Here is a 288358-nt window from a genome sequence, read left to right as displayed (position 1 = left end):
ACCTATAGAACGCCTTAGGATTCTCCTTAATCCTATCAGCCAAAGTCATCTCATGCCCTCTTCTAGCCCTTCTTAACTCCCTCTTCAACTCCCTCCTAGCCAATCTAAAGCTTTCTACTGCACTACCCGAGCCCTCAAGCCTCATCCGAACATAAGCCTCCTTCTTCTTCCTAACCAACAAATCAACTTTTTTCGTGCACCACGGTTCCCTAGCCCTACCAATTCCTCCTTGCCTGACAGGGACATACCTATCACAGACCCACAGTAGCTGCTCCTTGAACAAACTCCACATTTCAGACGTTCCTAGTCCCTGTAATCTCCTAGTCCAACCAATGCTTCCTAATTCTCTCCTAATGGCCTCATAGTTACCCTTCCCCCAGCTAAAACTACTGACCCGAGGTTCATGCCTATCCCTTTCCATCACTAAGGTGAACGTAACCGAATTGTGGTCACTATCACCAAAAAGCACACCAACTTCCAAGTCTAGCACCTGGTCTGGCTCATTTCCCAGCACCAAGTCCAATATAGCCTCACCTCTAGTTGGCCTATCTACATATTGAGTTAAAAAACCTTCCTGCACACTTTGAACAAAAACTGACCCCTCTAACGAGCTAGAGCTATAGCTATTCCAATCAATGTTAGTAAAGTTAAAATCCCCCATAACAATTACCCTATTACTTTCACTCCTAACCAGGATCGTCTCTGCAATCCTTTCCTCAACCTCTCTAGAACTTTTTGGAGGTCTATAAAAGACTCCCAACAGGGTGACCTCTCCTCTCCTATTTCTAATTTCTGCCCATACTACCTCAACAGACAAGTCCTCATTAAACTTCCTCTCTGACACTGTGATATAGTCCTTGACCAATAATGCTACTCCACCCCCCCTTCTACCTCCTTCTCTACTCCGACTAAAGCACTTGTACCCTGGCACCTGCAACATCCATTCCTGACCCTGCTCTATCCACGTCTCTGAAATGGCCACAACATCAAAGTCCCAGGTACTGGTCCACGCTGCAAGTTCATCCACCTTATTGCGAATACTCCTCGCGTTAAAGTATATACATTTCAAACCTCGCTCCGCCCCACCCTCACAATGCCGTGCAATGCCATCCTCTTCTATGCCCCCCTCACTTTCACCCCCTCTACCCAGGATCCCACCCCCCCTCTGAATCAGTTTAAACCACTCCGCATAGCCTTCACAAATTTACCCCCCAGGATATTTGTTCCCCTCTGGTTCAGATGTATACCATCACTCTTATAGAGATCCCATCTTCCCCAGAATGAGCCCCAATTGCTCAAGTAATTAAACCCCTCCCTCCTGCACCATCCCCTCAGCCACAAGTTCAAACTTTCCCTCTCCCTATTCCTCTCTAAACTATCCCGTGGCACAGGCAAGAGTCCAGAGATAACCACTCTGTTTGACTTGGCCTTTAGTTTCCATCCCAACTCCATGAAACTCTGCTTAATATCCCCTTCCCTTAGCCTCCCTATGTCATGTGTCCCCACATGAATTATAACTTGGGGTTGATCACCCTCTCCCCTAAGAGTCTTGAATATCCTCTCTGACACATCCCGGACCCCAGCCCCTGGTAGGCAACACACCAGCCCTGAATCCCTACCCTTACTACCAACTCTCCTATCCGTCCCCTTAACTGTAGAGTCCCCAATCACGAGGCCCAATCTCTTGCATCCCCTAGACACCTGAGCTTTTACAATAGGCTCACCCCCAGAGTCCTGCTCCCTCTGGCTATCCCCAGTTGATGCTTCCTCAACTGTAGCCTCCAGGACCGAAAACCTATTTTGGAGGGGAACAGCCCCAGGGGATTCTCCTCCCACATGCTTCTTTCCCCTCCTCTTGACATTGACCCAAGACTGATTACTAGGAGTGACTATTTCCTTAAAACTCCTATCAATGTCTCTCTCAGCCTCACGAATTACGCGGAGCTCATCTAATACCACTTCCAGCTCCTTAACACGCTCCTCCAGAAGCTTCAATCTAAGACACTTCCTACAAGTAAAATCCCCTGAAACACTACTGGATTCCCTCACCACATACATCCCACAGGAGATGCAGCACACTGCCCGAACTATAATGAGGTTCGCATTACCACCATTTTCAATAGTGGAGCTGTGCGGGTCAGGTGCCCGGGTCACTCTGGCTGGGCCCTCCAATATAACCCTTTAATATCATCACGTATTGTGGTATTGTGCTGTGCCCTACACAGCCTGGTGCAGAAGCAAGGAGATCTTCTGGAGGAGGAGGTCGTGGAGGCCGATCAGCTGGGTGTCACTTTGGAGAAGGCCACCCAGCAGGAGGAGGAGGAAGAGGAAGAGGAGGAGGAGGATGACAATAATGAGAAACACCATCCAGATACTGGAGGGTTGGAAGCAGCAAGGGTTAGGCTGGCGAGGGAGGCCCTGGTCATCATGCGTTTTGGTCACTAGGGGCCGCCCCTGCCCCTCCAATTCTCCCATTCCCTGCACTTGGAGTCCTACAACTGTAACACCAGAGTGGTGGGCCTGGGTATGCTGTGTTAGTGAGTTTCTGTGGCAGGCAGGAGGGTGATGGCGACTCCCAATGTGCCATTGTAATGATGCAAAATAGCCTGAATCCTACCTGAGCACCGCGTGCGTGCTGGCACCTGGGCCCACATCTGGGTCGTGTGCAAGGCATCACTGAACCCCATGCAGAGTTTCAGGGTGATCGGGGGGGGGGGCAATAATTTCTCGTGGGTTCTGGGAATGTCATGGTAGACGCTACATGTTGCCGCCAATGCATGCCACCTGCTGTAGCCAGTGAATTAGCTGAGTGCCTTAATTTTCACAGAGTGGCCTTCCCCACTGACATCAACATGCAGGGTCCCTCCAGCAACCACTGGGGTAAGTACATTTCTGTTAGAGGCAAATCAGAAACAAATTATTCACAATTGTGGGGTGAATTAACATTTATTGGTGCCAATAAAAGTACCTTCAGAAGAAGTGATAATATAAAAACATATGAATGTGAGACTTTAAAGTACCAAAATATTCTAGCTAAATGGAGTTGGCCTTCACCCATGCTGCTATAACTTCTGAACTTTATGCGGCCTGTTATCGGACAGCAAATTTTATGAAATTGGGCACACAATATAGAAGCAGACTAAAATTACACTCAGAGCCTCTCCACTAAAAATCACAAAGTAACAGACACTGATTAGCAGGTAAGAGCATGCTTTTAGAATGCAAATAAGGGCTAACACACAAGGGAAGCTGGACAGGATGGCACCTACAGGAACTAAATCCCCACCTCATCAAAATCAGCACCTTTAAAACAGTCAAACAACCCATGGAGACACCTAAAATTAGCATAGCTAAGGAAACATTCCTGGCCCCTCAAAACCTCTCTTGAGATCAATGACACACCTATGGTTCAAACCCCAGAAATTCTAGACCATTAATAACCAATCAGACAAAACGATTAACACGCACTTAAAACAATTTCCTCAACACTTGGAAACATCGAGACAGGATGGCTAAGGTCGAATACTGTAAATAAAGTATTAGAATTTGAATTGCATACTGCACCGAAGTTCAGGTATAACTATAGCCTGCTGCGAGGGACGGGCAGAGCGCTTTCGGGACAGTCCAATTGTATGTCCTGACTGTGCTTCTCCATCGATGTAAAAGAAAATAAAGCTGTGCCGTTATTGAACTTCACCCTGAGTCCGTAGTGGTCGTTTCGCCCACTTGCGCTAACATGGCCTACCACTATGTCTTGGTCTCCCCAGGATGTATATCCAAGGTGGAGGTGGCCAGCCTTCTGTTAGCTTTTTCTGTGCATGCACGTTTTGTGACTTTGATCTGAGCTGCAGGCTGTCTGGCAAATTAAACCCCACCCACTGCCTCTGGTGGCTAGAAACAGTCTAGCCCATATTTTCAAAGACTGAGTGCGTAACTTTGGACGTGAAAACTTCCCCTAAAAATGGACCATGGACTCTCCAGTCTGCTGGACACTTCAAAAAAACTCTCAAAATTCTGTTCAATGTATCCTGACCAGTGGAGAGAAATTGGAAATCGGAAATTGTATATGATCAATTCTCATTCTCCAAGACAAGCCCCTATCACATGAAAAACCACTGGGTGGAAGTCAAAGCTGGCAACATTTACGCAAAGCTTATGTTTCTGCTTGAGCAAGTTATGCTCTATAAGCAGGCAAAATGATAGGCCATAGCTCAGTAACCAAGCAATCATTTCACTCATGTGAAAGATAAAAATGGAGTGCGCTCATATATGGATTTTTTTATTGTCATTCGTTGGAGCCAAGTGATATTATGCTCGAGTTTAAGCAAGGTGATTTTGGATTCAAACTGTACTCAAGAAAATGAGGTGCATAATGCTGATTGACAATCCTGGTGCCGTGTTGAGGAAGGGACACGCCATCAGAGGAGACTTTGTACTGAGGCTCCATCTGGCCTCGGGTGGATTTAAACGATTGCATGACAAAATTTCAAAGAACATGGATGTTCTCCAGAGTGTCTCAACCAACATAACTAAAACATGATGTCTGGACATTATCTCAATGCTACTAGTGGAACATTGTCATTTGCAGTTTTAATCAGCTGTAGTATGGCAGCATTGACTGTACTTCCAAAAGCACTTAATTGGCTGTAAAACATGGTGAAATGTTTTGCAATTGTCAATGATGCCACATAAATGCAAGTTTTTTTTCAAAAAAAGACAGCCTATTAAAAGCATTTCCACATTAAAGTATGAAATGTTTCCATTCCAATTAGGTTGCTATCATAATGTTCTGCTTAATGCCAGATCATAATTTTTTAATTCACTGGCTGGAAACCTGAATTGAACTTTTAAAAATAGACTTTAAAAAAATATAAAGATGAGAGTGACTTGAACTCATAGGTCAGGATGGGTGGCACAGTAGCATAGTGGTTAGCACTGCTGCTTCACAGCTCCAGGGTCCTGGGTTTGATTCCTGGCTCAGGTCACTGTCTGTGTGGGGTTTGCACATTCTCCTTGTGCCTGTGTGGGTTTCCTCTGGGTACTCTGGTTTCCTCCCACAGTCCAAAGATGTGTGGGTTAGGTTGATTGGTCGTGCTAAGAAATTGCCCCTTAGTGTCCAGGGATACGTAGGTTAGAGGGATTAGTGGGTATAATATGTAGGGATATGGGGGTAGGGCCTGGGTGGGATTGTGTACAGTGCAGACTCGAAGGGCCTCTTTCTGCACTGCAGGGTTTTAAGAGGATGGCTAAGCCCAATTTATATTGCCATGCAATACACATTCCAATTCATTTGCCTGCCTGCAAAACCTGCAAAAAGAGAATGTCTTCAGAGGAGGGTGAAAGACTCACATCTCCTGTCTCATTAGGAAAACAACTATGGCCACCACCCAAGGTATTCAAGCCATCACCCGAGCTATTGAACTGTTGGAGATGGTCATCTAAATGCAACTAAAGGACTGACCTGAGTATGGAATTGGTTCCTACTCTATTGCAGAGAAAGGTGTGAGTTGTTTGCTGAATAAGTAGTTAACTTCTGTCCCAGTACTAAGGTTTAAAATAATATAATAACTTACGGTAAAGTTAATAAAATATGTTGAGAAAGCAATGTAAATACATGAATAATAGAACTAAATAATCCATTTGATTCTGTGAATGTTTCATTAGATTGGAAAATAGCTAATATAGCTCCTTTATTCAAAGAGACAGAAAACAGGAAAGTACATGCAGTTAGGTTAATATCTGTCATTGGGAAAATGTTAGAAGCTATTAGTAAAGATGTTATAACAAGGCACTTAGATAAATTCAAGGCATTCGAGCAGAGCTGACATGGTTTTGTGAAAGGGAAATCAAATTTAAGCACTTTATTAGAGTTATTTGAGCAGTATTTGAGAATTAATAGGTGTTGTGGTTAAAGAGGAACCAGTGGATGTACTGTACTTAAATTATCAGAAAGCATTTGATAAGGTGCCACATCAAAGTTATTGAACAAGATATAGTGTACAGTAATATATTGGCACAGATAGAAGATTAGCCAGCTAATAGGAATCGGAGTTGACAAGATGTGATAAGTGGTGTGTCACATGTAATGGAATCATACAGCACATGAGAGGCCCTTCAGCCCATCGAGTCAAGACTGATACTTGAGAACCACCTGAATTCCCAGCTAATCCCAGTTACCAGCACTTGGCCCATAACTCTGAACATTGTGACATGCCAAGGTGCATGTCAAGGTGCTTTTGAAAGGATGTGAGGAAATCTGCTTCTACCAACCATCCAGGCTGTACATTCCAGACTGTCACCACCCTCTGGTTAAAAGGTTTTTCCTCACATCCCCCACAAACCTCCTGCCCCTCAACTTGAATACTATTAAACTGTATCTTATTCAATAACCTTTGATGCAGCACCTTATCAAATAATCTTTCTGATAATCTAAGTACAGTACATCCACTTGTTCCCCTTTAACTATAGCACGTGTTACTTCACAAATAACTCTAATAAAGTGGTTAAAATTGATTTCTCTTTCACAAAACCATGTTAGCTCTGCCTGAATGCCTTAAATTTATCAAAGTGCCTTGTTATAACATCTTTACTAATAGCTTCTAACATTTTCCCAGTGACAGATGTTAGCCTAATTGGTGTGTACTTTCCTGCTTTCTGTCTCTTTGAATAAAGGAACTCTATTAACTATTTTCCAATCTAATGGAATAGTCACAGAATCTAATGGATTATTTATTTTTAATATTCATGTATTTGCATTGCTTTCTCAATATATTTTATTAACTTTACTGCAAGTTATTATATATATTCCCTCGTGACACACTCTTAAACTAAGGGGAACAACTGCTCCATATCCACGCTATCCATGCCCCTCATAATCTTGTACACCCCTATCAGTTCGCCCCTCAGTCTTCTCTGCTCAAATGAAGACAAAGCAAATCTACCCAACCTCTCTTCGTAACGTAAAATATTCCATCCCAAGCAGAATCCTGGTGAATCTCCTCTTCATTCCCTCCAATGCAATCACATTCTTCCTATAATGTAGCGACTGGAACTGCACACAGTACTCGAGCTGTGGCCTCACTAAAGTTCTATACAAAACCAATATGATTCCCTACTTTTGTAACCTATGCCTCGGCTGATAAAGGCAAGTGGTCCAGATGCCTTTCTCACCATCCTATTAACACGCCCTTCTACCTTCAGTAATCTGTGGACGAATGTACCAAGGTCCCTTTGTTCCACGCAACTTCCTAGTGCCTTACCATTCATTGAATACTTCCTTGTCAAATTATTTCTTCCAAACTGTATCACCTCACCCTTTTCAGAGGTTACATTCCATCTGCCCATTTGATCATTCTGTCTATATCTTCTCATTGCCCAAAACATTCAACCTCTGTGTTAACCATCCGGCCAATTTTTGTGTCAGCCGCAAACTTACTAATGCTACTCCCATATAGTCATCAATGCAATTTTTACAAATGACGAATAATATCCACACATTTTTGTGGATACTGGCTTCCAGTCACTAGTGCTAGGGCCACAAGTGTTCATAATTGATATAAATTGATACGATAAAAGAACCAAAGGTTTTGTTTGCTAATGACAAAAACATCAGTAGTAAAGTCGATTCATAGAATTAGGTTCATAGAATCCTTACAGTGAGAAAGAGGCCATTCGGCCCATTGTGATCTGAACCAACCACAATTCCACCCAGGCCCTTTCCCTGTACCCCCACATATTTAGCTGCTAATCCTTCTGACACTAGAGTCAATCTAGCATGGCCAATCAACTTAACCTGCATATCTCTGAACTTCGGCAGCACCCAGCGGCAACCCACACAGACATGGGGAGAATGTGCAAACTCCACACAGGCAATGACCCAGGCCAGAATTTAAGCCAGGTCCCTGGTGCTGTGAGGCAACAGTGCTAACCACTATGCTCCCTGTTCTGAGGAGGATATAAGGAGGGTGCATACAGTACAAATAGATTTGGTGAGTGGACAATCGTCCAGCCAATGGAGTTTATTGTGTGAAAATGTGAGGTATAACAATAAAGGTGGAGGATATTATTTAAATGGTGAGAGATTGCAGAGCTCTGAGCTGCTGAGCCCCAGTGCAGAAATCACAAAAAGCTTGCATGAAGGTGTTGCAAATAACGAAGAAAGCTAATAGAATGTCATTGCTTATTGTGAGGGGATTTGAATGCAAAAATAAGAAGATTTTGCTTCAATTATAGAGGGAATTGGTGAGAGCACATCAGTGGACAATATTCATCCCCTAATTTAAGGAAAGATTAAGATTCATAGATGTTTATGGAACAGGAGGGAGACCATTTGGCCCAAAGTGGCCATGTCAATCTGACTATATTAATCCAATTTTCCAGCACTTGGCCCATAGCCCTGGAGGTTATGGCAATGCTAGTGAATTTCTAAATACTTCTTAAATGTTATGAGAGTTTCTGACTCAACCACCTTTTCCAAATTCCCACCACCCTCTGAGTGAAAAAAATTCTCCTCAACTCCCTCCTTAGCCTTTTACCTCTCATCCCAAATCTATGTCCCTGGTTATTAACCCTACTATTGACCCCTCTACCACTTTATCTACCTACCCTGTGACCACCAAGGACCCTCTGATGTTCAGTACTGTCAAGGATCCTACTATTCATACTGTAATCCTTCGCAGTCTACAGAAGGGTTACTTGAATAATACCTAGAATGGGCGTGTTGTCTTATGAGGAAAGGTTGGACAGGCTAGGCTTGTATCTGCTGGAGTTTAGAAGGTAACTTGATTGAAACATATGAGATCCTGGGGATATTGGCAGGGTGGATGTGGAGAGGGTGTGTCCTCTTGTGGCAGAACCGAGAATTCGGGTTGGGGTCACTGTTTTAAAAAAAAGGGGTGGCACATTTAAGACAGAGATGGGGATTTTTTTTCTCCTGGTATCGTGAACCTGGAATTCTTTTCCTCAAAAGGTGAGTCTTTGAATATTTTTAGGGCCGAAGTAGATAGATAAATAAGGGGAAGAAAGTTGATCAGGTTAGGCAGGAATGTGAGGTTGAGTTTTAAATAAATCAGCCATGATCTTATTGAACGGTAGACCAGGCTTGAAGGGCCAAGTGGCGTAGTCCTGCTCCAATTCTTATGTTTGTATATCAAAACTAATTGCCTGGACAATGAGATTCTGGACATGTTATCTTTCACACATGAGCTAATCACTTAGCTTTTGGATTACATGGACAATGCCTTTTTTTTAGAATTTCCCAACTATTGGTGAAGGAAGGTCACGTGAAAAGCCAATCTTTTTAAACTTCTAAGCACATATTTTCTCAGCAAAACTGAAGAGAAGCAGCTTAGGGAGAAGACCAAAGCGATCTTGTCTCCTTTTTTCTCCACCTGTACGGTATAAAATTCGTGTCACTCTATTATAGAAAGGATATTATTCAACTAGAAAGAGTGCAGAAAAGATTTAGTAGGATGCTACCGGGACTCGATGGATTGAGTGATAAGGAGAAGGTGAATAGACTGGAACTTTTTTTCTCTGGAGGGTGGAAGACTGAGGGGTGACCTTTGAGAAGTCTATAAAATAATGAGGGACATAGACAAGGTAGATAGTCAATATCTTTTCTCAAAGGTAGGGGAGTCTAAAACTAGAGGGCATAGGTTTAAGGTGAGAGGGGAGAGATACAAAAGTGGGGCAATTTTTTCACACAGAGGGTGGTGAGTGTCTGGAACAAGCTGCCAGAGGTAGTAGTAGAGACAGGTACAATTTTATCTTTTAAAAAGCATTTAGACAATTACATGGGTATAATGGGTATAGAGGGATACGGGCCAAATGTAGGCAATTGGGATTAACCTAGGGGTTTTTAAAAAAAGGGTGGCATGGGCAAGTTGGGCTGAAGGGCCTGTTTCCATGCTATAAACCTCTATGTGGTAATCTTTGGACCCTGTTCACTGACAGTGATTATCCAGGGACAACCTGATTTAGACATATATTTCTTAAAAGAACCCTGACCAGCATCACTGTCTACCAAAGAATAAGTATCTTAGTTATCTACATCTTTAAACCAGAAACGTCGAGATCATCAAATGCAGTCTGAAGACAGTAGAGTCACCAAACTATGGTATCTAATTTGGCAAACCTACCTTTCTCCGGTCTCTAATCTGTATTGAGTATGTGTGAACATCAAGTGTACATGTATATGTTTGTGTGTGTTTCTGTGTGTATATATGTGTATGTGTGTCTGTGTGTATGTGAGTGTATGCGTGTGTGTGAAAATCATATTTTCTTATTTCACTTAGATTGGTTTAAACCTAATAAAGCTAGGGTGGCAAGTGATTAGCAATGCTGCCTCACAGCGCCAGGGACCCAAGTTCGATTCCTGGATTGGGGTCATTGTCTGTGTGGAGTTTGCACATCCCCCCCATGTCTGCTTGTGTTTCCTCTGGGTGCTCCGGCTCCCTCCTATAGTCGAAGGACGTGTGAGTTAGGTGGATTGACCGTGCTAAACTGCCCCTTAGTGTCAGCTAGGTTAAATGCATGGAGTTATGGGGATAGGGCCTGTGTGGGATTGTGATTGATGCAGACTCGATGCACCAAGTGGCCTCCTCCTGCACTGTAGGTTCTATGATTCAAAGCTAACCCCTTCGATAAATTCAAAAAAGTATGGTTCTTTACTGACTATTAAACGATCACAGCACATAGACAGTTAAATACTCTGTAATTGGCATGTATCCACTTTTAAACAAAGAAAGCTGTTCCAGGCAAACGGGGAGAGGCAAAAGAGGGAAGCCATGTGACCTCTCCTCACCTGCCCATTAGATTGTGCACAGTTGTGGGCAGTGTGCATCCAGAACAGCCAAGTTAGGTCAATTATTGCTTCAAAGGTGCATGTTTCGGTCAGGTAGAGGAACCAAAGAGTCTCAGAGTACACTGTTTACTGCATGTTACATCACAGGTTAGTAACATGATAAAAAGTGAACCAAGAACTAGGTTGTATTTCCAGAGGATAGAATTGAATCTGTATCGAATGTTGGATAGAGCACACTTAGAGTTCTGGTTGCCATATTATAACAAAAATATGCAGGTACTGGAGAGGGTACAGGGAAGGTTTACAAGGTTAATACCAGAAATGTGTGGACTGAAATAACTCCTCAGAGGCTGGTGTCCCCTCACTAGACTCCTTTTATTTATAAACACTCTTGGATGCTTCAGGTATACAGTCAGAATCCAGAATGCCAGAAGAACTGACATTCCCATTTTTATATACAAATCAGACCACCCCAGTTGGGCAGGCAATTATGACCTCAATCAGGGAGCTCATACTCCAAGAGACCAGCTGAACCATGGCTTAGAAAATAGAGGCCTTTAAAATGATGTAGGACTTGGCTGCAGTGGGGAAAAACATCTAAGATAGTCACCAAGAAATCCAAAGAGTGGTTAAAACATGAAGTAATGGGGAGTCTGATACAAATAATATTGATGCATTTAAAGGGATGCTAGATAAGCATATGAGGGAATAAGGACAGAGGTTAATGGTGGCAGAGTTAGATGAGAAAAGATGAGAAGAGGCTTGAGTGGAGCATGAACATCAACTTGGACTAGTTAGGCCGAAAAGCCTGTTCCTGTGTTTTAGCTTCAATGTAAACCTGTATAATACTCTTTCAGCACATTTCCCAATGTCAAAGAGTCAGGGATGCCCAAAACTGTAGGCAGGGGGACCTCTGGCTTCAGCTACCTGCACCTTGACACTCTTGAAGAGGAGTAGCTTCAGAAGAACTTGGGTTAAGCATGTTGGGGCCTATAAATCTGGAACTTGGAAACTGGGCCCGCCATGTCAACATGGCTGATATGTTACATGTTCGGTTGCAAGTCACCTTCTGGCATGCGGACATCTACTGTTTCAAGGTGAGTGGTGCTTGTCCTGATGGGTATTGGAAATTAGACCCCGAGTTTGTGAACATGAGCATGTGACAAACTTTGAATGCCTGCACTGAAACTTCTGAGGAGAGGAGCATTCACGTACAGCTCCCCAGTGTGTGAAACCATTGGAATGGGATGTTGGTACTGTCACCTGGAAGATGCTGGTGACTGATGACATAGATAACTAGCAGTTAAGGTTTACAGTGTTACGTTTGAATCTTTAATTGGCAAAAGTTATGCTAATTATTTTTATTCTAACTGTATTATTAAATAAACTTTGTTTGATAAAAGCTTCCTAGTGGGTCACTTGAATCATACTTGGATGAAATACTTTATGCTCCCTCATGACAAATTCAAATGTAAAAACCTAGGGCCTAGACTAGTTTCATAAAACACCTTGGAGTATCTGGCCTGGGTCCTAACATATTGCTAAAAAGTTATATTAGTTAGTGGTGGTATGGGCTTCAAAATAATATTTGTATCTCTCCAACTTTCAATCATCCTTTCCTGAAGGCATTAAGTTATGGCAGAGTACTGATTCAATGGAACCAATCCACACCCTGATATCATTCTATATGTGTCTACCTGAACAGTAAGAGGTATCCCAGCTGATCCTGGTACACTCCCAGTTGGATAAGAACATAAGAAATAGGAGCAGGAGTAGGCCATCTAACCCTTCGAGCCTGCCCCACCATTCAATATGATCATGGCTGATCTGAAGTGGATCAGTTCCACTTTCCCGCTTTCTCCCCATAACCCTTAATTCCTTTGTCTATCAAAAACCTATCTACCCGTGACTTAAATATATTCAGCGAGGTAGCCTCCACCACTTCAACGGGCAGAGAATTCCAGGGATTCACCACCCTTTGAGTGAAGAAGTTCCTCCTCAACTCTGATCTAAACTGCCCCCCCCCCCCTTCTTATCTTGAGGCTGTGCCCTCTAGTCATCATATATGTATCCATTTGCTATTTTTGCCTCTACTTAGTCCTGTTGCCAACCTGGTTGAGATCAATTAACCCTGCTGTCGGTAGTAACTTGATTCAGCAATGGAAACAAGCCACTACATTTGGAGAATTGACAACTCCCATAATGGTCAAAGTGGCAGTGAAATCTGAAGAGTTCTTGTATCATTAACTAGAGCTATCATCATCGACCTTTCTTTCCTCCTTCCATTCTTCCTTACTCTTTTCTACATCTCACCTTTCTTCTACTCCCTGTCTTCCGAATGGTGCATGAAAAGGAAAGCAAGAGCAATTCAATTATTTGCCAGCTCGATTAGACGATTGAACTCCTCCCAGAAATTATTGTTTCAATTTTCAATTGATTTGACTGTAGAAATGTCATCAAATCTTCAAGTAAAAAGCTATGCTTGCACAATGACAAATATTTAAAAGTTTAGTTCCATTAATTATTGAAATTTAAATCATTCTATGAACTTACAATTCTAAGAGCATAAGCGTGGGGCAAATGACTGCATAAAAGTACCAACATGAGCATGAAGGAAAATTTATTAATATTAAATGCTACTTAATACAGATTTATGTCAATACAGACACTGATGTGAAGTGCAAGAGGTTTTGCAGTTCAAAATTCCTTAATGTCTCAACTTTAATTGTTACACTAAGACTTAACGTGACAATAACTTTATCCACTTAGGAGGAGGCGATGGCCTCGTGGCATTGCCACTGGACTATTAATCCAGAAACTCAACTAATGTTCTGGGGATTAAATCCCACCACATCAGTTGGTGGAATTTGAATTTAATTTTAAAAAAATCTGGAATTAAGAATTTACAAATGACCATGAAACCATTGTGGATTGTTGGAAAAACCTATCTGGTTCACTAATGTTCTTTAGGGAAGGAAATCTGCCACCCTTACCTGGTCTGGTCTGTAGATACTCCAGAGCCACAGCAATGTGGTTCACTCTCAACACACCCTCCAAGGGCAAACGAGTGATGGGCAATGAATGATGGCCAGCCAACAATGTCCATGTCCTACAAATAAAAGGAAAAATCCACACTCAATGGGGAGGGTTCCCACGTTGTGTGCAATCGGTATTTCCAAAACAGATTGTGCTAAATATTGCACTGAATTTCTTTTCTCTTGGGCAGCGCTGTGGCACAGTGGTTAGCACTGCTATGTCACAGTGCCAGAAACTCAGGTTCAATTCTGGTCTCGGGTCATTGACTGTGCACAGTTTGCACTTTCTCCCCATGTCTGCGTGGGTTTCCTTCAGGTACTCCAGTTTCCTCCCACAGTCCAAAAATGTGCAGGTTAGATTGATTGGCCATGCTAAATTGATCTTAGTGTCAGGGAGATTAGCAGGGTAAATGTGAGTGGTTATAGGAATAGGGCCTGGGTGGGATTGTGCTCGGTGTGGACTCAGTGGGCTGAATGGCCTCCTTCTGCAATGTAGGGATTCTACTCTATGATTCTGTTGCTGGTGATAATGAAATGGTTAAAGTTTCTCACTGTTTAGGATGCCTTAGGTTTTAACACATAGGGGACAATCTACCTGACTGTGTTGTTCAGCTTTTGCTGAAAGTACAGGGCATTGTGCCTGTTAACTTCTTTTCATCAAAAGAATGAGCCCGAGGTAGAGATAAGAAGTAGGAGAATAGGTCAAGGTGATGGGCAAAAATGCTGAGATGGTAAATAAGTTGGCACTTGATGCTTGGTAGGACCTGCCTCACTTCTGTTGCTCATCTCTACAAGAGCTGTTAAACAGAATGCAATGAATCACCTGGGACAGCATTGCATAGCTTGGGGCTTATAATAATCTTCTGCTTTCCTTCACAATTTATGGCAAGGGCTAGGAACAAATGGATCAACTTAACTTGCATCTCTACCCTGAGGAAGACTGAGATTATTGCGCCTATTTCTCTGAGTCTACCGGTCAGAGATATAGGTGGGAATTCTCCGATGCCGTGCACTCCGCCACTTCTGCCAATGAGAATGAAGAATTTGACATTTAGCCAAGCAGCAGAGGGACTAACGAATCCTAGCTAAGGAACAGGTCAGAAAAACCCGGCCAGGATGTATGTCAAAGAATTGCCGTACCACAAGAAAAGGATTAGTTTGCAACACATATGGGTTAGTTATATTTCATTATTATCCCACCATATAATCTTTATTAGACCACTCTGGATCATAGAATCGTAGAATCCCTATAGTGCAGAAGGAGGCCAATGTGTCTGCACCGACTCTCTAACAGAGAGGCTTATCCAGGCCCCCTTCCCTAGCCCTGTAACCCTGCACATTCATCACGTCCAATCCATCGAAAGTGGCACAGTGGGACAGTGGTTAGCACTGCTGCCTCGCAGTGCTAGGGACCCGGGTTTGATTCCTGGCTTGGGTCACTGTTTATGCAGAGTCTGAATGTTCTCCCTATGCCTGCATGGATTTCCTCTGGGTGCTTTGGTTTCCTCCCAGAATGCAATCATCTTGGTAAGGGTGGCACAGTAGCATATCACACCTTATTCTGCGATACTAAATGAAATACAAGTCCAGACAGTACAACCCACTCTGATCGATCTTTCTGAGGCCCAAAGTAATGGACTTTACACTTCCCCACATTCAACTCCATCTGCTAGTTTTGCCAACTCACTTACGCTATCAGTGCCCCTTTGCAACTTTTTACGCATATCTACACTACTTACTGTGCCAATTTAACATTGGCAGGAGACTAAGGTGAGGGAATAGAGAGCCTTACAGCTAAGTCATGTCAATATATTATGAAAAGCCAGTACAAATCTTGGTGGGACATCATTAATCACATTACTGGTTAGATTCCTCCATCTTCGGGTACCATGTCCTAGGAGAGTTTTGGTGACCATGAGCTCCCATTGGATTAGTCCATGATTATGTTTGGCAATGTACTGCTGTGATTTCCCATTGCCTTCTGCAATATGGTGAGCAGAGAAATCTCCCACACTTATCGCTTGCCGTAGATGTATTGGAATGTTTTACAGGCTGACAATCAACTATGTTATGAATGCCAGCTAGGCCTGGAGAGGAAGGTGAACCTGGAGCTTTGGACCCTGAGGTAGCAACAGTGCCACAAAGCCTCCACCACTTGGACTATGTACCCATATCCCAATACTTTATCTCCTGTCTCTTAACAAATCCTTTGTCTAAGCTAATAGTTTGCTCCAATTCCTTGCACTTTTGTCAATGTTAACTGTAATTAATGTAGAACTCTTTTCAAAGCTTTTCAGGAGTAAATATTAATTTTATCCATAGACACTTCCTTATTTATCACATTACTTACCGTCTCAAACATATAAATTCATTAGGCATGAGTACACTTTACTGGTGCTCGTGTTCAGCTCATATTTGTTCAATATGCAGTCATTCTGACATGACTAATTTATTTCAGTAGCCTCAGTTACTGAATCTATTGGAATCTTCCCCAAATCTAGGGAATTTTGGAAAATTAAAACCAATGCATCCACTAGGGCAGCATGGTGGCACAGTGGTTAGCACTGCTGCCTTACAGCACCAGGGACCCAGCTTTAGGTCCAGCCTTGGGTGACTGTCTGTCTGGAGTTTGCACTCTCCCTCTGTGTCTGCATGGTTTCCCCTGAGTGCTCTGGTTTCTTCCCACAAAGATATGCAGGTTAGGTAGATTGGCCTTGGTTACGCATGGGTTACGGGGATAGGGCAAAAGGGTACCAGGTCTCTATATGATGCCTTTTAGAGTGTTGGTGCAGACTTGATGAGCCGAGTGATCTCCTTCTACACTGCAGGCATTTTATGGTTCTATCCCATTAGTCACTTCTTTTCAAGATCGGTCCATCCACATCCGGGGATGTGTTAGTCTGTTGGCCCAATAATTTCCTCAGTACCACTTCCCTGGTGATTGTAATTTTCCTGAGATCAAAGAACAAAGAAAATTACAGCACGGGAACAGACCTTTCCGCCCTCCAAGCTTTCACCGACCATGCTGCCTGACTTAATTAAAACCCTCTCCCATTTGAGGGACCATATCCCTCCATTCCCACCCTATTCATGTATTTGTCCAGACGCTCCTTAAAACTCACTATTGTATCTGCTTCCACTACCTCCCCCGGCAGCAAGTTCCAGGCACCCACCCTCTGTGTAAAAAAACTTACCTTATCCATTTCCTTTAAACCTTGCCCCTCACGCCTTAAGCTTATGTCCCCGAGTAATTGATTCTTTCACGTTGGGAAAAAGCTTCTGACTATCCACTCTGTCCATGCCCCTCATAATCTGTAGATTTCTATCAGGTCGCCCTTCAACCTTTGTAGTTCCAGTAAGAAGAAACCAAGTTTCTCCAACCTCTCCTCATAGCTAATGCCCTCCAAACTAGGCAACATCCTGGTAAATCTTTTCTGTACCCTCTCCAAAGCCTCCACATCCTTCTGGTGCTGTGGCAACCAAAATTGAACACTTTACCCTAGGATTCTCTGGGAGGCAAGAGAGGCGATTGCAGAGCCTCTGGCTCTGATCTTCAGGTCGTCGTTGGTCACCGGTATGGTGCCAGAAGATTGGAGGATGGCGAATGTTGTCCCATTGTTTAAGAAGGGGAACAGAGACTTCCCCAGGAATTATAGACCGGTGAGTCTTACTTCTGTTGTGGGTAAGGTTTTAGAAAAAAGTTATTAGGGATAGGATTTATAGTTATTTGGAGAGTAATGAATTGATTGGAGATAGTCAGCATGGTTTTGTGGAGGGTGGGTTGTGCCTTACTAACCTTATTGAGTTTTTTGAGTAAGTGACCAAAGAGGTGGATGGGGGTAAGGCAGTTGACGTAGTATATATGGACTTTAGTAAGGCGTTTGATAAGGTTCACCATGGTAGGCTTCTGCAGAAAATGCAGATGTATGGGATTGAGGGTGATTTAGGTAATTGGATCAGGAATTGGCTGGTGGATAGGAGACAGAGGGTGGTGGTTGATGGTAAGTATTCGTCATGGAGTTCAGTTACGAGTGGTGTGCCTCAGGGATCTGTTTTGGGGCCACTGCTGTTTATAATTTTTATTAATGATCTGGATGAGGGTATAGTTGGGTGGATTAGTAAATTTGCTGATGACATCAAAGTCGGAGGTGTGGTAGATAGTGAGGAAGGGTGTCTCAGTTTACAGGGGGACTTGGGCAAGTTGCAGAGCCAGGCCGAGAGGTGGCGGATGGAGTTTAATGTGGAGAAGTGTGAGGTAATTCACTTTGGCAGGAATAACAGATGTGTAGAGCATAGGGCTAATGGTAGGACTGTGAATAGTGTGGAGGAGCAGAGGGATCTAGGTGTATGTGTACATAGATCCCTGAAAGTTGGGAATCAAGTAGATAAGGTTGTTAAGAAGGCATACGGTGTCTTGACGTTTATTGGTAGGGGGATTGAATTTAGGAGTCGCAGCGTCATGTTGCAACTGTACACAACTCTGGTGCGGCCGCACTTGGAGTATTGTGTGCAGTTCTGGTCCCCACATTATAGGAAGGATGTGGAGGCTTTGGAGAGGGTGCAGAGGAGGTTTACCAGGATGTTGCCTGGTATGGAGGGGAGGTCCTATGAGGAGAGGCTGAGGGATTTGGGGTTGTTTTCGCTAGAAAGAAGGCGGCTAAGAGGGGATCTTATTGAAACATATAAGATGATTAGAGGTTTAGATAGGGTGGACAGTGATAGCCTTTTTCCTCGGATGGAGAAAGCTAGCACGAGGGGGCATGGCTTTAAATTAAGGGGTGGTAGTTATAGGACGGATGTCAGGGGTAGGTTCTTTACCCAGAGGGTGGTGAGGGATTGGAATGCCCTGCCTGCTGCAGTTGTAAATGTGCCTAGTTTGGGGGCGTTTAAGAGATCCGTGGATAGGTTTATGGATGGAAAGGGATTGGTTTAGGTTAGAGGGTCATTGCTTTTTAACTGGTCGGCACAACATCATGGGCCGAAGGGCCTGTTCTGCGCTGTAATGTTCTATGTTCTATGTTCTATATTGCAAGTGCAGCCTAAGGTTCTATAAAGCAATAAAACTTGACAATTTTTAAACTCAGTGCCCTGGGTGATGAAGGCAAGCATGCCATAAGCCTTTTTGACTACCTTTCCCACCTGCATTGCCATTTTCAGTGACCTGTGTACTTGTACCCCCAGATCCCTCTACCTTTCAATACTCTTAAGAGTTCTGCCACTTACTGTATATTTCCTATCATATTCCACTTTCCAAAATGTATTATCTCACATTTGTCCTGATTAAACTCCATCTGCCATCTCTCTGCCCAAGTCTCCAACCAACCTGTATCCTGCTGTATCCTCTGATGGTCCTCATCGCTATCCGCAAATCAAAGAACAAAGAACTAAGAATCCACCAACCTTTGTAACTTACTAAGTTACATTTTCCTCCAAATCATTTATATATATTACAAACAGCAAAGTCCCAGCACTGATCCCTGAGGAACACCACTTGTCACAGCCCTCCATTCTGCTCCTTTCCATTGCTACCCTCTGTCTTCTATGGCTGAGCCAGTTCCATATCCATCTTGCCAGCTCACCTCTGATCCCATGCGACTTCACCTTCTACACCAATCTGATATGAGAGACCTTGTCAAAGGCCTTACTGAAGTCCATTCAGACAATGTCTAATGCCCTCATCAATCACCTTCATCACTTCTTCGCAAAACTTGATCAAGTTAGTGAGACATGACCTCCCCTTCACAAAATCATATTGTCTCTCACTCATACGTTCTCTTTTTTCCAAGTGGGAATAAATCCTATCTTGAAGAATCCTCTCCAATAATTTCCTTAACACTGACAAAAGGCTCACCGGCCTGTAATTACCTGGATTATTCTTGCTACCCTTCTTAAACAAAGGAACAACTTTGGCTATTGTCCAGTCCTCTGGGACCTCCCCTGTAGATTTCTCTCAAGATTTCTCTCAAGACCCCAGCAATTTTCTCCCTTGCCCCTCGCAGTATTCTGGGGTATATCCAATCGGGCCCTGGGGACATGTCCACATTAATGTTTCTCAAGAACACCAATACCTCCTTTTTGATCTCAACATGATTCAAACTATCTACACACCCTTTCCCAGATTCATTATCCAAGTTCTTCTGTTTGGTGAATACTGATGCGAAATAGTCATTTAATATCTCACCCATTTCCTCTGGCTCCACGCATAGATTCTCCCCCATCCTTGAGTGGGCCATCACTGGCTATCCTCTTGCTCTTGCTGATTTACAGCAATTCTGCATCCGGAATTTCCCTTCCTTTCTGGATCTGTAGGTGTGAGTAGATCCTTTTGAAGTCCTCAGACTGGGAGAGGATGTCACTTTACTGGGGGGTGGGGAGGTTGGTGTCTTCCCCACAGCAAGTCACTTATCCCCATCCTATTCACATAACTTTTGTTTGAAGTCTCTGAGCCTTCTGAGAAAGCTGAAATCCTTTGAAATCCTCTCTATTCCACTGGAAACCTTTGATTGCATTCAATTTCACAGCGCAGTCCTTTGAAACAGACTTTGATTGACAGCTTAATGGTTTTGGGAAAACATTCTAAGCCTGATTGATAGCTGTGGTTTCTTCAAAAGCTCTGCAAAAGAAGAAATGAAACCACATAATCCCTTTGAAGGAACCAATCAGGCTTAGAATATGTAAAAAATTGCCAAGAGTAACAATGCATTCAACAGTGAAGGGAAAGATAAATAAGCACAGATGACTAGAGGCTGAGTAGAAAACATTAAGCAATTGGTCTATTAAGATGACTCTGCATTGTAGGTACAATATTTCAGTTGAGCTATTAATCAGCAATCATCATGCATATTCTGGTGGATGCTAAACATTGCATGACACTACTCAAAGAAGAGCAGCAAAGCGTTTCCAGTCTTCAGTCCTCTATGTATATTTATATACATATATATAGAGTAACTAATGGCTTAAACAGATATCATGTTTATTTGTTTAATAGTTGTTTATCGGACTGTGTATCTACATAACAATAGTGACTAACTTGGTTTAGAGCTGTTGTGTGATGGTGAATGGTATCTTTCACAAATTATTTTACTGGATAATACCAGGAATAGAACATAGAACATTACAGCGCAGAACAGGCCCTTCGGCCCACGATGTTGCGCTGACCAGTTAAAAAACAATGACCCTCTAACCTAAACCAATCCCTTTCCATCCATAAACCTATCCACGGATCTCTTAAACGCCCCCAAACTAGGCGCATTTACAACTGCAGCAGGCAGGGCATTCCAATCCCTCACCACCCTCTGGGTAAAGAACCTACCCCTGACATCCGTCCTATAACTACCCCCCCTTAATTTAAAGCCATGCCCCCTCGTGCTAGCTTTCTCCATCCGAGGAAAAAGGCTATCACTGTCCACCCTATCTAAACCTCTAATCATCTTATATGTTTCAATAAGATCCCCTCTTAACCGCCTTCTTTCCAGCGAAAACAACCCCAAATCCCTCAGTCTCTCCTCATAGGACCTCCCCTCCATACCAGGCAACATCCTGGTAAACCTCCTCTGCACCCTCTCCAAAGCCTCCACATCCTTCCTATAATGTGGGGACCAGAACTGCACACAATACTCCAAGTGCGGCCGTACCAGAGTTGTGTACAGTTGCAACATGACGCTGCGACTCCTAAATTCAATCCCCCTACCAATAAACGCCAAGACACCGTATGCCTTCTTAACAACCTTATCTACTTGATTCCCAACTTTCAGGGATCTATGTACACATACACCTAGATCCCTCTGTTCATCCACACTATTCAGAGTCCTCCCATTAGCCCTATACTCGACACATCTGTTATTCCTACCAAAGTGAATTACCTCACACTTCTCCGCATTAAACTCCAATGACCAATATTCACATTCAACATCTAATTCATAGAATCATAAAAACCCTACAGTGCAGAAAGAAGCCATTTGGCCCATTGAGTCTGCACCAACCACAATCCCATCCAAGCCCTATCCCTGTAACCCCACATATCTGCCCCACTAATCCGTCTAACCTCCATATCCTGGGACATTAAGGGGCAATTTAGCATAGCCAATCCACCTAACCCGCAATCTTTGGGCTGAGAGAGGGAACTGAACCACCCGGAGGAAACCCATACAAACACTGGGAGAACGTACGAACTCCACACAGACAGTGAACCCAAGCCGGGAATCGAACTCAGATCTCTGGAGCTGGGAGACGGTAGCACTAACCGCTGTGCCACTGTGCTGCCCCTACTAATCACCTACACAGAGGGTGGTATGCAGATGGAATGAGCTGCCAACGGAAGTGGTTGAGGCGGGTATATTAACAACATTCAAAAGGTATTTGGACAAATACATTGTTAGAAAAGGTTTAGAAGGATATGGGCCAACTGCAGGGAAATGGAGTTGTGTGGATGGACATGTGGGCCAAAGGGCCTGTCTCCGTGCTGGAGAACTCTATGACAATTCTGCACCTCCTCCAAACTCCTATCCCAATATTGTATCCTTCAAAGTGATAAACCTCCAACAGATATTGCCATTATTTTAATGTTCATAATTTCTGTTTGGTTATTTCCAAAGTTTGTATTTTATATTGCTCCAGGAGATGCAAACATTTAACCACAGCGCAGTTCTGCCAGCAGCAGTTGCCTTTTGTGCCTTAGTTGAGTAGTCATTCACTTTGTATGAGCCTTGATAATGAATTGTCACTCGGGCTTCTGCTGTGAGATGTGTTAGAACCAAGTTCAATCCAGCCCTCTCCCAATGTCCCAAACATATCAAATTCAACAAAAGGTCCCTGGATAATGAACAGAAGTGTATATCATGACAGAGTCTATTTTGCAGTCACTCATTCCACGATTCATTGACCTTGACTGTTCTTTCCTTGAAGTTTTGCCAAGATTGATCTCCTTCCTTTCTCTTTTCCCTTTCCTTCTCCTTGCTCTTTGTTCTTCACTATTTCCCTACCTTTACTGCTTGCCCACATGCCTCACATCATTCAACTTTCACCTTGACTATTACTTCATCTGCCACATTTCAGCACTAGTTTCATTAGCACATAGAAGTATTGTTACAAACAATGTCCTGTGTAAGTGCTTTAAGGTTCCTGAGCTACACCTTGATTTTTACTGCGGGATAATAAAGCGATAAAAAAAACTCCAGATAAAATCTAAAGTGTAACTGTTGTCATTTTAACAATGGGAGAACTCATTCAAAATAGCATTCATTTTTCAAGCATACACAAAACATAATTTACTCCCTTGTGCTCATAAATATGCACTTTCTTATATATATACAAGGCTATGGTAAATCGGACTTCCTAAACGAATGATAACAGCACCATCACATCCATCTGATGGGGGACTGGGATTGGGCAGGTGGAGACTCATTTTAATGCCTTAAAGATGGAACTACTTCTATCTACATTTTTGCATTGATGTCTTTTAAAGGTGGCTTGTCTGTGTGCCCTTGGTGTCTACACAAATTGGCACATGGTAGGACTCTGAAAATTAATGTTCCTTTAGTCTGACTATTGACAATCAAGTGACAACACTGTGTATTGGCATGTGGGCTGCCTTGGACCCTGTGAAAGATTTTTGTAAGGCATGTTCATTCCACAATTTGATGAACTGTTTGATCCAGGTGAGCACAGTCACATGTTGGGCAGTCCTTAAAATTCCAATTGTAGAGTTGGTTTGATGTCCTCCAATGGAGAATGTGGAGGGGGTGGAGTGTAGAGGATGGTTTTGAGGGAGGTTGAATCCTGGAATTGTTGTGGTCAGATCACTCACGATGTTGGTGTCAACCCAGATGTTGCACCATTTTCCCTTGCTGTTAACAACTGCATCACTCAAAAACATAATGAGACATGGAGTTTGCTTTAGCCAGTCAGTGTCTGCGGTAGAAAGTAGTAACTGTGGTCTTAAGTTTTTGTTTTAATTTTTTCATGCAGTGTGGGCGTCACTCGCTCAGCCAGCAGTTTTTGTTCTCCTTCAGAAAGTGGTGGTGGACTGCCCTTTTGAACGGCTGCAGTCCCTGTGGTGTAGGTAAACCCACAGTGCTGTTAGGAAAGGAGTTCTAACATGTTGACCCAGCAATAGTGAAGGAACAGCAGTATCATTCCAAGTTAGGCTGGAGGGGAACTTGCAGTTGATGGAATCACCATGTATCTGCTGCCCTTGTTCTTCTAGGTGGTAGAGGCCGTGAGTATGGATAGCGAGTTGCATCTTGTAGATGGTGCACGCTGCTATGCATTGTGCATCAGCAGTGGGGAGAGAGAATGTTTAAATTGGTGGATAGCGTGCCTATCGAGGGGTCTAATTTGTCCTGAATTTAGGCAGAGAATGCCAGTTATTTGAAATGCTGCTCAATTGCTTTTAAGTACCAGGACAAGTTGCTGCTGAGATCCTAACTGTTGGTTGCCAGGGTAACAATGCACAGATAACCTGTACAGACATTTTCTCAAGACATATTGCTTACATAGATATTGAAGAGGATTGGGAGCTACAACAGAGCGTTGGCGAAGTTCATCACTCAGGGGTTTGTTTGGCCTCTGATTGAAACCCTGTGTCATCAATTGTGAAGCATTGAAAAAATGTCAAATATTGCTGCCCGGCACTGGAAAAGTCTGGCACGTTTCAACAGGCGGCATGGTGGCACAGTGGTTAGCGCTGCTACATCGCAGCGCCAGGTACCCAGGTTCAATTCCCAGCTTGGGTCACGGTCCGTGTGGAGTCTGCACATTCTCCTCACATCTGCATAGGTTTCTTCCCGGTGCTCCAGCTCCCCCCCACAGTCCAAAAGATGCATTGGTTAGATGGATTAGCCATTCTCAACTTTCCCTCGGTGTACCCAAACAGGCATGGGGTGCGACGACTGAGGGATTTTCATTCACAGGAACTTAATTGCAATGTTAATGTAAGCCAACTTGTGACACTAATAAATGGGTGGCACGCTGGCACAGTGGTTAGCACTGCTACCTCACAGTACCAGAGGCCGGGTTCAATTCCAGCCTCTGGCAGCTGTCTTGTGGTGTTTGCATGTTCTCCCTGTCTCTGTGTGGGTTTCCTCCGGGTGCTCCGGTTTCCTCCCATATTCCAAAGATGTGCAGATTAGGTGCATTGGCCATGCTCAATTGCCCCTTAATGTCAGGGGGATTAGCAGGGTAAAGACCAGGGTTTACAGGTGGGATTGTTGTCAGTGCAGGCTCGATGGGCCAAATGGCCTGTTTCTGCAAAGATTCTATTGTTCCATGGTTCTATGAAATAAACTAAAGAAAATCTAGTCTTCACATGAAAGGTGGATGAGTGTTACACCCTTCTTGAACACACTTTGTCAGTCAATTTCAGTGTGGGTAGTGTAGTCAACACACCTATGACAAGCAAGCTCTGAAACCGTTTTGCTACTTAGGGAGACAAAAGTAGAAGATGCTGGAAAAAGCTCAGCTGGTCCAGCAGCATTTGCAGAGAGACAATAGAGCTTGTTTCGTGTCTGGATGACCCTTTGTCAGCGCCACTGAAGAAAGTTGGGCTGAACCAGTGTAGAGAACTTAGACAGCAGGAGTCACTCAAGAAGTTTGTAATAGGTGCACAGCAAAGTTTTAGGCTGAATCAGCAGCAGGCTTCCCCCAGTTGAAGATGGTAATGTTGTTAACCACCTCTCCAGACTGGCGAGCATATGCAAATTGCATGTGTGTTAGTACAGAAAGAAGCCAACCATTTCCTTGGGCTGTTCAGCATGTTGGGATATACCAGAGGTATTAATGGCAGTTCTTCTTTCTTTTTGATTCTGAGCCAGGCAAATAGAAAAAGGATGGCAGGGTGGCACAGTGCCAGGGTCCCAGGTTCAATTCTGACCTTGGGTGACAGTCTGTGTGGAGTTTGCACGTTCTCCCTGTGTCTGCGTGAGTTTCCTCCAGGTGTTCCAGTTTCTTCCCACTGTCCAAATGTGCGGGTTAGGTGGATTAGTCATGTTAAATTGCCCCTTAGTATCCCAAAATATGTAGATTAGATGGATTAGCCTTGATAAATGTGTGGGGTTACAGGGATGGGATGGAAGAGAGGACTTGGGTAAGGTATTCTGTCAGAGGATCAGTGCACAATTGATGGACTGAATGGACTTCTTCTGCGCTGTAGGGATTTTAGGATTCTATGATTCTATGGTTTATGGATATAGTCAGAAGTCTCACAACAGCAGGTTAAAGTACAATAGATTTATTTGGAATCATAAGCTTACGGAGTGATGCTCCTTAATCTTGTGAGTGGAGAGGTAGGTTTCACAAACGCGGCATATATAGACAAAGACACAATTGCAAGATAATGGCTGGAATGCGAGTCTTTACAAGTAACCAAGTCTTTACAGTGCGAGTGGAGAGTGGGGTAATTCCCTATGAAAACTCCCCTAGTGGTTATGATGTGAGAAGCTCATAAGCCTCAGATTCAAACCCATCACTTGCAAGTTGTGAAATTACATGTTATTTGTTAGAAATCTAGCTTGGGGACTGGCAACATTAAATGAAAGTTGCTGGATTATCATAAAAATTCAATAGGTTCACTTATGTCCTTCAGGGAAGGGAAACTGCCATTCATAACTAATCTGGCTCCAGTTCATATCTATGTGGTTGACTCTTATTGCCCTCAGGGCAAAATGAGCTGAGCAATGCTCACAAAAAAAGAGAAACATCAGTAATTGTATAAAATAAAATATTGTGGATGCTGGGATCAGAATAAGAACAGAGGATGCTAGAGAAACTCAGCAGGTCTGGAAGCATCTGTAAGGAGAGAAACAGAGTTAACGTTTCGAGTTCTTTAGGCTGTTCATCAGAACAAGAGAGGGAGAACGTGTTAGGGAGATTGCAACAAAATGTAGCAACTTTAAGAACAAAAGATAGACAGTCTATTGTGGGAGGAGTAGGGCGTTGGCATTGAGGCAATACCTGTGTGAGATATTTTTATATAAAAGGGCTTTAAGATGGAAGAGAAAGGCCATAATCTAAAGCTATTGAACTTAACGTTGAGGGCTAAAGTTTTAAAATTTATGTATTAATGTCTCAAGTAGGCTCACACATCAATGAAGTTACTGTGAAGATCCCCCAGTCACCACACTCCGATACCTGTTCAGTACATTGAAGGAGAATTTAGCATTGCCAAAGCACCTAACCAGCATGACTTTCAAACTGTGGGAGGAAGCCAGAGCACCTGGAGACATGGGGAGAACGTGCAGACTCTGCACAGCCAGGCCGCAATGTGCCCAACCAGAAGATGAGATGCTGCTCCTCCAGTTTGCGGCAGTCTTCACTGGAGCATTGCAACAGGCCAACGATGGACAAGTGGGCCTGAGAGCAAGATGCTGAGTTAAGATTGCACGCAACAGGAAGATTGGAGTCATGTTTGTGGACTGAGTGAAGGTGTTCCACAACACAGTCACCCTGTCTGTGTTTGGTCTCCACTATGCAGAGGAAATGACATCAGTGAATATGGATAGGTCATCTCGCTCAGCTGGGGATATATATCAGGGGCTGACAGAAATTAAATTGACATCCACTGGTGTACCTGACAGTATTCCATAACACAGCAAGAACATTTCTCTCACCGGATAAGAAAATTCTTTTCAAATGCTCTGTAGCGCAGAGTAAGTAATATGGCTAATTTGAGAGATGACATGTGATCATTAACCTACCAGAACTTCCACTGCCATGGATTTCAGCAGTTCAAGAAGACAGCTCACCCGCCACTTTTTCTAGGCAAATTAGGGATGGGAAATAAATGTTGGCTTTGTCTTTAGCCAGGGGAATGAACAAAAATGCATGCAAAGTAGAATATTAGGATCTGTGGTCCGCAAAAATCTTCATCACTTTTTTTTTGTATTACGTTGTAGATTCACTAATTGAGATTTATGATTGAAGTGTCAGCATTTGGTCACATCATGTTAGCCTACTAGAATAAGGAGACCTTGTGGCACAGTGAGTAGCACCCCTAACACTGGAGCAGGAGCTCACGGTTCAAGTCGAATGTCAGGACCTGTCGGCAAGGGAAGGAGCATTCATAACGCAGTTCAATGGCTGATAATCAACTTGGAAATCCTTCCCCCATTCACTCCCACTCTTCCCCAAATGGGAAAAAGGAGTAAGAGTGTGAAGAAACACCAACAGCACAAAGACAAGCCAAGTGGACTTTGGCTATTCTTTGTCAATTTCTGTGTTCCTAAATAAGAAAATGTAAGGGAGTAAAAACAATTTAGCCCATCACTCTGCACACTGGTGATTCTTATGAAAGGTTTTCCATTGGATAAAATCCTGACTTGACAATGAGCATTAATAAGAATAAAGAAAAAAGGGGGGAAATTCTCTTGGCCACTTGATCACATGTCACCAATTGGCCAAGCAGAATGAAATGTTAGTATATGCCACATTAAAAGAATAGATAAGTTTACTGGGTATAAGGCAGAGTAACAGATACTTCAGCTCAGCCTCTCCAATCATCCTCCTATCTTTCCTCGCCAAAATTACCATTGTAATCCTCAATTCCCTTCTCTCTTATATCCCTGTCTCATTCCCCCTTAAATTCATCTATACTGTTCATTTCAACCACTCCCTGTGGTAGCAAGTTCTCACCACTCTTTGGATGAAGTGGTTTATCTGACTGTCAAGGTCTCGACTCGTGCGCTTCTCCTCAATGGGAAATATATTCTGATCAATGCTGTGCACATTGCCGTTACTTGTGAACAATTCTGCACCCCGACCATATTGCTTTATTTCAGCCGGGGCTTCTGATCTTGGGCTGCAGTGGCAATAGATTGGCACAGACATCCTCGCAGAAGATCACCAAGTGTAAGAGAAGATGAGTGAGGAGAGGCCACAGTCCCTTTTTCAAAACATGAGCTACTGTATTCAGCTAGGAACAAGGTGCCTCGATGGGTTAGTGAATAGGTGGGTGGGTGGCTAGATGGGTGAATGGGTGAGTGAGCAGGTAAGTGAGGAGTCCAGTTTGTGAGGACGGATGGTTTTTGGGTTGTGGGGTAGCTGGGTTGAGTCCATTCTGCAGCTGGGTCAGTGGGGTGGGAAATGATTCCGTGATGTTGTACAATATTTGCTTACTGCATTGGTTACTATCACATTCTGATTGTGGGAGCCTGCTATGTACAAATTGGCTGCCATTTTCCTTACTCTTCAATGGTGACTGCATTTTAACAAAGCTTTTGGGATAGCTTGAAGTCAGGAATCATAGAATCCCTACAGTGCAGAAAGAGGTCTCTCAGCTCATTGAGTCTGCATTGACAACAATCCAGGCCCTATCCCCATAATCCCATATATTAACCCTGCTCATCCCTCTAACCTATGCATTCCAGGATACTTAGGAGAACTGAGCTTGGCCATTGCACCTAACCCCATGCATCTTTGGAGTGTGGGAGGAAATCGGAGCACCCAGGGAAAACCCACACGGAATGTGCAAACTCCACACAGACAGTGACCGAAGCCGGGAATCGAACCCATATCCCTCGAGCTGTGAGGCTACAGTGTTAACCATTGTGCCACCATGCTGCCCATTGTTGGAGATGCGTTACATGAATTTGAGTCTTTCCAAGGCAAATAACCAATTTATCCCATCTGTTCAAATATTAAAAATCGTCCCAGACACTATTAATTCCACATAGTGAGAGTTACAAGAAAATGCCAAGCACGGCTAAATATGAGAACAGGTACATTATGATTGATTAGCCTCTGTGGCCCCGCAACCCACCAAGAGCTTAATAAGACAGAACAAATAATTGTTAATTTCCTCATTCACATTGTCACTTCATCACTGGGATTACTTCAGGAGAATTTCCGACCAACAGTAATTGATTTTGTGAGTAGTGTAACCAGAGGAGAATTCCAAGCAATTTTCCCGAAAGGCCTGTCAAAAATCAACTCCAAACATTTCGCAGTTCCTCTTGACAATGCCTGGGCGAACAAAGCAAAATGTGCGATAAATATTTCAGTGAATTCTGCTCCCTGCGTATCAGAAGGCAGCCAAATAACTCGAAGCCAACATGCTTCTCAGGGAAAAAGCAGTACGGTTGCACTCTGTCAAAAACATCGGGGGGTGATTCTGCACCCCCATTCACCATCAGCAAAAAAAAGGCGACGCAGGCAAAATCTCCCGAGGATTGGGAAATGAGATTCTCAGCAGCAAGATCCCATTTCCATTTTCCTCACCCTTCACTGGTGACGTAACAGGGTTCCCATCCAGAAAGGACAGGAATCTCATTTAAATACATTTTAATGTATTTGTTTAAGTTCAAAGGGCCTCCCCGCTATATTATCCCCCTCACAGAGCATTGAAACCTCACGAATGTCATGTCTGCGGCGGGTGGGAGGAAGGCGAGGGGAGAGCCATGATGGCTGCGAGAGGGACAAGTTGGTGATGTTGGCAATCTGGTAGGGCAGGGGAGGTTAGCCCTATTGCTTGTGCTATGAGGTAGGGGCGGTATAGGAGGAGCATTCCAATGTTTGTGAGAGATGTCCTCCGTACCTGTGGGAGGGCATTCACTTTTTTTTTTGCTGCACAGCACTCCATTTGAAGATAGTGCCCTGATCTCTGTGGAGCCAGCCTTGCCAGCTCAACCAAGCCCCACCCCAGCAGCCTGAGGCCGTTAAAACATGTCCACTCTTTTTTTCTCAATGTGCTGGAAAATCGGGTCTTAAAGCATCAGCAACTGACACTCTGAAAAGATTCCATCCATCAGATACGTCCACTAAATTAAATATCATCAATGGATGAAATGGATGCGCTGAATTCTCCTGTTAACAATGGAGCTTCACTCAGAAACAATTTTCCGTTGATCACCTTTTGATAGTTGTCGCCTTTAGCTGCCTAAGCCCTGATTTCTAGTGTTCTTTCTCTAAACCTCTCTGCCTCTCTACCTGGTTCTCCTTCTTTAAGACATTGCTTATAGCTAGGGAATAATTTTCCAGTCTTGGACTCCCAAATTCCCAACCCAAGGTCAACCAAGTTTTAAATGGTCCGTCATATTGTCCTGCCCACAACGATTCCCATGGTGGGTAGGACCTGGAAACTCTTATGTCTTTGTGAAGTGGATTATAATCGCAGCTTCCTTTTGGGAATATTCCGTATCAGGTGGACTCTTTGGATGATCACTCTTGCTTCAGATTGAGAAAGACAGGCATCATTTTAAATGGATCTGAAGAACTGATCCAACCCTCCCCAAAGAAAAGGAAGCACCAGAGAATATCACCATTCTCCAGATAGACTTTTTACCACATTATAGACAGATTAACAGCCCAGATATTATAATGGTCCAAGCAACTATCCTCAACAACTCACCTTTCCACCAAGGAGTGAACAGAGGTGGATTTTCAATTTGGACACAGAAGATTAAATGAGATAATATTTTAATAATTTATCTAATACTTATACTGTAAAAGAGTTGAACCAGCAGAAGGTATGTTGAGTACTCATACTGGACAACATTGTTTATTTTGGTCAACATCCTTCAAGCAGTGAGGCGGTCAATGCCTTGCAACACCCAGTTTTCAGGATTCCATTAACAATTAATTTTAAGTCACCCTTAATGTTATCCATTGATAGGTTGTAGCATCTAACAATTTATCAATGCCTTGCTGAAATGATTTAAAGACCAATTCCCATTTATTCAGGGCTGACTTGTATTCGAGGATATGCCACAAGATATTGTTGTTCTTGAATACACAAATATGTCAAGGCCTGTTTATAAACATTTCAACCTTTGTCCAAAAAATTAACTCTTCTATTAATTTTTTTATCCTTCTTTTTCATTCTTTCACAGAACAAAGGGTGTCACTGGCGAGGGTAACATTTATAGCCCATTCCTTATTGCCTTGAGAAGTTATTGGTACACTACCTTCTTGAATCCTGACAGTTCTATGTCAGCTAGGCACACCCACAGTGCTGTTAAGGAGGGACTATGAGGATTTTGACCCAATGGCGATGAAGGAATGGCAATATGTTACCAAGTCAGGATGGTGTGTGACTTGGTTGTGGTATTCCCAGGCCTCTGCTGCCTGTTATGAGCTACGGAGTTAATGAGGTTAACAGTTGAGATCATAGATCATAGAACCCTACAGTGCAGAAAGAGGCCCTTTGGCCCATTGAGTCTGCACCATACACAATCCCACCCAGGCCCTACCCCCATGTCCCTACATATTATACCTACTAATCCCTCCAGCCTACACATCCCTGGATACTAAGGGGCAATTTCTTAGCATGGCCAATCAACCTAAACTGCACATCTTTGGACTGTGGGAGGAAACTGGAGTACCTGGAGGAAACCCACACAGACACGAGGAGAATGTGCAAACTCCACACAGATAGTGACCGGAGCCGGGAATCGAACCCAGGACCATGGAGCTGTGAAGCAGCAATGCTAACCACTGTGCTACCGTGTCACCCTGCCACCCACTGAATTTGAGATTAAAGATCATTGAGATTTGAGATATCATTGAATTTGAGATTAAAGCAAATTAATGTCTGAATTGCCACATCAGAAACATTACAGGGTAATTTCTACAGGCAAGAAGTTTGGCACACATACCATTCTCTGGGTTCAGCTGTCTATGAATGTGGCTGAACAGTATAACTGCGGGCACCTCCTTGGGAAAGAGGAGGCTAGTTTTCCATTCAGGGTTAATCTTCAAAGAGGCCAGTTCTATTTATGATCAGAGCCACAGAGATCTACTCCATCTAACATTTAGAGCCACAGCAAATTGCAGTTACTCTCCTTCAAAAGTTGCAGGCTGAATTTCTCTAACATTGCCTGCAGCTGGGATTCTCCAGTCCCACTGCTGTAAATGAAGATTTGTCTCAGCGCCAAATTTTCCATTTGCAGTGGCAGCGGGGCGTGCAAGATTAGATGAGAGGGAATCTGATCAAGCTAACAAAATTTTAAAAGGGATAGATAAAGTAAATGTAAACCATGTGTTTCCTCTTATGGGGCAATCAGAGCAAGAGGTCACAGGTATAGGTTGGGAGGCAGTAGATTTAAAACTGAGATGAGGAGGAACTATTTCCCGTAGAGGGTGGTGAATTTGTGGAACTCGCTGCCCTTTGTGTGAAGAACTCTGAAGTGTTGAATTGTTTCAAGAAGAAGACAGATATATTTCTAATAAAAAATGGGTTAAAGGGATATGGGGAACAGGTGGAGAAGTGGATTTGAGAGCATGGAGATCAGCCGTGATCTGATTGAATGGAGGAGCGGGCTCAAAGAGCTAAATTTGCCTACTTGCTCCTAATTCCTATGTTCTATGATCACACGAATTTGAGTCGCAGTTTCATATCTTCGCTGAACCCAGGGAAAAGGCATTTTCCCAAGCTTGGTTGTCTAAACAGCTTTGTGTGATAACTATTAGCTGGATTCGATTTATAAGATCAAATTTTACAGTCCCATCCAGGAATTGAAGCAGGCAAGGAGAGGACCATGGAAAGGTCTGTTGAGCTAGGGTGGGATTTTCCAGTTTTGGGGTGGGCGAGGCCAGAAAATTCCACTTGTGGAATCACTAAAGTGGATGTTGTTTGGATAAAAGGGGTTTCTCAGTGAGTCCTGGGCATGTGGATATATTTTGGGAACAAGAGATAAATTTAGATTAAACGGTGCGTTTAGTTATTAATATACTTCAGTGTCAGTGTGTATTAATCTTTCTTGTTGTGTTTTGAGAGTGGAGTGATTGAATGTTTTATCCTGTATGATACTGAGCTTCATGAGTTTGGTTAGAGCTGCACTCATCCAGGCAAACGGAAAGTATTCCATCACATTCCTGGCTTGTGCCTTGTAAATGATTTGGAGTGTCAGGAGTTGAGTTGAGTTACTCATTGCAGAATTTCCAGCCTCTGACCTGCTCTTGTAGTCCAGTCTAGTTCAGTTTCTGATCAATAGTAATCCCCAGGATGTTGATAGTGGGGGATTCAGTGATTGTAAAGCCATTGAATGTCAAGGGGAATTGGTAGGAATCCCTCTTGTTGGAGGTGACTATTGCCTGGTACATGTGTGGCATGAATGGGATTTGCCACTTTTCACCCCAAGCTGGAACATTTTTCATGTCTTGCTGCGTATAAACACAGGCTGATTCAGTGACTGAGGAGATGTGAATGGTGCTGACATTGTGCAGTCATTAGTGGACATCTCCACTTCTGACCTTATGATGGAAGGAAGATCATTAATGAAGCAGGTGAAGATGGTTGGACCTAGGACACTACCCTGGGGAATTCCTGCAGTGATGTTGTGGGACTGGGGTGATTGAACTCCAACAATCATAACCATTTTCCTTTGTGCCAGGTATGACTTCAAACAGTGAAGAGTTTCTCCCCCCACCCACCCCTGCTCCCCACTGACTCCAGTTTTGCTGGGGTTCCTTGATGCCATACTCAAACAAATGCAGCCTTGATGTCGAGGACACTCTCTGGAGTTCAGTTCTTTTCTCCATGCTTGAACTAAGGCTGCAATGGAGTCAGGATCTGAGTGGCCTTGGCAGAACCCAAACTGAATGTCAGTGAACAGGTTATTGCTCAGTATGATAGCACCGTCTATGACACCTTCCATCACTTATAGACTCATAGAGGTTTACAGGATGGAAACAGGCCTTTTTGCCCAACTTGCCCATTCCGCCCAGTTTTTACCACTAAGCTAGTTCCAATTGCCCACGTTTGGCCCATATCTCTCTGTACCAATCTTACCCATGTAACTGTCTAAATGTTTCTTAAAAGACAAAATTGTACCCGCCTCTACTACTACCCTCTGGCAGCTTGTTCCAGACATTCGCCACTCTGTGTGTGAAAAAATTGCCCCTCTGGACCCTTTTGTATCTCTTCACTCCCATCTTAAACCTATGCCCTCAAGTTTTAGACTCCCCTACCACTGCAAAAAGATTTTGAATATCTACCTCATCTATGCCCCTCATTATTTTCATAGACCTCTATAAGATCAGCACTATGCTTCCTACGCTTCAGGGAGAAAAGTCCCAGCCTATCCAGTCTCTCCTTATAACTCAAATCATCAAGTCCCGTAGCATTCTAGAAAATCTTTCCTGCACCCTTTCTAGTTCAGTAATATCCTTTCTATAATAGGGTGACCAGAACGGTATGCAGCATTCCAAGTGTGGCCTTACCAATGTCTTGTACAACTTCAACAAGTGTTCTGACCAATGAAACCAAGCATGCGGAATGCCTTCTTTACCACCCCAACCTGTGATAATTTTATTGATAATCAAGAGTTGATTCATGGGGCAAGAATTGATTGGGTTGGGTTTGTTCTATGAGTTGTGCACAGGACGCTTCTGGACAATTTTCCACATTGTTGAGTACATGCCCGCATTGTAATTGTGCTGGAACAGCTTGGTTAGGGACACAGCAAGTTCTGGAGCACAAGTCTTCAGTAGTATAGCTGGAATATTGTCCCATAGCCTTTGCAGCTAGTGTCTTTCGCTCTTTATTGATATCGTGTGGAGAGAACCAAACTGGCTGAAGTCTGACCTCTGTGATGCTGGGGACCATAATAAGAAGTCTCACAACACCAGGTTTAAGTCCAATCAGTTTATTTGCTAGTAATCCCACAAGCTTTCGGAAACGCTGTTCCTTCGTCAAGTGTGTGGAAGGTTCATGCTGAGGACCTCCAGAGGATGTCGAGATGGATCATCCACTGAGCACTTCTGGCTGAGGATTGCTGCGAATGTTTCAGCCTGGGCTCCCCAATTATTGATGACGGAGATATTCATGGAACCTCCTCCTCCAGAGTTGTTTCATTGTCCGCCATCATTTATGATTGGATGTGGCAGGACTGTAAAATGGAATAGTCCTGACCTGTCGGGACAGGAATCATCTGGATCCGTCTCCTGCCTGCTACTTTTGCCGTCTTACAGACAAGTAATCCTGTGTTGAAACTTCACTAGATTTACACCTCATTTATGACCTGATTCTGTCATGCCCTCCTGCACTATTCATTGAATCAGAGAAGATCACTATTTTAATCTTATATATAGCTTGATTCTGTGTAACGTCATATTTATAGCTGCATTGCCTTCACATTTGACCAAGGCTTTGGTCTCTTGTTCTGTTCCCATGGTGTAAACACAAAACAGTGTAGGTGCTGCAATTGTTATAATGGTCAGCCAGAGACAGTGATGAGACAGAAAAAAAAAATTAACAGACTGGATTTTAAACACAGGTTTTGGGATACTAACATTCAGGCCAAATGGGAGACCCAAACGTCCATTTTCTGGCAGCAAAATTGACTCAGCAATCTATCAGGAGGCAGCCTCCAAAATGGCCCTCTCTGGGCTCATGGCCCAATTGGGAATGGTGGTCAGGTTCTCTCCGCAGGCTTTCTGTCAGGGGGCCGCAAACCCTGATGCCTCAGCAGTCCCATTAGGAGAAGTGGGAGTTGCTGAAGGATCTCAGGGATTGCAAGGGCACCTCAACAGGATTTGAAGGCATACTAAGGCTGCAGCTGTCAGGCCATCATTGAGGAGGGAGAACTCCTCCACAGGACACCCACACAACCCAGAGGAACCATGCTTTGCAGGCTGCACCTCTGAACCCTGCTGCTAATGACTTTCAACTACAGGCTCCAATGATTTCAGGTTCCAAAGATGTGCGGATTAGGTTGATTGGCCATGATAAATTGCCTCTTAGTACTGGGGGACTAGCAGGGTGAATACATGGTATCAAGGGTAGGAACTTGGGTAGGATTGTGGTTGGTGCAGACTCGATGGGCCAAATGGCCTCTGTCTGCACTGTACGGATTCTATAAATCACACTGGGGGCACTATCCATGGTACGTGAGAATTTCACTCATATGGTAGACATAACCCTTCACTCCTCCACCTGCGACCCAGAAGCCACCCAGCCTGAGAACAGGCCGTAAGCGGGAACAGCATGTCAGCAGGTTGAGAGAAATTTCCAGCATACCCGGTTCCGAACCCGCTTCTGCCTCCATGATGAACGCCAGTTTCAGGTCGATGGCCTTTCCCTCAGAACGTGTTTTGGAGTCCTGACTTTGACTCCATGAAGCTGCGAGGAATGTTTGCTACATCGAAGATACTTTGTAAACGCAAGCTCTTGTTATTGTTGCAATGAAGCAGGACACCATGTAGAGAGACAGATGCATTTCATTTCCACCTTGCTATTCTCATTTCCTCTAGAGTTAAGAAAAAGTACTTGTTTTATGGGATTATAATATTGAAGGTTTGAGGTTATTCAATTTCAGTTGGCAACCTGCTTGGAAAAGTACATTCTTACATGTAGACTATCTGACTGCAGTCAAGCATGAACTACAAAATCTTAAAGCTACTCATTGGCTTGAGCGATTTTTCCTTGAGTGAACAATCTGATTCTGATAAAATTGGATGTAAAAAATAATGGCAGAATCGTAATTCTTCGGATGTACCAACACTGAATATTACACGAATCTTAACACCTTTATAATAACTTAAACAATAAGTGAAACATTTTACACTTACATGTGCGGATAGGCTGAACAAAATTGAAGCCTTTTTTTATTCGAGAAGGTGGCCAAAGATTGGTTGTGAAATTTGTGAAGGGATTTAATAGGTTAGGTATGGATAAATTGTTTTCATTTATTGGGATGGTGGGGGAATCCCAAGCTATTGAATTGATTTATTATTGACACATCTATAAGGATGCAGTGAAAAATATTGTTTCTTCTGCACGACACAGACAAAAGCATTAGATTTGATTTGATTTGTTATTCTCATGTGCGTCAAGATACAGTGAAAAATATTGTTTCTTGTACATTGTACAGACGTAAACCATTCATAGAGTACATGGGGGAGAAGGAAAAGAGTGGGTGCAGAATGTAGTGTCACAGTTTTGGATGGAGTGTAGAGAAAGATCAGTTTCGTATGTGACAGGACTATTCAAATCTCTGGTGGCAGTAGGGAAGCTGTTCTTGAGTCAGCTGGTAAGTGATTTCAGACTTTTTTATCTTTTTCCTGATGGAAGGTGGAAGACAGTATGTTCGGAGAGGGAGGAAGGTCCTTGATTATGCTGACAGTGGGAAAAGTAGATGGAGTTGGTGGATGGGAGGCTAAGGACCATAACTATAGGATGATAAATTCACTTGGGAATGCATGAGAAACCTCTTTACCCAGAGAATATGGAACTCACTCTCACATATAGTGTTTCAGGCAAATAGATTACTTTAAGAGGGAAGCTGCACAAAGGCAGAAGCAAGAAAGTAATAGAAGGGTATGCTGAGAGCATAGAAGGCGGCTCGAGTGCAGCATGGTCTGGTGGGATTGGCAAAGCAGTTTCTGTACTATATTTTTCTATAAAATCACACAGCACAGAAACAGGCCCTTCAGCCCACCATGTCTATGCTGACCATCAAATACCAATCAATGTCTATGTCATTAGACACACTGTATTGTGCATCACTCCAGATAAGCTCAATGAGAAATAAAAACAGAAAACACTGTAAACACACAGCAGGTCAGGCAACGTCTGTAGAAGGAAACATTACACGTCAACGAGCCTTCATCAGATCTGTTCTGATGACCTGGGCCATTGAAATAAGGAACAAATTAGCATTTAGATAGTGCCCTTTTCACAACCCAAGCTGTCGCCAAGCACTTTACTGCCAATGGAGGGCTTTCTGAAGTGTCAGGAATGTAGGAAACATGGCATTCAGTTTATGCACATTGAACTCCTGCAAACAACAATGACATATTCTGTTTCAGTGATGTATATTCAGCAATAAATATTTGCCACATCCTCTGCTCTTCTAAATATTACCATGCAGCCTTCCGCGCTGAGAGCAGGCAGAATTGAATGCTTCATCTGATAGACTTCAGTGAATATGTGTGAGTATGAATTGTGATAATAGGACTTCCAGTGTACATGTATTTTGGCAGTAACAACATTGTCCATGCAGGGAGAAAAAAAAATCAGAGAATATAACATCATAGTCGGATCCACCTCACATATTGTGCCTGTCCTGACCCCTTTTCAAAAAGCAATGCAATCAATCCCGGTTCCCTGCTCTTTTCCAATCACTCTACAAATGTTTTTTCTGTTCAAGTATATACCCAATTTCGCTTTGAACGTTGTTATTTGGATCTGCTTCAACCACCCTTTCAGGCTGTGCATTTCAGGTCACAACAACTTCAATGATATACCAAAGACTGCTGGCTACAAACACTCTTATCATTTATTTCAATACAATTACAGGTTAGGGAGAACACATTGACAAGCCTCTGGCCAGGTCTTTACTCTTCTTACTTTCATTTTGGACTGTCACATCACAGGAGTTAATGTCACTTCCTTCTATGACAGAAATATAGAAAAAAAAATTGCGGATTTTTAACCTTTAATGGGACTTAATCTAACACACTCTCTTATACTTAATCCCCACCCTCCCATTCTTTTGCCAGTTTCCTTCAAACCGTGTCTTTTGGTTATCAATCCTCCCGTCAGTTATTCTATAAAATCACTTTGGCATATTTAGGTCTCCCATTAATCTTTGTTTTCGAGAGAACAATCCTTCCCTTTTTAGCCTTTCCACACAATAATCCCTAATCCCAGTATTATTCTGATAAATCTCCTAAAGAGCGCACCCTCTCTAAATCATTGAAAACCTTCCTAAGGAGTGTGGTCCAGAGTTGACCACAATAACGATTGGTCTGAACATATGATTTGTCAAGTATTTGCCTGACTTCTGTGCTTTAGGTGTGGCTCAGTGGGGGATGCCCTTGTATCCGAGTCAGACCTTCCAGGCTTCCAAGTCTGACTGCAGGATGTGAGCACTGAACCCAACATTGATACTCTGGTGTGGCACTGAAGGAGTGCTGTACTCCTGGTGATGCTGTCTTTTAGGGTGAGATGTTACAATGAAGCTCTCTAGGCAGGCGTAAAAGATCCCATGGCAATTCTTTGAAGTAGAGTAGTTCTTGGTGACCAGGCCAATATTTATCTCAAAATCCACATCACACAAAACAGAACAGGTTACCTGGTGATTATCACATTGTTGTTTGTGGGAGCTTGCTGTGCACAATTTCAGAGCCACATTTTCTACACGACAATAATGACAACCGTTTGAAGCATGCTTCATTGCCTGTAAGTGCTTTGTGGCATCCGATGGTTGTAAAAGACATTGAATATAAGCAAGTCTGTCTTGGTGCACGTCAAATCCCGTAAGTATTTTTTTAACAGCTTCACCATACCAGGCAGATGTCTGGTATTGAGTTCGATGGAGCCTGTTCAATGGTTCCTTATCCTATATTGATGATCCGTTGGGCAGGATTTTATGGCTTTCCCAGCTGGGGATGGGGTGGGGGGGTTTCACACAAAATATGATAGGTGCCTTTCTACTGCTTGTGCTCACACCCAACTTGTTCCATTCATAATACTAGGTGGGCAGGGGCCAAAATCAGCAGCCCACCACCATGAAAAATAACTAACAGGCAATTGAGCTTGTAACAGGCCGGTTGAATATTATGCTGCTCAGGCCCTGATAGCGTTGGAAGTGAGAAGGCCATTTTGCAACTAGTTTTGCGGAAAAGGCGGGAAGGAAGAAGGATACATCATTTCCTGTGTGAATCTGGAACCAGACCCTCGCACACGTTCCCGCCATGATGTGAATCTCTCTGTAACTCTCCCTTCCTGGTCGCCAAAACCTGCCCTCGCGTCCTTCGCCTCCTCTGCTCCCTGAAATCTTCCTGTCCAAACCGCAACCACCTCCTCTCCCACCACCCCACTCCTCCCAGCACCCCCTACTTCCCCGGATTTTGATGCCATGATGTGTCTTCATCTTGAGGCCTATATGCAGTTCCAGCAGTGTCCACTACTCAGATCTGGCACTGTTGGGATGAAACAGAACGAAATCCCACATCACCAGTTTAAAGTCCAAACAAGCTTATTTGTAGCAAAAGCCGCAAGCTTTCGGGACAGCCTGTCCCTTCGTCAGGTGGCTGGGAATTCTGATCGTAAAAACAACACAATTTACATGCATAATGATTGGAATGTGAGTCTTTACAGCTAATCAATTCTTAAAGGTACAGACAATGTGAGTGGAACGAGCTTTAAGCACAGGTTAAAGAGATGTGTATTGTTTCCAGACAGGAAAGTTGGTGAGATTTTGCAAGTCCAGGCAAGTTGTGGGGGTTACAGACAGTGTTACATGAACCCAAGATCCCAGTTGAGGCCGTTCTCATGTGTGCGGAACTTGGCTATCAGTTTCTGCTCAGCAACTCTGCGCTGTCATGTGTCCTGAAGGCCGCCTTGGAGAACGCCCACCCGAAGATCAGAGGCCGAATGCCCATGGCCGCAGAAGTGTTCCCCAACAGGAAGAGAACAGTCTTGCCTGGTGATAGTCGAGCGGTGTTCATTCATCCATTGTCATAGCATCTGCATGGTCTCCCCAATATACCAAGCCTTGGGACATCCTTTCCAGCACCGTATCAGGTAGACAACGTTGGCCAAGTTGCAAGAGTATGTACTGTGTACCTGGTGGATGGTGTTCTCACGTGAGATGATGGCATCCTTATTGGCGATCCGGCATGTCTTGCAGAGGTTGCTGTGGCAGGGTTGTGTGGTGTTGTGGTCACTGTTTTCCTGAAGGCTGGATAGTTTGCTGCAAACAATGGTCTGTTTGAGGTTGCGCTGTTGTTTGAAGGCAAGAAGTGAGGGTGTGGGGATGGCCTTGGCGAGATGTTCGTCTTCATCAATGACAAGTTGAAGACTCCAGAGAAGATGTCGTAGCTTCTCCGCTCCGGGGAAGTACTGGACGATGAAGGGTACTCTGTCCACCATGTCCTGCGTTCGTCTTCTGAGGAGGTCGGTGCAGTTTTTGGCTATGGCACGTCGGAACTGTTGATCGATGAGTGGAGCACGATATCCTGTTTTTATGAAGGCATCTTTCAGCGTCTGGAGGTGTCTGTTGCGATCCTCCTCATCTGAGCAGATCCTGTGTATACGGAGGGCTTGTCCATAGGGGATGGCTTCTTTAACATGTTTAGGGTGGAAGCTGGAGAAGTGGAGCATCGTGAGGTTATCCGTGGGCTTCTGGTACAGTGAGGTGCTGAGGTGACCTTAATGGAGATGCGTGTGTCCAAGAATGTAACCAATTCCGGACAGTAGTCCATGGTGGGTCTGATGGTGGGATGGAACTTGTTGGTGTTATCATATAGTTGTTTCAGTGATCGTTCACCATGAGTCCAAAGGAAGAAAATGTCATCGACGTATCTAGTGTAAAGCATCGGTTGATGGTCCTGTGCAGTGAAGAAGTCTTGTTCAAACCTGTGCATGAAGATGTTGGACTGCTGGGATGAACACAGTAAGAAGTCTCACAACACCAGGTTAAAGTCCAACAGGTTTATTTGGTAGTAAACACCACTAGCTTTTCAGGGTTTGCCCCTTCGTCAGGTGAGTGGGAGTTCTGATCGGACAACGGATGAATGAACACCGTTCGACAATCACCAGGCAAGACTGTTCTCTTCTTATTGGCAAACACTTCAGCAGTCACGGGCATTCGGCCTCTGATCTTCGGGTAAATGTTCTCCAAGTCGGCCTCACAATATACGACAGCGCAGAGTCGCTGAGCTGAAACTGATAACCAAGTTCCGCACACACGAGGATGGCCTCAATCTTGGGTTCATGTCACACTATCTGTAACCCCCATGACTTGCCTGGGCTTGCAACATCTCACTTACTGTCCTGTCTGGAGACAATAATCTCTTTAACCTATGTTTAATGCTATCTCCACTCACATTGTCCGCACCTTTAAGAATGGCTTAGCCGTAAAGACTCGCATTGTAATCAGTATTCTGTAAACTGTGTGTGCCTTTGTATGCTCTGTTTGTGATCAGAACTCCCACTCACCTGACGAAGGGGCAAATCCCGAAAGCTCGTGGCTTTTGCTACCAAATATACCTATTGGACTTTAACCTGGTGTTGTGAGACTTCTTACTGTGTTTACCCCAGTCCAACGCCAGCATCTCCACTTCATGACTGCTGGGATGGCCAGAGTGGCCAGTCAATTCAGATTGGTTGGTAGCTCTCAGGGTTTTGGGGGGGTGCGGTGCGGGGGCAGTGAAATATCTTCCCGTTGAGAGATTGAAGTCCCAGCCTCTGTTTGTTTTGTCCACCAGCAGTCCCTTACAATTGCAGGGTGGGCTTTTTTTAAAGACATATGACTGCTAATTGATATTTTCACAATGGGGGAGGAATGGGGAAGGAGATGGCTGAGTCGTATTATCACTAAGCTATTAATCCAGGAACTCAGCTGATGTTCTGGAGACCTGGGTTCGAATCCCACCATGGTAGATGGTGGAAATTGAATACAGTAAAAGAAATCTGGAATTAAGGATCGACTGATGACCATGAAACCAATATTGATTGTCGGAAAAGCTCATCTGGTTCATCAATGTCCTTGAGTGAAGGAAATCTGCCATCCTTACCTGGCCTGGCCTACATTGTGGGCAAGACCGTCATACAGTGATTACACTGCTGCCTCAGTGCTAGGGATCCAGGTTTAATTCCGGCCTCATGTGACTGTGTGGAGTTTGCACATTCTGCCCATGTCTGCGTAAGTTTCCTCTGGGTGCTCCAGTTTCCTCCTGCAGTCCAAAAATTAGGTTGATTGGCCATGCTATATCGCCCCTTAGTTTCAGGGGGGAACGGCAGAGTAAATATGTGGAGTTACAGAGACAGAGCCTGGGTGGCATGGTCATCAGTGCAGACTCAATGGGACAAATAGCTTCCATCTGCACTGTAGGAAACATGTAACTCCAGAGTGCCGTGTGTATACATGTGACTCCAGAGCCACAGCAATGTGGTTGACTCTCAACTGCCTTCGGGCAACTCAGGATAGGCAATAAATGCTGGCCAGCCAGTGACTCCCATATCCCATGAATGAATATAAAATATATGCAGCTTCCCCACAAAATTTAGCCCATAGATTTTGACTTCCCTATCAGCGGAAATATCTTCTCTGTATCTGCCTTCACAATACTAGGTGACACCCTCAGACTTCTCTTTTCTCAGATGCCTCTTCAATTCAGGTATTAGCTGTGCAATTATTTGCTCGCACTTTGTCCAATGCAGTCTGTACGTTTCTACATCATGGGGCCAGAACTGCCGACTGCAGTATGTGTGCTCTGTACAAGTTTCACGTAACTTATCTGCTTTCGAAACTGATTTCTGTAAAAATGAGCCCAATGCTTTGAATTTTTCCTGGCCTTGTTAAACGGTGTTGCAATTTTTACTGACTGGCGAACCTGTAACCCCCGCAATCTGTTCCTCCTCTGTAATCGACAAAACCCCAGATGAACAGTGGTCCACCATTATGCAAATGATGCAACTGCACAAGACAGAATGGGAATAATGCTACATCAGAAATATTGAAAACATTTTGGATTCAATTATTTTTCCTTGGGTCGTTCGTCTTACTGAAGGCAAAATAGTTAAAATTAAATGTGAGCATGCAATTTCCAGCGCCTGAAGGCAAAGGTTTGATGTAAATCTTTGATGTCACTACGCACTCCCACCACCCCGCTACCCCCCACCCTCCCTGAAGGGGGAATTCCAAGGTGCTCTGCCAGATTGGTGTTGGTGAATAAAAATGACTGAGGTATGCTGAAAATAAGTGAGCGCCACTCAGAATCCAGCTGCAAATGCTTAGAAAATGAGATTGCTTGTTAGGAGCTATTTCCTCAAGATCACGGACGCCAATTTCTGATTTTTAATAATGAAATTCTACAAATGTGGAGCTTGTCTGCGTTATTGGAGATTGCTTAATGCCTCCCACAGCCTACTGGAGAGGTACCACAGACAGATTTCTGCAGAGTTGGGTACTCACTGACCTGAATTTTGAAATAAGAAGCATGTAGGTCATCTCATTTGCAAGAGTGCCTTCCTGGATGTTATCAGTAGATTGCTGGCTAGCTTTCACATGGCAGCTACAACTGAGTGACATTCATCTGGGTGCCAGGAATGAGGTGTTTGAATGCAACACTTGCTGGTGAACCAATGTTATGAAATAAGGTCTTGAAGGCATTGTTTTGAATTATTAGATGAGTTCCTTAGTTTACATAATGTCACAGGTAAAAGTATCTGTACATTCAATAATAGACTCTATCTCACACATCTATGTGGCACACTCCATCGGAGAGTCCCCAAATGACATTTGGTGCCAAGCGACTTAAGGAGACAGCGGATGGGATTTTCCAGCCACGCTTACCCCAAAACCAGAAAATCCCTCCTGAAGTCAACTGGACCTTTGCATGGTCCTCTCTAACCTTCCCACCCACTATGATTCCCATAGTGGGCAAACTCCCCCCCGCTGCGCCCCCACCCCACCCTCCCCCCCACCCCGAAGCATTAGAGAAACCAGGGGGAAAAGACTGCTAATAGCTGTCCACAGAGAGAATGAAGGATGTGAATGGCCAAATGGCAGAGAAGCTGTAAACTGTTATAGATGGAGATGTTGCGGGGCAGAGGGGAATGGGACAGAGGTAGAATGTAGAAAAGGGAAGCGGCGGGGGGGGGGGGGGGTGGAGAAAAGGTAAGGGAAGGGGATGAAGTGGGGGGAAAGAGTTGGGGGGGTGGAAGAAAAATGAAGAAAGATAATAAGGAAATAAAAGATAGAGAATAGTGAAAAATTACATAAAATAGAATGGAAACAAAGGGGACCGAGGTAGCATGGAGCAAATCATCTGAAGTTGTTGAATTTGATGTTGAGACTGGAAGGCTGCCAAGTGCCTAGAAGAAAGATGAGACACTGTTCCTCCAGTTTGCATTGAGCTTCACTGGAACATTGCAGCAAGCCAAGGACAGACATGAGGGCATGGGAGCAGGATCGTGTGTTAAAACCATGCAAGACCAGGGTCCTGATTGCGCACAGACAGAAGGTGGTCAGCAAAGCAATCACTCAGTCTATGCTTGGTCTCTCTGATATAGAGGAGACCACATTGGGAGCAGCAAATGCAATAGACCAAATTGAAAGAGGTGCAAGTGAAACGCTGCTTAATCAGGAATGAATGTTTTGGATCTTGGATGGTGAGCGTATCTCCATCTGTCACAGCTTACAGCTTCTCTGCCATTTGGCCATTCACATCCTTTTTTCTCTCTGTGGACAGCCATTAGCAGTCTTTTCCCCTGGTTTCTATGGCTATGACTCATCTTTCATTCCCTCCCCCTGCTGTATAAATATCTCCCAGTTTCTTTAGCTTTGACAATGGGTCATCTGGACTCGAAACATCAGCTCTTTTCTCTCCTCACAGATGCTGCCAGACCTGCTGAGATTTTCCAGCGTTTTCTCTTTTGGTATTAGAATAACTACTGTAGTTGGGAGACAATGGCCTTGTGGTATTATTGCTGGACTATTAATCAGGAAACTCAGTTTATGTTCTGGGGACCTGGGTTCGAATCCCGCCATGACAGATTTTATTGAATTTGAATTCAATAAAAAGCAACATCAGGATTAAGAATCTGCTGATGACCATGAAATCATAGTTGATTGTTGAAAAAACCCATCTGGCTCACTAATGTCCTTTATGGAAGAAAATCTGCCATCCTTACCTAGTCTAGCCTACATGTGGCTCCAGAGCCCAAGCAATGTGACTGACTCTCAACTGCCCTTGGGCAATTAGAAATGGACAATAAATGTTTGCTAGTCCAGGTCCCACAAATGAATAAAAAGCTGACCAAAACTTTGTTCAAAGAAATAGGTTTTAAAGAGTGCCGGAACAGAACGGAGGGCAGGAGAAGTTTGACGGGGGTTAGCTACAGAACCTGGAGTCAAGACAGCTGAAGACATAGGCACTGAGGGTGGAGTGAAGGCAATTGAGAATGCACAAGATGTCAGAATGAGACGTGAAGCAAATGAGAAGATTTTTAGGGCTGGAGGAGGTTACAGAGATGGGGGTGGTGGAGGGGGAGGCAGAAACATGGTGAAGGGATTTGCGCATACAAATTAGAAATTGAAATGTTGAATCTAATGACCTCCTTCTGTGCTATGATTGACGCTATGATAATACTGCTTATAAATTATGAAGAGTTAGGGCACAGAAATATTTCATAAGATAGTAAATTGGATCTGTACCTTTCGAGTGCAGTGACTCAAATCATCTATATCCAATACAGATATAATTAAGATTTTTTTTTCCTTGCTTCCCTTTTCATTTTGGGAAAAATGTGCTGCTTGCTTCTACAGAAGTAATCGAGAAATGAAATATGTATTTCAGTAAGATCCAGTTATCATCTGAGTCCTTGTGGCCTGTTTGCTCTTTGCCAAGCAGCTGAATCCAAGCGAGCTTCTTACACATCACTCCAGACATTAAAAATTCGATATGAGTGTTAATGTGGAAGTGCATTCAAAACGAGTGCTGCAGATGCTTACTTGATGAGAGAGAGAGGCCAATGCACGGGAAGGCAGCACTGGTTGGCAATTTAGTGGAGAAATAAATGTCTTTATGTGTATTCAATAGTGAAACATATTTTCCATTTGGTTATTTTGCAGATAGAACAAGCACACTCAGGAACGTTAATGCTTTGCTGTTAGTTTAGCTGGATTGAACAGCCAGATGAATGGTGCCTTGTTGTCATAGCCTGTAGGCTAGGGATTTCTGTCCCACAGTTCTCATGTCCGTCTATCTACTTGTAATGCAGCTTCACACGAGATTAATCATTAGAATTATGTCTCAGTGAGTAGATTTAACACTTTGCAAAATAGGAATTTCCCTGATTCAGAGAACGGCACATTACATGAGAAATTCATTCAGTCCATTATCCATGTGCTAGATCTTTGAAGAAACTATCCAATTAGTTCCACTCCCCTGCCCTTTCCCAAAAGCCCTAGAATTTATTCCCTGTTCAATTATTTGTCCAATTTCTCTTTGAAAGTTACCATTAAATCTGCTTCCTCGCCTCCTACAGCCAATGCATCCCAAGTACGGTGTTATGCTCCAAATATTTTCATCTGTCTCTGTTTCATTTACCAATTGCCTTAAATTTGTGTACTCTGGTCAGTGCCCCTCTTTGAACATACAAATGAGGAGCAGGGGTGCTTTTTGGGCCTGCTCCACTATTCAGTAATATAATGGCTGATCTGACTCCACCTCAATCGCACATTCCCACTTGCCCCCGATAACCTTTCACTCCACCCCACTTGCCAATCACAAAGTTATTTGGCACTGCCTTAACAATAATCAGAAGCATAAGAAATAATTAGGGTGACACGGTGGCCCAGTGGTTAGCACTGCCGTCTCACATCACCAGGGACCCGGGTTTGATTCTTGGCTTAGGTTACTGTCTGTGAAGAGTCTGCATATTCTCCCCATGTCTGCACGTGTTTCCTCTGGGTGCTCCGGTTTCCTCCCATACTCCAAAGACATGTTGGTTCGGTGCATTGGCCATGCTACATTCCCCCTCAGTGTACCCATTCAGGTGCCGGAGTGTGGCGATGAGGGGATTTTCACAGTAACTTGACTGCAGTGTTAGTGTGACACAAATAAATGAATTTTAAACAAAGATTATGCTTTTGTAGAAAAGAGTTCCAGAGAATTACAATGCTCAGGAAAACAAAATTCTCCTTATCTGTTTTAAATGGGCAACCTGTTCTTTTTAAATAGTGATCCCTGGTTCTAGATTCTTCCACAAGAAGAAACATCCTTTGTCAAGACTCCTGAGGATTTTATATGTTTCAATCAAGTCACCTCTTGTTCAATTAAAGTCCAGCGGATACAAATCTAGCCTGTCCAATCTTTCCTCTTAAGACAGCCTGCAATCTGTAACAATTTCCCTCCTAATCAAAAGCCATTATCATTTTGAACACCTTTATAAATTCTCCTTAACCTTCTTCACTCTACAGAGAACAAATCACACTTTCTTAGCAAGAGGATCTTGTTATGAGGAGAGATTGAAAAGACTGGGTCTGTACTCATTAGAGTTTGGAAGGCTGAGGGAGGATCTTATAGAGACATCTAAGATAATGAAGGGGATGGATAGGGCAGAGGTAGAGAGATTCTTCCCGCTTAGAAAGGAAAACAGAACCAAAGGGTACAGTCTTGTTTCTTGCACGCTATACAAACAGAGCATACGGTACTTAGAGAAAGAAAGAGGGTGCAGATGTAATGTTACAGTCATAGCTAGGGTGTAGACAAAGATCAATTTTATATAAGGTAGGTCCATTCAAAAGTCTGATGGCAGCAGGGAAGAAACTGTTCTTGAGTCGAGTTGGTATGTGACTTTTGTACCTTTGTCCCAACGAAGGAAGGTGGCAGAGAGTATGTCTGGGGTGTGTGGGGTCTTTGATTATGCTGGCTGCTTTTCCGAAGCAATGGGAAATATAGACAGTCTCAATGGGTGAGTGGCTGGTTTGCGTGATGGACTGGGCTTCATTCATGGCCCTTTGTAGTTTCTTGCAGTCTTGGACAGAGCAGGAGCCATACCAAGCTGTGATACAATTGGAAAGAATGCTGTCTGCGATTGCCACTTTCTGCTTTCTCCTCATACCCCTTGATGTCATAATATCTAAAAAAATCTCTTTTTTAAATACATTCAGTGACATACAGCTTTCTGCGGTAGAGAATTCCACATGCTCCTTACCCTTTGAGTGAAGAAATTGTTTCTCATCTCAGTCCTAAATGGCCTACCCTGTATCTTTCGATGGTAATTCTTTTTTGCTGGTCAGGGAGATGGAAAATCATGCCCGGTTTCATGTTCAGAAACAAATTAATTATGCATAGGCAAGTATTTCTCCAAATCACGTGGCGCGTCAGGAACTCCTTCACTCACCCTGCCATAACCGAATGGGGTCAAAGATTGGGGCACCATATTTAAACACCACCCAACACTCACATTCATTCTCCAGAAGAGATATCAATGTGGCAGCACACAGAAAGGAGGCTGCACCCAGGTTAGCTGCACTTCCCTCAAGACTTTGAAAAAAGGAGTACGCCAACACCAGGTTGTCCTCTACCCCAGGGTAGGACCCAGAAGGGCCAGCAGCCTCACCTCGGTAGCCTGAGAGTCAATCACAGCGGAGAGCAGCTCATCTGGCACCCACTTCGAAACGTCATCCAGTGCAGGAAGAGGGTGAATGATCATGTCCATTCCATTAGGGTAACTCCCCCTTCAGCTCACTCCAATCTCACACTCTCATAATGGCATCATGCACTCAAAGAGTTCACATCTACACGCTGCACAAAACTCCATCCTCCACCCCAGGGAGAGCTCGGCAAACACAGCATCCAACCTCTGATCCAACCCTTCCCATCACATTCCAGCCCTTCACGCAGGCCAAGCTTGTCCACACGAGAGGGAGAGATTCCAGGCCTGAGGAGGGACAGCAGGCATCCAAGATCTCATTCCTTTTCAGGAGGACTCTGCCCAGTTGGTAATGGAGCATGTAGGTCTCTCCAGTGGGGAAGACAAGATCAGCCTTCCCAGCAATTCAGTGTGGAGGAACCCTCCATGAGTTGATCTCATCCTGACATTCACAGTGAGTGACACGCAATCTTGTATTCAGCCCGTTCATCAACAAAATCCATCTTTTCTCCTGGCACACTAGCAGAACCAATGTAAGCCCAGCCCACCTCAGAGGCGTCATCCATTGACGATCTGTCACTATGTTTTTCTGCATCCTTCACCACCTCAGAGATGCACAACACAGTGGCTCAACATTCTAGATTAGGTTCGGCATTGCTTTCTGGAGAAGACCTCACTGGCAGTCTCCACAGCTGCTGAAGGTAGTGTTTCGAGAGGCAGCCAACAGACTAGGCCAAAGAACGAACGAGTCCATTTTGCTCTGTTTGGTGTCATGGTTCTGACATTAGAGTTACCTCAAGGTCACTATGGGAATGGTCGTCTCTGCCTTGAGACCTTGGTCCCACAGATTATATTGGATTTGCATTTGGATCTTCACTCCATCACTCCTGGCATTGGTGGGATCCATCAGTGCCCAGACGTTGGGGAGGGGGGGTGGTGGTGGTGCGGCATCACTTTAACCACACTCCTGCTGCCCCTTCTTGAGGAGTAAGGGACAAACCCTTGGGCACCCACAGGGAGGATGAGTATCTGCCAGACACCCAGGAGCCACTACCCAGGACACTCAGGGGCAGTAAGGTGGTACAGTTGTTAGCATTGCTGTCTCACAGCACCAGGGACCTGGGTTCGATTCCCGGCTTGGGTCACTGTCAGTGTGGAGTTTACACATTCTCCCCATGTCTGCGTGGGCTTCCTTCAGGTAATTCGGTTTCCTCCCATAGTCTGAAAGACATGCTGGTTAGGCGCCGGAGTGTGGCGACTAGGGGAATTTCACAGTAATTTCACCGCAGTGTTAATGTAAGCCTTATTTGTGACTAATAAATAAGCTTGGCTTTACTTCACTTTACTCCAAGTGTGTGTAGTCACTCCAAATCTCCTCTGCCTGTGACCCCATCAACTCCAACTGGTCTGCCCAGGGAGGGTGGATCTGTCCCTGAGCAGGAGACATTTATCAGGCCTCGGCCCTCTAGAGGACACCTCAGACAGCAGGCTGCTTCCATGTCTTCCATGTGGACATTGGGATACACCTAGGCATAGCTGTTGAATGAGAAAAACTAAGTCTGGATCATGGATATATATTTGCTGTTAATGAGAATGGCTTGGTCATTTGAAAGTGTTGTGCATATGCACCCATATGACCTTTAATCGTGAAGGTGAGGTGTGCTCCCACTCAATGATCACCACCCTTTGTAAGCCTCACATTCATGTGATGTCTACCCAACTCATTCGAGTTACTGGACCTTTGTATTACATCTGCACCCCATCAACTCCCACGACCGATGATTGTAAATCTATAGCCATACCGTGTAGATCAAGCTCTGCCTTTTCCTCATTGAACACACAGGCCATGGCCCTCCCCAGAGTGGACTTATGAGATGCGTGCCATCCATAGTCCAGTAGCATGGCCTGCAAAGCCCCAGGATTATCTTTGGTCTCCCTCCCTGACTCAGAAGTGTGAAAGCCGAGTTTGATTCTCGGCTTGGGTCACTGTGCAAAGTCTGTGCAGAGTCTGCACCTCCCCTCACCCCCCTGTCTGCATGGGTTTCCTCCGGGCAGTTTGGCTTCTTCCCACAGTCCAAAAGACATGCTGGTTAGGTGCATTGGCCATGCTAAATTCTCCCTCGGTGTCCCCAAACATATTCCAGACTGCGGCGACCAGGGGATTTTCACAGTAACTACATTGCAGTGTTAATGTAAGCCCACTTGTGACACTGATGCAATAAACTTTTAAACTTTAAAAGCCTTCCCTGCCTGTTGTCTGCCCTCTAAGTCAGAGGGCAGAATGTCAGTGACAAAATGTCAATGTGTTTCGATAATGTGCCTGCCAGAGCTGAATAGCCTGGAGGCATGTGGAGGCAGTGAGAGAGTGTGTTTGTGCGGGTGAGATACATAATGAGGACTTTTGAGGTGGGTCCTGGGTACTGCTGAGTAAATGATGGAGATACAGTACGAGTGATGTGAGTTGGTGGGTGATGACCAAAGACATTCACTGACCTTGCCCTGCCCAACTAAGGCTGTTGAACTCATTTGCAGCACTGCATGCTGAGACACTCTGAGGAATAATAATCTATTGCCACCCCCACTTCGCCACCAGTCCACCTGCCCCTATTACCTCATGGAGCTTCCTGGCAAACCATGGGAAGCATAGCCTTCTTCCTGGTATCGACATCGCACACTGGACATCCGGAATAATGTCACAGAAGCTGAAAGCCCTACCCTTCCTCCGCTGTGCTATGTTTCTTTTTCCCTGAATGGCAAACAAAAACAATAATCCAGCAGCCTGCATTGCATTGCTGCAAATTCCCTTTTAGGGGGACCATGTCTATAAAAGGAGATGTCTGCCTAGGGCACGTGCTTTCTTCAGAACACTCCCCAGCCTCCAGAGTTTGCAGAGGGAGACCAGGTCTGCAGGGAAACCATCTGGGGCCACACTACCATCATGGAAATGGGCAGCATAGTGGCACAGTGATTGACATTGCTGCCTCACAGCGTCAGGGACATGGCCTCGGGTGACTGAGTGGAGTTTGCATGTTCTCCCTGCGCCTGCGCGGGGTGCTCCGGTTTCCTCCCATGGTCTGAAAGATGTGCCAATTAAATGCTTTGGCCATGCTGAATTTTCCCTCCGTGTACACGAACAGTCCCAGAGTGGTTGTGGCTAGATTTTCATAGTAACTTCATTGCAGTGTTAATGTAAATTTAACCTATGACACTAACAAACAAACATTTTAAAAAAACTTCTAAATGGAAACGGGATGGGGCAGTGAACATTGTGTTCCACTCACTTCTTTCCCAATGTTTATGTCTGTGCTGCAAACCATGGTCACTGCAACCCAAAACACCTACAGTGCAGAAAGAGGCCATTCAGCCCATTGAGCAAGTACTGACCATCATCCCAGCCAGGCCCAAACCCAAAACCTCATGTATTTACCCAGCTATTCCCTCTGACACTAAGGAGCAATTTAGCACGGTCAATCCACTTAACCAGCAAATATTTGGACTGTGGGAAGAAACCAGAAGGAAACTCACACAGACACGAGAGAGCCTATGAACTCCACACAGATAGTAACCTAAGCCAGGAATCGAATCTGGGTCCCTAGCCATGTGAAGCAGCAGTGCTAACAATTTGCCACCGTGCTGTCCCTGCACCCCATTAAATTGAAAGACGTAGCCAGCTGCTGTTTCAAATAGAACAAAACTTGCTCCAACTTATAAATCAAAGCATGAGTTTAATAAAGAAATATCATTATTCCAAACTTGGGGCCTTATCCTGGGCCAATCCAAGCTCCCCACAATTCGACACAGGTTCTTATTTATAGTGAGAATATTGCATCATTCTGCAATTGGTTCCATAATTTACTGGGTCAGCTGACCCTTACGCCTTGTTACCATTGGTCACATTGTATCCAAAACAAAGCTGTCACCGGTTACATTCCAACAGCTCTGATCATCAACATTGGAGGAGACATAGATTGCTCTTGTTTTTCAATAAAAGGGAAATGTTGAGCTCATTGCGCCCAGGGCAAGGTCAACTGAACTATTAGATTAATATGTGGTCTATCATTACCTCTGAGTGGATGAGGTTAACCTCATTAGCAATCAGAGAGATGAACATCTCAAACCTCTGTCTCACTCAGATGTATGTTTAATGATCTGTAAAATCCAAATTGAATGTGAGAGCTTTGCTGGAACTGCAAATGCATTTTGATGTCACCAGTGGCCAAGCTCAATTAACACTTATTGTTACATCTAGAGGCACTACTAAGGGGCAAAATATTTCCATTAAGCTTTAACTTTAGCACATCTCCCTTAAAAGGGGTGTGATGTTTCTTGCTATTAGTAATAGAACAACAACCCAATGATGGTTGGTGAAGCAGAGATACCAAATGGATGAGCTGCACCTCTCCACTCTTTGCCTTATGAAAGTAACAGCAGAAATTGTTGCATTTGCACAGTAAATTTGAACTAAACTTGTCAATAGCTGATACTTAATAGCATCAGGACTCTTTATAATTTATATTTTTGCATTGCCACTCAACCTCTCTGGTCCAGAAAAATAACAATTGAAATTGTGGCATCTCATGTCTACAAATATTAAATGAACGTAAGAATCATAGAATTCCAACAGTGCAAAAGGAGATCATTCAACCCATCAAGTCTCCAACGATTCTCCGACAGAGAATCTTACATAGGCCCAAACCCATGACCCAACGTATATACCATGCTAATCCCCTAATCTACACATCTTGGGACACAAAGGGGCAATTTAGCATGGCCAATCCACTGAACCTGCACATCTTTGGACTGTGGGAAGAAATCAGAGCACCCGGAGGAAATCCATGTGGTCACAAGGAGAATGTGCAAGCTCCACACAGACAGTTGCCCAAGGCTGGAATTGAACCTGAGTCCCTGATGCTCTAAGGCAGCACTGCTAACTATTGTGCCATCATGCCATCTGTGGAGAATGTTAAAATTAGAGAAATGCTTTTCTTACTTTTCCTTTCTATCCCTTTTCATCCAGTCTTTCCGCCACTCTCTTTATTTCTCTTTCTGCATTGTATTTTTGACCAGGTTAGGAGAGGTGATCTGCCTTCACTTTTTTATCCACTCCTAGGGGTACTTATGTTATGGTTCAGGACCCACAGGCTTTGGTAAAATCCAGTTAAGGCCCAATAATGTTTGTTTAATGGAGATAAGTTTCACATTCAAGACACGTAGAGAATAAAGGCACTAATACTCCGGGTTTTAAACAAACAAACTTAAACTTTACACTGCAAGTACAGAAAGGTGAAAAAACTATCTTAAACTCTAGCATTCAGGGTTAACATGAGGTACTGTTCAATACGTAGCAAATGAAATCAAGTCAGATGCCATGGATTCCTCAGCAACTCATCTAGGCATTAGTAAACATTGTGAGGCACCCAATCTCAATAAACTCCAATCAGGATTCTCCAACCTCGTCTGTGGTTGGGACTTTCCAATCCCATTGCTGAATGGAGATTCGGCTGAATACCAAATTTTCCATTCTCACTGGCAGCGATGGCAGTGTGAACAACATCAGAGAATTCCGGCCCCCGTCTCCCTCACAAGAGTCCCCCAACTTTTCACTTCCAAAGATCAAACCTCTGAGTTCCCTCAAATCTGCTCCAATTCAGACTGCCTGAACAACCACACAACTCGCAGGCTTCCTGTCTCATCTCCTAAGACTCCATTCCCTGGATGCCTAAGTCAGTTCTCCAAGCTCTACTTGCTGATGCAATTTCAGCTCTTTAATAGCTGGCACACTTTACTGAGCTGGCACTGTCCCTGGATTCCACTAGGCTCTAATCATTCCAGCCACATCAAGGTATTTATGCCCCGGGGCTTCTTCTGAGCCCCTACCCTCTCCATCAGGGAGCCAGTGGTAGTGGTTAAAGAGCTTTGGTGAGTTAGTGGTCTTCACTGACTTGTACTGTTACCAACAGGTTTCTACTTGTTTTAACTTCATATAGCTGGAGATCAGTTGGTATTCCTATTTGCATGTTTTTTTTTACTGGATCAATATGAATCTTGCAGGCAAACCTGTTGGAATTATCTGCTGTTCGTTGACGTGGGGCTGCTTCAGTGAACTTTTGAACTGCAAACTCTATCAAACCAAACATATTGACTTAAGTCAAAAGGCAATTGCACATCTCAGTGGAACATATCTCAGTCAAAGCAAGGGCTCATGGAGAGATGCAGCCAGAAGGATGGTACGTGAAGTGTAAAGGCACAAGTGTCCCCTGTGGAGTCTCCTTTAGGTTTAGAAGGATACTCTGAATGAACAGGAATGTCCAGCTGACACGTTGCAACATGTTTGTGTGTGATTGGGTTCTACTGTTGTACTGTCCTGGGCATCATAAAGTGGGCAAAGCCTTGGATGTGTGCAGGTGGTGTTCACCCAAAGCTCGGACGTCTTGCCTCAGGCTTTCCACTGTGGCCGTTACCCTTGCAGTATTGACCCTGGGTACCACGCATTACTGGCATCATCTCCTGCAAGCAAAGTCTTCTGGAATCTTCCAGATGGTCTTGCACCTTCTGGAAGGTTGCTGATACCCTCTTCTGTACAGCCTAGCTTTGCCTTTGCATCTGTACCAATGGTGGGATGACTTTTCCAGAGGATCAACATCTACTTAAGGGTAGCTAGTTCCTGGAAGCCAGCAGAACTGAGTGGTGGAGTTCCTAACACCTACTTCCACCCAGTGTGCAACAACAGGTGCTCAGGGAGTGCCCAGAAGCCTTTCTGCTAATGTGTCCCACTAAGGACATATTAGCAGTCTGCTCTGGTGGAAGGTACTAGTAAAAGCAGTGCCAAGAATTTGGTGCCCTCCCAGGGTTATGGTCTGGGGTATTCTCAGGGGTTGGACAAAGGTACATAACCCCAAGTGGCCCAATATCATCTAATGGGGATCCTGGAAGAGAAATGACATGGGGTCAGCTTTTGGGAATATGAAGGGTTTGGAAAATGACAGAGAAAGGTCATTAGAGTAATGATGAATTGGACTCTTACCTTCTCATGGCAATACGACATCGCAGTTGGCCGCTGCTTACTCAGGGACAACCCCCAGCATCTTCACCTTAAAGACGGTGAGGATATGTAGCTCAGGTATGCCCCACCCATCTTCTTATGTTCCCTCTCGTTACAGGTCCCTCTTTGGGGGACACGGAGAACATTGTGAGATGGTGGCCTGGCAGCTATGGTTGGCTTGACATGTATGAGCACTGCAATTAGCCCACAAGTGGTGATGATGGGGATTGCTGATGGGTGGGGGAGGGGTGTGTGGAGGGTGGCAGTTAAGGGAGATGCTGGTGGTTTGGATGTGTGAAGGTTTAAGGTCAGATACCAGAGATTAGGGATGGAAGTGATTGAAGGAGCAGATAGGTGGGTTTTCAACCTTCCAGCTCAGAGGAGGTCATTCATCTTCTCTTCATTGAAGCCATGGTGCTGGCTGCAATAAAGTTGGGTGCTACAGGGGGCATTTAAATGCTGCTCTGACTTGGCTAAGAACTGATTCCTGACTCCGGCGAATTAGATGCTGCTGGAGTAGGAAAATCATAAGGGGGTGGGCTGACCTACTGGAATAGACTGGATGGGGTCGGCTGAGCACTTCCAGTGCTTGATTGTATCAAGTGAAAAACAACGCTTGAGAATTTGAAATGCATCACATCATCATCATCTAATGGAAGGCCACTCACTCTGAAACAGTTTTCTGCACAGAAACTGTGACTTCCTTTCTCCAGCATTTTATTTTTGGCTTTTTACATCCGATTCCCAGCATGCGTGTTTGTTTCCGATTTTTTGGATGTCTGTCTGCGTATCAAAAGTGCTGGCCACTCAACTTTCACCAGTTGAGGTGTACACTATTTGAATCCCATCTAATGGCAAATCAGTGGACTTACACTCAGGCAGGAGAGAAGGAGGCCAAAACGCTACCACCGGAATCAGGGCGAGCCAGAACCGAAATCCCCATTGGCTTCGGGCAAGATTTTACAATCCAGCCCAAACGAGGCTGTAAAACCCGCCCAGAGTATTTCGAGATCCTCTTGGTAGATTTCAAAAATGTGAGGAATTGTTAGCTTTCTTTGTGACTCTTAGCACTTTGTCTTTTTCAGAAACTGAGTTTATTTCCTTTGTCCTGAAAGAGTAGAATGGTAAATCTAAATGTAACACTATTACACTTCGGGCTCCAAAGATTTCCAAGAAGAGATCAGATGGAAAGTACAAAGGAGCCCCAAAGATTCAGGGCAACCAATATTATGGACAGCAATAGCAGTAGTGATCGCCACCCGGCACACAACTGTGGTGAAGACAGAAGGATACTCAAAAAAACATGCAGTCACAAGGATAAATATCTTCTTATTGCTTTCCAATGCAATAATGGTTAGCACGATCCCAATTCAAGGCTGGACAGTCATGGTTTCAAAAATATTCTGGAAGAATTAGGGAGCAGTGTGGCCGAGGGCAATAATGGAAGGAAGGCTAGCTGCAGGGTAAGATTTGATGAAGGACAATACAGCCTGTCATTCCACGGGAGAGCAGCTGGAGGCAATGAACCACAAGATACAGGAAGAAGTTGTGTGACTGTCAAAAAATAGGCGAGATCCAACTGTTAGTTTAGTGTCACGCTGAACATCTCTTTCCGTGACTGACCTGTTGAATTGGAAACAAGTGATTGAATAAATTGGAATGACAATCTGATATACCAATAATACAAGTTATTTTTCACCCTGGATTCAGGCAAGGTGATGAACCCATCAGAACTAAGCATACAAAGTGTTGGATGTACCTGCATGCCCAGGACTACCCCATCAGAGTTAGCAAGTCATACAGACCACCAACAGGGCAGCGAGGAGTTGTAACTGCAGTTGATGATTCATCTAACTAATCTTCAAAACATTTGATAATCGATATTGGTTTAAACAAAAATGACATATCATTGTGATGGTTAAACTTGTCTCCATCACTAATAATTTTTCATTCACTGAGACCGAACTATTGAATAACCTCATGTCGATTCTGTAGTTAATCTGAGTCAGTACAATTTTACATGCTGGACACCAGGTCCGGGATTGTTCGGTCTTGCACACCCTGCTGCCGCTGCCAATGCGATTGGAGAATTTGGCGCTCCATTCACTGTCGCAGGACTGGATAATTCCATCTGCGGCCGAGGTCTGAGAAATCCAATCAGAATATAACCCGGATTTTACACTTACAGGTGAAACTGCCAGGCAGTATTGAGATACCAGAGGGAGTGGGGAATGAGACACACAACCAAAGGACAAATCGATTATTGGTCAGGTCCTTGACCGACAGCATCTGGGGTGGGGTGCGGTCTGACAAATTGAATGAAAGGCTGCTTTATCGCCAGCAGCACAGAAGGTGCAGTTTCTCTCAGCACTTGGAGATTTCTTGCCACCTGTTTTGGAAGTCCCTTAGTAATTTCAAGCTTAAATATTCTCTCTTACTTTACAGCATGTTTCATCCACCAACCCCAGACTCAAGGAGAAGAGGCTTTGAAGAAAGAGCTAGGGAAAAAATAATTGTGGATCTCGATAAGAGACTAAGTGGTGAACCATTCACTATGTCAATGTAAATAATGCTTAAGTTCTGTATTTTGATTAAATGTTGCAATTTTAGAATTGATGTTTTTTAAATATTTTCTTTTGGTTGTTTCACCCTGCACTTACTAACAGTACCTTTGATTTAGATGCTACTTATTTCATTCATTACAGGAGTTAGCATTTTGTTTAAAATCAGCAGGTCAGCCGTCACATCTCCACAATGTGAATTGTGTTCAAGCTGCTTCTGACAGCCACAGTTTAACATTTTTGAGCTAATAACTATGTATATTTTTTTGTTTCTGTACTGTTGATTTGAAATTGCTTCTTGCAAAGAATAAAGAACATGACAGCACAGGAGTCGACCCTTCGGTCCGACAAGCCTGCACTAACCATGTTGCCCATCTGAACTAAATCCCCGTACCATTCTGGAGATCATATCCCTCTATTCCCATCCTATTCATGTATTTATCCAGACATCCTTTAAAAGCCACTATCGTATCTGCTTCTCCCTCCCCCGGCAGCGAGTTCCAGGCACCCACCACCCTCTGTAAAAAATCTGCCTCGTACATCTCCTATAAACTTGCCCCTCGCACCTTAAACCTGTGCCCCCTCATAATTGACTCTTCCACCCTGGGAAAAAGCTTCTGACTATCCACTCTGTCCATGCCCCTCGTAATCTTGTAGACTTCTATCAGGTTGCCCCTCAACCTCCATCGTTCCAGTAAGAATAAACCAAGTTTTAAAACCTCCCCCCATAGCTCGTGCATCAGAATGAAATTTGAAACTAATAGTGCAGGTTTCATCGGCCCACAGTACATGGCGAAGCCCTTTTTCTTCAATTTCTTAGTTGTGTGAATGGGGTGGGTGAATTAGTTTCTTCAACCCTTTTGCAAATTTTTAACATATTGTTTCAATGTGACCTGTCCTATATCTTAATAAGAACAAAGAAAATTACAGCACAGGAACAGGCCCTTCGGCCCACCAAGCCTGCACCTACCATGTTGCCCAATGTAACTAAAACCCCCTACGCTTTCGGGGACCGTACCCCTCTATTCCCATCTCATTCACGTACTTGTCAAGATGCCCCTCAAAAAATCACTACCGTATCCACTTCCACTACCTCCCCCGGCAATGAGTTCCAGGCACCCGCTACTCTCTGTAAAAAATCTGCCTCATACACCTCCTTTAAACCTCGCCCCTCGCACCTTAAACCTGTGCCCCCTAGTAATTGACTCTTCCACCCTGGGAAAAAAAAACTTGACTATCCACTCTGTCCATGGCCCTCATAACCTTGTAGACTTCTATCAGGTCTCCCCTCAACCTCTGTCGCTCCAGAGAGAACAAACCAAATTTCTCCAACCTCTCCTCATAGCTAATGCCCTCCATACCAGGCAACATCCTGGTAAATCTTTTCTGTACCCTCTCCAAAGCCTCCACATCCTTCTGTTAGTGTGACAACCAGAATTGAACACTATATTCCAAGTGCGGCCTAACTAAGTTTCTATAAAGCTGCAACATGACTTGCCAATTTTTAAACTCAATACCCCAGCCGATGAAGGCAAGCATACCGTATGCCTTCTTGACTACCTTCATTGCCATTTTCCGTGGCCTGTGTATCTGTACACCCAGATCCCTTTGCCTCTTAATACTTTAAGGTTTCTGCCATTTACTGTATATTTCCTATCTGCATTAGACCTTCCAAAATGCATTACCTCACATTTGTCCAGATTAAACTCCATCTGTCAACTCTCCGCCCAAGTCTCCAACTGATCTATATCTTGCTATATCCTCATTGCTATTCACAAATCCACCAACCTTTGTGTCATCCGCAAACTTACCAATCAATCCAGTTACATTTTCCTCCAAATCATTTATATATATTATAAAGGAACCTTTGTTCCTGTACTTTTTAGGACAGCCTGTGAGTCTCTAGAGTCAGTTTGAGTGGGGTTACAAGTGAATGTTTCAGCCAAGGTCAGGGAGAGATCTCCTTTTTAAGGGTCCCTCATTTCTCTTTTCCCCCCACCCCACATCCTACCTGGTTTAACACTCATACATGCTATTTTCTTCCCCTTTCAAGTTGCACCAATCAATCCAAACAATGGCAGAAAGATCCCAATAAAATGCTAATGCTTGTTGTTGGCATCTGGCAACAAATATTGTCCACTTGTATGCGCAACAAGATTTATCAATGTTAAGAGCAGCAATGATATAATGCAGTAAAAGATCATGTCACTCCTGAGGATTGATTGAACAACATAGGCCTTCGCTGTTGGTGAGAAGCATTGGAGTCCTCAAGTGTCTCTGTGGAATACAACTTTAAGAGGCCAGGAAACAAGGTCTAAATGGTTTGCAACTGTGTCTTTGTTTCCTTGATCAGCAAGGCTGAAGACTCTGCTGATTGCTGCTTCTGACCACAATATATTTTCAAAACCAAGCATGCAAAACAACTTTTCTCAATGTCTCAAAAAACTCAATAAGCATGAAGATCAAGTAGGATAACAGATATGTCCACAGAAGTACAGCAGATTTGTAGATTGCAGGACCAAATTAAACACAATGGAAAAGATCATTGCGAATCACATGCAGTTTAAAACAGGTTACTGTCACTATGAGCCCGTTACATACTCCTGTCTCATCAATCTCACCCACAAGACCCACAAGTAAACGTCCATGTGAAAAATAAACAGTACTCAATGATGATTCCACCTTCTGTTCACAAGATAATTATGGATGGCAAAGGCTATTTGGCAGTTTGTCTCATCCATTCTAGCATGATGTACAAACGTATGTATAAGGAGCAGGAGCAGGCCATTCGGCCCCTCGAGCCACTCAATCATGGCTAACCTGATTGTATCAACCACACATTCCTGTCTAACTCCTACTCAGTGTTTCACCCCCCACTCCCACATTAATCAAGAATCTAACTAGCTTGGCCCTAGAAATATTCAAAGACTCCACTGCTTCCACTGCTCTTTTAAGGAAGAAAGATTCTCTTCACCTTTGTCTTAAATGAGCGATTCCTCATTTTTTAAAGTGACCCGTTGTTCCAGCTTGTTCAACGAGGGAACATCTGTCTGCCACATTGGAGGCTTTGTTGGCTGTTTACCTTCTGAGGAACAGAAGCTACACATCTCGCCAGAGAAAGGCATTTCTTGATAAATTGGTCTCCAAGTGTCCGGTGCACTTTGGAATCACAGTGTTCAGTCTGATTAGACAGTGCCCCAGTTAAAGTTGGCTCAGTCTACAGAACTTCTTTATGTATCTAAACAAAAGCACACCGGGCCCATGAGTCTGGGTTCTGAAGACCGCTACTGATTCTACAAAATGAATGATGCATTTTTGTCCAAAAATTTAATTTGTATTCGTTAATATTTAATGGAATGAACTGCAGGGTGCAGCACTGAGTACACAAAGTAATGAAAAAAGCTAATGGACTGCAAACTTTACCTCAAGGGAATTGAAATTCAAGTGAGGAAGTTAATCTTCAGTTCATAGAACCTCGATCAGACTCCATTTGAAGGAACTGCATCCAGTGCTGGGTGCCTGACCTCAAGAAAAATGCCATCATACAATCGTAGAATCCCTACAGTGCAGAAAGAGGCCATTCAACCCACTGAGACAGCACCAACAACAATCCTACCCAAGCCCCCTCCCCTGTCCTATCCCTGTAACCCCACCTATTTACCCTGCTAAACTCAGTGACACTAAGGGGTAATTTTATCATGGCCAATCAACCTAACCTGTGCATCTTTAGGAAACCGGAGCATCCAGAGGAAACCCATGCAGACACAGGGAGAACGTGCAAACTCCACACAAACAGTGACCTGAGGCTAGAATTGAAACTGAGTCCCTGGCGCTGTGAGGCAGCAGTGCTAACCACTGTGTTACTGCACAGCCCCTATGTATTGGCCTTTGAGGAGACAAAGAGCACTTTTTCATCAGAAGTAAAGGCTTAAAGGATTAAATAACAATGGCAAATTGCGTAAGCTTTGTTCGCAATCCCCAGACATGCTGATCACATTGAAATTTTGAAATGAAATGAGTAGACAGAGAGACATTAATTCTACTTGTTCCAGGATAGGAGAGCATAACCTTAAAATTCGAGTTGGATTGTTCAGGAGAGACATCAGGAGACCTTTTTCGGACAATAAGCAGCAGAATTCTGGATCGTTTAAAGGCAATAAGCTAGCTGGGACAATTGGAGCTCTCCTCGGCCTTCTGTTAGTTAAAGTTTTTAAAGAAAAATCGATTAAAGTCAGATGAATTAATTGAGGTGCAGATTAACTTTATCTAACTGGATGGCCCAGTTGGTTTAAGAGGTTGAATAGCAGAAGTGTTGTTATGTCCCTATGGTGAGTATTGGGTGATTAATGATCACCTGACCTGTTTTCAGTGTTGTAGGGCAGGATTTTCCTCCCCTTCTGTGGCATGTATCGCAGTTTCCGCCCAGAGTCCAAAGATGTGCGGGTTAAGTTGATTGGCTATGCTAAAATTTGCCCCTTATAGTTGTGAGGTGCGTAGGTTGGAGGGATTAGTGGGTAAATATGGAGAGATCTGGGGGGTAAGGCCTGGGTGGGATTGTGGTCGGTGCAGACCTGATAGGCCAAATGGTCTCCTTCTGCACTGTAGGGTTTCTATGATTCTATGAAAACTAAAAATATCCCCTTTGACTGGAATACTTGTTCCTGCCATGGCTCTATCTAAAGTTTAAAGGTATGTCATCTATTGTTTAAGTTTTATGCTTCTCCCTCTGACCTTGTAAGATAAGTAAAGTTGCTTTTAAGTGTAATTATCTTTGAACTTGTTTGAGTTGCACTGACATCGAAGTTATTAGCAGTTTCACAAAATTTGCCTCCATTTATCCACAGTTAGATTGTTACTTTCTCAAACTTATATTCCGAAACATATGAATTATGAAATTAGATATTCGCAACAAGATCTTTAGCTCTCTAAATTAGACTTGCTTTAACATTAACTTAATAAACTCTGCGGTGTTTGAAAACCTCAAAACATCCAAAAAAGATTTAGTTGAAGAAGTAAAAAGGTAATTACTGAAGCGGAAATTGAAGTAAAATTATTGGACTTTTGTTCAGCACATGGAAACAAAAGGTAAGTTTCTATATTATGAAACTAATTTTCTGTATCATCATTCAAATCCTCAGAATATTTCAAAGTGCTTCACACATAATTGATTCACACATAATTGATTAATAACAAAAGAATGTTTTGACAAACATGGAGGTCAATTTGGCCACAGCAAGGTGCCACAAACAGCATTAAGTTGAATGATCACCAATTTTGGTGGTGTTGGTTTGAGGGCTGAAGGTTGGCCAGGTCACAAGCAGAGCCTCCTGTTATTCTTCAGTGTGCTGTGTACCATTTTTCAGGTTTTCAATTTAAACGTCGAGAAGAAGGACTGAGCTTCCAGCATCGCACCCGTTGCTTTCATGAAATGTTGGTAGAGATGATGGATTGATGTCCAGAAGTGGGATTTGTACCCTTAACGTTCTTACTCAGTGGCAAACGTATGATGCTGAACCAAGCTAGTAAATGGAAACACAACATTGAAAAGTTTTTATCTGAACCAAAAATAAAGGAGCTTATACATCCTGACAACTCCAGTTCTGATCAAAAGTTGGAATCATTGAATGTCACAGCTTAGAAAGGGGCCATTCAGCTCATTGCTCTTGAGGCTAGCTCATTGAAAGAACTACCTAATTGATTCAACTTTACTTACCTTTACCCTATAGCACTGCAAGCTCTTTCTCAGAGACATCAAGTTATAACAGTTTACAGCATGGAAACAGACCCTTCATACCAACTTGTCCATGCCATTCAGTTTTTACCATTAAGTTAGTCCCAACTGCCCATGTTTGGCCCATATCTCTAAATACCAGTCTTATCCATGTAACTATCTAAATGCTTTTTAAAAGCCAAAATTGTTCTGCCTCTACTACTGCCTCTGGCAGCTCATTCCAGACACTCGCCACCCTCTGTGTGAAAAAATTGCCCCTCTGGAACCTTTTGTTTCTCTCCCCTCTCACCTTAAAGCTATGCCCTCTAGTTTTAGATTCCCCAACCTACGGGAAAAGATGTCGACTATCTACCTTATCTATGCCCCTCAATATTTTATAGACCTCTATAAGATCACCCTAAGTCCCCTACGCTCCAGGGAAAGAAGTCCCAGTCTATTCAGTCTCTCCTTGTAACTCAAACCATCAAGTCCCAGTAGCATCCTAGTAAATCTTCTCTGTACTTTTTCTAGTTTAATAATATCCTTTCCATAATATGGTGACCAGCACTGCACAAGGTATTCCGAGTCTGGCCTGGCCAATATCATGTACAACTTCAACAAGCCATCCCAACTCCTGTATTCAATGTTCTGACCAATGAATTTAAGCATGCTGAATTTCTTCTTCATCCCATTTCCACCTGCGACTCCACTTTCAAAGAGCTATGAACAAATAACACTTCTCCTTCATGTGTTAACCCACATTTCCGTTTCAGAGTCTGATTGAGCTGTTTTGCACTTCTAACATGTATTTTCTATTGATTTGAAACACTGCATTCACAGTTCATTAACTGTTGAAGATATTTCTGTTCCAGGGTAAAAATATCTCCACTCTACTACTCAACAATATGGCGTAATAGAAGCCAATAAACTGAATTAACTGGAAAGGAAATCAACTATATAAAGACAAGGAAATGTAGAGGAGAGAACAAAATAAATCAGAAAATTAAACATTGAAGTCAAAATTGGTATGAAACAAAAATAAACAGGATGCATAGAACAGAAAGATGTCATTCAGCTCAATTGGTCCATACTCCTTATGTCTACAAAAAGCCCTCCCAGATTGTTCTATCCAATTCCATCAACATATCCTTCTATTCCTTTCTCCAGTTTACCCTTCAATACATCAATGTGATTCACCCCAACAATAACATAAGAACATAAGAAATAGGAGCAGGAGTAGGCCATCTAGCCCTTCGAGCCTGCCCCGCCATTCAATAAGATCATGGCTGATCTGTCGTGGCTCAGTTCCACATTCCCGCCCTCTCCCCATAACCCTTAATCCCCTCTCTTATCAGAAACCCATCAACCCGCGTCTTAAAAATATTTAGCGAGGTAGCCTCCACCACTTCAACGGGCAGAGAATTCCCGAGATTCACCACCCTTTGAGTGAAGAAGTTCCTCCTCAACTCCGTTCTAAACTGCCCCCCCTTTATCTTGAGGCTGTGCCCTCTAGTCCTACTGTCCTTTCTGAGCGGGAAGAGTCTCTCCACCTCTATCCTATCCATCCCATTCATCATCTTATACGTCTCAATCAGATCTCCCCTCATTCTTCTAAACTCTAATGAGTACAAGCCTAGTTTATTCAGCCTCTCCTCATAGCTCAACCCCCTCAACTCCGGTATCAGCCTAGTAAACCTCCTCTGCACTCCCTCCAAGGCCAAAGTATCCTTGCATAAGTACGGCACCCAAAACTGCACACAGTACTCCAGCTGTGGCCTCACCAATGCCCTATACAGCCGCAGCAAGACCTCCCTACTTTTATATTCAATCCCCCTCGCTATGAAGGCCAGCATCCCATTCGCCTTCCCGACCACCTGCTGCACCTGCAGGCTGGGTTTTTGCGACTCATGCACAAGGACCCCGAGGTCCCTCTGCACCGTCGCCTGCTGCAGTTTTTCACCATGTAAGTAATAGTCCTTCCTACCATTATTCCTACCAAAGTGGACCACATGTGGCAGAGAGCTCCACATCCTCAGGTCACTTGTAGCTCGGTTGGCAGCACTCTTGTTTCTGGGTTCAGGTTTTACTCTGGGACTTGTGTGCATCAATCAAGGCTGACATTTGGGAGCAATGCTCAGGGTGGTCCTGTCTGACCTCTCTGGTGAGTGTGAAAGATCTCATGGCACTACTTCAAAGAAGAACCAGGGGGATTATCCCTGGTGTCCTGGTCCATAGTTAACAACAGATAAACATATGATCTGGTCATTATTATGGCGAACTGTTGGGAGCTTTCTCCGCATAAATTGAATCATAGAAGAGAACCATAGAATCCCATAAGGAGGCCACTCAGTCCATTAAGTCTGAACCAATGACAATCCCACCAAGGCCCTATCCTTGTAACCCACATAATTAATCCCCCTGACACTAAGAGGCAATTTAACATGGCCAATCCATGCAAGCCACACATCTTTGGAGTGGGGGAAGAATCCGGAGCACTCGGAGGAAACCCAAGCAGACACAAGGAGAACGTGCAAGCTCCATGCAACAGTGACCCGAATTGAACCTGGGTGATTGGCGCTTTGAGGCAGAAGTGCTAACCACTGTGCCAATGAGATGCCCCACACAGTTGCTGTATTTTCTACATTACGACAGTGGTAACAGTAAGCACTCTCTTGGCTGTTAAGTTCTGTAGGGTTCGTGAGCGGAGGTGGGGGTTACAGTTATGGCCTCGAGTTTTGGTCTCCCCAATAAACGCAGCAACCTTCTCTATATCTACCCTATCGAGCTCAGTCATCATCCTCGGAACTGTCTTGTCACCAGCCTGCCTTTTTTCCAGGTAGGGTATACTTTGAGCAGAATAGTTTAGCACTCACTGAAAATTCCATTTGGCGACAATTCTTGCTAAATCTTGTACTGTAATGACTGTAACACTGGTCTTTCTTCAATGTCACATATGCTTCTCTCCTTTAGCTTTGCAAATAATTGTTTCTTTGTTTTCACATAGCAGGCCTGAGAAAGAGACTAGCCCCAGGCACTGCCAGCAACATTCTACAACTAGTAGCTACAAGGTATACAGGAACAAGCAATCTCCTCTCTTCCTGGCACAAACGCATTTATATTCTGCTACTTCAACTTTAAGAGTGGGGAGATCGAAAATCAGAGTGTTTTCCTTTTGTTTTTAAAGATAAAGAATAATTATAACCGGCCAAAACCTTTATGGGGTAAACTGTGTCAGTTTAAATAGAACGTGTCCCACGTTTGCCTGCTGGCTTCCTGACATCTTGGTTCCTGTGGCGGAACAAATTGGTTTGGGAATTCTCTTCCATGTGTTAACTTGTGCAGAATACTGTGCCGTGGGCGTAATGCCAACTTAAGGTCACCAATTCTGCATTCTGCCACCCCCACCATCGCCTCTCTCACTTTCTATACTTCAACCACACACATCTGCACACACATGGGCACCCATACCCACACACACACTCACCCATTCCCAGACACACACAGGCACCCATACACTTACACACACACTGGTATGAACATAGAACATAGAACATTACAGCGCAGTACAGGCCCTTCGGCCCTCGATGTTGCGCCGACCAGTGGAACCAATCCAATGACCCTCTAACCTAAACTATTCCAATGTTATCCATATGCCTATCCACTGACCATTTGAACACCCTTAAAGTTGGCGAGTCCACAACTGCTGCAGGCAGGGCATTCCACGCCCTTACTACCCTCTGAGTAAAGAACCTACCTCTGACATCCATCCTATAATTATCATCCCTCAATTTAAAGCTATGTCCCCTTGTGTTAGCCATCACCATCCGAGGAAAAAAGCTCTCACTGTCCACCCTATCTAACCCTCTGATCATCTTGTATGGCTCAATTAGGTCACCTCTTAACCTTCTTCTCTCTAACGAAAACAACCTCAAGTCCCTCAGCCTTTCCTCATAAGACCTTCCCACCATACCAGGCAACATCCTGGTAAAACCTCCCCTGCACCCTTTCCAATGCTTCCATATCTTATGCACTCTTATGCATGTGTGGGTATGCACTCATACCCACACATGCGCACACACACACACACACGCTCATATCCACCCACGCACTCATATCTACCCGCATATAGACACAACCATACCCACACTATTAACCTGAAATGTCTGACTACCCACTGACTCACATAATTGGTCACACCTCCGTTTTTAAACCCCTCTCCACTATTTTCACAAGTGGGAAAATGTCTTCTGGAGCTCTTGGGGAAGGGCCCCGGAGAGCAGTTTTCTGATTCCTGGCAACTCTCCAGGGCACCCTGTAATAACCTGCATCAAAATAAGTGTCAAACATAACATGCATGTCAATCTGAAGTATATATAGCAGTAGGTCAAGGGGAAAATACTGCACTGGAGGAGAATAAAATGCAAGGCAAATATGGAAAAGACAAAATTGCAAAAGTCGGTGTCATATATCACCAAATATGAGCCATACTTTATGAGGATATTCAACGATTATAGCCCAGTGATATGTCACATCTCACTGCACTGAGACTCTGAGAGACCAGTCACAACAGACAGAGACAGGGCATTAATTTAATTGACTCATCCAAAAGGCAGGAATTTTCAGAAGCTCTGGCTCCTCACAGTCCCTTGGGGAGTCAGCACTTGATGCATAAACCTTGACAACCTTCTGATCCGAAAGAAAAAAGTGCAATTCTGGCACACATCATAAAACAATTTATAGGAGACTCATTTCAAAGAGCCAAGTTCATTTAACCTGTAGCAAAATCACAGATGCTTTTAAGTATTCACATATATCTTTGATAAATATACACAAACACGAATGCTGGCAAGTCTAATGTGAATAACTGAAAGCCTGCTGCTACTGATAACATATCTTTATAAGAGTTTCTGGCTTTAAAATTGCCAGAGATATTAGAGAATTATTAAGAGCTGAATATTATGACAGCCACTTACATTCATATATTGGGTGGCACAGTGGTTAGCACTGCTGCCTCACAGCTCCAGGCTTGGATCACTGTCTGTGCAAACTCCACACATTCTCCCCATGTCTGCCAGCAGCAACCCATACTCTGGTTTCCTCCCATAGTCCAAAGATTTGCAGGTTAGGTTGATTAGCTGTGCTAAACTGCCCCGCAGTAGCCCAAGATGAGTAGGTTAGAAGGAGTAAATATGTGGGGTTCATAGAATCATGGAACACTACAGTGCAGAAAGAGGCCCTTCAGCCCATTGAGTCTGCACCGAACACAATCCCACCCAGGCCCTACCCCCATATCCCTACATATTATACCCACTAATCCCTCTAACCTACGCATCCCTGGATAAGAAGGGGCAATTTCTGAGCATGGCCAATCAACCTAACCCGCACATCTTTAGACTGTGGGAGGAAACCGGATCACCCAGAGGAAACCCACGCAGACACGAGGAGAATGTGCAAACTCTTATGGTGGGATTGTTGTTGGTGCAGTCTTGATGGGCCGAATGGCCTCCTCTGCATTGCAAGGATTCAATGATACGCATGATATATATGATACATGATACACAATGCCCAATGTGTACCACAAGACTGATATCTGTTCAAGCTGAGCCACATAAGGAGGTGACACCTGAAGCATGGTCAAGACGTGAGATTGAGGAGTGCTCTGCCCCTAGGAGTGAAATCCTCTGCTCTCACCGGTGGCGAGTTTGGAGGCACGAAAACCACGCTGGTTTTACACTGAGTGGCGATATACCAGAACCTTGCTCTGCCAGAATGAAATGCTGGTTAAGAAAGGCTAGCTTGTAACTTTCCCACCCACTGCCTATTGAAAACATTAAAGTGGCCAAATTGTGCTCACTGATAGGCCTCACCCCTCCAACGCTGGAATTAACCCATGGCAGAAGTCAGATCAGCCTTCTCAAAAGTTAACTCATGGATTCCACTCACTCACCTCTCAGAGGGTGGTGAGTGAGTGGAATCGGCTGCCGTTGGTGGTGGTAGAGACAAACTCGCTGGCGTCATTTAAGAGGCTTCTGGATGAGTACATGGGATTTAATGGGACTGAGAGTTCTAGATAGGCCTGGTAGGTATGGATATGATCGGCACAACTTGTGGGCCGAAGGGCCTGTTTGTGCTGTAGTGTTCTCTGTTCTAAATTGACTGGCCGGAATGGGATGTACGGACCAGCACTCAGAATATGCACGGACCAGCTGGTGGGGGTATTCGCAGACATTTTTAACCTCTCGTTACGCCGATCTGAGCTCCCTGCCTGTTTCAAGAAGGTGACCATCACCCAAAGAAAAGCCAGGTGATGTGCCTTGCTATCGCTCAGTGGTTCTGACATCCATTATTATAAAGTGCTTCAAAAGTCATGGCATGAATCAATCCTGCTCCCCCCCACACCCCCAACCACCCCCCAACAACCCCCTATCCCTCCCACCCCCCCCACCCACCCCACCTCCCCCCTCCCCCCAACCACCCCCTATCCCCCCCCACCCCCCCACCCACCCCATCTCCCCCCCCCGCCACCCCCGATTGCCTGGATCCATAATTCTTCACCTATCACCATAACAGGTTCGCAGCAGACACCGTCTCACTGGTCCTTGTACTCAACCCTTCAACACCTGGATAAAAAGGTCATTTATGTCAGATTCTTATTTATTGACTATAGCTCAGCCTTCAGCAGCATTATTCCTACAAAACCCATCTACAAACGCCATGGCCCAGGGCATGGCACCTCCCTCTGCAAGTGTATCCTCGACTTCCTAACCCACAGACCACAATCAGTAAGGACAGGCAACAACACCTCCTCCACGATCATCCTCAACACCGGTGCCCCACGAGGTTGTGGCTTCAGCCCCTTACGATACACCTATGACTGTGTGGCCAAATCCCTCTCCAAGTCAATTCTCAAGTTTGCTGATGACACCACTGTAGTGGGTTGGATCTCAAACAATGATGAGACGGAGTACAGGAAAGAGTTAGAGAATCTGGTGAACGAGTGCGACGACAATAATCTCTCCCTCTTTGTCAGTAAAACGAAAGAGGTAGTCATTCACCTTGGGAAGCATAGGGGAGGACATGCCACTGGCTACACCAATGGGGAAAAGGTTGAGAGCTTCATGTCTCTAGGTGTCCAGACTACCAACAATTTGTCCTGGTCGCTCCACGCTGATACTATAGTTAAGAAAGCCCACTAACACCTCTACTTTCTCAGGAGGCTAAGGAAATTCAGCATGTCCACTCTGACTCTCATCAACTTTTACATGTGCATCACAGAAAGCATTCTTTCTGGTTGTATCACAGCTTGGTATGGCTCCTGCCCTGTCCAAGACCGCAAGGAACTATAAAACGTCTTAAACTAAGCCCAGTTCATCACACAAACCAACCTCCCACCATTGACTCTGTCTACACTTCCCGCTGCCTCAGCAAAGCAGCCAGCATAATCAAGGACCCCATGCACCCCGGACATTCTCTCTTTTACCTTCTTCCGTCGAGAAAAAGATACGCAAGTCTGAAGTCATGCACCAACTGACTCAAGAATAGCTTCTTTCTTGCTGCCATCGGACTTTTGAATGGACCTACTTCACACTAAGTTAATCTTTTTCTATACCCTAGTTATGACTGTAACATTACATTCTACACCCTCTCTTTTCCTTCTCTATAAATGCTATGCTTTGTCTGTGTAGCACGTAAGACGCAATACTTTTCACTGTACACCAATATATGTGACAATAGTAAATCAAATCAAATCAAGCTGTCTGCTAGCCAGTCACCACTCAGACTTTACCACAGCTATGACCCAAGCAGCCAGCTTGTCACCTGCAGCACAGGGGAGAGGGGTCCCGCAATCACGTGCACGAGATGTCTGAGAGAGGGACTAGGCATCGGAAAAGGGCTAGCTCTCAGATCTTGATTCCAAGGGATGACACTCCATTGGCCTCACCATTGGCTCAGGGAGTAATGATATAGAAGATTGCAAAAACTGAGACTAATTTTGTCATTTTGAGAGGTTGACTGGTGGAGCCCGTCAGCCCTGACAAGGCCTTTATTGGTCCAGGCCTCAATTGCATGGAACTACTGAGCTGACAATTGCAAAGACCTGATTTGCACCTTCTCAATGCTCGAAACCTCAGAAGATGCTCAGCGGGTGGCAGGATATCTTGAAGGATACGGTCAGGATCACAGAAAGGTTGGGAGGGAGAGCCCAAAGTGTCAGCAAGTCAGATTATTTTTGTCCTCCGCTCCTGAGGCCCGGCAAAAAAAAAAATAAATATGGCTTTTCACGTCTGCTGCCAGTGAAATTGGTGCAGAGTGAACATAGAGTCCTGATTTGTGTAAAAAACTGTGTATCACCTGAAACAATGTTTGCCTTCTCAATGATAGGCCCCATTCAAATGAAAGAGTGTTGCTTATTAGGTTTAATGGAGTAGTGACCTTGTTGACACCATTTTTGGATCATTCCAGAATGGAAAACACCCATTCCAGTCACCCCCATTTTTTGCAATGGTGCAGGTGGGTACGGCTATGGGGAAAATGCAGGGGCCTAACTCTTACTGCTCCAGATAGCCAACGCAGACTCCATGGCTTTGTTGGCCTTCTTCTAAACTGCTGCCAAGTGGTCAAAAGCTACTTCACCAAGTGGGGGAAATTTTGTCTTTGTGTGTTAGTTTGAAAAGGGTGATAAGGAACCATTGGGGAGGGTTTAAAGTAATATGGCAGGGGACCTTTGCAAGAAGTCAGAGGACAGGGAATTAAGAACAAGCAGAAAAGACAGTAAGGTGATTAAGGAAAGTGACAGGCAGAGAAATCGAGGGCCAAAGTCAGATAAGGACAGAGTAAAAAAAAGTAGGAAAAGGAAAAGAAATGTTAAAAGTGATTACCTTAAAATTTTGGACCTGAATGCTCGTAGCATTCAAAACAAAATGGATGAATTAGTTGCATAGATGAATGTAAAGGGATATGATATAGCTGGCATTTCAGAGATGTGGCTCCAAGGTGATCATGGATGAGAACTAAACATTAAGGTGGTGGAGTTGCATTATTGATCAAACGTGATACTGCTACCATACTGAGGAAAGACACCAGCATAGATGATGTGGAAACTATGTGGGTCAAGTTAAGAAACAACAAGGGCAAAAAACATTGGTGTAGGTTGTATACAGACCTCCAAACTGTAGTGGTAATGGTGGAAAAAGCATTAGACAGGAAATCAGATGCATGTGTTAAAGGAACATCTGTGATTATGGGCGACTTTAATCTGCATATAGATTGTCAAATTAGTCACAGTACAATTGAGGAAGAATTTCTGTAGTGCATGTGGGATTGTCCTCAGGAGCAATATGTTGAGGAAACAATAAGGGAGCAGGCTACATCAGACTGGGTATTGTGCAATGAGAAATGATTAGTTGGGAGAGAACCCTTGGGGATGAATGACCATAATATGGTAGAATTCTTTGTCAATGTGGACCGTGATGTGGTTGATTCTGAGAACAGGGTCCTGAATCTCAATAAAGATAACAATGAAGGTATGAGGCATGATGGATGGGAAACATTACTGAAAGGAAAGACTGTGGACAGGCAGTGGCAGGCATTTAGAGAATGTATAGGTAAGCTCCAGAAGTTGTTTATTCCTGTTTGGCATAAGAGTGGTAAGGGAATTGTGGCCAAACCATGGCTCAAGGGAAATTAGAGATGGTATCAGACTTAAGGAAGAAACAAACAAATTGGCAAGAAAAGGGTAATCAGCCTGTCGATTGGGAGCAGTTTAGCATTCAGCAAAGGAGGACCAAGGGATTGATTAAGAAGGGAAAAATAAAGCACAAAAGTGAGCTAAAAAGGAACATAAACACTGACTGCAATGGTTTCTACTGATATTTAAAGAGAAAACGATTGACAAGAATGTACGCCCATTCAGAAATGGGCAAATTCGTAACAGGAAATAAAGAAATGGCTGGGGAATCAAATTTGCACTTTGCTTCTGTCTTCACAAAGGAAGACATGAAGAATGTACCTGAAGTTTTGAGGGAAACAAGTTTTAGTGAGAAGCTGAAGGAAATCAGTATTAATAGAGAAATGCTTTTGGGGAAATTGATGGGATTGAGGGCGGATAAATCTTCAGGTCCTGATAACCTTCATTCCAGAGCACTTAAGGAAGTGGCTGAAAATAATCGATCCATTAAGAACATAAGAACATAAGAAATAGGAGCAGGAGTAGGCCATCTCGCCCTTCGAGCCTGCCCCGCCATTCAATAAGATCATGGCTGATCTGTCGTGGCTCAGTTCCACTTTCCCGCCCTCTCCCCATAACCCTTAATCCCCTCTCTTATCAGAAACCCATCAACCCGCGTCTTAAAAATATTTAGCGTGGTAGCCTCCACCACTTCAACGGGCAGAGAATTCCCGAGATTCACCACCCTTTGAGTGAAGAAGTTCCTCCTCAACTCCGTTCTAAACCGCACCCCCCTTTATCTTGAGGCTGTGCCCTCCAGTCCTACTGTCCTTTCTGAGCGGGAAGAGCCTCTCCACCTCTATCCTATCCATCCCATTCAACATCTTATACGTCTCAATGAGATCTCCCCTCATTTTTCTAAACTCTAACGAGTACAAGCCTAGTTTATTCAGCCTCTCCTCATAGTTCAACCCCCTCAACTCCGGTATCAGCCTAGTAAACCTCCTCTGCACTCCCTCCAAGGCCAAAATATCCTTGCGTAAGTGCGGCGACCAAAACTGCACACAGTACTCCAGCTGTGGCCTCACCAGTGCCCTATACAGCTGCAGCAAGACCTCCCTACTTTTATATTCAATCCCCCTCACTATGAAGGCCAGCATCCCATTTGCCTTCCCGACCACCTGCTGCACCGGCAGGCTGTGTTTTTGCGACTCATGCACAAGGACCCCGAGGTCCCTCTGCACCGTCGCATGCTGCAGCTTTTCGCCACGTAAGTAATAGCCCTTCCTACCATTATTCCTACCAAAGTGGACAACCTCACATTTGCCAACATTAAATTCCATTTGCCAGTTCCTGGCCCATTCACCCAGCCTATCTAGATCCTTCTGCAGACTCTCCACACCCTCCGCACAACTTGCCGTTCCCCCAATCTTGGTGTCATCAGCAAATTTCAACACCATACATTTGGTTCCCTCCTCCAGATCATCTATATAAATGGTAAATAGCTGAGGCCCCAGCACCGACCCCTGGGGCACTCCACTAGTCACCAACCGCCAATCCGAATAGCACCCGTTGACCCCCACTCTCTGCCTCCTATTTGACAGCCAATCCTCTATCCACGCTAACACCCTACCCCCAACTCCATGTCCCCTGACCTTCTGCAATAACCTCTTGTGAGGCACCTTGTCAAACCCCTTCTGAAAATCAAGAAACACCACATCCACTGGCTCTCCTCTATCCACTGCCCTAGACACATCCTCATAGAACTCCAATAAGTTCGTCAGACACGACTTCCCCTTAACGAAACCATGCTGTGTCTGCTCTACCAAACAATTCTCCTCAAGATGCCTCGCTATTTTCTCCTTGATCACGGATTCTAGCATTTTTCCTACAACAGACGTTAAACTAACCGGCCTATAATTCCCCACCTTTTGCCTGCCACCCTTCTTAAACAACGGCGTAACATAAGCCGTTTTCCAGTCTTCCGGCACTTCCCCGGAATCCAGCGACATTTGGAAAATAATCACCAAGGCATCCACTGTCACCTCCGCCATTTCCTTCAGAACCCTTGGATGCATTCCATCCGGTCCTGGGGACTTGTCCACAATCAGTCCCTCCAGTCTGTCGAGCACCGCCTCTCTAGTAACAATAATGTCATTCAGGCCCTCCACTCCTACCATCTTTCCATCGCTAACACCCGGCAAATTATTCACGTCCTCCTCCGTGAAGACCGAAACAAAAAATTTATTCAGGGCCTCAGCCATTTCCCCATCCCCTACCACTAAGTCCCTCCTCTCATCCTCTAAGGGTCCAACGTTCACCCTAGCCAGCCTCTTCCTTTTTATGTATTTATAAAAACTTTTGCTATCCTTTTTTATATTAAGCGCTAGCCCAGCTTCATAGTTTATCCTACCCTTTTTTATCAACTTCTTTGTCGTTCTTTGTTGACATTTAAACCTCTCCCAATCCTCTTCTCGCCCACTACTCTTAGCTACTCTAAACGCATCCGCTTTTAATTTAACACTTTCCTTCACCTCCTTCGTTATCCATGGCTTATTACCTCTCCTCCTACGATCCTTTTTAATCATCGGAATAAATTTCTGCTGAGCACCAAGAAAGATGTCCTTAAAGATCCTCCACTATCCCTCAGCAGACCTACCTTCCAACGCGCTCCCCCAATCAACATTCGCCAATTCCTCTCTCATCCTACCATACTCCCCTCTGTTCAAACAAAGGACACATGTCCGGGAACTCACTTTCTCCTCCTCCATCTGCATCAGAAACTCCACCATACAATGATCACTCTTCCCAAGAGGATCCTTCACCATAAGGTCCCTAATTCTACCCACCTCATTACATAACACCAGATCTAAGATAGCTCGCTCCCTCGTCGGCTCCAACACACACTGTTCGAGGAAATTATCTCAGCAGCATTCCAAGAACTCCTCCTCAAGCCCACCGCGTCCAACATGGGTCGACCCATCAATATGTAGTTTGAAATCCCCCATAATTACCGCCTTCCCATTCCTGCACGCTGCATTTATTTGCACGTTAATAGCCCACCCCACTTCCAGATCATTATTCGGGGGCCTATAAACGACACCCACCAGCGTCTTCCTCCCTTTGCTGTTCCTAATCTCCACCCACAACAATTCCACGTTCTGCTCTTTGGTTCCTATATCATCCCTTACTACCACCCTGATGCTATCCTTAATCAGCAGAGCTACGCCCGCCCCTTTTTCCTCCTGCCTATCCTTCCCAAACACTTGATACCCCTGGACATTCAGCTCCCAGTCCCTGTCACCCTGCAGCCACGTCTCTGTAATGGCCACCAGATCATATCCATTTGTGCTGATCTGCGCCACCAGCTTATCCACCTTATTCCGAATGCTTCGTACATTCAGATAAAGTGCCCTCATCCCAGCCTTCACCTGTACCCTATTTGCCAGAACACCACCAACCATACTCACGCCCCCTACTCCTTTTATTATTGGGGCATCCTTGGCCTCCTCCCTTACCTGCACCCTCTCCTTTACTTTAGACCCCTTAATGTCACCTACCCTCGCACCCTCCCCCACCCTAATTAGTTTAAAGCCCTAACTACAGTCATTAGTGGCTATTTTCTAAAATTCTTTGGACTCTGAACTGGTTCCTGTAGATTAGAGGGTAGCTAATGTAAGCCTACTATTTAAAAAGGCAAGTAGAGAGGAAATAGACTAGTGAGCCTAACATTTGTAGTAGGGGAGTTGCTAGAGACAATTGTCAAGGATTTTATAACTCAGCATTTAGAAGGCAGTGGTATAATCAAATACAGCACGGATTTACACAAAGGAAATCATGCTTGATGAATCTATTGGAATTCTTTGAGGATGTAACTAGTGGATGTGGCTTATTTAGACTTTCAGAAGGCTTTCAACAAGGCCTCATAATAGACTGCTATGGAAAGTTGAAACATATGGGGTTACAGATAATGTTTTGAGATGGATAGAAAGCTGGTTAGCAGATAGGAAGCAAAGAGTTGGTATAAATGGGTCTTTTTCTGGATGGCAATCAGTGATGAGTGGGGTTCCGCAGGCAACGGTGCTAGGACCCCAACAATTCACGTTATATATTAATGATCCGGAGAAGGGAACTGAATGTATGGCCTCCAGATATGCAGATGATACAAAGTTGGATGGGAGGGTGAGCTGTGAGGAGGATGCAGAGATGCTTCATTGTGATTTGGACAGGCTGAGTGTGCGTACATATACATGATAGATGCAGTATAATGTGGATAAATACACTTTGGTAGCAATAATAGAAAGATAAATTATTACTTGAATGGGTGTAAATTGAGAGAGGTGAATACTCAACGAGACCTTGGTGGCCTCATGCATCAGTCGCTGAAAGTAAATCCACAGGTGCAGCAGGAAGTAAAAATGATATGTTGGTCTTCATAGCGAGATGATTTGCTACAGGGATGTTTTGCTGCAAATGTATAGGGCATTAGTGAGGCCACGCCTGGAGTATTGTATGCAGTTTTGGTATCCTTATCTGGGGAAGGATGTCTTTGCTTTAGAGGGAGTACAGTGAAGGTTGCCAAGCTGATTTCGGGGATGGCAGGTCTGTCATATGAGGAGAGATTAAGTCAATTAGGATTATATTCACTGGAGTTTAGAACAGTTAGAGGGGATCTCATAGAAACTTATAAAATCCTAACAGGGTTAGACAGGGGAGATTCAGAAAGAATATTCCCAGTAGTGGTGGGCGGTGGGGAAGAGGTGGCAGAAGGGGGAGGGGGGGGGGTCCAGTTGTAGAGGTCTTTGTTTGAGGATAAGGGGTAAAACTTGTAGAACTGAGGCGAGGAGAAATTTCTTCACCCAGAGAGTGGTGAATGTGTGGAATTCACTACCACAGAAAGTTGTTGAGGCCAAAATGTCTGATTTCAAAAAGAAATTAGATATAGTTTTCGGGACTAAAGGGATCAAGTGATGTTGGGGGGGGAGAGGGGGTTTCAGGATGTTGAATTTGATGATCAGCCATGATCAAAATGAACGGCAGAGCAGGCTCAAAAGACTGAATGGCTTTCTCCTGCTTCTAGTTTCTATGTCAGCCTGTTTTACAGCCCGCCACATAATTTGGGTGGGATTTTCTAGGTGTGCTTACTTTGCACGGTCTACCAAATTTTCCGTCCTGTCCTCTATAATTTCTTGGCTGGCGGTACAGGAAAGTTCTGCCCTTTATATTTCCTCATGGGGCTGACCATTCTGTCTTTTGGGAACCGTCACGGGTGGGATGGAAAACTTGACGGACCAGCAGCAGCTCTGTTGACTTTGGTTGGAGATTTCTGGCCAGTGCCACAGACGGCGAACCCACGCCACTGGTGGGAGTAGGGGTGCATAGGGTGGGAAACTCAGTTGGCAGCGACTGGACCAGAAGGTCCTGTCGCTGACTGAATTAAGCCAGCGGAGGCCGGCGTCCCTTCACCAGATTCCCCTTTATTTACAAGCCCTATCGTAATCCATAGGGCGTTACCAGCTCTGGGTCAGCATCCGGAGTGCCTGGGGACCTGGCACTCCCAGTTATATATACAGAAAAGACTCCCTGATTGGAAAAGCAATAATGAGCTCAGTCAGGGAGTTCATATTCGAAGAGGCCAACCTCAATGTCCTTCTTGAAGTCATTATACCTGCCAATGGCAGGCCACCCTTGCCTCCCTGAAACTTGCTGTGGGAGAGGGTGTGGAAAATCCTGCCCATTGGGGATTTAGCTCCCCAGCTAAATACTCCTTTGACATACTCGAGTACTGCTACCTATCATAATTTAAGAGTGACTTGCGATCCCATTTCATGCATATTTGGAACTGTTTCCCCCCCAAGGGCTGTGGGTGCTGGGAGAGGATAACTGACCTTTCTCGACTGAGGCCAATATATATTTGCTGGAATAAAATAAAAAGTGCTGGATGTACTCAGAGGGCAGACAGCATCTGGGGAGAGAAACAAAGTTAGCAATGAGCTTTTGTCAGACCTAGTTGGGCTAAAGACTTTGCTTTCATTTGTTATTGTCACATGTATTGGTATATAATGAAAAATATTGTTTCTTGTGCTATACAAAGTGTATTGGTCATAGATTATACAGGGGAGAAGGAAAGGAGGGTGTGCATAATGTAATGTCACATTCATAGCTAGGATGTAGAGAAAGATAAGCAGAGCATTGTTAGAGAGTTTAAAAAAGATAGATTCTTAAAAGCATAGAATGAGAATAAAAGATTGAATTAGAGGGTACACTGGGGATAATTTGCAGGAAGGTACCATGCTCCTGTGCCACTTTATCACGATTGATTTTGATAGTCTCAAGGGACATGGAACTGAGGCATAAATGGAACAGAGAGAGTGCAGGTCAGCCATTTGAATGGAGGAACCATCTCGAGGGGCTGAACAGCCTCCTCCTGTTCCGATGCTCTGATCATCCCCTCGTTCACATCTTGAGCACAAACTTTCACAGAAACTCATGTTCTCACTAATTAACATTACAATAATTCACCATCACATTTGATAGAAAAATCATTTTAACACTTCTGAATTACATTAGTTGCATCTCTGCTACTAACCTTGACCTTTAACCTATGACTAGTGCCTACTGCTCTCTTCTTACCACTGACTGCGATAGTAAGTAAAAGAGAGGGAACCTGGTTAAGATGTACATTTTCATTATCTAATGTACAGTGCCAAATTATACTTCAAATTGCTATCAGATAACCTCAAACAGATTAAAATATATTTTCATTAAGTATTGCATCCTAATTCAGTTCATTGGGTTTTCATCCAAAAAGGAACAATTAAAATTGGCAAGTGAGTATTGTATCTTTTTCTGTGAAACACTAGATATTGGAGCTTATTCATGCAAAGTAGTGCAACAAAGACAAATCATTGGGTTTCTTTAAAAATCTTTAAAAAGGAAACAAATCTCTCATAGGTTGCCGATGTCAGTGGCAAGGCTTGTCCCTCATCCCTCTTGATCTGTGTCCTGCTCAGCCATTTCAGAGGACAGTGGTGGTGGTGGAGGCAAATTCAATAGGGTCTTTCAAGAGACTTCTGGATGAGTACATGGAACTTAATAGAAATGAGAGTTATTGGTAAGCCTAGTAGGTATGGATATCATCAGCACAACTTGTGGGCCAAAAGGCCTGTTTGTGCTGTAGTTTTTCTATGTTCTATGACATATTATGGAAATGCTGGTGTTGGACTGAGGTGGACAAGATGAGAGGATACACAACACCAGGCTATTATCCAACAGGTTTATTTGAAATCACAAGCTTTCAGAGTGTTGCTCCTTCGTCAGGTGAAATGGAGAGAGGTGCACAGCCTCAGAAGATACAGGCGGTACCTGAGAGAGTTGGGCTATCGTCACGCCGTCTATATATTTTGTTCATGTGTGCCTCTCTCCAGTTCGCCTGACGACGGAGCAGTGCTCCAAAAGCCTGTGATTTCAAATAAGCCTGTTGCTCTATAACCTGGTGTCGTATGGCCTCTCGTCAATTCAGAGGGCAGTTGAGAGTTAACCACATTGCTGTGGATCTGGAGTCACATGTAGGCCAGACCAGGTAAAGACAGCGGATTTCCTTCCCTAAGAGACATTAGAGTTCCTGTAAAGATGCTTGCTGATGTTATTACTTCGGGATTATGTCAACTTTTAATCTTACTTTATCCCCCATTTGTGATGAAGAAATGCCATTATTGAAACATTTATTAATCACATGTCATGACTATGTGATACATGTGGCTATTGGGCAGCACCTTCCAAACCCATGACCGCTTCCACCTCGAAGGAGAAGGGCAGCAGTTACCTGAGAATATCACCACGTGGAGTTTCCCATTTGAATCAGTCACCATCCTGACTTGGAAATATAATTGCCATTTCTTTTCTTTCCTTGTGTCAAAATTTTGGAATTCTCTTCCTCAGAGCACTGTGTGTATACCCACACATCCGGGACTACAACGGTTCAAGAAGCCAGCATGTCACCACCTCCTTAAGGGTAATTAAAGGTGGGCAATAAATGCTGATGAGCCGGTGAAGCCCACATCCTTTGAATGAATAAAAAAATTCTAATCATTAAGCCAAGTTTAAACAAAAAATTGGATGAATGAGGTTTGGAGTTATAAATGATTGAGTCCAGACTGAAATGATCAATTTGCACGTGCATCATACTGTTACCTGGACAATTACTTCTGTAGAAAAGTCACTTCAAGACAGTCACCTGACCAAACGTCAATAATGTCGATCGAGGGCCATACCCTGAGGAGATGCATGAGGAAGGAAAGCAGCAAGAAACTGAACACGCTTTTCAAGGTCAGACACATGAAGAAGAGCAAGGTCGTCAACGCTGGAGATTTCAAACTCTGCTGCCATCCACACAAATTGGTCCACTTCATCGTGAACTCTGTCACCTGCTCTTAAAAAAAACTCCTGTAAATTAATTAGGGCAATACTGTCATCTAAATGTAGAGTTTAATATGAACAAACTCGCATCAATGTCATGATGGCACAGTGATTAGCACTGCTGCCTCACAGCGCCAGGGAACCGGGTTTGATTTCTAGCTTGGGTCATTGTATGTACAAAGTCTGCACATTCTCCCATATCTGCGTGTTCTCTGGTTCCCCCCACAGTCTGAAAGATGGGTTGCTTAGGTGCATTGGCCACGCTAACCTCTCCCTCAATGTACCTGAACAGGCACCGGAGTGCGGCAACTAGAGGAGTTTCACAGTAACTCCATTGCAGTGTTAGTGTAAACCTACTTATGACACTAATAAATAAACTTTAAGCAATATTAAAATTCACATTCCTGACGTAGAACATTACAGTGCAGTACAGGCCCTTCGGCCCTCGACGTTGCTCCGAACTGTGAAACCAATCTAAAACCCATCTAACCTACATTATTTCAATATCATCCATACGTTTATCCAATGAGCATTTAAATGCCCTTAATGTAGGCAAAGTCAACATCAACAATTCCTGTTCCAAATTTATCAATGGCCCACTGCTCCTTATCTCTGTAGCCTCATGCAGTCCTATAACCTCTGAAGTATCTGTGCTCCTGCAACTCTAACCTCTTGAAGACCCACCATTTTCATTACTTGAGCATTGGTGGCCTTTGCTGCCACTCTGTAAGCCCAAAGCCTTAGAATTCCCTCCAAAACCTCTCATTCACATCACCTAACTCCCCTCCTTTAAGATGCTCTTTCCTGTCCATCTTCATCTTCAACTTGGGATGTGTGATAACCCCCATGAGGAATCATTAATTAATCTTCCTGATGGGCTTGTTGAGTCTGAGTATCTCTGGTAACAGGCAGTGGTCTGCCCGGCTGGAACTCATTACTTAAGCCTTTTACAAAGAAGGCCCAGGCCTGGACCTGATGAATTATAGTTCCAGTCAGGGTCTTTTGTATACACACCACAGAAGTAGATTTACTTTGCAATCTGTAATAAACTATGTTCCTTTCCTGAGCCATTACAGGATGAATTCACTGCTCTTAATGGGCTACGGAAATGAATAAAAAACAGGATTTTTGACTCCAAATTCCAATGTGCACAGCATTCTCAGTCACTCATTATTTTTGTGTGGCTTTTTTGTGGGCTGGGAGGGCTTGAGTTTGAACCTTATATCGTCGCATGCTGTGGGAGCGTCTACAGATTATCTTGGAGAAGATCTATCTTTCAGCCTCAGAATATACCTGGAGACCCATCAGGATGTCCATCTTAATTCTTTAATTTTCTGTCAGCAATATTGGGCCCCATTTCAATATGGATCCCAGATAGGTTGCTGGCCTATGTGCCATCAGGCCTGCCCTGCCACAGTATACAGTGGCAAGCAATTGGTTGCATGTGAAATGAAGTTGGAGCCAGAAGATATGGCTTGTTTTCCCATCAGCCTCTGCAGCAGGAAGCACTTCACATTCACCCTCTACCATGAGACCAAGTCGCCTGATGGGAGAATTCGGCCCTTCGTTTTCAAATGATTAGTTTCTTCTGTGTTTGATTAGGCTGGTCTGATACCTGCTCCTTGTAAACTAGTTGATTGGTTAAGCCTATCAATGAAGCTGCTGTGTTAGATACTGAAACAAGACTGGGAAATGTTCCAGAAAGGATGTAGGATCTAACAATGACCAAGAGTGCTGGAAATTCTGTAAGTTATACCATGTTTTAAAAATTTGTACAACTAGAGTAATTTCAGCACTGTTATGAGATAAATCAATCATCTAGAATACACAGCAGCAAGGTACAAAATGTGACTGGTTTTTCATTCAAGCTTGGGTGGCTTGGTTATGATTGGGACAGGGAGGCCCAAGTTGAGACTTGCTGAGAGCAAGGTGAAAAATTTTAATACCTGAAGAATAGGAAGAAGCAGCTAGGTTAACTGTGGATAGACTTTTTAACTCTGTTTTGGACAGGAAAAGTGAGAGAAAAACAAAGGCTACTGCTGGTGTGGTCAGCAGAGAAAAAAAGCCGCAAGTTCTTTGTGAGCTACCAGGCAGAATGTGGAAGAAAGGGTGGTGAAGAAACACCTCTTGCGGCAATCTAAAGATGATGAATGATTTGCCTGGATGAAGTAGTGGGAAAAATTGTTGGAGCACATTATATTGCTGGTAATCAGTTTGGAAATTCTCTGAAAACTGATATTACAACTCAACAAAATGAGGAAATGTGAATGTACTGGAAGCTGGAATTGGCTGTTCTATCTTTTCTATAGATGGTTATCCTGTAAAGTTTGTGTTATAATATAAATTTACATGCATCAAAAAGGTTAATGGTTGTGTTAAAATATTAGTCAATGTCTTTATTTTAGAGTATTAGTTGCTTACTGGACAATGTTTATTCAATGTTGCCTCCACTTACTTTGTTACAGAAAAAGCCTTAAATCTTTTTGTGCAAAATCCTTTTAGGTTAGTTGCTCTGATTTCAAATCTCTCTCTTTTTAAAGTCGTCTATTTGTACAGTGATTGTAACAGCATGCTGATGAGAAATAGGTTTAGGGCAAGGATAGGCCCTTGGGCAATACAAAAGATAACCACAGGGGAGTTGGCAGGGCAGACACAGTAGGTGTCACTGTGTCAGAATTGCAAAGTAGAGAATGGAACAAGGTAAACGCAGGTCCACCCACTTGCATACAGAATCCAGACTTTGGAGGAGAATAGTGTGGTTTACCGTATTAAAATTTGCAGACAAACCAAAAAAGAGAAGTCGTCATTTAGCATGGTCACACTCTCAGAGACTGTTGTGTGTGAATTAGATAATGGTTGTCTCTACAGTGTGTGTGTAGTGGGGGGTGGGGGAATGGCTTTAGTGTTTGTGAATTGGTTCTTTACAAACATAAGGGGATTTTGAACAGTTTCGAACATCACTTTTATTTCTAATATAATCTTTCATTCTCACAGGACTAGAACAGTTTAATGATAATGGTGCAATAGTTAATACAGGGAAATATTTGGAATGGGGGTGGGGGGGACACTTTAAGAACCCCATTTCCAAGATAATTACTAAGAATGAGACTTAATGCATGTGGGACACATTAAGCTTGTGAAGCAGCACATTGTTAATAAAATCTGAAGGAGAGTTTAAACAGTGCTCTCCAATATGTCACCAGTATATGAGGCACTCGGTCATAAATCAAGAAACCCGTGTGAAATATTTATGGTTGAATTATCATTTACCAAGAAACTGACTGTATAAAGTGCACTTTGGAAAGAATAGTATTAAACTACAGAACAAAAGACTTTCAATGGAGTCATTGGTTCTGTCATCTGTGTAAATTTTGTACTGAGGGTAGTCTGGAGCAACCAAATATTCTCAAGGACTATTCGGGATAAAACTGTTTCAGATTCTTAATGCCAAGTCCTTGGCAGAAATGCTGTTCTGTCAAACAGGAACAGCACTAAGTTATACAGCCTTTCAAGCCAGTTGCTCCAAATTAGATCATAACCGAAGTATGTCGTAACTCCATCTACCCATCTTGATTCTGTAACCCTTACTGCCCTTACCAAATAAAAATCTATTAATTCCACTTTGGAAATTTTCAGTTGACCTCACTATAAAAACCTCACAGGCTCTGCACGTTGGGATTTGCAGTCAAAAATCCTGTCTTTTTTCATTTTCCCAGCTCCATTGCCATCTCCATCGAGAGCAGAGAATCCATCCTGTAATGACTTAGGAAGCCTGACTGGAAAAGAATATAGTACTATGGTACACTACACTAGTCCCTGCCTGGGACTACAGTTCAGCAGGCCCAGTCCTGGGCCTGCCTTTTAAAAGGCTCAGGTAGTGAGTTCCAGCTGGGCAGACCACTGCCTGTTACAAGGGATATTCAGACTTTAAAAGGAGAGAGTTAGAACATGTCTGCTGTCCTTTGTATGAAGGAATGTTTCTTCATATCAGCCTTGGAATTTTCCTGGACTTCCCCAGTCTACCTTATCAAACTGTTTACTGCTTATTGGCCTAATTCTTCATAGAATTGCTACAGTGGAGAATGAGGCCATTTGGCCCATCGAGTCTGCACTGACCACAATCCCACCCAGGCCCTATCCCCATATCCTCATGTATTTGCCTTGCTAATTCCCCCCGACAATAAGGAGCAATCAGCCTAACCTGCACCTCTTTGAACTGTGGGAGGAAACTGGAGTACACGGAGGAAACTTGCACAGACACGGGGAGAATGTACAAACTCCACACAGATAGTGACCCAAGCCAGGAATCGAACCTGGGTCCCTGGCACTGTGAGGCAGTGGTGCTAACCACTGTGCCACCATGCTGCTGAATGGCCTAATTCTGATCCTATATTGTATGGTCTTAACCTTCATAAACACCACAGTGAAGCCATCCCTTAATGTCCCACGCTCATAAGAATACAAACCTAGTTTCTGTAACTTGTCCTCATCTCTTAATCAATTTAACAGGAGGTGGTGCCATAGTAGCCAAGCTGATGAACTGGTGATGCAGAGGCTCACGCTAATGGCCATGGGTTCAAATCCCAGCAGTGCAGCTGGTGGAATTGAAATTCAATTAATAAATCTAGAATTGAAAGCCAAAATCTGTACTGGTAACCAGGAAAAGCTATAATTGATTATTGTAAAAGCCCATCCAGTTCACTAATTAGATAAAGTTGCCATAGTCCCAGGTGACCACTGCTCTCCCCTTTTGAGGGGGAGAATAATTTAACCTGAGGATCACCACACCTCGGGTAAGAGTGAGAAGGACCGGCCTTCATAATTAATCTCGGCCGGCATGGGAATCGAACCCCTGCTGTTGGCGTCATCCTGCATCACAGAACTAAACCCATTGTATATTCTTAAAGGTCAATATCTCCTTCCCAAGGTAGTGTCCAGAACACCAATGAAGTTACTCTGTACCTAACCGGCATGGGATCTAAGCAGAATGTGGTGTAACAGTAGCATTCCACTCCTTTGTATCTCACCCTCTTGATGAAAGCTACTTTTGTTTTTAATTCCTGTTTTGCATTAAATATTTATTTCAATGTCTCAGCATCAATTTCTTTTTGACTGTCTCTCTCTCTCTCAGAGCACTGTGGACATTATTATTGTCTGGTGTTTATGCGCATCTACATTTTTAGCACAATACACACATTGGGAACAAATTCCCTGGGTTGAATCCTTGAGATCCGTAGGAAATGGGCATCCATTTGGAAACTCGTTGAGCTCAAAACAGCTCAGAAGGGCTGCGACTGTAATTTCAGGACCAAAATTTAATGAGCTGTGAAGGAATGTGAAGAGAACGGAATCTCTTCTTGACGGGAAAATTAGGACAAAAGAACTGAGGGTCATGGCAAAGGCTTAGAGCAAATGTAACTCAAGAATTAAGTGCTTTGCCGTGAGTTATTAGCTAATGCAATAGACTGCCACCTCGCATAGTGAATGCTCAATCAACTGAGACACGAGAAGAAAGAAAAAGGAACAGTTAGTGTGGAGGGGGAGAGAGAGAATTCGTGCCAAGGAAGGAGGACCATGGGTCTGGGTAACAGGACAAAAGCTTGATAGGTCATTCTCACTGCCTTTTTGTGCTGGTATGTTAATCAGGTCAGCAGAAAAGGCAGAAACAGAGCCACAAAGTCAGCTTTAATTGTTCAAATATGCTGACAGACTGCCATTGGGGAGTTGCTGATAGTGAATGAGCTGAGGCCTGATATCCCTGAATCCGTGAGTCACCTCAGTGCCAATTTGAGTGCTCCTGCTGTAACTTTGGTGGCTTTGCAGGAAAATGACAGCAGTGAAATGAACCCAGCTCCCAGGATGTTGCCAACCTAGGCCTCTGCTCCACCCTTTGGACATTTCTGCGGATGAAAGTGACAAAATGTAAGACACATCCTTAAAGTGCCTTTTGTGGGGGAGATGGATTTGTACTTAGAAATGAGTAAAACGGCAGCCATTTGCAACTTCTTCATACTCTGGAAGCTACCAACTGACTACCAAAAACCCAGAAAGAGTCTACGACTCCAGTGGTGCGACGTAGAATGACAGTGAAAATAATCCAGTTGTAACAGTGCGAAGCCAGTCCTGGTGTATAAGCTCCATGGACATTGATGAAGTTTGCAATAGAGTGAGATGGAATAAGGATGGAGAGATGGAGCAGGGATTACAGGAGAGAGGTTGATTCACAAATCTGCAAAAAGAGCACCAAGTGTGGCAATATATCTTTATAGCAGCCATGTTGTCTTCTCCCCTGTGGTCCATGATTCACATGTGGATCTATGGGGGATGTGATGGCCTAGTGGTATTGTCGCTTGACTATTAATCCAGAAACTCAGTTAATATTCTGGAGTCCCGGGTTCTAATCTCGCCATGGTAGATGGTGGAATTTGGATTCAATTTTAAAAAAAAAATCTGGAATTAAGAATCTGCAGATGACAATGAAATCATTCTCATAATAACCTGTCTGGTTTACTAATGTCCTTGAGGGAACAAAATCTACTATCCTTCTGTGGTCTGGCCATGATGTGGAGATGCCGGTGTTGTACTGGGGTAAGCACAATAAGAAGTCTCACAACACCAGGTTAAAGTCCAATAGGTTTATTTGGCAGCATTAGCTTTCGGAGCCTCATCTTTGTAGAAATTTGATGTCCGTGTTGATATGCGTGATCTTCTTGGAGATCCTCTCCACTTGCAGCCAGGGCTCTGAAAGCTAGCGCTGCCAAATAAACCTGTTGGATTTTATTGTGAGACTTCTTACTCTACATGTGACTCCAGAATACGTTGTAGTATGGAGTTATGGATAGTGGTGGTAGAGGCTCCAACACTTTTTCCATCCCATGGCTGACCAGGACACTCTGCCACTCTTGCTGCTTGCCTTTGGTGTGTTTTGGAAGCATTGGCAAATTGATCATCAACCTGTCTGACTGTGTTACAAATGCACCTTCCTTGGCCATCAAGTGGGACGTGAACCCAGAGCATTAGGCTTAAAAACAGGAATACTACCCACTGCACCACAAGACCTTCGAACTGGGATTCTCTCTCTGGTTCTTGGAGGGCAATTGAAGCCTTGAAGATGGAGACAGATAGTCTTGCCTACAAAAAAAACTCAAGAGAGAAAAGATGGGACAATGAAAGTACACGATCAAATTGAATAGTGGAACCCAAGAAGCTGAAAGGCTGAGTCTTGTTCCTAATGGTCCTAAAGCAATGAGTCTGTAACAGCAGCACCAAGGCACTGGGACAATCACATATAAGTAACTGAACCATTGGTATCCTTTTGAAGTGCTACAGTTGGTTATGCAGCATTCAGTCCACCAGCCTTCAGCGAGCAGACAATTAGTGGATGGGAACATCTACAGCCAAATGAGATCAAAGTAAATTAAGGGTAAATGTGGTAGCTAAACACCATTGATCATTTATCAATACCACAACAAAACCAAATGAAATAAATAGCAGAGACTTAGATTTGTTTGCTGCACAATATAAACACATTTAAGTCAGCCAAAAGCTGGAAAAATAAATGCACCAGAGACTAGACTAATAAATAAAAGTAAGTGGCGCCATGGGATGGCATGGTGGCACAGCTGTTAGCATTGTAGCCTCACAGTGCCAGGGACATGGTTCGATTCCAGCCCTGGCTCACTGTCTGTGCAGAGTCTGCACATTCTCCCCGTGTCTGTGTGGGTTTCCTCCAGTTGTTCTGGTTTCTTCCCACAGTCCAAAGATCTACGGACTGGTGGATTGGCCAGTTAATTGTTGCATAGTGTCCTAAGATATGTAAGTTAGGTGAATTAGCTATGTACCAATTCTTTGGCAATCTAAGGTAAAGATCCACTGTTAAAGTACTTGCTGTCCTCTCATGGCACCTGCTCTGGTCTGTGCTGTATATGCTCTGTCTGAGGCTAGAACTCTCCATTCGCCTGACGAAGGGACTAACCCGAAAGCTTGTGCGTTTACTATCAAATAAATCGGTTGGACTAAAACCTGGTGTTGTCAGACTTTTTACTTTGCTGTGGTTAATGCCAACAGTCAGGTACTGAAGTCATGCCCTATAGGATCAGACCTGCTTGAGATCATTCACTTTGGCTCAAATACTTAAATGCCTCCAATGGAAGTGAAAGAGTTTCCACCTGCTGTGTAGAGTATAGGGCTAACGGTAGGACTCAATAGTGTGGATGAACAGAGGGATCTAGGTGTATGTGTACATAGATCCCTGAAAGTTGGGAATCAAGTAGATAAGGTTGTTAGGAAGGCATACGGTGTCTTGGCATTTATTGGTAGGGGGATTGAATTTAGGAGCCTCAGCGTCATGTTGCAACTGTACAAAACTCTGGTGCGGCCGCACTTGGAGTATTGTGTGCAGTTCTGGTCCCCACATTATAGGAAGGATGTGGAGGCTTTGGAGAGGGTGCAGAGGAGGTTTACCAGGATGTTGCCTGGTATGGAGGGGAGGTCCTATGAGGAGAGACTGAGGGATTTGAGGTTGTTTTCATTAGAAAGAAGGTGGCTAAGAGGGGACCTTATTGAAACATATAAGATGATTAGAGGTTTAGATAGGGTGGACAGTGATAGCCTTTTTCCTCGGATGGAGAAAGCTAGCACGAGGGGGCATAGCTTTAAATTAAGGGGTGGTAGTTATAGGATGGATGTCAGGGGTAGGTTCTTTACCCAGAGGGTGGTGAGGGATTGGAATGCCCTGCCTGCTGCAGTTGTAAATGTGCCTAGTTTGGGGGCATTTAAGAGATCCATGGATAGGTTTATGGATGGAAAGGGATTGGTTTAGGTTAGAGGGTCATTGCTTTTTTAATTGGTCGGCGCAACATCGTGGGCCGAAGGGCCTGTTCTGCGCTGTTATGTTCTATGCTGTGCTGCATCCAGTGGGAGAACCTTCAGAATATCTACAATAAGGAAACAATCACACAAATGAAGCTTTCATAAGGGTGATTCATACTTATTGCTCTAAATACACATGGAATTGAATTATTTGATCAATTTGATGTTTGCTCTGATTGTGGTGTTACATTGATAGTGAAGTGAGGGTGGACCTGCAGAGGCCAGACAGATTGGGAAGGGGTGGTGATAATAAGGCCGTTATGACAAGACTTGATTCAATGGGAAATCTGAGTTCTTACTGCAAACACCATTGTTGTTCAATGCCACTTCCTTCTCTTCAGGTTGCCGCACCTCCTTGTTCCTCGTACTCCTCCTCTTCCTGTGCAGTTAAGAATAGTCCCTCGTGATGTCCAAAGTTATGGACAAGAATGCAGGGGACATCAGGGCTTAAGATTGTCCTACAAAGCTCATCCTAAATAGCCTGAAGAGTGGAAGTATGGCTCACTCTATCCAAAGACCCCCTCAGCGACATTGCTGGTGGTGGTATGATTCTTGTATGCCAGTTCTGCAGCTGTGCCCAGCTTTGTGACAGGAGTCATGAGCCAAGACTAAAAGAGGCAAACTTTGTCATCTAGTGGATCCAGTCAACCCAATGGGCTGAAGGGCAGTATTGAGGTGAAGTGTAAATGAATTGTGACCAGGTAATTGGGCACAATTCTGCATAATTTTCTTGCAGACCAGTTTCGCACTTGAGGAGTCTTGTCCCATTTTATGGATAAGGAATTTAGCAATGAAGAACATCACAAGGCAATGCAAGTGCAGCATTTTTTCATCTTGGCAACAGGGAATCTGGCCTTTTAAGTGAAGCCTAGTGCTCTCGCATCCTGTTTATCCAAGTCCACAGGTGTTGAAGGTAGCTCACCCCTGATACAGCAGCGGTGTGCAAGCTGGGAGATGTTGCTGGCCTCGCCTATTGTAGGCAGAAAGGAATTCTGCGCGTAACAGTGAGGGCCCTGGTGACCTGGGCAGACACAATGTCCGGGCACGAGGCGTGGATTGTGGCTGCAGATGCTGACATAGCCTGGTGAGCGTTTGCCGCTGAAGGTGACAGTGCCTCAGACACTGAGGTGATGGTCGGGTAGGAGAAAGTATGGCCTTTCATGTAGAGCCCTCATCCTACCCTTTTCCAACTTCTCCTCTCTCCTGTCTCGCCTTCCTCCAGTCCCAAAGGTATATAGTGTAGGTAGAGAGAAGAGCAGGTTTATAAGAGGGTACAGTGCCAATGTGTTGTTGGGGCGCGACATGCAGGCCAGAGGGCACAGCATACTGCTGAACCGTACTGTTCTTAAGTTTATTCTGGTGCTGTTGCTCCTCCCTGAGGGTTTGGGAATGTTTGCTTGGCTCCACTGTGGTACTTCAAGCCTCTTGGGATGGAAACGACCATTACCTGTGACCCTCCTGTGATCCCAAAAGTCTCTTTTTGGTGGATTGCATTGCCATATCAGGTATGTGTCTGTGGCCCGATCTCTGCATGCTGCCACCAACTCAGCCAGGCACCTAACAGGCTAGCTTGACTTAATTTGGCTGCCTTCAGCGTGAAGGGTGGCATCATGAAGGCAGATTCCGTTGTGTCACTTGTGTTGGATCCGAGATCTAAATGCTCACTGGTCTGTGAGGAGGCAGAGCCGGTGGCTTCAGTCAGAACACACTGACACTGAGAGCTGTCATTCTGTGCCTCTCAGAGGCTGATTACCAATGTTGTTCCGTGAAAGCCTGTTTGTCAAAGTATCGTGACGGGAGACACCAATCAGCCAGGGAGGGAGAATGGATGTGACTGTTCCCGGTGCCATCAGTCATCTCGGGTCACTGCACTAGGTGTTGAGCTTAAATCAGTTGTGCAGCCCTCAGTCTTTTTTTTTCATTATGTATTGATGTTATTTAAGTCAGAGACCTGTAGTTTCTGCATGACTGCAGTTTCTGTCTCTAGTTCAATTCTACAGAAATGGGTGGCACGGTCGCACTGTTATGAAGGCGGAAAAAAGCCGTAAAGATGGGTACCTGGCATAAAAATAGCTGCCCGGCGCATAAAGGGTTAAAAGGTATTAAACCTGCACTGACTTCCAACACAGACACTGACTTTTAAACACAGACACCCATTTAAAATCACAGGACAGACAGTTAATTGAATTAAAACAGGGAACAGACGCTTCAGGAAGCCAGGCACCTTAAAGGAGATAAAGATAGTCCTGGGATAATGGGGAATGATAGGGAGATTAAGAACAGGAATGCATAAACACAAAGGAACCACTTACTACAAGAATAGAACATATTAAGTCATTGATAAAGAGGAAATGTACCCATTCATGGAACAATGTGATATTGAAACGCTAATGGCTGTACCTGTCCATAATAATGATTTAAGAAATTTTGTACCCATTTGACTATAATGATGTGACAATTGCGTCCGGTCCACCTATTGTGTAAAGGGTATAAAGGTGGACCGCTACTATTGTTCCTTCCAGAGAAGGTAGCTGTCCGGTAGTGAGGAGTGCTGGTCCCTTTTCTCCACGAAGCTTCGTTAAATAAACTGTATTGCTGTTCCTCCAGTCTGACTCCAAAGTGGTAATTTTCCCACAATAGTTAGCACTGCTGCCTCAAAGCGCCAGGGTCCCAGGTTCAACTCCAGCCTTGGGTCACTGTGCGAAGTTTGCACATTCTCCCTGTGTCAGCGTGCGTTGCTAAATTGACCCTAGTGTCAGGGGAATTAGCAGGGGTAAATGCATGGGGTGGGTGGGATTGTGGTCGGTACAGACTTGATGGAATGAATGGCCTAGTTGCGTACTGTAGGGATTCCATGATGTAATATGATCTGTGAGATTGGTGTAACCAATGAAAATGATCACAGAACTTTAAACATAAATTGCACAACTTGAGTTTCCAGGATGTCTTGCACTTGTCCAAAAAAAACATTGCTCTGGTAACCAAAGCCAATCACAAAATTGGCCACATCACACGATTGGGAGTTTTCACTAATTTCACTCACTTTGGGGCCTTTCAGAAGATTCCTGAACTAACCTGGTTGTGGAACAAGGATGCTAAAAGGGACACTTTAATGTTTTTGAAGATAATCTTTTTTGTTTACTGAGAAAACTAATGACACTTTGCCAACATAATTAAGTAATGGTTCTGTATATTTTAAAATTAAATTTAAATGTGTTTCGATAAGATCACTTCTCATTCTTCTGAACTCCAATCGATAAAGGCCCAGCCTCCCTGATCGTCCCAATCTCAGGTAGAAGTGGAGTGATTTTTTTTCTGAATTACTTCTAATGCATTGACTTCCTCAAATAACTATGCTCTACTCCAGATGTGATCTCACCAATGTCCACTGATAGCAAAACATCCCTACTAAAATGATTTATATTCCATTCCCCTTGCAACAAATGGCAACATTCTCTTTGCCTCTCTTTTTGACCTTTTTGTGATCATTTATCAGTTCATCCAGATCCCTCGGCACCTCCATAGCTCTGCAAACACTCTCCATTTAAATAATATGTTGCTTTTTTATTCTTCCTGTCAAAATGGACAGGAGGTTCATCATCTCCCCATTTTCTGACCACTAATTTATCTGCTCAGTGCTCCTTTTTGCAGGCTTCTTACATTCTCTTCATAACGTGGTTTTCTACCTACCTTTGTGTCATCAGCAGATTTACCAACCATACATTTGCTCCCTTCATCTAAGTCATTGATACAAATTGGAAATATTTAAGGCCCTGGCAATGATCCATGATACACTTCACTTATCACATCTTGCCAACCTAAAAATGACACATGACATACCTTTTCAGATAACTAATCCTCTACCCATGATAATATGTTATTCCCAAAACTATGAGCTCTTAATTTACACTGTAAAATTAAATGTGGCACCTTGTCACATACCTTCTGAGAATCCAAGTACGATATATAACAAACAGGCCCCCTTTATCAACATTACTGTTCCTTCCTCAAAGAATTCCAATAATGGGGCAGCATGATTTCACAGTGGTTAGCACTGCTGCCTCACAGCACCAGGAGCCCAGGTTTGATTCCTGGGTTGGGTCACTGTCTGTGTGGAATTTACATATTCTTCTTGTGTCTGCTTGGGTTTCCTCCAACAGTCCAAAGATGTACAGGTTAGGTGGACTGACAATTGTAAATTGCCCCTAGTGTCCAAAGGTGGGTAAGCCATGATTAATGCTTGGGGTAATGGGGATAATGTGGAGGTATGAATTTGGGTAAGATGTTCTGTCAGTGAGTCAGTGCGGATTTAATGAGCTGAATGGCCTCCATTTGCTCTACAGGGATTCTGTGGATCCCCAAAAACAAAATCTACCTTCAGTGTGTAATCATTTACATAACATACTTTTTGTCTTTTTTGCCTCCGTGATGGACTTCCTTCCCCAGTCCTTCAGTCAGATGAAGATCCTTTAATAAGACCTGATTTGAACTTCCTCAGATTCATTTTGTGCCACTCAGCCAACTCGCAGGTCCTTCCCACGTAGTGATGATTCTATCCACAAAGAGTTTGTTCCATTAAGCCATCATTGGTGGTTGTGTCTTCAGCTGCCTCGCCACCTCCTCAAGCTTCTGGAACACCTCATCTGTTTAAGATATTCCCATAAAACTGAATGTTATAGCCACCTGCCCTAACAGGGCTTGACTTTAAAGTTTATTTATTATCGGCACAAGTAGGCTTATATTAATACTACAATGAAGTTGCTATGAAAACCCCCTCATTGCCAAACTCTAGCGCCTGCTCGGGTACAGTGATGGAGAATTTAGCATGGCCAATGTACCTAACCAGCATGTCTTTCGCATTGCGGAGGAAACTGGAGTACCCGGAGGAAACCCACACAGATACGAGGAGAATGTGCAGACTCCGCACGGACAGTGACCCAAGCCAGGTCCCTGGCACTGTTAGGCAACAGTGTTAAACACTGCCCTCAGTACTTTGGAATGTTTCATTGTTAGAGGTGCTATATAAATGCAAATTCATTGTATTACTCTCCACATTAATTACTCATTTCTCTCTTGTCAGTTTGCCCATTTCCTCCTCGAAATACAGTAATGGTTTAAATTTCAATTAAACTATACACTCCATTCCGATTATTAAGCCCATTTGGTTAACATTTGAATTTATTGAAGGATGAGAGGTTAATAGGGAAGAGAGCAGGCAATGTTAGCATAGCTTTTCTCTGCTGACTCAGCTTACTAGTTACACTGCTGATGGATGGGAGATATGCTCAGGACTTTTCCATCAGTACAGAAACAAATTCAACCATTACAAAATAGCCCTAGGAAGATTAAAACACAGTAACACATTATATACTGCTTGAAATACAAACTGCTTACTTTATTATGAATTTCACACTTCAATTGACCTATTACCAAGCAGTATAATTCCATTAGTGTAGGATTAGAATTCCTCTAATTTATTAGGAATAAATATTTCCTTTGCTGAGGATTAATGCTTATTGGATATAATGAATTTCACTAATTAGCTTCTGTTCCATTGTGAGGATCACATATCCAACATGATTCATCCAATAACCTCACTTGTTTATTGTCATTTCATTCTAAGAAGCACACCACATGAAACACTGAATTAAGGAACCAAGGAAGGGGGCCATTCGGTTCATCATGCACATGCTAGCTCTTTGGCACAGCAATCAATGTGCAAGTTGTTAGATTTTTTTGTTTCTTTGACGTAAACACACCAATCACTTACAGGATTGGCAAAGCAATAATAAGGATTAGAATCATAGAATCCCTACAGTACAGAAGGAGGCCATTCAGCCCATCAAGTTTGTACCGATCATAATCCCAGCTAAACCCTATTTCCCCTAATCTTCATTTACTAAGTCCCTGACACTCTAGCCAATTTAGTGTGGCCAATCAACCTAGCCTGCGTGCCTTTGGACTGTGGGAGGAAACTGGAGCACCCGGAGGAAACCCATGCAGACACAGTGCAAACTCCACACAGACAGTGACCTGAGGCCGGAATTGAACTTGGGTCCCTGGCACTGTGAGGCAGCAGTGCTAACCACTGTGCCAACATGCGGCCCTCTGTAGTTGAAGAGCAGTTATCAATCATGTATACAGAATGGCTTACAAGGAAGCTAATTCTTGTCCATCTCATAAAATCGTAGAATATACGGCACAGAGACAGACCCTTTGGCCCAAACGGATCAATGACGACCAAAAAGTCCATCAAAGCTAACCCCATCTGCTTGCATTTGGCCCATATCCCTCCCAATCTTTCCTATCTATGTAGCTGTCCAAATGTCTTTTAAATGTTGTCAATATCCCTGCCACAACCATTTTCTCTGGCAGCTCATTCTACCTTTGTACCATCCTCTGTATAAAAATAAAAGTTGCTCCTCAGGTTCCCATTAATTCTTTCCCCTCTAACTTAAACTTATGACCTCTCATTCTCAATTCTCCAATACTGGGAAAAAGACTGAGAACATTCATCGTATCCATGCCTCTCATGATCTTATACACCTCTAAGATCACACCTCAGTCTTCTACACTCCAAAGAAAAATGTCCTAGCATGCTCAATCTCTCTCTATAACTCAGTCCCTTGAGTCCTGGCGACAGCCTTGCAAATCTCTTTCTGCACTCTCTCCAGTTTGATCCCAACCCTGCTGCTTGTAGACTGATTCTAAGCCATGGGACAAATCCATCACATCCATTTGAGGAAGTAATGATTGGTTATGGTTTAAGATTTTTCTCCCATAAATATGCATGCATACAATGTCACTCTGGTTTTCCAACTAAAGATTTATCCTTAGAAAATCAAACTGTTTACTTATCAGCAAAAAAAAAGTCACGATTTAGTGGCTGCACTAGCCATGGACATGAATCCCATAATGACCACTAAATCTCACAACAGGCCAAAAACAATATTTACGCCACTGAGAATTCTGGTCATAATCTTCCCAATGCCGCTATAGAGGGAGTGCAGTGAAGGTTTGCCAGGCTGATTCCTGGGGATGACAGGTCTCTCATATGAGGAGAGACTAAGTTGCTGAGGATGATATTCACTGGAGTTTTAGAAGAGTGAAAGGGGATCTCATAGAAACTTCTAAAATTCTAACAGGATTAGACAGGGTAGATGCAGAGTGAAGGTTCCCAATGATGGGGGAGTCCAGAACTAGGGGTCATACTTTGAGGGTAAAGGGTATAGATTTTAGAACTGAAGCGAAGAGAATTTCTTCACCCAGAGGATGGTGAACGTTTGGAATTCACAACCATGGGAAGTAGCTAAGGCCAAAACATTGTCTGATTTCAAGGAGAAATTAGATATAGCACTTTGGATTAAAAGGATCAAGGGATATGGAGGGTAGGTGGGATCAGGATACTGAATTTGCTGATCAGCCATGATCAAAAAGATTTGCAGAGCAGATTCGAAGGGCCAAATGGCCTACTGCTTTCTAGTTTCTATGTTTGCCTAGGAAATACGTGAGCATGGTTGATGTATATTAATCCTGTTAACAGGCTGAACACCACTACTTCTGCCCGCAATGCATTGCCCCTCACAGCTGGCGTGAAGTCATGTTGGCTTGAATCACTCCTGATTTTCATTTTTTTTTTAAAGTTGTTTGTGATAACCAGTCTAGAGGTGCACAGTTAAGTATAGGCCCCAGAATGGTGGTGAAGATCTGGCACTTCCCCCACCAGTGCCACCCTGGCCAGGGCAAGCCCTCTAGGGATTCCCATTGGTTGTTTCCTTTTATGTGTGAACACAGGGGGGAAGGGATACATGATGCTTGTGTGAACAAGGAACAGTATAGCACAGGACCTGGCCCTTCAGCCCATCAAGTCTGTTCTGATCATGTTGTCCTGTCTAGACCAATTGTTTGTATCCCCCTATTCCCCACCTGTCTATCCAGATGAGTCTGAAATGCACTTGGCAGTGCATTTCAGGTCCTCACTGTAGAATCGTAGAATCCCTACAGTACAGAAAGAGGCCATTTGGCCCATCGAATCTCCGAGCACAATCCCATCCAGGCCCTACCCCCATATCCCTACATATTTACCCACTAATCCCTCTAATCTGCGCATCCCAGGACACTAAGGGCAATTTTAGCATGGCCAATCAACCTTACCCGCACACCTTTGGACTGTGGGAGGAAACCGGAGCACCTGGAGGAAACCCACGCAGACACGGGGAGAACGTGCAAACTCCACACAGGCAGTGACCCGAGCCGGGAATCAAACCCAAGTCCCTGGAGCTGTGAAGCAGCAGTGCTAACATGCCGCCCAGTATAGCACAGGAACAGGCCCTTCAGATCACTCACTGTGTGTAAAAAAAAACTTCTTCCCCCCACCACGCACACATCTGTACTGAACCTTTCTCCCCGTACCATGAACTTGTGCCCCCTTGTAATTGTCATTCCTGCCCTGGGAAAAATCTTCCAATTGTTACCCTTACCTATGCCCCTCATAATTTTATAAACTTCTATCAGGTTGCCCCCTCAGCTTTTGTCTTTCCAGGGAGAACAACTCCAGTTTATTCAATCTCTCCTCATAGCTAATACCCTCCATAACAGGCAACATCCTGGTAAACCTTTTCTGGCACTCATTGCAAGGCTGGCTCCACAGAGATAAGGGTGCGATCTTTTAAGGGTGTCCCAATCTGCGTGAGGGGAAAAAAAACTTTCTGTACTCTCTCCAAAGTCTCCACATCCTTCTGGTAGTGTGACAACAGTAGAATTGGACACAGTATTCTAAATGTGGCCTAACCAACATTTTATCTAACTGTAACGTAACTTGCCAACTCTTATACTCAATGTCCCATTCGATGAATGCAAGAATACCATATGCTTTCTCCACCACCTTTTCCACCTGTGCTGCCATTTGTAAGGAGCTGTGGATCTGTACTCCCAGATCTCTTTGTGTGTCTATTCTTCTGAATATGGGGAGGTGGGTGGGAGGAGGGGAATCAGGCAGCCAGGAGTGTTAGGTCACCCTGATACTTGTTGGGGGTGAGGTAGGGTGGGTGTTCTCCACGCCTATGTGGGGTAGGGTAAGATTTTTTTTTCTCACACAGATTGGGACACACTTAAAAGATGGCACCCTTATCTCTATGGAGGCAGCCCTGCAGTAAGCGTGAGACATTTGGTTGTGTGTCTGGAGAGATGAAGGCCGGTTTTCAGTCTGAACATGACTGACAAATTTTGGGAAAATTCCATCCATTGGCTGGAATTTTACCACCTCACCTGCCACCAGAATTAGGGTGAGCGAGGGGCAGACCAGGGGAGGTCCATTGACCTCGGGCAGGATTTTATAGTTTGGGGACAGGCAAGGCCATACAATCCCACCCAACATGCCTAAGCAAACAATTATACAAAGCAATACTTTTACAAATAGAAGTTCTGAAGTGTTTTGGTGATTTTCTTACATGTCCAACTTTAGCTTTTGTTAAAATAAAGTTTATTTATTGGTCACAAGCAGGTTTATACGCACACTGCAATGAAGTTGCAGTCACCACACTCCTGAGTCACCACACTCCTGAGTCACCACACTCCTGAGTCACCACACTCCTGAGTCACCACACTCCTGAGTCACCACACTCCTGAGTCACCACACTCCTGAGTCACCACACTCCTGAGTCACCACACTCCTGAGTCACCACACTCCTGAGTCACCACACTCCTGAGTCACCACACTCCTGAGTCACCACACTCCTGAGTCACCACACTCCTGAGTCACCACACTCCTGAGTCACCACACTCCTGAGTCACCACACTCCTGAGTCACCACACTCCTGAGTCACCACACTCCTGAGTCACCACACTCCTGAGTCACCACACTCCTGAGTCACCACACTCCTGAGTCACCACACTCCTGAGTCACCACACTCCTGAGTCACCACACTCCTGAGTCACCACACTCCTGAGTCACCACACTCCTGAGTCACCACACTCCTGAGTCACCACACTCCTGAGTCACCACACTCCTGAGTCACCACACTCCTGAGTCACCACACTCCTGAGTCACCACACTCCTGAGTCACCACACTCCTGAGTCACCACACTCCTGAGTCACCACACTCCTGAGTCACCACACTCCTGAGTCACCACACTCCTGAGTCACCACACTCCTGAGTCACCACACTCCTGAGTCACCACACTCCTGAGTCACCACACTCCTGAGTCACCACACTCCTGAGTCACCACACTCCTGAGTCACCACACTCCTGAGTCACCACACTCCTGAGTCACCACACTCCTGAGTCACCACACTCCTGAGTCACCACACTCCTGAGTCACCACACTCCTGAGTCACCACACTCCTGAGTCACCACACTCCTGAGTCACCACACTCCTGAGTCACCACACTCCTGAGTCACCACACTCCTGAGTCACCACACTCCTGAGTCACCACACTCCTGAGTCACCACACTCCTGAGTCACCACACTCCTGAGTCACCACACTCCTGAGTCACCACACTCCTGAGTCACCACACTCCTGAGTCACCACACTCCTGAGTCACCACACTCCTGAGTCACCACACTCCTGAGTCACCACACTCCTGAGTCACCACACTCCTGAGTCACCACACTCCTGAGTCACCACACTCCTGAGTCACCACACTCCTGAGTCACCACACTCCTGAGTCACCACACTCCTGAGTCACCACACTCCTGAGTCACCACACTCCTGAGTCACCACACTCCTGAGTCACCACACTCCTGAGTCACCACACTCCTGAGTCACCACACTCCTGAGTCACCACACTCCTGAGTCACCACACTCCTGAGTCACCACACTCCTGAGTCACCACACTCCTGAGTCACCACACTCCTGAGTCACCACACTCCTGAGTCACCACACTCCTGAGTCACCACACTCCTGAGTCACCACACTCCTGAGTCACCACACTCCTGAGTCACCACACTCCTGAGTCACCACACTCCTGAGTCACCACACTCCTGAGTCACCACACTCCTGAGTCACCACACTCCTGAGTCACCACACTCCTGAGTCACCACACTCCTGAGTCACCACACTCCTGAGTCACCACACTCCTGAGTCACCACACTCCTGAGTCACCACACTCCTGAGTCACCACACTCCTGAGTCACCACACTCCTGAGTCACCACACTCCTGAGTCACCACACTCCTGAGTCACCACACTCCTGAGTCACCACACTCCTGAGTCACCACACTCCTGAGTCACCACACTCCTGAGTCACCACACTCCTGAGTCACCACACTCCTGAGTCACCACACTCCTGAGTCACCACACTCCTGAGTCACCACACTCCTGAGTCACCACACTCCTGAGTCACCACACTCCTGAGTCACCACACTCCTGAGTCACCACACTCCTGAGTCACCACACTCCTGAGTCACCACACTCCTGAGTCACCACACTCCTGAGTCACCACACTCCTGAGTCACCACACTCCTGAGTCACCACACTCCTGAGTCACCACACTCCTGAGTCACCACACTCCTGAGTCACCACACTCCTGAGTCACCACACTCCTGAGTCACCACACTCCTGAGTCACCACACTCCTGAGTCACCACACTCCTGAGTCACCACACTCCTGAGTCACCACACTCCTGAGTCACCACACTCCTGAGTCACCACACTCCTGAGTCACCACACTCCTGAGTCACCACACTCCTGAGTCACCACACTCCTGAGTCACCACACTCCTGAGTCACCACACTCCTGAGTCACCACACTCCTGAGTCACCACACTCCTGAGTCACCACACTCCTGAGTCACCACACTCCTGAGTCACCACACTCCTGAGTCACCACACTCCTGAGTCACCACACTCCTGAGTCACCACACTCCTGAGTCACCACACTCCTGAGTCACCACACTCCTGAGTCACCACACTCCTGAGTCACCACACTCCTGAGTCACCACACTCCTGAGTCACCACACTCCTGAGTCACCACACTCCTGAGTCACCACACTCCTGAGTCACCACACTCCTGAGTCACCACACTCCTGAGTCACCACACTCCTGAGTCACCACACTCCTGAGTCACCACACTCCTGAGTCACCACACTCCTGAGTCACCACACTCCTGAGTCACCACACTCCTGAGTCACCACACTCCTGAGTCACCACACTCCTGAGTCACCACACTCCTGAGTCACCACACTCCTGAGTCACCACACTCCTGAGTCACCACACTCCTGAGTCACCACACTCCTGAGTCACCACACTCCTGAGTCACCACACTCCTGAGTCACCACACTCCTGAGTCACCACACTCCTGAGTCACCACACTCCTGAGTCACCACACTCCTGAGTCACCACACTCCTGAGTCACCACACTCCTGAGTCACCACACTCCTGAGTCACCACACTCCTGAGTCACCACACTCCTGAGTCACCACACTCCTGAGTCACCACACTCCTGAGTCACCACACTCCTGAGTCACCACACTCCTGAGTCACCACACTCCTGAGTCACCACACTCCTGAGTCACCACACTCCTGAGTCACCACACTCCTGAGTCACCACACTCCTGAGTCACCACACTCCTGAGTCACCACACTCCTGAGTCACCACACTCCTGAGTCACCACACTCCTGAGTCACCACACTCCTGAGTCACCACACTCCTGAGTCACCACACTCCTGAGTCACCACACTCCTGAGTCACCACACTCCTGAGTCACCACACTCCTGAGTCACCACACTCCGGCATCTGGGTAAACTGGTCTTGGCTGGAGGCAGTGATTTACCAGTTAGATTGTCTGTGTTCTTGGGGCATTTCAGACTGTACTCTAGTTGCAACAGGACTGCACAGTGTTTCTGGTTGTGATTTTGTTTTGATTTGGCATCTGTATCATCACACTGTCATGCTGTTTGACATGCATTCTTGATATTGTGTTGGTTCTAGGCAGATGTGACAACATCTGGATTCGAGGCACCATTAGTTGGATGGTGTCGTTGAATTTTCTGACAGATATTCAGGTTGAATAATTTGTGATCAACACGTTAGTAGTGGACATTTTTCATCTCTTTTTCTTCAAGTAATGCGTCACCATAACCCAGGAAGTATGGACAAGTGATGACTTAGGAGATTAGTCCACACTTGTCTTCCAAACAGTAATTTGAGTTTGTTCCACACTTATGAAGTTTGTGTGTTTGGAATAACCGTAAGATATAGGGACAGAATTAGGCCATTCATCCCATCAAGTCTGTTTTGCAATCCAATCAATCCTGGCTGATAACTTTCTCAACCCTATTCACCTACTTTTTCCCCGTAATTTTTTTATCCCTTTACCAATCAAAAATCTATCTATCTCTCATAAATACTCTCATGACCTGACCTCCACAGCCTTGTGTGGTAATGCATTCCATAAATTCAACATCCTCTGGCTGAAGAAATTCCTCCTTATCTCAGTTCCAAAGTGTTGGCACTTTACCCTGAGGCTATGACCTTGGATCCTAGTCTCTCCAACTAATGGAAACATCTTTCCCTTACATATTCTATTTGGGCTTTTCATTGAAACTTACAGAACAATGAGATCCCACTCGCCCTTCTAAATTCTATCGAGTACAGATGCAGAGTCCTCAGACGCTCCTCACGCATAAAGCTTTTCATTCCGGGGATCATTCCCAGAATGGTTTTCATTCCTGGAATGAGTGTACATATTCAGTTCAAACAGTGTAATTTACCCCTGTTGGTTAATAAGCTGCATTGCAATGTTAAGTGATCTTCTCCCAGTGTAAGCACAAGGATTCTCATGGGGCTTCTTGTGGTCTGTGGTCCTCATCTTTGTCTTGATGGTACCACAGGTGGTGACCAAGGACCTACACACCGAACAGCCTGTGATCACTAGACCCATGGGGTCCAAACAGAAAATATTTAAAGTTTATTTTGCTGGTGTCACAAGTAGGCTTACATTAACACTGCAATGAAGTACCGCATGGTAAGTTGTTGCATAAGGTTAAATCTCACAGGATCCAAAGTGAGGTAGCCAATTGGATACAACATTGGCTTGATGACAGAAGGCAGAGGGTGGTTGTAGATGGTTGTTTTTCAAACTGGAGGCCTGTGACCAGTGGTGTGCCTCAGGTATCAGTGCTGGATCCACTGTAATTTGTCATTTACATCAATGATTTGGATGAGAATTTAGGAGGCATGGTTAGTAAGTTTGCAGATGAAGCCAAGATTGGTGGCATAGTGGACAGTGAAAAAGGTTACCTAGGATTGCAATGGGATCGTGATCAATTGGGCCAGTGGGCTGATGAGTGGCAGATGGAGTTTAGTTTAGATAAATGTGAGGTGATGCATTTTGGTAGATTGAACCGGGGCAAGACTTACTCAGTTAATGGTAGGGCATTGGGGAGAGTTAGAGAACAAAGAGAACTATAGATACAGGTTCACAGTTCCTTAAAAGTGGAGTCACAGGTAGATAGAATGGTGAAGAAGGCATTTGGCATGCTTGGTTTCATTGCTTTTATTGAGTACAGGAGTGGGATGTCTTGTTAAAATTGTAAAAGACATTGGTAAGGCCATACTGTGTTCACCCTATTAGAGAGAGGATATTATTAAACTAGAAAGAGTGCAGAAAAGAGTTAGGATGCTATTGGGACTTGATGGTTTGAGTTGTAAGGGGAGGCTGGATAGATTAGGACTTTTTTCCCTGTAGTGTAGGAGGCTTAGGAGTGATCGTATAGTGGTCTATAAAACAATGGGGGGCATAGATAGCCAATGTTATTTTCCAAAAGGAGAGGAGTCTAAAACTAAAGGGCATAAGTTTAAAATGAGAGGAAAGAGATACAAAAGGGTCCAGAGGGGCAATTTTTTTCACACAGAAGATGGCGAGTATCTGGAACAAGCTGCCAGATGTAGTAGTAGTGGAGGCTTGTATAATTTTGTCTTTTAAAAAGCATTTAGACAGTTACATGGGCAAGATTGGCCCATATCCCTCTGTACCAAATTCAGGAAATTGGGACTAGCTTATTGGTTAAAACTGGGCGGCATGGACAAGCTGGGCCGAAGGCCCGATATCCATGCTGTAAACCTCTATGACTTTATTACTTTGAATATCCCCTAGTTGCCACCTGTTCAGGTACGCTGAGAAATGATTTATTAAGACCATAGCCAGCATATCCTTCGGACTGTGGGAGGAAACCAGAGCACCTGGAGGAAACTCACGCAGACACTGTGAGAACATGCAGACTTCGCAGAGCCAGGAATCAAACCTGGGTCCCTGGCGCTGTGAAGCAGCAGTGCTAGCCACTGCGCTACCGTGCTGCCCCTGGGGTGACAAAGTAGGGTTTTGTGGTGACGCTTGTGTGTAATGGATCCCAGGGGTGGAACTGCTCAGCCATTGTACACACAGAGATGGGAAGTGGCTAGTTGAATCATCACATGCCAATTCTGTGGGTATGCAGATTTCAGTATACAAAGTGAAAGGTTGCTTGCACATGCACCACTGCCCAGCTTTGCATATAGATTATATTGACCTTGGCAATAAAATTTAGATGGTGGCGAAGCTTTCTGTTGATGACATTATACCGATACATTTTTCACTGTCCGCTGTGTTGAATGTTGGCTCACGTTTTGTATCGCTGTTTTGGTCCGTCCTCTTTGGCTGACCATCTAGCTTGGCTGGACTTTTTGTGGACCTTGATGCTGGTTTTTCTGATGATTATCAGACAGGCCTGATGTGTTCAGTCTGTGGTGGCCTTCACTGCCTGCAGCAATTTTAATCTTAATTGTTTGTTTATCGGTTTCAGAGATCCTGAAAACACAGCCTGACGTGTTGTCAGAACAAAGTAAATTTGGATAGGAGCTCCAGTGCTTTCCAATTGATTGTTGGAAGTGTTGTGATCTCTTTTTTTTTTAAGAGTTTTGCAGGGTTTTAATGGTCTCTGGAGCTTTTAATAGCAATGCAAGTTTCTTCCAGCCCTTTTGGAGTTAATCTAGCTCTGACTTGTAATATCTTTTGTGGCCACTGCCTTTGCTGGTCATAGGCCATTATTTGACTGCAATGGTGGTGCTGTTGAGCTCTTTGTGATTTCTATGTTGATTTCAGCTCCATGAAGAGAAATGGCCATTGAGGTTCAAAAATGTAAGCAAACAGTAAAAAGAAAATGGCTTTCGGACTTATTTTAGGTGTTAGCAGCTGGACAAATTCTTCTTTTCCACCCAGTCTGCAGTATTTAGCTTTCCAAAACCACCTCCATAGAATCCCCACAGTGCAGAAGAAGGCCATTCAGCCTGCACTGACAACAATCCCACGTAGGCCCTATCCCAATAACCCCATGCATTTACCTGTCAGACTTCTATGATGCTAGGGAGCAATTGATCATGGCCAATCTACAAAGCCCTCACATCTATGGAATAAGAACATAAGAACATAAGAAATAGGAGCAGGAGTAGGCCATCTAGCCCTTCGAGCCTGCCCCGCCATTCAATAAGATCATGGCTGATCTGTTGTGGCTCAGTTCCACTTTCCCGCCCTCTCCCCATAACCCTTAATCCCCTCTCTTATCAAGAACCCATCAACCCGCGTCTTAAAAATATTTAGCGAGGCAGCCTCCACCACTTCAACGGGCAGAGAATTCCAGAGATTCACCACCCTTTGAGTGAAGAAGTTCCTCCTCAACTCCATTCTAAACCGCCTCCCCTTTATCTTGAGGCTGTGCCCCCTAGTCCTACTGTCTTTTTTGAGCGGGAAGAGTCACCCACACAGGCACAGGAGAAACTTGCAAACTCTGCACAGACAGTGACCCAAGATCAGAATTGAACCCAGGTCCCTGGTGCTGTAAGACACCATGGTTAAAACTGTGCTAATCACTATGCCATCCTGTAGGGACAGTAAGCAGTGATGAATTCTCCTGTCTGTAAAGTTTTGCTTCAGCCGGGGCCACCTGAGTCTGCTGTTTAATTTCTGATCCTGTTTAAACTGCATGGCAGGTAAACTTTAACTATTTATGGTATCCCGTATCTGAACAATGTTACTGGGATTTGGTGCACGCTGGCTGGAGTGAGGTGTGATCTCAGAACTGAGGCACAGTGTGTAGAATCCCTAAACTTTAACTATTTATGGTATCCCGTATCTGAACAATGTTACTGGGATTTGGTGCACGCTGGCTGGAGTGAGGTGTGATCTCAGAACTGAGGCACAGTGTGTAGAATCCCTAGAAGGTTACAGAATCCTGACACGTTGATCATTGTCTCACTTTCATGCCAGTTCTTTTCTTCTGCTTATATGCTGCTCAGTTAACTATTCAGATGCCACATTGCCATCATGCTATGTTCTTCTTTTCCATTTAAATCTACCAAAGATGTGCAGGTTAGGTGGACTGGCCATGATAAATGTGCAGGGTTAGAGAGTCGGTGTAGACTGGATGCACTGTCACGATTCTGTGGTTACACAAGGATTGGTGAAATGATAATGGAGTTCTCTATTTGAAAATAAGACTTTACACAGGCTAAAAATAATACATCTGATCGCTATCCTGCTGCTTGCAGACTGACTATGCCTCATGGGACTTGTATATCATATCCCATTGAGGAGGTCGTCATTGACAGTAGTTTAAGAAACACTTCCTTCAAGGGGCGTACACCTGGGATCACAACAAGCCATGTCTCAGTTGGTAGCACTCTTATCTCTAGATCTCCAAGTTTAAATTCCACTCCAGAGTTTGAGCACAAAAATCAAGACTGACACTCCAGTATGGTACTGATGGTGTGCCCCAAGATCTTTTGCTCCACCTTTGGTGGTTGTGCCTTTAGCCAGCTGTAAAATTACACATAGCACATCAGATGTACAAGTTTCAAGTATCATTTTGAACATTATACAAGTTCAAAGGTATCCAATGCAGTCTACTGTTTTATACAGCGTATCGTATAAAGTGGAACGGATGACTTACTCCATTGTTTCCGTTTATTACTTAGACACAAATGCCCATCGTATTCTTATTTTCAGGTTTCCATTTTTAAAGAAACAGACATGCGATAAATGCTGATACTGGAGTATTGGGTTATACTGTGCATTTATCCCCAAATATTTAGCACAATGAATTTTGTTCTACCAACAGAAATCTGCGTTGTGCTGTCATGTAGCTGGGCACTGAAAGTAATCCATTTCCATCAGCTGTATTCAGAATTTTACAACTTACCAGTGATTCCACCCCACCCCTTCCCCTCCCAAATATACTATCTGGTTTGTGGCTCAAATGTGTAGATTGTAACTGCATGAGGAGACTCTGATTCCTTATACTTCAAATTTACCACTACTTGGTGGAATTTTCCCATCCCGCCCACCATGGGATTTGTCACGGGCTGGACACGACAAGGTCAGTTAACCTCATATGGGATTTTCGGGCCTTGAGGCAAGTGCAACTGGAAAATCTCGCCCAAAGTCCTGGAACTCCCACACACACACATCTGCAAATATATTCACAGTGCCAGCAATTTCAACTCTGACAATCTTTCAAATCTCCCTCTTAGAGATTGGAAATTTATGGAAGCATTTTACATGGCTTCATGTCAATCCTTGCTTAGTAATGTTCCTGTGAAACACCACATTGGGTTTTACAACATTCATGGTGCTATATAAATGCAAGTTGTTGTTTAGCCGAAGCCAGACACACTTAGTCATTCTTGCATGTTTGATACGGCTAACAAACTCTAAATAGATAATCCAGCTGTGTAGTGAAATAATTCACCCAAGCCCCAGCACAGGGGAAGCCCACTTTACAAGACATTGGTCTTAATGGGCAACGTTTGCAAGCAAACAAAAGGATCTGTTCAGCACGGAAGACTGTAGCATCAATCAGTAAAGTGACTCAGTTGTCTTACAAGGAATACAGCAATGTGAATACTGGTGTGGGAACAGCAGTGGAGCTGGAAAGGAATGAATCACCAACACAAGTAGCATAGAATATTTCCTGCGTTTGCTTGGGTAAGTCCAAGACACTCTCGGTAGTAGCTGAACACATTGGGCATCCTGAGATTTGATTTTGATTTGATTTATAATCATCACATGTCTTGAGATACAGTGAAAAGCATTGTTTCTTGCGTGCTGTGCAGGCAAAGTATACCATTCATAGAATACTTGGGGGAGGAGGGAAGGAGAGGGAATGTAGTGTTACAGTCTTAGCTGGGGTGTCAAGAAAGATTAATTTAATATAAGGTAGGTCCATTCAAAAGACTGATGGCAGCAGGGAAGAAACTGTTCTTGACTCAGTTGTATGTGATCTCAGACTTTTGTACCTTTTTCCTGATGGAAGAAAGTAGAAGAGAGAATGTCTGGGCAGGCTGGGGTCAATGATTATTCTGGTTGCTTTTCCGAGGCAGCGGGAAGTGTGGACAGAGTCAATGGATGGGAGACTGATTTACATGATGTACTGGGCTATATTTGCAATTCATTGTAGTCTTTTGCGGTCTTGGACAGAGCAGGAGCCATACCAAGCTGTGGTACAACCAGCTAGGATGCTTTCTATGGTTCATATGTAAAAAAAATTGGTGGAACTTGTAGCAGACATGTTGAATTTACTTAGCCCCTTGAGAAAGTAGAGGCATTGATGGGTTTTCTTAACTACAGCATTGGTGTGGAAGGATTGCTTGCTGGTAAAGAGGTTTTGAATTTGGGGCAAATTTAGCATAAGCCCTTAGGATGGTCTACAGAGGGAAAGCTGATGCTATCAAGAGTGGTGAGTGATCAAGAAATTAAGGGTGATTGACAAGGAATGGTGACAAGGAGAGTGTCAATTGGGTCACTGGGACTTTGGGGTCACCCCGGTTCATAATAAGCCCATGCTCGCTATTTGGTGTACTGAAGGTTCAGTATATTTCACTGCCTGAAAAACATGTACAATATTATAGAATTCTAGTGTATATTTGCTAATCTTCATAAGTGATACAGCATACAGTGCACAGATATACTTCCACTGACAGCTCCACAATGGATGAAATAAGCACAGGGGGTTATTCTCCCCACTGTAGCTGTCAACACTTATTGTGATGATGAGCCACTTGTTCTGCCTTTTGCTTTCCAAATTTGCATTTCCAATCACCATTGATGCTACATGTCTTAAGACCTGGACAGTTTGGGCTACACGGTGGTTTGCATGGCTGCCTCACAGCACCAGGGACCCAGGTTCAATTCCAGCCTCGGGTTACTGTCTGTGTGGAGTTTGTACATTCTCCCCGTGTATGCGTGGGTTTCCTCCGGGTGCTCCATTTTCCTCTCAATCCTAAGGTGTTTGTTGGCTAGGTGGATTGGCCATGCTAAGTTGCCCCTAAATGTCGAAGAGATATAGGTCATGAGGATTAGCAGAGTACATACATGTAGTTACAGGAATAGGGAGATAGGGTGACCCTGGTAAGATGCTGAGTCAGTGCAGATTTGATGGGCTGAATGGCCTCCTTCTGCACTGTAGGGATTCTATGACCAGTAATTCTATGAACTTTAACCTCTTTAGATTCCTTGTACATTCTCACTTAGTAAAAATGCCTGTTGTTACTATTGCTCTCTCCTGAATTTGTAAATATTCCTCATTGCTCTCGGGAGCTTTGGGCTCTTTTCCAAAGGCAGCAAATCAACAATAACAACCTGCATTTGTGTAGCACCTTTTAATTCAGTTAAAATCTCCCTTCAAAGGACAAATTTGATATCACAGCAGATGAAGAGAACAACTAATGTTTTTATTTGTTAGTGTCATAAATAGGCTTACATGAAGTCACTGTGAAAATCCCCTAGTTGTCACACTCTGGCGCCTGTTTGGGTACACTGAGGGAGAATTTAGCATGGCTAATGCACCTAACCAGCACACCTTTCGGACTGAGGAGGAAACCAGAGGAGACCCACACAGGCACGGGGAGAATGTGCAGACTCCACACAGACAGTCACCCAAGCTGGGACTCGAACCCAAGCTGGGTACCTGGTGTTGTGGGGTAGCAGTGCTAACCACTGTGCTACCATGCCACCTTAAGCTTAGTCAAGGTGGCAGAATTTAAGGAACAACTTATAAAGAGGTGGGAGAAAGAGAGAATGAGACTGCAGAGGGATTTAACGAGGGAGTTCCAGAGCTTGGGTCTTAAGCTATTGAAAAAACAGACACCGATAGTGAAGCAAGGAAAGTCAGGGATGTCCCAAGAAACCCAAATTGGAACAGCACCATAATTTCAGAGTGTTGTCAGATTGGAGGAAGTTACAATGGTAAGGAAGTCATGGAAAACAAGGATGAGGGTTTTGAACAGAAAATTCTGAAATATTCAGCAGCTTTGGCTGCATTGGTAAAGAGAAACAGAGCCAAAATGTTTCAGGTCAATCACCTTTTGTCTGTTTTGGTCTTTTCCAGTCCTGGCTGCCACCAAATGGAGTTTTTGATGCTGCTTGCTGGCATTAGAACATAGAACACTACAGCACAAACAGGCTCTTCGGCCCACAGGTTGCGCCGATCACATCCATACTTACCAGGCCTATCTATAACTCTCAATCCCATGTACTCACCCAGAAGTCTCTTAAAAGACCCCAGCGAGTTCGCCTCTACCACCACTGACGGCAGCCGATTCCACTCGCTCACCACCCTCTGAGTGAAAAACTTACCCCTGACGTCTCCTCTGTACCTGATTTTGAATTTCTTCGCCAGGCATTAACCCACTGGTAACAGTCTCAAAATAAGATGCAAGTGCCCTTATGAACTTGGGTAACATCAGTGATGAAGTTAGCACCATTTTAAAATGGCCTTACTGTCATGACTCTATCACTCTACTACTGGGTGTCTGTGGTGATTGTTCTTTTAAGGGCAACACATGGGTGCCACAGTAGCACAGTGGTTAGCACCACTGTCTCACAGTGTCAGGTACTTGTGTTAGATTCCTGGTTTGGGTCACTGTCTGTGTAGAGTTTGCACATTCTCCCTATGTTTGTGTGGGTTTCCTTCGAGTGCTCCCATTTACTCCCACAGTCCAAAGGATGTGCTGGTTAGGTGCGTTGGCCATGCTAAATTCTCCCTCCGTGTACCCAAACAGATGGCAGAGTGTGGCGACTAGGGAATTTTCACAGTAACTTAATTGCATTATTAATATAAGCCTACTTGTGACACTAATAAATAAACTTTAAAACAGCAGAGTAGGGGTCATATGAACAATTGGGACTCAGTGTGGACTGACCCCTCAGTGAGAGAGGCTCCTAGGCAAAGCCACATTTTGGGAGCAAGCTACAGTTATGGGGCTGCTGTACAATTCTTAGTAATAAATATCTTTTAATGTTCATTAGAGAAGTTTGTAAAAATTCATCTTTACAGTGTAGAAAGTGTCAGCCTGTTTCTGATAATAGATACCCCTCAATAGGGAAATTAGGGTCCTACCACAGAATCATAGAATACTACAGTGCAGCCTATCAAACCTGCACCAATGAGTGAAAGCCCTTGATGTACCCAACTAATCCCAGTTGCCAGCATTTGGCCCATAGTCTTGAATGTTATGGCGTGTTAAGTACTCATCCAGATACTTTTTATCATTTTCATAGAATCCTTAATGCCACTTTCTGCAGTAGAGCAAAAGAGGTGCAGCAAAGGAAAGTGTTGATTAACTGCTTATGGACCTTAGAACCTGAAGAATTTAGATTAGGCTGACAGTTAGGAGCCTCTTTGCCTCCAAACTAGGTAGAGGGATGGCCTGCCAGAAGACAAAGTAGACCCAAACATCTCCAAAATCCATCCTGCTGGCCTTCAACTTGTGATGTGGAGATGCCAGCATTGAATTGTGGTAACCACAGTCTCACAACACCAGGTTAAAGTCCAACAGGTTTATTTGGTAAACCTGAAACACCAAATGAATCTGTTGGGGTTTAACCTGGTGTTGTGAGACTTCTTACTCCAACTTGTCCCAGACTAAAGGCATCTGCGCACATGGCGGTCTCTTTCATTCTTGTTCATTCACAGAATGCTTCAGGTTATGGATGAACCTTGGCAAGAAAAATACTCATCCGCCAAGGAGATGGATATTTTTCAAACAAGGAATGAGTAATTGGTCACTGGTTTTCCAGATAAGAGTAGTTTATACCACAAACAGATTAGTGAGGAAGACATTACACCACAACAAATCATCAAGGACTGGTGTAAGTGAAAGGAAACCGATTAAGATTGTGAGTTGTCCATTACAACTGTATTGAGAGGGGAGGGACAGAATTGATAACGGTTATGATCCTAATTGGAGAAAATGAAGATGAATTTCTCTGTCTGACTTTTGCTTTGTCATTGAGTATGTTGAGACTCTCCAAACTTAAGGTTATTTCACCCATAATTAGAGGCATGTCCAAAAACTTTGTACACGTTTCAGTCTCAGGACTGCCATTTTTTTTTCAATGCTTGTCCCCTCCACCCTCACTGTGAAGCACTGCTCAACATTTACTGTATCAAAAGTGTAGGTTGTTGATGCGCACAGAGTAATTGCCAATTAGTTTTGTATTGTCAGATCACACACTGATTAAACCTCTGGATTTTACTGACCATGTTTTTACTTTTGTTGCTGAATGCAACGTTCTTCATTTAATTTCATTACATCCCTCAGAGAACTTATCTTCTATTTCAAAAAAAAAACCCCTCAAAATCTATAATTAAAATTTCACCAAGCTTAGTACAAAAGAATTTCCCATCACACACTCGGATAAATATTGGCATCTACCTCTTACAGCTTTGCAAAACCCAGATCACTTGCTGGTATGTGGTCATTCATACACGTGGGATACAAATACTTTTTCACAATGACATCCAAATGAAGCTCGTTTGATATTTTTGTGTTCACCCCAGGCTTAAACAATGAGATTTATGAAATGTATGTCCACACTCGTACAACTGAGGTTGCCAACTCTCCAAGGTCTTTTCCCTAAAGTAGGGGTGTCTAAAACTAGAGGGCATAGGTTTAAGGTGAGAGGGGAGAGATACAAAAGTGTCCATAGGGGCAATTTTTTCATACGGAGGGTGGTGAGTGTCTGGAACGAGCTGCCAGAGGTGGCAGTAGAGGTAGGTATAATTTTATCTCTTAAGTAAGAGTGAGTTTCCTCCGGGTACTCTAGTTTCGTCCCACAGTCCAAAGATGTGCAGGTCAGGTTGACTGGCCATGCTAAGAAATTGTCCCTGAGTATCCAGAAATGTGTAGGTTAGAGGGATCAGTGGGTGTAATATGTGGGGATATGGGGGTAGGGCCTGGGGGAGGTGTGGGGGGGGATTGTGTTCGGTGCAGACTCGATGGGCCTCTTTCCCCACTGTAGGGTTCTATGATTCTATGAGTCAAAAAACTGTGTGGAGTTTGCACATGCTCCTTGTATCTGTGTGGGTTTCCTCCGGTTACTGTTGTTTCCTCCCACAATCCACAATGTGTGGGTTAGGTTGATTGGCCATGCTAAGAAATTGTTCTTTAGAGACTAGGGACGTGTAATTTAGAGGGATTAGTGGGTATAATGTGTGGGGATATGGAGGTAGGGCCTGGGTGGGATTGTGTTTGGTGCAGACTCGATGGGCCGAAGGGCCTTTTTCTGCACTGTAGGGTTCTATGATTCTATAAAAAGCATTTAGATAGTTACACGGGTACGATGGGCATAGAGGGATATGGGCCAAACGCGGGCAATTGGGATTCGTTTTGGGGTTTTAAAAAAAAGGACAGCATGGAGAAATTGGGCCGAAGGGCCTGTTTCCACGATGTAAACCTCTATGACTCTGAGGTGGCCCTGGGCCAACTCTGCCAGCTAATATTCAGGGGACTCAGGTTTGAATCGCACCAAGGCAGTTGGTGAAATTTGAATTCGATTAAAAATATCTGGAATTAAGAATCTACTGATGACCACGAAGCCATTGTCAATTGTTGGAAAAACCCATCTGGTTCACTAATGTCCTTAAGGGAAGGAAATCTGCCATCTTTACCTTGTCTGGCCTACACGTGACTCCTGACCCATGACAATGTAATTGATCTCAACTATCTTCAGGCTATTATGGATGGAAAACAAATGCTGGCCAGACAGTAATACCCATGTCCCACAAATGAATAAAAGAAATGAAAAACTAAAGGCCCATTGCCCACAGTTTTGTCAATTCAATCTGATTGAATTTACTTCCTGCAATTCAGTGGAATACCCACAACTCAAACTTTGAATCGTAGCCCAGTTGACAGCATTTTGGCCTTTAAGTTCAGATGTTGCAACTTCAAGTCCCACTACAGAGCACAAAAACTAAGCTGATCCTCCTGGGCGCTACCAGAAGTGTGCCTTACCATCGAGGCTGCCATGTTTTCAGAGAAAAATCTAAATGGATGCCTTGTCTGCCACTTCAGATGTGAAAGATTCCACGGCACATTTTACAAAGTTTTGTCCTCTGGATTTGGATGTCGCTGGCTAAGCTGGCATTGATTACCCAATATTTAATTACTGATTTAATTTATTGTTGTCACATGTATTAACATACAGTGAAAAGTATTGTTTCTTGTGCGGTATACAGACAAAGCATACCGTTCATAGAGAAGGAGAGGAGAGAGTGCAGAATATAGTGTTACAGTCATCGCTCGGGTGTAGAGAAGGATTCACTTAATGCGAGATAGGTCCATTCAAAAGTCTGATTGCTGTATGGAAGAAGTTGTGTTTGAGTTGATTGTACGAGATCTCAGACTTTTGTGTCTTTTTCATGACAGAAGAAGGTGGAAGAGAGTATGTCCGGAGTGTGTCTGGTCCTTGATTATGCTGGCTGCTTTTCTGAGGTAGCAGGAAGTGTAGACAGTGTCAATGCTGGTTTGAGTGATGGACTGAGATTCATTCATGACTCTTTGTAGATATTTGTGGTCTTGGACAGAGCAGGAGACATACCAAGCTGTGATACAACACAAAAGAATGCTTTCTCTGGTGAATTTGTAGAAGTTGGTGAGAGTTGTAGCAGACATGCCAAATTTCCTTAGTCTCCTGAGAAAGTAAAAGCGTTAGTGGGTTTTCTTAACCATAGTGTCTGCATGGAGGGACCAGGACAGGTTGTTGGTGATCTGGACACCAAAAATCTTGAAGCTCTCGACCATTTCTGCTTAGCATTGATATACAGGGGCATGCCCTCCACTATGCTTCCTGAAGTCAATAGCTATCTCTTTCACTTTACTGGCATGATGGAGAAATTATTGTCATTGCACCAGTTCACCAGATTCTCTATCTCTTTCCTGTACTCTGTCTCATTGTTTCTGTTCCGACCCACAATGGTGGTGTCATCAGCAAACTTGAAAATCAAGTTGGAGGGAGTTTGGCAATACATCAAAGATATATAAGGAATATAGTAAGGGGCTGAGGACACAGCCTTGTGGAGCATTGGTGTTGAGGATGATCATGGAGGAGGTGTTGTTGCCTATCCTTACTGACTGCGGTCTTTGGGTTAGGAAATCTAGGATCCAGTTGCAGTGGGAGGAGCCGAGGCCCAGGCCACAAAGTTTGGAGATGAATCTCCAAATAAAGCTTTACCATAGGGAAGATGATGGTGAGCATTTTGCAACGGTTTTAGGAAGGGAGGTCCAGTATTTTGACTCAGCAATAGTGAAGAAACAGTGATATATTTCCAAGTTAAGATAGTGAATGGTTGGAGGGGAAGTTCCAGGTGGTGTTCCAATGTATCTGCTGCTCTTGTCCTTCTAAGTGGAAGTGGTTGTGGGCTTGGAAGGTGTGTTGAAGGAACCTTGGTAAGTTCCTGCTATGCATCTTGTAGATGGTACACACTGTTGCCACTTTGCATCGATGGTGGAGTGAGTGAGCGTTTGTAGGTGAGGTGTCAATCAAATGGATGACTTTATCTTGGATGGTGAGGAGCTTCTTCAGTTTTGTCAGAGCTGCACCCATCCAGGCAACAGAGAGTATTCTTCACACTCCTGAATTGTACCTTGTCTTAAACTGTCAATGTATGTCAATATATTGTAAATAGTGGACAGTCTTTGGGGAGTCGAGAGGTGAGTTATTCACTGCAAAATTCCTATTCTCACTCCTGCTTTAGTAGCCACAGTATTTATAAGGAATTGGTTTAGCTCTGTTGGTTGGATGGTAATGCAGAACGATGCTGACAGTGCGAGTTCCATTCCTGTAATGGCTGAGGTTATTTGTGAAGGCCCCACCTTCTCAATTTTGCAATTGCCTGAAATGTAGTGATCCTCAGGGTAAATTACCACCAGTCTATGGTCATCTGGGACTATGGTAACTTCACTTTTTTTAGGGAAAGCCCGAAAATTGTTACTGGTCAATATTTATCCTTCACCAAAGATCACTAAATGGCCAATTTGGTCATCATTACAGTGCTGTTATGTGTCCAAATTGTCTACTGTATTACCAGAGTGATTATAGAACCGTAGAATCCTACAGTGCAGATGGTGGCCATTCAGCCTATCGAGCCTGCACCGACCATAATTTCACTCAGAAACTATCCCCATAACCCCAGGGCAGCATGGTAACGCAGTGGTTAATATTGCTGTCCCACAGCACTGGGGACTTGGGTTCGATTACTGATTTGGATCACTGTGAAGTTTGCACATACTCCCTGTGTCTGCATGGGTTTCCTGCAAGTGCTCTGGTTTCCTCCCACACTCAAAATGTCCAGGTTAGGTGAATTAGCCACGCTAAATTCTCCCTCAGTGTACCCGAATAGGCTAGAATGTGGTGACTAGGTGATTTTTACAATAAATTCACTGCAGTATGAATGTAAGCCTACATGTGACTAATAAATAAACTTTATTTGCCCTAGCTAGTCCCCCTGACACTAAGGGCAATTCAGCATGGCCAATCCACCTAGCCCGTACATCTTTGGACTGGAAACCCACGCAGACATGGGGAGAAAGTGCAAACTCCACGCAGACAGTGACCCAGGCCAGGAATTGAACCCGGATCTCTGGCACTGTGAGGCAGCAGTGCTAACCACTGTGCGACCACACCACCCAAACTTTAAAAGTCCTTCATTGGCTCTAATGAGTCAAGCTGCGAATTGATATAGAAATGCAAGTTCATTCTTTCAATAGCGCAAAGCATACAGGGTCAAATGCATAATGAACCTTATCAACTGTTAGGAGATGAAAATGTATGAAGAGCCCTTGCTGAGTATAACGGATGTTGGGATGGATGTGGGCTACTTGCTGCTGTCTCTGGTTTCTTAACATACATCAGCAAACTATGCGCAAAACCTCAAATGGAGATCTTTGAGCTCGCCAAAAGCTGCAAAGAATTGTACCCGTGTCCCCGAAGGTCAATATAAAAGCCTAACATTCTTCAATATATACCAAACCTTGTTTCCTCAAGCTGCCCTACATAGAAGAATCATGTATAAGATTAATATGCTAGCCTCACTACTTCCATTTTCCATAATTTAACAACTTCTAATATTATACCTAATGGAAAAGTCATGCAATATTGAACACTAAATGCTGTTAATTTCCTGCAGTATAAAATTTGCATTTTTTGTTACAGGTGGACTATAATTATCGTTCTGTAATTATCCTAGTGGCTGCTGCTTAGGCTTAGTAAAATAGACTGATCACAACTCCGTGTGATCAAACTGTTAGCCAAGTTTATTACTTGCAGAGATAATCATTTCTGACAATCAAGTTTCTTGTAAGTATTTTGAACATAATAAACTTCTCTGCTTCCCTGTCATCAGGAAACCAAAGCTTTGGACAAACGTGATGTTCAGATTTTAATTCCAGGCAGAAAATGCTGCATGTCCAAAAGTGCTTTGTATGCCTTGCAACTGGTCGAGAATCTTTAATCTACTGAGATTATCAGTGGCAAACTGTGAATTATGCTAGAAAGATTGCGTCTTTTTCAAACCCCACCAGCAAAAGATTGAGGGTATTTGACTTGGGACCATGACTGAATCCAACAGATGCCATCTCTATACAGAGTTGCAAAACCTTTCCCCACACTGCGGTGCTAATTCCGATTTAAAGCTTGCAACGCTTTGGTTAATGAAACACTGCAGAGGCTGGAAATCTGAAATGGAAGCAGGAATTGTATGGAATGCTCAGCAGGTCTGGCGGTGTCTGTAGAGAGTAAAACAGAGTTGGTGGTTTCAACACCAGGACCTGGTGAAATGTTTACCCCCTGATCCTCGTGAGAGATCACACAGCCAGCACATTGTATTGTATCTCTACCATTAGAAGGGTCTACAGCAAGTTGAAGGAGCAGCATGGTAATTAAAGCCATGCACTCCTACTTAGCCCTCCCTCAGGATAAGGGATGGGTTGCTTCCTTCCCGGTATGATGGGTTCTGAGGTTTGTAATAATTGTGATCTGTGGACTTTGCTATAATGTGGGACAAGTGCAGTTCAGAAGGCTGGGTGGATAAATTGCTGCTCGGTTTGTGTGCCCACTCCAACACTTTGACTTTGACTCTGCACGTTTCCGAGGAGGACTTTCAACTCTCATAGACTCCTAGGGCAGAATTTTATGATCTCGTTGTACCTGTTTTGCGGTGGGAAAATGTCATAAAATCGGGTGTGATACGACTTGCGGGAATGGCACCCATTTTCGCACCCATTCCCATTTAACCAATAAAAAAAAAAGTTGGCACGATGGGGATCCCACTCAAAATGGGCAAAACTTCATTTTGATCTTTTCGCATTCATTACAATGTAATTAGTGAGCTTCACTCCCAATTGTCCCAGCTCACTTGGCCTAACCATCTCATTCACTGCGGCCAGATCAGTCAGGAAAATGCCTCAGGTATAAAAGTCACATTCAGGCGCTTGATCAGTGAGGCTGAGTGAGGAGGTAAGTCTCTGCTTTCAAACTGCTCTATGCTGCTCAGAGGAGGTTGTTTTGTGGCGGCCATGTTATGTTGGGGTCTGGGGAGGCCTGCGAGGATGTGGAGGGTTGCTGTTGTTGTTTACAGGGTCCGACTTTGGACTCTCAGCACTGACCCTTCTCAGAGTGGTGACATCGAGGCCTTAGCGCTGACTCTGGGTCCTGGTGCAGGAAGCAGCAAGCACTGGGAGGGTTGGGCTGGAAACTCTTTGACGTGGTAATACTGCAACCTCAGGACTTTGCAAGCAGCACTGTCCATGGACACTACTGGACGAGGTTCTGGGTGTGTGTTTGTGAGTGGGGAGGTGAAGTGTGGGGAGGCTGTGTTGTCATTTTAGGATCTGTGGGGGGAGAATGTGTTGCTGGCATCTTGTAGGAGGAATGAGGAGTGTATGTTGTTGGTTATCTGTGGGGAGTGTGTGTTGCTAAAGGACTGGAGGAGGGGAATTGGGAAGTGTGTGTTGCTGGGGGTATATGGGGGACGGGGGGAATTGGGGAATGTGTGTTCATGAGAGTCCGTAGGGCAGATGGGGAGCATGTGGTGATGGGAGTCTTTGTGGGAAGTGTGGGCAATATATATTGCTGGGGGTATGGGGAGCGTGTGTGGTGGTAGGGGTCTTTGGGGAAATGTGAAGTATGTGGTGATGGGGGCTGTGGGGGATATGGGGAGTGAGTGATGATGAGGATCTTTGTGGGAGTTATTGGGGAGTGTGTGGTAGTGGGGATCTCTGTGGGAGATATGGGCAGTGAATGTTGCTGAGGGGCTGTAGGGAGTATGTGAAGTGTCTGGTGATGGAGGTCTGTGGGGAGGTATGGGGAGTGTGTGATGATGAGGGTCTGTGAGGAGGTATGGGGATCTGCAAGTGGTGTGAGGAGTGTGTGGTAATGGGGTCAGAAGAGGGCATGGGGAGTGTGTGGTGATGGGGGCCCGTGGGGGGGTATGGGGAGAGTGTGCTGATGGGGGTCTGTAGTGGGTATGGGGAGTGTGTGGTAATGTGGGTTTGTGGGGGGATATGGGGAGTGTGTGGTGATGGGGTCTGCGGGAGGTTTGGGGAATGTGATGCGGATCATTTTGGGGGGATATGAGAAATGTGTGGTGATGAGATGATGGGGGTCTGTGGGGGGGTGCAGTATGGGGTGTGTGTGGTGATGGAGATCTTTGTGGATAGGATCTTATAGACACATATAAGATAATGAAGGGGGTAGAGGTAGAGAGATTCTTCCCACTTAGAAAGGATAGCACAACTAGAGGGCACAGCCTCAAAATAAGTGGGGGGGCAGTTTAGATTAGATTGAGGAGGAACTTCTTCACTCAAAGGGTGGTGCGTCTCTGGAATTCTCTGCCCGTTGAAGTGGTGGAAGCTACCTCACTGAATATATTTAAGTCACGGGTAGATGGGTTTCTGATAGACAGGGGAATTAAGGGCTATGGGGAGAAAGCGGGCAAGTGGAACTGATTCACTTCAAATCAGCCATGACCTTATTGAATGGCGGGGCAGGCTCGAAGGGCTAGATGGCCTAGTCCTGCTCCTATTTCTTATAGAACATAGAACATTACAGCGCAGAACAGGCCCTTCGGCCCACGATGTTGCGCCGACCAGTTTAAAAAAACAATGACCCACTAATCTAAACCAATCCCTTTTCGTCCATAAACCTATCCACGGATCTCTTAAACGCCCCCAAACTAGGCGCATTTACAACTGCAGCAGGCAGGGCATTCCAATCCCTCACCACCCTCTGGGTAAAGAACCTACCCCTGACATCCGTCCTATAACTACCCCCACTTAATTTAAAGCCATGCCCCCTCGTGCTAGCTTTCTCCATGTTCTTATGTTCTCCATGTTCTTCATGTTCTTAAACAAAGTGCAGAATGTAGTGTCACAATCATAACTAGGGTGTAGAAGATGATCAACTTAATCAACTTAAATATGTGGGGTTAAGGTGATTGTGGTCAGTGCAGACAGTATGGGCTGAATGGCCTCCTTCTGCACTGTAGGCATTCTATTCTATGATTCTAGGTCTCACCACTCACAGGGAGTCGAATGAAAAGAGTTGGTCTTCCAATTGTTGTGCTGGTTGTTGAACTAATCACTAAACCTTCTGTTGCACACCAACTGTAGAATGATAGACTGCTACAACACAAAAGAAGCCCATTGTGCCTGAGAGTGTTCTAAGAAAGAGCCATTCAATTATTTCCAAACATGTTTTTTTCTCCATAGTTGTGCGGCAATTTTGTTCTTTTTGGAGCACTTATCCAATTTCCTTTTGATAATTGCTTTCAGGCAATGCATTCCATATCACAGCATAAATTAAAGTGCTTTTGAATCCCCCTCTAGCTATTCTGTTTCCCTTCCATCCCCTGCCCCCCCCAGCCATACCCTCACAGGAAATATTTGTGATGGATTAGTGATATTATCGCTAGACTATTAATCCAGAAACTCAGCTAATGTTCTGGGGACCTCAGTTCGAATCCTGCCACAGCTGATAGCGGAACTTGATTTCAGTAAAAAGAATATCTGGAAAAAGAATCTACTGATGATCATGAAACCATTGTCAATTGTTGGAAAAACGCTTCTGGTTCACTAATGTCCCTTCGGAAAGGAAATCTGCCATCCTTACCCAGTCTGGCCAACATGTGACACCAGAGACATAAGTATGGTTGACTCTCAACTATCGTCTGGACAAAGGGCAACTAAGGATCGGGAATAATTCCTTGCCTGCCAGTAGCACCCATGTCCCATGAATGAATCAAAAAAAGTCTTCTTGAGACTGTGTCCTCTGCATACTGAGCCTTCTGCCATTGGAAACAGAGTTATCAGGGTAAAACAATCAAAAGTCTTCAAAACTTTGAATACCCCTATTAAATCTTTTACAACTCTAAGCAAGAACACTGCAGCTTCTCTAATCTTGTCATGTAACTGAAGCCTTGCATGTGGGACTGTTCCAGTAAAACCCCCTCTACAACCCCTTGAAGAAACTGGCACCCTTCCTAAAGAGTGTTCCCCAGCTGTGGTTGAACACAATTGAAGGCAAGCTAGTGATTTATAAAGATTTAGCGCACCATCGTTCCTTTTGTACTCTATTCCTCTATTATAAAGTAAAAGAATTCAATATGTCTTTTTTACCACCTTTTCAACTTGTACTGTCACTTTCAAAGATTTATGTATGTATACCCCCAGGTCTCGCTGCACCCTGCTTTAAAATTGTACTATTTAGTTTAAATTGTCTCTTCATTCTTCTGTCAAAATGAATCATTCACACTTCTTATTAACTAGACTTATGGTAAGAGGGTGCCAGAAGGTACATGGTATTTCCAGCAGTTATTTAAGGCTGAGGCATATGGAGAACATTCACAAAGGTGACGGGGCTGATTTTCATTCCCATCCTGCTTTGGTGAACCTGTGCTGACATTCACCCATCTGAATCCTGGTGCACCAGTATTTCCTGTACCTGGTCAATACATTCTCCAGGAACATCCAGCAGCAGAAACCCATCCTCCAGCCGGAATGCCAAAAGGGGAGAAAAGTATGAGAGAGAGTGTGAGGGATGGGAAGCTATCTTCCTGGCTCCAGCTTTCCAGCAATTTCCGGGGGTCTGCTTGTTAAATGGGCGTAAATTGTAAACCTCGCTTTCTGGAATCTTCTTCAGTTTGAAGCCCGTCCTCATTGGGTGCTCAGCATTCCGATATCCTTTTTTATAATTCATTCATAGGGCATGGGTGTCACTAGCTGGTCAAAATTATTGCCCATCCCTAGTTGCACAAGGGTAGTTGACAGTTAACTACATTGTTGTGGCTCTGGAGTCACATGTAGGCCAGACCAGGTAAGGACGGCAGATTTCCTTCCCTAAAGGACATTAGTGAATCAGAATCCAACAATTCACAATGGTTTCGTGGTCATCAGAAGATTCTTAATTCCACATTTTTTTTTATTGAATTCAGATTCCACCAACTGCCTTGATGGGATTCAAACCCAGGTCCCTTAAACATTAGTTGAGTTTCTGGAGTAAAAGTCTAGCAATAATACCACTAGGCCATCACCTCTCCAATTGCCTCCCCGATCAATCCCCATCATGATTTCTGCAGCTTTGTCAGCAATTCCATTCTCTTCTACAGCCACCGTCCTAGGCTGAGCTCAGCTTGCAATTGACCCTGAGATGGGTCTCTCGCTTGGGGCCGGATGACTGATATGCTGAGTCAGTGGAGGTAATCCAGACTCAACAGCAACATGTAGACATAGAGGTTTACAGCATGGAAATAGGCCCTTCAGCCCAACGTGTCCATTCTGCTCCTTTTTTTAACCCCTAAGTTAGTCCCAATTGCCTGCGTTTGGTCCATTTCCCTCTATACCCATGTAACTGTTTAAATGCTTTTTAAAAGACAAAACTTACCCGCCTCTACTACTACCTCCGGCAGCTTGTTCCAGACACTCACCACCCTCTGTGTGGGAAAAAATTGCGATGTAGAGGTGCCGGCGTTGGACTAGAGTAAACGCAGCAAAAAAAACTTGGTGTTGTGAGACTTTTTACTGTGAAAAAATTGCATCGCTGGACACTTTTGCATCTAGTTTTAAACTCCCCTACCTTTGGGAAAAGATATTGACTTGCTGATCTATGCCCCTCATTATTTTATAGACTTCTTTAAGATCACCCCACAGCCTCCTAAGCTCCAGGGAAAAATGTCCCAGTCTATTGGAGGTTTGCAATTGAAGGAACAAAATTGCAGCAATATGTTGGGCTGCGATAAACTGGAGGTAGAGGGCACGCTAATGCCAAGACTCGCTCCTCCAGAGATGGTCTTCAGTTCCCGGTGCGCCGTATTCACTGGTTGCCGGGGAAGGGCCACTATGCTGAGCGGGGTGGGCGCTGGAGCACCCGTCTACTTGGCCGCTGTGCTCAAGTACCTGACCACCGCGATCCTTGAGCTAACTGGCAACGCGGCCCAGGGCAACAAGAAGACCCACATCATGCCCGCCATCTGCAGCTTGCCATCCGCAACGATGAAGAGCTCAACAAACTGCTGGGAGGTGTCACCGTTGCTCAGGGTGGCATCCTGCCCAAGATCCAGGCTGTGCTGCTGCCCAAAACAAAACGGTCACCCCAGCAAGGTGCATACCTGATGGACTAGATGATCCAGCCTCCCTATATAACTCCAAGCATCAAGCCCCAGTAGCATCCAAGTAAATCTTTTCTGCACTCTTTTAATAATGTCCTTTCTATAATAAGGGACCAGGACTGTACACAGTATTCCAAGTGTGGCCTCACCAATATTTTGTACAACTTCATCAAGATGTCCTAACCTCTGTATTCAATGCTCTGACCAATGAAATCAAGCATTCCAAATGTCTTTTTCGTCACTCTGTCCTCTTGTGACTCCACTTTCAAGGAGTTATGAACCTCTTCTCTTGGATGTCTTTGTTGTATAACTCTCCCCAACGCCCTACCATTAACTGATTAAGTCCTGCCCTGGTTTGACCAACTAAAATACATCACCTCGCATTTATCTTAATTAAACACCATCTGCCATTCGTCAGCCCACTGGCCAATTGATCAAGATCCCATTGCAATCCTAGATAACCTTCACTATCCACTTTGCCACCAATCTTGGTGTCATTTGCAAATTTACTAACCATGCCTCCTGAATTTTCATCCAAATCATTAATATAAATGACAAATAACAGTGGACCCAGCACCAATCCCTGAGACACACCCCTGGTCACAGGCCTCCAGTTTGAAAGGTGACCCTCTACAACCAACCTCTGTCTTCTGCCATCAAGCCAATTTTGTATCCATTTGACTACCTCACCCTGGATTCTGTGAGATTTAACCTTATGTAACCGACCCCTGAGGCACTCCACTAGTCACCAACCGCCAATCCGGATAGCACCCATTGACCCCCACTCTCTGCCTCCTATTTGACAACCAGTCCTCTATCCACGCTAACACCCTACCCCCAACTCCATGTCCCCTGACCTTCTGCAATAACCTCTTGTGAGGTACCTTGTCAAACGCCTTCTGAAAATCAAGAAAGACCACATCCACTGGCTCTCCTCTATCCACCGCCCTAGACACATCCTCATAGAAGGGCCTCAGCTATTTACCATTTATATAGATGATCTGGAGGAGGGAACCGAGTGTATGGTGTCGAAATTTGCTGATGACACCAAGATCGGTGGAAAGGCAAATTGTGCGGAGGGTGTGGAGAGTCTGCAGAAGGATCTAGATAGGCTGGGCGAATGGGCCAGGAACTGGCAAATGGAATTTAATGTTGGCAAGTGCGAGGTGGTCCACTTTGGTAGGAATAATGGTAGGAAGGACTATTACTTACGTGGAGAAAAACTGCAGCAGGCGGCGGTGCAGAGGGACCTCGGGGTCCTTGTGCATGAGTCGCAAAAACCCAGCTTGCAGGTGCAGCAGGTGGTCAGGAAGGCAAATGGGATGCTGGCCTTCATAGCGAGGGGGATTGAATATTAAAGTAGGGAGGTCTTGCTGCGGCTGTATAGGGCATTGGTGAGGCCGCAGCTGGAGTACTGTGTGCAGTTTTGGGTGCCGTACTTACGCAAGGTTATTTTGGCCTTGGAGGGAGTGCAGAGGAGGTTTACTAGGCTGATGCCGGAGTTGAGGGGGTTGAGCTATGAGGAGAGGCTGAATAAACTGGGCTTGTACTCGTTAGAGTTTAGAAGAATGAGGGGAGATCTCATTGAGACGTATAAGATGATGAATGGGATGGATAGGATAGAGGTGGAGAGACTCTTCCCGCTCAGAAAGGACAGTAGGACTAGGGGGCACAGCCTCAAGATAAAGGGGGGGTGGTTTAGAACGGAGTTGAGGAGGAACTTCTTCACTCAAAGGGTGGTGAATCTCTGGAATTCTCTGCCTGTTGAAGTGGTGGAGGCTACCTCGCTAAATATTTTTAAGAAGAGGGTTGATGAGTTTTTGATAGGAGAGGGGATTAAGGGTTATGGGGAGAGGGCGGGAATGTGGAACTGAGCCATGACAGATCAGCCATGATCTTATTGAATGGCGGGGCAGGCTCGAAGGGCCAGACGGCCTACTCCTGCTCCTATTTCTTATGTTCTTATGTAACAGCTTACTATGTACAAAGGCCTTGTGAAAGTCCATGTAGACAACATCAACTGCGCTGCCCTCATCTACCTTCAGAAGACTCAATCAAATTCCTGAGACATGATTTTCCACTCACTAAGCCATGCTGACTGTCTCTAATCAGTCCTTGCGTCTCTAAATGCCTGTAGATCCTGTCTCTCAAAATACCTCCCAACAACACATCCACCACAGATGTGAGGTTCACCGGCCTGTTGTTCCCAGGCTATTTCCTGTAGCCCTTCTTAAACAAAGGCACAACATTTGCTGCCCTCTAATCTTCAGCCACCTCACCTCCAACTATCAATGATTCAAATATCTAGGGGACCCACAATTTCCTCCCTAGCCTCCCACAATATCCTGAGGTACACTTCTTCAGGTGCACTTTGAGACATCCGGCATCTCCCTCTCTGTTATATGTACACTTCTCAAGACATTACTATTTATTTTCCCACATTCCCTAACACCCATGCTTTTCTCAACAGTAAGTATTGATGAGAAGTATTCATTTAGGATCTCATCCATCTCTTGTGGATCTGCACGTAGATGTCCTTGTTGATACTTAAGAGGCCCAAGTCTCTCCGTTGTTACTCTTTTGCCTTTTACGTATTTGTAGAACCCTTTGGATTCTCCTTTGCCTTATCTGCCAAAACAATTTTGTGTCTCCTTTTCCCATCCTCATTTCTTTCTTACCTCTGCTCCTACACCCCCTATACGCCAAGAGATTCACTTGATCCCAGCTATCTATGCACGTCATGTACCCCTTTCTTCTTGACCAGGGCCTCAATATCCTGAGTCATCCAGGGTTCCTGACTTCCGCCAGCCTTGCCCTTCACTCTAAGAGGAATGTGTTTACCCTGAACTCGGGTTAACACTTTTGAAAACATGTCACTTACCAGATGCCCCTTTGCCTTAAGATCCTTAAGAGGCCCTACTGTCTCCCTAGTTACTCTTTCTTTTGCTCTTTGTAGAAACTCTTTGGATTCTCCTTTGCCTTATCTGCCAAAACAACTGTGTGTCCCCTTTGTGCCCTCCTGATTTCTCTCTTAACCCTACTCCTACATTCTCTATACTCTTCAAGGGATCCACTTGATCCCAGCTCATGCATGTCATATATCTCCTCCTTCTCCACCACTGTGTCACAGACTGGGGAATCATGCTAGGCTCCTCTTAAGGCTGAGGTGTGTGGAGAAAATTCACAAAGGTGACAGAGCTGATTTTCATTCCTGTGGTGCTTTGCGTACCTCTACTGATGTTTGTCCATTTGAATCCTGGCGCACCAGTGTTTGCTGGTCTTGGTCAATATATGCTCCAGGAACATTCACGAGCAACAACCCATCTTTCCTCTGGAAGCCCTCAGTGTGAAAAGAAAAACATGAGTACTTCTTAATCTTAATGTCTATTTCGCTAGGTAGTCGCATTCACCTCTGCTCTCTGAGCGGGGTTGGGTTGAGGGGGTATTCATGCAAAGTCCATCACCACCACCACCTCCACTCCCACCCCTTCATAAATGAAAAAACAGACAAGTTTCAATGGATTTGAGGCAGATGGGCATCAGACATGGGCCTATAGATGGCACTTGGCATCCATCCATACAATGAGTCAATCCTCTACTGATACTCCAACCCTTTTTGACACTGGAAAGCTCCATTGAACTTGACCCTGACATATATACCAGGAAGATGAGCTGAATATCGTCAGGCCCATGTGAATCAGAGGCTTTTCAATGCAGTGTCAAAGTGATGAAATGGAGCTGATTTGGTGAGTATGTGGCATTCCCTCTTGCTCTCTCTTCCTCCACTGTTCCAGCATCACTTTTTGTCAGAGACAGAAATTGAGAAATTATCTGCAAACACGGCGCGCAGCTGCACTTGAGCAAAACTGAGTTGTAGAGCCGTTTCATCAAGATTCTGCATGAGGGTTGCCCCCTGCCTGGTAACGTGCTCTCCCTGCAGAGAACCTGTGCCAAAAGCAAGCATTCTATAATCAATAGCACTAGCAAATCTATCATTTGATGTTCTTAAATCTGTTCTGTTCTCTCTAAAGAACAGAAGTACCCATTATAAACACATCAGATGCACTCAGTGCAATTGTAGATTGTCAGTCTATCTTGTGATCATTAATTTTCAATCATTTTCGGTGATAACAAATTTGCAAAGTAAGCAGCATTCCTTGCAAATAAGAAGCGTATCTGTTACAAATCAAGTCAGTTTGACAAACACAGAAAATGCAACATGTAAACTCCATGTTGTTCACCATAGGCTTTTAATCCTGAAGTGACGGTCTAATAATCTCCAGTGACACTATCTCCTGTCCATTGTCTTCTTTGCAACATCTGGTGTCTTGTATCTGAACTTAATTTTTATGCATGTTTATTAACTCCTCTGATGTTAGCAACTACTCCTTACAAGTCATGCCTCAACTCTTGTCAGCTTGGTGTCCAACCGGTACATTTTTTTTTGCTCCATTCATTCATTGGACATGGATACTACTGGCTGGCCGAATATTTATTACCCATCCCTAATTATCTTAAATTGAATGGGACCTGTTATTATGGAATGACCCTGGCCAGGAGGTCGATGTTTCATTAGGGGAGCAGTTCAGGAACAGTGACCACAATTCAGTAAGTTTTTAAGGTACTGATGGATAACGATACATATAGTTCTCAAAATGATGCTAAATTGGGGGCAGGCTAATTACAACAATATTAGTTAAGAACTGAAGAATGTAGATTGGGGGCAGATGTTTGACGGCAAATCAATACCTGGCATGTAGAAAGCTTTCAAATGTAACTTGATAGGGATTCGGGACTGGCACATACCTGAAACGTTAACTCTGTTTCTCACTTTGCGATGTCATCAGACCTGCAGAGTTTATCCATCAATCTTCTGTTTTTTTTTAATTTCAGATTCCCTGTACCTGCAGTATTTTGCTATTATTATCATCCTTGTGTATTTTCTTAGTGTCTTAGGAGTATCTGTGCTACAGGATGGACAGTGGATTGAAATGACATTAATCATTTCAACCCAGAGTACCCTAATGTGTCAGACTTGAGGAAAGATACTGACCACATGATGATGTGAAAGATATACGGCCAATACTTGAGAGGGAGAAGTCTCGTGGCTTCGGCTGAGTAACAGTTTATAGTTATTGGGTCCATTCATTTCTTTAGATAGACGAGGACAGCAATGATCCGAGTTTTAAAATAGTTTTATTGAATAGAACTTAAAAAGATTAACATGACAGAATCAAAAAGAAAAGTGAACTTGGAGACTGGCTTCTCGAGCCTGTCCCTATTCTGAACTTGAACATACTGAACTGGATCTTGAAAACTGAAAACCCCACACATTAAAATCCAAACTATATTTCAATCCTTGTCTTGTTATTGGAAATGTTTTCTGCAGTCTGTCTCCGTCTTAGAAAAACAATTCTCGCAGCTGCTGTTACAAAAAATCTTATGAAAAACCTGCAGGTTTGTAGTCAGGACTGCAGTCAATTTTTAGTTAACCTTTAGCTTTCTGATTCTACATGTAGTCAAGTTAAGAGTCAAGTTTTCAGCTTGGCAGAACTAGTAAACCCTTAAAGTCTAGCATTTAAATATAGTTGCACAGAGGCAGAAATAATCTTAAAATGAAGTTTTTGCATAGACTGAAGAAAGCAGGGCTAAGCATACACAAGATCACTCAGTTATGTATCATCATAAAGTAATGTTTATCAAATAAGGCAGTTAGAGGTCAAACATATCTATATCTTAGAAATCATCCCTTAAATAGTCATATACAATAACATTGTGGCAACTGTAAAGAACCCCATAATCTCTGAAAATCAATGTTTACAAGCCTGACCTCGAGAAGGGGCATCAGAAGTGAAGATATTAGTAAGACAGATGAAAATATCCAGAAATAAAAAAGACTTGGAGGAAGAAAATCAACTTCATCTTATTAAGGGCTGCACCACAGCATGTGAGGAATGAAAACAGTGGGATTAAAGAACTTAGCATGATCAAGAAAGGATATGCAATCATTGAGAAAAGGGAAAAATCTCCAATAGAATGGCACAGTAAGCAGATGACACTGGGCAAAGCCCAGCCACACACAGGTGTATTTTTAAAGGGTGTCCCGATCAGAATGTAAGTAAACCTTGCCCCTCAGCTACACCACCAAGACCACCACGCCCCCCCCCCCCCCCCCAAAACAGCCCACCACAGAGGTCTTTTGGGCCCTTGGTCAGAGTCGGCACTTCTCCCATCACCCTCTGCCCCCCCCCCCCCAAATCAATGGCCATCACCGGCTCCTCCGTTCGGTCCCAGAAACCATCATATCTAAATGAATCCCCCTCCCCCATGAAGCTCTCAGTGGGACCCAGCTCTTGGCACAGTTGGCACCATGTCAATCTGGCAGTGCCAGGGCATTGCCAGGCTACTGTCCGTGTCCCTCTCCCCCGGGGTGAGTATACATTTACCTTTGTGTCACCGGGGAGACCTCCACGACAGGTTGATGTCTGGGTGAAACTGTTGTAAACTGCTCTGGCATGACATCACATTGGCACGGTGTCAATATCCAACAAAGGGTCAATATCTGGTGGGGAGGTGGGTTAATTATATTAAAATCAATTCTAATGCGAAATAAGTGGGTTCATGCCTGTTTAGGGTTCGGCAAGATCGAAATTGCAAACTTGCTGGTAAGATTTCCAGATCTTGATCCCGCGCCAGCATTTGCATGAATGACAAGTGTCAAGATCACCCTCAATATGTAAATAATCAGGCAAACTCATTGGTGGCACTGTTCTTAATTCAGTTGCTAGCAGATATTTAGGAATGATACAAGAGCAATCATCTTTATAAGAATGGATGTGGTTGCCCCTAGTGGGGGACATTTACCAGGATGTTGCCCCTGGAGCGGAACATTTAAGTTTTTCAGAGAGATTGTGTAGGCTTAGATTGTTTTTGTTGGAACAGAGAAGACCGAGGGGTGACCTGATCGAGGTGTACAAGATTATGAGGGGCATGGACAGAATGGATAAGGAGCAACTGTTCCCTTTAGTTGAAAGATCAGTCACGAGGGGACATGGGTTCAGAGTAAGGGGCAGGAGGTTTACAAAGAACAATACAGCACAGGAAACTGGCCCTTCGGCCCTCCAAGCCTGCGCCGCTTATTGGTCCAACGAGACCATTCTTCTGTATCCCTCCGTTCCCAGTCTGCTCGTGTGACAATCTAGATGAGTCTTAAACGACCCCAGCATGTCTGCCTCTACCACCCTGCTTGGCAGTGCCTTCCAGGCCCCCACCACTCTCTGTGTAAAATACGTCCCTCTGATTCCTCAGTTAAACCTCGCCCCCCCCTCACCATGAACCTGTGACCCCTCGTGTTTGTCACGTCTGACCTGGGAAAAAGCTTCCCACTGTTCACCCTATCCACACCCCTCATAATTTTATACACCTCTATTAGTCTCCTCTCATTCTCCGTCTTTCCAGGGAGAACAACCCCAGTTTACCTGATCTCTCCTCGTAGCTAAGACCCTCCATACCAGGCAACATCCTGGTAAACCTTTTCTGCACTCTCTCCAAAGCTTCCACGTCCTTCTGGTAGTGTGGCGACCAGAACTGGACGCAGTACTCCACATGTGGCCTAACCAATGTTCTGTACAGCTGTAACATCAGACGCCAATTTTTATACTCTATACCCCGTTCTATGAAGGCAAGCATGCCATATGCCACCTTCACCACCTGTACTGCCACCTTCGAGGATCTGTGGACTTGCACACCTAAGTCCCTCTGTGTACTTTTGATGGTTCTGCCATTTAGGGAGATGTGAGGAAAACTGTTTTTACCCAGAGGGTGGTAACAGTCTGGAATGTGCTGCCGGGGAGGGTGATAGAAGCAGGTGACCTCACATCCTTTACAAAGTACCTGGATGAGCACTTGGCACATCATAACATTGAAGGCTACGGGCCAAGTGCTGGCAGATGGGAGTGGCTGGGAGTTTAGGTGTTGCTTGTGTGTCAGCGCTGACTCAGTGAGCTGACGGGCTTCTTCACTTTGATTCGACAAAGAATCTTTACTGAGGATCATGAGGACACTGCCTTATCCACTCACTGTGGTCTGCTACTTGAAGAGCAGTTGTGGAACACAGTTGACTATTCAAGAAGATCTGAAATTTAGATTGGACGGGGAGTATTGGGAATTCTCATCGTTGGAATCGATAAGACTCCAGGGGCTCGCTGTTACAATTCTAGGTCAAGACATGGTTGAAAGCAAAATAATGATGCTAAAAGAACCTGATATTGTTTGTCAGCTGAATTGGTTTTGTGACAGTATTTCAAGCCTTCAAGAATGTTGTGTATGTAGGCTGGAAACGGAATGTATTTGCCAGTGAACAAGTGTCCCTTGTGATGTTGGAGAAGATTGCCTTCAATGCAACAAGATTAATAAGCTTATTTTGTTGCTGTTTGATGAGATTTTTCTCCATGATTAAGGACGGCTTCTGATGGCTGCTGACAGTTAAATACATCATGTGAAAATTGCGCAACATCAGCCAAGTTCAGCTGGCTTACATCAGAAAGGCAGGGAGCACAAACAGCAGAGAACACAAAAGGTGTTTAGGTTCTTTCTAAAAGGTGCCGTGTTGATGTGAATGATCTTTAAAAGCTTAGCCCTCAACCTTGTCCTTTCACTAAGTAGAGTAGTGCAGGAGACAATACAAAGTCAAGTGATTGTCAACTTGGGTATTCAAGTGTAAGCTGAACACTGCTGGAAGTAAAGCATATCAAAATATCGAGATGCTTAGAATAACTTGGATTTGGAGACGGTACAAAAGTCTTTATTTTCAACATAGTATATAGGAACACAATATCTAAGGAAGGATGTCCTTGCTATAGAGAAGGTACAGCAAAGGTTTACCAGGCTGAATCCTGGAATGGCAAGTCTATCATACAAGGAGAGATTAAGTCAGGTAGGATTATATTCACTGGAATTTAGAACAGTGAGAGGGGATCTCGTAGAAACTTATAAAATTCTAAGTGTTACACAGGGTTGATTCAGAAAAAATGATCAGAGAAGCAGGACTTGCTTTAATATCTCATCCAAAGAACTCCATTTCTGACAGTGCCACACCTTTTTTTAGCTTATCTTCTGCTTCTGAGGCAGTCTGTGGGACTAGGGGGCAGCTTTCTCCTGCTCTATAGACTTTAGGGCCCTGAGGTGACGAAATACTCAATGCTGGATCCACACACTCTGTCCCTTGTGGGCCAGATAGATCTTGATGAGCCGGGTGGATGGGATGCTCGAATTTTGCTACGGTCTTTATGCTGTTAGGGCTTGGCCTCCACCTGAGGCCTGTTGGAAAATGGTTGACACCTTCATGGCTGCTTCTTCCCTAGATTGGGCTGGCTCAAGCAAGATATTCCCACACTTCAGTGGGGATGTTGCATTTTTTCCGCAGGGGCTTTGAGGATGTCCCTGGAAGGTTTCCTCTGCTGCCTTGGTAACTTCTTTCAGTACTGCACAGGGTGTCACCATTGATTCACACATCCCACACTGCACAGCGGCTTATTCATTTGGCTTTTAATTGAAATGTGTTCCTCAAACTGTGCTTAGATTGCAATAATAGCAATAGCCAACCAATCGGATTGTATAAGGCAGCAAAAATCAAGCAAGCTTTGGTTAGAGAACCACAGATTGGAATGGGAACACAAAATATTCTCAAACTAGACACGCAGAAGTCACGCACTTTAATACTCCGGCTTTCAGCTCTCCAGTAACATTTGCATCCCTGTCCTCAGGAATTTGATTCTACTGAAATACTTAATTATGCCTCCTGGAAAAGGGGGGACCGATTTCCTTCACGGTGTGGAACTGCTTGGCAGTGACAGAAAGCAGGACGCAGAGTTAAAATATATTTATCATATAATATTTCCGTGAGAAAGTGAAGTGTAACACTCAGTCTGTTGTTGCATGAGGTTACAGTTTGATAAAGCTTGCAGCTGTCACTACCATGCAAAGGATCGCATTTGTAAATGTCAAGATTACTGCACTTTGTTAGAGGAAAGTGCAGTCCTAGTGTATCCAAGAGGCTTAATCCCTCCCAGAATTACATTTGCTGAAACTTTGACTGATGTCTCTTGTCTCCATCGTCTGTCTCTGTCCTGATATCTAATTGAAATGTGAAATAAAAGCAAAAAGGAAATGCAGGTACTCTCTCATTTCCAATTCATTTGTGCTTTTTAGGGCTTGATTAAGTTCCAGCATGTTACGCTTTCCATTTTAAAAAGTTGACGAGTGTGGAGTTTAAAGCAGGCAGAAATGTTACTGGTTTCAATACCCTGGGTCAGTTCATCATCTTTCCTTGAAACTGCATTTATCTTGGTTAGGCTGTTTCTGAGTCTTGAATAGGGCACTTGTGCCAGAGCATCTCTATTTTATTTACAGACAGCACAAGGACACAGTCGAGGTCGCTTTGTCTCTCACACTCCAATCCATGAGATCAATAGGCTGATTGGGACTAAAACCCTTTTGTTGTCCAGTCATTCGTAGAACACGCTTAATTTTTAAGACAATGTGGTCCTGGCAGGGAGGAATCATTAATTCAATAAGAGCTTCTCAAATAAATGTCATGTTCTGCGCTAAAAACATCTGTCTTACTCTGAAACCATTTCAAGGTCACTGCCACTTTACAATATTCTCAGTGCAAATTTAGTGAGGTATTTGGTGGCATGAAGCTATTAAGATTTCAAGGGGTTTGATAGGTCCTCACCAGACTGATTAATATATTTTTCATGAGACTAATCTGGCATGTAATGATGAAGTATTGAGGAGCGTTCAGATCACAATTTTATGAACTGGCTGCTTCTAAATGAAGATTTCCATTTCTTCAGCTAATCCGTCATCTCACCATTGATCTCTTCAGCATTTAAATTGCATTTGAGACGAATGATTGCTCATTCCAGAAAGCACAGGACTGACAACGTGCAGGTATATTGGCAATGGACAGCAGCAATGGGAAAGCACTCATTTTGTTAATGGATGATAAATGGTTCATTTCTTCTCTCTCTCCACCTCCCCGTCCGCCCACCCTTATCCTACATATTGGGTGAGAATATCCTCGGAGCTACGCCTGTGTGATTTCTCTCATGCCTCTGGCAATGTTGTGACAGCCGGAATGAGACAAGGTCCAAGGAAATTCCTGCCTTTTTTTTTCTTTCTCTGTCTCTCTCATCAGTGTCTGCCATGTCTCAGTTAGCAGGATTGTGTGGGTTCAAGTCCCCAGTCTGGAAAGCACCAAACATCATGTGGACACTCCAATGCAGTGCTGAGGGAGAGGTACAAGGTAGAGGGCATTGCCTTTCAGCTGAGATTTTAATCCTTTGCCTTCCATATATTGAACAAATTCTTCTTGATGTGCTTGCCAATATTAATCCCCAACCAACATCACTCATTTAATTGCTGCTTGTGAGACCATGCAATGCAGGAGATTAGACAGCTTGTTTCCTGCATTACGCTGTGAGATGAATGTCTCTTTAAGGATCAGTCTGCTGAGTACGGGTCTCATTGACCTGGGAAACCAATCGGGAGCAGGGTGGGGGATCACCCTGGCAAGCGCGGGCTTCTGTACTCAGAGACATCTCAGGAGCTGACTGCAGCCATGAAGCTGCAAGCCTTTGTATAGTTTTAATCTATAAATAGATGGCTTGCACTTTCCTTAAACTAGTACGTATCTTTACGTTTACCATTGTCTCAGAACAAGGCAGGGCCTTATATTTCAAGTTTGCTGGGGAGGACAGAGATCAGCTAAAAGAGTCAGAAGGCAAGTCGTCATCTTTGTCAGTCACTGCAGTCATTTATGGTGAATTACGCCGTGGGCTTGAGTAATTCTGGTTGTGGGCGGAGTTGGGTCCCTGGAATTGTTGTGTCTAAAATTGAACCCCAGTCTTATCAAGTGAATGTACAAAGGAGAATCATTTGAAAACATGCAGAACATTTGAGAAAAAGAGAGATGCCCTAGTAGCAAGTTTTACCATCAGGCAGTATATTGCCATCCCATCAGGAAATAGAATCATAGAACCCTACAGCGCAGAAAGAGGTCCTTTGGCTCATCGAGACTGCACCGAACACAATCCCAGCCAGGCCCTACCCCTATACTATAAAACCTACACATCCCCTGACACTAAGGGGCAATTTCTTAGCGCAGCCAATCAACCTAACCCGCACATCTTTGGACTGTGGGAGGAAACCGGAGCACCCGAGGGAAACTCACTCAGACACGAGGAGAACGTGCAAACTCCACAGTGTTGCCGATGGCTTTAGAACTCGAGTATCTGATCGACCAGTGGCAGGTACAATCACTGACTCCATGGAAATGGGTAGAACTGAACTACCTGTGACTGAAAAGATACCTGTCATTGTGGTTTCAGCTAACAGCTGAAGCACCTCCAGACAGAGGAGTTGCACCATTTCACATGGATTCTGAAACCCACTGATAGATTTAATTTATAATTGACTAAATTCATGTATTAAATGTTTAATTATCTCAGATTGTGTAAAATGATTTTTGACAATTGTACTAAAGGACTTAAAGGGGGAGGGATGTGGTGATTATCCCTTGAAGGAGCTATCTGCAGAATAAGGATCATGATGAACAAGCCAGGAGCAGGGTGGGAGATCACCCTGGTAAGCATTGCCTCTGTACTCAGAGACACCTTGGGAGTTAATTGCAACCAAGAGGCTGCAAACCTCTGTATGTTTTTAATCTGTAAATAAATGCGTTTGCTTCCCCTAAACTGATGAACAAATATCTTTACACGCTCAAAAGTGCTTTGAGGCTTCCTAAGATCATGAAAGATGCTCAAAAATTGCAGGAGCAAGAGAAAAGGTAGCTGGGAATTCAGAGGAAATAGGGAAGGGACCTCACATCTGCAAATAGATGGAGATGAAGGTGTAATGATAATGGCACAGGACTAGTAATTCAGAGGAGCAAGTCGAGATTCTGGGGACATGGGTTCAAATCTCACCTTGGCTACTTTAAATTCAATGAAAACAAATATAAAGCTAGCCTCAATAATGATGACTATGACAATTGTACAATTGCAAAAACCCATCTTGTTTATGAATGGGAAGGCAATCTGCTGTTCTCACCCAGGTCTGGACTACCTGTGACTGTGGGTTTGCAGTAGTATGATTGACTCTTTACTGTCCTTTAAAATGGCTGAGCAACCCCTTAATTAAAGATATAAGTAAGTATGGGCAAAACAAGACTGGTTTGCATATGATGTTAAAATTAGATTGATTATATTTACGTACCTTGACTGTCTTTGCTTCACCCGAAGACTATACTTGGCCTTTGAATCCACCAGTGTGAGGTATGCTTTTTAAAAATGGTCAAATATCCTAGAAGACATTGAGATGTATCAAAGGTTTCTACCAGATGCTGAGCAATTATATAACAAGGAGAGTACTCCACAATTCTCTGTAACCTCCACATGTACTTGATAGCAGGTATAGCATTTTTCAAGTTTAGACCTTATTCACTTCCTATTTAATTGACTTTCCTGTCATCTTTCTACTGCTTTGTTGCTTAAGTCCTGTGTGAATGGATAAAAGACACATCACTTGTGATTTTAACTAAACTGACACTGTGATTGACTGGTGGGAACAGATGTTAGAATTATCCTGGACGTTGTCCTTCACTTAAAAAAAAAGGATTGAACCTTTTCATGCAGGAATCTGTCTGTCAAAATGCCAGAGGTGCTGCAGTTAAATGTGTGCACGTTCAAGACCCACGTTGCCTTCAGAGTTTGGGGCCAGTCTTTGGTTGAATTCCAACTGCACTCTTTATTTTTCCATGCAGTTAACAGGATGACACTGGGGTTAAAAGAGTTAAATTGTGAGAACAGTTAGCAAAAGATTAGAATTGTATTGTTTGGGAACGTGGAAGATCAAAGTGTGATCTCATTTGGGTGTTTAAGATGATTAAGGCATTTGTTAGGGGAGATACAATTAGACCATTTTCTTTGGTGGTGGGGAGTCCAGAATAAAGGGACTCTCTCACCAATTTTTTTATAGAAGCACCATAGAAAGTATCCTTTCCGCATGCATCACAGCTTACCATGGCTCTTGCTCCAACCAAGCCCGCAAGAAACTACAAAGGGTCATGAATATAGCCCGTCCGTCATGCAAATCAGCCTCACATCCATTGATGTTGTCAACATTTCCCACTGCAGCCAGCATTACCAAGGACTCCACACACTCCAGACATACTTTCTTCCAACATCTTCCATTGGGGAAAAAGATACAAAAGTCTGAGGTCACATTCCAACAGACTCAAGAACAGCTTCTTCCCTGTTGCCGTCAGACTTTTAGAACATAGAACACTACAGCACAAACAGGCCCTTCGGCCCACAAGTTGTACCGATTACATCTATACCTACCAAGCCATAGAACTATCTGTAACTTCCAATGCCATTAGATCCCATATACTCATCCAGAAGTCTTTTAAAAGACCCCAGCGAGTTTGCTTCTACCACCACCGGCAGCTGATTCCATTCACTCACCACCCTCTGAGTGAAAAACTCACCCCTAACATCTCCTCTGTACTTGCTTCCCTGCACCTTAAACCTATGTCCTCTCGTAGCGACCATTTCAGCCTTGGGAAATAGCCTCCGAGAATCCACCCTATCTATTCCTCTCAACATTTTATAAACCTCTATCGGGTCGCCTCTCAACCTTCGTCTCTCCAGGGAGAAGAGACTTTTGAATGGACCTACCTCACATTGAGTTGATCTTTCTCTACACCCTATCTACATGGTGGCACAGTGTTAGCACTACTACCTCAGAGCTCCAGGGACAAGGTTCAATTCCCAGCATGTTTCTCTGTTAGTCTGGAGTTTGCAATTTCTCCCAATGTCTATGTGGATTTCCTCCTGGTGCTCTAGTTTCCTCCCACAGTCCAAAGATGTGCAAGTTAGGTGCATTGGCCACATTAAATTGCCCCTTAGTGTCCCGGGACATGTAAGTTAGAGGGATAAGCAGGGTAAATATAAGGGGTTATGAGGATGAGGCCTAGGTGGGATTGTTGTCAGTGCAGACTCAATAGGCCTAATAGTCTCCTTCTGCACTGTAGGAATTTGATGATTTCTATTATATGATTACATTCTGCACCCTCTTCTCCTTCTCCCCATGTACTCTATGTACAGTATGCTTTGTCTGTATAGTGCAGAAAACAAAACTTTTCACGATACAAATACATGTGACAGTGATAAATCAAATCAAAAAAAACCTTAAAATTCAAACTAGGCTATTCAGGAGTGCCATCAGGAAATATTCTTTCACATAAAAGTGGTGGAAACCTAGAATTCTGACCCTCAAAAAAAGCTTCTGAGGCTGGGCAGAGGTGGTGAGGGGGCAGAGGCGGTGACAAAGGGTGATAGATTTTGGTCAAAGATATAAAGCCTCAGGGAACCAACATAGGCAGATGCCACTAAGACATAGAACAGCCATAATCAAATCGAACAGCTCTGACGAAGGTGTATCAAGACTCGAGACATTGGCTCTATTCTCTCTTCACGGATGCTGTCAAACCTGCTGAGATTTCCCAGCATTTTTCTGCTTTTGTTCCAAATTCTAAGATCTGCAGTATTTTGCGTTTATCTAATTGAACAGGTTCAGGCAGCTGAATGGTCTGCTCCTGTTTCTGTGTCTTTACAACAAGAAACCTTTTCATTTCTAAACACTGAAGAAAATCAGATTTTTCTATCGGCCTCACAGTTGTCGCATAGATTTCATGCTAATTATGATCCCTTTATAAACCGGTGACAGACACCTTAGCACACAAAAGCCTGCGACTTCTGAATTTCTACATCCTTCAATGCTGACTAAAATTTGCCAGAGCACCTTAAATAGAACAATATCGCTTCAAAAGATTCTCAACATTTCTAATTTTGATCAAGCAACCCCTTGGAAACGTCCTTTGCCTTTCACACTGGTCTTGATCAATGAGTTAAGACACCATGCTGTCCTCAATAATCTTTCTCTTGCACATATTCTCAGTTTCAGTCATGTTGGATTAATAAAATCCTCCTTCCAAAAAAAAAGGTGAGGGGGTTGGTGAGCCTTTGCCAGGGCTCAAGTTAGTCAGTCTTAACCAAAGAATAATGGTGACAGGCTGGGCCCAATCCATCTCCCAGGTGAGGAAGCTCTTGGGACCTGCCTCCTTGCATTGCCCCATTGATAATATTGTGGCTTAAGTCACGATCATACCCTTAGACAATGAGGACACTAGATAGAGAGATGCCTTTAACACAAAGTGTTTCATATCGCTTTGTGTTTTGAGGTTGATGTTTTAGCACTTGAAGATTAGTGCCTTAAAAAATCCTTTCTACATTAGAGTAGTGATTCAAAAATAGGTCATTGGCTATAAAGTGCTCTGGGACCTCCAAAGTAAAGACCATAAGATATAGAAGCAGAACTAGGCTATTCTGTCCATTGAGCCTGCTCCGCCATTCAATCATGGCTGATAAGTTTCTCAACCCCATTCTCTTGCATATTCTCTGCAACCTTTAATCCCTTGAACAGTCAAGAACCCTATTTATCTCTGTCTTAAATATATTCAATGACGTGGTCTCCACAGCTTTCTTTGGCAATGAATTCGATAAATTCGCCACCGTCAGCCTGAGGAAATTGCTTTTCATCTCTGAGGTTGTGCCTTCGGATCCTAGTCTCTCCTACTAATGGAAACATTTTCACCACATCCACTCTATCCAGGCCTGTCAATATTCTGTAAGCTTCAATGAGATTCCTCTACCACCCTCATCCTTCTAAACTCCATCAAGTACAGATCCAGAGTCCTGAAACGCTCCTCCTACGTAAAGCTTTTCATTCCTGGGATCATTCTCATGGACTTCTCAGGCCAGCATATCCTTCCTGAGATAAGGACAATTTGAGGAATGGACTGCAGAAGTCTAGGTCTTTCTTCCTTCCTTTTGTTTTAGGGAATAGGTAAATAAACCTTTCAAAATTAGCACAAAATAAAAGCTGAGTTCACCGCGTTATGATCCAACAGTCATCAATTGATGAGCATCATAAAAGATAATTTAAAGTATTATGAATTGTGGGGTTCCGTTCTTAATTCTTTCGTGGAATCTAAGCATCACCGATCCCTGAATCCCCCCTCGAGGATTACTCTCTTCTAGAGCCATTGCAGTCCATATGTGTAGGTACACGACAGTCCTTGGAAAATCTCTGTTAATCCCAAACACCTCTTACACTACTTTCCCATGGCAGTGATCCTTAGAAGATTGCGGAATAGATTTCAGAGGGCAAATGTCCCTGAATATTGAACCAGCAAATCATCTTGCATGCATGCGCCTCACAACTATTACTGAAGAGATGGCAAGGTGCCAGGAACATGCATGGGAAAGACACCAACAATAATTCAGAAGGAAATAGGGAAATCCTGGTTGGATAGTGAAGTCATAGCAGGACATTCCAACCACACATTCCAACAATATGCGCTGCAATTTTTTAAAAGAATTATTTCACAGTACGTGGTAGGCCTCACCCAAAACAAGCTTGTAGCAAATTGGAAAGCAGCAAAATGAAAATGGCCGCTACGCATTGTCCGGAATATTCCGGCCGTTCACTTCCTGCTTCAGCTACAAGCGAAGACGGAGAATTTAGTGCTCAGTCAAATCTCCATTCATTGCAATGGGCCCAGTGAATCCCACTGGTGTGAACTGCCAAAAAATTCCAACCATTAGAAGGTGAGAACCTCAGGCTGAAGAGTTCTAGTCCCACTACTGGTGGAGGAATTTGATTGTAGTAAAATCATGGAATGGAATCCCTATAGTGCAGAAGGAGACCATTTAGCCCATTGAGTCTGCACTGATAATATTCCCACCCAGACCCTATCCCCATAACCTCACTGATTTACCCTGCAAATCCCTCTAATGTATGCATCCTGGGACGTTAAGGGGCAATTTAGCATGGCCAATCAACCTAATCTTTGGACTGTGGGAGGAAAACAGGGCACCACATGTGGCAATTTAATAAAAGTTCAGCATGCAGATGCAGCAAGCAGTTAGGAGCAAATGGAATGTTGGTCTTAATTGCAAATGGGATGAAGTACAGGAAAGTATTTGCAGTTACAGGCACAACTCCACGGGGTGAGGCTACTTGAGTTAGAAATGCACCCAGTTCGATCTGACTTTTCAAGTTTGGTAACATCTGCATGAGGCAATCCCCACAAGCTGCCCTCTTAAAGTTTGTTCAGTACAGACCTCTCACTGAGAAGACCCTGATGAAACACTGCAGTTTTTAAACATAAAACATGGTGTCAGTCAATGGAGATAAAACAGATTTCATGGAGAAGACAATGCTCAGAAAGGTGCACAGAAGTGATTAAATCTGCTGAAAAAGGACTAAAAAAGTGAAAGCTGCAAATAAATGCTGGGTGAGTGAACATGGCAAACTTGCTAAACTTCCCAGTCCCAGCTTCAGCAGAAATGAAAGATAACATGGTATAATTGGCAGTTTTCCCACTTACAATGGTAAAACTATGAGCTAACAATGGAGTTACGTGTTAATCTGGAACTGATGAGGGTAGCCACACAACTAAGAGCAATCATAACATTGTATATACCACTTTAAATTTAACTGCCATACAAATAAGACAGATGGTATAGAATTTGAAAACCTTGAATGAATACTTTGAATCCTGGGTGAGCAGTACTTATGAACGCTATGTATTCAACACTGGAGCTCAAGGTGAAAACAAGACCATCGAATAATTGTAACACAGCTCGCAGAATCATGAGATTTCCAATAGCGAAAAGGTGATCTAAGCAAAGACGAAATACTTTTAGGCATATGACGAAGTCTACTGAAATGTATGAAACTTACCTCAGGAAAGTGTGCTTGGAAATGCAGATAGTTCATAATCAGTGTATGGCAGAGAAGACTAGAAGTTACAAAGAACAATCACAGACAAAGAGCAAGATACTAACTTTACAAATAATAAGGATTGCTCAGCAGGGAGAAGGCAATGTTTTAACAAGGAAAAGCTCAATTATTTTGCAAACAAGTGCTTATCAAGACAAAAGCAAAACAGGGTGAGATATCACAGAAGAATCTTACTTAGAAATACATGTGATCAAACAGGTTGGTTTTGTAAATTTAATAAGGGATAAATGATTAGTGATTGTTCCAATGATCATTACAGAAGGGGGTGGTGCATTGTGCCACAGTGGTTAGCACTGCTGCCTTTCAGGTTCAATTCTGGTCTTGGGTAACTCTCTGTGTAGAGTTTGCGCATTCTCTCTGTCCACTTGTGTTTCCTTCAGGTGCTCCAGTGTCCTCCCACAGTCCAAAGATGAATAGGTTAGGTTGATGAGCCATGGAAAATTGTCCCTTAGTGTCCAAAAATGTCTAGGTTAGGGGGATTAGTGGGGTAAATATGGGAATAGGGCCTGGCTAAGATGCTCAGTTGGAGAATCAGTGCAAACTTGATGGGGTAAATGGTTTCCTTCTTCCCTGTTGGGATTCTATATATAATTCCATATATGAGTATCAAGTGAACAAGATGTGTCAGATTGATACTGGTGTGACATGCAATATTGTGACCTTCACAGGCTTATGCAACAATGTTCAACTATTTAAAAAAAAAACCTCTGCTCATAATTTAACCCATTAGGCCTGGTGTTGTTTTGGTGAACTATGCTGTAACTACAAATTCCAACATATCCATCCAAAGGTGGCGTGTCAAGAACTGCAAGCTGTACTCCAAATGCCGTCAGACCAAATCCCTGAGCAACTGAAGTGTAACCACCTCCGCGTTCTAGAGAAAAGGGAAAGCATTCTGTTAGCCTGTTTAATTACTTTCTTTGTCCCTGCACAGTGGCTTTCTCTGACTTGTCTACCTGAATCCCAAAATCCCCTTTGCTGTTTCTCAGCTCCTAATCTCTCATGTCTAAGATAACATGGGATATGATTTTTTGTTTGGATGGTGGGGTTTCCTGACTGCCATCCACAGGGTCAGCAGGGAACACATCTCCGCCAAGTAGTGGCCTGGACCAACTGAGATTCAGTGTCCCAGGGTCAATGGCTATGTAAGTGCTGGAGGATTGTCACAGTTGGCACATCAGTGGTGGACTATGCCTTGCCTGCCCCCCATAAAATTGGAAATGGATTGGGGCCAGGGGGAAGATGAGTAGCCGGGCAGGAAGGCTACATAAATAATTTTGCAACTCATGTCTGCAAACCATTGAAACCCATCTGTCAGTCTTCTCACTCATTTATCTCATCTAAATGTGATGCAACAAAAGATTCTGCCAAAATTTAATTTGACTTTCAGGTTTCTGGATTCCTATTTGTTCTGAAGTAAACCCCCAATCTTTACTTGTATGTTTATGAACCTGAAAACCTCCAACAAGGATTCCCAAACTGGGTTCCACAGAACCCCAGGAGTTTCATGGGAGACTCTTGGGGGATTCGCGGGAGATTCCCAGGGGCTTTGCAGCAGATGCCTAGGGATTTTGCTTGAGATGACCAACAGTGTTATGGGAGGCACCCTGGGTTGGCGCAGGAGGTGCCCCAGGTAGCGCAAGAGATGCCTCTGATTCCAGGGCAGGCAATGCTAGTCTATAACATTCATTAAAAGTTTTACAATTCTGTTGGTTCAGTCGGTGGCTGCCTTCTCTAGAACCCATATATGGGTCTAGAAGAAATGATTTGATGGATTCACCAGACCTTTGGAATCTGTTTGAATCATGCTCGCTGGATTACGAGGTTCTGTTTTGGACTGAAGTATGTATAGGATGTTTTTAGGGTAGTTTCAAAGTCTGCAGAGGACCCGTCTAGCTCTTGACTGAGGAAGACATCAGCAGCGACAGGTCCTATGGCCTCAAGGAATTAACTAACTTGGTGCTGCTGTACCTTGGCATGCAATTCTGATGCTGCTCGATAACATTAGGAGGTAGTTTTCCACAACGACCAATGCTGGCTTCCGTTGAGGACTTTTAATGGAGGAAGGGCCTGTGACTGCTTGACTGGTGTTCATATTGCTACTGACCCTGAGTATCTCTCACTGAGGTAAGTCTTCAATCCTTCTTTCAAAGCAGTCACCTACCAATTTTTCACTGTGGTTATTCAGTTGATGATACCGAATATTTGTGACATTGGTCTCACCACCATGTTTTATGGGTTATCCCATGCCTGCTGTGGAGATTTCTCTCTACCCTGAGTAGACATCTTCCTGAACCTGTTCGGTCATCACCCAATGTCCACATATGCTCACTCTCCAAGATGAGATATTGGACGGCTTTCTGGAATGGGAACACCCGCAGTATAATTCGGATAAATGAGAGGTTATTCACTTTGGAAGCAAAAAATAAGATTACTACCTGAATGGCTGCAAATTGGAGGAGGAGAACGTGCAGTGGGACCTTGGTATCCTTGTGCACCAGTTGCTAAAAGTAAGCACGCAGATGCAGTAAGCGGTAAAGAAGGCAAAATGGCATGTTGGCCTTCATTGCAAGAGGTTTCAAGTACAGGAGCAGGGATGTGTTGTTGCAATTATACAGGGCTTTGGTGAGGCTACACCTAGAATATTGTGTATAGTTTTGGCCTTCCTTTCTGAGGGAGGATGTTCTCGCTCTCAAGGGAGTGCAGCGAAGGTTTAGGCTGATTCCAGGGATCTGACGTATGATTAGGTTACGATTGTTTTTGCTGGAGTTCAGATAAATGAGGGAGTTATCATTAGAGACTAATAAAATTCTAACAGGTCTAGACAGGGCGAATGCAGAGAGGATATTCCCAATGGCGGGGGAGTTCAGAACCAGAGGTCACAGTCTGGGGATTCGGGGTGGACCATTTTGGGCAGAGGTTAGGAAACATTTCTTCACCCAAAGAGTGGTGAACCTGTGGAATTCATTACCACAGAAAGTAGTTGCTATCAAAACATTGAATGTATTAAAGAGGCAGCTGGACATAGCACTTGGGGCGAATGGGGTCAAAGGTTAGGGGAAAAAGCAAGATCAGGCCATTGAGTTGGAGGAGCAGGTTGGAAGGGCAAAATGACCTCCTGCTCCTACCTTCTATGTTTCTATCTCTTCCTTATTCCATGTGCGTGGAGGACACAATTGTAGGTGCCCATTTACTCAGCGCAGACTCCAGTCTTTGTATCTGGCCTACGCAATTGAATGTTACACCCAGTGATGCATTTGCATCATAGAGTCATAGAATCATAGAGGTTTACCGCATGGAAACAGGCCCTTTGGCCCAACTTGTCCATGTTGCCCTTTTTCTGACATCCCTAAACTAGTCCCAATTGCCCACGTTTGGCCCAGAAGATGTCCCACTCAATCTCCGGAGTAGAAATGTAATTTTATCAATTGGCCCATCAGGTCAATGATATCGTACATGATGACCAACACTGAAAATTATATTAAGAAATAACTTGTCATTTCTTTTCCATGAGAAGCTTTTCTCAAAAGGAAAAAGGTTGATGGAATGTTAATAAATCCCTTGGCCCTTTCTTGCTGAACAGTGAGTGTGTGGTATTCTAAGGAGTTATTCTTCACTTGCTCTACTGCACATTTATAATTGTCTTCACTGCGAGAGAAATTTTCACGCGCAAGAGGTCAGTCAACATTAAGTAGGTTTTTTCTTAAAGTATTTATCTCTTCACATTGCCCAGCAGTAACTGAGAAGATTTGGACTACTGCAGAGCCCGAAGAGCTTAATCAAAAATAAGTTTCTCTTCTCTCATTCCTTTGCCCCTCAATGTTCTTTTTCACAACGTTGCAATGAGTCAGTTGTATCAAACTCACATCTGCTGTAATACGCTGTGATTTAACCAACATTTCACAATCTTACAGTGCACGGTAAATAATGTATGTCCCTTAACACACTCTTGAATGAAAGCAAAGTGATACAGGCTTCAGTAAGAGAACAATGCATCACATTTTCTTCATTTTCGGTTGAGATATTTAATTATTGGAGCGGGAAATAAAACTGATAAACTGTGTGTTTACAACGGTTTGGAAGAAAATGGCATCTTGCAAATAAATCTTTTGTTGATTAGATTTGGTGATTAAATGATTTACAGCTCTTGCTGAGGTAATTTCCACCCCAAGGTGTTATATCTCCCTACGTGTGCTGATAGATGTGGAGACACGAACTAATGGAGGCTGCTTCACAGGTAGAGACTTCCTACTGAGGTACTTCAGCACCACTTCCCTCCATGTTCTGCTATTGCAAGGAGCAACAAATTAACATTAACAGGGCAGGAACACGTTGAGACAACAGTCAATATTTCATTGATATTTGTACAGAGAGCAACCTGATCCATACAGCTCTGTTGAGTCTGCGTCTTTGGTGCAATACTGAATGTCATTTGCCATGTTCCAAATTAAAGCATTAGCCACATGCTTCTGCTTGTCAGGAAGATCTTCCCCTAATATAGCATTCTTTTGTGACCACAAGACTTCCCAAGGTGCGTAACAGTCAGCGATGTACTGTTGTAACGTAGGAATGAATGCAATCAATTTGCACGGAAGGTTCCACAAACAACAATGAGATAATTACTGCTGGTTGAAGGCTAGATATTGACAGGACACTGAGGCGACCTTCCTTTCTCATCCCAAAATAAGTGGCACAGGATCTTTGTTACATATTCTGGGGAACTAGATGGGGCTTCCACTAAATGTCTCAATCAAAAGACAGCACCTCCAACATTGAAGGCACTCCCTTCCTACTGCAGTGAAGTTTCATTCTAGATTTTGGGCTCAAATTTCTAAAGTGGGGCTTAAACGTTCAACTTTTTACTTAGTTATTAGTGTCACAAGTAGGCTTACATTAACACTGCAATGAAGTTACGGTGAAAATCCTCAGGTTGCCACACTCCTGCATCTGTTCAGGCACACGGAGGGAGAATTTAGCATGAACAATGCACCTAACCAGACTGTGCGAGGAAACCGGAGCACCCGGAAGAAACCCACACAGACACAAGGAGAATGTGTAAACTCCACACAGATGTCTATATTTATTGGGAATAGGGGTGATATTCTCTGCTTCAACATATATGTTAACCTAAATTGGATTCAACACTCCGAGACCAGAGCTAAATTTTAAATTTTATTTTATTAGTCAGCCTTACATTGACACCGCGATGAAATTACTATGAAAATCCCCTAGTCGCCACACCCCGGCACCTGTTAAGGTACTCTGATGGAGAATTTAGCATGAGCAATCCACGTAACCAGCACACCTTTTGGACTGTGGGAGGAAACTGGAGAACCTAGCGGAGACCCAGGCAGACATGGGAAGAATGTGCTGAATCCAAGCTGGGAATCGAACCTGGGCCCCCGGCACTGTGAGGCAGCAGTGCTAAAGCAAAGACAAAGACAACAGGAAAGGGAGGCAAAGAGAGAAAAATATGTCTGCTCCAAAGTTCTTTGCAACCAATAAATTACTTTTGGGATGGTTTGTGTCTCAGATGGAAGTGGCTGTACCCCTGAGGCAGATGCCCACCTCATATCCCAATCCAGATTTTGTACAGGAAGCCGCCCAACAGGTTTATTTGGTTGGCTAGGGATCAGCCATGATGTGGCTGATGATTAGCCTACTCATCCTCCCAACATTTTCCCACTATGTCCCAAAATGCCAAAAAGGGTAGGTCAGATTTACTACGCCCATGGTGTGTTTGGCGAAGGTGGAGGCAACCTACCATTGCCCAGTGGTGGGATCTTCTGGTCCTGCTGCTGTCAATGGGTTTTCCCATTGTTGGTACCCACCCACCTCACCAGTGTGATCGACTGGAAGATTCCAAATGGTGTCTCAAAAAACAAAAAGATAACAGTGACTTTTAAAGTTTAATCATTGTGATCATGTAGGAAAATCAACTGCCAAGGTGTGCACAGAGAGATCCCACAAATGGCAATGTGATCATGACCAATTCTTTTTAAGTGATAAGTATTAAGTGTCGGATAGCACAAACAGAAATATTTCACAAAATAAAATAGTAAATACACACCTGCCTATGTTACTTCTATTTTTTTTACCTAAGAATTGACCAATAACTTGTTTATAGCTGTTGCTTTTGCAGTCACTCTTAGAGTTCCTACTTCTGATAATTCTCTGCACAAATTGTTTTCTGACCTTGCTATTTTTCCCTGTTAATTCAGTGTTTTCAAGGAGAAACTTCCCTACTCAGCAACACCAAACTGCATTCATGTAGCGCACCTAATGTAATGAACATTACCTAAAAGACACGTGACCTGACATCTGTTTCATTCAAAACAAACCAGCCTCTCCCAGCTTGTCACTGAATGATGTTACAATCCAGTGCTGTATCATTGTCAAACTGCTGTATACATTCATTCAGGAAGATCTTAAATGTGCTGTACATGCTAGCTACACCGTTAAACAAAATAACAGTTGTTTGCTTCAGTCAACATGATCCCTGAACCTTTTATTCACCTGTTATTTGGATACTGTATGGTCAAGTGGAGTCACAAAGTGCTTATTAACAGGGGGGCTTGAGTTTAAGAGCCATCGGGTAATGCTGCAACTGTACCGGACCTTGGTGAGACCGCATTTGGAATATTGTGTTCAGTTCTGGTCACCTCATTATGAGAAGGATGTGGAAGCATTGGAGAGAGTGCAGAGGAGATTTACCAGGATGCTGCCTGGTTTGGAGGGTAGGTCTTATCAGGAAAGGTTGAGGGAGCTGGGGCTTTTCTCTTTGGAGCGGAGGAGGATGAGAGGCGACTTAGAGATTTATAAGATGATGATAAGGATTGATATAAGGGATTGATAGAGTGGATGTGCAGAGATTATTTCCTTGGGTGGATGTAGCTGTTACTAGGGGGCATAACGATAAGGTTCATGGTGGGAGATATAGGAGGGATGTCCAAGGTAGATTCTTCACCCAGAGAGTGGTTGGAGTGTGGAGTACACTGCCTGCTGTGATAGTGGATTCGGACACTTTAGGAACTTTCAAGCGGTTATTGGATAGGCACGTGGAGCACTGCAGAATTATAGGGAGTGTGATAGCTTGATCTTGGGATTGGACATAGCTCGGCACAACATTGAGGGCCGAAGGGCCTGTACTGTGCTATAATGTTCTATGTTCTAAAGCAGAAATGCAAAGCTACTGAAAAACTTCAGGAAGGGGCTTGCAAAGTCATATGCCATCATCACTCAGACACCTTATACAGGTCTGCATATACTTACAGTATGAAGTCTCACAGCACCAGGTTAAAGTCCAACAAGTTTATTTGGAATCACGAGCTTTCGGAGTGCTGCTCCTTCATTAGGTAAGTCCGGATACTTAAGAACAGATGCAATCACTGCTGTCATTGTTTCAGATCACTGCAAAACTACTTCATTACTTGTTACCTGCAGGCTAATTTCACAGTGGCTACAAGCTAGGAAATGTAAAACAACTAACTGAATTCAGATATAAAACAATAAGGGTTAAGAATAGTCTAATGCTATTATCCATCCGCACAATGAAAAATCTCCAACGACTGTTGAACATAACAATACTAATATGACAATCAGTACATTCTCCTGCTCTGTTCTTTCCACCACTTTTTGTATTTTGCTGGCAATGATTGTTTCCAAAGTTTCCCTCAATTCAATTTTTTGGCCATAAATAGAGTCGATTTTTAAACAACTAAGTTTTTTTTAAACTGAAAACATCGCAGAATCCATCACGGAGACATTATCAAATACAATGACAGCTCAGTGACTATCACTGTTTGCTGTGCAGATACGTGGATTTGGGCCGGTGTCTGCGGGAGTTTGCACATTCTCCCCATGATTGCGTGGGTTTTCTCCAGGTGCTCCGGATTCCTCCCACATCCCAAAAACGTGTTCTTAGGCTGAGTGGTGTAACAAATTGTCCCCAATAGGTGTAGACAAAGGTCATGGGTAGAGGAAGGCACTCATAAAATGGCGGTGCGGGCTCGTTGGGCCGAAGGGCCTGTTTCCCATGCTGTGTCGTTCTTTGCTCAATTTACCACTGAGTCACACAAGTGTATAATAGGACTAGTGAAATTTATTGGTTTTGGAAGCAGGTTTAGGGAGAAGCAGAGGGATTGAGGCCTCGGGGCCTTGGTAGCTGGAGGTATGGCTGCCATTGGTAAAGTGAGAAAAATATTCAGGAAAAATTCCTTTTCTAGTTCAGGAGAAACATCTTTTACTCTGAGTGAGGTGAAACTCCCATGTTGGAAGCAGCTGAGGCAGACAACATGAACAAATTCAATGGGATTGTAGATAAGGACATTATAGAAGAGGAAATTGAAGGTTTGACAGTTACAGCTAGATGAAGAAAAGTTGAAGGAGGCCCACATGGAACATAAAACATCATTGTGGACAATTTCAGTCAGTTCTACATGCTCCAAAATGCGAGCCACTCATCCATTGACCCTTTTTTTCAAGGGATGAAATTCTCTCCTGAGGCCTGTCCTTGCAGAACGAAACCCCAGTTAATGACAGCCCAGTGTAAAACTTTCCATTCAGTACCAATCGGGCTTTTAGGAGTGCAGCACTTTTGTAAATGTTATGTCCAATCTAAACTCATTTTTGAGAGATTGTAAACTTAAAAATAAAACAAAAACCCTAATGGTTAGGTAATGAAAGGGCAGCAAAATGTTGGCTGCAATGGTAATAATCTCCTTTTTCACTCTTCAAGGTAAAAGAAAGTCCATTTAAGTAATGATTTGAATTCCACATTTTCAATTAAGTCAGTGGCGTCTAGATGTTTGCTAGGTTATCATTAAGTACCATCAAAGTTCCTGTTTGAATTGATCTATCTGCCTTTGAGTCTGATACTTAAATAGTTCAAATCCCTCAGTTCTAAAGTACCGCAAGTCATGACATTCTTTATCTTCCCTCACAAGTGATGCATTTAAGTGCAGAATCTGAAGTGGAACAAAACAACACAGGTCTGAGGTTCAGTATTCAGTTTGTACTAAGTCAACCAATCTGTCAGTGAAGTGGTGGGTTAATCTACTTAATCTTAATGCCTCTGATTGTCATCCAGTCAACACACTTGAAATAAAGGTTGTTTTGAATGAGAACGATGATATCTCCCCACTATTGGAACAACAGCTCAGTTTGTAAATTTTTCACCAGTTTCCTCCTTCTTTGGGATGGGATCTCTTCCCATTGGCTTTTTTTGGTCTCCCAGACTGTCTGACATTTAAGGCTGCTTTCAGGATGCTTCTCCATAAATGATTCTTATCATAAGCTGGTTTCTGTGAGGTGACCACAATACCGGTAGCACGGTGGTTAGCGCTGCTATTTCACAGCTCCAGGGACCTGGGTTCAATTCCTGGCTTGGGTCACTGTCTGTGTGGAGTTTGCACATTCTTCTCGTGTCTGTGTGGGTTTCCTCCAAAGATGTATGGGTTAGGTTGATTGGCTATGCTAAAAATTGCCCTTAGTGTCCTGGGATGCATAGGTTAGAGGGATTAGTGGGTAAATATGTAGGGATATGGGTGTAGGGCCTGGGTGGGATTGTGTCGGTACAGACTTGATGGGCTGAATGGCCTCTTTCTGTACTGTAGGGTTTCTATGATTTCTATGATCAGTATTGCCATTGTCAAAACAGATGGTCCCCGAGAATGTATTGACACACAATGGGGTTTGAATCACAGTCATTTGCTCCTTCTCACAGTAGATTGTTTTTCTTTAAAACCCTCCTGTGGAATTCCACTATGCAGCCACTAAATCATTGGTGTGGTCATTGCCCCTCAGCCTCTGGAGATTTATAGACAGCAGTAGATATTAACTCCGCGGGATAGATCTGTTACAGTTTTGATAAATATAATGTTCTAACCGGTTTATCAGGTTCTTTCCTGCCTCGGGCAGTTTGATGTATATTTGCAGACATGGTGGGTGGTCACTTGACCCCATTGACTTGATCTTGCTTGAAAACAAATTGTCCCTTTTCCATTATGCTTTTAAAAGCCGTTTACGTTTCCACAAGTTTATGGGTATAACTGACTGGGACAACACAACAGGCTAAATTTCGAATTGTATAATTTCAAGGACAAGTGGCATTGTGGCACAATGGTTAACACTGCTGCCTCACAACGCCAGGGACCCAGGTTCGATTCCAGCCTTGGGCTACTGTCTGTGCGGCGTTTGCACGTTCTCCCCATGTCTGCATCAGTTTCCTCCCACAGTCCAAAGATGTGCAGATTAGGTTGATTGGCCGTACAAAATTGTCTCTTAGGGGCATGAGCAGGGTAAATACATGTGGGCCTGGGTGGGATTGTTATCGGTGCAGGGTCGATGAGCTGAATGGCCTCCTTCTGCAATGTATGCGTGGTAGGGTAGGTGTATTAAAAAAGTAAATTATTTTGTTGCCTGTGTGTCCGCCTTCAAGCATAACTTTTAAAATCAAAATTCAAGATGTGGAATCGGTGATAGTCCAGCTGACAGCAACAGAAAAGAAAGATTGGACCTATAGCCCCTGTTACCTTGTGTGGTTCCCATCATTGCTAAGGTAAATTGAACCAAAAGCTAATTAACAGCATAGCTGGTTAGATACATTTTAGAATTGCAATGTCTGGACTATCAAGGTGAATCCTAGGAATTTCAGATTGCAATTAATTGATCCTTGTACTTTGTTATTTTCATATTTCAATTAAACATGGATTCTTCCTCTGATGACAAGTTCACCCCTCCAGTCAGGGGCTCATGCTGCAAAATGGTCAGTCATTTTGTGAAGAAAGTATAAATAAGACATGCACTGCCTCAGCTGAGAATAATAAGGCACAAGCAAGTGCAATCCTCGTCAACAATGCGATGCATACGCCCTGATATGACACAAGTGTAATTATTCATTCCTCAGTTGGCTATTGCGAGACTCTTAGCATGGTTGATAATGGAATACCATGCATTTTTTATAACTCACTGAGGTGTTTTTGATAGACCTGATTGTAGCTGTAAAATCTTATAATAGATCTAGTATGGGCAACGGGAGCTTTGCACGCAGCATGTCTTGCTGTAGGATGGTCAAGCTCACCACATAGTGACAGCAACCACAGTTAAGTATCGCTATTAATTTTTCAGAGGCATCGATGTAGGCGCAGGTATGACATTCTGTTAAAATGTCATTTGTAGTTATTAGGGGCCAGGCATTTCCAGAGCATGTCAGTATCAGACATAAGTAGGTTGAATTTTTGAATCTGGAGACACAAATCCAATTTCACGTTCATAAATAATAGAAAATACTTCTCTCAAAGTCTCCGCCACCTTCCTTTTGATCGCGGCAAACGCTGTGCACCGAGTGAAAATGCAGTGAGTGCAGATCTCATCAATGGTGGCAACCCATCTCTGCTTCAGGGTTGGTGGGGCATTTGTTTTGTTCCAGAGTTCGAGTGCTGCACTGCACCCTTCAATAAAATGCGACAAGCAGATATACGAATTCACAGGAGCCTGACGTGTATATTCTTGTACTGCCTGTTTCCAGGGCTGAAGGAGAAATTGAAACCAAAAGATTAACAGAGGTGGAGCAGCTGAAAAAAGACTGTGCAGGATTATTCTGCTCGCCAAGAGAGACATGACATTGAGGACTTTTATCTCACTTTCCTTTGCACGTGGTAGCAGACTCAAGTAGACCAAAAGTTTTAAGTAATGAACTGCCTTGACAGTAAATGCACAACTGCTGTCGGAGAAAGCATTGAACTCTGTTTCTTAACAGCCCCTCTGAAAAGCATGGAAAATAAAACTGCAAGTGAAAAATCTGAGAGAAAGCAAGGTTGATGACATTAGAAAAACCAAGATAAATACATGGAGAAATTTATCACCCCCACCTGCTGCAGCAATCAGAGCGAGCAAGGGTTAGACCGTGGATAGTTCCATTGGCCTCCAGTGGGATGTTCTGGTTTCAGGGCAAGTGAGACCAAAATATCCCGCCTGCATGCAAATATGACCAAGGAGCTCTGAGTAAATTGCTCACTTGGCTTTTCTCTTTTCAGACATTGACCTGCATATTTGCAGGACTTTGCGAGAGGGAATGAAAGTTTTTTTTTGTACGTTACTTGACACAAGCTACAGTTTTCAGTTGCACAACAGGAGTCTATGAATGACCCAGCTGGACAGCCTACTTTTGTGATTTTGCTTTGTTGAATGTATACACATTTCCATCTTCCTCTTTAAATGTATAAAGAACAAAGTACAAAAAAAAATTGCACTGACCATGCAACCTGACTGAACTAAAATTCCCGATCCTTCCGGGGACCATATCCCTCTCTTCCCATCCTGTTCATGTATTTGTCAAGTCACAATCATATCTGCTTCCACTACCTCCCCTGGCAGTGAGTTCCAGCCCCCCCACTACCCTCTGTGCAAAAGACTTGCCTCATACATCACCTTTAAACCTTGCCCCTCGCACCTTAAATCTACGCCCTCTGGTAATTGACTCTTCCACTGTAGGAAAAAGCTTCTGACTATCCACCCTTTCCATGCCCCTCATTATCTTCTAGGCTTCTATCAGGTCGCCCCTCAACCTCTATCGTTTCAGTGAGAACAAACCAAGTTTCACCAAACTTGGGTCCAACCTGTCAATGCTAGAGTCTATAAAGTATCTCCTTTGGTCAATCAACGTCTGGACTAAACCACTCAAAGGTGGTCTTCTCATCAATTTCATCCAACCAAAAGCAGATCACCAATACTAATTTTTAAAGGGACAAGTGCACTTAAGAGAATAGACCAATTGCATAGGAACATAAGAACTAGGAACAGAATTTCAGCCCTTTGAGCCTGCTCTACCATTCAATAAGTTCATGGCTATTCTCTCCCTGGTCTCAAATCCATCTCACTACCTGTTCCCCGTATCTCTTTAACCCATTTTTTAAAATCAGAAATATATCTATCTCCTCCTTGATACATAAGAGCATAAGAACATAAGAAATAGGAGCAGGAGTAGGCCATCTAGCCCTTCGAGCCTGCCCCGCCATTCAATAAGATCATGGCTGATCTGTCGCGGCTCAGTTCCACTTTCCCGCCCTCTCCCCATAACCCTTAATCCCCTCGCTTATCAAAAACCCATCAACCCGCGTCTTAAAAATATTTAGCAAGGCAGCCTCCGCCACTTCAACGGGCAGAGAATTCCAGAGATTCACCACCCTTTGAGTGAAGAAGTTCCTCCTCAACTCCGTTCTAAACCGCCTCCCCTTTATCTTGAGGCTGTGCCCCCTAGTCCTACTGTCTTTTTTGAGCGGGAAGAGTCTCTCCACCTCTATCCTATCCATCCCATTCATCATCTTATACGTCTCAATGAGATCTCCCCTCATTCTTCTAAACTCTAACGAGTACAAGCCTAGTTTATTCAGCCTCTCCTCATAGCTCAACCCCCTCAACTCCGGTATCAGCCTAGTAAACCTCCTCTGCACCCCCTCCAAGGCCAAAATATCTTTGCGCAGGTGCGGCGCCCAAAACTGCACACAGTACTCCAGCTGCGGCCTCACCAATGCCCTATACAGCTGCAGCAAGACTTCCCTACTTTTATATTCAATCCCCCTCGCTATGAAAGCCACCATCCCATTTGCCTTCCTGACCACCTGCTGCACCTGCAAGCTGGGTTTTTGCGACTCATGCACAAGGACCCCGAGGTCCCTCTGCACCGTCGCCTGCTGCAGTTTTTCGCCCCGTAAGTAATAGTCCTTCCTACCATTCTTCCTACCAAAGTGGACCACCTCACACTTGCCAACATTAAATTCCATTTGCCATTTCCTGGCCCATTCGCCCAGCCTATCTAGATCCTTCTACAGACTCTCCACACCCTCTGCACAATTTGCCGTTCCCCCAATCTTGGTGTCATCAGCAAATTTCGACACCCTAAACTCGGTTCCCTCCTCCAGATCATCTATATAAATGGTAAAAAGCTGAGGCCCCAGCACCGACCCCTGGGGCACTCCACTAGTCACCATCCGCCAATCCGAATAGCACCCATTGACCCCCACTCTCTGCCTCCTATTTGACAACCAATCCTCTATCCACGCTAACACCCTACCCCCAACTCCATGTCCCTCGACCTTCTGCAATAACCTCTTATGAGGTACTTTGTCAAACGCCCTCTGAAAATCCAGAAAGACCACATCCACTGGCTCTCCTCTATCCACCGCCCTAGACACATCCTCATAGAACTCCAGTAAATTTGTCAGACACGACTTCCCTTTAATGAAACCGTGCTGCGTCTGCTCTATCAAACAATTCCCTTCAAGATGCCTTGCAATTTCCTCCTTAATGACAGATTCTAACATTTTACCTACCACAGACGTTAAACTAACCAGCCTATAATTCCCCGCCTTTTGCCTGGCACCCTTCTTAAACAACGGCATAACATTAGCCGTTTTCCAATCATCCGGCACTTCCCCGGAATCCAGCGACGTCTGGAAAATAACCACCAAGGCATCCACTATCACCTCCGCCATTTCTTTCAGAACCCTCGGATGCATTCCATCCGGTCCTGGGGACTTGTCCACAATCAGCCCCTCCAGTCTGTCGAGCACCGCCTCTCTAGTAACAGTAATGTCATTAAGACCCTCCAGTCCTACCACCTTTCCATCGCTAACACCCGGCAAATTATTCACGTCGTCCTCCGTGAAGACAAACAAAAAAGTTATTCAATACCTTAGCCATATCCCCATCCCCTACCACTAGGTCCCCTTTCTCATCCTCTAAAGGACCAACGTTCACCCTAGCCAGCCTCTTCCTTTTTATATATTTATAAAAACTCTTGCTATCCTTTTTTATATTAAGCGCTAGCCCAGCTTCATAGTTTCTTCTACCCTTCTTTATCAACTTCTTTGTCAATCTTTGTTGACATTTAAACCTCTCCCAATCCTCTTCTCGCCCACTACTCTTAGCTACTCTAAATTCCTCCGCTTTTAATTTAACACTTTCTTTCACCTCCTTCGTTATCCACGGCTTATTACCTCTTTTCCTACTATCCTTTTTGACCATCAGAATAAATTTCTGCTGAGCACCAAGAAAGATCTCCTTAAAGATCCTCCACTGCTCCTCAGCAGACCCTCCTTCCAACACGCTCCCCCAGTCCACATTCGCCAATTCTTCTCTCATCCTACCGTACTCCCCTCTATTCAAACAAAGGACACGTGTCCAGGAACCCACTCTCCTCCTCCATCTGCACCAGAAACTCCACCATACAATGATCACTCTCCCCAAGAGGATCCTTCACCACAAGGTCCCTAATTCTACCCGCCTCATTACATATCACCAGATCCAAGATAGCTCGCTCCCTCGTCGGCTCCAACACACACTGTTCGAGGCAACTATCCCGGCAGCATTCCAAGAACTCCTCCTCGAGCCTTCCGCGTCCAACATGGGTCGACCAATCAATATGCAGATTGAAATCCCCCATAACTACGGCCGTCCCGTTCCTGCACGCCGCACTTATTTGCGCGTTAACAGCCCGCCCCACCTCCAGATCATTATTCGGGGGCCTATAGACGACACCCACCTGCGTCTTCCTCCCTTTGCTGTTTCTAATCTCCACCCACAACGATTCCACGTTCTGCTCCTTGGGTCCAATATCATCCCTTGCTACCACCGTGATGCTGTCCTTAATCAGCAGAGCTACGCCCCCCCCTTTTCCCTCCTGCCTATCCTTCCTAAACACTTGATAGCCCTGTACATTCAGCTCCCAGTCCCTGTCACCCTGCAGCCACGTCTCTGTAATGCCATTTAATGATTCAGACTTGGATGAATTCTCAGCAATTGTTCAATAAAAAGTCACCTATTTTAATTCCATTAGAAGGCAGCTAGGTCAAGTCCCATTCCCAGAGCGTGAATACAAAAGTTTTAAAGTTTATTTATTAGTGACACAAGTAGGCTTACTTTAACACTGTAATTAAGTTACTATGAAAATCTGCTAGTCACCACAGTGCAGCGCCTGATCAGGTACACTGAGGGAGAATTTAGCATGGCTAACCAACCTAACTCACACATCTTTGGACTGTGGGAGGAAACCAGAACATCCAGAGGAAACCCAAGCAGACAGAGAGAGAACGTGCAAACGGTGATCCAAGCTGGGAGTCAAACCCGGGTCCCTGGTGCCGTGAGGCAGCAATGCTAACCACTCTGCCACCATGCCGACTTAACATTCCAAATCTCATCCAAAAGTATCTGAAGATCTGTTCAGGCAGATAAGTAATTGTCCCAATGAAAGAAGAAATAGAAGTCAGACACTTGGGGACAATGGAGAGAATCAGACACCTCAAGGAATTGGAGTATGAGGGGTTAATGCTAAATATGGAATATTCTAATAATACACAGTATACATCATAACAGGAAATGATGAACCATTTCACGATCTTGCTCTCTTGTCGATTGCGTGGCAAGCTGAAACCGCTGTGAGATGTTTTTCCATTAGGTTGGCATTTTCCCTACCACAGCAGACTCTGTAAAAATTGTGTGTCACGTTCTGAAGCCAAGAATATGATAAGGTCTTAGCTGAAAGATGACACCTCTGACAGTGCAACGCTCCCGCACTGGAATAGCAGCCTAGATAGGGTTCAATTCCCAACTTAGGTCGCTGTCTGTATGGAGTCTGCACGTTCTTTCTGTGTCTGCATTGGTTTCCTCCGGATGTTCTGGTTTCCTTCCACAGTCCAAAGATGTGCAGGTTATGTTGATTGAACGTGTTAAATTGCCCCTTTAATGTCAGGAATTAGCAGGGTAAATGTGTGAGGTTATGGGGATAGGGCCTGGGTGGGATTGTGGTTAGTGCAGACTCAATGGGCTGTATGGCTGCCCTCTGTAATGTAGGGTTATATGATTTTAAGTGATTTCTCAGAGTTTGCGGAGCTTAGGGAGAATTAATAGGTGAATCAGCATCATCAGTTTGGTAGTCAGCTGCATTGGCAGATGGATGCTTGGTCTGTTTGATTTGTTACATGGCTGTTTTGTGCAGGATGTTGTTTCTGCATGGCAATTAGTGCATGTCTTTTCAGGCTCACCATTCCATCCATTGGATGAGCTAGGGTAATATGGCATCTATTCTACTACTTGTCCATAGCGAGCTTGGTCTTGGATCCAAACTGATTTGATTTGGTTTTGATTTATTATTGTCACATGTACTGAGATACAGTGAAAAGTATTTGTGTGCTATCCATACAAATCATACCCTACACAGCTCACAAAGAGTCACCATGCTCCACCACCATCTTGAACTCGGGGATTTGTTGAATCTACAGTGAGATCAGTAACACATCCCCATTCTCTCTCTCTTAGCTGCTACCAAACTAACAGAGCTGGTGGAATCTGAAAATTGAAGCAGTTTAGAAATTACAGAATATAACCGGACAATAATAAATGAGCAAGTGTTAAAAGTGTTAAATTAAAAGTGGAGGCGTTTAGAGTAGCTGAGAGTAGTGGGCGAGAAGAGGATTGGGAGAGGTTTAAATGTCAACAAAGATTGACAAAGAAATTGATAAAGAAGGGTAGGAGAAACTATGAAGCTGGGCTAGCGCTTAATATAAAAAAGGATAGCAAGAGTTTTTATAAGTATATAAAAACGAAGAGGCTGGCTAGGGTGAACGTTGGACCCTTAGAGGATGAGAAGGGGGACTTAGTGGTAGGGGATGGGGAAATGGCTGAGGTCTTGAATAACTTTTTTGTTTCGGTCTTCACGGAGGAGGACGTGAATAATTTGTCGGGTGTTAGAGATGGAAAGGTGGTAGGACTGGAGGGTCTCGGTGACATTACTGTTACTAGAGAGGCAGTGCTCGACAGACTGGAGGGGCTGATTGTGGACAAGTCCCCAGGACCGGATGGAATGCATCCGAGGGTTCTGAAAGAAATGGCGGAGGTGATAGTGGATGCCTTGGTGGTTATTTTCCAGACGTCGCTGGATTCCGGGGAAGTGCCGGAAGATTGGAAAATGGCTAATGTTACGCCATTGTTTAAGAAGGGTGCCAGGCAAAAGGTGGGGAATTATAGGCCGGTTAGTTTAACGTCTGTTGTAGGTAAAATGTTAGAATCCGTCATCAAGGAGGAAATAGCGAGGCATCTTGAGGGGAATTGCTTGATAGAGCAGACGCAGCACGGTTTCGTTAAGGGGAAGTCGTGTCTGACAAATTTACTGGAGTTCTATGAGGATGTGTCTAGGGCGGTGGATAGAGGAGAGCCGGTGGATGTGGTCTTTCTTGATTTTCAGAAGGCGTTTGACAAGGTACCTCACAAGGGGTTATTGCAGAAGGTCAGGGGACATGGAGTTGGGGGTAGGGTGTTAGCGTGGATAGAGGACTGGTTGTCAAATAGGAGGCAGAGAGTGGGGGTCAACGGGTGCTATTCGGATTGGCGGTTGGTGACTAGTGGAGTGCCCCAGGGGTCGGTGCTGGGGCCTCAGCTATTTACCATTTATATAGATGATCTGGAGGAGGGAACCGAGTGTAGGGTGTTGAAATTTGCTGATGACACCAAGATTGGTGGAACGGCAAATTGTGCGGAGGGTGTGGAGAGTCTGCAGAAGGATCTAGATAGGCTGGGCGAATGGGCCAGGAACTGGCAAATGGAATTTAATGTTGGCAAGTGCAAGGTGGTCCACTTTGGTAGGAATAATGGTAGGAAGGATTATTACTTACGTGGAGAAAAACTGCAGCAGGCGACGGTGCAGAGGGACCTCGGGGTCCTTGTGCATGAGTCGCAAAAACCCAGCTTGCAGGTACAGCAGGTGGTCAGGAAGGCAAATGGGATGCTGGCCTTCATAGCGAGGGGGATTGAATATAAAAGTAGGGAGGTCTTGCTGCAGCTGTATAGGGCATTGGTGAGGCCGCAGCTGGAGTACTGTGTGCAGTTTTGGGCGCCGTACTTACGGCCTTGGAGGGAGTGCAGAGGAGGTTTACTAGGCTGATGCCGGAGTTGAGGGGGTTGAGCTATGAGGAGAGGCTGAATAAACTAGGCTTGTACTCATTAGAGTTTAGAAGAATGAGGGGAGATCTCATTGAGACGTATAAGATGATGAATGGGATGGATAGGATAGAGGTGGAGAGGCTATTCCCGCTGAGAAAGGACAGTAGGACTAGGGGGCACAGCCTCAAGATAAAGGGGGGGGCGGTTTAGAACGGAGTTGAGGAGGAACTTCTTCACTCAAAGGGTGGTGAATCTCTGGAATTCTCTGCCCATTTGAGGTGGTGGAGGCTGCCTCGCTAAATATTTTTAAGACGCGGGTTGATGGGTTTTTGATAAGAGAGGGGATTACGGGTTATGGGGAGAGGGCGGGAATGTGGAACTGAGCCACAACAGATCAGCCATGATCTTATTGAATGGCGGGGCAGGCTCGAAGGGCCAGATGGCCTACTCCTGCTCCTATTTCTTATGTTCTTAAAACAATTGACACTAACAGAGAAAATGGTGGAAAATCTCAGCAGGTCTGTCAGTATCTGTAAGGAGAGAAAAGAGCAGATGTTTTGAGTCCAGATGACTCTTTGTCAAAGCTTTGACAAAGGGTCATCTGGACTTGAAACATCAGTTTTGCAAGCCCAGAGTGTTCCCTTCTTGTTGGCGAATACTTCAGTGGTCACAGGCATTCGGTCTCTGATCTTCGTGTAAGCATTCTCAAAGGCGGACTTCACGACACACGACAGCGCAGAGTTGCTGAGCAGAGACTGATAGCCAGGTTCCGCACACGAGGACAGCCTCAACAGGGATTGTGGGTTCATGTCACACGATCTGTAACCCCCAAAACTTGCCTAGGCTTGCAAAATCTCACTTGCTGTCCTGTCTGGGGACAATACACATCTCTTTAACCTGTGCTTAACCCTCTCTCCACTCACATTGTCTGTACCTTTAAGACTTGATGAACTGTAAAGACTCGCATTCTAACCATTATTTTGTAAATTGAGTTTGTGTTTTGTGTTTGTGAACAGAACTCCCATTCACCTGATGAAGGAGCAGCTCTCTGAAAGCTTGTAGCTTGTGCTACCAAATAAACCTGTTGGACTTTAACCTGGTGTTGTGAGACTTCTTGCTGTGAGGCAGCGGGGATAACCACTGTGCCACCATGCTGCCCTAAACAAAATTTACTCAGGGTCTCATCTCAGGACAATCCCCTCATCCCAGGGATCAATCTAGTGAACCTTTGCTGCACTAATTGTATTAACACGTGATACTGCTGGCCCACAAAAAGTTTTCAGTCTCAGTTTAAAATGTTCTCATTGATGCCCAGCCACGATAGCTTTGGTGCCAGAGTACTGGAGGGAGAGAAAGGGAGTGGGGATTTGCATTGCAGACTTCAGCTACAATCTGTGGAAAGAAATGCTTCCTGCCACCCTAGCAGGGTTTTAATTTCAAGGCAATGCCCCTTTGTTCTAGGCTACCTATTCCTATTAGTTTCTCTCTATCCACCTTATCCACTCCTTTGATCATGGAATGAAATACTTCCGATCAATTTCAAACCTGTCTAAATCTCCAGCCTCCGACCAGTTAAAATGATATCATTTATTATCAGATAGTCAGGTAATGTAGCTCAACTGATGACAGTGCAGCTCATGAATAACACAATGCAGGACTATATGACAAAGTTTTAATTCAATGTTATTAAGTTCTCACTAGGAGATTCATCATGATTGATTGAATGGTAAATTGATAGCAAATTATCCTGAAGCATATTCGAAGATTTTCAATCAGTGCTGGCATTAAACAATAGAAATCATTCTCTTTAAACCATAGAATAACAAGATTAGATTTTGAAAATGCCATGAAAACTAAATATTGGCATTTTTTCTTTTCAAACGGATGAATCAAGGATTTTCAATTGACCTCAATCCACACAGTTCTTTTTTCTCATTTGTCAGCTGTGGCTCAACGGGTTGCACTCTTGCCTCAAAATCGGGAGATTGTGGGATCAAGGTCGATTCCAGGGCTTGAGTGCAATGATTTTGACTGACCCTCCAGTGCAGCGCTGAGGCAGTGCTGCACTGCCAGTGGTGCCATCTTTCAGGTGAGATATTACACAAAGGCCTGATCCGACCTCTCAGGTGTATGTAAAAAAAAAATCCCACACAATGGGGTAGGTTTTCCATTCTCACCCACTGTGGGACATTTGCAATCTACAACATATCCTAGTGTTGAAGCAGGGCTTGAAGAATACCAAAGAGACTGCATGTGTCATACAGTTGGAAAGAGGAGAGAGATTTGAAGACGAGAAGAATAAGGGATTGTGGATTAATCAAGTCCCACTGCTGCTCTTTCAGTGTTGCCTGAGCCCAACACTTTTTTCCCCAGGGTAGAATTGTAATTCTAGGTTATAGGTTTAAAGTAAAAGTGGGAAATTTTAAAGGGGATGTGAGAGACAATTCTTTTTACGCAGAGGGTGGTAAGTGCCTGGAATGTGTTGCCAAAGCAGGTGGTAGAAGCAGATACAATAGCATTGTCTAGTGAGCATCTTGACAGATACAAGAATTGGCAGGGAATAGAAGGATACAGACCAAGTAGAGACATAAGGTCTTTAGAAAGGCTTCAGGTGTCAACACAGCCTTTGTGTGCCGAAAGGCCTGTTCCTGTGCTGTACTTTTCTTTGAGTGAGAGACATTGCTAGAAATGTGCCTGGTTGATTGGAATAATGTCTGTGAATTTTGGATGGAATATTGCGGGCGAATGCAACTCGAGGGTCGAAAGGATTCAATGGGAAGTGAGAGCACCTGCATAGCAGAAGCAGAATTGGAAAGATAGTGAGATTGCATGTAGTGCCACATTTGCTTTGGAAATAATGTGAGTATTTGTAACTGTGCAAGGTGTATCTTAGCTGTCGACTATTAAAAGTTAAATTTACCTTTTTATTCAAAATATCATTCACCTGTGAATTAGTGTTTGATGCTGGTTCCGGCTGTTTTGTTAGATTAAAGGTTAAAAAAAGTGAAATCTTATCCAGCAGTTTTCTTTCCATTGGGAACATGGGGATTCCTTAACCTTGAAAAATTTTTAGTCTCTACAGGGATCATAACACAAGCAAGATCTGAAGAACAAAAATAAAGATTAATGACTAATTATTTTTGCTTTGCTGGTATGGTTGTCGGATGTAAAACATTGATTAAGAGACTGGGAGAACTCTTCTTCGATTATGACTACAAGATGTTTTTAAAGTACAGAAACTGCATGAGTGAGCAGTCAAAAGGCAGCATTTTGAGCAATGTACTAATGCACTCAAGGGATTAGATTAGATCTTGTAGTCATGAGAAAGGTTTGAATCCATTATCTTGTTAATTAGAAGAGGGAGAACAGGCTTTAATAGGAGCAAGAGTTGCAGCCTGTGAGCTGGTCTACAGGTAACGTGCTTATGTATCCAAAAATCGGTATTCAGTACGCTTGCCGTAAGCCTCAGCAACATCCACGGCTGGGATTCTCTGGTGCCATTGCAGTTTGGGCTAAGGGCCAAATTGTCCATCCTCATTGATAGTGGAGCTGGGTATAGACAAGATCGAAAAATTCTGCCCATTATAACTTCTGTTGCAGATTGCCCTGACTTTAAGACGTGTCTTCGGTTGCAAACATGGAAACTAGGAGCAAGAGTAGTCCATTCAGTCCTTCCTGCCCACTCCAACATTCAATATGATTGTGGCTGATCCTTTCTTCCCAATTCCCCTCGCTGCCATTAAAATCTAAAGAAAATTTATCTTTCTTCAATACGTTCAGTGATTTCACCTCCATGAATTCCGAGGTAGAGAATCCAACAGGTTCACCACTCTTTGAGCGAAGAAATCTTTCCTCATCTCAGATCCAAATGGTCTACTCTGTATCCTGAGACTGTATCCCCTGGCTCTAGATTCCCCAATCAGGGAAAACATCCTCCCTGCTCTCATCTGTCCGATCCTTTCAAAATATTACACGTTTCAATCAGATCTTCTCTCATCCTTCTAAACTCGAGTGAATAAAGGTCCAGTGTTAGGAACCAGATGCACAACTCCAGGGTTAGCCGAGACCCCAACGTTTTCTTTTAATTTTATCATTAGAGTAAACTTAAGGTATTCTGCTCCAGGTATGATTCAATTGACCCACTTGTAAGTTTTTATCAGAACAAACTTTATCTAAGAACACAGTTAGAATATCACAAAAAGAATTATCATAACTTTTACCAATTAAAAGACTTAAACATGACAAAGTATAATTCTTAATAGCTGTCCATCTCTATTGTTCCAATTTAGTAGTATTATCATAGACATAAATCCATTCTTCGGATCTAGTTAGCACCAAAAACAGATATGCTTACATGGATGCGAGATTTCTAGCCTTTTAACACTCTGGATAGAGATTCAAACAGACACCTCATATAGCAGGCTCTCAAAGAAAGCTATCCTTAAACAACAGGACTTCAGAGAAACGTAGAATCTCTACAATACAGAAGGAGGCCATTTGACCCATCGAATCTGCACTGACCACAATGCCCAGACCCTATTCCCGAACACCACATATTTGTCCTGTGAATCCCCCTGACAATAGGGTCAATTTAGGATGGCTAATCCACCTAACCCACACATTATTGGAGTGTGGAGGGAAACGGGAGCACCCAGAGGAAACCCATGCAGAAACAGGGAGAATGTGCAAACTCCGATCAGACAGTGACCCGAGGCTGGAATTGAACTTGGGTCCCTGGTACTCTGAAGCAGCAGGGCTAACCACTCTGCACCGTGCCACCCCAGATAAACTCAGATTGCAGTCTCCAAAATTTAGAGAGAGAAAGGGCTACCTCTGTCTGTAGCTTCCAAACAGTAACAAACCTTGAATTCGCGATTATAATCCGAGATACGCTGTGTTAATCACCCGTCAATCAACTTAAGCACCCTGAAAGATACCAGGGGGAAACTGAAAAATAACAATCCTGCGTTAATCCAAATTAAAACAAACATTGTAGCAATTCAGATCAATTATGCTGCTTCAGTAACATCAGAGGCTATAAGTTACAGTCAAAAGGGCACTAATAATCAAACAAACTGCTATAGTTAATCCTGCACGAGAAACATGGCTAAAATACATTTCTTAAAGGCACAGTATCATCACAGCAGTCAAACCAATTGCTCCTCATAGATCAGTTGCGTCAACCCACATATCAGCCTAGTGAACCTCTCTACATTGCAAATATGCCCATTCTTAGGTAGGGAGACCAAAAAGGTGATGAAGACATCGTAGTTGCCTGGTTTACTGGGGAGATGCAAACAAGACAGCTAATAAAATGCAATTGTGGTCAGGGGGGTTCGGCTGGGTTGGGAGAAAATCCAAGGTCAACTTTAAATAGAGGAGAAAGGAATTCCATACAAACTTCCCGAAGACCAGAAATTCCTGTCCAAGATCTATGGACCTTTTAAACTGTCCATAAAGCTATCCATGCTGCCCACTTGATTTCTGTGGCAGGCGAGATCAGAAAAATTATCAATTTTTCTCTGCATGAGACAGGATAGAAAAGGCCAAAATATTAAATTATATTACTTCAATATTTGCCAAGGAGATGGATCAGGAGGATGTGACAGTAAAAGATAAAATGAGAAAAGATATCACATTTAAAATGGAGGGGAAATATTAAATAAACCAATCAACTCCTGATCTGGCTGGAATACATCTGAACATTTTTAGGAAAATCCTACAAGTTTGCAGAATCACTATTTAATAAATCATTGAATAAAGATTTACATTCAAGAAGGCTGGTGGAATGCTAATGAAATTTCTATATTCAAGGAAGGATAATTGAACATGTCCAGGATACTATGAGTAGTGAGTTTGAAACTACTGGTAGCTTGAGGGAATCCTTACTAAAGGAGAAATAAGAGAAAAAAAAATCTGTAAATCAATACCATAAGGAATAAGCAACATCTATCTCACAAAAGTTTGTCTTACCTGAGTAGAGTCGTAGATCATAGAAGTTTACAACATGGAAACAGGCCCTTCAGCCCAACTTGCCCATGCTGTCATTTTTTTAAACCCTTAAGCTAGTCCCAATTGCCCGCATTTGGCCCACATCCCTCTATACCCATCTTACCCATGTAAATGTCTACATGTTTTTTAAAAGACAAAATTGTACCCAACTCCTCTCCTACCTCTGGTCACTTGTTCCAGACATTCATCAACCTTTGTGTGAAAAAATTGCCCTTCTGGACCCTTTTATATCTCCCCTCTGGACCCTTTTATATCTCTCCCCTCTCACTTTAAAGCTATGCCTTCTAGTTTTAGACTCCCCTACCTTTGGAAAAAGCTATTGACTCTAGCTGAACTGTGCCCCTCATTATTTTATAGACCTCTATAAGATCACCTCTCAGCCTTCTACACTCCAGAGAAAAAAGTCCCAGTCTATCCCACATCTTCTTATAACTCAACTGATCAAGTCCCGGTATCCTAGTAAATCTCTTCTGCACGCTTCCTAGTTTAATAATATCCTTTTTATAATAGGGTGACCAGAACCGAACAGTATTCCAAGCATGGCCTTACCAATGTCTCGTACAACTTCAACAAGAACATCCCAACTCCTGTATTCAATGTTCTGACAAATGAAATCTAGCACGCTGAATGCCTTTTTCACCACTCTGTCCACCTGTGACTCCACTTTCAAGGAACTATGAACATGTACCCCTAGGTCTTCTGTAACCCTTCCCAATGCCCTACCATTAACTGAGTAAGTCCTGCTCTGGATCAATCTAGCAAAAAGCATAACCTTGCATTTATCTAAATTAAACTCCATCTGCCATTCATCAGCCCAGTGGCCCAATTGATCAAGATCCCATTGCAATCCAAGGTAACCTTTTTCACTGTCCACTATGCCACCAATCTTGGTGCACCTGATTGAAGAGATAATGGAGAGAGTAGACAAGGTAATGCAGTAGATACTACACATGTAGATTTCCAAAAATCCTTTGATAAGGTGCCACATAGACAACTAATAAATAATGTTGCAGTACAGGGGAGTCAGGAAAGTAGCAATAACGGGCTATATGGCAGAGCAGAGAGTTTGATTAAAGAGCAGCAGAAAATACAAACTTTTTACAAATGTTGGACCAATCTAGGTTAACACTTCAGACTTTGCAATCACAAACACAATTTCTAAATTTGTGGATGACACCAAATTTGGATTGTAGTCAATCTGGAGGAGGACTGCAAAAAAAATTCCAAAACAACATTAATTAACTTGCAGAACAGATAGATAATTACTAAATTGATTTCAACATAATTAAGTGTTAGGTATTACATATTGGTAAGAAAAATCAGGAGTTGAAATAATGCTTGGAAAACATAGCCTTAAAAAGGGAACACAAGCCCCGGCAGTTATTTCTAAAGGAATAGAATTGAAAGACAGAGAATTGATGTTAAAAATTATGTCAAACTTTGATTCAGTTACCCATGAAGTCTGGTGGAGAGTTCTGGTTGTCAAATTATAAAAAGGATATAGAGGCACTGGAGTAAATTTCAAAAGTGTTTGTAACGTTTAAAATGTCGGGATTCTATGATTCTACGCTTCAGGAAAAGAACTGATTCTTCTCTTGAGAAAAAAATGGCTGAGGGGTGACTGAGTAAAGATTGTGTGTTTAAAATTATGCAAAATGTATCCAGAGAGGAAAAAAGATGCAAACGTAGAGACCATCAATTTAATCACCAAGGGTCAAATTGGGACTTCAGAAATTCCAGAAAGGGTGAGATTGTGAAATTCTCTACCGCAGGAAGTAATTGAGACAATTAACAGACACATTTCAGAGGAAGCCAGTCAGGCATATGAGGGAGGAGGGACTAGAGAGTTTGCTGAGAGAGTTAAGACAAGGAAGGATGGGAAGAGGCTCGAGTGATGCTTAAGTGTGGATTGATCTGATTTATTATTGTCACATGTATTAACATAAAGTGAAAAGTATTGTTTCTTGTGCACTGTGCAGAGAAAGCATACCATTCATGGAGAAGGAAATGAGGCAGTGCAGGATGTAGCGTTATAGTCTTAGCTAGGATGTAGAGAAAGATCAATTTAATGCAGGGTAACTCCAGTCAAAAGTCTGACAGCAGTAGGGAAGAAGCTGTTCTTGAGTCGGTTGGTACGTGACCTCAGGCTTTTATATCTTTTTCCCGACGGAAGAAGGTGGAAGAGAGAATGTCAGGTGTGTGGGGTCTTTAATGTTGGCTGCTTTGCCGAGTCAGCGAAAAGTGTAGACAGATTTAATGGATGGGAGGTGGTTTACATGATGGATTGGGCTCCATTCATAACCTTTTGTAGTTCTTTGCGGTCTTGGGCACAGTCAGGGCCGCACCAAGCTGTGATGCAACCAGAAAGAATGTTTTCTATGGCGCATCTGTAAAAGTTGGTGAGAATTGTAGCTGACATGCCAAATTCCCTTAGCCTTCTGAGAAAGTAGAGGCATGGGTGGGCTTTCTTAACTATAGCATCAGCATGGGGGGGATCAGAAAAGGTTGTTGGTGATCTGGATAACTAAAAACTTGAAGCTCCCAACCCTTTCTACGTTGTCCCCTTTGATGTAGAGAGGAGCATGTTAACCTTTACACGTCCGGAAGACGATGATAATCTCCTTCATTTTGTTGACGTTGAGGGAGAGATTATTGTTGCTGCACCAGATACTCTGTCTCATTCCTTTACTTTGTCTCATTATTGTTTGAGATCCGACCCACTACACTGGTGTCGTCAGCAAACTTGAAAACCGAATTGGAGAGGAATTTGGTCACACAGCATAGCTGCGTAAGAAGTATAGTAGGGGCTGAGAACACAGCCTTGTGGGGCACTGGTTTTGAGGATGATCATGGATGAGGTGTTGTTGCCTATCCTTACTTGTGATCTGTGAGTTAGGAAGTTCAGGATCCAGTTGTAGAGAGAGGTGCTGATGCCCAAGCTATGGAATTTGGAGATGAGTTCCATGGGAATAATGGTGTTGAAGGCTGAGCTGTTGTCAATAAATAGGAATCTGATATTGATGTCCTTGTTATCTAGGTGTTCTGGAATTGAGTGCAGGGCCAGGGAGGTGGTGTCTGCTGTGGACTTGTTGCAGCTATAGGCAAACTGTATTGGATCCAGGTAGTCCAAATAGTCTGGAATTGATTTGTGCCATGACTAGACTTCCAAAGCACTTCACAATGATGGATGTCAAAGCCATTGGCCAAAAGTCATTAAGGCACGCTGCTCGGTTTCTCTTTAGTACCGGGATGATGGCCATCTTCTAAGCTTCTAGGGAGTTTAGAATGTTGTAAAGAGAGGTTGAAGATGCAAATAACCCTGGCAGCTGATCACAGGATCTGAGTGCATACCTGGGTACCCCATCCAGGCCAGTCGCTTTCCATGGGTTGACCTTTGCAGATGACAGAGCAGCTTTCTCAATGGTGACCTCAGATATAGGTTCATCCAGGGCTTCTAGGGTAGACGGAATGCTCTCGCTGACCTGTTACTCAAAATGGGCATAGAATGCATTGAGTTCATCATGGAGGGGTGCATTAGAGCCAGCAATATTACGTGCCTTCATCTTGTAGCCTGTTATGTCTTGCAGACCTTGCCAATATCAGTGGGGATTGGAGTGGTTAGCCTGGGATTCTAGCTTGGTCCAGTACTGTATTTTGGCATCTTTCATGGATCTCCTTTGATCATATCTGGCTTTCTTGTATAGACTGTAAGAAGTCTCACAACACCAGGTTAAAATCCAACAGGTTTATTTGGTAGTAAAAGCCACTTGCTTTCAGAGCACTTGTTGCTCCTTCATCAGGTGAGCAGTTCTATTCACGTACAGGGCATATAAAGGCATAAGCACAATTTACAAATTAATGATTGGAATGCGAGTCTTTACAGGTAATCAAGTCTTAAAGGTACGGACAATATGAGTGGAGAGGGTGTTAAGCATAGGTTAAAGAGATGTGTATTGTCTCCAGCCAGGACAGTTGGTGAGATTTTGCAAGCCCAGGCAAGTTTTGGGGATTACAGATAGTGTGACATGAACCCCAGATCCCGGTTGAGGATGTCCTTGTGTGCGGAACTTGGCTATCAGTCTCTGCCCAGCGACTCTGCACTGTCGTGTGTCGTGAAGGCCGCCTTGGAGAACGCTTAACTGAAGGTCAGAGGCCGAATGCCCGTGATCGCTGAAGTGTTTCCCAACAGGAAGAGAACAGTCTTGCCTGGTGATTGTCGAGCGCTGTTCATTCATCTGTTGTCATAGCGTCTGCATGGTCTCCCCAGTGTCCCATGCCTCAGGACACCTTTTCCTGCAGTGTATCAGGTAGACAACGTTGGCTGAGTTGCAAGAGTATGTACGGTGTACCTGGTGAATGTTGTTCCCACGTGAGATTTTGGCATCTGTGTTGATGATCCAGCATATCTTGCAGAAGTTGCTGTGGCAGGGTTGTGTGGTGTCGTGATCACTGTTCTCCTGAAGGCAGAGTAGTTTGCTGCTGACAATGGTCTGTTTGAGGATTTGTGGTTGTTTGAAGGCAAAAAGTGGGGGTGTGGGGATGGCCTTGGTGAGATGTTTGTCTTCATCAATGACATGCTGAAGGATTCGGAGAAGATGTTGTAGCTTCTGCGCTCCAGGGAAGCGCTGGACGACGAAGGGTACTCTGTCCACTGCGTCCTGTGTTTGTCTTCTGAGAAGGTTGGTGCGGTTTTTCGTTGTGGTGCATCGGAACTGTCAATCGATGAGTCGAGCGCTATATTCTATTCTTATGAGGGCATCTTTCAGCATCTGAAGGTGTCTGTTGTGATCCTCCTCATCTGAGCCAATCCTGTGTATACGGAGGGCTCGTCCGTAGGGGATGGCTTCTTTAACATGTTTAGGGTGGAATCTGGAGAAGTGGAGAATTGTGAGGTTATCCGTGGGTTTGTGCTACAGTGAGGTGCTGAGGTGATCATCCTTAATGGAGATGCATGTGTCCAAGAATGCCCTTCCAGTTGCTCCCCCTGCCCCCAACTCCGTGCTCACTGAACTACATTGACATTTGATCCCTTGTGCATCCCAGATTTTAATGGCTGCATCTTTAGCAGCTTTCAATTGATAAGACCCTAACTTCCAGGTTTACCTCACCTGTACACCTCTTTAAATCCTACCTTTTTGGCTAAGTAGTTGGCTATATTGTCAAATATTTAATTCTGTGATGCCAGGACAGCCTTTCCTTAGCTGCACTCTCGTGAAGGACCGTAGAATATTTTACTCATTTAAAAGGTGTCAGATAAAGACAAGTTGTTGTTGCTACAACAAGGGAAATCAATGTGTTTGATGAATGGAATATTGACAGTTGCTCCTGGCATTTAAAGTGGCACACAATTTATGAAGCTCCTTGTACAGCTAAATGAAACTGCTGTGTTGTTTTAGTCACAGCTCCTTTGCTTAAAAAAGTGAGCAAATGTTGATACTTGTTTAATGAAGGTTTCAGCAGCAGATGCTGTAAATCTGCATGGTGGTACAATGGTTAGCACTGCTGCCTCACTGCACCAAGGAACCTGGTTTGATTCCTGGCTTGGATCACACTCTGGGTGGATTCTGCACCTGCTCCCCATGTCTCCGGGTGTTCCGGTTTCCTCCCAAAGTCTGAAAGACGTACTGGTTAGTTGCACTAGTCATGTTAAATCCTCTCTGTGTACCCGAACAGGTGCAGGAGTGTGGTGACTCGGGGATTTTCACAGTAACTTCATTGCAGTGTTAATGGGCAGCATGGTGACATAGTAGTTAACACTACTGCCTCACAGCACCAGGGTTTGATTCCGGCTTTGGGTGACTGTCTTTGCGGAGTCTCCACATTTTCCACGTATTTGCATGGGTTTCCTCCGGGCGCTTCAGTTTCCTTCCACAGTCCAAAGATGTGTGGGTTAGGTTGATTGGCCATGCTAAATTGCCTCTTGGTGTCGAGCAATTAGCAGGCTCAATAAATGGAATTAGAGGGATAGAGTGGGATTATCGCCAATGCAGGTCCAATGGACTGAATGGCCTCCTCCTGAAATGTAGGGATTTGATGAAAGGCTACCTTTGTCCCATGATGATTCCAATTAGCAAGAAATGCAACCATTAAACTGTGAGTTGTAACTGTGCATAAAGGCTTTTGTAAAGTAACTTATAACGTCACAGTGTAGACCTTTGCTACCATCTCAAGATCTCAGTTGAGGAATGTGATGACTTAAGCCACGCTAATGAGGTTGGCTTGCTAGAGTATGAACCCATAAGTTAATTTGAGTTTGTTTATTTGGTTGGTGTTGAAAAGAGCTACCTGATGAGTCCTTTGGTTGGAATTCCAAAAGAGATCCTGATGAGTCCTTCCTTTAGTTAATTTGAGTTAGTTAATTTGAGTTAGTTAATTTGAGTTAGTTAATTTGAGTTAGTTAATTTGAGTTAGTTAATTTGAGTTAGTTAATTTGAGTTAGTTAATTTGAGTTAGTTAATTTGAGTTAGTTAATTTGTTTGATACCTAAAAAGAGGTACCTGATGATAAGTCCTCTCGATGGTCAAATCAGGGAGCCTCATGCTTCCTATTTAAAGCAGGGGTGTCAGACTCCTAGCCTGCATGTCAGCAGGGAGCAACTGGACAGCTGGCTGTGTACAGATGTATGGTGTAAATAAAGTAACTTGGTGACGGGGTTTCACCTCCAAGAAGTTATCACAAGGAGCATTGCATGTGAATAAGGGAAACTCCTCAATTGAATTTTCTTTCACATTCATCAGAGTGAAGTTAAATTCAACTATATACAATTAAATTTAATTATTCTCTAAGGTGCCAACTTTATTTAAACAATTAGCTAGACAAAATGTTTGAATTCTGTTTGTGCTGTACTTTTCAACTGATAGCAGGCTAAATGTGATATTGTTTCTACTGGCCACCCACTTGTGTCCTACTACAATTATGAGGTTTATATGGTAGCTTTTTTTTTGTGACTGTGGCTGGAGCTCTCTGTCAGCCCCCATTGGCAGTGAGAACAGCGAATTTGGCACTTAGCCAAATTTTTAGGATGGGTCAGATCTGGAGCAGGTAGGGTGGGAAAATGACATGTACACTTTTTCCCATCTCAGGCAGGAAGTGGCAGAACTCCTCGCTGTGAAAACTCCCTCAGGGTTGCCCTGGGACATTGAAGTTCTGCAACAGTCTCCCACCCGGCCAAACCCCAATGCTTTGCTTACCTTGCACCTGACCCCCCAGGAGATCCCACACCCTCCCACTTCTGGAATCCCTGGGACTTACTTTGCCGATTGTCCCAGGACTTAGTTCCAGGAAGTGCACTGCAGTACCACTCCTAGTCATTGCTATACTTGGCCAGGTTAAAGAGGTTTTGCCAATTTGTCTGGTCAATGGCTCTTTTGGGCCAGACTTCCTTACAAAGGCAGCTGCAAATCCACCCACTAACAATCAAGTGAGCATTAAGTGGTAGTGCTTTTGAGAGTCAGTGGTTGTGTATTATGTTGATTGCTTACCATACTTAAAAACTTATCTTTGGAGTTTCAAGGAGAGCTAACAAGCATTTCTATCTGGATAAAAGGCTCATGTGATTCACGTTACCATGGAGAAGGGCTTTGAAAGAGGAAGAGACTATAATTTCCCTGAAAACTCTCAGTTATTCTACCAAGAAAGGTAGAACAGCTAGATGCTGTGTTCCACTATGCAGGAATGAGGTGGGAGCTTACAATTGGAATGGAAATGGAAATCCAAATGGGCGGCACGGTGGTTAGCACTGCTGCTTCACAGCTGCAGGGTCCTGGGTTCGACTCTTGGCTCGGGTCACTGTCTGTGTGGGGTTTGCACATTCTCCACGTGTCTGCGTGGATTTCCTCCTGGTATTCCAGTTTCCTCCCACAGCCCAAAGATGTGCGGGTTAGGTTGATTGGTCGTGCTGAGAAATTGCCCCTTAGCGTCCAGGGTAGCAGAGGTTAGAGGGATTCGTGGGTATGATATGTAGGGATATGAGGGTAGGGCCTGTATGAGATTGTGTTTGGTGCAGACTCAATGGGCCGAAGGGCGTCTTTCTGCACTGTAGGGCTCTATGATTCTATGGTTCTAGGAAATGCGAAGTTAAAACAAGGCTGGAAGATTCACCTAGCATGTCCTAGAGGAATAATTTCTAATGGATTCCACTGTGAAAGAAAGTTCTAAGATTAAGAGAAAGAAAAGAACAGAAGTAAATCCTTGGAAGTTGAAAATCGCCTTGAACTGGGACTGGGAGAAGTGAATACCATAGAATCTCTACCGATTGTATGATATTCATAGATGGATGCATTCATAGATGTTGGAGCAATTTCAATTCTGCATCAGAATTGCTAGTGTTCTGAATAACAGGTGCACAAGTTAGAAGACGGAATCTGACTATTCCAACTGCATTTACTATTTCACCAGGTTTTTTTTTCTTTAATTCAGAAGTTTAGAAATAAATTAATTTGCTTGAAGAACACTGACTTTCGGACTTTAGATCATTACAGCACAGTACAGGCCCTTCGGCCCTCGATGTTGTGCCGACCAGTGGAACCAATCTAATGATCCTCTAACCTAAACTATTCCGATATTACCCATATGCCTATCCACTGCCCATTTGAACGCCCTTAAAGTTGGAGAGTCGACAACTGCTGCAGGCAAGGCATTCCACTCCCTTACTACCCTCTGAGTAAAGAACCTACCTCTGACATCCGTCCTATAATTACCACCCCTCAATTTAAAGTTATGTCCCCTCGTGTTAGCCACTGATATGTCTAAGTTGTAAAAAAGAGAAATCAAAACCAAAAATGCTGGGAAAAACTCAGGCACTCTGGCAAGCAGTTGTGGAGAGCGAAACTGAGTTAATCTTTTGGTCCATGGGATTCTTCTTTGGAACTGAAGAGAGGGAGAACTCTGATGGATTTTATCCTGTCGAAGAAGGGGAGGGGAGGTGGAGCAAATAGAAGGTCACTGATTAGTGGAGCTCAGAAAATATTGACAAGGATATCATGGGCAGAAGACAAAAGGAGTGTTAATGGAACTGTTAAAGACTAAAGATAGTGGCATAAAGGTGCGAATACACAATGTGTTAATAGCAGAACAAGGTGTCAAGAACAGAACACTGTGATAGCAAAACTTAAGAACAAGTAACAGATGGCCCTGTGGGGTGGGGGATTCAAATATGGAGTCAAGATGGAGGTCGGAGTTTGTGGTTTGAAGTTGTTGAACTCAACATTAATTCCAAAGGTTTGTGCTGTGCCTAATTGGATTGATGAGGTGGTGGTCCATCAGTTTGCGTTGAGCTTCACTGGAACAATGCAGCAGGCTAAAGACAGAAATGTGAGTGTGACAGCAAGGTGCTAAGTTGAAGCAGCATGCCACAGGAAAGCTGGGGGCACAGTGATTAGCACTGCTGCCTCACAATGCCAGGGAGCCATGTTCGATTCCCAGCTTAGGTCACTGTCTGTGCAAAGTCTGCACATTCTCCCCATGTCTGTGTTGGTTTCCTCCGGATGCTCCAATTTTCTCCCGCAGTCTGGTTCGGTGCATTGGTCATGCTAAATTCTCCCTCAGTGTACACGCAAACAGGCATCGGAGTGTGACGACTCGGAGATTTTCACCACAACTTCATTGCAGTGTTAATGTAAGCCTACTTGTGACATTAATAGATAAACTTTTAACTTTAAAGTTGGGGGTCATGCTTGCGGGCTGAATGAATGTATCTCGCAAAGCGGTCACCCAGTCTGTGATTAGTTTCCCCAGCACAGAGTAGTCCTCATTGGGAGCAACGAATACGGTGGACTAAAGTGAACAAAAAACAAGTGAAATGTTCCTTAACCTGAAAGGAACTTCCAGGGCCTTACATGGTGAGCAGGAAGAAGGTAAAGGGGCAGGCGTTGCACCTTCTACAATTGCATGGGAAAGTGCCTTGGGAATAGGATGAGTTTGAGTTATTGGAGGAGAGGATCATTTCAAAATATTTGCCTGGAATTTGTCCAGCAGGTGATCAACTGAAGTAGTACAAGTGCCTAAAAACAGAAAATGAACAGAGTTTCTGCAGGAGTTGAGAGAATCGCCCACATGCACGCACGTTAGAGCAGGACAATCAAGAGAATCCAGTAAAATTTCCCAGCTTGTATTTGAGATATTTGCAAGCGCTGGAGCACCAGCCATTACCCAAATAGTAAAAACATTATCCATCTCAAAATGCCATCACATTCAATTAGGAAAATTAAGTTCAGGAGACGAGGTACTAAATCTTCATAATTGTCAGCTGCATCAGATTGAATATGATTGTTGCATTCTGACAGACAAGGGCACGTGGGATGGAAACTCACTGACTCTGTTCTAATCACCCGTGCAAAAACAGATGCCAAAGTGTCCAAGATGGCAAGAAGCATGTTGCCCATATCCACTGATAGAGCCATCAAGAGCAACATCTACTATCCATACTTGAAACAGACGTGAGAACATTTATTTCCAGTTCTGAAAAACCTAAACCTCACTTGATGCTTCCTTTACCAATTTGGAGTTTGGAAACAGCCAACACTTGGCCAACTGCCAAGCAAAGTACACAAGCATCCCAACTGGTGATCCTTAAAGGGACAGGGGCAGGCCACCAGCGAAAAGTAATGTTTAAACAAATGAGCACAAGTGTCCCCCCCTCAATTGGATGGCATCCAAATGTTTACTGCCATCCAGTAGTTTACTGATACCCTATGGTTTCTCCTCCTCCACACGATCAGCGACTAATTCTGTTTGCATCAGACTCACTGACAACTCATAGAATCCCGATAATGCAGAAGGATGCCATTCAGCCCACTCAGTCTACACCAACTCTCTCTGACAGAGTATCTTATCCAGGCCTTTTCCTTCACCCTACCCCCGTAACCCCATACATTTACCATGGCTAATCCATCTAACATACTTTGCACACTAAGGAGCAATTTAGCATGGCCAGTCAACCTAACCTGCTCATATTTGGACTGTGAGGAAAAAAACCCATGCAGACATGGACAGAATGTGCAAACTCCATACAGTGACTCAAGGCTGGAATAGATACATGGGAACACCACTATGGGCAAGTTTCCCTCCAAGCTACTCACCATCCTGACTTGGAAATGTAATCACCATTCCTTCACGGTCACTGGGTCAAAATCCTGGAATTCCCTCCTTCACAGCATGGTGGGTCAACTCACAAACCGTGGACTGCAGTGATTCAAGAAGGCAGCTCACCACCAGCTTACCAACAGCGCTAGGAATGGGCAATAAATGCTGTGATGTGGTAATGTCGGCGTTGGACTTGGATAAGCACAATAAGAAGTCTCACAACACCAGGTTAAGGTCCAACAGATTTATACTCACCTGAAGAAGGAGCTTGAGACTCCAAAAGCTCCAATAAGATAAGCGGGGGGGTGGGGGCAGTTGAGATTGGAGTTGAGGAGGAACTTCTTCACTCAAAGGGTGGTGAATCTCTGGAATTCTCTGCCTGTTGAAGTGGTGGAGGCTACCTCGCTAAATATATTTAAGTCACATGTAAATAGGTTTCTGATAGGGGAATTAAGGGGTTAAAGTGGGAAAGTGGAACTGATCTACTTCAGATCAGCCATGATCTTATTGAATGGCGGGCCAGGCTCGAAGGGCTAGATGGCCTACTCCTGCTCCTTTTTCTTATGTTCTTATGTTCAACTCCTGTATTCGATGTTCTGACGAATGAAATCAGGCATGCCGAATGCCGCCTTCACCACTGTGTCCACCTCTGACTCCACTTTCAAGGAGCTATGAATATGTACCTCCGAGATTTTTTTGTTCTGTGTTCTCCCCAATGCCCTACCATTAACTAAGTAAGTCCTGCTCTGATTCAATCTACCAAAATGAATCAGCTCGGATTTGTCAAAATTAAACTCCATCTGCCGTTCATCGGCCTACTGGCCTAATTGATCAAGATCCCATTGCAATTGGAGATAACTTTCTTCACTGACCACTATGCCATCAATCTTGGTGTCACCAAACTTGCTAACCATGCCTCCTATATTCTCATCCAAATCATTAATTAAAATGATGAGTAACAGTGAACCCAGCACTGATCCCTGAGGCACACCGCTGGTCACAGGCCTCCAGTTTGAAAAGCAACTCTCTACAACCACCCACTGGGTTCTGTCAAGAAGCCAATTTTGTATCCGCATAGATACCTCACTCTTGATCCTGTGAGATTTAACCTTATGCATCAACCTACCATGTGGTACCTGATCAGAGGCCTTGCTAAAGCCCATGTAGACAGCATCAACTGCACTGCCCTCATCTACCTTCTTGGTTACCCCTTCAAAAAACTCAGTCAAATTTGTGAGACATGATTTTCCACTCACAAAGCCATGCTGGCTGTCCCCAATCAGTCCTTGCATTTCTAAATGCCTGTAGATCCTGTCTCTCAAAATACCTTCCAACAACTAACCTACCACAGATGTGAGGCTCACTGGCTTGTAGTTCCCATGCTTTTCCCTGTAACCCTTTTTAAACAAAGGCACAACATTTGCCACTCTCCAGGCATCTTACCCGTGACTATCGACGATTCAAATATCAGGGACCCGCAATTTCCTTCCTAGCCTCCCACAATGTCCTGGGATATACTTCAGCAAGTCCTGGGGATTTCTCTACTTTGCGCTTTAAGACTTCCAGCACCTCCTTCTTTGTAATATGTACACTCCTCAAGACATCACTATTTATTTCCCCAAGTTCCCTAACACCCACACTTTACTCAACAGGAAATACTGATGAGAAATATTCATTAAGGATCTCATCCATCTCTTGTGGATCTGCACATAGATGACCTTGCTGATCCTTAGGAGGCCCTACTCACTCCCTTGTTACTCTTTTGCCCTTTGTGAATTTGCAGCAGCTCTTTGGAATATCCTTTGTCTTATCTGCCAACACAATCTTGTGTCCCCTTTTTGCTCTTCTGATTTCTCCCTAAACTCTCTTCCTACACACTCTATACTCTTCAAGGGTCTCAATTGATCCCAGCTGCCTATGCATGTCATGTGCCTCTTTCTTCTTCTTGACCAAGGCCTCAATATCCCAAGTCGTCCATGGTTCCCTAGTTCTGCCAGCCTTGCTCTTCGAGGAATTGTTTAGATAGGCTTATGTTTATACAAGGCTTTTCATGACCACAAGGTGTGTCAAAGCCTTTACAGTCAATGAAACAAAAACAGAAAACATTGGTTCTATTCTCTCTCCACAGGTGTTGTCTGACTGCTGAGATTTTCCAATGTTTCGTGTCTGGATGACCCTCCTAATCTGCTAGTCAGGGAAGATTTGTTTCAATGCTTTGCTTTTCATACCATTCAGAAATATAGAGGAAGCAGGTAGCTCCAGCCAGGCAATGGAGGCTGCTGGTGATAAGACATGGAGATGGGTTATTAATGTCAGGGAGATTGATGCCATCCCAAAGGATCAGCACAAATTAAATGGTTGGGCGAAGCTATTGCAGACAAGCACAAGGACTGGGTCTTTCAATGCACAGTGCTTGGCACACAGCCATAGCAGAAAAGAACATGCATTTAAAAATCAGCTCCAAAATCTGGTTAGAGCAAGCAAACAAGGTTACTTAAATTCTATGTGGCCAATAGGCTGCATTTTGTTTAAGTGATTGCTCATCTTTTTCAGGTCAGAAGCTTAATCAGTTGGACTGCGTTCCAAAGTGAAGAGGAGAGAGGCATGGGAAGATGTCAAAGTAGTAATGTCTTTTCTGTGAAAGAAAGACTGAAATGGGACATGATCCAAGTCTGCTAGTTATGCCAACATAAATATAAACATGCCAGTCGCATCTTAAACTGTGGTCACAGAACGAGGGAACAAAAACAAAACAAAAGCAAAACTCTTTTCTAAATTCAGAGCACCTCGGTTAAATTGCCCCTCTATCTCTAAGAAAAATAATCCTACCTTCCCAAGTCACTTGATATAACTCAAGACCTTGCACCTTGTATCATTCCAGTAACTCTGTTGGGAAGTGGGGGGGTCCATGATTTCTACCTTAACCATCTGGGTGGTAATCTGGCAGCACAGATTTTGTGGGACTGCCTGATTTTCAGCATCTTGCACATTTTCCCTCACCATAATAAACGTCTATGCTTTCAGTCAAATAGTTCGTTAATTTATCAGTGTCACAGGCTTACTTTAAGTCCGCAATTAAGTTACTGTGAAAATTCCCTATTTACATTTAGAATTTAGCATGGCCAACGCACCTAACCAGTACGTCATTCAGACTGTAAGAGGAATTTGGAGGACCCAGACTAAACCTACACGGACACGGGGAGAATGTGCAGACTCCACACAGACAGCGATCCAAGCCAGGAATCGAACCCGGATCCCTGGTGCAGTAAGGCAGCAGTGCTGAGCATTGTGCCACCATGCCTACATAAAATTTGCACTCTGGAATTCCCTCCCTAGCTCGTCCAACTCAACATTATATTCAAAGCTCTCTTTAAAACTATTTTTTTTTTTAGCCATCTTTTTTAACAGTCCCTACTCACAGGCTTTGACTTGGCAAATGATTTTCCTTATGCCGCTGAAATCCTTTTGGATTTTTTGTTGCAATGGATTTTGACATTGGAGGGAGTTCTCTCATTCCACCCACCACAGGAGTCGTAGCAGACAGGAACGGATCACGCAAAGGTCCACTGACCTTGAGCAGGATTGTCCAGCTTTGGGGTGAGCACAGCCACAGAATCTCACCCATTGATTTGATTTATTATTGTCACATGCATTAACATGCAGTGAAATGTATTGTTCGTGCACACTATACCGATTAAAACCTATCATTCGTAGAGAAGGAAACGAGAGAGTACAGAATGTAGTGTTACAGTCATAATTAGAGTGTAGAGAAAGATCAACTTAATGCAAGGTAAGTCCACTCAAAAGTCTGATGGCAGCAGGGAAGAAGCTGTTCTTGAGTCGGTTGGTACATGACCTCAGACTTTGTGTCTTTTTCCTGAAGGAAGAAGGTGGAAGAGAGAATGTGTGGAGCGCGTGGACTGCTTAATTGTGCTGGCTGCTTTGCTGAGTCAGTGGGAAGTATAAACAGAGTCAGTGGATGGGAGGTTGGTTTCTGTGATGGATTGGGCTCCATTCATGACTTTTGTAGTTCTTTGTGGTCTTGGGCAGAGCAGGAGCCATACCAAGCTGTGATACAACCTGACAGAATGCTTTCTATGGGCATCTGTAAAAAAAAAAATGAGAGTCATAGCTGAAGTGCCAAATTTCCTTGGCCTTCTGAGAAAGTAGAGGCATTGGTGGACTTTCTTAACTATCGTGTCAGCATGGGGGGTCAAGGGCAGGTTGTTGGTAATCTGGACACCTAAAAACTTGAAGCTCTCGACCCTTTCTACTTTGTCCCCTTTGATGTAGACAGAGGCATGTTCTTCTTTACACTTCCTGAAGTTGATGATAATCTCCTTCATTTTGTTGACATTGAGGGAGAGATTATTCTTGCTGCACCAATTCACCAGATTCTCTATCTCATTCCTGAACTCTGTCTCATCATTGTTTGAGATCCGACCCACTACGGTGGTGTCGTCAGCAAACTTGAAAATTTGAATTGGAGGGGAATTTGGCCACACATTCATAGGTGTATAAAGTGTATAGTAGGGGACTGAGACTGCAGCCGTGTGGGGCACTAGGGTTGAGGATGATTGTGGAGGCGGAGTTGTTGCCTATCATTACTGATTGTAGTCTGTGAATTAGGAATTGGTTGGAATTCAGTTGCCATTGGTTCCAGATCCATTGAATGGGATTTTCCACCCTTTCGGAATCTTCTGATCTCGCTGCTGTTGTCAGTGGGATTTCCTGGCAGCATGGATTCACTGTCAGTGCGGCTGGAAGATTCATCAAGTGAGAACGGCTGGAAAATTCCAATCATTGTTATTGTCATCTCAATTGCAGAAGAAAGCTGGGCAGGGAACTGCGTTATGAAAACTTTCCCTTCAGTATGAAAATTCCAATATCCTTCGCAGTGAAATCTGAACTGAAATCCATGTAGTACGTCAGGATCCAATAGAAGTCCTGACACATACAATTGCACTGTAATTGCTCAGGAAGTTTCAACTTCTGATGATGGGTTGATTCACGGTGCCTGGAACATTTCACAGATTTCAGAGACTTTGCAGGACTTAACACTGTTACTCTCCCTGGAAATGTTCTGTTGGTCAATAGCTCAGACAGCTCAGTGATTTAACCGGTGCAAATCAACTGAGAATTAACCACAAATGACCCTCCACAGTCACCCCTCCACTCTGTCCCAACCCTGCTTACTCTTTCCCGACTCAACAATTTTCCAACCCAATCTGACTATTTCACAGCATTACACGTCAGCCCCGTTTCCCCGACTGAACTCCCCCTCTCAGACTAACTATCCACTCACTCAACCACCCATTGAAAGACTTGGGATCTTTAAAAACTGATGTAGTTACACCACTAGTATTGAAAAAAGGGGTTATGTCCTCTTTGCCTGTCGTCTTGTGCACTCACTGGGCTTATAGAGACTGATATAGCCCGTTACTGCTCTAGCCATGATTGGAAATTCCGATTTGAAAATGCACAATATCTTCGAGACGCAGACAACGTTGGGTGGACTGCAATGCAACCAACATTGCTGCTCACTGGAAGATCTGGGCCATTAATAGTTTGGGGTGAAATTTCTCATATCAATATTTTTAACAAAATGATGGACAGGATTACAAACAGTAATTCCTCAAGTTAGTCATGATTTATAAGCTAACTTCAGAGACATTTTACCTCCTTAATCCTTTAGTCTTGCACTGAATAGATTTTCCAATCTTAGTTCTTAAGGCCCCTTATCATTAAGTTAAGAATTTGCTTTCGCTTTAAATTTCAAGGTGAGGTACATGTTGGAAAATGGGTTGTGCGTTTGTTGACAAGCATCTCTGAACAATCCATGTTAAGATGATATTGTTTGATCATTAGTCTGACAAAACAAAGCAAATAAGCATGGAGGATTATGAAAATGTCATCTGATTCCAGAGGTTCATGAGTTTATAGAAAACCAATATAAGACAAGCCATTCTTGTGGAGTGATTAGTTATGAAGGCTGGCATCTGATAGCTTGACACTTACTGAGTACATCTAAACCTCTGCATAAAATAGCTGCTGCCGCTGCCAAACTGTGGTGTGCAATGTTCATACTTGAGGCTGTACAGGCACTTAATGAGTAGCCTTGCGTTTTCTCTGACAGTGCAAGACATGATACTCAATTTATCCACCTCAAAAGGACAAAAATCTGGAAGAACCCAGCTGGAATTGAAACCCAAAGAATCTCCTACCATGCTGGAAAATTCCATTTTTAAAAATTAATTTGTAGGATGTAGGTATTGCTGGCTAGACCAGCATTTATTGCCCATCTTAGTTGCCCTTGAGGAAATGATATTGAGTTGCCTTCTTGAACCACTGTAGTCTATGCAGTGTTTGTAGACCCACAGTGCTTTTAGGGAGGCATTTCCAGGATTTTGACCCAGCGCCAATGAAGGAACAGCGATATATTTGCAAGTGAGGATGCTGGGTGACTCAGCAGAGAATTCCCAGGTGGCGATATCTTCGGGTAACTGCTGCTCTTGTCCCACTTGATGGTAATGGGTTTGGAAGGCACTGCATAAGGAGTCTTGGTAAGTTCCTGCAGTGCATCTTGTAGATGGTACATGAGGCTGCCACTGTTTGTCAGTGGTAGAGGAATTGAATGTTTGTGAATGGGGTGTTAGTCAAGATGGCTGATCTGTCTTGGATGGTGGTGAGCTTCTTGGGTGTTGTTGGAGCTGCTCTCACCCAGGCAAGTGGGGAGTGCTGCATCACATTTCCAATGGTGGGCAGGCTTTGGGGAGTCAGGAGCTTAGTTACTCACCACAGTATTCCCAGCCTTTGACCTGCTCTTGAAAGAAAAGTCATAGAAACCCTGCAGTACAGAAAGAGGCCATTCAGCCCATCGCGTCTGCACCGACCACAAACCCACCCAGGTCCTATCCCCACATATATTTTACCCACTAATCCCTCTAACCCATGCATCTCAGGACACTGAAGGGCAATCTTAGTATGGCCAATCAACCTAACCCACACATCTTTGGACTGTGGGAGGAAACCAGAGCACCTGGAGGAAACCCACACATACACGAGGAGGATGTGCAAACTCCACACAGACAGGGACCTAAGCCAACAATTGAACCCAGGTCCCTGGAGTTGTGAAGCAGCAGTGCTAACCACTGTACTACAATGCTGCCCCTCATGTAGCCAAAACATTTATATTGCTAGTCTGGTTCCGGTTCTGGTTAATGATAAGCACCAAGATATTGATAGTGGGGAATGTAATGCAACAGAATGTCAAGGGGTGATGATACAGCAAGGTGGCACAGTGGTTAACACTCCTGTCTCACAGTGCCAGAGACCTGGGTTCGATTCCTGGCTTGGGTCACTGTCTGTGTGGAGTTTGCACATTCTCTTCATGTCTATATGGGTTTCCTCCGGGTGCTCCAGTTTCGTCCCACAGTCTGAAAGACACACTGGTTGGGTAGATTGGCCCGAGCAGGTGCTGGAGTGTGGCAACCTCAAGGGAATTTCACAGTAACTTCAGTGCAGTGATAATGTAAGCCTTATTTGTGACTAATAAATAAACTTTAAATTTTCTTTTGTTTGAAATGGGCATTATCTGGCACTTGTGTGGTATGAATGTTGCTTGCCACTTGTCAGGCCAGGTCTGAATACTGCCCAAGTCTTGCTGCATTTGAACATGGACTGCTTCAGTATCTGAGGAGTTGTGAATGGTTCTGAACATTGTTCAATCATCAGCGGACATCCCCATTTCTGACCTTAATGTGGAAGAAAGGTCATTGATGAAGCAGTTGAAGATGGTTGGGCCTAGGATCCTTCCTTGCAGCGATATCCTGGAGCTAAGATGATTGACCTGCAACTAGAACAACTATCTTTCTTTGTGCCAGGTATGACTGCAACTAGCCAAGAGTTTTTCCCCTGATTTGATTGATTGTTGGGGCTCCTTGATACCATACTCGGTCAAAACCTGCCTTGATATCAGCGACTGTCACTCTCACTTCAACTCTGGAGTTCAGCCCTTTAGTCCGTGTTTGAACCAAGGCTATAATGAGGTCAGGAACTAAGTGATCCCGGTTCAAAAGAAACTACGTTCAGATCATATACCAATTGAAATTTTTGGTGGTGGATGCAAAAAAAATCACATTGAACTATTGAAATTTCTGTCGGTGCTTAAATTGGCTTTAGAACACATCCTTCAGTACATTGCAATGGTGACAATGTTTTGAAAAATACACCATTAGCTGTGAAGTGCTTTGAGACATCCTGAAGTTGTCAAAGATGTAATTATTTATTTTTAACATAAGCACAACATTCTATTTTAGACATGACATGAAATAAAAGTTCTTACAAAACATCGGACAATTTATCCGTATTCAACACTGCTCTAATCAAAAGTGGACAAAATTGCAAAAGCATTTATTAAAAGGAAAAATGAGTCATGCCTTACTAAAGTTTTATCAGTCTTAATGATAAATTTCCGCAGCGTTCTACCACAGTACACTAAAAGTCAGAATGCAAGTATTTTATTGCTGGAGATCAAATTAGGATGAAGGTTAATGAGCAGGAAGAATTTCAAATTTCATCATTAATAGATCGGGTTGGGGATAAACTGGAGATAATGAATTGTGGAGAATAGATTAGCTTAATGGGCAATGCAAATTCAAAAGCACCCATCATCGTTAGTTCTTTTTAGTTTGCACACAAGCTACGTTTTTCAAACAAAAATCATCGTCTTTAAAAGTCCAATCAGAGTTGAAACTCTTGTATCCGACGGGAATCAGACAGAAAACTACCTGCTCACCCGCACATGTAGATAAGGCTCCAACTTCCAATGGAGGATCCTGCAGAACTCCTTCAGTGCAGGAATCCCCACAGAGAGCCACAAAGCGAATCTGTGTGGAAGCCGTGCCCCCTTTTCATGGGAGATGACAAGGTGGCACTGTGGTTAGCACTGCTACCTCAGGGACCCGGATACTATTCCCAAATTGGATCACTGTCTGTGCGGAGTCTGTGCATTCTCCCTATGTCTGCGGGGGTTTTTTGTCCAGGTGCTCCGGTTTTCTCCCACCAGTCCGAAAGATGTGCTAGTTAGGTGGATTGGCCACGCTAAGTTCTCCCTCTGTGTACCCGAACAGGTGCCGCTGGAGTGTGGCTGCTGGGAGATTTTCACGGTAACTTCATTGCAATGTTAATGTAAGCCTACTTGTGAATAAACTTAAACTTAGCTGTTGTGTTCTGGTGAGGGGTTAAAGCTACCCACATTGATCAGTCTGTCAGTGAATGTGTCAGTGAATAGGTGCACGCGTGAGTGTATATTTAGCGGTGGAAGTGGATAGATGGGTGAGGTAAATGGATAAGGGGGGGAGCTGGGTAGGGTGGAAACTGTGCAGGGTGGTAGCTGAGTTGAGTGACAGATGGCAGGGTGGGTGATATGTGTTGGTTGGTCGTGGGGGGGTGGGGGGAGTTAGTTGAATGGTGGGACAAGTAGTCAGGGGGTTGAGTGGGGAATACAGGTAAGGTAGTGTGGGCATGAGGGGAGATCTGTTGTACAGTTATCTGGAGTTGAATTCGGAAAAGTCCCAGGCATCAGGAGAATTCTCCATTGGAAGTTGAAACTTTACCACAGAGTCAGTATGTTGGGACTTCCTGTAATGTATCTTGTAGGGTATCTGATCTCCAACAACCTAGAGGCTTAAAGATCCAGACCTTCAGAAATGGATGAATTTCCCAACTGGAATGGAAAGGTAATATTTCTCATACAGGGGAATTGGGTAGTTTGCAATAGTTTACTCAATAGCTCATCTTGGAAAATGTTCAGTATGGCGATAGGGTTAATATGTCACACAGCTGGATACCTAAAGGATGGTCACTTGAACAGACTGTTCTACATTAACTGGTCTGCTAATTGGCTAATTAGTTGAGATATTTGTACAGAATCATGCTTACAGGTGTGTTAAGATTGTTATTGAGAACAGGATAATATTTTCAGAATGCACATGTTTAAGTTTGCTGAGAAGATTTAACTTGCAATCCACTCTGATCATTCCTACCTCCTGGCTATAAGAACAGGTGAAGGGCTGGGAGTTCACTTTAACTCAATTCCTGACACCTCCCTCCCTCCTCTCCACAATCTGTCCACCATTTAAAAGCCACAAGTCCAGAGTGTAATGGAATCCTTTCCACTCGCCTGGATGAGTACAGCTCCAACAACATGAAAGTAGCTCGACCCCATCCAGGACAGGTCAGCCGCCTTGCTCAGCGCCCCCATCCACCACGTTAACCATTCAATCCCTCCACCGCTGCACAGTGGCAGCAGTGTGTACCTACTACAAGACGTGCTGCAGCAACTCAACCAAAGCTTCCTCAACATCACCTTCTAAACGAAAGTTATGAGTTCCCCTCCAAGCTACACACCATTCAGACCTGGAGCTATATCGCTGTTGCTCCACTGTCAAATTCTGGAACTCCCTTCTTGGAAGGACAATGTTGTACCAACACCATGTAAACTGCAGCAGTTCAAGAAGGCAACATTCAAGGACAGTTAGGGATAACCAGGAAATGCTAACTTGTCATCAATACTCATATCTCAGGGAAGAATGAAAATACAGCCGTTTGCCCCTTCCTTTGGGAAACCAGAAGTTGCGGCCAGGTGGAATATTTTGTTGCCTTTAGGAAGCCCACTGGTTTTTACTAAATCACAACTTATGAAATTAACTTTACTTTAATCTTCTTTATGACAGTAAGTACCAACAGAAGGCAGCAGCAGTTCCACGAATACCAAATGTATCAGTCCATTTTATAATGGGCAAGGTCATTAGTTGACTGCACTTTATTACTAGAGTACTTGATGTTGATTAATTATCCCTTTAATACATCAGTGTTTTATATATATATATATATATCTAAACAGTTGTGCGCCATATTAAATGAGCTCTAATTCTTTGAACGTCTACCCAGGGCATGTACTGTGGGTGCTCATCTCAGTAATGCTCAGGGAAAAGGCAAGACTGAAAGCAAACTTAAATCTGGAAACGATTAAACAAAGCTGCTACTGGAGGAGCTTGTGTGATGTTCCTAATGTACTCTTCCTTGCAATAACTGGATAACCCCAAATGCAACGTTAAGCCAGCATCCCAGTTCAGTTCACCGCTTTTCTGCTCGATGTGTGTTATATATTGAAGTGGCTGCAGATTGCTTTATGAGCTGATCACGTGATTTGATAGCAATGTCATTAGAGTGCTGTAGAGGCTGCTGTTTTACTTTTGAGTTTGTGCAGGCCAAAGCTCTTAGAAAAAAATCTGTTGTTAGTTTGAATCTACGTGCAAACCACAGGGAGGAATTCTTCAGCCGTCCACACCAATGGAATTCTCTGGTCACATTTACAGAGCACCCCCTCCCATGGATTTTGCAATGGTGTAGGGTGATATCAATGGGAAACCTTATTGACAGCAGCAGGAGTGGAGAATCCCACCAGTAACGAATATCACATCATATCCCACAACTGGGAAACATGTGGCTGGAAGACTGAAGAAATCCCCTCCAGAGTCTTTGTATTTTGTACAAAACCCCTAACATAGTTAGGACAGTACGATATGTTAGTTTAAAATAAATCCCAATGAAGAGTCGAAGGGGAGGTAGGAATGTTGAAGGTACGTAGATGGATGTCAAAGACGAGGAGCAAGTCTAACCTTGCACTGCTGTGAGGGAGCCTGTGCCACAAACTGTGAGCACTGACCTGTATCTTGGCTGACTAGTAGGTGTAAAACCACTGTCAGTTTTCCGGCATTCCAAAGTAGCAAATTATCCTGAAAAGTGAACCCAATAGAGGCAATATAGTGCAGAGGGATACTTTCAAAAATGCCTGTAGGCGCAAATGATGATTAAACTTAATCATCTTTATATTGGTAACCCAATAAGAATGATGGGTTGAAACTGATAGTGTCTGTAAGATGTGGATCCAAATGCATAGCAAGGAACAATGTAGCCTGTAAATAATTCTAGCATGCTTGCAATCAATTCAACAACATTCACCAAAGATAAGATTTCCTTCACATGCAGTTATTTAGTGAGGCAGAAATGGTTTTAATGGTGAGGGCATGTCTCTTTCTTCTTGCATGTGCCCAGTTCACTTGTCCGTGATAATCAACAGAAAGGTTTGAGTTCTGGAGTTTGCCCACCCCATCGGGTTGATTAGGTTTCCAATGTGGCGCAGTTACTGAATTTCATTGTTTCTTTACGCATTAAAATCTTTACAAATGGTCAAATCCATTGAAATGCAATCTTATGTCTCACACTCTGCAGGTCATTTAAATGCCCCCACAATGGGTGAGAGAGGGTCTGACTTTAAAGCAAAATCCTATCTGCCATGAATTTGTCTGATTTTAATTTAATGGTGGGTTAGAAGGTGTCTGAAATAACTGGCAAGAGAGGATTGTCAATGAGCATGAATGAGCGTCGGCTGTTTGGATTCAGTGTGGCTCCCCAGAAGGCTAAATTTAATGGTAGCTGCCAGATCTAGCTGACTAGTCCTTTTCCAGCACTTCTTGTGAACCAGGAGCACTTTGCTGACCTTGTCCAAATTCAAACAAACTTGCTGCTCCTTCACGACCACCCCCATTTCTTGTCTTCAGAGGGATAATCATCAGCCTTTTGTCACTTGCCTGATCAAATGTGGTTCTGCCATTAAATTTCCCCTATTCCAATATCTTCACCACAAATTAATATTGCATCATTACAAATGTAACTTGCTAGTTCAGGTTTATGGCTGAGATGGTTCTACTTTAGGGGCCATTAAACTTTTAAGACATAAGCAAGTCAAAGTTCCATGTCCTCTTGGAGTAGGCTACTTTTCAAATTTTGTTTTTTCTGGACAGAGATTTATATGTTCAGAGTTTCTCACCTTAGATGAAAATTGTCCTGTTGCTGAAACTTAGAAAAAAAATCTGACCACCTGCTGCATCCTTTGATTGACAGGCCATCTGGTTTGAAATCTGTAGAATTCACTATCCCAAAGTGCGGCGGATGCTGGGACAGTGAGTAAATTTAAGATGGAGTTAGGTAGACTTTTAATTGGTAATGGGTTGTAGGGTTATGGGGAAAAGGCAGGAAAATGGGGATGACGATCATATCAGCCATGATTGAATGGTGGAGCAGACTTGATGGATCAAATGGACTAATTCTGTACCTATATCTTATGAACTTATGAATTTATGAAATAGAAAAAATAACATCTGCACCAGAATTCTCTAATGTCATATGTCCCATCATCATTGCCAGTGAGAACAGAAAATTTGATGCTCAGCAAAATCTCTGTTCACAGTGGCAGATCCGGAGAACCCTGGCCGTGGATGAGGTTGGAGAATCTCAACCTTGGTCTCTCAGTTTCAGTCAACTTTATTGTTTACCTTGGAGGGTTTGTTTTGACAGCTGGATCCATTATGAATGCTAAGCTGAGATGTGAAGTAACTGAGGCAGTTACTTCAGGATGAGGTTTAGAGTGTAAATAGTTTGACTGACAGTTATTAAAGGATTATGCAGAGATGTGTGTTTTGTTTTTACAATGTAATGACCATTGAAGGAGATTTTCCAATGGGAATTAAGATTATTTTTCCATGCAGTATAGATGGCAATGTGTTTGGTTGACAGCTCTATTATGTTGTTAGAAGTTTAATTTTTTAAAGCCTATTTGAAAAGATGCCTATTGCTGTTAAGACCTTAAGGTATAGGAGCTGAATTGGGCCACTCGGCCCATCGAGTCTGCTCTGCCATTCAATCATGGCTGATATTTTTCTCATCCCCGTTCTCCTGCCTTTTCCTCTTAACCTCTGATTCCCTTATTAATCAAGAACCTATCTACCTCTGTCTTAAAGACACTTAAATGACCTGGCCTCTGCAGCCTTCTGCAGCAAAGAGGTCCACAGATATATCACTCTCTCACTGAAGAAATTCCTTCTCATCTCTTTTTTGCTCGAGATTCTCCAACTTCATCCTCTGGTTCTAGTTTTTTTTCCCATTAGTGGAAACATCTTCTCCACATCCACTCTATCCAGGCCTCACAATATCCTGTAAGTATCAATAAGATCCCCCCTCATCCTTCTAAACTCAAATGAATACAGACCCAGAGTCCTCAGCTGTTCCTCATACGACAAGGTCCTCATTTCAGGGATCATTCTTGTGAACCTCCTCTGGACTCTTTCCAAGGCCAGTATATCCTTCCTTAGATATGGGGCCCAAAATTGTTCACAATACTCCAAATGGGGTCTGACAAGAGCCTTGTACACCCTCAGATGTACATTCCTGCTCTTGTATTCTAGCCCTCTCGACATGACTGTTAACTTTGCATTTGCCTTACTAATTGCCAGCTAAACCTGCATGTTAACCTTAAGAGAATCTTGAACAATGACTCCCAAGTTTCTGATTTCCTAAGCATTTTACCATTTAGATAATAGTCTATGCCTCCATTCCTCCTTCCAAAGTGCATAACCTCACACTTTTCACATCGCATTTCATCTGCCACTTTTTTGCCCACTCTCCTAATTGTCAAGTCCTTCTGCAGCCCCCTGCTTCCTCAATATTACCTGTCCCTCTACATATCTTTGTATCATCTGTAAATTTAACAACAGTGCCTTCAGTTCCTTCTTCCATTCGTTAATGTATGTTGTGAAAAGTTGTGGTCCCAGCATCGACCCCAGAGGTACACCACTAGTCACCTGCTGCTATCCTGAAAAAGACCTCTTTATCTCCACTCTGTCTTCTGTCAGTCAGCCAATCCTCCATCCATTCCAGAATCAATGGGCACTTAACACAATGGGCACTTACGTTATTTAACAGTCTCTTATGCGGCAGCTTGTCAAAGGCTTTCTGGAAATCTAAATAAATCACATCTACTGGTTCTCCTTTATCTAATTTCTTTGTTATCCTGGTAAATGACCCCAGATGACTGCACATAATGGATGCTTAATGAGTGGCAATGAAAGATATATGTGTGGTATGGGAAATATGAGAGGGCGAGGGGTTGAGGGATTGAGTTTTAAGAGGCATATGAATGTTCTGGGCTGAGCGAATGTCCCAGTGAACCAAAGCAGGCCTTCTGACCAGCCACCTCAGACCCTTAATCTCCAACGTTGCCACAGGGGTTAGAAAAGATGCCTGCCAACACCTCATGGTGATGAAAGTATAGCAGATGTGGGCAGAGCTGATGGGATTGTTTTTCCAAAATTGGGAAATAGTTTGATCTGTGTTTCTTGAATTCAACAAAAAAATCCAGTCCGTTGACTTTAATCATTTCCTCACCACATAGACAATAGCTTGCCTGAGATGCAACAAAGCAATTATTACCAATTCAAAGTTTAGACAAGTGTTCTTTTTCAGTAGGTACTGCTCATTAGTGCTACTTTAATCACCTAGATTTGAAAAGGTAGTTTTGACAGCATTCAATAATAAAACAAACTTGCATTCACAGCTTAGATTGACCCAAAGTACTTCACGCTCACATTAAACACTTTTGAAGTGTAGTCACTGTGTAGATCTTCACAGCGGCAGAGGTATTCATAAGAAGTACAAACAGCAACAAGGAAAAATAGGTTAACAAGATAATCTGTTTAAATTATCGATGTTTGAGGGATACACTTTGGGCAGGAGAAGGCCCTTTTTGAAAGGATGGCAGGGGATTTTTTACACTCACCTAAGGTTTGGTTTAGCAACTCATCCAAAAACACTCCCGTTGGAGTAAAATTGAAGTGTTAGCCCAGAGTATATACTTCATTCCTGGAGTGAGGCTTGGAAACCAAAGCTGCCTGATCTTGGTAATAGGTGAGCCAACATTGGCACTCAATACATTTTATCTGGCTGCTATTTAGCCTGTACGTTGTATTCAATTATTTCTTTGTCAAACTGGTGACAGAGGAATTCAAAGGCAATTGCCTGCTGCTCAAAACAGTGGCATTTTCTATCCTACGAATGCCGAAAATCACCGAGGGGCTTCACAGGAGTGCCGATGAAATTTTACTCCAAGTCCAATCAGTAGCTGTGAGGATACGTGATCAAGAGTTTGGTCAGCGAGGTAGATTTTAAAAGGAGTGCTTTAGAAATAGATATTTTAAGGTGGCGAATTTCAGAATCTTTTGTGATCTTGGCAGCTGAAGACACAACCCCCAAGGGTAGAGCAATTAAAATTAATGGTGCGCTAGGAGGCAGATTTAGAGGAATACAGATGTTTTAGAGAGCTGGAGGAAGGTGTGGAGGTGGGACTGGTGGGGGGGGAGGGGGCGGTATGGAGGTAGGACTGTTGGGGGGAGTGGGTGGGAGGTGAGGGGGTTGGGGGGAGAGCGAAAGTTTGAACAAATCGAGATCTTGTTCAGTTAGTGGAGCTTTGGAATGCACCACCTGCACCTTTCCCTTCTCTTCTTCACGATCTAACACTCTAAACATTGTTTCCAAGTGAATCAGCATTTTGTTCAATATAAAACATATTTCTTTTTTAATAGAATTTAGTGTCATCAGTATTTGTTGTCCATTCGTAATTGTCCTTGAATCTAATGACTTTCTAGGCCATTCCATTTCAGAGAGGCGATTTAGAGTCAGCCATATTGCTGCGGATCTGGAGTCATATATAAGCAGACCAGATAAGAATCGCAAATTTTCTTCCCTAAAGGACATTAGTGAACCAGTTTTTGGTTACCATTACTGAGGTTAACTTTCCATCTCAAATTTTATGAATTGAATTTAAATTACACCAGCAACCATGATGGGATTTGAAACAATGCTCCCAGAGCATAGCATGGACCTTTGAATTACTAGTACAGTGACATTACCACCACACTACCATTTCCATTTAGTCTCCTGCCTGTGATACTCACAATGTGGTCTGCTCCATATTGGGAAGACTAAATGTAAACTGGCTAAATGTAAACTTTGACAATCGGCATGGTAGATTGTTGCATAAAGTTAAATCTCATGGGATCCAGGGTGAGGCAGCTAAGTGGATACAAAATTGGCTTCTTGACAGAAGCTGGAGGGTGGTTGTATAGAATTGTTTTTCAAACTGGAGGCCCTGTCGCCAGTTATTTGCTTCAGGGATCTGTGCTGGGCCCACTGTTATTTGTCATTTAGCTTAATGACTTGGTTGAGGATGTAGAGGGCATGGTTAGTAAGTTTGCAGATGACACCAAGATTGGTGGCATGGTGGGCAGTGAGGAAGGTTATCTCCAATTGTAGTGGGATCTTGATCAATTGGGCCAGTGGGCTGACGAATGGCAGATTGCGTTTAATTTAGTCAAATGCGAGATGATGCATTTTGGTAGATTGAACAAGGGCAGGACTTACTCAGTTAATGGTAGAGTGTTGGGGACAGTTATAGAACGAAGAGATCTACGGGTATATGTTCATAGCTCCTTGAAAGTGGAGTCACAGGTGGACAAAATAATGAAGAAGGCATTCAGCATGCTTTGTTTCATAGGTCAGAACATTGAATACAGGAGTTGGGATGTCTTGTTGAAGTTGTACAAGACATTAGTAAGGCCACACTTGGAATACTGTGCGCAATTCTGATCACCCTATTATAGAATGGGCATTATTAAACTAGAAAGAGTGCAGAAAAGATTTACTAGGATGTTACCAGGACTCGATGGATTGAGTTATAAGGAGAGGCTGAATATACTGGGACTTCTTTCTCTGGAAAGTAGGAGGCTGAGGGGTGACCTTATAGAGGTTTATAAAATAATGAGGGGCATAGACAAGGTAGATAGTCAATATCTTTTCCCAAAGTTAGGGGAGTCTAAAACTAGAGGATATAGATTTAAAGTGAGAGGGAAGGGATACAAAAGTGTCCAGGGGTGCAATTTTTTTTTCATACAGAGGGTGGTGAGTGCCTAGAATAAGCTGCCAGAGGTAGTAACAGAGGCAGATATAATTTTATCTTTTAAAAATCATTTAGATAGTTACATGGGTACGATGGGTATGGAGGGATATGGGCCAAATGTGGGCAATTGGGATTAGTTTAGGGGTTTAAAAAAATAAGGGCTGAATGAACAAGTTGGGCTGAAGGGCCTGTTACCATGCTGTAAACCTCTATGATGTAAGACTCTGTGGTGACTGCTTGCAGAACACTTCTATTCAGCCCACAGCCAGGACCTGAGTCTTCCTGTCACTTGCCATTTCAATTCACCACCTTGGTCTCATGCCTACATTTCTGTCTTTCGCCTGCTGCAATATTCCAGCGAAGCCCAACATAAACTGGAAGAATGGCGCTTCATCGTTGATTAGGCACTTTACTGCCTTCTGGACTCTACGTTGAGTTCAGCAACTTCAGACCGTGAAATCTGAGCTCCATTCTGATATTGCCCCAACCCTTTCTCCCCAGAGGGCCAGTCTGTAACTTGTTCTTATGTTTTGCTTTCAGCGAGCATTGACCCCTGTTCTGCCATGAACACATTCTGCTATCTTGTCTTTATACCTCTTAGCACCTATCTGACTCTCTAAAATTATCATTACCATTCCCTTTGTCTTGTATCCGTGACATCTTTGTCAAATCTTTCCTGAGCTTTGACCTGTCTCTGACCTTCTATTCTGTTCCATTTTCATCCCCCCTCATCAGCAGAATAAAGCCCACTACCTGTCTTCAGCTCTGAAGATGTGGAGATGCCAGCATTGGACTGGGGTGAGCACCAGGCTAAAGTCCAATAGGTTTATTTGGAATCATGAGCTTTCGGACTGCTGTTTCTTCATCAGGTGAGTCATTCACTTGATGAAGGAGCAGTGCCCTGAAATCTTATAATTCTAATTAAACCTGTTGATTTAACCTGGTGTGAAACTTCTTACTTAGCTCTGAAAAAGAAGCATATTTGACTCAAAATGTTAACTCTCCACTGATTCAGCCAGGCTTGCCGGATTTTTTCCAGCATTTTCTGTTTGTATTTCAGATTTCTAGTGTCTGCAGTATTTTACCTTTATTTAGTTGGAGGAATCAAGGTGAGGAATAAGAGTGAATCAATATACTCAGCAAAGAGCAACACAGTAATATTAAACTAAAATAGCTACAGCGTGAATTGGAACTTGTGGTCAGTGCAGGATATGTTCCCACTGGGTTTGCATGGGACTTTTAACTCTGATCCATCATTTATACCAAAGCAAAGTTAAGTAGGGTAAACATTAATTCATCTCCTCATTCCTCTTCTCAAAATATATCACTCCACATTTACATTTCACCTCATTTGCAAACACAAATTAGCATCCCATGCACTCACTTTGTGTTTGGACATGCTGCTGTATTGGTTCAGACAGTCACTTGGTGCTCTGGTAACTTCCCAAAAATGATTGCTTGTTTATTAAAAACAATTTAAACTTCCACATCTAACAGATCAGGAGATTGCAACCCAAGAAGAGATTTACCAGCAGGATGTTGCCTGGTATGGAGGGCATTAGCTATGAGGAGAGGTTGGAAAAACTTGATTTGTTCTCACTGGAACAATGAAGGTTGAGGGGCAACCTGATAGAAGTCAACAAGATTATGAGGGGCATGGACAGAGTGGATAGTCAGAAGCTTTTTCCCAGGGTGGAAGAGTCAATTAGTAGGGGGCACAGGTTTAAGATGCGAGGGGCAACGTTTAAAGGAGATGTACGAAGCAAGTTTTTTTACGCAGAGGGTAATGGGTGCCTGGAACTCGCTGCTGGGGGAAATAGTGGATGTAGATATGATAATGTGTTTTAAGGGTCTGGATAAGTAAATGAATAGGATGGGAATAGAGGGATATGGTCCCTGGAATGGTAGGGGGTTTTGGTTCAGACGGGCAACATGGTCAGTGCAGGGCTGAAGGGTCTGTTCCTGTGCTGTAATTTTCTTTACTCTTTGTTCAATCAGAACTTCCATTATTCCCACTCTTACTTCTCTCATGTAACCTGGATGTTTGCCATCAGACTGGATAACCTTAATTTGGATGCTGCCGCCCTTTATTTTTAAACCCATCCCATTTGTCCAACATATCCTCCTTAATGGGGCATTGACAACCTCCTACAAGGACTTTGGATCTCAGTCTTGTTGAGATGTAACTTGTTCATCTTGTTCAGGTCTTTACTATCCCAAGACAGGTCATAATCTTCCAAAATCCTGAAGCCCTCACCTCCTGCTCTATTTTCCAACGAGACATAAACCAGTCTAATCTCTTTTCTATATTTGGTTGCCCATAACACCAGGAGTAATTGAGATAGAACAGTTTGAAGTCAGAACAGCTTCCCAAAACACCAGGGACTCTAAGAATGCCACTAACAGCCGATTTCCCCCCTTCAGAAAGGCAATATCTTGCTTTTAGATCACCAGCAGAACTTCTAAAACCAGGGAGAGAGAGAAACTTCTTTTCACTGCCCATTTTTGAAACAATTAAAAAACACCCCTGCTTTTGGACAGTGAAAGAATTAAAGGAGTTAATTTTGCCTTCCTTTCCTGTCTATAACATTTAATTGGTATCAATACATTTATAACCTTTTTTTGATTGAAACAGGCACAAAAACCACACCAGAGGCACAATAAAAAAGGTCCTCTCCTGAAGTCATATTCTAATCCTAGGCAATCATCATACTTATTACAATTTTTAAAATTAATTTATGGGATGTGGGCATTGCTGGCTAGGCAAGCATTCATTGTCCATCTCAGTTGCACTTCAAAGGTGTTGGTGAACTGCCTTCTTGAACTGCTGCAGTCTGTGAGGTGTAGGTACAACAACAGTGCTGTTGGGGAGGGAGTTCCAGGATTTTGACTCAGGGATAATGAAGGAATAGTGATATATTTCCAAGCTAGGATAGTGAGTAACTTGGAGGGTAACATCCATGTTGTGGTGTTCCCAGGTATGTACTGCTCCTATCCTTCCAGATGGTAGAGGTTGTAAGTTTGGAAGGTGCTGCCAAAGGAACCTTGATGAGTTCCTACAGTACATCTTGTAGATGGTACACATGGCTGCCAATGTTTGTTGATGATGGAGGGATTGACTATTTGTGGAAGGGGTACCAATCAAGTGGGCTTCTTTGTCCTGAATGATGTCAAGTTTCTTGAGTGCTGTTGGAGCTATACAGGCAAGTGGAGAGTATTACATTGCATTCCTGGCTTGTTGAGGGGAGGGCAGGGTTGTTAGGACGTGAATTACTCACCATAGGATTCCTAATCTTTGACCTGCTCTGTTAGCTACAGCGTTAATATGGTTAGTCTAGTTCAGTTTCTGGTCCATGGTAACCCCTAGACAGTAATAGTGGGGGATTCAGCAATGGTAATGTCATTGAAAGTCCAGGTACAATAATTAGATTCTGTCTTGTTGGGGATGGTCATTTTCAGCTACTTGTGTGACTCATCAGCCCAAGCCAAGATATAGTCCAGGTCTTGCTGCATTTTGACATGGACTGACTGCTTCAATATCTGAGGAGTCATGAACTGTGCTGGACATTGTTCAGTCATCTGCAAACACCCCCACGTCTGGCATTTTATGGGTGGAAGGTCATTGATGAAGAAGCTGAAGATGGTTGGGCCTAGGATACTCCTGTAGAGATGTCCTGAGACTGAGATTGTTGGGCTGCAGCCATTGCAATCATCTTCCTTTATGTCAAGTATGACTCTAACCAATGGAGACTTTTCCTCCTGATTCTCATTGACTCCAGTTTTGCTCGGGTGAAGGGGGAAATGTTTAAAGGGAATATTAGTGGTAAGGGGCTTCTTCACACAGAGAGTGGTGGGAGTGTGGAATGAGCTGCCAGACAAAGTGGTGAATGCGGGCTTACTTTGAAGAAAAACTTGGACAGCTACATGGATGAGAGGGGTGTGGAGGGATATGGTCCAGGTGCAAGTCAGTGGGACTAGGCAGAAAAATGATTCGGCACAGACAAGAAGGGCCAAAAGGCCTGTTTGTGTGCTGTAATGTTCCATGGGTCTAGGGCTCTGTGATGCTATGCTCAGTGAAATGCTGCCTTGATGCCAAGGGCACTACACCTCTGGAGTTCAGCTCTTTCGTCCATGTTTGATTCAAGGCTGTAATGAGATCAGGAGCTGAGTGACCTTGGCAGAACCCAAACTGGATGTCACTGAGCAGGTTATTGCTGAATAAGTGCAGCAATGACTGTCGATGACCCTTTCCATGATTTTGCTGATGATTAAGAGTGGAATGATGGAATGGTAATTGTCCTGTTTCTTGCATACTGGACATACCTGGATAATTTTCTACATTTCCATGTAAATGCCAGCGTTGTAGCAGTATTGGAACAGCTTGCCAAGGGACGCAGTACATTCTGGTCTTCAGTATTATTGCCAGAATATTGTCAGGGCTCATAACCTTTGCTGTATCAGCTGTTCCGGCTGTCCTGGTTGTTTGACAAAATAGAGCATAATTATATGAAGCCATTACCTTTTTACTCATCATCTTTCAGACGTGAGGCAGACGGAATGAGGAAAATGATGAGAGGGATCATTCTATCCACTTATTATTCCAAAAGAATCCATAAGCTTATTGAACTTCATCTTTCAATCATGGAGATTCCTTGTGCCAATCCCATAACTTACTTATTGTAACCTTCAACTGTGCCTCTCAGTGGTTTAAAGTCATATCTGTAGCTAAAACCCATTCAGACCGATGAGATTTTATATGTCTTGCCTTTAACAGAAAGGATATGTCTCGTCCCAGCCAGCCTCAGCAGAATCAGAATTCTAAGCTGATCTCACAGAAGAGAATGCAAATGTTCCTAATTTCATGGAGGATTCATGTTAAAGGGATGGATCTTGACCCTGTAAGAAGGGTGATAGCGTCTTCATTGGCAGTTTTATATCACCACCATGTTTCTGCTGTTGATGGAAATCAATGGAAACAAGTAAGGAAAGAAGTCAAGCTTTTATATTTACAATATTCTCATTTATTTTTATTGTTTCACAGGATGGAGATATCACTGGCTAAGCCAGCATTTATTGCCCATCTGTAATTGTCCTTGAGAAGGTGGCATTGAGCTGCCTTCTTGAACACATAACATAAGAAATAGGAACAGGAGTAGGCCATCTAGCCCTTCAAACCTGCCCCACCATTCAATAAGATCATGGTTGATTTGAAGTGGATCAGTTCCACTTTCCCACTTTCTCCCCATAATCCTTAGTTCCCTTGTCTATCAGAAATCTATCTATCCGTGACTTAAATATATTCAGCGAGGGAGCCTCCACCACTTCAATGGGCAGTGAATTCCAGAGATTCACCACCCTTTGAGTGAAGAAACTCCTCCTCAACTCTGATCTAAACTGTGCCCCCCCCCCCTTTATTTTGAGGCTGTGCCCTTTAGTTCTGCTATCCCTTCTAAGCGGGAAGAATCTCTCTAACTCTACCCTATCCATCCCCTTCATTATCTTATACGTCTCTATAAGATGCCCCCACAGCCTTTTAAACTCTAACGACTACAGACCCAGTCTATTCAATCTCTCTTCATAGGCTAACCCCCTCATCTCCGGTATCAGCCTGGTGAACCTTCGACACTGTGATCTCTGAGGTTTATGTGCACCCGTGGTGCTGTTAGGGAGGAAGTCCAAGGATTTGAGCAACAGTGAAGGAAAGACGATATAGTTCTGAATCAGAGTAGCGTGTGGTTTGGAGGATAACTTGCAGATGGTGGTTTTGCGATACATTTGCTACTTATCCTACCAGATAGCAGAGGTCGGGGGGATATTCAAAGAACGTTGGTCAGTTCCTACAGTGCCTCTTGTAGATGGTTCACATTGTTGCCATTGTGTAGTGGTGGTGGAGGGAGTGAATGTTTGTTGATAGTGGCGATCAATCAAATCAGGCTCCTTGCATGTCTGATTTTATTTGTTGCGCCATTTGAGGTGGTATCCCCAGCTGGATAAAGCCCACATTCTGGAATCCCCTCTTTGAACATTTCTCTCTCTCCCTCTTGTGAATTGGCCTTGCCTCAGCTTTTGACCACCTACGTGTGCCTCTGTGTCATATTTTGACTTCTGTTATATTAGAGGTGCTATATAAGTGTAAGTTGTTGAAGCCTGCTCATTACCTTGCATTCTGAACTGTCGTCCAATATCAACCGCCAGGCGTGTTGTTATCACAGTGCTGGCATGAATCATCAACGACCTTAATCGGCATAATTTGAGAGTCAGATGAAGTGCAGCAATTCCAATTCAAGAGCTTCTTAAATGGACAGACTGAATTGGATGGTAACATGATATACACGTATGCAATGGGAAAGGCAATGTGATCTGAGGGAGTCTGCTCTTCACTGACCTTGTGTAATGTTCACGTGTCACAGAATCATGAGCCTAGCCAATAGATTTAATCTCCACATGGAGTTGATTGTGTGCAACTAGAATTTCCAGAAGGCAAAACTGAAATGTTATGATGTGTAAATGAAATTTGGGGATATAAATTGCTGTTATGGAGGTAAACTCCACATCCATATTGATTGCATATAAATTTGATTATCTACATTGATTTAGTAACCTATTCCAATCACTTCTGATTCTCAGTGTGAGCATGCTTTGTAGAAATTAGTTTGAGCTCTGTTGCCCATGGCCTAGTTCACACTAAAGTCAACTTACATTAACAGAACCACAATTTAACAATCTCTAATTCTGGTCTCTTGCCCATCTGACTGTCAATATGTCTTCATCAAGGGCCATGCCTTGTGCTGCCCAGGCCTGACGCTGCGGAACTCGCTCCCTAAATCTGCCCATCTCGCTATCTCTTCCTCTGGTTTAAGATAGTCCTTAAACCCTACTACTTTGGCCACTTTGATTACCTTTCCTTGCAAATGGTTAACTGTAACATAACTATAATAATAAGGGAAGTTAGTAATCTTGTGTTAATGACACTGGGTGAGTAATTCAGCGAGCCAGACCAATGTCTTGGGGGCGTGTGATCAAATCCCACCATGGCAGCTGGTGGAATTTAAATTCAATTAATAGGATGTAGAATTGAAATTAGCCTAAGTAATGGTGGACCACGAAACCATTGTTGATTGTCACAAAAACCCATCTGAGTCACTCAGGTCCTTTAGGGGAGGAAATCTGCTGTTCTTACCAGGCCTGGCCTACATGTGACACCAGACCCATAATAATGCTGTTGACTCCTAACTACCCCTTTGAAATGGCTTGACAAGGCATTCTGTTCAGGGGTGTTAGGGGTGGTGTGATGTTTGCCCTTTGAGGGCAACACAGCAGAGTAAGGGTCACATAGCCTATGTTGTCCTTAAAGGGACAATTTGTTTTTCAAAAGTATACTTTATTCATATACAAGATGAAAATCATTACGAAAACATTTCCAATCGTCAGCACAGTAATGTGCGATCATACTTATTTTTCCCTGAGAGCAAAATTTATACTGTGTTCAGTCTAAGAACATACACATATTTCAATACAAGTCCAAAGTTCTTTATAAACCTATGTATATTGATCATATTGCATTTTGTGGTGCTTTAATAGAGTTACACACACAGATTATAGACAGTCCCAGGTCTTTCCCCAATTACTAACTCCTCAGTCTTCATTGGCTGAAATTCTAAAGTTTATTTATTAGAATCACAAGTAGGCTTACATTAACACTGCAATGAAATTGCTGTGAAAATCCCCTAGACACCACACTCTGGCACCTGCTCGGGTACACCGAGGGAGAATTTAGCATGGCCAATGCACCTGACCAGCACATCTTTCAGATTGTGGGAGGAAACCCACGCGGACATGGAAAACATGCAGACTCCGGACAGATAGTGAACCAAGCTGGGAATCGAACCTGGATCTCTGGCACTGAGGCAGCAGTGCTAACCATTGTGTCACTGTGCCACCCACTAGGCCTTACAAGGTGGCCGTTCCCATTGTGCCTTGGCGGTGGAGCAATATTCAACAAATTCTTTCTTATATATATCCAACTCAATCCCATCAAAGTCCAATTCAGAGTCTCAGCAAGTGAGACATTCCCAATCCAAGCTGACAAGACTGGCTCTCGCTTTCTGTCTTGGGCTTGATCTACATGATCCAAGCTGATTGGAGCAGGCATTGCACCTCCTCCAAGGCTTGATCTCATTTGCATCTTAGCCATAAGGCTGAGATGCCGCTTTAAAAAATTGTTTCAAATGAAGCCTCAGCGTAACCTAGTGCCTTCAAACAAGTGCAGCACGTTGATACTATTGCCAGGGTCACCCACATCCTATGAAAGAATGAAGAAGAAACAACTAGCCATTTTAAAAGGTTAACACTCACACTATGGTGATAGTTACTGAGCATGGGTGGAAGGAGTAATGTTATAATGATGCCACTCAGAAGGAGCTGAGTAAGAGGAACCTAAGAGAAGTGCAAATAGACGTCTGTCCTGATATTTTATAATCTTCAAGATGTAGCTATGTAAATAAAAGTACTTTTAATGTAGTATGTTTGCCTCCAGCCTCCCATCCATTGAATCTGTCTACACTTTTGCTACCTCAGCAAAGCAGCCAGCATAATTAAGCAACCCAAGCACCCCGGACATTCTCTCTTCCATTTTCTTCCTTTGGGGAAAAGATACAAAAGTCTAAGGTCACATACCAAACGACTCAAGAATGGCTTCTTCCCTACTGCTGAGAGACTTTTCAATGGACTTACCTTGCATTAAGTTGATCTTCCTCTACACCCTAGCTATGACTGTAACACTACATTCTGCGCTGCCTTGTTTCCTTCACTAAGAACAGAATGCTTTGTCTGTATAGCGCGCAAGAAATAATACTTTTCACTGTATGTTAATACGCAACAATAATAAATCAAACCAAAAATAAAATCTGACACTAGTAAGCCGCCCAAAGTCTTCTGAGACAACTCAACAAAAACAGATGGTGGCAGCAGTGACTACACCCACAGAGAAACAATAAAAAGAGAAGCAGGAAACAGCCTGAAGAGGGGCCTGACAGCTGCACAGAACAATGGGTATAAGACTTCAGGATAATTTGGTAGTCAAACCAATGAGGGAAACCGTAAGGACAGCAGAGTAACTAGGACTGAAAACAGTGCAAGAAATAGGAACCTTGACCCAAGGTGAGAAGTGATTTTCCCCCTACCTCTCCCAGAACATAGAGGGCTCCAGACACACTGAGCAATTGCAAAACTGGAGAAGGCACTTCACTTGGCATTGCAACGCATTGGGTCCCGTAAGCAGAATAACAAGGATCAGATTAGCACTTTGCAATACACTGTCAGTAGCATCGCAGATGATGATGGATAGGCAGGGGGTAAATGAAGAGACAGTCTCCAGCACAGATATCATTGGAGCCTTAGATTCATGTTCATTAGTAAGTTTGTAGAAGATTGTGTACCAAAGAAGCAAATCTTCATGTTTCCCAACTGGAAACCATGGATAAACAGGAATATCCACTGCCTGCTGATGTCCAGGTCTAAGCTGTCCAATCAGGCGACTCTGGCCTATTCAAGAAAGCCAGATATGATCTAAAGACTTTCATCAAAAATGCCAAAAGACAATACCGCACCAAGCTGGAGTCCCAGGCGAGCCACACAGACCCCTCCAAAAATGGCAAGGCCTGCAAGGCATAACAGGCTACAAGATGAAGACGTATAAAATCACCAGCTCCAACACACCCCTCCCTGATGAGGTCAATGCATTCTATGCCTATTTTGAGCAAGAGCATGCCCTCCACCCTGGAAGTCTCAGATGAACCGGTATCTGAGGTCACTGCTGCCAATGTCAGAGCAGCCTTCTTGAAGGCCAACTCACAGAAAGCATCTGGCCCAGGTGGGATACTCAGAAGGGCACTCAGATTGTGTGGGCCAGCTGGTGGGGGTATTCATGGGCATCTTAGCCTCTCTTTACAATAATCTGAGGTCCCTATCTGCTTCAAGAAGGTGACCATTGTCCCAATACCAAAGAGAAACCAAGCAGTGTACCTTAATGACTATCATCCAATGGCTCAGACATCCATCATTATGAAGTGCTTCAAAAGGTTCGTCTTGACATGAATCAATTCCAGCCTCCCAGATGCCTGGATCTGAGGCTGCGACTGAAGCACTGTGTGCAGTTTTGGTCCCCGTATTTGTGAAAGGATATATTAGCCTTGGAGGGAGTACAGAGAAGGTTCACCCGACTGATACCGGAGATGAAGGGGTTAGCTTATGAAGAGAGGTTGAATAGACTGGGCCTGTACTCATTAGAGTTTAGAAAGCTGAGGGGGGATCTTATAGAGACTTACAAGATAATGAAGCGGCTGGATAGGGTAGAGGTAGAGAGATTCTTCTCGCTTAGAAAGGATAGCAGAACTAGAGGGCACAGCCTCAAAATAAGAGGGGGGTGCAGTTTAGAATGGAGTTGAAGAGGAACTTCTTCACTCAAAGGGCGGTGAATCTCTGGAATTCTCTGCCCATCTCTGGACTTTGAATAGTGTGGATGAACAGAGGGATCTAGGTGTGTGTGTACATAGATCCCTGAAAGTTGGGAATCAAGTAGATAAGGTTGTTAAGAAGGCGTACGGTGTCTTGGCGTTTATTGGTAGGGGGATTGAATTTAGGAGTCGCAGTGTAATGTTGCAACTGTACACTACTCTAGTGCAGCCGCACTTGGAGTACTGTGTGCAGTTCTGGTCCCTGCATTACAAGAAGGATGTGGAGGCGTTGGAGAGGGTGCAGAGGAGGTTTACTAGGATGTTGCCTGGTATGGTGGGGAGGTCCTATGAGGAGAGACTGAGGGATTTAGGGTTGTTTTCGTTGGAAAGAAGGCGGCTAAGAGGGGATCTTATTGAAACATATAAGATGATTAGAGGTTTAGATAGGGTGGATAGTGATAGCCTTTTTCCTCGGATGGAGAAAGCTAGCACGAGGGGGCATGGCTTTAAATTAAGGGGGGGTAGCTACAGGACGGATGTCAGGGGTAGGTTCTTTACCCAGCGGGTGGTGAGGGATTGGAATGCCCTGCCTGCTGCGGTTGTAAATGCGTCTAGTTTGGGGGCGTTTAAGAGATCTCTGGATAGGTTTATGGACGAAAAGGGATTGGTATAGGCTAGTGGGTCATTGTTTTTGTAACTGGTCGGCGCAACATCGTGGGCCGAAGGGCCTGTTCTGCGCTGTAATGTTCTATGTTCTATGTTCTATTGAAGTGGTGGAGGCTACCTCGTTGAATATATTTAAGTCATGGCTAGGTAGGTTTCTGATAGACAAGGGAATTAAGGGTTATGGGGAAAAGCGGGAAAGTGTAACTGATACACTTCAGATAAGCCATGATCTTATTGAATGGCAGGGCAGGCTCGAGGGGCTAGATGGCCTACTCCTGTTCCTATTTTTTATGTTCTTATCTACTACAGTTCAACTACCACTGAAACAGGTCCACAGCAGACATCATCTCCCTGGCCCTGCACTCAACTCTGAAACACCTAGATAGCAAAGGCACCTGTGTCAGATTCCTATCTATCAACTACAGCTCAGCCTTCAACACCATTATTCCTATGAAATTCATCTACAAACTCCATGGCCTGAGGCTCAGCTCCTCCCTCTGAGATTGGATCCTGAATTTCCTAACCCACAGATACAATCAATAAGGGTAGGATATCTTCTCCACGATCATCCTCAACACAGATACTCAACAAGGTTGTGTCCTTAGCCCCTTATTATATTCTTTGTGCACCTATGACAGTGTGACCAAATTCCTCTCCAAATCGATTTTCAAGTTTGCTGATGACACTACCATACTGGGTTGATCTCAAATAATGATGAGACAGAGTATAGGAAAGAGACAGAGCATCTGGTGAAATCTCTCACTCAGTGCCAACAAAATGGAGGAGATGGTCATCAGCTTCAGGAAACATAGTGGAGAACATGCCTCTTTCACCAATGGGGATGAAGTAGAAATGGTCAAGAGCTTCAAGTTTTTAGTTATCCAAATCACCAACCATCTATCCAGGCCCCTCCTCGCCGATGCTATAGTTAAGAAAACCCACCAATGCCTCTACTTGTTCAGGAGATTAAAGAAATTTGGAATATCAGCTCAAACTCACACCAACTTTTACAGATGCAGCAGAGAAACCAGAAAGGTTGTATCACAGCTTGACATGGCTCCTGCTCTGTTCAAGACTGTCAGGAACTACAAAGGTTGGGAACAAAGCCTTCCACCAATTGGCATTGTCTACCCTTCCCATTGTGTGGAAAAGCAGCCAGCATAATCAAGGACCCCACGCACCCCAGACATACTCTCTTCCAACTTCTTCCACCAGGAAAAAGATACTAAAGTCCGAGGACACGTACCAACTGAGAATAGCTTCTTCACTGCTGCCGTCAGACTTTTGAATGGGTCTACCTCGCATTAAGATGATCTTTCTCTACGTCCTAGCTATGATTGTAACACTACTGTCTGCACCCTTTCCTTTCCTTTCCTTCTCTATATATGATATGCTTTGTCTGTATAGCGTGTAAGAAACAGTACTTTTTGCTGTATACTAATACATGTGACAATAAATCAAGTCAGATCAAATATTTCAGTCTCTATCAAATTATCGTAATAGAGAGGACAAAATTTAATTAATGGATCAAAGTCACGTGAAAAAATTGATTCATTCATAGATTCATTCATAAATTCATTCATTTGGATGACAATTATGAGTATGGACCATTAAAAGATGAATTATTTAGAGACAGGATAGTGATTAGTGTTTTGGAAAACACCCTGTCTACAACTTAAGGAAGATTTCACTCAACGTCAACTGTACAACCGGTTGACTTGATCTAATTTGATTTATTATTGTCACATGTATTGGAATGCAGTGAAAAGTATTGTTTTCTGTGCAGGATCTCGGGTTAATGAGGGATATTATATATCTTGTCAAAAACAAAAAGGAAGTAGTCATAAGGTCTAAAAGGCTTATGACAGATGGAGCCCTTGAAGAGTATAAAGAATGTAGGAAGGAACTTAAAGAAGGAGGTAGGAGGGCTAAAAGAAGTCATGAAAAGTCATTGGCAATATGTAGAGGAAGAGGTTAGCCAGGAAGATGGTTGGTCCACTCAAGGATAGTGGAGGGAATCTATGCATGGAGCCAGAGGAAATAGGCAAGATGCTAAATGAATATTTTGCCTCAGTATTCACCAATGAGAGGGACTTGATGGATGAGGAGCCCAGGGTAGGGTATGTAGATATTCTGGGTCATGTGGCTATCAAAAAGGAGGTGGTATTGGGCATCTTAAAAGGCAATAAAGTAGATAAGTCCCCGGGGCCTGATAGGATCTACCCCAGAGTACTGAGGGAGGCAAAGGTGGAAATTGCTGGTGCCTTGTCTTTGTATCCTCATTGGCTGCAAGTGAAGTTCCAGATGACTGGGAGTTAGCCATTGTTGTTCCATTGTTTAAGAAGGGCAATAGGAATAACCCAGGAAATTATAGGCCAGTGAGCCTTATATCAGTGGTAAGGAAATGATTGGGAAAGCTTCTTAGGAACAGGATTTACTCACATTTGGAAACAAGTGGACTTATTAGTATGGTTTTGTGAAGCAGAGGTCGTGTCTCACTAACTTGATTGAGTTTTTCAAGGAAGTGACAAAGATGATAGATAAGAGAAAAGCAGTGGATAGTGTGTAAATGGATTTCAGTAAAGCCCTTGACAAGGTACCTCATGGTAGACTGGTACAAAAGGGTGGATGTTGCCTGATGTGGAGGGTTTTAACCACGAGAAGGTGTTGGATAAACTCGGTTTGTTCTCACTGGAATGACGGAAGCTGAAGGATGACCTTATAGAGCTCTACAAAATTATGAATGAGTGGATAGTCAGGTTCTCTTTCCTAGAGTAGAAAACTCAAGTACAAGGGGGATATAGTTTTAAGGTACATGGGGAAAAGTTTAGAGGAGATGTGCGAGGCAAGTTTTTGACTCAGAGGGTGGTGAGTGAATGGAATCGGCTGCCGTCGGTGGTGGTGGAGGCAAATTCGCTGGAATCTTTTAAAAGACTTCTGGATGAGTATATGGGATCTAATGGGATTGGGGGTTATAGATAGGTCTATGGTTTAGTAGGTATAGAAGTGATTGGTGCAACTTGTGGGCCGAAGGGCCTGTTTGTGCTGTAGTGTTCTATGTTCTATAACCTCAAACAGACTATTGTCCTCAACAAACCACCCGGCCTTCAGGAGAACAGTGGCCACAACACCACACAACCCTGCCACAGCAACTTTTGCAAGACGTACTGGATCATCGACATGGATGCCATCATCTCTCGTGAGATCACCATCCACTAGGTATGCAGTACATACTCTTGCGACACGGCCAATGTTGTCTACCAGATACGCTGCAGGAAAGGATATCTCAAGGCTTGGTACATTGGCGAAACCATGCAGGCGCTACGGCAATGAATGAATGAACATCTCTCAACCATCACCAGGCAGGAGTGTTCCTTTACAGTTGGGGAACACTTCAGCAGTCATGAGCGTTCAGCCCCTGATCTTCAGGTAAGCGTTCTCTAAGGCGGCCTTCACAACACGTGACAATGCAGAATTGCCGAGCAGAAACTGATAGCCAAGTTCCACACGCGTGAGAACGGCCTCAACTGGGATCTTGGGTTCATGTCACATTATCTGTAACCCCCACGACGTGCCTAGTCTTGCAAAATCTCACTAACTATTCTTGCTGGAGACAATACACATCTCTTTAACCTGTACTTAACCCTCTCTCCACTCACATTGTCTGTACCTTTAAGACTTGATTACCTGTAAAGACTCGCATTCCAATTATTATTTTGTAAATTGAGCTTATGTCCTTGTGTGTCTTGTTTGTGAACACATGTCCTCACTCACCTGAAGAAGCAGCTTGAGGCTCTGAAAGCTAGTGCTGCCAAATAAATCTGTTGGACTTTAACCTGGTGTTGTGAGACATCTTACTGTGCTTATTCCAGTCCAACGCCGGCATCTCCGCAACATGATCACCAACAGGAACAGAGACAGCACAGTGGCAGTTCCATTCAGAGACACAGATCAGGCAGCATCATTCTGAAGCAGCCTCTGGCTATTCTCATCTTCCAGCCAAATACACGGCGTGGTGGCACAGTGGTTAGCACTGTTGCCTCACAGCGCCAAGGACCTGGGTTCTATTCCTGGCTTAATTCACTGTCTGTATGGAGTTTGCACATTCTCCCTGTGCCTGCATGCATTTTCTCCATGTGCTCCAGTTTCCTCCCGCAGTCCAAAAATGACTTGATTTTTGATTTGATTTATTATTGTCACATGTATTAAGGTACAGTGAAAAGTATTGTTTCTTGCATTCTGTACAGACAAAGCATACCATTATTAAAGAAGGAAACAAGGGAGTGCAGAATGTGTATTGCAGTCATAGCTAGGGTATAGAAAAAGATTAACTTAATGCAAGGTAAGTCTATTCAAAAGCCTTGACAGCAGCAGGGAAGAAGCTGTTCTTGAGTCAATTGATACATGACTTCAGGCTTTTGTATCTTTTTCCTGATGGGAGAAGGTGGAAGAGAGAATGTCCGGTTAATTACGCTGACCGCTTTCTCGAGGCAGCGGAAAGTGTAAACAGAGTCAAAGGATAGGAGGCTGGTTTACGTGACGAATTGGGCTACATTCATGACTTTTTGTGTTTCCTTGTGGTCTTGGGCACAGCAGGAGCCATACCAAGCTGTAATACAACCAGAAAGAATGTTTTCTCTGGTGAATCTGTAAAAGTTGGTGAAAGTCATAGCTAAATGCCAAATTTCCTTAGCCTTTCGAGAAAGTAGAGGCATTGGTGGGCTTTCTTAACTATAGTGTTGGCATGGGGGGACCAGAACAGGTGGTTGATGATCTGGACACCTAAAAACTTGAGGCTCTCGATCCTTTCTACTTCGTCCCCATTGATGTCAACAGGGGCATGTTCACCTTTACGCTTCCTGAAGTTGATGACAATCTCCTTTTGTTTTGTTGACCGTGAGAGAGAGATTATTGTTGCCGTACCGGTTTGCCAAATTCTCAATCTCATTCCTGTACTCCGTCTCATCATTATTTGAAATCCGGCCCCCATGGTGGTGTTGTCAGCAAGCTTGAAAATCAAATTGGAGGAGAATTTGGCCACAGTCATAGGTGTATAAGGAGTGTAGTAGGGAGCTGAGAACACAGCCTTGTGGGACACCGGTGTTGAGATCGTGGAGGAGGTGCTGTTGCCTATCCTTACTGATTGTGGTCTGTGAGTTAGGAAGTTCAGGATCCAGTCACAGAGGGAAGTGCCGAGGCCTAGGCAATGGAGTTTGGAGATGAGTCTGACGTAGATGTATGGGTTAGGTGGATTGGCCGTGCTAAATTGCCCCTTGGTGTCAGGGGGACTAATTAGGGTAAATGAATGGGGTTATGGGCGGGATTATAGTCGGTGCAGACTTGATGGGCCAAATGGCCTCCTTTAGCACTGTAAGATTTTATGACTCAGTAACAATGACCGGGATTCTCCAGCTGTTCATCCTGTTGATATTCTCCGTTCCCACTGCAGTGAATAGAGATTTGACCAAGTGCCAAATTCTCTGTCCTCGCTTGCAGCAGTGACCATGTATGAATGGCCAGAAAATCCTGGTCAGTGGTACCAGGGGCAGTTACCAAAGTTTCTTCATGGTCACCTGCACGCACTCCTGCATCTTTCCAGCACCTCTCCAAGTCTCAATGAAGCTCTTAATAAGCCTGCTAATAAACAGTGAGTCTCATAATGAGATTGCAGGAGTCTAAAGCAAGTAGCGCACGTAATTTTTCTGTGGTTGTTACAATGATCTGTCACTACTGCAGATAACACTAGCAATTATATCTATTAGAGGCATTTTGGTGTTATTTATATTACATATGAACCCTCCCTTTGCTTATCAGCACTGAGCCTTGGTATTAATTAAAACCCTCTCTGAGCCCTGATTTAGTTAAATTACATCCCAAAGAGTGCAGGATTAATCTTAATAATTGACACTGTGAGGTACTGCATTTATAAAGACTAAGAGATTGTACATGCTCAGAGGTACAACTCTGAAATAATTGAAGATCTTGGCTGCACAAATCTTTAAACTGGAAGGACAGGATAATCAAAAAGAATCACAGAATCCTTACAGTGTAGAGAGAGACCGTTCAGCCCATCAAATGTGCACTGACAAAAATCCCACCCAATTTCTGTAATCCCATGTGTTTATCTTGAAATTCCCCTGACACTAAGGGACAATTTAGTTGATTGATGGCCGGTCAATCTAACAAAAGAACAATACGGCCCTGATTTTATTGGTTTGCCTGCCCCAAAATCTGGAGAACCTGGAGGAAACCTATGAAGACGTGGGATAACATGCAAACTCTACTTAGGTCACCCAAGGCCGGAATTGAACCTGGGTCCCTGGTGTTATGAGGCAGCTGTGCGAACCACCGTGCCACCATGACGTGGAAATGCCAGCGTTGGACTGGGGTAAACACAGTAAGAAGTCTGACAACACCAGGTTTAAGTCCAACCGATTTATTTGATAGTAAACTCACAAGCTTTCGAGGTTAACCTCTTTGTCAGGTGAATGGAGAGTTCCGGCCTCAGACAGAGCATATAAAACACAAAATTGGGGCAGGCAAAGCTTGCAGGATGGTATTCTCTACTGGCCTCGGACATGATCTTATGAGCATCGTGCGGGCATGCCAGTAAAATGCCAGCACAGGAACAAGCCCTTCTGCCCTCCAAGCCTGCGCCAATCATGATGTATGCCTAAACTGAAATCAAATGCACTTACGGATTCCATATTCTTCCATTCCTATTCATATATTCACCTGCTTGCCCCTTAAATGCCGCTATCGTACCTGTTCCCACCACCTCCCTGGGCAATGCGTTCCAGACATTCACCATCCTCTGTGCAAAAACCTTGCCTCGCACATCTCTTCTAAACTTCTCCCCGAGCACTTTAAACCTCTGTGCCCAAGTACATGACTTTTCTACCATAGGGGGAAAAAAAAAACTTGCACATCTTTTGGAGTGTGGGAGGAAACTGGAGAACCCGGAGGAAACCCAGAAAGACGTAAACTCTACATAGACAGTCACCCGAGGCCAGAATTGAACCTGGGTCCCTGGTGTTATGAGGCAGCTGTGCAAACCACTGTGGCACCGTGGCGTGGAGATGCCGGTACTGGATATGGGTAAACGCACAGTAAGAAGTCTGACAACGCCAGGTTTAAGTCCAACCAATTTATTTGATAGTAAGCTCACAAGCTTTTGAGGTTAACCTCTTCGTCAGGTGAATGGAGAGTTCCGGCCTCAGACAGAGCATATAAAACACAGTTTACAGATTACTGATTAGAATGACACCAAGTTTTTCAATGTCCACCAGTTATATACAAATATTTTACATATTCTTGTTAATGTACATACACTCCTTATGTTTTAGTGTTCCACTCATAAATCACAGGAAAAGTTGGGTAAATAAGTGGACAGTTTGATGTCAGATCTAATTGAAAGAAGATATGCCAAATGAGATAGATTTAATACACATGTAACATGTCCAAATTGATCATCAATGATACACTGTGGGCCATCAGGATGACCTGGTGTATCTCCTCAGACTAATATTAACATACGGGTGATTTTAACCTTCCCACTTTTAACCTTTGAAATCATGCCATGGGATCTTGTGCATCCACCCGAGCAGGCAGAGGGAGTCTCAGAGTCACAGAATCACATGGTGCAGAAGAGGCCCTTCGGCCCACTGAGTCTGTATTACCACATGAGAAACCCCTATCCTACATACCTAACCCCATTTACCAGCACTTGGCCCATTGCCGTGAATGTTATGACGTGTCAGGTGATTATCCAAGTACTTCTTAAAGGATGCGAGGCAATCAACCTCTACCACCCTCCCAGGCAATGCATTCCAGACTATCAATACCCTCTGGGTGAAAATGTTTTTCCTCGCATCCCCTCAAACCTCCTTCCACTCACCCTGACCTTGTATCCCTTCGTGACTTGCCCTACAATTAAGGGAAATAGCTGGTCCTTATCCACTCTGTCCGTGCCCCTCATAACCTTGTACACCTCGATCAGGCCACCCCTCAGTCTTCAGAGCTCCAGTGGAAACAATCCAAGCCTTTCTTCATAACTTAAATGTTCCATCCCAGGCAGCATCCTGGTGAATCTCCTCTGCACCCTCTCCAGTTCAATCTCTGTTTAAAAACCCATCCAAAAGGCAGCACTTTCAACAATGCAGCATCCCATCAGTGTTGGTCTTTTTTTTCCCTCAAGCCCTGGAGTGGGACTTGAACCCAGATTCCTGTGACTCCGATGTGAGAGTGGTATCAACTAAACTGCAGCTGACACTCAAAGCACATCTTTATCAGGACAGCTTGGTTGTGGGCACGGCTGCTTCAGCAGAACCAGTCTTCAACCAGTATGTTTCCTGGACCTTTGCAGCTTCCAGTGAATTCAGTCATTTCGCGATAACATGCGGCACAAATCAAGTTGGCTGAAGACTGATGTCTGTGATGCTGCGGACCACAGGAGGAGACTGAGATGAATCTTTCACTTCTCATTGACAAAGGCTGAAATACTGTTTTAACAAAGAACAAAGAAAATGTATGCACAGGAACAGGCCCTTTGGCCCTCCAAGCCTGCACCAACCATGCTGCCCAACTGAAGTAAAGCCCCAGGCCCTTCCAGGGACCATATCCCTCTGTTTCCATCCTGTTCATGTATTTGTCCAGAGGCCTCTTAAAAGTCACTATCACAACTGCTTCCACCATCTCCCCCAGCAGTGAATTCCAGGCACCCACCACCTTCTGTGTTTAAAAAAAAACTTGCACTGTACATCTCCATTAAAGCTTGCTCCTTGCGCCTTAAGCCCATGCCTCCGCGTAATTGGCTCCCTGGGGAAAAGCTTCGGAATATCCAGCCTCTCCATGCCCCTCATAGCTGCTTCAGGAGCACCAGTCGTCAGCCAGGATGTTTCCTGATAGACTTCTATCAGGTCTCCCCTCAACCTTCGTCATTCCAGTGAGAACAAAACAAGTTTCTCCAATCGGTCCTCATAGCTAATGCCCTCCATGCCAGGCGACATTCTGGTAAATCTTTTCTGTATCCTCTCCGGACCATCCACATCCTTCTGGTAGTGTGACAATCAGAATTGAACACTATTTTCCAAGTGCTGCCTAACTAAGATTCTGTAAAGTTGCAACATCGCTTGCCAATTTTTAAACTCAATGCCCCAGCCAATGAAGGCAAGCCGTATGCCTTCTTGACTCCCTTCTCCACCTGTGTGGCCACTTTCAGTGACCTATGTACTTGTACACCCAGATCCCTCTGCCTACCAATACTCATAATTGTTCTGCCATTTACAGTATATTTCCTATCTGTATTAGATCTTCCAAAATGCATTACCTCACATTTGTCTGGATTAAACACCATCTGCCATCTCTCCACCCAAGCCTTCAATCTATCTATATCCTGCTGTATCCTCTGATGGTCCTTATCACTATCCACAATTCCACCAACCTTTGTGTCATCTGCAAACTTACTAAAGGTCCCAGCACTGATCCCTGAGGAATACCACTTGTCACAGCCCTCCATTCAGAAATGCACCCTTCCACTGCTATCCTCTGTCTTCTGTGACAGAGCCAGTTCGATATCCATCCTTCTAGTTCAACTCTGATCCCATGCAACTTCACCTTCTGCACCAGTCTGCCATGAGGGACCTTGTCAAAGGTCTTACTGAAGTTCATGTAGATAACATCCATTGCCCTACTCTCATCAGTCATCTTTGTCACTTCCTCGAAAAACTCGATCAAGTCAGTGAGACATGATTTCTCTTTCACAAAACCATGTTGCCTCTCTCTAATACATCCACTTATTTCCAAGTGGAAGTAAATCCTGTCTCGAAGAATCCTCTCCAATAATCTCCCTACCAGTGATGTAAAGCTCACCGGCCTGTAATTACCTGGATTATTCTTGCGACCCTTCTTAAACAGAGGAACAACATTGGCTAGTCTCCAATCCCCTGGAACCTCCCTGTAGCCAGTGAGAAGGCAAAAATTTCTCTCAAGGCCCCAGCAATTTCCTCCCTTGCCTTTCTCAGTATTCTGGGGTATATCCCATCATGCCCTGGGGACTTGTCAACCTTAATATTTCTCAAGAACTCCAATATCTCTTCCTTTTTTGAGCTCAACATGACTCAAACTATCTGCCAAGTCCTTTTCTTTGGTAAATACTGATACAAAGTATTCATTTAATACCTTATCCATTTCCTCTGGCTCCATCCATAAATTCCCTCCCCTGCCCTTGAGTGGGCCAACCCTTTCCCTGGCTACCCTCTTGCTCTTTACATATGTATAAAATGCCTTGGGATTTTCCTTAATTCTGCTGGCCAATGATTTTTTGTGACCCCTTTTAGCCCTCCTTATTCGTTGCTTAAGTTTCTTTCTACATTCCTTGTATTCCACACATGCTTCGTGTGTTCCCAAACTCCCAGCTTTGACAAATGCTTCCTTTTACTCTTTGACTCGGCTCACAATATCTCTCATTATCCAAGATTTCCAAAACTTGCCATATTTATCCTTCATCCTTACAGGAAAGTGCAAGTCCTGAATCCCTGTCAACTTACACTTGAAAGCCTCTCACATGCCAGATGTTGATTTGCCCTCAAACATCTGACCTCAATCTACATTCCTCAGTTCCTGCTTAATATTGTTGTAATCAGCCTTCCCCCAATTTAGCGCCTTAAGTTGAGGTCTACACTTTATCTTGAAAGCTTACTGAATTGCGGTCACTGTTCCCGAACTGCTCCCCTACTGAAACGTCGACACCTGGATGGGCTCATTCCCCAATACCAGGTCCAGAATGGCCCCATCCCCAGTTGGACTATGTACATACTGTTTCAAGAAGCCCTCCTGGATGCTTCTTACAAACTCTGTTCCATCGACACATGTAGCACTAGCTGTGTCCCAGTCAATATGAGGGAAGTTAAAATCTCCCACCACAACAACCCTGTTATTTTTATACCATGCCAAAATCTACCTATGTATCTGTTCTTCCGTCTGTCGCTGGCCGTTAGGCGGCAAAGTAAACCCCCAACATTGTGACTACACCCTTCTTATTCCTGATCTTTGCCTATATTGGCTCACTATATGGGCCCTCCGAGATGTCCTCCCGAAGTACAGCTGTGATATTCTCCTTAACCAGTCATGCAATTCCTCTACTCCTTTCACATTCCCCTCTATCCCGCCTGAAACAGCTGTATCCTGGAATGTTAAGCTGCCAGTCCTGTTCTTCCCTTAACCAAGTCTCCGTAATAGCAACAACATCATAGTTCCAAGTTTTTTGCTCGAGTCCGGTCTGTGTTTGTCTCCTCCATCATTGAGGAAGGGAATATTTGTGGAGCCAATTCCTCCGGTTAGTTGTAAATTGTTTACTATCATGCATGAGGGGATTTTCACAGAAATTTCATTGCAGTGTTAATGTTAAGCCTACTTGTGACTCAGAAAGAAACTTAGGTGACAGGAAAGTAAAACTTTGCCTTGATCTGTTGGTTGTTGGATCACTTAGGTCCATCTGTAGCCCGATGCTCCTGTTATTTAGTATGCATTCCATCTGGGTTGTAACTTCACTGGGCTAACACCTCATTTTTAGGAGCAGCTGTTGACATTCTCCTTTGCTGTTTCTCCAGGTTTGCTTCCCTTGTTTTCTAATATTAGTGTGAGGAGATACGCCAGATCATCCTGCCACTGATGGCCTGCGGTTTATAATGGATGATTAATTTAGACCTGTTACGTGTGTACTGAATCTGTACCATTTAGCATGGCGGCAGTGCCACACAATAAGTTGGCATGAGCCAATATTCAACATGGGGACTGTCTCCCAACCACGGTCATTCCTATTGTGGATAGATACATCCGCAGCAGTTAAATCAGCAAAGTCAAGTTGATTCTTTTTTCTTTCCTGTCTCAGATCCGTCCCCATCTGCCACACGCCAAACCTGGCAGTGATGTTCATCAGAACTCAACTAGCTCAGTCAGCCAAATGCGTGGTCCTTCAAGGAACTGCTGGAGACTGCCGCTGATAAACAGTTTTCCTTGTCAGTCAGTATTGGTGCTATCGAGCCATTGCTAGGTTCCCTTGCTGCATTTTAGTGCTTCTTGCAAATGACGTTAGTTGTGGAGGGTATTAATTCATCAGCTGAGACAGGGTGCTAGGTGGGAATCAAGCACATGGAGGCACAATATGAAATGAAGGGTGCATTTTAAAGGAGGTGCAGAGAGACCTGGATGTAGACAGGTTGAGAAGGTGGTTAATGAAGCATACAGGTTTTATTAATATGGACGCAGATTACAAGAGCAATGAGGTAATATTGAACTTGTACAAGTCATTAGTTCAGTAAGAAAAATCTGCTAATCAAATACCCTTCCTGCCTGGTTCAATAAGCTCTGTGCCATTAAGGAGTCTACTAACCTAAGACAGCAGTACCAGGTGAGACATCCATCAGTTACAGACATGTATAAGGATTTCATGATTGAAGCATCGCCTTGAGCAGACTTTAATTTTCTGAGATTGTATAATTGTGTGTGTCTCTTGGCTACCATATCTTTATAGTGTTCCTTCTAATTAAACTTACCATCTACTCTAACGTCTCAATACTTAGTAATGACTTCATTGTCCACATCATGAATCTTCATGAGACAATCAGCATGCATTCTGGAATATTCTCAGTTCATGAGATTTTTTTCGGATTGTATTGAGAAGTAGAATGCATTCGCACACTTTGGTAATGTTCCGTGACCTTGATATTGGATTGCTCATTCCATTTGTCTAAAAAGGATAATGGAGTCCACTGTGACCCACCCAATTACATTGGTTTGAGTTGCTCCTTAGCCATCCAGGCCACACAAACACACCCTGCAAAAGGCATTGAGCCAAAGGCAAATGGATTTCCTAATGCCTTTTGAGGTGGCCTTGAGCATATACTGCGCACGCTGTGTTCAGTTTCTCTAGATCCTCAGCAGCCAAATGCGTGGTCCTTCAAGGAACCGCTGGAGACTGCCACTGATAAACAGTTTTCCTTGTCATTTTGACAAAATGGGCATGAGCCATTTTTTTCCTAGTTTCCTAAAAAGCGAGGTGGGAGAAGGAATAGGCCATCTGGCCCCTTGACACTGCCCTGCCATTCATGGCTGATCAAACTGTGGTTTCAACAGCGCTTTCTCACCTATCACCAATAAACTTAGATTCTTGATGAGAAAGGGAGTCAACTTCCCCTGCTTTACCGACATTCACTGACCTTACCTTCACTATTGTCTGGCGGAGAGAATTCCACAGATTTACAACCCTCTGACAGAAAAAATTCCCCATCTCCATCTTAAATGGGAGACTACTTTTGAATTGTGTTTCCTTACTTCTGTTCTGTCCCACATGGCAAATATTCTTTCAGCATCCTGTGAATTGTTGTTGAGGATCACCCTGAACCTCCTCAACGCAGGACCCTGTGCCACATGAGGTGTTGAAGTATTGAACTGCTGTTGGAGAACCATTGACTCGGTGAAAGATACCCTTTGATCTGACTTATTGAGCTTGCATTGCTGTCACGGCTGAGAGTTGCAGACTGTAATATTGCAAAGTCCAGGGCCGTAACTCCCCCCATCTTGCACGCCTGCTGCCACTGCCAAAGAGAATGCAGAATTTGGCACTCTGCCAAATCTCTTTTCAGAGCAACGGGACTGGATAATACCAGCCGTGGGCGAGGTAGGAGAATTCCGGCCCAGGGTTAAATGCTGAAGGACACGCAAAAGCCTGGGGCAACCATTCCCCATTACAATGGGGAAAGGCCATAGTCTAGCTTCCCAGCCATTTAATACTGAAAGATTGGAACCCATGTCACACTGCTGGGCTGTGTGCACCAGAGAACACTGGACACGAAATGCATATTTTAAAAATAAGCTCTAATTGCAAGTCTAGCGAGACACCTCACATGCTGTATTGAACAGAACTGAACGAAATCGCACTTTATATCAAATCTAACTGCTTTGCATTGTGCATTTACGAATTTTATGAATAAGTTTGAAAAACATTACTTCTCCAGTCTCTCATTAAATATACCAGCCTCACCCAGCACCTGATATACCCTACCCCATGCGATATTCGGCATGGTAGCACAGTGGTTAGCACTGCTGCTTCACAGCTCCAGGGTCCTGGGTTTGATTCCCGGCTCGGGTCACTGTCTGTGTGGAGTTTGCACATTCTCCTCGTGTCTGCATGGGTTTCCTCCGGGTACTTCGGTTTCCTCCCACAGTCCAAAGATGTGCAGGTTAGGTTGATTGGCCATGCTAAGAAATTGCCCCTTAGTGTCCAGGGATGCGTTGGTTAGAGGAATTATTGGGTATAGTATGTAGGGATATGGGGGTGGGGCCTAGGTGGGATTGTGTTTGGTGCAGACTCGATGGGCCGAAGGGCCTCTTTCTGCACTGTAGGGTTCTATGATTCATCCCCACTGTTCTCCTCTCCTGTGTAATTGTGAGCACCACAATCCTCCTTCCCACATGATTGTTAGCTCACCACATCCTCCCCCATGTGACCGTAACCCCTACCACCCATCTCCCACTCGACTGTCACTCTCACCACCCACCCAATTACCACCCTCACCACCACTCTCCCAAACTTTGCTGAACTTTAGCAAATTCATTCCCCAACCTGCAGTCAGCAAGCAACCGCTGGGATCACAACAGATGCCCGCAACTCACTGGCAAGAACTAAATAAGGGCAGCCGACTCATTTCGCTCTTGTCATGCCTCTGACCTCACTAGACGCAGTATACACAGCATTGGGATCGCAGCCTGATTTGGGCTCGATCCAATTACTGGGCCATCATTCTTAATTACTTCTTTTGTGTCGGCTTGAGGTGAGCTTTGGCCAAAAGTGAGGAACAAAGACAAATGCTCGGTGAAGATGGCCATAACGAGACCTCAAGGGGGAAAATTGTGATGGGCAAAAGAAAGGATTAGTTGTGGGAATCAAACTAATTAAAATCTGGCCATTACAGGTTCAGATCCATGTTTATCAGTCAAAAGACACATTTGGAAGCGTTGAATTGATTGAGTAGGTCATCTTGCCTGACCTGTCACTGCAGTAGAATTTCTTAATGTGTAAGCTATTTGGGTCAGATCTTACTCAATCTAATCTGCAAGTTTTTAGGAAGTTTCAAAGAGCTTTTGAAGGCTGGCAGGAGGCCGATGAGAATCTTCAAAAAGCTGAGAAAGTGTGTTAAAAGAGTTGGAAGTTTGCGAAAGTACATAGTTGAAAATAGAAGCGGCAGAGTGTGTCACACCAGGTAATTCAATTGAAAGTTGACTGATGTACTGTGTAACAGGAACAGAGAGTTAACGTACTTGCAAAATTAGCTGATGACAACTGGGAAATGTCACAAGTGATAATTCATCGTTGATGTTCTTCTGTGATGTCCTAGAGCATCTTGATCTACATCTGTTAGGGGCCCTACGATTTCAAGGTTGTATCACAAGTGACAACGTTAAATCTGGGCAATGACCAGCGTTGTATTGAATGTAGGTTGCATATTTAACTGTGTAATCTGTAAGTTCCTACTGTGTAAGGGACATAATTCTCATCACTGATAGAAGTTCAGTTAACACACCAGGCATCATTTCAATCTGACTCACTAGACAAGAATCCCACAAGATCCAGTATAATGTCCATTCTACACTACAGAATCACAGCAGGCAGAAGAGGCCCATCGGGTCTTTACCGACACCCGAGAAACACCTGACCTCCCACCTAATCCCATTCACCAGCATTTGGCCTTTAGCCTTCAATGTTATGACAGGCCAAGTGCTCACCCAGGTATTTCTGAAAGGATGTGAAAAGAAACTCCTCTACCATGTTTCCAAGCAGCGCATTCCAGACCATCACCACTCACTGGGTAAAAATGTTTTTCCACATATCCCTCCTAAGTCTCCTGCCCCTCATCATGAACCTACGTCCCCTCGTGGCTGACCCTTCAACTAGGGGGATCAGTTGCTCCTTATCCACTCTGTCCATGTCTCTCATAATCTTGTACACCTTGATCAGGTCGCCCCCTCAGTCTTCTCTGCTCCAAAGAGAACAACGCAAGCCTACCCTACCTCTCTTCATAACTTAAATGTTCCATTCCAGGCAGCATCCTGGTGAATGTCCTCTGCACCCCCCTCCAGTGCAATCATATCCTTCCTATAACATGACAACCAGAACTGCACACAGCACTCCAGATGCACCCTACGCAATATTGGCGTAAATGTAAAGTAAAATCGGCAGGGGTATAAACACAACATTGTGCGCAATGCCATCAGTTTTTCAATGTGATGTTCAGTTTAAAATTTCCCATTTGTGATGTACGCATTGTGCATATTGTCATCATAGAATAGAATCCCTGCAGTGCAGAAGGAGGCTATTTGGCCCATTATACCTGCACCAAGAACAATTCTACCCAGGCTTTATCCCCATCATCCCACATATTTACCCCGCTTACCCCCCTGACACCAGGGGGCAATTTAGCATGGCTAATCCATCTGACCCACACACCTTTGGACTGTGGGAGGAAACTGGAGTACCTGGAGGAAACCCACGCAGACACAAGGTGAAAATTGCAAACTCCACACAGACAATGACCCAATGCCAGAATTAACATAAGAACATAAGAAGTAGGAGCAGGAGTAGGCCATCTAGCCCTTCGAGCCTGCCCCGCCATTCAATAAGATCATGGCTGATCTGTCGTGGCTCAGTTCCACATTCCCGCCCTCTCCCCATAACCCTTAATTCCCTCTCTTATCAAAAACCCATCAACCCGCGTCTTAAAAATATTTAGCGAGGCAGCCTCCACCACTTCAACGGGCAGAGAATTCCAGAGATTCACCACCCTTTGAGTGAAGAAGTTCCTCCTCAACTCCGTTCTAAACCGCCCCCCCTTTATCTTGAGGCTGTGTCCCCTAGTCCTACTGTCCTTTCTGAGTGGGAAGAGTCTCTCCACCTCTATCCTATCCATCCCATTCATCATCTTATATGTCTCAATGAGATCTCCCCTCATTCTTCTGAACTCTAACGAGTACAAGCCTAGTTTATTCAGCCTCTCCTCATAGCTCAACCCCCTCAACTCCGGTATCAGCCGAATAAACCTCCTCTGCACTCCCTCCAAGGCCAAAATATCCTTGCGTAAGTGCGGCGACCAAAACTGCACACAGTACTCCAGCTGCAGCCTCACCAATGCCCTACACAGTTGCAGCAAGACCTCCCTACTTTTATATTCAATCCCAGGTGTCTGAGTGCTGTGAGCCAGCAATAATAAGCACTGTGCCACCATGTTGCCCTTGTCATGCAGGTTGTAGTGATTGAATCGGGAGCTCATTTCACATCATAAGTCCCTAAACATGAAGCTCCCCCCCCTCAATATACATTAAAACACAGGACACCCGAGAGATAGGCAGTGAGCTGGTGGAGGTGCGTGGGGACATTTTCTGGTTGTGGCACATAACATCAAGCATCCTACACGTTACAGTTGGCTACACCATATCTGCTGTTGCAATGGATGTCTACTGCCTAATTAATTTGAGCAATTTGGGATGGGACTGATGGGTTATAAATTTACATAGATTGGATGGGGTGACATAGTGGTTGACACTGCTACCTCACAGCACCAGGAACCCAGGTTTGATTTCTGGCTTGGGTCTGTGTGCAGTCTGCACATTCTCCCTGTGTCTGCATGGGTTTCCTCCCACAATCCAAAAGACATGCTGTAGGTGAATTGACCATGCCAAATTTTCCCCCCTTGTACCTGAACAGGCACCAAAGTCTGGCCACTAGGAGATTTTCATAGTAACTTCATTGCAGAGTTAATGCAAGTCAGATCATAAAATAGCCAGAAAGCACACAGCAAGCTCCCACAATCAGTAATGACAAGATGACAGGATTATCCTTTCTTTTAGTAAATTTGAGTTGAGGGATTAATATTGGCCAGAATATCAGGAAAGCCAACACTCAACTCAGCTTAACACCCCCACTCTGCCCCTTCCCCTCCTCGCCTGCCTTTCTTCAATTAATACCTGAGATCTTTTGAATCCTCCTATGAGGAAAGACAGGGCTTCACTTTAGCAAGCCCTATAGATGAGCACAGGACCATTATCCCAAAAGTATCAAAATAGATTTGCTGCACCTTTCCTCACACTAGCCAAGCATTTTTGTTTTAGAAATAAGTGTTACCAACTTGGGCATATTTGGCATTTCTGCTGTTGTTGCATTGGGAGATTGGAGCAACTGCTGTGAAAATCCTATCCCTGTGGCATGATGTTGTTACAGGTGTTGTATGTTCATAGAAGAGGGCATTCTGTCATGGGATCGCTCTGTCAAGCCACAATACAAGTGGTTTTGACTGACCATGAAATGTTAAGTTCCTCTTCCCTTATAAACAAGAAACTCTTCCAAAATTTAGCTTCCACCTCAGCCAATCTTTTGGCCTGAAGATTGGTTCTGGACGTTGGGCGTAGAGACACTGGTGAAAGTGTGATTTTAAGAGGACTTAATGAGGATGACAGGAGAATTGAGTGATTAAAGTTTATTTATTAATGTCACAAGTATGCTTACATTAATACTGCAATTAAGTTACTATGAAAAATCCCCTAGTGGCCGAGTGCCACACTCCAGAGCCTGTTTGGGTACACTGCAGGACAGTTTAGCATGGCTGATGCACCTAATTAGCATATCTTTCAGATAGTGGGAGCAAACTGGAGCATCCAGAGGAAACTCACACAGACATGGGAAGGGAGTGTAAATTTCACACAGACGGTGAACCAAGCTGGGAATTGAACCTAGGTCGCAGGCACTGTGAGACAGTAATGTGCCACCCAATTAATCAGAAAATGTTGGACAGACTATGACTCTTTTCTGCAAAGTCGGGATGGCTGAGGGAATGGTCTGATAAGGGCCTTCAAAGCTCTGCAAAGATTTAATTAGGTGGATGCAGAGAAAACCTTTTTATTATTTTATAGGATGTGGGTGTCACAGGCTAGTACAGTATTTGTTGTCCATCCTTCATTGCCCCTGAAGGCGGTGGTGAGTTATCTTCTTGAACTGATGTCGTCCACATGGTGTCGGTGCGCCCACTGTGCTGTTTGGAATGGAGTTCCAGGAATATGACCCACCAGCAATGAAGGCATGGCGATACATTTTCAAGTCAGGATGTTGCGTATATATTTCCAAGTCAGGATGTTGGAGGGGAACTTCCACGTGGTGGAGTTCCCATGTATCTGATGCCCTTGTCCTTCCAGGTCTAGAGGTTACAAGTTTGGAAGGTGCTATCAATGGAGGCTTTGTGAGTTGCTGCAGTGTATCTTGCAGATAGTACACACTGTTGCCACAGCGTGTCAATGGTGGATGGGATGCCAATTAATTGAGCTGGTTTGTCCTGGAAGGAGTTGAACTCCTTCAACGTTGTTGGAGCTGCATTCATTCAGGAAGTCCATCATCCTCCTTGTGTATTGTAGATGATGGAGATGAGTTATCTTGTGGGAGGTGCTGGTGCAATGGTTTTGGTCAATCGACTTGTAATCCAGAGACCCAAGATAATGCTCTGGTCTCTAAGTTCAAATCCAAAATGACAGAGGGTTAAATTTGAATTCAATCAAAAAATACGGTATTAAGAGTTCAATGATGACTATTGTCGTAACAATCTATCTCGTTCATTGATTCTCTTGAGGGAAAGAAATCTGCTGGTCTACATGTGACTCCAGATCCACAGCAATGTTCTTGACTTTAAAATAGCCCAGAAACCCACCCAGTCCAAGGTCAATTCGGTGCAGACAATAAAATTTGGCTGACACAAAGATGCCCACACCCCATGAATAAATTCTAAACTTCTAACCTGATCCAGTATTTATTTGTCTGATCCTAGTCACCCCCAGAATGTTGATACTGGATGTGGTAACTCAAGACGACTCAATGTGGCAAAGAACTATTGACACCTAAATGTTTAACAGCATGGTGGCATAGTGGTTAGCACAGTGCCAGGGACCCACGTTCAATTCCAGTCTCAGGTGACTGCCTGTGTGCAGTTTGCATGTTTTCCCCATATCTGCCTGGATTTCCTCCGGGTGTTCCAGTTTACTCCCACAGTCCAAAGATGTGCAGGTTAGGTGGATTGGCCATGCTAAATTGCCCCTTAGTTTCACAGGCATTAACAGGGTCAATGCATGGGGTTGCGGGGATGAGTGGAATTGTTGTCAGTACAGACTCGATGGTCCAAATGGCCGCCTTCTGCGCTGTAGGGATTCTATTTTATGAACACAACTGTATAGGTCTGCTCCTGCCAACGCCATGACTTCAACTGCCAACTTCCAGCCCTGGGCTGCACGCTGTTACTCCCGATTGGCCGATGCTTGCATTCTATTAGTTCCGGTCCAGTCACGTGATCTGATTGTCCCTTAAGGGGGTCACGCTGCCACAGTGGGGGTTTCGGTGATGATGGGGCTATTGAATGTCAAGGGGATATAATAACATTCTCTCTTGTTGGCGATGGTGGTTGCCTGACATTTGATGGTGTGAATAATTTCACCTCGTTCTCATATTTCTGGTATCCACTGACTTTTGGAAGAGGACCAAAGCTAGTTTACATAGGGCTATTGCCTATTTTGCGCACACACGCACATAGAGTCAGAATGTAACTTCTGAGAATTGTTTAAACCAGAATCAGTGGTGAGTTCCATTCCTCACTCTTACTGAAGCCTGCTGTGGTGTGTGTAATTTTGCAAAGGCTCAGAATACATTTTTTAAAAGCTGCAGTGCTTGCATGGTAGGATGGGAAAAGTATCTTTTCTGCAATATATAATTCATGAAATAGCACATTTCACTTATTTCAGGAGAGTATAGGAATAAACCAACTCGATTGTGTTCATGGTTGATTGCAAAAATTTTATGATCCCAGTGCTATTATATCACTATCTGTGTGGGAAGATATCTCTGTAAAATGTGCTGTAAAAATTATTATTGTTATGACAAGTAATGTACTGTATATGCGAAATAGTATAATCTGAACTAAATATGACATTAATTCATAAATGAAGAATAAAAGAAAGACCACATGGGACAAATGATTCCAGAATATTTCACTAACTATTTCACAGGTTGCATACTACACATGAGATATTCTGAGCAACAAGGTGCAGGAAAAGAAATGCTGTGTCCATCCAGCCTCTCAACACAACTTGTCCTTCACAACACCTCCCCTCCAAGCCATTCACCATCCTGGCTTGGAACAACATCGCCATACCTTCACGGCTGCTGGCCAAAAATCCTGGAACCCCCTCACTAACATCACAGTCTGTTTACCTGTACCAGATGGAGTGCAGCAGTTCAAAAAGGCAGCTCACCACTGACTTCTCAAGGGCAATGAGGGATGGGTGACAAATACTGGCCTTGCCATTGATGCATGAAAGAATGAAACAAGCATACATACTCTCCACCCCACCAAAACCATGCAATCTCTGGGCAGAACGCATGAACTAGATAAAATCCCAAATCAACATTTACATTTATTCATGTGTTGTGGGCATCATTTATTGCCCATCCCTGAGGGCATTTAAGAGTCAACCACGTGAAGGCCAGACCAGGTTAGGATGACAGATTTCCTTCCCTAAACAGCATTAGTGATCCAGATGTTTTTTTTTCCTCACAATGGCCATTGTTAGACTTTTAATTCCAGATTTTTCTTTCAATTGAATTCAAATTTCACCATCTGCCTTGCTGGAATTTGAACCTTATCCCCAGAGCATCTGGGTCTCTGGATTACTAGCCCAGTTACAATACCACTGTGCCACTGCATCTATTTGGGGAATAAAAATTTGAATTTCCTCTTTGATGCTCTTGGGCTATGTTGCACCAAGATTGACTCTGTGACAGATTCTGAGGTGGATTAATGGCTGTGTTGAGGAGGCAATGGACAAAATAATTAGCAAATTCCTTCCAAATGTTTGCAAGCTTTTGGTTTAGGCAAGAAGATAAGAGTTTATTGTACAGGTCACCATGAGTCAGATTGTGGAGAGCAAAGCTATGAAGGGAATGAAGGAATATAGTGCAGGAAGGTGCAGTTGAGTTGGAAGATCAGCCATCATCGTATTGTATGGTGGAGCAGGTTCAAAGGACTTATTGACTAATTTTTGTATTTCTTATGTATGGTTATATGTATGTATGGGTGACACAGTGGCATAGTGGTTAGCACTATTGCCTCACAGCTTCAGGAACCCGGATTCAATTCCTGGCTTGGATCACTGTCTGTCTGGAATCTCCTCGTGTCTGCGTGTGTTTTCTCTGGGTGCTCCAGTTGTCTGAAAGATGTGCGGGTTAGGTGTTATTGGCCATGCTAAATTTTCTCCCTCTGTGTACCTGAACAGGCACCAGAGTGTGGCGACTAGGGGATTTTCACAGTAACTTATTTGCAGTGTTAACGTAAGCCTACTTGTGACACTAATACATAAATTTACTATTGCATTTGTTTCTCAAACATGTTGAGAAGAATGTACAGGAATTCATAGAATCATACAAAGCCTACAATGCAGAAAGAGGCCATTTGGCCCATTGAGTCTGCACCGACTACATTCCCACCCAGGTCCTAACCCATACATTTTACCCACTAATCCCTCTAACCTACGCATCTCCGAACACTAAGGGGCAGTTTTTTTTAGCACGGTCAATCAATCTAACCCGTACATCTTTGGACTGTGGGAGGAAACCCACGCAGACACAAGGAGAATGTGCAAACTCCACACAGACAGTAACCCAAGCCCGGAATCGAACCCGGGTCCCTGGAGTTGTGAAGCAGCAACTGTGCTACTGTGCCGCCTCTCTTAGTGAATTCGCAGAGATGACTTCAGAAATATTAGCAATCAACATTCATCCTTGTGACTTTCTGTGGATTGTTTGCCAAAGGGAGTGCATTCTAAGTGGAACAAATTTCAGACAATGGGGTGGGAATTTCCTCCCTCTCTGCAGCATGTTTCACACCAGCGGAAGGCAGTGTGCTGCTCTTTGGTGGTGGGATTTTATCATCCCGCCATTGTCAACAGGGTTTTCCCTTGAACACACGCCTTGTTACCGGGAGACACACTGAAAGGGCTCGCCATCGGTTGGATTGGAAGATCCCACCAGTGTGAACGGCAGCAAGATTTTAAGCTGATGATCTCCTAAGCCTGAAGGAGCCATGGAATGATGGAGTAAATGGCGACAATTGTGCTATTTCTTTTACAAGCCCTCTCCTGAAGATGCAGTGGGGAATGCCTGTGGAGATTCAGCCCTTCTCTTTACAAGTGGATTAGTCTCTCAATGTGAGCAGTCATTTTAGTGTTTCTCTGCCTCACCTCACAATAACGTTCGCCTGTCAAGCTGGATTTTTATTATCTCTACAAGCAGAAGCCAATCCCCACCTCTTCTAAAGATGCAACATAGCCCAGAATATCTAGATCACTCGCTGTCAAGCTCAGATGATCTCCTTGCTGTTATGTTGTGTTCTCCAGTGCCTTGGAGTTACTTATGGTCACCTACGTGAAGACTGTGATACAGTCTCTCTGGTTAATGACTCCATAAATGAATCTGCTTTCTTACATTAGTGCTGTTGCATTGCAATGGGTATATTTCCCCCATCTCTCTGTTTGTGACTTTGCAAAAACAGCAGAGAGATCTGATGTGCTTTCAACTTATCAGACTTCTTTTGAACACCGTGAGAAGATTTTCTCTGATAGCTCCTGAATTCAAGCTTTCAATGTTATTTAATAGCAATCCGAGAAAAATCTGTCAAGGATTTGCATTTGCAGATTCTAAAAACATATATTTAGATATTAATATCATAGTTCCTCAAAATTTATGCAAAACACATTTTAGACTAATTAAGTAGCCTCATTGTGTTGATGCGACTGCGCTTCTTCAGATTATAAAGTATTATTTTTGATATGTTTTATTATTGGCACATATATTGGTATACAGTGAAAAGTGTTGTTTCTTACGTGCTATACAGACAAAGCGTACTGTTCGTAGAATGCACAGAGAGAAGGAATGGTGAGGGTGCGAACTGTAGTGTTAGAGTTACAGTTAAGGTGTAAAGAAAAATCAGCTTCGTATAAGGTAATTAATTCACAGAAGCTCTGCCCGTTAACATCTGAAACCCTGTAAGTTATCCAAGCAGTTATTAGTTTTGTCACATAGCAACATGCATTTATATCGTACCTTGGACATAAACCGCCTCACAATGCTTCAATGGAGAGTAACCAAATAAAAATTGACACCAGGACTTTGGAATAAGTCAACCTTTTCATGTGAGGGGCAGGTTTCAATTTTTTTACTTAACCAAGGGGCCAATGAGTAGATTCTAGGAAGACGTGGCCTGTGGGCTGAGTGTCGTACAACTCCACGTGCTCAATTTAAATGGGTTTCAAAGCCGCCTCAATCTCAATGGCCATCAATCTTACATTTCTTCAAAATTATACTCATGCTGAAGTAGCAGCGGAGCGCCTTGCTTTTTTTTTCCCCTGGATGTCCCTCATTCAGAGAGGTGACACTTTCAAGTCTCCAAGTAACTGAGGGTTCAGAGATCAATTGTGCTTCTGTAAGTGTTGGATTGTTTTTCCGTGGGGCAGCAGGCAGAGAGAAATGCTGTCAGCGCAGAAAATTCAGATCAGCCTGGATGTGAGCAACAGTTTTAATGACCCACACATTCCACACGTAACATTTAAATCTCCAATTCCTCGACAGTTGACAGCTTCAGATCTAAGTCTTTCCCGTTCCCAGTATGATGAAGAGCTGCTTCTTCTCTTGCCTGCCGGCTACAGAGATCCCCATCATTAACAGGTTGCCAATTTTAATGCACAGAGCATATGCCACAATCGAGCAAGGCACATCAGTCAGCAATGTCTGAATGTCCCCAGCATTTGCCAGGAGTCATGTAGGGATACTTCCCAGAAGCTGACCGATCTTCCAAGTTCCTGCTTTCAACCGAGTATTTGGATTGAGTCCAGTTGACGGGCTAGATAGAAACCTTGTGCAGGCCTGGACTCTAACTCAAGGGCCACATGTTGAACAACATTGCAAAAGTTGATCAAAGACTGGTCAAGGGATATGTTTCAAACTCCACATGTTGGCGCAGCGGTTAGCACTACAGCATCAGGGACCCAGGTTCAATTCCAGCCTTGGGTACCTGTCTGAGTGGGGTTTGCATGTTCTCCTTGTGTCTGCATGGGTTTTCTCAGGGTGCTCCAGTTTTCTCCTCCAATCCAATGATGTGCAGTTTGAGTGGATTTCCTGTTTGTGTCCAAAGATGTGTAGGTCAGACATGGGATCCAAGGGCCTTTGGCCTTGTGGATCCAGAATTGGCTTGCCTGCAGGAGGCAGAGAGTGGTTGTGGATGGGGCTTTTTCTGAATGGAGGTCAGTCACCAGCGGTGTGCCTCAAGGATCTGTTCTGGGACCCTTGTTGTTTGTCATTTTCATAAATGACCTGGATGAGGAAGTGGAGGGATGGGTAAGTAAGTTCGCTGATGACACTAAGGTCGGTGGTGTTGTGGATGGTCTGGAAGGATGGAAAAAGTTGCAGCAGGACATAGATAGGATGCAGGACTGGGCGGAGAAGTGGCAGATGGACTTCAACGCGGATAAATGTGTAGTCGTCCATTTTGGCAGAACCAACGGGATGAACGAGTACACTATCAAGGGCAGAAGTCTGAGTAGTGTTGAAGAGCAGAAGGATCTAGGGGTCCGGGTCCACAGGACTCTTAAATCGGCCTCGCAGGTGGAGGAGGTGGTCAAGAAGGCGTATGGTGTACTGGCCTTCATTAATCGAGGGATTGAGTTTAGGAGTCGGGAGGTAATGCTGCAACTTTATAAGACCCTTGTCAGGCCTCATTTAGAGTATTGTGCGCAGTTCTGGTCGCCTCACTATAGGAAAGATGTAGAAGCTATTGAGAGGGTACAGAGGAGATTTACAAGGATGTTGCCTGGACTGGGAGGCATGCCTTATGAAGTTAGGTTGAGGGAGCTGGGACTCTTTTCCCTGGAGAGACGAAGGTTGAGAGGCGACCTGATAGAAGTTTACAAAATGTTGAGAGGAATAGATAGGGTGGACTCTCAGAGGCTATTTCCCCGGGTTGAAATGGTTGCTACGAGAGGACACAGATTTAAGGTACAAGGAGGGAAGTTCAGAAGTGATGTTAGGGGTAAGTTTTTCACTGAGGGTGGTGAGTGAATGGAATCGGCTGCCGTCAGTGGTGGTGGAGGCGAACTCGCTGGGGTCTTTTAAAAGACTTCTGGATGAGTATATGGGGTTTAATGAGATTGAGGGTTATAGATAGGTCTGTAGGTTGGTAGGTGTTGATGTGATCGGCGCAACTCGTGGGCCGAAGGGCCTGTTTGTGCTGTAGTGTTCTATGTTCAGACGGAGTTGCCATGAGATTAAGGAGGTGGGATGGGGCCTGGATGAGATGCTCTATCAGAGAGTCGACACAATTGACTGAATTGCCTCCTACTGCACTATAGGGTTTTTATGATAATTGAAGGAGAAGAGATGGGGAATAGTAGTGAGAATTTGAGGTTTACACAGCTGAAGGAATGGCTGCTGATGGTGAGGCCATGAAAGTTAAAAATGCACGAAAGGCTACAAGTGAGGGGAGGGTAGAGATCTTACAGAAGTTTCTCGGGTTGGTCAAGGTTACAGAGCAATTTGGGGCAGTAGAGAGGAAGGGGGTAGAAATGGAGCCACAAAGGGATTTTAAAATAAAGCCAAGAATTTTAAAATTGAGCTGGACTGAGGGCTGAAGTAGGTCAGTGCACAACAAATTGTCAAGCTAATGGATCTTGACACAAGTTAGAGCATGCTGGGGTATGTTGATTGACTGGCCAATTGATGTAACTGAGGAAGAAACTAGTAGCCATTTGTCACCACACTTTCAATGCATTTCATTGAGATATTTTCATTTTTGTTATTACAGCTGAGTCAATTATGAATACTTGGCTGAGTTCCACAAATCACAACAATCACTTACCTTAGCAGGAAGGCTGCGTTCATGGTTTTAAGAGGCTATTGAGGGGTTAGACTTCTTTGATCTGGTTATTGAATAGAATTTTTTTTTACAACAGGATTGACCACTTCAGGGAATCTACAATAGCTGACAGTGTTTCATAAATAATGGTCTTTTCTTTCTGTATCAAGTCTGTATGATTGAGAATTCTATTTAATTGGTTAAAGATTTCATTTCTGCATGGTGGATACTGGATTAATGGAATGGGAGGTATGAAGTTACTCGGAGGTGGCATATGAGTAGGAGAGGCCATGAGGGTTGGCAGGAGAACGGGCTAGAGGACCCAACAGCTTTTAACAAAATAGGGCCAAAGTCTCAGAGAACTGAGATTTATCTTGACTCGAGCTTTCCGCGTCTATGAAGGAAATCCAGTCCCAGGTCCGTGTCACAGTCCTTTCTATGGCGGGGAACACAGAGAAAGGATGCAAAAAGACACAGGAGCAGCCAGCCATGTTTTTAATAGGAGACTATAACTGACTAAAGTTCAGAAGTGGAGATTCCATTCCAGGTTCAGAAGGCCAGTACTCTCAATCAGTAGTTGCCTAGAAAGGATGTAATATTATTTGAAAAGGGAATCTGGTCTTTGAATTAAGGAGTTTTTTTTTTAAAACAAGTAGTGAGATTGGGTCATTCTATGTTCAGTGAGGCAGCCATCCCTCTGTAGAACTCTCCTCTTGGGTTCATGTCACACTATCTGTAACCACACGACTTGCAAAATCACGCTAACTGTCCTCGTTGGAGACAATTCACATCTCTTTAAACTGTGCTTAACCCTCTCTCCACTCATCTTGTCTGCACCTGTAAAGGCTTGATTATCTGTTAAGACTCACATTCCAACCAATATCTTATGATTGAGTTTGTGTCTATATACGCCCTGTTTGTGAACCAAATTCTTCACTCACCTGATATAGGGGCAAAGCTCTGAAAGCTCATGCTCCTAAATATACCTGTCGGACTTTAACCTGGTGTTATGAAACTACTTAACGAACTCTCCTTCCTCAGTGAAGAATCACTTTGAATATAAAAGTCTCAGCCTTTCTTTTCACTCCCGTTACCCTGGAAGATTGGAGAAAGCTTTAGGACTTTAGCAAGGCCTTTGACAAGATACCACATGATAGGTTGTTACATAAGGTTAAATCTCACAGGATCCAGATTGAGGTAGTTAAATGGATACAAAATTGCTGCCTTGAAGAAGCCAGAGGGGGGTCGTAGAGGATTGTTTTTCAAACTGGAGGCCTGTGACCAGCACTGTGCCTCAGGGATCAGTGCTGGGCCCATTGTTATTCATGAGGTGGAAATGCTGGTGTTGGACTGGGGTAAACACAGTAAGAAGTCTCACAACATCAGGTTAAAGTCCAACAGGTTTATTTGGTAGCAAAATCCACTAGCTTTCGGAGTGCTGCTCCTTCATCAGGTAAGTGGGAGCTCTGTTCCCAAACAGGGCACATAAAGACGCAATCTTAATTTACAAAATAATGGTTGGAATATGAATCTTTATAGGTAATCAAGTCTTAAAGGTACAGACAGTGGAAGTGGAGAGAACGTTAAGCACAGATTAAAGAGCTGTGCACTGTCTCCAGACAGGACAGTTGGTGAGATTTTGCCAGCCCAGGCAAGTTGTGTGTGTTACAGATAATGTGACATGAACCCAAGATCCCGGTTGAGGTTGTCCTCGTGTGCGCAATTTGGCTATCAGTCTCTGCTCAGCGACTCTGTGTCCAGGGACGCATAGGTTAGAAAGATTAGTGGGTATAATATGTAGGGATATGGGGGTGGGGCCTGGGTGGGATTGAGTTCAGTGCAGACTCGATGGGCTGAAGGGCCTCTTTCTGCACTGTAGGATTCTATGACGACACAATTGTAGAACGGAGGAAGAAACCAGTTTACCAAGACACAAAACCTCACAAGCAGTTACACAAGGCCTGTGATTGAATCAAACATTCACAAGCAGTTGCAACTGCCTAAATTTGTTTCTACATATCTTCTACCCTGTAGAGGGATATTAGAGCAGTGATCTTAAAGGGACAGAAGTGGTTAGGAGACAAACATTGCAGCAGTGCTCCAGATGCAGGCTCCCTGTAAACTTGCCGCCGCTAGCCTTTTCTAATAATAGAAGCTGCTATGCAGCTTCCCTTACCAATGATTTTGTGTTTTCTGCTTTAAAACAAAAGTAAATCTTGTTTTCCTTCTGCAATAATCTTCGCATTATTTACACAACGAACATTCGCACCTCAGTCTCCAATCCATAGCTGCCTTGCATCTCTGAGTCCATTGGCCCATCCTACCACCCCACACGGGTTCTTGACCCACAGTTTAGGATCCCTCAAACTGAGAAGGAGTAGAACTTGAAACCACAACCCTCTATCCTCTGAGCTACAGCTGACGCGTTAGGATTTGTCCACACAAGCCAGATAGGGAAGATTGTGAAAATAAATACATTGCTCATCCAATACAGACCAATTTTAGACATAGCTCAATTTCTTCGACAGAATCATAGGGCCCCTACACTGCTGAAGGAGATCATTCGGCCCATCGAGACTGCACTGACCACAGTCCCACCCAGGCCTTATTCCCATAACCCCACATATTTACCCTGCTAACTTCCCTGACACTAAGATCAATTAAGCGTAGCCAATCCACATAACCTGTATATCTTTGGACTCTGGGAGAAAACCAGAGAACCAGGAGAAAACCCACGCAGACACGGGGAGAATGTGCAAACTCCACATAGTGACCCAAGGCCAGAATTGAACCCGGGTCACTAGCACTGTGAAGCAGCAGCGCTAACCAGCGTGCCTCCATGCTGCCTATAGATCCATCCTTGTTTCCTTTCTTAAAATGAAGCGACTCATGCAGGTCACTGTCCCATCCATGGGCAGCAAGTGTTTTTACACATCTCTCTACAGGCTCCCTATCTCCTTACGGACTCCCTAATAACATGAGAATGTATTTCACATTCGATAATACGACACCTTCAGAGCTTCACACCTCAAATGCATCCACCTCGAAGTAGATGCCCTGAAGTGACTAGTTCTTTAGACGTTTCAGATGAATGAGATTACTGCACTCAGCACCAGCTGAAGAATGCACTTTGTGATCACAACAGGTTTGCAGTTCTGAGCTCATTGTGGACTGGCTAATATTGAATTGTTCTTGCGCTGGCTATCTCCAAAATCGAAGCATGTCAAATGACAAATGGAAGTCTACACTGGTGAAACAATTGTTTAATTCTGAGCTCTCTCTCTCTGCTGTTACCAAAATATGCTTGGAGTGAGCTGTTGATACAATTATTTGGCATGACACAGTTGAAATTTCATTTAACGTCAACCCAGCCTGTCCTGATGGAGGGCCCGCGTCTCGCTTTTTCTCATTTATTTTCCTGTCATCCTTAATGCTTTTAATTTTCATTGACAATATTGACTTCATTAAGGACAAATTTACAAGCAACACTTTTGAAGGAATTAATTTGACAGGCTGTCCTCGCCTGGTTCTTCCCAAGTGAATACCAATTAAACAGTAATTAATTTTTAGCTAAACCAAAGGAAGTGGGTTCACAAGCTCTGTGCTTTGATCCATGGGTACCACATGCAAACGTATGAATTAGAAGCAGCAGTAGGCCACTTGGCCCCTTAAGCCTGCTGCCCCATTCAATAAGATCATGGCTGATCTGATTGTAACCTTAACCCCACGTTCTTGCCTAACCCTCATAATCTCTCACCTCCTTGTCAAGAATCTATCTATCTCAGCCCTCAAGCTATTCAAAGACTCTCTTCCTCAAAAGAGTTCGAGACATGTGACCTTCTGAGAGAGAACCATTCTACTCGTCTCTTTTAAATGATGACCCTTTATTTTTCAACAGCAACCCTTAGTCCTAGATTCTCCTGCAAGAGGGAATATTCTCTTCACATCCACATGTACATTCTTCATTAAATACAGAGACTAATACTATACTCAACGTTCCAGCTGCAGTCTCACCCATGCCCTGCGTAGAATCATAGAAAATTATAGGATCACAGAATTATAGAAACATAGAATTCTACACTGCAGAAGGACACCTTCAGCCCATCGAATCTGCACCAACCACAATCCTATCCAGACCATATCTCCATAACCCCACACATTTATCTTAGCTCATTCCCCTGACACTGAAGGGCAATTTTGCACGGTCGATCCACCTAACCCGCACATCTTTGGAATGTGGGAGGAAACCGGAGCATCCAGAGGAAACCTATGCAGGCATTGGGAGAACGTGCAGACTCCGCACAAAGAGTAACCCAAGGCAGGAATCGAACCCGTGTCCCTGGCACTGTGAAGCAGCAGTACTGGCCACTGTGCCACCATGCATAATTGAAGCATAACCTTGCTACTTGTACATTGAACATTCCTCACAATAAATTAGCTTTAGGGCAGCATGGTGGCACAATGGTTCGCACTGCTACCTCACAGCGCCAGGGATCCGGGTCCGATTCCTGGCATGGGTCACTGTCTGTACAGAGTCTGCACGCACCCCCCCCACCACCGTGTTTACGTGGGTTTCTTCTGGATGCTCTGGTTTCCCCCCACAGCCCGAAAGATGTGCTGGTTACGTGCATTGCCCACGCTTAATTCTCCCTCAGTGTCCCCAAGCAGGCGCCAGAGTGTGGCAGTAGGGGGGTTTTCAGAGTAACTTAATTGCAGCGTTAATACAAACACACTTGTGATATTAATAAATAAACTCTCAAACATTCCGAATGACTTGCTATTAGCCTTTTGGAACTCATACTAGGAATACAGAAAGACAGGTAATCCTTTTTAGACTGGGAACTTCATTGGAAGGGTGATCTATAATGGCTTTAAGGTGATGGTTTGAACTGTGATTGGCAGTTCTATGTTAAATATCACTTGGTGTGGTTTAGGAGCCCCACTCTTCCTGCGCCCTTCCAACAGTCTGCCTCCGGAGGTTATAACCATCGCCAACTGATTGCCAGCTATCAATGTTTGCCTTTTTTCTACCTTTCCGAAACTATCATAGAATCTATAAATTCCCCTAGAATGCAGAAGAAGGCCATTCAGCCCATCGAGCCTGCTCTGACTCTCCAAAAGAGTGTCTTATGTAGGGTCCACTCCCATCCTATTCTGTAACCCACACCTATCGATCACCTTTCCTATGCATCTTTGGCGTGTGGGAGGAAAGTGGAGCACCCGGAAGAAACCCACACAGAAAACATGCAATCTCCATGCGGACAGTGACCCAAGGCTGGAATCAAACCCAGGTCCCCGGCGATGTGAGGCAGCAGTGCTAACTGCTGTGGCACCGTGCCGCCCAATCCTTGTAGTGGAGGGATAGATGGACAGGAGATTGTGGACCAATGGCCACTTCTTCTTCCAACAGGCTTTGGTAATGTGGCCATCAGTCCAATGTATGTAGCCAAGTCAAAGCAGATCTCGTTGGCTTAATAATGAGTGTATGGAACCAGCACAGCAGAACCTCTGAGTTGGTGAGACTGCCTTGCCAATAACTGCCGGTTATGTCTGATTCAGGGAAGGTGAAAACTTCTCTCCATTTTATATATTGCCCAAGTCTCACTGCAGAAGATGCAGGTTTGGTGAACTCCCTGTTTACTGTTCTCAGTCAGGTGGTTGTTGTTGTTCTGCACCCAGTTGCTGAGCTTGGACGTAACAGCTGCAACTGTTGTGATGTGTATCATAGAATCCTACAGTGCAGAAAGAGGTCATTCGGCCCATCAAGTCTGCACCGACCACAATCCCACCCAGGCTGTATCCCCATATCCCTACATATTTACCCACTAACCTGCCCATCTCAGGACACTGAGGATAATTTAGAATGGCCAATCAACCCTAGCCCACACATCTTTGGAGTGAGAGAGGAAACCGGAGCGCCCGGAGGAAATCAATGCAGACACTGGGAGAATGTGCAAACTCTACAGACAGTGACTGGAGCCAGGATTCAAACCTAGGTCCCTGGCGCTGTGAAACAGCAGAGCTAACCACTATGCTACTGTGCTGCCCATGTTGGTGTTGTATGTCGGTGACAGATTGCTGGTGATCGTGGAGATGAGATAGGTGAAACTATCATCAGCCACCAACATCACATTGTCACTGTTGATAGATGATATAACAACATCTAGACCCTGGGCAACACTAATGGAGTACCTGGGCTTCCCAAGTATTAGGGGCCCCTTCCCACCTTCCCTGGTTGTGTCCAAAGGAATGCAAAGTACAACGTTTGGCACCAGTTTTTTGTTGGACACGGGTTGCAGGAGGGATGACACATTTAGACGTCTATCCGCATTTGGGCAGATTTTTCTGTCTGGGTTGACCTCGCCTTTAACCCTCCTGAGTTATCCTGAGTCATCCACAAAGATGTGGAGCTATTTACCCATGGATGGGAGGTTGTTTCATGATCGCCATAGTGACTCCACATGCTGCTGGACCTGCACACTTTGGATGGGATGCTATTGAGCCCAGGAAGTTCCGTGCCGGCCTGTTAGTGACATTTAAGCTACATTTAACAAATATTTAAAACAGATTAAAATCACTTACCTCTCTCCTCACCGGTTTCCAGCGCAGTCCCAACTGCTTCTGTTCCCTGGCTCTGAAAGACGTGTATGCGTCGGGAACACATGCACGAATCCTACGACGGGCGATTTTTCCAGACTGGACCCGCCAGAAAATTTGCTGGTCACGACGTCCCCTTGGTCTCCGGATTTCCCCCTCCCCCTGCTAATGATATTAAATGAGATTTTAAATATTTTAATCAGCTCCATGCTGACTTCTGCTGTGACGACGACAGAAACCTGGCAGCAGGAGATGAGCGGAGGCCATGGCGCACAGCAGGAAGCCTGCTACAAGGCCTCCGCTGATGTCTCCCAGCCGATTGCACTGCTAGAGCAGCACAGCGCAGAGGCTCAGAGAATTGCATCCTGTATGTCTAGGAGCCAAACCTCCTCCAAGTTCCACTGGAGCTTGAGCGAGGGCTGCACATGAATTCCAAGAAATAATGAGACAGCATTCAAAACCCGAATTAAATGTCTTTACCAGGTATAATAGGAATAACTGTGACAAATTAGCTTGTCACTCGCAAATGCCTTTCAAAGAGTTATGTACACCAATAACTCAAAAAAAAAGGCAAACAGTGACAATGGTTAAACACGACAAAAGGAACAACAAGTGAAGAGCCCAGTGACTGGAAGAAGCGTATCTCGTGTTGTAGGATTTCTGGTTATAGACCAGCATTGGGACTAGCAATATGGTCAGTCAATGAGCAGGTCAATGCCTTATTCTATCCTATAGGTATCAGTGCAGATGACATTATGGTCAGACGAGACATAAACAAAGAACATCATCAATGGAGACGGGAGAAGTTCCGGAGGATTGGAGGATCGTGGTTGTTGTCCCTTTATTCAAGAAAGGGAGTAGGGATAGCCCTGGAAATTATAGACCAGTGAGTCTAATCTCAGTGGTTGGTAAGTTGATGGAGAAGATTCTGAGAGGCAGGATATATGAACATTTGGAGAGGTATAATACGATTCAGAATAGTCAGCATGGTTTTGTCAAAGGCTTACCAGCCTGATTGAATTTTTTGAAGATGTGACTAAACACATTGATGATATGGACATTGATATATGGACTTCAGCAAGGCATTTGATAAGACACCCCATGCAAGGCTTATTGAGAAAGTGAGGGGGCATGAGATCCAAGGGGACATTACTTTGTGGATCCAGAACAGGCTTGCCCACAGAAAGCAAAGATTGGTTATAGATGGGGTTATATTCTGTCTGGAGATCGATCACCAGTGGAGTGCCCCAGGGATCTGTGCTGGGACCCTTACTCTTTGTGATTTTTATAAATGATCTGGATGAGCAAGTGGAGGGATGGGTTGGTAAGTTTGCTGATAACACAAAGGTTGGTGGTGTTGTGGATAGTTTGGAGGGATATCAGAAGTTGCAGCAAGACATTGATAGGATGCAAGACTGGGTGGAGAAGTGGCAGATGGAGTTCAACCCAGATAAGTGTAAAATGGTTCATTTTGGCAGATCAAATAGGATGGCAGAATATAATACTAATGGTAGGACTCCTGGCAGTGTGGAAGATCAGAAGGATCTTGGGGTCCGAATTCATAGGACGCTCAAAGCAGCTGCGCAGGTTAAAGCTATGGTTAAGAAGGCGTATGGTGTACTGGCCTTCATCAATCAAGGAATTGAGTTTAGGAGTCGAGAGATAATGTTGCAGCTATATAGGACCCTGGTCAGACCCCACTTGGAGTACTGTGCTCAGTTCTGGTCGCCTCATTACAGGAAGGATGTGGAAGTCATAGAAAGAGTGCAGAGGAGATTTACAAGGATGTTGCCTGTATTGGGGAGCATGTCTTATGAGGATAGCTTGAGGGAGCTCGGCCTTTTCTCCTTGGAGAGAGAAGGATGAGAGGTGACCTGATAGAGGTGTATAAGATCTTGAGAGGTATTGATCGAGTGGATAGTCAGAGGCTTTTTCCCAGGGCTGAAATGGTTGCCACAAGAGGACACAGGTTTAAGGTGCTGGGGAATAGGTACAGAGGAGATGTCAGGAGTAAGTTTTACACTCAGAGAGTGGTGCGTGAGTGGAATGGGCTGCCAGCAATGGCGGTGGAGGTGGATTCGATAGGGTCTTTTAAGAGACTTTTAGATAAGTACATGGAACTTAGTAAGATAGAGGGTTATAGCTAAACCTAGTAATCTCTAAGGTAGGGACATGTTTGGCACAACTTTGTGGGCCGAAGGCCCTGTATTGTACTGTAGTTTTTCTATGTTTCTAACTTATCAAAGCCTTTGATTCATGCTTTCATCTTTGGAAAAATAAACATTATAGAACAAGTAAAATTTAATAGACGCACCTAAAGGTCAGGGAAGAGCAAAGGTCCCTTTCTTAATGAGTTATATTAATCAACAGAAAATTGTGAATATGCGTCAGAAAGGATGAACTATTCAGAGATTCTATTGCCGAGGAAGTTTTAGAAGTCATTCGCTGAATTTGAATTGTCGTGAGAAGACTTGGCGCTATCAGACATCCTCCAGATAGCGAGACAGGCAGAATATGATTTGATTAATTATTGTCACATGTATTGGTATATAGTGAAAAGTACTGTTCTTGCACACTATACGGACAAAATATATCAAGAAGGAAAGGTGAGGGTGCAGAAGGTAGTGTTACAGTCATAGCTAGGATGTAGAGAACAATCAATGTAATATAAGATAGGTCCACTCAGAAGTCTGATGGCAGCAGACAGTATATGGGAAACTGGTTTGCGTGATGGACTGGCTACATCCACAGCCCTTTGTAGTTTCTTGCTGTCTTGGACAAGGTAGGAGCCATGCCAAGCTGTGATGCGTCTGGAAAGGATGTTTTCTATGGTGCGTGTGTTAAAATTGGTGAGAGTCGTAGAGATCGTACTAAATTTCTTTAGTTTCCTGAGAAAATAGAGGCGTTGGTGGGCTTTCTTAACTATAGCGTCAGTGTGGAGATACCAGGACAGATTGTTAGCGATCTGGACATCTAGAAACTTGAAGCTCTCAACCATTTCCACTTCATCCCCATTGATGTAGACAGGGGCATGTTCTCCACTACGTTTCCTGAAATCAATGACCAACCGAGCTTGAGGGCTCGGGTAGTGCAGTAGAAAGCTTTAGATTGGCTAGGAGGGAGTTGAAGAGGGAGTTAAGAAGGGCTAGAAGAGGGCATGAGATGACTTTGGCTGATAGGATTAAGGAGAATCCTAAGGCGTTCTATAGGTATGTCAAGAATAGAAGGTTGGTCAGGGCAAGATTAGGGCCAGTTACAGACAGTAGGGGGAAGTTGTGTGTGGAACCGGAAGAGATTGGAGAGGCATTGAACCATTATTTCTCTTCGGTGTTCACGCAGAACGATATGAATGTAGCTGAGGAGGTCACTGGGGTGAAGGGGTGTAAAATAGAAAGTATTGTAGTTGATACAGAGGATGTGTTGGATATTCTAGATGGGTTGAAAATAGATAAGTCCCCTGGTCCAGACGGGATTTACCCTAGGATTCTATGGGAGGCAAGAGAGGTGATTGCAGAGCCACTGGCTCTGATCTTCAGGTCGTCGTTGGTCTCTGGTATAGTACTGGAAGATTGGAGGACAGCGAATGTTGTCCCATTGTTTAAGAAGGGGAGCAGAGACTTCCCTGGGAATTATAGACCAGTGAGTCTTACTTCTGTAGTGGGCAAGGTTTTAGAAAGAATTATTAGGGATAGGATTTATAGTTATTTGGAGAGTAATGAATTGATTAGAGATAGTCAGCATGGTTTTGTAGCGGGAAGGTCGTGCCTTACTAACCTTATTGAGTTCTTTGAGAAGGTGACCAAAGAGGTGGATAGGGGTAAGGCAGTAGATGTGGTATATATGGATTTTAGTAAGGCGTTTGATAAGGTTCACCATGGTATGCTTCTGCAGAAAATGCAGATGTATGGGATTGGTGGTAATTTAGGTACTTGGATCAGGAATTGGTTAGCAGATAGGAGACAGAGGGTGGTGGTTGATGGTAATTATTCATCATGGAGTTCGGTTACGAGTGGTGTGCCTCAGGGATCTGTTTTGGGGCCACTGCTGTTTGTAATCTTTATTAATGATCTGGATGAGGGTATAGTTGGGTGGATTAGTAAGTTTGCTGATGACACCAAAGTCGGAGGTGTGGTAGATTGTGAGGAAGGGTGTCGAAGTTTGCAGGGTGACTTGGACAGGTTGCAGAGCTGGGCCGCGAGGTGGCGGATGGAGTTTAATGCGGAGAAGTGTGAGGTAATCCATTTCGGTAGGAATAACAGATGTGTTGAGTATAGGGCTAACGGGAGGACTTTGAATAGAGTGGAGGAGCAGAGGAATCTAGGTGTATGTGTACATAGATCCCTGAAAGTTGGGAATCAAGTAGATAAGGTTGTTAAGAAGGCGTACGGTGTCTTGGCGTTTATTGGTAGGGGGATTGAATTTAGGAGTCGCAGCGTCATGTTGCAACTGTACACAACTCTGGTGCGGCCGCACTTGGAGTACTGTGTGCAGTTCTGGTCCCCACATTACAGGAAGGATGTGGAGGCTTTGGAGAGGGTGCAGAGGAGGTTTACCAGGATGTTGCCTGGTATGCAGGGGAGGTCCTATGAGGAGAGACTGAGGGATTTGGGGTTGTTTTCACTGGAAAGAAGGCGGCTAAGAGGGGATCTTATAGAAACATATAAGATGATTAGAGGTTTAGATAGGGTGGATGGTGATAGCCTGTTTCCTCGGATGGAGAAATCTAGCACGAGGGGGCATGGCTTTAAATTAAGGGGGGGTAGTTATAGGACGGATGTCAGGGGCAGGTTCTTTACCCAGAGGGTGGTGAGGGACTGGAATGCCCTGCCTGCTGCAGTTGTAAATGCGCCTAGTTTGGGGGCGTTTAAGAGATTGGTGGATAGGTTTATGGACGAAAAGGGATTGGTTTAGATTAGTGGGTCAATGTTTTTTTTTAAAAAATAAGACTGGTCGGCGCAACATTGTGGGCCGAAGGGCCTGTTCCGCGCTGTAATGTTCTATGTTCTATGTTCTATGTTTTAACTCCTTCATTTTACTGAGGGAAAGATTATAGTCGTTGCACCAGTTCACCAGATTCTCTATCTCTTTCCTATGTTCCACCTCATCATTTTTTGAGATCTGAGCCACCATGGTGGTGTCATCAGCCATCTTGAAAATGGAGTTGGAGGGGAATTTGACTCGATGGTCATACATGTATAAGCAGCATGGTACGGGGCTGAGGACACAACCTTGTGGGGTACCAGTGTTGAGGATAATCATGGAGAAGGCTTTGTTATCTATTCTTACTGATTGCAGTCTGTGGTTAGAAAATCTAGGATCCAGTCGCAGAAGGAGGAGCCGAACCCTATAAGCCAAGGAGTTTGTAGATGGGTTTTGCCGGGATAAATGTGTTCAAGGCTAAGCTTCAGTCAATGAATAGGAGTCTGAAAGCAAATCCAAAATTATATTTGAGATAAGAAAGAAATCTCGTGGAGAAATCAAGCTGATGAAGTGCACTTTGTAGTCCAAAAACATTGCAGCAGATCTAACCACAGACTGAGATAAAGAGAGGTAGCCACAATTGTTCAGTGTTCTTATTATGATGGTAAAAAGACTGGATCGGCACAGAGAATGCCCTGCTAAATATGTGGGTGGAATCTCTGCAAGAAGAGAGCCATTTAAAATCAATTTGCCATAGCAGGCAGCTTTTAAGAGAAGGATGAAAGGAAAAACAGTGTAGATCGTGTTCCATTTAAGAAATCAAAGGTATTCAAGAAGTTGAAGTCAATAAGGAACCAGATGTGTTGCTCTTGGGAGAAATTTGAGCATCAAATGGAAACTATTGGCACACACATATTCTTGGACAAAACAAATGTCAAGTTAGACACTGGAACAGGAGTTTCATTTGTCATAAAGAGAAGTGGATATAACCGGAGATACCACAGCCATTAACCATAAAACACTCTGGCCCAGGAGGCATTCGGCTGAACATCAAGGGCAATTGACTGCAGAATTCCAAGAAAAAGGAAGCAAAATCTTATGTGTGATTCACAATCACTGTTAAGCCAGAAAGCTTGCACAGATTTACATCTCCTTTTTAATGGTGATGAATTGGAATATCTAGACGAAGTCAGACAGAAGATTTCCTTGTAACAGCAGGTGAATGAGCCAGATGACTACACACAAGGCAAGCAACAAATGACAGCAGATGCATTGTCACGCATTCCTGTTGGGAAGCTTAAACAGAAGGGCATAAATCTTATTGAGACATACTGCTCACTCATAAAACAATTCTTATCAGCAACCACAGGGAATCTGAAGGAAACGCACCAAGCACTGAAAACAGATGAAGAATGTACTAAAAGCAGGAGGTACTGAAAAATGGATGTTCAGAATATGTTTTTAATAATGACATTCTGAATCAATACTTCGAAAAGAAGCGGGGCGGTATGGTGGCACAGTTGTTAGCATTGCTGCCTCTCTGTTCCAGAGACCCAGGTTCGAATCCTGGCTTGGGTGACTGTCTGTGTGGAGTCTGCACATTCTCTCCATGTCCGTGTGGGTTTCCCTCAGGTGCCGTGGTTTCCTCCCACTGTCCAAAGATGTACACATTAGGTGGATTGGCTGTGCCAAATTCTCCCTCTGTGTACCCAAAAAGGCGCTGGAGTGTGGCGACTAGGGGATTTTCACAGTAACTTCATTGCAGTGTTACTGTAAGTCTACTTGTGATACAAACAAATGAAGTTTTTCAGAGAATACACCAGGAGCACCTAGGCTTTACAAAGTGTTATTCTTGGGCACAAATTCAGTCTGGCAGCTCAGAGCTGGCTCACCTGTGCAATCCATCGTCAATAGCAAAATAACATTTGATGGGATTACCAATTTTAACCCAAACTCTGAGAGCTTCTCAGAATGGTCCTATTCAAGCTCAAGGGAAAGGTGTTCCTCAGAGTTGTTGACTGTTACTCCAGATGGCTTGAGGTTAAACGTCTGCATGACAGGGCCTCAGAAACAGTTCTCAATTCACAACAAAAAATTTTTACTATGCATGGTACTCTGGATTTTGTTATTTTAGACAATGGCCCACGATCTACGAATGGAGGTTTTGCAAAATTTACAGAACACTCTGAATTTGTTCGCATAACTGGTTCACCCAGGTGCCCAGAGGAAATGGTAGGGATGAGCCAGGGTGTAGAAAAGGATTCTAGTCTCAACTTAGCACCCTTAAGCTACCATTCCACACCACTACAGAATTGATTAGCTCCCTCAGAACTGTGAACAAGACTAGGAACTTCTTGTTCTTCCACATATGTTCATCCCCATGTCTAAAACCTCGACATTGAGAGAATAAGGATGAAATAGGATGAATATAGAGCATATCAGACAAAGAACTACAATCAGTGCAACAAAGTCCCACTCGGTGGAGGGAGGAGGTGCGACTCATTGCCACTCATGGGGTCAATCAGTCCAGGTAGTTGGGTGAGGTCGCAGTAGCTGGGGGCTGCTTTGTGGAGGCAAGCTGAGAGCAACAGAGGCTGAGTGACGTGTCTCTGTTGCTTAAGGCCAGCACATATGCAATGACACCCTCTGCTGCTCTCAACCAGCATTCAGAGACTTAGGCCCAACCCCCTTAGCAGAACTCCAACCATCTGAACCAGTCTTGATTAGAGACCAGAATATAGAAGGCCAAGTACTGTAAAAGATATGGGAGACGATCTTGTCATTGCACCCCTCTGCTGATGGGTGGGGTGAGCTGGTAAGTTTGCGAGAAAGCCAAGAAATCAGGTTCACACCCCAGTTCACTCTTCTCGCAATCTCACCGGCAGCAGATATTCGATGGACATGAGGATCAATAATTTATTTAAATATATTTATAAGTTATTTAACATTGATTTAATGAGTCTGGTACAGAATCGTCCAGTCTCACTTGCCTGCGTGACCTTGCCAAGAGAGGTTCTTCCTGGCAAGAATCACAGCTGGTCCCCACAACAGGGAAGATTCATGGTGGCCTCGCTGATAGAACCAGAAGCCATAGAGGGTTCCCGGGAAGGTTGGGGGCAAGGAGGGGTGCCCCTTGGTCAGTGCCAGCCTGGCTCTACACACTGGGCACCCTGACATACCTCACCAGACACTAGGCAGTGCCAAGGGGGCACAGCCAGAGGAGGGTGGGGCCTACTGAAGGCTGGCTGGTCAATGGTGGTAGTGGAGGGGGGTGAGAGCCTGCTGCACACTCTGCATTACGGATCGGTGGAGGGAGGAGGTGCGACTCATTGCCACTCATGGGGTCAATCAGTCCAGGTGGTTGGGTGAGGTCGCGGTAGCTGGGGGCTGCTTTGTGGAGGCAAGCTGAGAGCAACAGAGGCTGAGTGACGTGTCTCTGCTGCTTAAGACCTGCACACGTGCAATGAAACCCTCTGCTCTCAACCAGCATTCAGGGACTTAGGCCCAACCCCCTCTCGCAAACCATTCCTCCTGCTTTTTCATGCATTGAGTGCATAAAATCCAGACTTAAACACGTCCAAAAAGGTCTGAAGTTCTCATTTTCACTCCAGTCTTGGACTTAGGATTTTTTTGGTAAGATCACCCCCCTGCCCACCCTTCTCATGAAGTCCAATGGTATCTGCTTGGAACAAAGGATGGAATTGTGAGAAGAAACAGAAGTACATTCTCGTGTCAATATGAAGGCCATCGAGTGAATGGACTTTTAATCTGCAAGACATCCTAAACAGAGAACTGGTAGTCTCTGTGGATTCACACATCACTCCACAAAGCTCAAGAGAGAACATGGAGAATCTAAACCCAAGACAGAGCTGAGCACTGTGTACAATTCTGGTCACCCTATTATAGAAAGGTTATTATTAAAATAGAGAGAATGCAGAAAAGATTTACTAGAATGTTACTAGGACTTGATGGTTTGAGTTATAAGGAGAGGCTAGGTAGACTGGGGCTTTTTCCTCTGGAGCGTAGAAGGCTGAGGGGCGATCTTACAGAGGTCTATAAATAAATCAGCCAGATAGTCTTTATCTTTTCTCAAAGGTAGGAGATCTAAAACTAGAGGGCATAGGTTTAAAGTGAGAGGGGAGAGATACAAAAGTGTCCAGAGGGGCAATTTTTTCACACACAGGGTGATGAGTATCTGGAACAAGCTGCCAGAGGTAGTAGTAGAGGTAGGTACAATTTTGACTTTTAAAGAGCATTTAGATAGCTACGTGGGTAAGATGGCTATGGAGAGATATGGGCCAAATGCAGGCAATTGGGACTAGCTTAGGGGCTTTCTAAAAAAAAGGACAGCATGGAAAAGTTGGGCCCAAAGGCCTGTTTCCATGCTGTAACCTTCTACGACTTTATAAGCAAGGTCAGGGAGATTGGTGAAGCCACCACAATGCAAATGTCTGCAACTCAGAGATGAAGAAATTGCTTTTGAGGACAGATGCAAATGGATGATATAAATATTATTTATAGTCCGAGATTTAGAGAGTATGTAGATTAAAAGGTTTAAAAATGTAAATATAAAATTTACATCATCAGTGATGTGGGGTCACATGACAACAGAGCACAGCGAGAGATATCTCAATGTAAAGTTTTCTGCAGAGACTTCCTTGTATTTAGTTAGTATAATGTTAAATAAGAGCTTGCTCACGGTATCACATCAAGCTGTATATTTAAATCCAGGACCACAATTATCACATACAAGACCAAAGACAACAATCACCATCTCATCACTAAAGTCACCATGAGGGATACCCAACTGAGGGGATTTTCTCAGTAACTTCATTGCAGTGTTACTGTAAGGCTACTTGTGACACTAATAAATAAACTTAAATTACATCCAGCCCCAGATCTTCAAATTTTCCCTCTATATTCATTGAAATATGAAGTTTGATCATAGTTATGCAGATTTGAAGAATGTCCATTTATTGGTTGCGATTGCATTTTAGGACTCCGAGCCCCTCACCAAACATCCCATCACTTTCATAGAATCCCTACAGGACAGAAGACTCATCTGGCCTATCAAGTCTGCACTGACCACGATTCCACCCAGGCTCCATTCCCTTAACCCCACACATTTACCCTGTTAATCCCCCTGACGCTAGGGTCAATTTAGCATGGCCAATCAACCTAACCCGTACTTGTCTCTGGACTGTGGGAGGAAACCAGAGCACCTGGAGGAAACCCGCACAGACATGAGGAGAACATGCAGACTCCTCACAGTCTCCTGAGCCAGAATTGAACCTGAGTCCCTGGCGCTGTGAGGCAGCAGTGCTAACCACTGTGCCACCCCTTAGGAAGTTTCAGATGCAGACTTATAACTCCTATTTATCTGGAAAAAGAAAAGGAACTTTTAGCTGGTAACAGGTTACTTTAGTTCAAAAAGCCTTTTGCTCTTCACAGTGCATGCTGGGAAGATTTATTCCTTTTTTTGTGCATTGGTGTGCAGCAAAGGACCTTCTGTGTGTTATTTGAATCATCGATTCTCCTCCAGAGCCAAACAGCCTTCAAAGATCTCAGTCACAAGTTTCATTTCTTACACTGGTGTTGCCTAGGTCCCTTAACTGTTACTCCAGAAGCAAGCTTGAATATGTTAAAAATGCAAATCTATCTGACTCAGATTAGAGGATTTCTCCTAATTAGGAAGTGATATAATTGAATCATATTTAGCAGATAGGCATATTAATCACTCATTTTGTTACCACAAGGGCACAATATGAGTGAATTATAATGTAACACCAGCCCACACCTGAACCCAGTGGCTCACAATGGAATGTTGATAGCTCACAGTTTAATCTAAAACTCTCAGTACCCATACTTATTTATTTCATTGTTATGATTAAAACAATTAATTTTATATAACCAGTTGTAATTAGCTTCTGGTATACTGGGTAATGAACGTGGCACCTCTTGTGCTAAGCAAATGTGTCAATCATTCCTATCAGCCATTGCCTGGGAGTTCTTATTGACTTGATAATCGATGATAATGTTCCATCTTTTGGAGAATTGGATGTAGCTGAGCATTTATCTTTTTCTCTTATCTAAGGCTTTACCAGAAGTGGCATTAAATGGTCTAAAATTCCCAGTTATCTAATCTCTTCCTTCTTGATTAAATCAGCTACTCTCCCATCTCATGCGCACATTGAAAGAATTAAGGCTAGATCCTCAACCTAATCTTCCCTGACTTCGAATCATAGAAGGAGGCCAGTCAGCCCATCCAGTCTGCACTGACTAGAATCCCACCCACGCCCTTTTCCTGTAACCCCACGCATTTACCCTACCAATCCCCCTGACTCTAGAGTCAATTTAGCATGGCCAATCAACCTAACCCACACATCTTTGGAGGAAAGCGGAGCACCGGGATGAAACCCACGCAGACACGAGGAGAATGTGCAAACTTCACACAGTCACCCAAGGCCGGAATTGAACCCGGGTCACTACCAGTGTGAGGCAGCTGAGATAACCACCGAGCCTCCTTGCTGCCTATAGATCCTATCCTTGTTTCCTTTCTTAAAATGAAGCAACTCATGCAGGGCACTGTCACTTTAATTAACCTCGGTGTGCGAGGCAACAGTGCTAACCACTGTGCTACCATGCCACCTGTTTCTTTCAAAAATATAGGGTACAGTCTATGAGAACTGGTAACTTGTCAATCTTGCATTCCAGGAATTGTTCTCGGCATGGATTTTGTTTTTCTGTAATTATCTCCAACAGTTGCTGTACATTCTCCTCTGGGAATTTACCACAATTCCATTCCACCATCTTCTGTATAAAATAAATGGAAAATACTCCTACCCACGCTTCTTTAGCTTTTTATACTCGTCAGTTCATTGTATTATCTGCTTGCCTTTTCCATGTTCCGTTTAAGGCTACCTTTTCATCCCATCGCAAGTGTCCACAGTGCAGAAAGAGGCCATTTGGTCGATCAAGTCTTCACTGACCCTCTGACAGAGCATCCCACCCAGGCCCTATCCCCGAGCCCCATGGATCTACCCTGCTAATCTCCCTAACCTACACGTCATGGGACACTAAGGGGCAATTTAGCATGGCCAATCCACTTAATCTGCACATCTTTGCACAGTGGGAGGAAACTGGAGCACCCGGGGGAAACCCACGCAGACACAGGGAGAATGTACAAATTCCACACAGTCACCCAATGCTGGAATTGAACCCAAGTCCCCGGCTCTGTGAGGCAGCAGTGCTAACCACATCATTGATGCCCACATCATTGTCATGTTTATCTATTATATCTAATTATTTAACAGACTCTCCTTTTCAGAGTCATTTTGGTTGCGATTTTCCTACTTATCCATGACATTTCTCATTTTTACTTTTTCTTTGTTTCATGAGAATACCCTTACGTTTTACTCCGTGAATCCTATTTTTGAATGTTTCCCACTGTGGATTTGGCACTTTGTTCAACGTTCTGCCCAATTCATCTGCAGCAAATTTCTTCCAATCCCACTAAATTTTGCGTTTTCAATCCAGTGCACGTATCCTTTGGCTTTTGCCCAGAGAATTGATGGAAGAATTCGACCATGACAACTGCTGATGTGATTGTGTGAGCCTTGGGACCAGCTCAACTATCAGCCCAAAATGATACAGAGCAGTGATGGGCAATTTAAGCTTGTGAGTGGGCTGCATGAGTGGCCCTCCTTCACCTCAGTGAGCCACAATTGGACTTGTTCACGAGCCATGACCCCATGAACAAGATTAAACACACTTCACACATGCCGAATACTTCATAACAAGTTATCGGAAGTGCTTAATTGTTTACATAGTAATAGAACTGTCACCAACTTCAAATGGTAGAAACAAACAAAATATTTCCACTTTGGGGACACAGAGGATGCGCACATCTCTAATGGTCAATGTTGTGTGCAATCAGCATGCACTTCACCTCTATTTTTCCCTCGCTTTATGTGTATATCTCTGGCATAAAAGCTGTTTTAGGTCTCCCACTCAATGCTCTCTGCCATTCCCACCCAACACCCTTCCCCTTTGAAACACCTCTCAGGGGACACTCGCTTCTGGAGGTAGGGTTGCAAGTCTGCCGATGTGGGTTCCTCTTCAGGTTGAAGGCCCACACCTTCTGCCTCCATCTCTGAGTCCGTACCTTTCAATTGAGGGCTAACACTGATAGCAGCTATCTCCATAGCTGATGGTGCAGTCTGTTCAGTTATGGACTACCGGGCTCTGAGATGGTCTAAATCTTCCTCAAGGTTTTACCATGGAGTTTGACCTTATACCATATTGCTCTGTTTTCTCCATACTAATCCCAACAACCCAACTGGGACCATTCCCACAGTTCCTCGCATGAACCAGATCACCCATTGCGCAAGGCCTTGCAGAATCATAATTTTTTTTTTTTGTTTTCCTGTTGAGACTCTACCATCTGAGTTGCAGATGGCACTGTTCATGGGGGCTCCAGAATAGGAACACTTAGCCAACTTGCAAGTCTTTTCCAGAATGGAAATCTGCTTAAAAAGGGAGAACTGCATCTTCCAAGCAGCTGAAGTAATCTATTTCAGCTACTGAGTGGATGGCCAGAGGTTACATCTAACAGTGGATAACGTAAAGGCCATCACCAACCCCAAAAAACACTATGGAGTTGAAATGGGTGCACGTGCTAAGTTGTTGGAGGTGCACGGCCCTGGGCTCCATGACTTCCAGGCTATAGTTGAGAAATTAGAGCAAAGCTTCAGTGTGCAAGATCCTCTCATCACGGCCCACAAATTTTCTAGTGGATTGGAAGATGTGCATGTTAAGATGATGAATGGGATGGATAAGATGATGAATGGGATGGATAGGATAGAGGTGGAGAGGCTCTTCCTGCTCAGAAAGGGGGGCAGTTTAGAATGGAGTTGAGGAGGAACTTCTTCACTCAAAGGGTGGTGAATCTCTGGAATTCTCTGCCCATTGAAGTGGTGGAGGCTACCTCGCTAAATATATTTAAGACGTGGGTTGATAGGTTTTTGATCGGCAAGGGGATTAAGGGTTATGGGGAGAGGGCGGGAAAGTGGAACTGAGCCACGACAGATCAGCCATGATCTTGTTGAATAGCCGGGCAGGCTCAAGGGGCTAGATGGCCTACACCTGCTCCTATTTCTTATGTTCTTATGTGTTGGCCATTTCATGGGTTCCCCGTGAGTATTGTCAGGTGGGATCTTATGACTCACATGTAATCTTGAGTTAACGTTGAACAAGATGGGGGGGACTTGACTGGGTGGATGCTAGGAGGGTGTCTCCCTGAGTGGGAGAGAACATTCTCGGGGGGGACACAGTTTAAAAATGAAGGGTCTCTCATTTTAGACAGAAATGAGAATTATTTTCTCTTTGAGGATTGTTAGGCTGTGGAACTCTGTTCCCCACAAAGCAGTGGAGGCAGGGACATTGAAGATTGAAAAGGTTGCGTTGGATAGATTCTTAAATAAAAGCAAAATATTCTGAATGCTGGAAATTTGAAAAAAGAACAGAAAAATGCTGGAAAAACTCAGCAAGTCTGGCAGCATCCATGGAGAGAGAAAGCAGAGTTAATGTTTCAATTCCAATATGACTCCTCTTCAGTGCTCTATCTTCTGTGTTTTGGATTCTTGATTTCCAAGCGAGTTAAAGGTTATAGGGGGTACACGGGAAAATAGAATTGAAGTCATGGCCAGATCAGCCATGATTTTATGGAATAGCAGAGCAGGATTGAGAGCCTGAATGGCCTACTCCTGCTCCTAATTCCTGTGTTTGTATGTCCCAGTAAAAAGTCTGACAATACCAGGTTTTAGTCCAACCGATTTATTTGATAGTAAAATTATTTGATTTGTATGTCCCAGCAGGTGATAAACTCCAAGATGTCTTCATGGGTATCAGACTGTTAAGGTACAGATCAGAAACCTCAAAGTATGTTATGAGGCCCGACTAGATCCCAACAGTTTGTTCCTATTTGACATGAAGATAAGATGTTTCACTCCAAGTGTGATTCTATCACCAGGGCTAGATAGGGTAGAGGTAGAGAGATTCTTTCCGCTTAGACAGGATAGCAGAACTAGAGGGCACAGCCTCAAAATAAGGGGGGGTGGGGGGCAGCAGTTTAGATCAGAGTTGAGGAGGAACTTCTTCACTCAAAGGGTACTGAGTCTCTGGAATTCTCTGCCCATTGAAGTGGTGGAGGCTACCTCGCTAAATATATTTAAGTCATGTGTGTTTAGATTTCTGATAGACAAGGGTTATGGGGAGAAAGCGGGAAAGTGGAACTGATCCACTTCAGATCAGCCATGATCTTATTGAATGGCGGGGCAGGCTCGAAGGGCTGGATGGCCTACTCCTGCTCCTATTTCTTGTGTTCTTATGTTCTTATGTTCTATTGATTCAATAGGAAACTATTAACAGAACAAACTTTGTTTAAGAATACAGGTTAACTGTAATGAATTAGCTTAATTTTAGCAATTGAAAGACTTAAACATGACGAGATACAATTCTTAACTTCTCATCTATTTTTATCAGTTCCAACTCGAGCAATATTCCTCTTATGGATTTAAACTCCTGCTAGAAATCAGCAATACATAAGCTTACACACCTTTATTTGAACTGCCAATCCTCAAGCCCAATAAGAAGTCTCACAACACCAGGTTAAAGTCCAACAGGTTTATTTAGTAAGACGAGCTTTCAGAGTGTTGTTCCTTCTTTACCAGAAACGACACTCTGAAAGCTTGTGCTACCAAATAAACCTGTTGGACTTTAACCTGGCGTTGTGACACTTCTTACTATGTTTACCCCAGTCCAACGCCGGCGTCTCCACATTAATCCTCAAGCCTCCAGAACAGCTCTGGAGAGAGAGACAGAGACACACAGAGAGACCTGTTTCTCCTAGCAGGTCTCAAACAGCAACCTCCTGAGAGAGAGTCATCTCTTGCTTCTTTCACAACCTGGCAGTAACTGCTTGCTTTACTCTGTAATATTAACTCATCCCCTTAAGCACATGGCTCATTCAATCAACCTAATCAAGACCCTACTCTGGAACCCCAGGGGAAAAAACAAAATAAGCAAAAATGCATTCGATCAGATTAAAACAAACACACCCCTTCCCAAAATCAGTCATTAGCCTGCATTCTCAGCATGTGAGCAGCCTGGTGGAGACAAATTGGCACTGTGTAAAATGAGCTGGATTTTGAACATACCCCTAACAAGGAACATGATAGAAATACATTTCCTAAAGGCACAATATCATTGCAAGGTGAAAATTTGAAAGGAATTAGCTTGAATACCTGTTCCTTAGTAATGGACTATTGAAACGGTGTTGACATAAATACCATCATGCCAATGAGAATTACCTATATGAATGGGTTCACAAGTAAAACCACTGGGGATCTCATGGTGGATCCATACTGGTTCTGGCATAACATTTGGCCTAGTTCAAGAAGACCAGGGACAGAAAAGGCTGTCACAATCAGCTATGAAGATCAGCTTCTGCATCCAAGAACAACAAACCCTTTTGAGGAGACTGGCCTTTAATCTCTCTATGCCACCCTCCCCACAACCGACTTAGGAAGATCTGCTTTCCCCAACCAGTCAGAGACTATTAACCAATAATGGGCAGCACGATGGCACAATGATTAGCACTGCTGCCTCACAGTGCCAGAGACCCGGGTTCAATTCCGGCTCAAATCACTGTCTGTGCTGAGTCCGCGCGTTCTCCCCATGTCTGCGTGGGTTTCCTCCGAGAGCTCCAGTTTCTTTCTCAGCCCAAAGATGTGCGGATTAGGTGGATTGGCCATGTTAAATTGGCCCTAGTTTTGGGGGGATTAGTAGGGTAAATTAGTGGGACCGCAGAATTAGGGCCTGGGTGGGATTGCTGTCAGTGCAGACTCAATGGACCAAATGGCCTCCTTCTGCACTGTCGGGAGTCTATGGATCTGTTCTCCCCTGTTCTATGTTGTATATCTTTTCTGCTTATTTGGTTTGTGTATCGTATCTGAGCTGTTGCTTCTTGATAAACTACTTTAATATCACCGGTGATTTGACCTCTTTCCCCCCCCCCAGCCCCCTGCCCTTTTTGGGTATTCTGTGACTCTGGGACCACACTGTCGCACATTGCTGAACAGCCTTCCTTTCTTTTCAAGTTGAGAATTGCGTTGTGCCTAAGCGCCTGTGCTGGCATTGATGTCATCAATCATCATCTTGTATTTCCAGAATTCCCACAGCGTGGTAAATTGAACAGTTTGGTTGCTGTTTCACGGGACTGGAGATGTTTCTGGTTCTGCTGAATCACTTGCCAGACTGATGCATCTAAAGAGAGCAAATTGCCTGATACTGCTGAAGCCTCATGCAGTGATCCAGAAAAAAGAGTCATAAATGAAGGGCGAGGGCCTTAACTGTCCTATCTGCCATTTTGGAAATGGTGTCTCTTATTTAAGGTCGCCTGCAGATTTTCCTGGCATCTTCCTTGTTAAGTCTGGGCCTGTGGAATCATCGCTCTTCAGGTGGTTTCAGCAACGTTGGCTCCAGATTATCACACAGTCTGAGACCAGCTTTCTGCACGGCTATTGCTGGAAATATACAGAACTTACAACAAACTGCTTTGAAAAGTTTGCCGGGGCGGTGCGGTAGCACAGTGGTTAGCACTGCTGCTTCACAGCTCCAGGGTCCTGGGTTCGATTCCCGGCTCGGGTCACTGTCTGTGTGGAGTTTGCACATTCTCCTCGTGTCTGCGTGGGTTTCCTCCGGATACTCCGATTTCCTCCCACAGTCCAAAGATGTGTGGGTTAGGTTGATTGGCCAATTGCCCCTTAGTGTCCAGGGATGCATAGGTTAGAGGGATTGGTGGGTATAATATTTAGGGATATGGGGGTAGGGCCTGGGTGGGATTGTGTTTGGTGCAGACTCGATGGGCCAAAGGGCCTCTTTCTGCACTGTAGGGTTCTAAAAGGAATATGACTTGGTTCCACTAAGTGCAGAGAGGTGGTTTCATCTCTTATTTACCAGGGATAACAGGCAGGAGTAAGTATAATTGTGCCTCAGATTACAGGCTTCTCCATGTGCAAGATGCCGTTCAGTGTATGCATCTTGCTTTGTCTGTGATTCATATGAGCTCTGCCCTGCTCATGAACTGGAAGCTAATCCTTTCCCTCGAGGGCAACTTGTGTGCAATCACAGATGATGTAAAATTCCACTCCCTTAGAGTACGGCTCAAGTGCAACCACAGAACAGAATCCAGAACGAGGTCATTCAGCCCATCGGATCTGTACCGACTCTCCGAAGAGCATCTTACTGAAGCCCAGCCCCCTGCCCTAACCCCATAACCTCACCAATCAACCGTGGCTAATCCCCCAAATCTACCACTGATGTAAGTCCTGAAGGAGTACGTGCTTAAGAAGTGGAAGATTAAGATGAAGAGAAAGAAATGAAAAGATCCGGATAAAAGCCTACTAATATGTGGCATTGCTACCCAATACATACACAAACTCTCTGTGGAAGCTGGTGGCAAACTGGTGAAGCAATGTCTATTTCTGACCTTGATACTCCTTCATTTTGTAATGTCTTTCTCATCTTCAGTCCAGTTCTCTTCAGTGCCCTGTAAAGCATTGCCCTCATGACTTTGTTCTACTACAATGATGCCTTCAATAGTTTAGGCTTCGCTGTCTGGAAATCCCTTCCCAAACCTCCAGCTTTCTTGAAGAATCATAGAATCATACAGTGCAGGAGAGACCCTTCAGCCCATTGAGTCCACACCGACACATTAGAAATACCTGAATTCCCACCTAATCCCATGTACGAGCACTTGTCCCATAGTCTTAAATGTTATGACATGCTAAGTGCTCGTCCGGGTATTTTTAAAGGATGTGAGAGAACCCACCTCTACCACCCGTCCAGGCAGTGCGTTCCAGACTGTCACTACCCTCTGGTAAAAACATTTTTCCTCACATCCCCCCCGCAAAACCTCCTGCCTTCACCGTGAACCTGTGTCCCCTTGTGACCCACCTTTCATCTAATGGAAACAACTGCTCCTTATGCGCCCTGTCCATGCCTCTCATAATCTTGTACACCTCAATCTGGTCGCCCCTCAGTTTTGTCTGCTCCAACAAAAACAACCCAAGTCTACTCAACCTCTTTTCATAATGTAAATGTTCCATCCCAGGCAGCACCCTGGTGTTAGCGCGAGTGGGCGGACACGACCACTGCGGACTCAGAGTCAGGTTCAACAGTGGCACAGCTTTATTTTTTTTAACCAAAAATATACTTTATTCATAAAAATCTCAAGTAATCTATTACAATGTACAGGGCTTCGAGTAGCAAAACAATGCGGAATCAAAACATTTTTGCAGACCTGTCCAAACTACAGTGACTACATTTCAGTATTTCAAAAACTATGTCCATGTCTCAATATTTACATATTTGTACTAATTACAATGATTACATTTCAATACTTAAAAACTATATACATGCCTCAATAGATTACACAGCTTTATTTTAATGTTGACGGAGGTGCAGTCAGGACATACAAACAGAAATGTCCCAAAAGCACTCTAAAGACCTGCTGCAATGGGCTACAGTTATACTCAAACTTTGATACATTGTGTGATTCAAATGTTAATGTTTTGTTTACAGTGTTTGACTCTGATCATTCTGTTTCGATGCTTTCAAGTATCGTAACAATGTTTTTATGTGTGTGTTAATCGTTTCTGTCTGATGGGTTTATTAATGGTCTAGAATCTCCGGAGTTTGAACAATGGGTGTTTGGCTGACTTTAGGAAGTCTGTGAGGCCAGGGAAGCTTCCTTAGTTATGTTAATCCTTAGGCGTCTCCATAGAGGTTTACTAGATTAGAGGTGCTGGTTTGATTAGATGGGGGTGTACTTTTAATTTAGTTTCTGTAGGTGCCATCCTGTCCGGTTCCCTTTGTGTGCTAGCCCTAGTTTTCATTTATAAACATGTCTTTTGCCTGCTTGTCTGGATCTGTTCCCTTGTGATCTTTAGTGGGGAGGTTCTGAGTGCAGCTTTAGTCTGCTTCCATATTGTGTACACAATTTCAGAAAATTTGTTGTCCGATAACACTGATGGATCTTCCCTGCACACACCTCCAGTGCAATCACGTCCTTCCAGTGATGTGGTGGCCAGAACTGCTCACAGTATTCCAGTTCTGGCCTCATCAATAAAACCTGCCTCTGTGACCAAACCCTGTGACTCATCTTTCTTCATGTCTTCTTCTTCGGCTCAACATCCATTAATTTTGGATTATACCCATTGTGTTTTGTTTCTGAAGTTAAAGACACCCATATAACACAGAATTACATCAAATATACAACACAGGCCATTCAGCTTAACCAATCCAGGCCAGTATTTATGCTTCACTTGAGCCTCCTCCCACCTTTATTCATCCAGATCTATCATCGTACATAAGAACATAAGAAATAGGAGCAGGAGTAGGCCATCTAGCCCTTCGAGCCTGCCCCGCCATTCAATAAGATCATGGCTGATCTGTTGTGGCTCAGTTCCACTTTCCCGCCCTCTCCCCATAACCCTTAATCCCCTCTCTTATCAAGAACCCATCAACCCGCTTCTTAAAAATATTTAGCGAGGCAGCCTCCACCACTTCAACGGGCAGAGAATTCCAGAGATTCACCACCCTTTGAGTGAAGAAGTTCCTCCTCAACTCCGTTCTAAACCGCCTCCCCTTTATCTTGAGGCTGTGCCCCCTAGTCCTACTGTCTTTTTTGAGCAGGAAGAGTCTCTCCACCTCTATCCTATCCATCCCATTCATCATCTTATACGTCTCAATGAGATCTCCCCTCATTCTTCTAAACTCTAACGAGTACAAGCCTAGTTTATTCAGCCTCTCCTCATAGCTCAATCCCCTCAACTCCGGTATCAGCCTAGTAAACCTCCTCTGCACTCCCTCCAGGGCCAAAATATCCTTGCGCAGGTGCGGCGCCCAAAACTGCACACAGTACTCCAGCTGCGGCCTCACCAATGCCCTATTCAGCTGCAGCAAGACCTCCCTACTTTTATATTCAATCCCCCTCGCTATGAAGGCCAGCATCCCATTCGCCTTCCTGACCACCTGCTGCACCTGCAAGCTGGGTTTTTGCGACTCATGCACAAGGACCCCGAGGTCCCTCTGCACCATCGCCTGCTGCAGTTTTTCGCCACGTAAGTAATAGTCCTTCCTACCATTCTTCCTACCAAAGTGGACCACCTCACACTTGCCAACATTAAATTCCATTTGCCATTTCCTGGCCCATTCGCCCAGCCTATCTAGATCCTTCTACAGACTCTCCACACCCTCCGCACAATTTGCCTTTCCCCCAATCTTGGTGTCACCCTCTATCGTAACTCTCTATTCCCTTTCTCTCAAATGCTTGTTGAGCTTCCCCTCAATTGATATGCTATTCACTTCAACCAGTCCCTATGGCAGCAAGATCCGCCAATCTTTGGATAAAGAAGTTTCTCCTGAATTCCCGATGGATGCTTTGATGCCTATCACGTATTGTAACGTAAAATAGTGTTTCCTTTCCCCTTCAATTAACCCAAAATCACCTCAGGAATAATTGTTATGGACTATTTTGATTGTTTAGAAAGACAAAACCATATTGATCAAGTTGCAAGAGACAGCTGGCTTAACAGATGTGACTTTGCAATCCAGAGCTCCAAGGAGAGGAAGCATCCTCTTGGGAGCCATCATTCAGGGCTAGAACTACCTTGGCATAAGTGTCAGGAAATTAAACAGCGGAATCGTTATTTTTAAATGAACACAAACACCATGTGAAAGCTATGGTAGCAGAGAGTGGGGGTGAGGGAATGTTTCAAAATTGAAATTGATAGATTTTTGTCAACCAGAAATAGTAAGTCCAGCAGTTTTATTTGGAATCATGAGCTTTTGGAGCGCTGCTCCTTCCTCAGGTTAGTTGAGGAACAGCACTCTGAAAGCTTGTGATTCCGAATAAATCTGTTGGGCTTTAACTCGGTGTTGCCAGTCTTCTTACTGTGCCCACCCCAGTCCAATGGCAGCATCTCCACAGCAAGATGTATTGAGGTTCCATGGAAGCTGGGTGGGTAGAATCATACAGTGCAGAAAGAGGCCCTTCAGCCCATCGAGTCTGCACCAACCACAACCCCACCTATGCCCGACCCCATATCCCTACATGTTTTACCTGTTAATCCCCCTAACCTATGCATCTCAGGGCACCAAGGGGCAATTTTAGCATGGCCAATCAACCTAACCCACACATCTTTGGACTGTGGGAGGAAACCTGAGTACCCGGGGGGAAACCCACTCAGACACGAGGAGAATGTGCAAACTCCACACAGACAGTGACCCGAGCTGGGAATCGAACCCAGGCCCCTGGAGCTGTGAAGCAGCAGTGCTAACCACTGTGCTACCGTGCCGCCCCAATGTAGATGGAGATAAGGTACAAAGCAGCCAATATCTAATTAAAAGGCCGAAGAGGAGGGAGTGGGTTACATCTCTTCATCCAATAGAAATTAACATTATAAATGTGCCACAGGTGAGTAGGGATCAAAAAACCAGAGCTACATTGATGGCCTTGAGCTTTTAGTGGGGTGGGCTAGTTGGGTGAGTTGGGGTCGGTGGGTGGTGGAGGTGACAGGAGTTGAGTTTAGTGCAGGACTTCTGCTTGGAATTTGCATTTGTTTACAGTCTTGGCTTCCCCAGTTTTTTCGGAAGAACTCAGAAGCAGCCCGTGACCCCCAAAAGAGGGGGGGAGTAGTTCAATCTTTAGTACCCAAGGGGAATCTACGTAAGGGGTTTATCTGATAGGGTTGGAGAGCTGATACAAGGTAAACTGATAAGCTGCAGTGTTGGATGTAAAATGGGGGGGAAAATGCAGTTCTCTTCTTCCTGGCCCACAAGCTGTGCTAGAAAACCACTGATCTTCTCTCAGAACTTCCTCTCATGTTCTGACCCAAGCCCTGCAAAACCAAACCAGCCGGAACATAGGAACATAAGAATTAGGAGCAGGAGTAGGCCATCTGGCCCCTCGAGCCTGCTCCGCCATTCAATAAGATCATAGTTGATCTTTTCGTGGACTCACTTCATTTACCCACCCACTCACCATAACCCTTAATTCCTTTACTGTTCAAAAATCTATCTATCCTTCCTTAAAAACATTCAATGAGGGTAACCTCAACTGCTTCACTGGGCAGGGAATTCCACAGATTCACAACCCTTTGTGTGAAGAAGTTCCTCTTCAACTCAGTCCTAAATCTGCTCCCCCTTATTTTGAGGTTATGCCCCCGAGTTCTAGTTTCACCCGTAAGGCGACCAAATCTGCATACACTACTCTGGGTCCAGTTTCACAAAAACTTTATACAGCTTTGCAAGACATGCCTACTTTTAGATTTCATCCCTCTAGCAAAAAAATCAACATTCCTTTTGTCTTTCTAATTACTGCTGAATCTGCTTGCTAGCTCTTCTGATTGATGTGCAGGATCACACAGATCCCTCTTTACCCCAGCGTTCTGGAATCTACCTCCATTTAAATAATATTCTGCATTTTTATTCTTTCTGCCAAAGTGGACAATCTCACAGTTTCCCACTGCATACTCCATCTTCCAAATTTTTTGCCCACTCACTTAACCTACCTATCTTGGGGGTTAAAATTCACCCCACGGTAGCACAGTCATTAGCATAACTGCCTCACAGTGCCAGGGACCCGGGTTCAATTCCAGCCTCGGGTGAACTGTGTGGAGTTTGCACATTCTGTTTGTGTCTGCATGGGTTTCCTCTGGGTGCTCCGGTTGCCTCCCACAGTCCAAAGACGTGCGTGTTAGGTTGATTGGCCAAGCTAAAAATTGCCCCTTAATGTCCTGAGATGTGTGGGTTAGCGGGATTAGTGGGTAAATATGCAGGGATATAGAACATTACAGCGCAGTACAGGCCCTTTGGCCCTCGATGTTGCACCGACCAGTGGAACCAATCTAATGACCCTCTAACCTAAACTATTCCAATGTTACCCATATGCCTATCCACTGAACATTTGAACACCCTTAAAGTTGGTGAGTCCACAACTGTTGCAGGCAGGGCATTCCATGCCCTTACTACCCTCTGAGTAAAGAACCTACCTCTGATATCCGTCCAATAATTACCACCCCTTAATTTAAAGCTATGTCCCCTTGTGTTAGCCATCACCATCCAAGGAAAAAGGCTCTCACTGTCCACCCTATCTAACCCTCTGATCATCCTGTATGCCTCAATTAGGTCACCTCTCAACCTTCTTCTCTCTAGTGAAAACAACCTCAAGTCCTTCAGCCTTCCCTCATAAGACCTTCCCACCATACCAGGCAACGTCCTGGTAAACCTCCTCTGCACCCTTTCCAGTGCCTCCACATCCTTCTTATAATACGGCGACCAGAACTCTACGCAATACTCCAAGTGTGGCTGCACCAGAGTTTTGTACAGCATATATGGAGGTGGGATTGTGGCTGGTGCAGACTCAATGGGCCAAATGGCCTCTTTCTGCACTGTAGGGTTTCTATATCAAATAATATTATTCCACACTGGACACCATACATTTTCCGATGCATCTCTCTCACATTTATTTGACACGACATGCAACTTGCTGTCGCTGGGATGTGAATCCTGTGCCAGCGGGATATCCTGTTTGAATGGTATGACAAGCAGTAAGGATAAAGCTCAGTCTGTTGATAAACGTTTTTTGGGTCCCTGGAGATGACACCGTCAGCTTTCCACCTTATGCACAGGTATTTTAAACAAGATAAACAGTGTGTGTTATTTAGTCATTTACTGAAATTACTAACGGGACTGGAACAGCAGCTGGCTGTTTCTGAGTTGGAGATAAATCAGTGGAGCTCCTTGGAAGGCTGGAGTTTTCCTGGTGGTTGGGAGTGAAGGTGATTTATGGCATCTAGGTTTTTCTTAGAGCGAGAGCTTAAAGTATTTAAACACAGCGTTTCTGTAAGCGTTTTTGTAAGGGATTGGCGAATGTTGATTGGGGGAGCGCGTTGCAAGGTAGGTCTGCTGAGGAACAGTGGAGGATCTTTAAGGAAATCTTTCTTTGTACTTAGCGGAAATTTATTCCGATGGTTAAAAAGGATCGTAGGAGGAGAGATAATCAGCCGTGGATAACGAAGGAGGTGAAGGAAAGTGTTAAATTAAAAGCGGATGCGTTTAGAGTAGCTAAGAGTTGTGGGCGAGAAGAGGATTGGGAGAGGTTTAAATGTCAACAAGAATGACAAAGAAGTTGATAAAGAAGGGTAAGATAAACTATGAAGCTGGGCTAGCGCTTAATATAAAAAAGGATAGCAAGAGTTTTTATAAATATATAAAAAGGAAGAGGCTGGCTAGGGTGAACGTTGGACCCTTAGAGGATGAGAGGGGGGACTTAGTGGTAGGGGATGGGGAAATGGCTGAGGCCTTGAATAACTTTTTTGTTTCGGTCTTCACGGAGGAGGATGTGAATAATTTGCCGGGTGTTAGCGATGGAAAGATGGTAGGAGTGGAGGGTCTCAATGACATTATTGTTACTAGAGAGGCGGTGCTCGACAGACTGGAGGGACTGATTGTGGACAAGTCCCCAGGACCGGATGGAATGCACCTGAGGGTTCTGAAAGAAATGGCGGAGGTGATAGTGGATGCCTTGGTGATTATTTTCCAAACATCGCTGGATTCTGGGGAAGTGCCAGAAGATTGGAAAACGGCTAATGTTACGCCGTTGTTTAAGAAGGGTGGCAGGCAAAAGGCAGGGAATTATAGGCTGGTTAGTTTAACGTCTGTTGTAGGTAAAATGTTAGAATCCGTGATCAAGGAGAAAATAACAAGGCATCTTGAGGAGAATTGGTTGGCAGAGCAGACGCAGCACGGTTTCGTTAAGGGGAAGTCGTGTCTGACAAATTTATTGGAGTTCTATGAGGATGTGTCTAGTGCGGTGGATAGAGGAGAGCCGGTGGATGTGGTGTTTCTGGATTTTCAGAAGGCGTTTGACAAGGTGCCTCACAAGAGGTTATTACAGAAGGTCAGGGGGCATGGAGTTGGGGGTAGGGTGTTAGCGTGGATAGAGGATTGGCTGTCAAATAGGAGGCAGAGAGTGGGGGTCAATGGGTGCTATTCAGATTGGCGGTTGGTGACTAGTGGAGTGCCCCAGGGGTCGGTGCTGGGGCCTCAGCTATTTACCATTTATATAGATGATCTGGAGGAGGGAACTGAGTGTATGGTGTCGAAATTTGCTGATGACACCAAGATTGGTGGAACGGCAAATTGTGCGGAGGGTGTGCAGAGTCTGCAGAAGGATCTAGATAGGTTGGGCGAATGGGCCAGGAAATGTCAAATGGAATTTAATGTTGGCAAATGTGATGTTGTCCACTTTGGTAGGAATAATGCTAGGAAGGACTATTACTTACATGGTGAAAAACTGCAGCATGCGACGGTGCAGAGGGACCTCGGGGTCCTTGTGCATGAGTCGCAAAAACCCAGCCCACAGGTGCAGCAGGTGGTCAGGAAGGCGAATGGGATGCTGGCCTTCATAGTGAGGGGGTTTGAATATAAAAGTAGGGAGGTCTTGCTGCAGCTGTATAGGGCATTGGTGAGGCCGCAGCTGGAGTACTGTGTGCAGTTTTGGTTGCTGCACTTACGCAAGGATATTTTGGCCTTGGAGGGAGTGCACAGGAGGTTTACTAGGCTGATGCCGGAGTTGAGGGGGTTGAACTATGAGGAGAGGCTGAATAAACTAGGCTTGTACTCGTTAGAGTTTAGAAGAACGAGGGGAGATCTCATTGAGACATATAAGATGATGAATGGTTTGGATAGGATAGAGGTGGAGAGGCTCTTCCCGCTCAGAAAGGACAGTAGGACTAGAGGGCACAGCCTCAAGATAAAGGGGGGGCGGTTTAGAACAGAGTTGAGGAGGAACTTCTTCACTCAAAGGGTGGTGAATCTTTGGAATTCTCTGCCCGTTGAAGTGGTGGAGGCTGCCTCGCTAAATATTTTTAAGATGCGGGTTGATAGGTTTTTGATAGGCAAGGGGATTAGAACAAAGAACAACCCAGCACGGGAAACAGGCCCTTCGGCCCAACAAGCCCGCGCCGCCGCATCACCCTACACCTATTCTACCCTGCGTGTCTACGAATAGAACCCCCGACTTAGCCAGATTCAGGGGAGAATAGTGTCAATTTGGTAAAACCAATCAGCCTAAGAGCACATCTTTGGGGTGTGTGAGGAAACCGGAGCGCCCGGAGGAAACCCACGCATCCGCAGGGAGAATGCACAAACTCCCACAGACACAGGCCCAAATCCATGTATCTGCACAGCTAGCAGTGCTAGTCACCGAGCTGTTGCGTTAAGGGTTATGGGGAGAGGGCGGGAATGTGGAACTGAACCACGACAGATCAGCCATGATCTTATTGAATGGCGGGGCAGGCTGGAGGGGCTAGATGGCCTACTCCTGCTCCTATTTCTTATGTTCTACCTACCTTCCTTGGGTGGCACGGCACCACAGTGGTTAGCACTGCTGCTTCACAGCTCCAGGGACTTAGGTTCGATTCTGGCTTGGGTCACTGTCTGCGTGGCATTTGCACATTCTCCTTATGTCTGCGTGGATTTCCTCCGGGTGCTCCGGTTTCCTCCCACAGTCCAAATATGTGCGGGTTTAGATTGATTGGCCATGCAGGGGTTACAGATAGTGTGACATGAACTCAAGGAGGAAGGTCTGAACAGGGATCTTGGGTTCATGTCGCACTATCTGTAATCCCCATGACTTGCCTGGGTTTGTAAAACCTCACTTACTATACTGTCTGGAAACAAATCACATCTCTTTAACCTATGCACGGCGCTCCTTCCACTCACATTGTTGGCCACTTTAAGACTTGAATAGCAGGTTAGGTGTAAAGATTCGCATTCTAATCAGTAGTCTGTAAAGTGTCTGTGCTGTTATATGCTCTGTCTGAGGCCAGAACTCTCCATTCACCTGACGAAGAGGGGAACCTCGAAAGCTTGTGAGTTTACTATCAAATAAATCGGTTGGACTTAAACCTGGTGTTGTCAGACTTCTTACTGTGTTTACCCCCGTCCAACGCCAGCATCTCCACATCAATAAATGCTGGCCAGTGATGCCCACGAATGAATAAAACCTTCCTTTGACAGTAGCACATTGTACAGAAATGAATTGAGTGATAAGTGGACTCTGATAAGCCTGTGGATCATCATTATCATGTAAAAGAATTTGGTGTCATCATCTGGTGTCCAATAGTAAAGAATGAACTGATTTGCACAAATACATAACGGGGTCTGATTAACCCATTGTTCCTCCCACCCTCGCAGAACATGAACACGTTGTCTCCACAACAGAAAGCAATTGCGTTGAACCAATATTCAGACCTGTGATTATCCCTCCTGGCGTTGACACAGTATTACCTTTGAAGTTAATGTTTCTGACTTTGAATACCGGCGTCTATTGTTGATCAGTCAACATCTGCAGGAAGCACCTTGCATTCGCTGACTGGCTGTGTTTTATATTAGTGTCCGTATTTTTTTTTCAAAGCCTTTCGAGAATAACAGGATTGGCTGCTGTGAGTCCCGACTCTGCAAACCGAAGTAAGGGGAATATTAATGAATGGCGTTTTTCTCTAAGCTGTCTTATCTTAACCGCAGGCCATGTAGCTTGTAACAAAAGCACTGAAATACATTAAACATTTGAATATATTATCCATTTCTTTAGCATGTACTACACATAAAGATTAGTTTTGCATGTTTAATCTCTTGGAATATTGATGAATAATGGCTGCCGCTTTTTTTAAAAAAAAATCATCTTTTCGTTGAACAATCAGAGGGGGAAAAAAAAACATTTGATCACAACAGCACTGCTTCAGTATCCACAGTGTGAGTGGGTGCAGGTCACTTTCCAATTGATAATTGTTTGTTGCCACTTTTCAAATCACTTTTTGTGGTGATTTAGTGGCATCCATAGAGTCAGCCTTGGCCCGGTGGATAACACTCCCGCGTGTTGGTCAGAAGGCTTTGTGTTCATGTGACAATTCAGAGGCCTGAGTGCCATATCTAGGCTAATGTTCCTGATGCACTACCGAAAGGGAGAGCTGCAGGCTTGGAATAGCTGTCCTTCCAATGGGAATAGAAATGGAGACCCTGTCTGGGAGACCATAAAAGATGTAGGAGCAAAATTCGACCATTCAGCCCATCGAGTTTGCTCTGCCATTCATTCATGGCTGATATGTTTCTCAATCCCATTCTCTGGCCTTTTCCCAGTAAGCTTTTGATCCCCCCAGAAATCAAAAACCTATCTATTCTGTCTAATATTGATCTGTTCCTTGAGCAACTTCAGCATCATATTATGTCTGGCCATTCTCTCATTTCTGTTTGTGAGAGCCTGCTATGGCTGAAATGTTTGTAGCACTCTAACAGCGGTCACACCACAAAAACTGCTTTGCTGAGTGGAAAGCACTTGGGAACGTGCTTTTCCTTTATCAAGCCTTTACATTGGAAAAGGCAAATTTACAATTTTGCCTGGTATTCCTCCTCCATCTAACACCACATGCCAATTGTGGAATTCACAGAATGAAGCCAATCAGCCCCATTGTGCCTCTGTTAGTTCTTTAAATATGCTATCAAATTATAACTACCATTGGATTCTTGCTGTGTGCAAATTAACTGATGCATTTTCCTCCAGAACTCAATAGATACGAAAAACATGAGCTAGTTCCCAGTGATGTAATTGCCCAGTCTTCATTTTTCTTCAGTAGACTATTATTTAGCTTCACCAAAGAATATTGCCAGGTCACGCTTCAGACAACTTTGTAACCTTTTTTTGCAGGAAGATTTATGATATGAAGTGCCACATTGTGGGAAGTTGGGCTGAAGGTGCCCATAACATTCCTTCAAGGTGGCACAGTGGTTAGCACTGCTGCCTCACAGCACCAAAGACCAGGGTTCAATTCCAGCTTCAGGTCACTGACTGTGCAGAGGCTGCACATTTTCCCCATGTCTGCATGGGTTTTTTTCCATGTGCTCCAGCTCCCCCCCACAGCCCAAAATACATGCTGGTTAAGTGCAGTGACCATGCTAAATTGTTCCTCTATGTACCCAAGCAGGTGCTGGAGTGTGGCGACTCGGGGATTTTCACAGTAACATCACTACTGTGTCAATGTAAGCCTACTTGTGACACTAATAAATAAACTCATGATGTGGAGATGCCGGCTTTGGATTGGAGCGGGCACCATAAGAAATCTCAGAACACCAGGTTAAACTCCAACAGGTTTAATTGGAATCACAAACTTTCAGAGTGTTGCTACTTTCTCAGGTGAATGAGAAAGGAGCAGTGCTCAAAAGCTGTGATTCCAAATAAACCTGTTGGACTTTAACCTGGTGTTGTGAGACTTATTAAAATAAACTCATTCAAAGTTCTGAGGAATTGATGGAGAGGAGGTGATTCCATCTTTCTGGGCTGCACTCTGACCCAGAATCTAGGGTGAAAGGGCAATATTCTAGTTCACTGCACCTTTGTGTTATTTATCAATACATTTGCGAAAAGTGATATAAAAATCATTAAGAAAATGCCTTCATTCTGTCATTTGCCCTCCAGCAACTTGCTCATTAAGAGTAGTGTGAGCATAAAGCTTTGAGAGATGTTTGAAGAAATGCTTCAGAGTGAACTGGTACCTTTCAAAGTGTTTGATTCGGTGATTGTTGCAAATTGTTTGGCTTTCTTAACAATAATAGCTTGGTTATGAAGAAAATAAATCCCCTCATCAAAAGTTGAATATTAATTACCGTCTTTTAATTGATGGTTATAGATGATGGAAAATAAATAACAGTTTCTTGTTATTGTAAAACCAAAGGACTGAGGTTTGTGCTCAACAAGGCCTTAGGCCCCATCCTCATTAGCAACGGTGAGCTGAAGACACCATTTGCTATCCTGGTAGCTGCTCATCAGTCTAGGAGCCTGCCAATTAGGGTGGGGGTGTGGATGGGGTTAGAATCGTAGAATCATCATAGAAGTGCATTCGGCCCGTTGAGTCCGCACTGTCCACAAATCCCTTCTATCCCGATCCCAGTATCCTCACGTATTTATCCTGCTGGTCCCCCTGACACTAAGGGACAATTTATCATAGCCAGTCAACCTAACCTGCACATTTTTGACTGTGGGAGAAAATAGGAACACTCCGAGGAAACCTTTCTATGTGGAGTTTGTATGTTCTCCCAGTATCACACAAAGAATGTGCAAACTCCACACAGGAAGGGCTGTTTAGCTAAGCCACCAGTAATATTGTGCAGCCGAATGTAGTGGGAAGTGTCACAGTGACGGGGGGAGCTGTGGGGTGGGGGTCGGGGGGGTGGTGGGGGTTGGGGGGGAGGTAGCACACCCACACCTTGTGACTCCACTTTAAGTTCAGTAGAAACCATAAAACTTGCGTTCTCTGCAGTTTTCATGTATGACTTCCCAAAGAGCAGACATAGTTTTGAGTGGTCTTTACTTGAACATAAGAACATAAGAAATAGGAGCAGGAGTAGGCCATCTGGCCCTTCGAGCCTGCCCCGCCATTCAATAAGATCGTGGCTGATCTGTCGTGGCTCAGTTCCACTTTCCGGCCCTCTCCCCATAACCCTTAATTCCCTCTCTTATCAAAAACCCATCAACCTGCTTGCCTTGTTAAATATTAGGCTTACGTATAGATTTAATTGGATTTAGTTTAGCATTTTGTTTAAAAACAGGACATAATTCTACTTGGACTCATGTTGAACAAAGATGTTTTCATGTATGGCGGTTTTTGGTTTCAGTTCAAACAGTGTGCTGAAAGAGCGTTTACAACAGACATAGTGAACATAAGCTTGGAGAAAGATTGAGATGTTGCTTAGCGATCAGAGGCATCTTTCAATTAGAAAGACCTATTGAGTATGTCTTAAATCAAAATTTGGAGAAAGGAAGCTAGAAAGAGAACAACTCTCAGCTTTGCTAGAAGTGGGAAAGCCATAGAGTGGAATAATGGGCACAAAAGCAAGTTCCAGAGAAGCTAAAGGACAGTTAGTTCTAAAAACTAAAAGTTTCCAGGGCGTTTAAATTAAAGGAACAAAGACGAATTGCCAGTGGAAGAAGGTACTGGACAATAAAGCTGAAGATAAAGCTGGAAATGCAGCCTGAGTGAAGTTGGCTAACGAAAGGCCAGGCGCCTGAAAGAATTGTAAATTTGGTGTCCTTATATCCAGCCTTTGGAAACAATAGTATCTGATGGCGAGCCGAGTTTTATGTAGAAGTTTGGATGCTGGAGGCAATTCAAGATGAAGGAAAACTGAAAGGAGAGTTGGAAAACCTGGAGGTGGATCCTTGATGAAAACCGCTGATGGAAAGCACTGATTGAAAGAAGATTTTAAAACACTTTTTTTTTAGAATGGAATTTGGAAACACTCATGAAACCAACGTCTGGGGAGAATTTGAGGTGAAATCCGCAGATTAATTGAGTGCTATTTGCCACTGGAATTCAGGATGGGATGTTGTCTGACCACAAGTCAGCCTGTAGGATACCTGGACTGTATGTTAATTGAGAACATTATAGCATACTATATATCAATAATCTGTGATATCCTTGAAGTCTGGATAGATTTATGAAGATAGTGGGGAATGAGGGAACATTGTATTAAAGTTAAACATTTCAGGTTTAATAAATGCTCTTTTTCTTTTTGTTAAACATTATTTGGTAATCTTGTGACCCTTGTCCGCCACATGTTCTTTTAAAAAAGTACAAGTTATGTCTACAGAGCGAGGGTTTCATTCTGGGATCTATGTTCCTGTGCATAATGCCATGGTTCAGGTCAGAAACTCCGAAGTGTTTTATGGAGCCAGCCTGGATCACAAGTTTTACATCTTGAATTTGGCTAGGATAAGCATGATAAATTTCACTTCAAATGACCCACTAGGGAGCTTTTATCAAACAAATTTATTTAAGAGTATAGTTAACATGTATAGTAAGAAAATTAGCAATAATTTCTATCAATTACAAACAACACCAAAACAACCAGGATAATGCATAACTCTTAAAGAATATAGGAGCTGTCCCAATCAAACCAACCCTATAAACAAGACTCTTCAACCTGATTTAATACAGAATAGACTAATGTTCATGTGATACTCAAATTGAATCCTTTGTGTGAAGTCTGCAGTTCTCTGGATAGAGTCAGAACAGTTTGAAGCAAAACAGCTTCCCAAAACACAAATGACTCAAGGCAAGCCACCAACAGCCAATTCCCCCCTTCAGAAAGGCAAAACCTTACTTTCAGATGAATTTTCAAAACCAGGGAGAGAGAGAGAGAGACTTCTTTTCAGCTTGATGCCCCTTCTCAAACTAAAAATTCAAAATGCAACTCTAAACTGAAAATGAAAAAAACCTATCACCTGACCTGCCAATCAGTTTTTCTCCCAACAATGCAGAGTCATAAACATCCCAGTGAAAATAAACAAAGGTCCTGAAACAGCATTAAAAGGACATCTCCAGACAAACCAGTACCATAATAACATCAGCTAAGACTGTGAGCTGAGAAAAACTGACGTTGTGAAAACCACAGAGACCATGATCTTAAAACAAAACATTTCTTAAAGGTACACAAACATCACAATAGTAACACCAACTGGGATTGGTAACACACTGCATGGTTAGACTGCATTAAAGCTGGGGATGCTGTTACCCTTTCTTTGACCAGATTTTCCATTGTGGTATTGGAGCCCTGAAACCAGGCATTCGCACTTCAATTAGCAAGGAGTCCAATGTCTATCAGTTTGACAGCTGATGGTAGTTCCATCGAGGATGGGTGACAAATCACAGGCAATTGGGTTTGGAGGTTGGACTTCCCCAACATCCATTTTGTGCCAAGGGAAAGAGAAGTGACCGGGTCTATTTTCAGCTGATTTCTGTCTCTGTGACACTTTTTCTTCTCTGGCTATTCTACCCTCTTTCACACATCTACTATCTCTCTCTTTCTAAATTAATCAAACCATTCTTCAAATAACATTTGGGAAAAAGTCCAGTGTGAAAGAAATGATATCACCTCACATCCTGTTACTATACAGAAACTTCATCAATATAATTAATCAGGAATATTGATAGAAATAAGCCAACATTTGAAATTTCATGTAATGCAAAAGGCTTAGTTGGTTCATGAATTATTTTGATTTGATTTATTATTATATTTCACTGTATTGGTGTACAGTGACAAATATTGTTTCTTGCACGGTATACAGAGAAAGCATACCACTCGTAGAGTACATAGGGGAGAAGGAAAAGAGAGGGAGGAGCATATAGTGTCAAGTCACAGCTAGGGTGTAGAGAAAGATCAACTTAATATAAGATAGGTCCATTCAAAAGTCGGATGGCAGCAGGGAAGCAGCTGCCCTTGAATTGGTTGACACATGATCTCAGCCTTTTGTATCTTTTTCCCAATGGGAATAAGTTGGAAGAGGGTATCTCTGAGGATATATAACAGGAATGTGAAATGACTGTAATTACCTGTCATAATTACTGAACCATAGAAAATGGCACTCCCCAGTGTTGGGATTTTTCACTCCGCTGGGACACTTGAACTAATCAGAAGAAAACCCCGAGAAAACAATGGCACTCAGTATAGACCAAAAGTTATCTTTTAGCTACCTCCCCTTCACCCATCGTCTGTTTGGGCTGCTTCTGGGCTGCTGCTCAGTCTGTCCAAGTGGAGCATACTTACTGAACTAAAAATCAGTGCCTTTTCTTTATCTTTAGTGAAAGCAGGTAAGGAAATGGGATGAGGAGGCAAAGGTTATCCGAGTTAGTGATATGGGTTGTAGCGGAGATCCACTAAGGCACTACCATCAAGTGAACCAATTGGCCACCGTATACTATTTCTCTTTTGCAGGGAGTGTTTGATCTCAACTTGGCAAGGATTGAGGCATAAACCCAATAACAGTCTTCTTGAAAGCAGCTCTTCAGCAACATAACGAACGGGATTGTGACCTTCATCAAAATTATCGGTAAATATTACTTTTGCCATGAAAGGATCGAGAGAAACATGTGCTCTACAAGGTGGAAGTTAATTAAATTATCCTGAGTATCTGACTGGCTTTATTAAAGGCAGGACGAGAAAGGACCTGAGGACACAAGATTTGAATCAATTGCAGCATTCTACTTATACAAACAAAACTGTCATAATTTTTTGTTTTGTAAGGCAATAAGGGCACCGGCATCCCTTCTTCTGCTAAAAAGGAAAATGAATCTTACTTTCATCAACACGTTAGGAATTATTAAGCAAGTCATCTTTCAGAGGTGCATTTCTTGAGAATATGACTTTAATCACAGTGGTTATCAAAGAATGACAGTGCCTGCAATATTGATCCTTGTAATGATTCTCAAGCAGCAGACAATCAGTATAAATATCGAAATGTTTACTAAGCCAGCTCTGTGCAATTAGTGGAAGCAAATTGGAGAGGTCTCCGTTAGGGGTGTGCAGTGTTCCTAACTCAGTGACCCTGCTATGAACTGCTCAACTAATCACTTAGAGTCAAGCACAAAGGGCCAAAATCTGCCCCTTGTGGCAAAGCCAAAAGCTGATTTTAGTGCTGGTATAAACAAAACAGATATAGCACAAGTTGCAACAGTAAGTGGGGTATAAGGTTGCCCCTTGACACACACAGTCCCACATCTGAGGTCGGAAGCTCCCCCAAACAATAGAAACGTCCACATTGGCCTCAGTAGGGTTGCCCAAGCCGATTATTTCAGAATCTCGGCTTGGGCAAGATTCCTCAAGGAAGAAGCAGCATCATTGGCACCAGCCAGCTGAGGCCCGTTGGAGAGGGACTCCCACGCTGAGCAGCAGGATCCTCCAGAACCCTGGAAAACTCCTCAGGAAAAGGTTCCTGAAATGAGGAAACAACCTACACAAAACTGCCACCCGTCCAATAGACTCATGGGGGGAAGCAGGGGAATTTTCCCATCCCATGCTCCATAGGTAGCGGGCGGGGAGGAGGGTGAGGGGGCTTGTGGGTGGACCATGCACAGGTCCATTGATCTCAGGTCAAATTTTCTAATTTTGGGGCGAGTGCGGTTGGAAAATCCTGCCCATTATTGTCCCCGTGAACTGTCTGAATGGACTTTCTGGTGGGGAATAGTTTGAAAAGGCCCTGTACCTATGTTTCTCCATCGTATGTATATGTGTTGGAGAAGTTTTGGATTAAAGGGTTGGGGGGGGGGGAGGGAGTAATGTATTATATGATCCATTTTGGGGTTTGATATGTGTATTTCCCCTTTGAGTGTGGGGGATTAGCTCCTCCCAGCCTGGGACCTGGTTGTTCAGTCTTAGATCTGACTGTGGAACATTACCGAACTCAAAGCGTTCAAGTTACTAAGCCTAGCTCATGGTTCTTTCGGCACCGTAAGTCAATAAGTGCATACTTAACAGTACCACAGGGAAAATAAAAAACCTCAGTGAATTAAACGACTACTTTTAACAGCGGCTTAACTCATTAAATTGGCCTACTTTCCTCACACTTTGTTAATCTCTCTTAATTCCTTCTTTTGGGTGCTGGGGATTGTCAGAGCAACTGTAAACACGGACTCATGACACTTTCTCCCAGTGTTAATCACTCAACTCATATTTATTCTGGATTCTAAATAGAGATATGCCAGGCTCAAGGTGCCTGGGCAGATTATTACATCCATCATACTGATTAGATTTAATTCAGGGGAGCAGAGCTGAATATTTTCTTTTGAGGAAAAAGAAAATCAATCGCAACACTGATGTACAATCTAAGATGGTGATAATTAGACAGCACAGAGTCTTTTTTTGCAAACTGATTTCTGTGATGAATTTCTCCAAAACGTACTCAAAAATGTGTTCAGTCTTAATTCTGCAGCCGACATTTTCTTTTTATATCTCCCGCGAGGTGTGGGTTTTTGCCCATCTCTAATTGCCCTTGGATTGATTGGCAGTTAAGAAGAATTGGCTCTGGAGTCACAGGAGGCCAGTCTAGGTAAAGATGGCAGATTTCCTTCGCGAGAGGATCAGAGTGAACCAGATAGGTTTTTACAACAATCGACAGTGGTTTCATGGCCACGTTAGACTTTTAATTCCAGATTTATATCATATTCAAATTTCACCATCTGCTGTGGTGGGCTTTGAACCCAGGTCTCCAGGGGCATTGCTCTGGGTCACTAGGCCAGCACCTCCTCAGGTGATCACCTTTCTCCCTTTTAAGTCTACCTTTCCTTCAATAACATGTAACTTAAACAGCTGTCATTCGGACTGACTATCTATTTATTTCAGGCAAAAAAATCATCATTATCACTTTGGTTTAAAATGGAGGATGAGCAATATATTCAAATATAAACTGAAAATGGATTATTTAGTCATTTATCTCATTTCTCTTTGTGGGATCTTGCTATGTGCAAATTGCCAGCCGCATACCCTATATGGTAACAGCGAGTATCCTTCAATACGACCTTTTGGGCTGTAAAGCACTTTGGAATGTCTTGTGTTCGGAAAGGCCTAGGTCAGGCTTGGAATTCACTGAGGTGAATTTTTCACTCCAATGGGGGCAGGATCAAAGGTGGGCACGGACAGATCTTCATGCCATTGTTTGACTTGGTGGTTCCCCAGCTACATCCCAGCCAAGGGCCATTTTACTCCAGTGACAGGTTGGGGGTGTAGCATGGTCACCAACCCACAAGTGATGATGGGTCGTCAATTGGGTGCTATTAAAGATTTGCATTTTCCAGTAAGCCCTCAGATCCCCGCAGGTGATAAGGGACAGGGCAGTTGCCTGGAGCTGTAGGAAGGGAGGAGAGGGGGGACGTTGTTGTTACCACCCAAGGCTACTCCCTTCCTGCTTGCCAGGCTTCAGCTGCACATAGAGGTCCCTCCCATTCCCACAAAGGCCATTTCTTCATTTAGGAAACTTGATAGAGATCATCACTATTTTTGGTGCCCCTTTCTCTCTCACTTATCTGTCATGGCAACCTGCTGCTACCTTCAAGCTAGATGGCTTCTTATTGGTCTTCCATCTTGAAGAGCACATTAGCCATCATTAATTGGATTGTAATCCTAATTGGCCAATTCAAGAAAAAAACACAGGTGGTTGACCGTTTCCCTCAGTTTCAAGCCTCATTTTTGATGGCACGGTGGTTAGCACTGTTGCCTCACAGCGCCAGGTACTCGGATTCTGGCTTCAGGTGACTGTCTGTGCGGAGTTTGCACATTCTCTCCATGTCTGTGTGGATTTCCTCCAGGTTCTCTGGTTTCCTCCCAGAATCCAAAGCTATGCCGATTAGGCTGACTTGCCAATGCTAAATCGACGTTTAGTGTCAGGGGGATTAGATTCATAGAATCATAAAATCCTGCATTGCAGAAGGAGGCCATTTGGTCCATCAAGTCTACACCGACCACAATCCTACCCCATAACCCCACATATTTACCCGAGTAAGTCCCACTGACACTAAGGAGCAATTTAGCATAACCAATCCCGTTAACCCGCACACCTTTGGACTGCAAGGAAACCGGAGCACCCGAAGGAAACCGACGCAGACTTGGGGAGAACTTCACACAGGCTGTGACCAGTCTGGAATCGAACCAACTTGCCTGGAGTTGTGAAGATCATAGAATCCTACAGTGAAGAAGGAGGCCATTGAGTCCGCACCAATCACAATCCCAACCAGGACCTATTCCCATAACCCCATCCATTTACCCTCCTAATCTCCCTGAGAATGTGCAGGCTTCGCAGAGACAGTGACCCAAACTAGGAATTGAACCCAAGTCCCTGGAGCTGTGAGGCAACAGTGCTAAACACTGTACTACTGTACTGCCCCAGCAGGATAAATGTGTGGTGTTATGGGGATGCGGCCTGTGTGGAATTGTTGACGGTGCAGACTCGATTGGCCAAATGGCCTCCTTCTGTACTGTAGGGATTCTATGGCTTGAGCTGGGGTCTTGAAGCCAGCAGGAAAATCACTCCCCTGTGGCTCACACACATTGGTCTGAGACTGGAGTCAAACTCCAACTGAATAAAGTCAACAGGTGTCGTCCCTTCCGAATAAAAAGACATTGATAAACCTGTTGTGTTTTTATGAAAATCTACCAGCATCAGTGTCATTGTCACTTAATTTCAAGATTTTTTTTTTTCAGAAGTTCTTGAGTGCCAATTCCCAAACTGTCACATTCTATTATTAATAATCCAGGTTCTGGATTACGAATCCAACAACAAAATTTTCCGTTACGTTAGCTGTGTCGGTTTGAGAAAATTGGAGAGTGGACTGCTGTCACTGAAATCTTGCCATATTTTTAGGCACCTGTAAATTTTTGCATGGGTTTCATTCATTCCCCCCATCATCAATGCACAGCAGCAGCAGTGTGTACTGTCTACAAGATGCACTGCTGTTATTTTCCAAGGCTCCTTGGACTACAAGCCTGGGATCACTACCATTTAAAAGAGCAAAGGCAGCAGACACATGGGAACACCACCAAGTTCCTCACTAAGTCACTTATCATGCTGACTTGGAAGTATATCACAGTAAGAAATCTCATAACACCAGTTTAAAGTCCAACAAGTTTATTTGATAGTGAACCCACAAGCTTTCGGAACGCTGTTCCTTCGTCAGGTGAGTGGAAAGTTCTGATCAGAAACAGGGCATATAAAGGCGCACACAGTTTACAGAATACTGATTAGAATGCAAGTCTTTACAGCTAATCTGCTATTCAAGTCTTAAAGGTGCAGACAATGTGAGTGGAAATAGCATTAAGCATAGGTTAAAGAGATGTGTATTGTCTCCAGACAGGGCAGTAAGTGAGATGTTGCAAGTTCAGGCAAGTTGTGGGGGTTACAGATAGTGTGACGTGAGCCCAAGATCCCAGTTGAGGCTGTCCTCATGCATGCGGAACTTGGCTATCAGTCTCTGCTCGACGACTGTGTGTGTTGTGAAGGCCATCTTGGAGAACGCTTACCTGAAGATCAGAGGCTAAATGCTCACCTTTAACCTGGTGTTGTGAGACTCTTTACTGTGTTTACCCCAGTCCAATGCAGGCATCTCCACATCTTGGAAATATATCACCATTCCTTCGCAATCACTGAGGAAAAATTCTGGAATTCCCTCCCTAACAGCACTGCGGATGTACCTATACCAAATAGACTGCAGCAGTTCCAAAAGATGGTGCCTCATGTCCCAGTATCCCAAAGGCAAATAGAGGCAGGCAACAAATATTGATTTTGCCCTTGACATCCAGATACAATGAATGATTAAAAATGTGTAAATGCGCAGATGTGCAGGTTAGGTAGATTAGCCATGCAAAATTGTGCTTTAGTGTCAGGGGGAATTAAAAGTAAATATGTGGGATTATGGCGACAGGGTTTGGGTGGGATTGTTGTCAGTGCAGACTCAAAGGGTTGAATAGCCTCCTCCTTCATTGTAGGGATTTTAGGCTATGCTGTAAATTGTGACATTTCTAGGACTACAAAGGAAGGACTAGCACTAGTTTGGATACCTCTTTCAGAGAGTAGGCACTGGCAGCAGGAGCAGAATGACCTTATCCTTTGTTGCAATCATTTTGGATGAAAGTTTACAAACCCTCATGCCATTGGAGACAAAAACAGTGAGAAGAGCCAAGCACTTAGGCAGGAGCAAAAAGTGGCTGCTTGGTTGGAATCCAGGCAAGTACTCAAGGGATGGTACTCCAGGATGAGTCAGAAAAACAGCAGAAGAAATCCAAGTGGGAAAAGAGGATGAACTCAAGGAAAGCATACACAATGAAAACTTCCATCTGTTTTATTTTTGGCCATCTTTCTAAGATATGAGGAAACATTGCACCTTTAAGAGTTACAGAACGGTGAGTGAAACATGGCCGCATAAAAGTAAAGCACAAAGGACATAAAAATAACAAGTTAGTGCTGCATTACAATAACAGAACATTAATATCTCGTCGATGCTGGCACAAAATGTGCTCGTAAGTTCCCATTATTATTTATTGCATGTATTTTTAGACTGTCTAATGTTGAGCTTTCTATTGTTGCAACTTTGCATTTCTTCTTTATTGGTTGTCTTGCCATGTTCGTCTAACTCTGCAGTTAAATTAGGTTACGGGGATAAATGCATTGAATAAATCCAAATATCAAAGAGCTGTTACTACTAAAGTGAGCAATCTGAAGAAGCATTTTATGGTATTTACTTAAAGTGCAAAGGCAGCAAGAATGTAATCAGGAACTGTGTTTGCAAATTTGCGAAATGCCTTACACTGTTGCTCTGAGGTTATTTGCATTCATTCAGAGAGGCGGTTTCTGAAATGAACCCGGCTCCCAAATCAACAGAAGGCACAAGCATTGACTCAGTCCTACATACAGTACGGGACTGCAAAGCAACTGTTAATCTTTGCTTCTCGGCCTCTACTTAGCCTTTGAAAGATTACTTTCGACATATTGTAAAATGTGGAAATGACAAAAAGAAGTGACAAATTGCATCAGGGAGCTGTTCCCGCACAAAAAATTCATCTTGATTTTAAAATTTTCATTTTGTTTTATTTACCTGTTGGCCGGATAAGGAGTGCCACTGGCTTGTCCAGCACTTTCCTTTACAAATCCCCCCATGTTTCCTGCACAGAGAGTGGTAGGTGTCTGCAATGCGCTGCCAGGGCTGGTGATGTGGACAGAAACAATTAGGGGTGTTTAAGGGCTTTGAGATAAGGACATGAATAGGCAAGGTATAGAGGGCTATGGACCAAGGGCAGGCAGAAGGGATCAGTTTAATTTGGTGTCACTGCTTGGCACAACATGGTGGACTGAAGGGCTTGTTCCTGAGCTGTCCTGTTCTATGTCCTATAATCACAACCCACACCCCCCGCCACATTCCATTCCCCCCCCCCATCCCTGCCCCTGCCACCCACCATCTCTGTAATTTTCTCCAGCATCACAATCCTTCAGGATCTCAACATTCCTGGCCACTAGTGAATTCCCAGTTATAATTGCTCCATCCATAGTGGCCCTTCCTTTCCTTGTCTCTGTCCCAAGCACAGGAATTCCCTCCTTAGACCTGTCCAACTGGGTTTGCGATACTGTTTAAAGCCAAGATCTTTGATGAAGCTGATAAGGTGTCACCCTCTGTTTTATATCAGTCCCCCAAAGTGCCCTTGGGACAGTATGGTGGCACAGCGGTTAGCACTGCTGCCTCACAGCTCCAGGGTTCTGGATTCGATTCCCGGCTTGGGTCACTGTCTGTGCGGAGTTTGTACCTCCTCCCCATGTCTGCGTGGGTTTCCTCCGGGTTGTCCGGTTTCCTCCCATAGTCCAAAGACGTGCAGGCTAGGTAGATTGGCCATGGTAGATTGTCCTTAGTGTCAGGGGGACTAACAGGGTAAATATATGGGGTTACAGGGAGAGGGTCTGGGTGGGATTGTGGTCAGCGCAGAGCCGATGGGCCGAACAGCCGCCTCCTGTACTGTAGGGATTCTACTTTACAATGAATCATTGACACCAAATCAATCAGAGATCTTTAAGGTTAATTCAAGGATGATGGTTTGTGTTATGATTGGGCGTTTAATGCTACCAGTGAAGTTCAAAGGTAACCAGCAGTCCTGTAGATAATTATCTCGGGGTGACAGGAAAAGAAGGCTGCAGTGAAAGGACTCAGAATAACTCAGTGTAGCGTGACTGCCACTTATTCTGGTCAGGTACTGACCGAATGTGGATTTGAGTTCTAAAACAGGCTATTTGGCACATGCAAAGGGACCCATTGATTATTTCGGATGGTTGCCAGGGAGACCAAAACACGTCCAGAGCCCAGCTTAACTTAGCTACGAAAGCAAAATACCGCGGATTTTGAAAATCTGAAATGAAAACAAAAGGTGCTGGAAATACTCAGGCAGGTTCTGTGGAAGGAAACAGAGTTGAGATGACTTTCCATCAGAATGAAGGAAAAGTGGAAATGTAAAATGTTTCAGCCAGTGAAAGGAGAGCGGGGTAGTAAGATCAAAGGAGAAGATCTGCAATAGGGTGGAGAGTAAGGTAGAGTAGATTTCATAAAGGAAGAGCCAAAGGAAGTGGCAATGGGAACAGGGGCAAAAAAAACAAAGGCTATGTCCAAATGAGGTTCAAATAGTAACATGAAGACCATCTGGATGCAAAATGAAGAGATAATAACAGAGCCAAGATGAAGATAGACCCAGTGAAACAACAGAAAAGGAAAATAACAGACAGAACAAAATGACTGGAATTTTACTGGCCTGGAATCGGGGTGGGTGCGGCTCACAGAACGGAATTCTCCTTTGGCCTCAGGCGGAATAATACGAAACTCGCCCGAGCGAGTTCGTAGAATACTGGCCAATCGGAGCCCAGGGTCTGATCTAAAGTTATTGAACTCAAAGTTGAGTCCGAAAGGTTGTAGAATGTTGAGTTGAAAGGTGAGGTGCTGTTCCCGGAGGAGTGTTGAACTTCACTGGAAGGCCATGTACGGAGAGGTCAGCAAGATGGAAGATTTGAATGACAACCAATGGGAAGCTCAGTCATGCCTGTGAACACGCAAAGAGGGATAACTTCTTAAGCACTCGGGGTATCGGAGTATCATTGGCAAGGCTAGCATGTATTTCTCCTTGCTAATTTCCCTTGAGAAGCTGGTGGTGAGCTGCATTCTGGAACTGCTGCAATCCATGTGGTGTAGGTACACCCAGAGTGCTGTAAGAGAATGAATTCCAGGACAGCTAGATGGGCTAGATGGCCTATTAGAAGGGCTAGATGGCCTACTCCTGCTCCTATTTCTTATTTCCTATGACGGTGAAGGAACGGTGATATATTTCCAAGTCAGGATGATGGGGATGACTGAGCTCTTCCAGGTGGAGATGTTTAAATGTGT

Source organism: Carcharhinus amblyrhynchos, chromosome 7, assembly GCF_965287045.1.
Source record: "Carcharhinus amblyrhynchos chromosome 7, sCarAmb.v2.hapA, whole genome shotgun sequence".
Taxonomy (NCBI): Eukaryota; Metazoa; Chordata; class Chondrichthyes; order Carcharhiniformes; family Carcharhinidae; genus Carcharhinus; species Carcharhinus amblyrhynchos.
This window is presented reverse-complemented; position numbering follows the sequence as displayed.